Raw genomic sequence first — 288358 nt, forward strand, 5'->3', positions numbered from 1 at the left:
TATAGAGCCGTCAGTCACCCGATGCAATGAACTTGCAGAATTCTTTGATTCAAAGATAAAAACCATCATCAATTCCCTTCCGCCACAAATACCTGACGCTCCCTCCAATGCTAATCGGCCTTGTCCTGTACCTCTTGTTACAATACCCCAACTATCTCACATCACTCCCCTGACTATCGATACTCTCCTTCCGATACTTAACTCAATCAAAAGTGGTTCCCCCAATGATCCCGTACCACTTAACATCCTCAAGTTAGTTGTACCCACCATACTTCCCTACCTGGCAAAACTGTCAATATCTCATATACCCATGGCATTGTTCCCCCCAGCTGGAAAAAAGCAATCGTCAAAGCACTCATCAAAAAATCGCACCTGGACCCCCTAGAGCTAGGCAACTATCGGCCGATTTCCCTGCTCCCTGGCACTAGTAAAATAGCCGAGAAACATGTCAACAAACAACTCTCTGAGTTTCTCGAAACCAACGGGCTTCTACAGTCGTCTCAGATAGGATTCAGGCCCGGCCAGAGCACAGAAACTGCGATACTGGCGGTTCTCGAAGAGGCAAGGAAAATCATCGATTCAGGAGGATCAGTGGCAGTGATCCTCCTGGACCTGAGCACGGCCTTCTACACCGTCAACCACTCGACACTGGTCGACAGGCTCAGACAGCTCGGAATCGTAGGAACGGCTCTGGCCTGGCTGGAATCCTTCCTTAACGATAGATCCTTCCAGGTAGCAGATGGTAATTTCATCTCTAAGTCCACCGCCATCAACTGTGGGGTCCCTCAGGGTTCGTCCCTGAGTCCGACCCTTTTTAATGTTTACATGTCCCCCCTTGAAAAGATCGTCACCCCTTTTGGGATCAAGCTTTTAACCTATGCTGACGACACCCAATTGGTGGTCTCTTTAAGTCAGCAAAACCAATCCCCCTCCAACCTCCAAAACTGTCTCAGTGACATAACAAAATGGATGAACCTCTCACATCTCAAACTGAACAATGACAAAACAGAGATAATGATCCTAGGCAACCAATCGCTCTATCAACCTAAATCTCTGTGGCCGCCCTCTATGGGGACACCTCCCAGTCCAAAACAGGAAATCAAAAGCCTAGGAATTTGGCTGGATGAAGGCCTCAATTTCTTCACCCAAGCAAGAAAAACGGCAGGTGTGTGCAATGGCCTCCTTCGGACAGCCAGGAAAATTCTGCCCTTACTCCTTACTCCCAATACAGTCCCAACAACTTCTGATCCACAGCCTAGTGCTGTCACGCCTGGACTACGGCAACGCCCTCTATCTGGGGGCCCCTAAAAAAGTAATATCAAAACTTCAGACAGTCCAAAATGCTGCCGCCCGCCTCCTCACAGGAACTCATCATCGCTGTTCAGCCAAACCCGCCTTGAACGCCCTGCACTGGCTGCCTATTCAGGAGAGAATACAATTTAAGGCGCTGTGCACGACACATAAAATCCTGCATGGTAAGGCTCCACCTATTCTACAAAACCTTATCACACCCTACACCACCAAAAGAACGTTACGATCCTCAAACGGCAATCTGGCATCTGTCCCTAGAATCAAAAAAGCCCGCTCCGGTGGTCGACTGTTTGCATACAATGCCTCCAAACTGTGGAACACATTACCCCCAGACAGCAGAGCCCAGCCCAACCTTCTCTCATTCCGTAGGGCACTCAAAACATGGCTGTTCCCTTAACCCTCCATCTGCATCTGGTTCTCTGTCACCAGCGCTGGGACGCTTACGGGCAGCCATGCGCTCTACAAATCTGTAAAATAAATAAATAAGTCCCACAAGTGATTATTAGCCTTCCCATCCTCCCAGAGATTAAAGTCTTCAAGAATAATCGTCCTGGAATGAGCCAGCATAAAGTTAGTGATAACCTCAAAAAGACTCTGAAACAGTTCACATTTGCTGGGGATGTTTGAAGAATGGGTCACTCCCGCCGGACCAGAGAGCAGCGACTATAGTGGCCATCTCCAAACCGGGCAAACCACCTGATGAATGCTCCTCATACCGCCCCATCTCACTGCTTAACGCAGAAGCTAAAATACTTGCTAAACTCCTAGCAACGAGAATATTGCCCCACTTATCTTCTCTCATACACCCGGATCAGTCCGGATTTATGCCACACAGAAATACGGCGTTAAATCTGCGCAGACTGCACGGAGTACTGGCCAAGGCGGAATCGGTCACGTCACAAGCAGTGATATTAGCCCTAGATGCCAAAATGGCTTTTGACCTTGTGGAGTGGACATACTTGTTTGAGGCGCTTTCTCGCATGGGATTTGGACCCCGCTTTATTGCATGGGTCAGACTGTTGTACACTGACCCGGTTGCCCGGGTGGTGGTCAATGGACATATCTCGCGGTTGTTCCCGTTGGGGAGAGGTACGAGACAAGGCTGTCCCCTCTCGCCGTTGTTGTTCGCGATCTCGCTGGAACCCCTTGCCACTCTTATTAGAACCTCGCCCCTACTTAAGGGCATCTGCTGGAGGGAGGGTTGGGAGGACCGGCTGTCTCTGTATGCGGACGACATGCTGATCTACTTAACTAATCCTGACAGCGGAGTACCGGCCCTATTACATCTCTGTGATACCCATGGCAGAATATCCGGCTATACACTTAATTGGAACAAATCAGAATTGTATGTTCTGAAGGGGCGGATTCCGGCCCTCGACGCGGGGTGTCCTCTGAGGATAGCGGGCACGTCGTTTAAATATTTAGGCATTCACATCACTAGAGATTCCACAGAGTTTATGGACAAAAACTTGAAGCCCCACCTAGATAGGCTCAAGCAGGACGTTAAATTTTGGTCGGGACTCCCGCTAACGCTCTTGGGATGAGCTGCACTTTATAAAATGATGGCCCTGCCAAGATTTTTGTATGTCCTTGAGAACAAACCTTACCCGGTAGCCCCTAAATTCTTTCAAACGGTTGCTGCATTGGTCTCTAACCTTTTATGGGGGACCCTCCCCGCTCGCATCGCCCAATCCAAACTGCATAGGGGATGATTTGACGGTGGCATTGCCCTACCCAACTTAAAATTGTACTACTGGGCGGCGCACCTTAAACCCATCAACCAATGGCTCCACACTTCCCAAGAAGAGCCAGCATTCCAGGCTGACAGGGGGCAACTGGGAACTGACAGCTTGTTGGCTCCATTATATGACCACCGTAAAACTCGCACCTTAGTGGGGCCCACCAAACTAACGGTAACGCTCTGGCACAAGGCGACGGCTGCTCTGGGCTGGAAGGGGAAGATCACCAGGCTGACTCCACTGTGGGACTCCCGAGTCCTTGGTCACATGAGGAACAGTAAGGGATTTTCACACTGGGATACTATAGGGATATCCACGGTGGGCGATCTGTGGGAAAGGGGGGGGTGGTGCCCTTCAATAGACTGAGAGAATTGTATGACCTCAGCGAGAGGGAACTCTACAGATACATCCAGATACGACATGCATTGTTAGCGGCTCTGCCCATAGACACTGACTTGCCCGAGTCTTCCCCGCTGGAAGATCGCCTCCTAACTGAATTTATGGTTGAGCGCGCAACCTCTCTCACCTACCGCAAATTACTCAACAACTTACCAGACCCCACACTGACCTTAAAGGCGAAATGGGAGGGGGACACTAATGAAATGGACGAACAGGAATGGAATGGGGCACTGGCATCACCCAGGGAGGTGGGCATCTCCGCAAGACTACGTCTAGTACAACTCAAAATACTACACAGGGTGTACTACACGAGGACAATGCTACACCGTATTCACAGAATAGAGCACCCTTACTGCCTTCGTGGATGCGGGGAGGAGGGTACGTTCTATCACACCACATGGGACTGCCCCCGAATTCAGGAATATTGGAGACAGGTATTGCGAACAATCTCACAAACACTAGAAATAACACTATTGCCTGAACCGAAGAGGTGCCTTCTAAATATATGGGAACCTACGGATCTCTCCAGACACGGGCGACTCTGGGTTACAATAGGGTTGATGGTAGCAAAGCGGGATGTCGCACAGCGCTGGGGGGTGTCGGAAGTGCCGACCAAAACACAATGGTGTTTAAATATGGATAAGGTAATGATAACAGAAAGGGCGGTATTCTCTAACCGTGCCTGCCCGGGGAAGTGGAATAAAATCTGGACCGAATGGAATATATATAGAGGGGAGATCTGCGACCCCTTGCCGGAGGATGACCAGGAGGAGTCGGTTGAAGAGGAGGTGGAGGGCTGACGGAGGGAGCGCTCTATGAGAGGGGGGAGTCCAGGGATTGGACGAGTGGCCTTTTTATACATTAACACGCAAGATTAATGGGCGGGAAGTACATGGAGCGCCAATTTAAAGGCTTAAATACTTGGACACGAACATGACCCTTAGGGACTGTAACGAGACTAGGGGAGGGTCTGACATGAGAAGTCTGGGAGAGATATTTACACGCGTTTAATATTGCTATATCAATGACCACATTATTGTTCCTAACAGTTACTTTGTTTGTTTTTGTTATACACATTGGAAAATCCAAAAACCATTAATTTCTGAGAAACTGATGCGGGTGCCACACCTCTTACTTGCAGCAACTGTAATGCAATGTATACTATTGAATACTCTACCAGAGATTTTATAGTGCTGTATTGAGATTGGAATCATGCTATAGCGGCCAGCCCGGTGGGTTGTAGGCATTCCGCAGTGTAACTGAATGATGCAATAAAGGTTTTTGTTAAAAAAAATATATATATAAAAAAAAGACTCTGAAAATCTGTAGAGCCCCCGGGGGCCTATAGCATAGGAGTCCAGTAAATAGATTCCCGCTAGAGGAGTGTAGTGCGAACCCCATCATTTCTATGCCCTCCACTTCAGTCATCTCTACGAGTCTAAAATCCAGCTCTTCCTTGAAGATTACTCCCACTCCTTCCCCTCTGCCCTTGATTCTAGGCTTATGTATAATTTTATAGCCACTAGGGCAGGCAAATCCTAGAACAGCCGTGGACTCTAAATTCAGCCATGTTTCCGTTAGGAATAATGTGTTGAGTTGCAAATCCTCTATCAAATCAGAAACCTCAGCGGCATGTTTTATAATTGAGCGGCTATTAATCAGCCCTCCCCTGATAAGCGTGGCTCAAATCCACCAGAGTGACTTACCGCACTCACCTATAGTTACCCAGTAAGAAGTCAGCCGGACAGTGGAGAAGAATAAACAAGGTATTTTATTAGGCCACAAACTCCCATATGAGAGGGCCCCGTCCGACCTCACCCCTAAGAGTGCGCCGAGAGGGCTGACTCATCTCATCACAGCAATACATTATAACATGGTACAGCAGAATAGAACACGTCCATACTGGAAAAGTACTGGACCCCGTGGAGGGTGAACAATGGCCTCACACAAGAGGCATCTGCACCTGCAATAGCAACATTTTGTTATCATCTTCCAAGGCCGCGGAGCCAGTCCTCAGCATCTCCAGCGCATGAGAAAACTTCTGATAAGAAGTTTGCTATTAGTTTCGATCACAGTTAGCCAAGAAACAAAAACTGCTGACATTCAGAGTTTTTCCTATTCCTACGGGAGGGGGTGAGCAAGTGCGACTCGCACGCAGAGAGAAGCACTCCAAAATGGAGGCCCACAAGCTAAGCTAAGAAAACGGAATAATGCCATACGCATAAATGAATAACGAAGTAAAGAGTATAAACGTAAATGCATAAATGAATATATCATTAGTTAGACACATTATGCTAACTCATAATCGTAAATATAAGTGGGCGGGGCATCGAAAACTGAAACCTATCAGACCCTCCTTTTAGCATTATGTGGCTAACATGGGCGCAGCCTTTATTAACCAAAAGGTAGGGTCTTTACACAATGTTCTAAGGGACAGGGCAAGATATTAATCAAAAATATCATCATCAATAAGCATCAACCAGTGTATATCGTGGAGCTCAACATCATTGGAAACAGGATATTGGCGTGTTGGTCTTTTAGAAACTCGTAAATTGCTGGCACACATGGAACAACAAGGAGGAAGGCAATAAACACATAGGCAACAAGTCAGTAATATACCAACAACTCCTACAACTCTCATTAAAATCTTCCAACCCCAAGAAGAGAAAACACCCCACAACCATGTCTGCAGTGACCAAGTGCCAGTGTCCTGATGAAGTTCAGCCGCTAATCTATGGAGTTTCTGTACAGCTAAATTAACTGTCGGAACCGAGTCAGGAATATACACGCAACAGGACGTCCCGATGACGTGACAGGCTCCACCCCTATCTGCAAGGATGACGTCAAGCACCATCCTGTTCTGGATCGTAAATAATCTCATAGCCTGCATCTCAATCGTCATATTGGCTGCAATGTCAGCCTCAGTATTCACTACCTTTTCCATCACCCTCGATAGTCTCCGAATAGCTCTACTGTTAAAGATGGGACCCCAGAACGGCATATAAACCCTTAGAAAAATCTGTCCATTGCTGTGAAGAAGTGTCCGTCTGATCTACATCCTCAACTAGGAGAGCCCTCCTTTTACGCTGCCCAGGCATTATAGTACACCGTCGATGAGTTTTATGATAGTCTGAGGGTGCTACATAAACAGGGGGAAGCAAATAAGCCAAATAGCAGACCCCACCCCATCCCTCAGGCAACCACAGATATCCATTGCCCCCATACACAAAGTAGATGTTCGGGGGAGTGACTAAGGAAGGACTAAGGGGTAGACGAATCGAAGCGGTGACATTGCAGGAGCTGTTCCCAACCTTTATTGGACCCCACCCCTGGATACAGAAAAATGGTGAAGGCCCAACAACCGCCAAGGGTACCAAGGAATGACCACTACTATTTGTCGAAGGAGGGTGTCTATAAGTTAGAGAGAAATTCAACTGTAGGAAACTCTCCCTCACTTTATCAGTGTCGTTAGGTGTCATAAATCGTCCTACTTTCCTCGAGCATGTTTCTAGAAATGTCTGATCGAAACGTCCGTCAGTAAACAACCGTCCAAGAGAAGGGGGGGCATAGGGCGTACACGCATCGTCAAAGTCGACCCCGTACTAGGCAATCGAGGGTCTAAAAAATCAGGCTGTTGAAAATATTTCACCATACCAATTAAGGTGTACCACCCCACGCAGCTATTTACAGGTGTTAAATGAAGTACCAGCAATCTATCCTTTTTATATGCAGCAGAAGGGAGTAACCCACAAACCCAGCAATCTGTCACATTATACACGGCATGGGCATGATGTAGAGTCTTAATAAAAACATTAGCCCTTACGCATACATTGTTCACCATAATCAACAGTAACCATATTATGTTCGGGAAGGACAGAAGGGGTAGGGATAAACTTGTGAACAGGGTAGGCTTCATCTAGGAAAAACAGTATTCCAAGAATTATCAGGAATATAATGATGAATATCACAATAACCACAATTTTTCCTTTCCGGGACAGAGCAGTCATGGTGAATCTGGTTCTGGTCTACGAGGAGCTGCAAAAGGCTGTTCCTCCTCTGGGATGGGACGGCCAAAGGGGTACATATTTCCTAGCTAAAAGTCCAAAACTAAACTAAAAGAATATTCAAACAGTTCCAGTCACTCCGAAACCGGCCAGAGGGGTTCTTCACCCTTAAAAGGGATCTTCTCCCTGTGTCCGTTAAAGCCTCACAGGCAGGCTTCTATTGTTCATTCCCTAATCCCTCGACGGAGTCGCACAACTGAAGCAACTCAGGAGCACCGAATCTGGGCCCAGGAGCAATCCTAGTGTCTCATTCGACAATGTCTCGACAGTGCACCAGGGCTCTTACCAGCAGTCCATCCCTAACACTTAGCTATTCTTCAGCATTGTTCACACCTATTCCCTATCTCAGCCCCTCTTCCAGTGCTCAGTTCTTCTTCTTCTCCTTTCTGGGCCGCAGATTATAACGGGTGCTCCCTCGCACTTCAGGATCTGCGAACAGAATGGGGAGGTCAATGGCAGTAGACGTATCCTCTGATGTTTGCTCACTGTGATCAGGAGAGGCCTCACCACTTGCAATCAGAGCCGGCCTCTTTTCTCTTTCATTCGGCTCCTCACCCCTCAATGAAGCATCCCAGAAGGGTATATACCGAGGAACCGCCTCACATTCGTGATCAGCAACACCGCCTCTCACCCATTCGTCATATGGCAGTGGTAGGGGGACGCGTTTAACATGAGATGCGTGCGTCCATGCTTTTCGGCCCTGGACCCGAAGTGCGGTGCGGGTGGTGAGGAGCCCCTGCCTTGGCTCCGACCATCTGGGTTCCAAACAGGACTTCCGTTGGTACTTCTTCACGACAACCCAGTCCCCGGGTTGTATGCTGTGGCCTGGCCCCTCCGGCAGCGGCTTCAGGGTGTCTGCTACCTGCTGATGAATAGAACGGAGATCTTTAGTCAACGCATACAGGTAATCTATCAACAAAGGATATTCTATTTCAGAGAAACATTTTGGTCTAGGGACATCCCAGACGTTGGCCGGGCGGCCAAAAATAACCTCGTGGGGTGAGACACCTGTCTTGGAATTGACTGTCACTCTAGTGGAAAGCAACGCTAGGGGAAGTGAATCTGGCCAACGTAACCCTGTACTCTCTTGTATCTTAGCCATTTTCAGCTTGAGGGTCCCATTGAACCTCTCTACCAAACCCGCAGCCTGGGGGTGTTGTGCTGCGTGGAACTTCTGGGATATCTGCAGTCCCTTACATATCTGTTTCATCAATTCAGCATTAAAAGACGTGCCGTTATCGCTCCAGATCACCCGGGGCAAGCCATAACGGGAAAAATACTCCTTTATCAACATCTTAGCTGTTGAGATAGCCATAAAAACCTTAGTTGGGAAAGCCTCCACCCACCTACTAAAGGAGCATACCACCACCAGGACATATTTGAGATTGTTGACCCTCTCCATTTCAATATAATCCATCTGAATGACTTCAAAAGAGAAAGAAGGAGGGGCAAAATTGCCAACTGGAACAGGTGTTCCCTTCCCAGGATTATGTCTTAAACAAACCATGCACTGCTGCACTAAATGTGTTGCCACCTTGAAAATGTTCTTATTGCTCCACACTGGGTCTAACAATTTACATATCCCCTTTGTACTAATATGAGCTGGCCCATGAGCCATTGTCACCACTGGGAGGACATATGCATCCGGGAGTAATCATCGTCTTTTTTCTGACACATCCGTCCAACACTCATCCGAGTCCAAACGCCCCCCACCATCCTTCCATGTTCTCAACTCATCCTCAGTCGCTTTTTCTTGTATGTTCCGCACACTTTGTACAGTATTCGCGAACATATTAACGTCCTGTACCCACCTAGCTGGTCCTGCCACAAACATTCGTGGAAGTTTTGTCCTAGCCGTCTCCTTAGCTGTCTGATCTGCAAATGCATTTCCCCGTCCTACATCATCCACCACCACTTTGTGTGCACTACATTTGATCACAGCCAGTCGTCTGAGGAGCGTCAATGCTGTCAATAGTCGTAATATCAATGGGCCATTCTGAATCCTTTGTCCGTGTGATGTCAAAAAACCCCTTTCTGCCCACAGTCGCCCATAGCTATGAGCCACGCCAAAGGCGTATTGGCTGTCTGTGTAAATATTCACATCCAATCCTTCACTCAATTCACACGCTCGCATCAATGCTATTATTTCTGCAGCTTGGGCCGAGTGGTATGGGACCCTAGAAGTCTCCACCACTGTTTTCAATGTTGTGACTGCGTATGCTGCAGTTGAGGTACCATCCGCAAGTTTAAAACAGGAACCATCAACATACAGCTCCCCGTCGGGATCATCAAAGGGGTTGTCCGTTAAATCTATCCTTCCCTTCGTCTCCTCCTCTGTCCGAAACAAACAATCATGGACTGCATCGTCCTTTTCATCTGAAGGGATGGGTAGCAACGTGACCGGGTTCAAAGTGGCACATCTTTTAATCGTAACATGGGGTGCGAATAATGTCATCTCATAACCGGTAAGACGAGCACTAGTTAAATGCTGCGTCTGTGTCCTGTTCAGTAACATGTCCACAGCATGCGGTACCATTACTGTGAGATCTGAACCCAGCACGAGCCCCGCCGATTGTCTAATTAAGACCGCAGCAGCCGCTGTAGCCCTTAGACAGCTCGGCAATGCTCTCGCCACGTTGTCAAGCATAGCAGAAAAATAAGCACAAGGTCTCTGTTTCCCTCCAAAACATTGAGCTAAGACAGACAACGTGCAACCTTCTGCCTCATGTACATAAAGCACAAAAGGCTTCTGGTAATCAGGAGTTCCGAAAACAGGTGCAGAACACAAAGCAGTTTTTAGTAACTCAAACGCTTCTTGACATGCTGGAGTCCAGGGTAGGGGTTTGCACACCTCCTTAGTAGTCAGATACAGAAAGGGTTTTGTTAGTAAGGCATAATTAGGTATCCCCTGGCGACAATACGATGCTATGCCCAGAAACGCGCGCACCTCTCGCTGCGTGTTAGGTACAGCCATGTTAGTTATCGCCTTGATGCGCTCCGGTGTCAACCTCCTCCCCTCCTTCGATAGGAGATGACCTAAGTAGGTAACCTCCTGTCGACAGTATTGGAATTTAGGAAGGGACACTTTGTGCCCCTTTTAGCCAAATGATGCAACAATTTTACTGTGGCGTCTCGACACCCATCATCGGTGTCTGATGCAATGAGAATGTCATTCACATATTGCAATAAAACATTGCCCTTGGGAAGTTCCAAATCATCCAACTGAGCCTTTAAAGCCTGACTGTAAATGCTGGGGCTCTTTGTATAGCCTTGGGAAATTCTACAAAATCTAAAACTTCGGCCAGCCAATGAGAATCCGAAAAGGTAACGGCTATCAGGGTGTACAGGGATACTAAAGAATGCATTTTTTAAATCTAGAACAGAAAAATATTTTGCTGAGGGAGGGATCATTGTCAAGATCGTGGTAATGTCAGAGACCACCGGGTATTGGGGCTCAACCACCTTATTAATGTGGCGTAAATCAATCACAAATCGGTAGACATCAGGTGCACCATCACTGGCATCGGTGGAGGATCGTTTAAGGATCGGGGGAATAAGACTATTACAACTGTTAGAGTCTGTCTCTTCCACTACACTTGACCGTATCAAGTCCTGTATTATTTGCAACAAAGCCTTCTCTCCATCCCTAGATATCTTGTACTGGGGTATTCTTGGCAGTCGGGCTCCCACCTTAACCCTGATGGACACAGGGGCAATATCCATTTTTCCCACATCAGTATCACTACTAGCCCACAAAGTCTCTGGGATCCCCACAAACTCAGCCGGGAGAGGCTCATCTTTTGAAAAACACTGCTGCACATGCGCAACAGTAGGACCCAACGTGAGGTACACACCGTCTGGAGAAGAGTAAATGGTAGCATTCAATCTCTTCAGCAAATCCAAACCCAGCAAATTTTCGCCACAATTCGAAGTCAGAAGGAAAGGAGAGTCAACAGTGAAAGGACCAATCGTAAGAGCAAGAGGCTTAGAAATGGGGCTAATCACCGGAGTACCTGAGAACCCTACGGAGATATTGTTCTTGCCAGACAGAGCCGCCCCTGGGACCTGAGAACGTGCCACCGAGCTTTTCATAGCACCCGTGTCCACCAAAAATTTCTGAGGGGACCCGACAAATCTGCAGTCACATAGGGTCCTCGTTGATCAATATCCACAGAAACCGGTCCCATGCTCTGTCCTACGCTGTCCTAGTTATGAGAGAATCCAGTCAGGTCGTCCATAGTATATGCATCGTTGTAGTACTGTCTATCTCTACCATTGTCACCCTCTGTTTGAAAGTGTTGTCGATCCCTTTCTCCGTCAAAGTAATTTCCTCCCGGTCGCCTGCCTCCGTCAGACTGTCTGTCATCCCTACGAAATTCACCACAACCTCGTCCCCTGCCTTGTCCAGCATTGGACCGAAGCTCCGGACAATCTCTCCACCAGTGCCCCTCCTTTTTGCAGTTGGCACACTGATTCTGTCCCAGACGCTCTCTCTTCTCTCCCCTTCCGTAACTACTTCCACCTCGACCCGCTACCATAGGTGGGGCTCCACATCCCCGACCCTTCGACACCTGCTGCAGTAGCACTCTTGTCTTCAAATCCTTGACTTTCTTTTCTTGTCTGTCTTTGTTCTCATTCTCCCTATGTTCGTAATACTGAGCCATACTCAGAATACCAGAGGGGGTGGATGTCGTCCACGTACTCTCCGACGCCTGCAATCTAGCCGATATTTCCGGTAACAAATTCGTTACGAATCTATTAACGAAAAGTCGTAAGCCTCCATCCTGAGAGATATCCTGACCACTGAAATCCATGAAGGCCTCTTCAAAACGAGTGAAAAAATCTGAAACCGCTTCATCCTTTTTCTGTCTACATGCAGTCAACTTATCCCAATCCACTTTCTTTGGAGGAATAAGGGAGTGCATATATTTTATTATACGCCCTTGTAACGCTAAAATCTCAGCCTTCGGCTTCTCCCCTGGCTTCCGCTCCTTGTCCCAATCCTTAATTTCCTCCCAAGTACCACCCAACTCCTCTGCATGATCTGTACCCTTTACCTGTCTCCACACATCCACCGGAACCAGTAATCCAAAGAACAATTCTATGTCTGCTAAAGTCATAACTGTTGAGGAAGCTGCTTCCGTCATCTCTTTGTAATAAGCAGTCGGATGTTTTCTTGAGTCGGGCAACTGAGCCTTCAGCGCTAACACCTCGCTCCGTTTCCAAGGCGTGTATACCCACTGTTCTTGGAAATGAGCATCCACACGAGCTCTAGTGACATTATGAGTTACTGGGTCTACCACTTCAGGCATTTCAGGATGGAAAATAGGGTGTACCTCTCGCATTGGATGTACCCCAGGAAAGCGGGGCTCTCCTGCCGACGGCAACTCATTTCTATATTCCAACAAGGACCGCAAACTATGCAACACATCCCTTATCCCTGTATTAGCCCTATAGGCTCTGTTCTTAATGTCATGAAGAACCACAGGTGCCGCTCCGCCGTATCCCTGTTCCCACAACGCTATCAGTGTCGTTGACATATGCATGCTGTTGCATCAGGGGCTCATAATCTTTCATTGTGGACCAAATGTCTTCGAGTGAGTAAATATTATTCCTGGCCCACTGACAAGCTTGATTAGCCACCACCGTTTTTTCATCCAACCCAACAGTAGAACGCGTAAGTAACTTTCGTACCTGAGTAAATAGCCCACTTCCCGCACCTCGAGTCGGAGTCGGCAATCCACCCTGGGGGGTAGCGCTAACAGAAACAGTGGGAAGTGCAGGAGAAACCACAGAGGGGACAGGCGAGCTCGCCGCAAAGAGAGAGACCAAGGGCGTAGTCAATGAAGAGGTGGCAGAAGACAAAGCTTGTTCGACATCTCCCAACAAAGTAGGAGCCGAAACAGAGGAGGTGGGGGTGCCAGACAAGGGAGGAGCACCCGTTTGTGGAACTGAAACCACCGCAGAGGAAGCGGAACCCGTCAACACGGGGTACAATGATTGCGGAGCATACGGGGGAGGGGGCTGAGCATTCAAAATGTCCTCCATCTCATCTTGTTCTTCCTCTCTTACTACATAACTTTTATTATCCTGTAACCTATAAAGTATATCTGCGCACTCAATCCGCTGCTCATTCTCTTTCTTAGTATGTTCCCTCGCCTTCTGCGCCATCGTCTGTGCCGCTCTCTTCTGAGCTACCTTCTCCTCTCTTAGCTGTCGTTCCCTTACTTCCTTTTGCCACATCCTCAGGGAGTCGAACATACTCTGGCGACTGCGCCTAGCAAATAATCTGTCTTGTAAATAATCTAGTTTTGCCACATTGAAAGAACCAGTCAAGGGCCACTGCAAATCCACGTTTCCCTTGGTATATCTGTGCCACAAGGTGTTAAACAAAATTGGGGTCAATCCATGTTTGACATACATCTCGAAATTAGGGGAGCCCTCCACTGGGGAGGGTTGGCTCTCGGCCAATCTAGTGTCCGAGGTGCCGCAACAGCACCCGAGACACCGTAGCTTACTGAAACACGGCATCTCCACTCACGCAATCACACACCAACACAACAATTCTCACTCACCCGCTCACCGACTCCCAGACCGCATAATCACTACCAAACACACACATATATATATTCACACGTCTTATACGTCAAATCCCTACCAAACACGTGTTATCCAAATGGGACAAGGCCCGTCGACCAAGTCCTGGGGAACCTGGACCCTACCGCAGACCGAACAGTGCACACACTGCTCCGAGAGTGGGGAACACATCCGCCTCCCGGGCGGCACTACAGACTGCTGCGTACTGCACCGATTGGGACCCGGGACCCGTCCCCACCGAACCACACACACTAGGTGTTCGGGTAAGGCCCAGAATCCGTCCGCAGTGGGTCACACCCCGGCCGCAGTACCACGCGGTCGGATGACCATACACAAACGTCCACCCAATCTCCACCAAGTCTGTCAGAGCACCACTCGCACTCTGAGTTCCCCGGAGCACCCTAGCCCCAGGAGCACACCGGCTCCTCCAACCACTAGAGACACACCGGTCTCGGAGACACACCAGTCTCTTGGAGAATCCCAGCTCCCTCAATCAACAGTCGGACCACTCACCTTCTGTACGCGGTACCGACCTCTACCGTTCTCCACCGCCGGCTGCCAAGACCAACACGGTCAGCTCCAAAGTTCCACCTTCCGGACCCCGGCGCAGGATCACGAACCGGGACCTCCCCCGATCAGCAGGATGGGGCAGCGCTGCGAGAACCAATCTCGGCATCAAAGTGGGTACCCAGACCCACCGTGCCGACCAGATGGTCCACGTTCTTCTGCTACCCACTTACGGGTGAGAAAGATCCTTATCGCGGGGTCCCTGTTCGGACGACATCTGATAAGCGTGGCTCAAATCCACCCGAGTGACTTATAGTTACCCAGTAAGAAGTCAGCCGGACAGTGGAGAAGAATAAACAAGGTATTTTATTAGGCCACAAACTCCCATATGAGAGGGCCCCGTCCGACCTCACCCGTAAGAGTGCGCCGAGAGGACTGACTCATCTCATCACAGCAATACATTATAACATGGTACAGCAGAATAAAACACGCCCATACTGGAAAACAACTGGACCCCGTGGAGGTTGAACAATGGCCTCACACAAGAGGCATCTGCACCTGCAATAGCAACATTTTGTTATCATCTTCCAAGGCCGCGGAGCCAGTCCTCAGCATCTTCAGCGCATGAGAAAACTTCTGATAAGAAGTTTGCTATTAGTTTCGATCACGATTAGCCAAGAAACAAAAACTGCTGACATTCAGAGTTTTTCCTATTCCTGCGGGAGGGGGTGAGCAAGTGCGACTCGCACGCAGAGAGAAGCACTCCAAAATGGTGGCACACAAGCTAAGCTACGAAAACTGAATAATGTCATATGCATAAATGAATAACGAAGTAAAGAATATAAACGTAAATGCATAAATGAATATATCATTAGTTAGACACATTATGCTAACTCATAAGCGTAAATATAAGTGGGCGGGGCATCGAAAACTGAAACCTATCACCCCTGAGACTCTTCCCCTCATCTTTCACCGTGGTCCCAATCCTACCTAGCTCCAGGAGTCGGTCTCTATCATATTGTATCCGCCTTTGATCAACTCCCCGTCGGGCAGTGATTCCTGCGCCATGCGCCTCCGGGGCGCGGACGGGCGCAGACGGCCTTGCCTCTGGCGCGCCATCGGCGCGCGTGCGCAGCGGGCACTTGCAGTCCCCCTTTTTTATATGCTGGGCAGTGTACTCCGCCGAGCAGCACCGACTAGAGCGCCTCCCAAGATGGCGTCTACCGATGGTTGTCCCCTGCCTCTCCCTCACTTAAGATGGCGCGGTATCTGCCTAATGATTTCAATTCATGCCAAAATAGCGTGTGAATGGTAGGTTTTTTATGTGCAAGTGAGCGGGTACAATACTGCAATCAATCCACAATTAAAATTAGCAATACAACGTAATTTTTTTTAAAACGGCGATTTTCGAAATAAACAATTTATTCTTCCTAAAATGATGTGCCCTGCGAGATCGTGCTGCAGTTAGAGTCTAGGGCTGCGCGCTCGCTTTCCCCCCTTTTTATATGCTGGGCAGTGTACTCCGCCGAGCAGCACCGACTAGAGCGCCTCCCAAGATGGCGCCTACCGATGGTCATCCCCTGCCTCTCCCTCACTCAATATGGCGCGGTATCTGCCTAATGATTTCAATTCACGCCAAAATAGCGTGTGAATGGTAGGTTTTTTATGTGCAAGTGAGCGGGTACAATACTGCAATCAATCCACAAATAAAATTAGCAATACAACGAAATTGTTTTAAAAACGGCGATTTTTTAAATAAACAATTTATTCTTCCTAAAATGATGTGCCCTGCGAGATTGTGCTGTGTGTTGGAGTATATAAATGGCTATAAGTGAGAGTGTGTGATTCTGAGAGTGGCTGTATGGATGAGTGTGTGCTTGTATCAGTGATTGTATAAGAGCGTATGCATGTGGTGGTAATTGAGCTGGTGTGTAAATAACTGTATAGGTGAGTAAATGGCAGTGTGATTGATTATTTGCATGACTAAGTAGGTGTGTGAGTACCTCTATGGATGAGTGGCGGTGTGTGAGTGTCTATATAGGTGTATGAGTGCATATGATTGTCCTGTACTGACTGACCATAAATATGAGTGACTGTAGGGGTGAGTGAGTGGATGTGTGTGTAAACCTAAGAATCAGTGCGTGGGTATGTAGTTATTGGTGTTGGAGTGTCTGTGGTTTTGAGAATGACAGTCTGTAATTTAGTGTAGGTGTATCAAAGGCTATATTAGGGTGTGAGAAGATGAATGAAATTTTCACATGGGTGATGTCATCAGTTATGTCATTTGAGATGTCATCAGTGATGTCACTGACCATGTCATGAGTGATGTAATATGTGATGTCATCAGCAGTGCATTGCGGGGGCGCGAGTTATAGTTAGCTGAACCAACTATAACAGGGGAATTTCTTTGGTTTTGTACAAGTGAAATGTCCAACTAACCATAACACCCCTGAAACCTATGGTTTTTTCAGTGAATTTCTGAGGTTTTTGAAATGCTAATTTCTAACTATAACGTGTCTGAAACCTATGGTTTTTCAGTGAATTTCTAAGGTTTTTTAAATGCGAATTTCTAACTATGACGTGCCTGAAACCTATGGTTTTTTCAGTGAATTTCAAAGGTTTTTCAAAGGCTACTTTCTCATTATGCCTACAGAGGTAGGACATGTGATGAAAGAAGAAACAACGCACAGAAAGAAAAATAGAAATGCAGAAAGAAGCAACAGAAGTCCACAAAGACTAAGAAAAGTGCAGGAAGAAGCAAGACATGTGCAGAAAGAACCAAAAGACGAGCAAAAAGAGGCCTTGTTGTAAAATCATCCTGTGCCCACAACTTTTTCAGACGGGTACTGGTGGTAACTGCTCTGACTAACCAGGCCTAGAGCCAGTGCTATGCTAAAAGATACTTAGAATACAGTGAAAACACCTACATACACTAGGGAACACTATGTGTTGGGGTACCCCTTTGATGAGCATGACCTCCTCGGTAAGACCCTAGTACATAATAGGGCAGGCGGATTAAAAATACCTCTTAAAACGCGCCATGGGGAGCGTTGGCACACTGGTGAAGGGAGGGGGGCTGAGGTGACAAATGTGCAAACACGCCCTGTGGCCGTTTTAAGTTGGGGGATAAAGTCCCCTTGAATCCTGAGGGTCCCTGGGGGCCAACTAACCCACCAGGTATGTCCAGTAAGTGCCACAGAGTTGCATTGCAGAGATGTGTAAAATGGGACATGGCCTCAGACCACCTCTCTGCAACGCAGCTCTGTGGTGCTTACTGGAGGTGCATGGTGGGCTAGTTGGACCCAGGGACTCACAGGATTAAAGGGGACTTAATTCCCCAACTTAAAACGTGCCCACCAGGTACCTCCAGTATGCACCAGGGAGCTGCGTAGCAGAGAGGTGTAAAAAGGGGCGGGCCTCTGAAAACCTCTCTGCAACGCTGCTCCCTGGCGCATACTGGAGGATCCTAGTGGGCTAGTTGGCCCCCAGGGACCCCCAGTTTTCAAGGGGAATTAGTTCCCCATCGTACAACGCGTTTGCAGAGTGCTGCAGGGAGGGAGCGGGGCCTTCAGCGCGATGCCGGTCGTTTTAAAAAAAATAAAATTAAGAAGGGGGGCTGTGTGGACCCCCTTCCTTTCCTATTTTATTGGCCCTGGGAACCCCATCCCCCAGGGCCAGACTCCTATTTTTTTTTTTTTATTGGAAGGGGGCCGCGTGGCCTCCCTCCCAAGGCCATAATCGGCCCCGGGGACCCCATCCCCATGGGCATTGGCATGTTTTTTTTTTTTTATAAATTATTGGAGGGGGCCTGCGTGGCCCCTCTCCTCAGGTCATTTATGGCCTCAAGGACACCCTTTAGAAGAAGCTAAGAGGAATAGTGCAACTGAAGAAAACTGGTACAGCAAGTCTGTAAGTGGCCTTTATGTGCTTCCTTGAGCATGTATTTAATAACCACAACACATTATAAATCTTTATTAGCACATTAGCATCGTTTTTTACTTTGTAGCAGCAACTGATGTATACTGCAGAGACCGCGGTGCTCGTGGGCTGTTGGATTCATGCACATAGGAGTAAATCGTCAGTTGTTGTAACAGTATATTGTCCGGTATAGTTATGCCAATATCTAGTAGCAAAATTAATTTAGTATATTTGAAATGACTCACTTGCTTAGTTTGTATACCGAGCGGTAAGCAGGTTAAAGCAAGTAATGTTTATTACGCATATGGAATGATCAACCATCCTCTGTGTTTTACACTCCCTGGCTACTGTGGCAAGTGTGTTACCTGAGGATCGGCAAAGTAGTCAGTGGTCTCATTAGGGTAATATCAGGATTTTGCTAACTGAATTCAGTTATAATGTTGAAAGAACCAGCTTTCTGCTTGTGATCATATTTCTTCCTCCTATGAATGACACGTGCAGTGCCTTGTGGGGATAACCCCACCAGACCCGCTTTATGATAGTCTGGCTTGCTCGCTCGCTCACCACAGGTCACTCAGCCTGAACTTTTACGCCTCACCACTTGCACATGTCACCAGCCCCCACTGACAGGAGGAGGGTCGTGCTGGGTAAATTGCATATGATGTACTAGAGATTATGTAAACCTGATGCACAACCCTCTATTGGATTAATTTAAGCCTTGCATTGATAAAGGTTGCCTTCACACCCTCATGGATTCCCTCCCATTCCTTAGTCGAAAGTGGCGCCTCTAACTTATCATGCCACCTGGTAAACCTTGCAGTGGTGTATCGTCCCTCAGTGCCCTAGAGATGTGCAAGATCAAATTCAGGCCTCCAGCCATGTTCAACAGTGTTCCCAGTGTCCCGGGCGCTTGGGGGACCTCAGGGAAGGAAGGTCATATCCCGAGGGCAGTCGCCGCAATTGTTGCGAACTATAGGAATTGGCCGGGCTCCTACTGAAATGTTTCTATGGCTTCAGCCTAGGTGATAAACTGATCATTTGGGTATGTCACGCATTGTCTCATGCTCACCAGTGCACCACCTATCTATCGACATTGTATGTGAAATGAGCGAGAATTTGAGCAATGCTCAAATAGTCATGCCGGGTGCATGTGGGGCCCTCAGCAATACAAAGATCGCCTTTTCCCATTCAATGCAAACCTGTCTGACCACGTAAGGTATGGAAGCTGGAACCCTTGGCCCCATTGTCAATAGCTCATTCATCGGAACGCTGTTGCAAGTACTAATCAGCAATCTACGCTCCCAATTCTCAATGTCGTCCATCCAATTCACAGTGTGTTGGAGCTGAGCTGCTAGATAATAAAGGTCCAGGCATGGTAATTCAAGACCTTCCTTTCACCAAGGGCGCGTGAGAGAGGCCCGGCTAACCCTTTTTCTCCTAGAGGCCCGCAGAAGTTCAACTATCAGCTAGTTTGATTCCACAAAGTATTTTTTATGAATCTCAAATAGGGTACCCTGAAACTATAGCTGCATTGGGCAGTATTACCATTTTTAGGTCTCGCTTAAAGCCAGTGTGCATGCGCTGCAAGACATTTAGGGGTTGATTACGACCGCCGTCCTGGAGTAGGCGGAAAATGCCTTTTTACAGTCTGCCAGCCGCGGCCAGTCCGTCCGCCATATTAGGATGGGAAGCACTGTCAAATGTCCGTACGCCGCGGTAGAGCACGCACCGCCGCGGAAATACACCCGACCCCGTGGCGGACGTTACCAATCCAGAGACACCGCCGTACGGAATGACGTCTCCGACCGTCCTCTAAATTAAGATGGCGGAAAACACACATCAAATCGCTGCGGAAAAACAACCTGCCTGAACACGGCGGATTCACCACAGCGGAGACACAACACATTGCAGAGATACCCACCACAGGCAGATCGCCGTCATGGACCCAGCGCTACACGCATTCCCTATACTCTTCGTGCTTCACCACCAGCAAGTCATGGACCGTCGCCGACGACGACGTAGGTACGCCAACACACCAATTGCTGTCGGAAGGGGAGTACCTTCCGGGCCCGTGACGTGGGGAGGGGGAGGGGCATGTCGGGGAAACAGCATTTACGACAGCACCAATATATCAACAATGCAAGGAGACAACTAGGAATGACAAAGACAAACCACTACACACGATTGACTTGCTTTATTGCACATAATAGTCGTATAATCCGAGAGTAGCCAAGAGCATGGGCACTGGATAGAACAGAACAGGTACATCTGAGGCAGCACATGGGAGGGGCTAAATGCATCAACAGTCCATGGCAAGGCACAGGTACATCTGAGGCGGCACAATGCAGTATCAGAACAGCAACAGGGCAGTGTCCATAACAGAGCAGGTACATCAGAGGCAGCACATGAGAGGGCACAATGCAGTATCAGAACAGCAACAGGGCAGTGTCCATAACAGAGCAGGTACATCAGAGGCAGCACATGAGAGGGCACAATTCAGTATCAGAACAGCAACAGGGCAGTGTCCATAACAGAGCAGGTACATCAGAGGCAGCACAGAGAGGGCACAATGCAGTATCAGAACAGCAACAGGGCAGTGTCCATAACAGAGCAGGTACATCAGAGGCAGCACATGAGAGGGCACAATGCAGTATCATTACAGCAACAGGGCAGTGTCCATAACAGAGCAGGTACATCAGAGGCAGCACATGAGAGGGGCTAAGTGCATCAAAAGTCCATGGCAAGGCACAGGTACATCTGAGGCAGCACATGAGAGGGGCTAAGTGCATCAACAGTCCATAACAGAGCAGGTACATCAGAGGCAGCACATGAGAGGGGCTAAGTGCATCAACAGTCCATGGCAAGGCACAGGTACATCTAAGGCAGCACATGAGAGGGCACAATGCAGTATCAGAACAGCAACAGGGCAGTGTCCATAACAGAGCAGGTACATCAGAGGCAAAACAAGTACGTGGGTCAAGCGCCCGGTCCCATGGACATTTATAATGCAAGGGTGGTTACAATGGACAATCTACACACCAAGTCAAATGACATGTGAGTGATGGGAGCTACACTTCACAGCACAGAATCTGGTGGACTGCTTGACCTAGTCGCCTCGGACACACTGGCAGCACCAGAAACAGGAGTGTGAGACACAGCCACAGATGTAGTGACTGACACATGAGCCATAGACCCAGACACACTGCCAGCACCAGATACAGGAGTGTGAGACACAGCCACAGCTCTAGTGACTGACACATGAGCTCTAGACCCAGATACAGGTATGTGAGACACAGCCACAGCTCTAGTGACTGACACATGAGCCATCGACCCAGATACAGGGGTGTGAGACACAGCCACAGCTCTAGTGACTGACACATGAGCCATAGACCCAGACACACTGCCAGGACATGTCCCTGTACAGTGACCAACAAATACCATGCCAGCATCTGAGACATGAGAGTGGCTAACACACACAGTTCCAGTACCTGAAACAGGAGAGGGCACAACTGACACAGTGCTACTACATGAGGCATGACAGCGAACAACAGACACGGTGCCACTATCTGACACATGAGAGTGAACTGCAGCTGACCCACTAGGACCACTGAAATGATGAGCCACAGGGCTGTATGGGCCAGGAGGCAGGGTGGCTCTGGGAGCTGGGGACAGCTGTACTGGAGCGACATTGGGGTGGGCAGGTGTCACTGTAGTGTGTCTCCATTTCTTTGGCATATGTAAGGGCACCCCGGACATGACTGGACTAGTAAGTGGTGTGGCCTCATCAGAAACATCACCCATCAAAGCTGGATCAAGTGCTGGTGGGGGTCTGCTCTCTGGGGACGTGCTGGACCCTGCTTGACGTTTGCTGTGGGCCTGCCTTCTGCCCTCTGCATCATGTGTAATGGGGGATTCAACAACAGTGTACTCCTTCCTCTGCTTCTGCGGGGTGTTGATGGGAGTAGAGGTATGGGGGACCCCACCGCAGACACATGTGTCTTACGTTCCTTAAACAACATCAGCCTCAGGGCAGGCAGGGGTGATGTATGCCTGTCCTTGATGGAGCTCGTGTCCATGGGAGAACCCTTTGCCCTGGGAGGTGCCTTGGCCGTAGGAGATGTCCTGTCTCTGGTATGTGCCTGATCCGTGGTCGGTGCCCTGTCCCTGGGAGTAGGCTTGTCCTTTGTAGTGTCCCTGTCCATTGTAGTGGCCCTTTCCTTTGTAGTGTCCTTGTCCTTGGGAGTGTCCCTGCTCTTGGGAGGTGCCCTTTCCTTGTAGTGTCCTTGTCCTTGGGAGTGTCCCTGCCCTTGGGAGGTGCCCATTCCTTGTAGTGTCCTTGTCCTTGGGAGTGTCCCTGCCCTTGGGAGGTGCCCTATCCTTTGTAGTGTCCTTGTCCTTGGGAGGTGCCCTTTCCTTTGTAGTGTCCTTGTCCTTGGGAGTGTCCTTGGCCCTGGGAGGTGCCCTTTCCTTTGTAGTGTCCTTGTCCTTGGGAGTGTCCCTCGCCTTGGGAGGTGCCCTTTCCTTTGTAGTGTCCTTGAGAGTGTCCCTGGCCTTGGGAGTACCTTTTGAGGGGGATGTCTGTGTTACATGTGAATCCCTTTCCTCCAACACCCCTTGAGGATCCTGTGTGTCAACTCCAGGGTAGCTGATGTCGTGTTCGGTGAAAGATTTCCTTGTCCTAGGGGATGGTGTCTGTGTTCTCCGTGCCCTGCCTTGCTGCCTGTGGCTGCTTCTAGTGTAATACCCCGAAAATGAGGCCTGGTCTGCAATGTCACTCTCCCCTGAGACATCAAGTGGTGTGGATGGGGGAACTGAAGTAGCACCCTGTCCATGCGACTGTAGAATGGCTGAAGACACAGTGTTTGCTAAGGACTGAACTGTTCTGTGGAGACCAGCAACATCGCCATGCATCCCCTCCATGAATACTAATACCTGCCCCAACTTCCTATCGTGGTCTTGGAATGCATTGATCATGTTGGTCTGCCCTACACACAGCTGTCGCAGCAGATCAACAGCCTCAGCACAAAGTGCAGTTTGTGTCACAGGGGCAGGGGCAGTGGTGCCTGCACCGAAGGCAACTCTGCTCCCTCTACTCTGGCGAACATGAGCAGTACTTGTTGCAGTTGGTGGCAGTGTGGGCCCTGTGTGCTGTGTACCGACTGAAGGTGTTGATTGCCCACTTCCTGTGTGTGACAACAGTGCTCACCAACACTGTCTGAAGATGAGGACGATGGTGTCTCCACATGTGAGTCCTCAGGGACGGTTCTGTCCCCCTCGCCGGGTCTGCCCTCTTCAGTGTCAGTCTCCGTGTGTGTGATCTCGGATCCAGATGCATTGCCACCACTCATCTCAGTCGTCTGTGGGTCAGTGCCCTCGGCCAAATCTGAAACAGAGAGAAAAGATGTTTACCTAAGTGCCACACTCACGTACTGAAGGTTACAAAATCACAACTTTCCTTACAGTCGACTAACATGTAGCACCCATCCTGCACCACCCCTACCATACATCCTCATGTCAAAGAACCGGGGGTGCCTGTGAAACATTTACATCAAACAAACAGGGCAAGTGCATGCACACCACCACACATGTCATGCCATGGGACCACAGACCTCAACGGCATGTCCTGGCACCATCCACTACAAAGCAACTGGTATGTCCACCTGGCGGACATGGATGCTAACGCTCACTCCGCTAATGGCACCAACATGCAACTGCAGCAAAACATACGCACCACGGATGTCACTACTGTGTCTGAGCACCAATACATGCATGCACTCACCAGTCACAGACCCATACAGTCTGCTTACCGCTAGTTTGCTGTTGATCCCCTCTCAGCCGGGCGGACAGGTCAGGATGCGTCACAGCAATGATACGGTGCATTAGAGGGGTCATGGTGCGTCGTGCAAGCCGGGTTGATCTTGGAATCATCCCCAGTGTCATCTCTGCAACATTCTTGCTGAGCCTGGATATGTCGTCCCAGCGCTTGTGGCAGTGTGTGTGTCGTCTATTGCACACCCCCACTGCCCGTACATCACGTGCTATATTCCTCCACAGGGCCTTGCGAAGGTGCAGCTTGACCTACCATGATGGGAGACAAGAGGGGAACGTCAGTGGACAGTTGGACATTCACAAACATCGTAGAAACACATATCTTTCAGCAGCCATGCTCAGTACAACACATGTGAAGGTCCCACAGCACACCGCCAAGCTTGCAGAAGCCACGAGTCAGTGACCACCTCATGCCTACCAACATGTTCCCCACTGCACTTACCACCTGTCCGGGGGCACCGTAGAGCCGTTCATAGTAGCGGAGCACATCGTCCACAAGGACATCCAGCTCCGCTGCGGTGAAGGGACGAGACCGGATCTCTCGCACTCTCTGCATGGCAAGGTCCAGGACTGTGGCACTACAGCAGCAGTTGTTGGATAGCTCAGCAGCAGTTCGAGGTGATGGTTGCAGGCAGCAGTTGTTGGATAGATCAGCAGCAGCAGGTCGAGGTGATGGTCGCAGGCAGCAGTTGTTGGATAGCTCAGCAGCAGCATGTCGAGGTGATGGTCGCAGGCAGCAGTGTCTGGAAGCAGTGAATGTGTGCTGCAGTAATTCACACATTTATTGGGGCCTTTGCTCATATCAGTGGCACACGTCTGCAGCAATTGGTTTTCCCTGGATGCCTCATTCAAAATGAGCCAATGACTGGCCCTGGTGTGGCGGTGCACGGCTTCCGCTATTTTTGAATGCGCTTATGCGCCCCGCGTTACCTGTTTCCATTTGCTACATGTGCACAGACCGTCACGGTCACACACCGGCAACCGCATGTGCGCGCTACCGCGATGGTGCATCATTTGAAAATAATCACTCACTGGCGTCGCTATGGCGGAGAACGCATTCCGCTGGGGCGGTGCAGGCTAACACATACATTTGAATATGCAATTCGAAATGGCAGTTGGGAGCCCCCTTGCAATCACATTGCAGCACCCACCGCAGACCTCCGGCCCTGGCCGGTCACCCACCGCCGGGAGCTGCCCGGTCACCCACCGCCGGCCCTGGCCGGTCACCCACCGCCGGCCCTGGCCGGGTGCAGACGGTGGGTGACCGGCCAGGGCAGGCGGTGGGTGACCGGCCAGGGCCAGCGGTGGGTGACCGGCCAGGGCCAGTGGTGGGTGACCGGCCAGGGCCGGCGGTGGGTGACCGGCAGCACCCGGCGGTGGGTGACCGGCCAGGCCCATCCATGCCATGGTGACCTCAATGCACAGTCCGCTCACCCACCGCCAGCAACCGGCGGTGGGTGACCGGCCAGGGCCGGCGGTGGGTGACCGTCCAGGTCCGGCGGTCTGCGGTGGGTGCTGTAATGTGGCTGTAAGGGGGGGTACCAACTGCCATTTCAACTTGCATATTCAAATGTATGTGTCAGCCTGCACCGCCCCCGCGGAATGCGTTCTCCGCCATTGCGATGCCAGTAAGTGATGGTTTTCAAAAGATGCACAGTCGTGGTAGTGCGTACATGCGTTTGGCGGGGTGTGACCGTGATGGTCCTTGACCATGCAGCATATGTCATGCACAATTGCAGTATCAACTAACATCTTCTGTGTTGGGGGAAGGCGTATCCGGATGGCGTGTGTACACACACTGCATGTCTCCGCACACATGTAATGTTCATAGTTGTACATGTGTGTTAGGACATGTCCGGAATGCAGCAAGAATCATTATGTCAAGTCAATGGCCTGTGTCCACGTGTGTCATTCATGTCCATTTGTTGCATGTGTGGTCATACTATTGACCTTGCCAGTGGTTAACAAAGGCTAGTGATGTGCACCCAAGTTCCGTCAGATGTGCATGGCGATGTGTTGACGTCTTGGTTTGGCGGACACACGTTTCGATTTGTACACATCTACACAGTACATCAAGGGTGTGTACCCACATTCAGAAGCTGTTGTGAGTGTGTGGTTTGTGTGTGAAAGTAGCAATGATGGGGGTATACATGCATTCTGTGTATGCGTATGTGTGTCGCCTGTTGTGTGCCCATGCATGTCATGTGAGTATGCCCAACATTGTAGGTGGGGTCATGGGTGCATGAAGACAAGGAGGGTGTGTTCCATGTTCGTGTTGTGTGTGCACCTCCATGTGTGTCTGTGGGGACGCTTGTCCACATTTGGGCCCTCAGTCATGTGTTGTTGGCAGTTCTTTCAACATGTGTGCACGTTACATTGGACATGTTTGCACACAGGATGTTGTTTGTGGGTGAACATTGTGTGTGTAGTTAGCTGTAGTGCCTTATATATCGGTCACGTAACACATATAATCAGTGTCTGCAACATGTATTATTTGTATTGTGTTGGTCAAGATGTGATAGTATGGCACAGCTATGCGGTGTTGGTCAATTGACATCTGCTACCATCTACTCCCACACAGGAGGGCTCTAAATGTGCATCGACCATACACTGTGCTGGGGGACATGGTTAACGAGGAGGTGATCCGCAAATTCCGGCTTGACCGACGTAGATTGCAGGAGCTTGTAGCCCAATTGGCACCTCATCTGCAGCCACGCATGACATATCCAGGAGCTATTACACCCACAGCAAAGGTGATGGCGGCACTTCACTTCTTCGCAACAGGCACTTTCCAGTACACAGTTGGTCATGCCGGGGGGATGTCACAATCCATGTTCAGCATGGTACTGCGGGATGTTCTGAATGCCATGATGCATTACAAGGATGATTACATCCATTTCCCACATGCGGAAGAGCTAGCTGCAGTGAAAGGTGACTTCTATGCCCTGGGCCAGATACCACACGTAGTGGGTTCCATTGATGGCACACATATTGGTCTCATTCCACCCCAGGCATGTGAACCTGTATATCGCAATCGGAAGCACTACCATTCGATCAAGTGGTGTGCCTGGCTGACAACATCATCTCCCATGTGTGTGCCAGGTTTACCGGGTCCGCACATGACTCACACATCCTGCGGAGCAACATTGTCCCCCAACTGATGGCTAATCTGCGTCCAGAACGTGCGTGGCTTGTAGGTGAGTGTGCTGTGAGGACTATTGGTTGTATGTGTGCCATGGTGTTCCCAACAATCCTGGTAATGATATATGTGTCTGTCATCCCTCCACCTAGGCGACTCTGCGTACCCAAACCGGCCCTGGCTGCTGAGCCCCATACGGAATCCTACTACCCCTGGTGAAATGCGTTATAATGATGTCCATGGGAGGACACGTCGAGTGGTGGAACGTACTTTTGGACTGCTGAAGTCTAGGTTTCGCTGCCTGGATAAAACCGGAGGGGCCCTGCCATACTCACCAGGCAAAGTATGCCAAATCTTGACTGCCTGCTGCATGCTCCACAACCTGGCCTTGCGCAATAACACTGAACTGATCATGGACCCTGAAGACCAACAGGTTGCTCCGCCTCCCATCCCACCCATGTCCACTGATGAGGATAGTGGGGAGGAAGAAGGTGTGGACCAGAGGCGTCAGCTCATTGATCGCTACTTTCCTTGAATGTGAGTAAACTACCTCTTGTGCTGCTGGACAATGCGTTATGTATGTTTGCTGGTGATGTGTGGGTGTGGTGTGTGAATGCTGCCTGTTCTGGCATGTTCTGTTCGCAAATGGGTGTGGGAGATGGTGTACATGCAAAGCTCCCTGATGTGTGTCCTGTGATCCACTTAATTGGTGATGAGTGTGGTTTGTGGGAATTTGCAGTACAGTGTGTTGTGATGGGTGTGAATCACTTTCCTGACCTGTGCTTGTTGTTCTCTCATTATCCCTAGGTCACTCCCACAGAGGCATGATTCTCAAGAACATTGATCCCTGCACCTGGTAATGACAACTTATAAGACAAACATGTGATTGAAACATGGAGGTCACACGGCATTGAGTGTTTAAGTGATGTTTATTAAAAGATTGTGGATTGATGTTAGTGCATATTTACAAGTAGGTGTTGGGGGGAAGTGAGAGTTGAAGGTCATGGCAGATGAAAACACCGTGGGGACACCACATTGTGTGATGTTCACCTAGTCCAACAGACGTGTGCCAATGCTTGGCATTGTGGGGCAAGATAGTTCGCAGGGTGAATGGCAGGCTCGAGGAAGGGTGAAGTCAGTGGCGGCCCCTCTTAGAGCGGGTGGATGGTGCATTGCCACTGCTCTCAGCTGGATCCAGCCTCGGACGGCCCCTCTGTCTTGGAGCCGGAGCGGAGACAGCTGTGGGGGCAGGTTGGTCAGGGGCCACCTCCCTGTCAGTGGCCTCAGGTGATGGTGGCGGTGGTGTTGGTGACCTGTCCCGCTGGGCACTTGGGTGAGGGGGAGGTGGTGTGGCGCGGGATAACCACTCCCTCCAAAGAGCAGTTTGCTGGCCCATGAGGTCCACAATTTGGCCAATGCGAGTGTCCATGGACCGCATCAGCTGGCAGCTCTCTAGCGAATCTTGGTGAGCCTGATCCGCCTGTGCGTGCAACCGCTCATAGGAGGCATGGACTCTGGCGATGGCATCCAGGGTCTCGGTCCCAGCATGGGGTGGGTCTCGTTCCCGACCTCGCCTAGCACCTGCACTCCTGGTTGTGAGCTGTGGCCTCAACTGTGTCCTCTCCCGTCCACTCTCCCTGCTAGCCTGAGATGTCGATGGCCCATCATAGGGCGATGGGTCAGGCAGGGTGGCACAGGCAGGAGTGGTGGTGGTGGTAGTGGTGGTGGTGGTGGTAGCTGCACAGCTCACAATGGCAGGTATTGGTGTTGTGACACAGGCCAAGGTGGTGGAGGCAAGGATGTCCTGGGAGCCTGATGGCCCTGTGAGTGTGCTTGGGCCAGCATCGTCCTCTGCACCCGAGCTGTCAATGGGATCATCACCAGAGAGTCCGGGCTGTGAGGGGGGCGACTGGTGCTGGCGGTTGCTGCTTTCGCCGGTCAAGTTGGGATCACCTGAGGGACAAGAATTTCAGAATAAATGCTGTGGACATGACAGGTTTTTGGTAGCAACATTACAAATCACTATGAAATCAGGACATGGTTGTTGTTGTCATCATGTTGTTGTGGTTGACAGTACAGGGCAATATGGTGGCGTGGAGGTGGGGAGTCTATTCTTGGATATGTGTGGTCCGGTCCTGCTATTGGATGGTGCCCCTGTGAAGATGTCTATCTACCTGTAAGTTTGAAGGTGGAGATGCACTGGTCAGCAAATGGTGGGCGGACTCCATCTTGCTCTGGGATGAGACATGGGGGCCTGTTGGGAGTTGTAGTGCTGGTCTCTCACACCCCCCACCACCCTCCCTGTTGACATGGGGGCCTGTTGGGAGTTGTAGTGCTGGACTCTCACACCCCCTACCACCCACACTGTCGACATGGGGGCCTGTTGGGAGTTATAGTGCTGGACTCTCAAACCCCCCACCACCCACCACACTCACTGTCAACATGGGAGCCTGTTGGGAGTTGTAGTGCTGGACTCTCACACTCCCAACCACCCACCACCCACCACCCTCCCTGTCGACATGGGGGCCTGTTGGGAGTTGTAGTGCTGGACTCTCACACCCCCCACCCACCCCCGCCCTCCCTGTAGACATGGGGGCCTGTTGGGAGTTGTAGTGCTGGACTCTCACCCACCCACCCCCCACCACCCTCACTGTCGACATGGGGGCCTGCTGGGAGTTGGAGTGCTGGACTCTCAGCCACCCACCCACCCCCACCCTCCCTGTCGACATGGGGCCTGTTGGGAGTTGTAGTGCTGGACTCTCACCCACCCACCCCCACCACCCTCACTGTCGACATGGGGGCCTGTTGGGAGTTGTGTGCTGGACTCTCACACCCCCCACCACCCACCACCCTCACTGTCGACATGGGGGCCTGTTGGGAGTTGTGTGCTGGACTCTCACAACCCCCACCCACCCCCACCCTCTCTGTAGACATGGGGGCCTGTTGGGAGTTGGAGTGCTGGACTCTCACCCACCCACCCACACCCTCACTGTAGACATGGGGGCCTGTTGGGAGTTGGAGTGCTGGACTCTCACCCACCCACCCACCCTCACCCTCACTGTAGACATGGGGGCCTGTTGGGAGTTGGACTGCTGGACTCTCATTAACCCACCCACCCCCACCCTCCCTGTAGACATGGGGGCCTGTTGGGAGTTGTGGTGTTGGCTGCTTTGACAACATGCAAGCCGGGAAACGTAGGAAGCAACATTTGTGGTTGGTCATGGTGGGTGCATTTGAGCCCAGGAATTCACATTTGGGTGACTGTGTGGTCCACATGCATAGATTGGAGCATGGGAGATGTGTCTTGGCAGTTGTGCAAGGCAGACCATGACAGTGTGATAGTGGTCATTGGTTTGTACTTACCAGCCTCAAGTCCCTCTTCGATTCCTTCCAGGCTCTCAGGGTGCAGTATGCCCAGCACCTTCTCCTCCCATTCTGCAAATGGTATGGGCTCCGGGGGAGTGCCGCCGCCAGTGTGGTGTGCCCGCAGGTGGTTCTTGGCCCTGATGCCTTTCACCCTTGCCTTGAGGTCGTGCCACCGCCTCTGGATCTCGTGTTTGGTGCGCGGCACGGTCCCTGACGCATTCACTCTGGTCACTATCCTGTCCCACATGTTGTTTTTGGTTGCCAAGGTGGTCTGCTTGACTAGGGTGCCGAACAGATGTGGTTCGACACGGATGATTTCATCCACCATGACCTTCAACTCACTGTCTGTGAACTTGGGATTTTTCTTGGGTGCCATGGTGTGTGATGTGCAAGGTGTTGGTGGGGTGAGGTGGGGTGTGTAGGTGTGTGGTGTGTAGGGATGGTGTTGTGGGGGTTTGTGTGGTGGGTGTGTTTGTGTGCAGCTTGTATGTGTGTTTGTGTGTGTCTGCTGTTAGTGGTATTCTGTCTCTTGCTTGCAGCTATGCTGTGATGCAAAGGATTGTGGTAATGGGAGGGATTAATTTTATACTCTGTGTGGTGGTTGTGTCCCAATGGTTGTTTGCCAGTCAGGTGTTCTGTGGGTGTGGTGACTTGGGTGCATTTTTCGGTGCTTGGGGGGGTGTCATTGGGGCGTGTAGTTGTTGGGGGTGGGTGTTTCAGGTGGGTGGGTGTCCTGTTTAGTGTGTTTTCTATTTACTCCGTCAGCCATTTTGTAATCGGTTTGACGGCAGGGATGTTGTTTGTTTGGTCCTTCCGCAGTCATGGTCCGTTTTTCGATCCATTGTTTCCGCTGCGGTCGAGGGAGGTGGTGAGTTCCGTTGGAATGGCGCATTATCCTAATCGTGCGGCAAGACCCTCCGCAGGTATACCGGCGGTTGGGCCTGTTTCTGCGGTCATGTTCGTCCGCGGCGGAGGGTGTTTCTTTGGTACAGTCAGCTTGCGGCGGTCTTTGGTGTGTTCCGTCCGCCACGGACGGTGTTTGATGTAATCCGTCCGCCGCGGTCGGTGTTTCTTGACATAAATATCCTAATCCCAACCGCGGATTGTCCGCGGTGCGGTCTGGAGTGTTTTTGCCGCGACCATGGCGGACGGGACACATTTCCGTCCGCCATCCTAATAGGCCCCTTAGTTAGGGCTTTTAAATTCCAAACACTTGCTATTGGCTTTGCGTGCTGTCTTTCTAAGAAAGACAGCACGCAATTGGCCAAAGGCCGGTGCATGGCCCACCTTCTCTCTGCCTTGGCCTAGGCAGCTCGGGAGCGCGCAGCAGCACCATCTGTTTCCAATTATGTTAATTGGGAACAGATGGTCGCGCTGGTGCAAATTCCTTTTAGCGCAAGCGCACCATTCCCGGGTTTTTTTTTTATGTGCTTTGCGACAGAGTTGAAATGTTAATGTGTCAGCCCCAGCCGAGTATGTTAACCGGCACGTATAATTCTTTTTTTTACTTCGAGGCAAGCACGCACAATTTTTTTTGTTACTTGTTAATTGAAAGTAATTGCGTCTGTTTAATTATTTTTATTAATTTGAAGTATTTTCTAATAATTGCGTGTGTTGAGCAGAGGACAAGGCTCGAACACTGGTCCCCAGCTCCCGCGTCGGCAGGTCTCACCGCTGACCCATAACCTCTCCCTCCGAGAACAGCATGCAGTTTTCTCTGTGCTGGATTCACAGTTCTTTAAATTTATTTGATTTTGATTTTCATTATGCGTGTTCTGTAAATAATTGACGGATAGTTGTGTATTCTTTTAAATTTATGTGTCTGCACGTATTGAAGTGTTGTTGGGATTCCAGATTTATTGCACTTTTTAAACTCATGTTTTATGCATTTTTTATGTGACCAGTTTTCTTTTGATACAGTGTTTATTTGCACTTTTATTATTTTGTGGGACTATGCGTGCAGTTTGTTAGGTGTTCAGTTTGTTTTAACTTTAAGGGGGAGTATTTCATTGCTGACGGCACGCCGTGCACGGCATGCTGAAAGCCTTTTGATTGTTTTCTCAGGAGGATGGACTAACTGGGGCACGTGAAGTAACACAGGAGATGTAAGGACACTGATGTGCACATGGGTCCATTTGGACACATTTCCGAGTGTGCCCGATTCATGGAGGGTATGATACAAGGTGGCTTTGGATAGCTAACCCGGCCCACACAAATGTGGAATCGATGCACTGGGTCTTTCACGAGTCGTGGACTAGTTCTGTGCTGACGTTTGGTAAGCAGATTTAAAGGGCTTTAAGTGGGCCGGGTCTTGCTGGTGCACAGCACCAGCTGTTCTAAAAAGCAGGTGCTGAGATGGGTCCCTATCGGGCTCTCCCTCACTCTCAGGGTGAAAAAAAAAATCTTAACTCTAGAGCAAGCAGTATCACCCTTCTCTGCCTTTTATGTAACTTCAAAGAGACTCGTTATAGTTCTTTCACAGTCTCATCATTTGAGAACTGAAGCATTTTCAATAGGCTCTACTATGAAGACATGGTTGTTGCTTATTTATGTTATGCAACTAACAATCATTGACAAAGCCAATAGTACTAGTTGCAAGTGTTATATTACTTGCTGTATTATATATCTGGATGTAACGACAGAAGCTGAGCATAGTTTTTTTTTACCTTAGGTACTTTTAAGCCACACCCTTAACTACATTGGTCAAGCCCCTTTGAGAGGCCTCCAGTTTTTCCCTCACACTTTAAGCCCTTTGTGGGACGATTGCCATTGTCCATTGTTTATTATTGGTTAAGTGGTGTTTTATTTATTTGTAGTACAAAAGGGGTGGTGATGGACGGAGCATATGAACCAATCAAACACTCACACCCAGTCAACAGATCTGGGTTTAAACCATCACCGTTCTTTAGCCCACTCTGCCACCCCAGTTCAGACATGGCCATATGCAAATCAGTCTGACCCTGTTCCTCATGGGAACAGTCCAGCCCAAACTGCCAAGCCATGCCTTCCCTGGACCGGAAACAAGCTTCTCAGGACTGGTTTCTGGCATTTCAGCCGTCTTCAGCCCGGCTTGCTTGAATCCAGTGGCAAAGTGAGAAAGGGACTCACATCTGAGCATACCCTGCCAACTTATGGCGAACAAAGTGGTACAAAAGGGGGTGGTGATGGACGGAGCATCTAAACCAATCAAACACTCACACCCAGTCAACAGATCTAGGTTTAATCCATCACCGTTCTTTAGCCCACTCTGCCACCCCAGTTCAGACATGGCCATATGCAAATCAGTCTGACCCTGTGCCTCATGGGAACAGTCCAGCCCGAACTGCCAAGCCATGCCTTCCCTGGACCGGAAACAAGCTTCAGAGGACCGGTTTCTGGCATTTCAGCCGTCTTCAGCCCGGCTTGCTTGAATCCAGTGGCAAAGTGAGCAAGGGACTCACGTTTGAAAGTATGCAATTTTGTTTTCAGTTGTCATGGGTTTCACACGCATGCTATGTTTTTATTTAGCACTAGCTTACCCGTCGCGCGTTGCTGCGATATCCAAAGAAAGGAAATTCAAGGAAACTCGTCATGATAACATTCAATTTACTTTGTGTCATTTTTATTGAAACGTATTCATTTTAATATAGAAAACATTTCAAAGTGTCGAATTAATTCTATTTATTTATTTGAGTGCTTGTGGATACACGATTTTTTGTTTTTCCGTCTGGTGCGTACATCAGTATTCGAAAGATTATGAGGGCCCTGGGGGGCCGATATTTAAAAAATGTTTATGCCAGAAACCTTCGCTGGAGTGTACTCAACAACTTCCCAAAGTTTACTGGCGATCGGAATAATGGTGTTTTAATTCTATTTATTTATTGGAGTGCTTGTGGATACATGATTTTTTGTTTTTCCGTCTTGTGCGTACATCAAATTTTTTGCCAGAAACATTTGCGGGAGTGTACTCAACAACTTCCCAAAGTTTCCTGGCGATCGGATGAATGGTGTTTTATTTCTATTTATTTATTCGAGTGCTTGAGGATACACTTTTTTTGTTTTTCCGTCTTATGCGTACATCAGTATTCAAAAGATTATGAGGGCCTTGGAGGGCCGATATTTTAAAAACTTTTATGGCCAAAACCTTCGCGGGAGTGTACTCAACAACTTCCCAAATGTTCATGGCGATCTGATGAATGGTGTTTTAATTCTATTTATTTATTTGAGTGCTTGTGGATACACGATTTGTTGTTTTTCCGTCTGGTGCGTACATCAGTATTCGAAAGATTATGAGGGCCCTGGGGGGGCGATATTTAAAAAATGTTTATGCCAGAAACCTTCATGGGAGTGTACTCAACAACTTCCCAAAGTTTCCTGGCGATCGGATGAATGGTGTTTTAATTCTATTTATTTATTGGAGTGCTTGTGGATACACGATTTTTTGTTTTTCCGTCTTGTGCGTACATCAAATATTTATGCCAGAAACCTTCGCGGGAGTGTACTCAACAACTTGCCAAAGTTTCCTGGCGATCGGATGAATGGTGTTTTAATTCTATTTATTTATTCGAGTGATTGTGGATACACGTCTTTTTGTTTTTCCGTCTTGTGCGTACATCAGTATTCAAAAGATTATGAGGACCCTGGGGGGGGGCGATATTTAAAAACATTTTATGACCGAAACCTTCACGGGAGTATACTCAACAACTTCCCAAAGTTTCATGGCGATCGGATGAATGGTGTTTTAATTCTATTTATTTATTTGAGTGCTTGTGGAAACACGATTTGTTGTTTTTCCCTCTGGTGCGTACATCAGTATTCGAAAGATTATGAGGGCCCTGGGGGGGCCGATATTTTAAAACAAATTATGCCAGAAACCTTCGCGGGAGTGTACTCAACAACTTCCCAAAGTTTCATGGCGATCGGATGAATGATGTAGTAATGCATAAAGGACAAACAGACAGACAGACATACATTCGTTTTTATGTATATAGATGAAGATTCAGGTTCCATTTCAATTCACTGGATTTCACTTCACTAGGTCACTTTCATATGGGGGAGTTTTATGTGCACTATTGGAAGGTTTTAAATAGGGTTCATTACTGAAATGATGTCTGTGTGGGTCATGAATGAGTGGTCATGAGTAGGGTTGCACTCAGTGCTTTAAATGGGCCGGTACTGTCCGGTACGGAGTACCGGCACTTTTTTATTTTGAGAGGGAGAGTAACAGCACTTCTCAAGGGAAGTGCAACACCTTTAATAGGAGAGTACCGGCACTTCTCAGAAACAAGTAGGTACTTACCTGCACTTCTATATTTCCATTTCACGCACTGGTTGCACTTTTAAGTCTTAATGTTAGAATAATTATATTGCATGGGACGCATTACTCTTGTTTTCATTTAGATTATGATTCATTGTTTGTGCTGATGGGTTCATTTTCTATCATCTTTCATTTTAGTTACCCCTGAGAAAGGGAATTATACTGAGATGCTTTGGGTACAGTTGGTAGACGTTGTCAGCCCACCCCGCATTTATGCCACTGGAAGCAGGAGCCTACCACGCATTTTTCTTTGTGGAAGACACTACCGTGACCCGAGTCGGAAGTCTGGCTGGGGGCGTGGCCTGAAGCTCCAAAGCAGAGTGTCCCGCGTGTGTGTTTTTATTTGATGTGGTGTGAGATTCCCAAAGAATTAAATAAGGCGGGCGGCCGGCTTAGAGATGTATGATTTGGGGCTATGCCGCAAATTCAGTAATGGCGCAGCTCCCAGAGCTGCTGCAGGCAGTTGGTACCGGGCTGCCGCCACGCTACCACAGAGGTGTTATTATTTTTTCCCCTGCCTACTACCGAATGCAGCCCATTGGGAAGGAGTGGTGGGGGGGGGGGCAGACCACAAACCAGCTTTTGTGTGAAAAAGGCCGCTTTATTGAAACAGGTGCACATTAATAATTATAAAACCTCGGCCAACGCCTTACAAAACTAAACCTCACTAAATAAAACACTTCCTTAACCCCAAATCACCGCCCGCCCCTAAAATTTCTTTGACCCCGCCCATACATTACAATATTACAAAATACAAACAATGCAAATCCCTGCATAAACGTCTAAACCTAACAATTCAAACAATCCGATACACAAACTCCCCTGCCTGCCCCTTAACAACTTTTGATCCCCCAACCTGTGCAACCACCCCAACAACTTAGCCTGCCCAACTTATCCTGTCGACGACCCAAATACTCAAATGAACAACCACAATTCTGCAAACCCTGGCAAAAAAACACTAACCCCGCACTGCACCTGTTCCAAGCGACAATACAAAATAAACCCCTGTCCACCTGTTCCAAGCAAAACAACCGAAAAAGAAACAAACTAGACACCACCAGAGAGGAAAATACTTAATGAAAAACCTACAAAAAAGGGAGGGACAAAAATTAACTAGCTTAAACTACTCCCAGCCACCAGGTCACCGAACCTAAAATGGTGGCTGGGAGAAGGAGCCCAAAGCATTTATGCTTGGGCTCCTTTTGGGCTATAAAAAACAAGCTAAAAATGCAAAACCCGCCTTGCCTGCTGCAAACCCCCCCCTCCCAAACTGCCCCGGGGGGAGACCTCCCTGCGGTCGGCTGCCCCCCCCCATACCGCCCTTGGGAAGAAGGGGTGGGGGGGAGCAGACCACAAACCAGCTGTTGTGTGAAAAAGGCCGCTTCATTGAAACAGGTGCACATTAACCATTATAAAACCTCAGCCAACGCCTTACAAAACTAAACCTGACTAAATAAAACACTTCCTTAACCCCAAATCACTGCCCCCGCCTCTAAGATTTCTTTGACCCCGCCCCCACCCATACATTATAATATTACAAAATAGAAACAATGCAAATCCCTGTATAAACGTCTAAACCTAACAATTCAAACAATCCGATACACAAACTCCCCTGCGTGTCCCTTAACAACTTTTGATCCCCCAACCTTTGGAACCACCCCACCAACTTAGCCTGCCCAACGTATCCTGTGGAAGACCCAACTACTGAAATGAACAACCACAATTCTGCAAACCCTGGCAAAAAACCAACTACCCCCGCCACCCAGAAAGCCGGGGGGGGGGGGGGAGAAAACTACCCCCCCCTTTCTGCCCCCCAACTTAGCAGCAAAACATTTTGTCCTGGAAAGTGTATGGCCTAGCTGGCATCAATTCTGTCCATAAAACATGGCAACCTGACCCCTGCTCCTTTATAAGTACTAAATCTATTTTCATTGCCCTCAGCAAAACCACTCCCTTGACCCCACACAAATCATTTTCCCCCAAATGAATTAAAAGCACATCCGGGCACTGGCCCCCGACCAACCATGAATTCAGCGCAGGAATAAACTCCCTCCAAAGCATTCCCCCTTTTCTTTTCCACACCACTCTAAACAAGCGCTCATTAAAACCCAACAATGATCCAAAATAACTACGACACGCTTGAACATGAGCCCATTTAACGAAAGAATGCCCCACAATCCAGATAGTTAATTCCGTTGAGCGGGGGCCAGCCACTGAACCTGTAACGAGAGAAGCAATATCAGACGTATGGCAAAGAGGATGACGCATGCGCCTCCCCCGCATTGTTTCTCACATAGAGCTGAAAGCAGTTCGAAGACCAGCGCCCCAAGCGCATAATGTCCTCCCTAAACCAACCCCTATATGAGCCTCCGTCGCTGCCCCGATTCTGAAAGAATGAGTCCCATATTGTATCCCATCCAACCCGATGGCCCGCAAAGCTTTACGAAGCACCATGCGCAACTGGTATTCAGAAACCCGGCTCCCATCAGCATGTTGAAAAACTACCTCCCCAGCTTTCCCACCGATCGCTCCCTCCAGCGCTGGGCCCACTGCAAAGGACATGTCACCACCGGGGAGGAAGCTTTCAACCAGACCCCTTTCCCCTGGCTCCTCTGGTCTGTTTTGGAGATTGGCAGCCAAATGTGAACTCCCTTCTCTGACCAACCTACATCCTGCCACCCTATGCCCCTTTTGAACTTAGAACCCAACAGCTCCAAAACTCTAAACGCCCCAAAAAACATCCACACAATGAGCGTGGAGAACAGACAAGTCTCAAAACCATCCCTACAAACAAACGGTAACACTTCTAACAACAGGGATAAATTCTGCCATGACAGGGGGTTCCGAACAGACCTCTCTGCTCCCCACTCCCTAGCCCAACCTTCCAACATTCTCCTCCCAACCTCACCTGCAGAAGGAGAGTAGCCCCAAAGGAGTTTCCCCATGAATGAAATACCTGCTAACTTCCCTGCTATAGTAACCCTAGACAGGCCTTTGTCCATTAAGTCAAGGATAAACTGTATCACATCTTCAGCCCGCTGCCATCCTACCTCCCGCTTACAAGCTCCTGACGCCAAAAATTCCTTCCAAGCAAGCGCATATGCTGCCCGGTCGACGCAGACAATGAACCTACCACCAGTTGTATGACCGTGCATTGCCTACATACCACAAGTGATCCGGCATGGGTGTCAGTGTCCTGTTGGCGTCCTTGGCCAGCCCATGGAATCTCTCCCACTGCAAACGAGACAAAGCATCCGCAATGTCATTGTCCACACCAGGGATGTGTAATGCCCTGACGGCGATATCATACCTGAGGCAACCTAACACAAAAACTCGCAGCAGTTTCAAAATCTGTTCACCTTTCGCCAACTATCTATTGAGAATGTCCACCACAGCCATATTGTCAATCCTAAACAGAAACTTCTTATGTGCCAAATCTTGCCCCCACAATGTCAAGGCCACCAACACCGGAAAGAGCTCCAAAAAGGCTATGCTTCCCCCACCATCCTTCCATTGAGCCGGCCACTTCTCCGCACACCACCTACCCTGCCAGTAAAGACCGAAACCGTCCCTGCCCGCTGCATCCAAAAAGATCTGAACATCCCATTGAAAATCCTCGTCCCTGGCCAAAGGGACTCCATTGAAAGAGTGTAGAAAGACTGTCCACATACGCAGATCTTCCTTAACCCCAGCTGACAAACGGACATGATGGTGAGGTAAGTGATGTCCTGCCAGTGCCCGGCCCAAACGCCTACAAAAGGTCCTCTCTGCCTGACCACCCTGCAAGCAAAATTAAGATGGCCCAGCAGAACCTGTATATCCTTCACTGTCACCTTCTGTCTGGCTAATATTGTCTCAAGGAGCTCCAACATCTTCACTTTCTTTTGATCCGGCAAGCGAGCCTGCATTGCCACCGAATCAATCTCAATCCCCAGAAAAGACATGGTCACGCAAGGACCCATTGTCTTCTCCGGTGCTAACGGCACCCCCAGGTTTTCCATGAGCTCTTGGAACGTGTCCAGGGCTGCCTGGCACTCCGTGGAGCCCGGGGAGCCAACAAAAAATAAATCGTCTAGATACTGTGTTACTAACTCATGACCAGTGCGTTGTGTAAAATACCATTGCAAGAAAGTGCTTAAACATTCAAAAACCCACATTTTGCGGAATTAAACGAGTTCGCAACCGCACAGGTTCAGCTCCCCCACCCCCACAACGTTTACATCGAGCGCATTGTCTTTGAGCGCTCCACGAGACACTGCAACGCCCATAATGCACGTGGGCCACATTTACATAAATCGCGGTGTGCCGCCAGCCGGCCATCTTGATTGCAATTGGGAGTAATTCAGTGCAGTGAAAGTGCGTTTTGAGAAGGTAAGAGGCTTTCACATCAGCGCCTCTGGTCGTTTTTTAATTTCTAAACTGGCAAGAAGCTACATAAGTTTCTTCTTTGACTTGCCAGGTACGGTAGTGCGGAGCGACCACCGAGTTTATGGGCCGACGAAGCATGAATAAGGTATGCTTGCAAATTGCACCCCCCTTTTTACATTCTACACATGAGGTTCCCTTTCCAGCTAGACATTTACACAATTTTGGAAATGTTCTTTGCAGAACACCGACTGATGGTCACACCCTCCCCGACATTTAGCCCCGAGACGGCAGATTGAAGGTCAGTGCTTTCCAATTTTCTATCATGGCGCTGCAGACCTTAGTTAGGCTGCGACATGTCACACTCATACATACTTTGACTTTTTTCAATTAAGTTGCCCACAACAACACGATCCAATCCCTCGGTGCCCCAGAAATTTATGAATATACCGCCTCCTTCCTACACAAAGAGCCTGGTATGTACTCACTTATAATAGTTAAAACACGCGAAGAAGAACATTAGAGGCAATCACTAGTTTAAGACAATAAATTGCTTTTCTCCTTTGTATCTTACAGACACAAAGATTAAAAGCCCTGATGAGAGACCAGGGACACTCGTCCTGGCCTTGAAACGCGTCGGCAGTTTTTTGGTGGAATACAATTTCATTAGTAATGACAACTAGGACTCACGAGTCCAGTGAATATTCTCTTACTGTCATTTATTTGACAATATTCCCCATGCACTAAAACTTTTTTCATTTATTGATTGTTCATATATGTATTTGTGGTTTTTGTGTAATTTATTTTTTTCTTTGTACGATGTCTGATGTTGATACATTTGTCTAAATATTGTTTAGGTTTTTATGTACAAAAAGTGTAAATATTTCAATGTACAGTGTTTTTTCTGTTGTTGAAATCAAGAAAGGTTTTTGATGAAATATAAAATAATTGGCAATAAATCACATTGCCTGGTTTGGATTGAATAAATATTTTTCCATTCCTTGAAAGATTTTGTTTGAAGTAAATGTGGCTTGGGCACTTTTGTGTATTCTATAAACATTTTAAAAGGGCACAAGACATCGAACAACCCGTTGGCAATGCTTTGTCCACGTACCATCGACCAGCAAAATGGATCCCCAGAAGATTCCAATCATCTGGATGGAGAGGAAGCAATCTGAATGCAGATTTTATATCGCATTTTGCCATCTCTGCAGTTGCGCCCGCGGTCACCACTAGTGACATAGCAACGTCAACTGAGGAATATGAAACAGAGGCCGCCTCCTCATCAATAAAATCGTTGACTGAAAACCCCTCTGGCCATGACAGGTGTTGGATTAATCTGTACTGCCCTGCCTCCTTCTTGGGGACAATCTCAATCAGGGAATAAATCAAGTCCTCCAATGGCCAATCATCAAATGGCCCCGCCATCCTCCCCTCTCCCACCTCCTTGTTCAATTCCTCCTGCACAACTGCCTTATGTTCGTCTGCTGATTTCAAATTCTTGGACCATCGCCGCAGCCCCTTGTAACCTAGCCGAAACCCTTCCTGAAACCCTTTTTGCCCTCACATCGTCATACTCCTTCAAGCCTTCTGCCAACTGTACTAACTTAACCAGATTAGGAGCCTTTGGGCCCAGCCCCTTGTGGTCCTCTACCTCCTCTAGCGCCCTGGAATTGCTGAGAGAGGCCGGATTGCTAGCAGCCGGCTGCTGCCACTGCTGACTGTTTGTATTTTTAACTCCCCAGCACTTGACCAAGGGATGTTTCCTACCACATTGTGAACACTCATGCCGAAACTTACAGTATTCCCTTGTGCACATGCCCTTGTTGAAATTCCAGCATGCCCCAGACCCTGTTTGTGATGCTGTTGCGCTCCCCACCCCTCCCCGGGTGGGCTTCCCCTGAAAGGGCCGGTATACTAACGGTAAACCACTAGCTGTGAATATGGTCTTACCCCCAGCCGGTGCACCCATTGTGTGTTTCCACAAATCAGTATCCAACTCTCCCCACTTCGCCTCCGGGTCCCAAGCCATACGGGCCCAGAACTCCTCATCGTATTGCGCCCAGCGAAACCAGTACCGGTGATCTGAGACTTTCTAATAACGTCCATGTAATTAAAAATGGCAACACAGCGCTCCGGAAACTTTTCACAGTACACGCTGGCATAAATTAAAAACGCTGCCATCCAATTTTCAATTGTTAGAAGCACTTTTGGACGCTTAGCCAACTCATACTCCTTTTCGTTAGACCCCTCCTTTTGATCATACTTCTCTGTGCAAAAGCTTAAGAATTTCAACGTATTCCCCCTTCCAAATCCTTTCTTTGGTGGCTAACATCAAATGTGCCCCCAGCAGCTTTGTTACCCCCATGTAGGGGAGCTTTTTAGTCTTTAATTCCTTGCTATGTAAAGAATCTTTACCTGCTTCAATCACCTTGGTGTTCACCCCACTCTCCATCTTAGAACCCAATGCTCCTTCCACCTCACCAGTCCCGACCCCTTGATATTTAACATAACGACCTTTGTAAAGCTTCCCTTCACCAACCCCCCCAACTTCTTCACCCCCAGTCCCCACAGACACCATTTTAGGTTTGGCCCGTGGTTCCCTAGTCCCACCTGGTTCTAAGAAGGGGGCGCGACCGGGCGCCGACCTCCATGCCACATTCTCCGCGTTGTCCACCGTCCGAGGAGCCCTCCCCGAGGGGCCGCGCTTTCTTCTGGGTCCAAACACCATGCTTTCTTGGACTGCACCACCTCCGATGCCTGCAAAATACTATGATACATATTAGAAACACCCCCCTCCTCATTATCCCTCACTTCCCCTTCCTCTGGACTGTCTTCATCATAGTCCAGTATCACTGGCTCCTCTATCAATAGAGGATATGAAACCAACACCACACCACGGGCCTTACCGGACCCTTCACGACCTGTAGCAGCCCTACCGGCCCTTGCCTGTACACCTGGTGGGGGAGCCGACTGTATGCGCCGGTACTCCCCCGAACGTTGACCACACCTAGCATCACCATCCGCTGACCAATCCATTCGTCGAATCCTGTCTAAAGTTGGGGCCAGCGAGGTCGCGCTTGACCTTCATGTGCTGGCTGCGCCGGGATCACCCGACGGTATGGAATGTACCGCGTGAGGCTCCACCCTCCCTTCTCCTCGGCGCAACTGGGCCGCACTCCGCCCTACCGAGTCTGCTGTTCCAGCATGCTCCCTGACCTGTGGAGAAAAAGTTCGGACTGATGTGCTGGGACCCCTACTTCTGCTAGCCTCCCAACCCACTGACCCACCAAAAGATGCATCCCCAGCCCACCTAGTCTTGCTCCGCTCTACCTGCTCTGGTTTCCCCATACTTACCCCCACAGTTGTCGCGGAAGTGTGCCTTTCCTCCCCCTCCTCCTCACTACTCCACTCTAGGATTGCCTGTGCTGCAGCCCAGCCCCTGCCGGCCCACGCACATGGTACCCACTCTCCCTGTCACCTGAGCCTGCAAACTTATCTCTGACCAGTCCCCCCACAGTGCCTACCAAAGTATCCCCAATGAAATGCGCTGGGGAGAAACCAAGGAAATAGTACCATCCCCCGCACCAATGCCACGTACCTCCTCTGACCACACCGGGAAAATGTCCAGACCCTCCCAGGCTACACCCCCCTGCCTGGAAGCTCTCCCCTGCACCCACCTCAACCAGTCCCCCCATGCTCCCTCCATCCCCGTAAACCGGCCTCCTATGGCCCCACAAGGGCGCTGAAGGCAAAGTCCTGGAAACCGGACTGCCAAAATGAGGGTTAAAACTACCCCACCCTCCCACCTGTGCCCATTCCCCCTCCCCCACCGAGCTGCCAACCACTGATGCTGCCTCCATCCTAGAAGAATAAGGAGGTGCGAAAAGGAGGGGGCTGGTAATGTCCCTGCTACTCCCTGCTTCCAACACTGCCCTACTGGCCTCATTCCTGCCACTGCTCGACAACCTCGAGGGACTCGCATCAGCATGTTCCCCAACCGCGGAGCCAAAACCAGCCCCCCTCCCAAACTGTGTTGATCCGCCTCCCTGTGCTGACAAAATCGAGCCAAGCTCCACCGTGACCTGTTGCTCCCCCCCCCGGACTCACGTTACTACCATGCCCGGCTGCCCCACACACATCCTGCTCCCTCACCCAGCCATCAGCCGCTGTGACCTCGATAGCCTGGGCCGCGGAAACTGAGGCCGAGCGTCTCTTAGAACCCCCGACCACCCCCGCGCGGGGGCCGACTGCGCTCCCTCTTCAACCGCCGGAGCAAAAAGCAGCTCTGGCGGGTCAGCGGGCCCTACACCCTTCGCACCAGGGCCCGACCTGCTCTCCCGCTCGTGACCGCCCTCCAACCCCGACCTACCGCTACGACGGCTGCCACACCGGCGGAGGCCTGCCACGCGGGGCGTGGCGGCCCCCGCGTCCTCCAGCACCAAGTCCATTCTTCCTGCTTCGCTGAGAAGCCGAAGGGCTTCCAGCACTCTAAAATCCTCAGCTGCCATTATAGCCCCTGCGCTAAAACACCTCAACACCTGACAAAAATTAACTAGACTATACTACTCCCAGCCACCTGGTCACGAAACCTAAAATGATGGCTGGGAGAAGGAGCCCAAAGCATTTATTCTTGGGCTCCTTTTGGGCTATTAAAAACAAGCCCAAAATGCAAACCCCGCCTTGCCTGCTGCAAACCCCCTCCCTTTGGAGAACTGACCTGGGGATTTCAGCGCCAAGCGGCCACCAGGACAGTATCACTGGGCGGCCCGCACTGAACTGTCACAACAGCGTGTGTGTGGAGACCTTGGGCTGGGGGGCTAATGGTCCCGGAATCGCAGCCTCGTCTGAGCTCAGCCTGCCTGCAGTGCCGCAGCCACCCCTTGCAGGCCAGAGTAAGTTGCTGCATAGAAGCGCCTCCCATCTGCAGCCTCCGGACACACAGACACTATGGCTCATCTGCGGCCAGGCGGCGTCCCAAGTAGGTATTATAAAATTTCAGGTCTTGATGCTCCATTTCCCTCTGTTATTACTCTCTATAATGCCCCGTTATTGTGTCTGGTACCTGGTTATTGCCCTCGCTGGTGCCATATTGTCGCGTCTGGTTATCCTCGCTGATGCCTTATCATTCTCCTCTTTGATGCCTTGTTATTGCCCCCTCTCAACCCATTATAGCCTTATAGCCCCTCTGATAACCTCCTCTGCCCTCTCAGATGCCCTATTATTACCCAATCTGAACACCACTTTTATTCTCTTGGACGCCCTGTTATTGTTTTATCTAATTTGCTGTTATTCCTTCCACTGATGCTTTGTTACTAACACCTCTGAGGCCCTAAAATTGTCCTTTCTGATGCCATGTTAACCCCTTCCTCGATGCCCTCTTAACACTCTCTCTGATGCAGTATTATTACCCTTTCTAAAGTAGTATTTGTTCCTTATTTATTGGTGCTACTGAACCTGGCAGCAGTTTGTAATGAACAAAGTGCCTGTGCTAGCCTTCATGTCACCGCTGGCACTTTACCACCCGAATAATGAACCCAAAATAATATGGCATAAAAATATTGTGGCAAGAATAAAGACAACAAAAATATCACGCAGGTAAAGTATATGTAGATAGTTTACTAAACTTGACTTCACAGACAATATATGTTGTCAACGTATGTAGATGTTGAGTAATACTTTCTTGATCATATCTAAGGTAACAAAATGCTTCTCACACTTCTTTATTATAACTTTTCAGCATACTGCAGACTTCCGTACAACACAGCTTAAAAACAAACACAAAGGTGGCTAAGATGGCGGCCGAAGCAGACGCGGGTCCGTGAGGCTCCTGACCCGAATCCCCGTTTTGACCCTTCATTAGCTCCCAAACCCCCAAGCAGGAGTTATCCGTGCCCAGCAGTGCTACCACCGCCCTAAATTCCACTAGCGCCAGCGCCCTCGACGCACCTATTCGAATCGAAGAGGTGATCAGTGCCATCTTCCGTCTCAAACCCTTAAAGTCGCCTTACCCAGGCGGCTTTTTCGCCGGTTTTGATAAAACTTTTTGTCCACTGCTCGCTCCGCTACTTACGAAGCTTTTTAATTAATTTCAAGGCCCTAGCTCATTCCCGCCCGACATGCTAGAGGCAGACGTCATGGTTTTGCCTAAGCCAGGTAAGGATGCCACGCAATGTTCCACCTTCCGACCAATCTCTCTGCTTAACCTTGACCGTAAGCTCTTTACGGGAGTGCTGGCTTTGCGGCTCGGACCATGCCTCCCTGGTATTATAGAGCCGGATCAATCTGGCTTCATCCCGGGCAGACAATGCAGCGATAACACTAAGCGCTTTCTTCACTTTATTGATAAGGCCCAATTTCAACAATCCGACTCGGTCCTCCTGGCCATCGACGCTGAAAAGGCTTTCGATCGGGTCGATTAGAGCTTTTTAAAGAGGGTGCAGGCGCATTTTGGAGTGGAAGATTGCTTTCAAGCCTGGGTTGCGAGTTGCTATCACAAACCCCGAGCACGTGTCCGCCTCAATGGCCTGTGCTCCCCCCCCCATTTGAGATCCAACTCGGGACCCGGCAGGGGTGTCCCTTCTCCCCTCTCCTATTCGCGCTTTATGTTGAACCGCTAGCGCAAAGGATACGGGACCACCCCAATATACATGGGGTAAAAATCAGTGGGGAACCACATCCCATCGGCTTGTGTGCGGATGACATTCTGAAGGCCTTGGACAGCTCTGCAGGTTCAGTGCCAGCTTTTCTAGATGAAATCAAGCTATTCGGCGCCGCCTCGGGCTTTCGAGTGAATAGAGGAAATTCGCTGATTCTGCCGTTGGGCCGGAACGCTCAAACTAGCCGAGAGCCGCCCGCCTCCTCTTGGGGACTAGCGACCCAGTCTCAACTCCCGTACCTCGGCATCACCCTCACATCCTCTACAGAGCGGACGTGATCCGCAAGGATCTAGAGCGGTGGACGAAGCAGCCACTGTCTCTACTGGGACGGGTTGCAGCGGTGAAAATGTCAGCACTTCCCAAGATTTTCTACATCTTTCAAACAATCCCTGTGCCCCCGCAGGCCGGGACAATTACACAGCTACAGCACTTTATTTGGGGAGGGAAGAGGCCACACATGCATAAAATACCGGCATACCGGGGGGTAGATGAGGGGGGACTGGGAATTCTCAATCTGCAACGATATTTTCAAGCAGCGCAGTTGCGCTACCTTGTGGAATGGTTGAGGCCCGAATCTGAGAAGAGATGGCTCTTCCAAGACAGAGCCATGGCTCAGACGTCTCTGTGGAAGGTGCCCTTCCTCCGCCGTCCGCACAGACCACACTACCTTCAGAACTCACCTATTACACGCACAGTCCGCAAGGTCTGGGACTCGGTAGCTACCAGACACCAACTTACGACTTTCCCCTCACCGCTCACACCCCTGGTAGATAATCCCGAGTTCCCCCGGATATGGATCCCCGGGCCTTTCCGCAATGGCGTTGGACCAGCTGCAGGTCTGCAGGACACCTCTTTGACCTAGAGTGCTTTCTTCCGCTCGCCGACTTATCCCAAGGATATGACATCCCATCGCCACAGCTCTTTCAATACTTTCAGTTGCGACACTGGCTTCTGCAACCCACAATTAATCCACTTGTCAGTAGACACCTGACCGCATTTGAGAAATGGCTGGCAACAAAAGACTCGGACCGAGGCCTTATTACTGACCTCTACAAACTGCTTACTCCGGCCCTTGAGAAACACCACACTGCAGGGCAGCGACGTTGGGAACAGGAGCTGGGGAGAACCTTGACGGCCCAAGAATGGAAATCGATTTACTACAGGGCCAACCACACAGCGAAGAATGCAGCAGGCAGGGAATCGGCGGTGAAAATCGCCACATATGGGTATCTAACCCCGGCGGGGCTTAATAAGGGCAACCCATCTCGGAGCGCGTCATGCTGGAGGGGATGTGGGGAAATAGGCACACTAACACATCCCCTATGGGACTGCACAGCAGTTAAGGAGTACTGGACACCGGTCCTCAATGACATAGATAGCTCCTTGGACACTGAAATCCCACGGTTTACAGCCTATACCCTTCTGGGCCTCCCGAACGCACTCACTTTCCCTCTGAAATCCAATAGGGGGAGACAAATGAGCATCGCGATGCAAGCAGCCACTCAGCACATACTCTCTCTTTGGGGGTCCCGCACACGGTCAACACATACGGGTAGGCTGCACAGACTTTGGTTTACACTGGGTATGAAGCGTATCCAGGCTACACTCACACACACCACTGCTACATTTCACACGATCTGGAAGCCGCTGCACACACTTCTGTCCCAGGAGTTCAAAAAAATCACTTGCCCTAGATACCTCCGCTTACTGCGCCTGACAAAATCACAAGATGAAAACACGCAGCCCGAGACGAAACTACTGTGAATCGCCTTATCTAACACAGCCCTTACTCGCACGAATTGGCACACTGGTTGGGGTGGGGGGAGTTCTGGGTATTGGGTGGGAGGGGTGTTCTTTTTCTTCCTTTTCATGTGTTTGCTAGCTATGACGCGCAGAAAGTTACCGGATGATTCCGCAATTCATGGGACTGTCACAAAAAGAGGGCGACCACGAGATCATCCGCACTATACGAGATACTTGCTGGGTCCTATGAGGAGGTTCCTCCTACAAGTTGGCTATTTTTATTTGTCTCCGCGATATGGCTTTGTACTTTCTGCGCTGTTTGCTTTGCCTGAAACTAATAAAACAAATGTAAACATAAAAACAAACACAAAGCCTATCTCTCTGCCTAAACACTTATTAGTTCCCAAAGGCGAGACCAATTGGATATGCCAGTACTTGTTACAAATGCCAGCTTCCCCCTCAAAGATGAGCAGAGTGTTCCTTAATTTTACTGTTGGTTTTAACCCTTCTAGTAACCTACCTATGTTTGCAGCCTCAAACTGTGGTGATCCATGCTTGAGACTTATCCCAAGATACCTGACCCTTTTCATTTTCAAGGGAAAATGCAACTGCAGAAGCTCCCGCTCTTGTTTTCCGGCCAAGTCTCCCATCAGAAACAGTTTAAATTTAGAACAATTAACATGTAACCCAGACACTTCGCCAAATTCAGCGAGGACAGACAGCATTATGGGGATGAGTATGTTGGCTGGCGCAGATAGATTAAAGCACCATCTGCACACAGGGAAACCACATGGGTATGCTCCCTGATCAATATCCCTCAGCCCTACAACACATTCAGTGCAAAAAGCAGTAGTGACAGAGGGCATTCCCACTGGTTCCTCGGAGTAGGGAAAACGGCCACAACACCATCCCTCCCACCCTCACCCTCGCCGCTGGGATGCTGTATAACAATTGCACCCGTTTTATGAATGACTCACCTATGCCTACCTTCCACAGGAAAGTCACATCTTTATGGTGTTTGCCAATTAAACTGTAACAATCACTCCAAGAAAGGCTGCACTCCAATTCCCAAACGAAGAACTTTAATTAAATATACAGCAGAGCAAATATCACCAGGAGTTACAGCAACAGTAGTCCAGCATCAACTGACGCGTCAAGTAGAAATATGCTTATTTGAAATGTTGATTGGACATTCCAGAATCCTTAAAGCAAGAAGACATAACACCATCTTTGAAATATACTTCGATATATTTGTATGTGTGTCAATGTTTGGTGTGATAGTTTTTTTTGTTTTTTTTTGCAGCCTGGCATGGGGCTGCATTCAACAGCTGTGTTGGAGGACCCATGTGGGGGGGCAGGACAAATGGAGCTGGAGCATGGGTTTGATGTGACCCCCCCCCAAGATGCCAGTGTCTGAGCTCCTTCTCTTGCTATGTCATGGATTCTTTATCTGAGGTCCCTCTCCATCCTCATGTACTTTGATCTCTCCCTCCTGATCCCATCACCAATCTCATAAAGGCTTCTACTGCGATCTCCTGAGCTCTTATGACCCTTGAGCATGCCTCAGCCTCATACTATGACCTTTGACTCTCCCTCCAGCCTCCTAAACCCTCTGCTTTGGCCCAGTCGTCCGGATTTACTTCAAAATCTTGACCAAGACTGCAAAAGAGAAGATAGACCAAACAGACTGCATCTCACCTTCCTTCAAAAATAGGCGGAAGGACCATCTGGGGAGAGGATGTGGCCTTACGGCTAGAGCGGTCGACCTCGAAGCTGGGGTACTGGGTTTGAGTCTCTGCAAGGCCGCTCAACATCCTGTGATCATGGGCAAATCACTTAATCTCCCTGTGCCTAACACAAATGAATGTGCCCTCATGTAACGAAACTGGTACTCATGTAAAGTGCTCTGATAACCGATGTCTCGGGTCTAGTTCGCGCAATATAAAACACAAAAAAAAATCTGCCTTTGCAATATGTAAAAGAAAAAATAGTGTAGGCAACCTAGCGATATTGAGAACTACTAAGAAGATGCCTGATCCCGATTATGCATTATTTCACCTGGAATGAGGAATAACATGCGTACCCAGTAAAGAAGGGTTCTTTTCCACATCATCCCCCGTCAGGCCGAACAACAAGCCTTCTTTTGCTGCCATTTGGTGCTTAGGACAGTTGGGGTTTTGGAGGGCAGTGCAGAGAAGGGTAGAGAGTTATCTACTTCCCCATGTTGCAGGAGGAAGGGGTTTTGTGAAGCGCTGCACCTTTACCTGCAGTCCTTGCCCTAGCGCCAAGCACACTTTAGAACTGTGAAACCAGATCTGTTCTTTCAGAACCTGGGATCCCTGGGGCTGGTATTTCCAGACCCAGCCATCCTGGTTCTGGTAACATTGGGCCATTTCTAGTCACTTGAACCTGTACCCCTCCTAGGATTCTCCAGGAGGGGTACATCTTCAGGGAACATATAACGAGGCCACTGTTTAATTTGTAAAAAAAAATTAAAAAAATAGTGCAGTGAGTCCTTAGGGGATGAACTGCCGAACGCGAGGGTACCTGAAATACCAAAGAAACATAGGGGCATATTTGTATGAAAATGGCGCAGTGCGGTGTTGAAAGCTATTTTGTTGCGCCGAGCGGCAGCATTTTCAAAATGCAGGGATGCACCGTATTAACAAGAAACGGGTGCATCTCTCTGCTCACCCCTGCACCGGCACTAAAAAAGCTACCTAGCGCCAACACATTCACCCACGTTGCAGGGATAAATATGCTTGTGCAGGAGGGTACACCTTCCTGCACCAAAACAATCATTGATGGCATTTTGCTCCCTCTATGCGTGCTGCAGAATGCAGCACACATAGAAAGAGCAAAAAACAAGGAGATGTAAAAGTATTCCTCCTTGTTGCGCCACATTAACCCCTCCTTTTGAAAGGCGTTCGTTTTTGGCACTGCCTCAGATTTACAGATCCTTGTAAATCTGGAGCAGTGTCAAAAAGCAATGCGTGTTGCTGGGAACGCCCACAGCAACACCAATTGCACGCCCCTTGGCTGCAGAAAACTGTGTTACAAAGGGCCATATTTACAAGGCTGTGTTAAGCCATGCAAAGTGGCTTAGCGCAGCCTTAAAAGTATGGGCTTGCATATGAATGAATGAAATGGAGCCAATGGAGGCTCTTCCTGGCCAAGGTCATGGATGACAACCAGGGCAGGGCCAGTACAAAACGCGCCGCCGCATTCTGTACGACCTGCAGGCGCTGCAGGAGGCCCTTGTTGATCCCGGCGTAGAGTGAATTGCAATAATCGAGCCGTGAACCAACAAGGGCGGTAACAACCTGCTTACGTGCCTGAGGGGAAAGATAGTGGACGATTCTTTTAAGAGTCCTAATGACACCCCAACAGGTGGCCACGGTCCTATTGACCTGGAGTTCCATGGAGAGCCGGGTGTCAAAAATGACGCCAAGATTCCTAGCAGATTGTGTCGGAGTGGGGCAGATGCCCAAGGATGAAGGCCACCACTCACCTGACCATATAGCACCACAAAAGCATCAAAAAAAGTGACGCTCCTGTGACGCTAGCGGCTTGTAAATATGCCCCCTAGCCTTGATTCCACCTCAAGCCTCTTTCTTCCACCATCCTACACTTCCTGTCTCTTTATATCACTCTTCTGGTTCTTTTTCATACTTTCTCCCCTTTGTCTCTGTTTTCCTGTATTTTCTTACTATTACTTTCTCCCTTTTCTGCCTTTCTCTCGTGGCCAATGTTTGATGATGAAAAATAGATCCTGGTCCCAAGAAAAGCACAAATGTGGCACAACTCCCACATTTTCCTAAGAACACTCCTCTACTTTATTATAAATTAATCTCGAAAATTGCAGAATGCTTTCTCTAAGAAATCTACAGCCTCACACCTCTACGGAGTTTTCTATTACTTGATTCTACAGGTCTCTAATACCTGGCTCATTTGGCCTTTTTTAGAGTAACATCCGAGCCAACTGTTTTCATTATTATTAATGATACCTTCTGTACCATTGTTCATGATGTATAGCGCCCCGACGTCCACCCAGTCTACACTTAAGCTAGAAAAAAAAGCTAAATACATAAAACATATTTTTTGCTCTCTAATTCAAATATATTATTTCAAAGACAATACAACCTCTTGTGGAACCTTCAATAATTTGGATGTCTCCGACAAGTGGTCTGTCACTCTTTTCCTCCAGGACCCTCGAAGTTAAGTTCTGGCCTTCTCTTTGCTGGCGCATGACTGACTCTGTCCCAGCTTTACCTGCGTGCGGTGGAAATCCGTCCATTTCTCCATAGAGTAATCTGCATCACTGCGAACTGGTTACCTTTGATGTGCTGGTGGGAACTTGGAACAACGTGTGTGTGTCTGAGGCGGAAAGGGGGGAGTCAACTTCCTGTCTCTCGACCTCCACAGGCGCCAACCCGCCTAGCCCAGTGCAACTTCCCACAGAATTTACAGCCCTTGGGAAAGCCATGGAATCTGCCCATAACTATGTCCAGGGTCCCCCAGAGCTTCTACATCAGTAGCAGGGCCAAAGTTCCTCGTAATTATGATTTTTGAGGATATGTGATTTTGGCCCAAGGACTGTGGGATCTGACCAGACCACAGGCCGCAGACGTTCCCTGTAACAGCAGGGAAATATGGATTTAGCACAACGTGGTAGAAATGCATCTGCTTTGGTATGGGGGGCTACATTTGGATTACTGGGAGTCGAGGATGTGGACTTCCTAGCAGTTGGGCGTTGTTTTTCAATGTGTATACCTTTAGCAGTTGCATGTCAGGCCAGATGAGCTGCCAAGAGGGGGCGGTTGGGGGTCAGGCTCCACCGATGTGTCTGGAGTGAATAGTTGGGAGCCAGCTGAGCTGACGTGTGATGTGGGATTAGTTGGGGTTTTTTGAAGAATTAGTTGGGTGTCCGGTTTAACCAATGGATGTCAGGCCTGCCACATGCGTCTACAATGTATTTGGGTGTCAGGCTCGACTCATGCGTCTAGATTGAGCACTTGAGTGTCAGGCATGACATCTGTATCCGGAGGGAGCTGATGGGTGCCGGGCTTCACTGATGTGCCTAGGGTCAATAGTTGGGTGCGAGGCCTGACGTGTGTGTGTAGCGGGAGCAGTTAGGTGTCGGCACTAGAATCAGTTGGGTGTCAGGCTTAACCAATGTACCTAAAGGGAACAGTGGATCAAGGCCAGGCCTGACATATCGGACTACAATGAAGTTCGGTGTCACTCACGACTGATTTGTCCAGAGGGACAATTGGGTGCCAGACCCGATATCTGTATTTAGAGAGCAGTCGGGTGTTGGGCCTGCTGACGTGTCTGTCATGTTTATTTAGACTTCCGGCAGGACAGAGAAGCCCACGGTAAACGCTGATTATGTGCCCTATCCCACCTCTAGGACTGATTATGTTTCTTTTCTCTGTGCTCCTGCATTTTTCCCAAACGACTGACGACTGGGGTTAGACATTAACCTTGAGGAATGTCTTCCATCGGGTACCAGGGGCCACTATGAAATGGAGGCGTGGATGCGTCCTCACCTCAGACTTCGGCCCTTCCTCTGGGCTATAAAGATGCCCCCACGTGCCCTCCCCTCGCAGTACGACTGAAAGAGGCCGTGCTCCCGGGCCTGGACACGGCTGCCTGCACAGGCTCTCCCAGGTAAGAAGATGCCGAGCAGAAAACGGACCATATCGGCTCTGTACGGAGAGTGACGTAACGTGCAGGTCACGCAGTGCGTCAGAGGTTAGTGACGCAGTCTGGGGAAGGCGGAGCAGGTCACAGGCCCCTTGGCGTCTACCAACTCCGCCGTGGGGCTCCCCATTCGAGTGGCGTAGCTAGAATGCCATATATCCTTATAGCAAGGTAAATGGCCATCACCCACCTATTATTTAGTAAAATAAAACAGCTAAAATTGGGGCACAGTGGAACTCTCACACCGGACGTTCCGGTGCGCTGTGCCCATAGCACCCCCGAAAGATAAACTCTTGCTCCAGTCCCAGGGCCAGGGCCTGTGGGGCGGCTGTGTTGCTGACCACAGCAAATGTGGCTCGAGCAGGGAGCTGTCAGTGTCACCTCGGTTGTTAAAGGCATTGCAGGTGTCGGGGAGTGGGGAGGGAGTGCCTTGCTGAATATCGAGCCCAGAATATTGTGGTGCGAACCTGGTGGGACAAAATATCAAAAGGCAAGTGCATATAGTGAAGTATAGATGTACTGTTCTTAATGCCACCACTGCTACCTGCTTTAAAGACATATGTGCTGCATGGGTACATGTATAAGTTGTGGAAGGGATCTAAATTCAAGACTGAATTGCCTATCATTTTTTTCTATGTCTTGTCGTCAATATTGTGTCTCATTGATATTCTGGAGTCGATATTCCGATTGCCCACCCGAGAAGGGTCTTTGGGTTTCATCAGATCCATGGGTGGTAGCTGTTATGCACGTGTAATTGCTGTGAGTGCTTCGAAGGCGGAGCACAGTGGGCGCTGTCGTTTTCAATGGAATCGCTGCAGTGTGTTGTGGTGCTGTAATTACGACCGTCGCCAACCACTACTTTACCTCCAGATGGAGTTCAGTGATGAACTTTCCACAACCATGCACCTTAGATGTACATTTACTGGTAGTGGGCCTTGCGACGCCTTTCACCAGGGCATCTTGATATACTGAGGCTTTCATTTGCACACATTTACACAGTAGGGCACGCAAGCCAGTCTTCAAAACTTCCTCATGCTCACAACATGCAACAGAGGCACACAGCGGCAGTGTTGCATTTAAACAGCACACCCTTCTCACCACACCACCATCAATTTTCGTATCACTGGGAACAAATGGCTTAGATATATCACACCCCCACATGCACGCGCTTGCATCAAAGCTGTATCCTTGGTTGGCCATGCTTATCGAGAGAACAGTCTGTTCAGGCCAGGAATAAACTGTTCACCCTTGTAGAACAAAACAAAAGCCTAAATCGTTTGGCACGCGCATTACTCCCCCTTACACATAGTACACTATTTTAAGAAATCCTGAACATTGTTAACGTTGGACAAACCAGTATTGACTATAGAATGTGAAGCAATGCCACACCATTGGCAGATTGTGTGTAATACAAATGCCAGTAACAAAACAATAGCCAGGACAAATTCACTCCAGATGATGAAAATCTGAGTATGTTTGAAAAGGGCACTGAAAGTTCTACTCTGCCATACAAATGCCAAAAGTGGCATAGATGATCCTGGTAACACAACACACTGTGCTTAGAGCAGGTCTTCTTGCTTTGCTATAATATTCTGTTTTGTACAAATCAGCGACCTGGTTTCAAAACGGTGAACATGACAGGTTGGCTGACTTGTGAATCTTTGCATTATGTAACAATCTTTGTTTCCTACAGCCCCTCTTCTTATGTGTATCTCTTGGCTCTATGGTATTTCATAATCTTTTAGATTTCATCTCCTTCTCTCACAAATTTCCTCTCATGAACCCCATGTGACCCCTGGATCTCTTGAGTTTTTTCATTTCTGCTTATCTTGGTTCTCTTCGATACCCAGAATCTCCTGGGTCTCCTGTTTCTCCTGCAAATCTTAAGCCTCCTGAAATGTTGGGTCTGCTGGATCCGCTGTGTCGCTTATGTCCCTGTCAGATTCTGGGTGTCCTGAATTCATTGCATCTCCTGGGTCTCCTGATCCTCTCTGTATCTTGGCTCCCTGTAATTCCCGGATCTCCTGTTTATCTTGAGCCTTCTTGATCCCCTGCAGATTCCCTTTGTCTCAGGTTCCTTGTATCTCTTGGATATCTTGGATCCCTCTATCTCCTGGGTCTCCTGGCGTTCCTGCATTGCGCGGTTCTCCTCTATCACTTGCAGCTCCTCGATCTTCAGCAAAACATGGGTTTTTGAGACACCCCAATATGTCTTGGGTCCCCCTCAACCCGCGTCTTTCCTTGATCCCCTATGAACTCCGACATCCCTTCTGTTGTTGGATCTCCATGTCCACCTTCATTTCTTAGGTTCCCCTAATACTCTGTATCTCCTGAATCTACAGGTCTTTTGATCCCCTACATCCTCATTTTGTTTCTTGACTCCATGGGTATTTTTGATGTCATGGATTCCCTACATTTGTCAGATATCCTCGGTACCCCTCTTGTGTCTCCCTCCTCAGTTGCTGTGGTCCTCTTGCATATTTTGGTTCTTTCATTTCTTCTGGGCTTTAAGGGTTTCCTTGTCTAGTGGAATTCTTCTGTCGCTTGGTTCTCCTGCATCCCCTTCAGCTCTTAGGTCTCTGGATTTCCTTGGTTGCCTGCATCTTTTGAGTCTCTTAAATTTCCTGGTTCTTTTGACAAAGTTGAAGATTTCAGAGTCTGTATAAGATTGACAGCTCAGGTTTCCCAGTCAATGGTCAACATAGAAAACCAGCTAACCTATTCTCTCCCCACCATGGTGTTTTTTTTGGGAAATTTTGGCATTGTATGAAAATATGTATTTGTTTATTTCCTTTGGAAAACTGACAGGTCTTATGGGATGGTCAGGTTTAGCAAGAGATGGTAGTCTAGGAGTCTTGTGAATGAGCAATCACGCTGTTGACTGTTGTAAATAAAAGAATCTGATTTATTCCTTCTCTATGTTCCTTCTCTAGGTTGAGAACTTTTACCCAGCAGGAAACACAACGCAGATCTCTTGATCAAACACACTCCAAGTGGTACCCTATTTGCAGACTGGACCTGCTTACTTTCCTCCCTCTAAAGAAAAATCTGTGTAGGTGAAATCGTTGGGGTTGCTTGAGGGTGGCACTGTGGTTTACCAGTAGAACAACTGCGAGGTGCTTGCTCCTGAAAACAGTATGTTTTTCCTGAGACAACATATGATGGAGCCTCTGCCTAGCTACCTTCTTCAAATGTTTGGGCCCTTTGGCCTATTAAGGCGGTTGACACTAACATACCCCCAAATGCACACAACAGAATGCAATTATATGAAAACAGATACGATTTACATATACAGCTCAACAAAAGAAAGTTCTTTCTCATGCACTTGTGAACACCACTTCAAAAAAGCGACAAAGCTGGTCACCATAAATCAATAAATTATCCACACTTTCCAGCTTTGAAAGAGAAGTGTTGATTTCAAAAAATTCTAGAAAGCACTGTTCATTGGTTCGGGCAAGGAAAATCCCATGGGCACGATTTCCCTTCAATTTTTCCTCCTATTATCTGTGAATGTAGATTTACAGAGTATTCCATATCTCCTTAACTTAAAGGTAAGAAGCAATCAGCAGCCAGTTAGACCTTCAAGGGCCTTCTCCCATTGGCTAGATGAGACACTCATTGGGAAGAGAACGAGAATGAATGTCTATCTATATATCTATCTATCTATCTATACATATATACACATACACACACATACACACACACTGCTTACTTCAACTCATACTTGAACGCTAGCATGACCACAGGCCTGACCAGCCGTATGACTGTCTGCTTGACCACTACACAACGGTATGTGCGATCACCTGCATAACAATTGCAAAACCACTTTAGGGCAGTTTGTAAGTATTTTATATCACAGATTGCATAACACATTATATGACAGGCCCCTTACAAACTGCATGACAACGGCGTGATAAAAGACATGCCCAGTCCCACTATACGTCCATATGCATGACAAAGTATTTAATGCTGTAAGTATTATACGTGCACTATGCTTTTCGTAAACTAAGCACTTCCTTGCCTTGTCAGTGTTGGAAAGTACTATATAAATGCTACAGCAGCAAACACTCTTGTTCATTCTGTCCTGTCATATAATACAATGCTTTGCATGAGTATCTGATGTTGGCGTCCTCTCATCTTGGCTTCAGTCAGATGTATTTACAGATATACATGATAGATCAACTATGAGTTCTTCATTGGTCTTTATGACCCCCAAGAATTGTCCTAAAACGTGTGAGCTTAGACACAATGCAATGCTGTCAGGGTCTAAGGGATTGAACTGAAGCCAAAGGGCATGCTTTTTTGGAAGCTGTAGGAAAATACCCCTTTTTGCCCCATTTTATGTGATCACCCCCACTTTTTGCTACATTTTATTCCTGGTTTTTGAACTCTGCATACTGCGATGTTGCTGCCCAGTGTATGTGCTCTGAAGCCTAAAAACATGTCAAGAACTATAAGACCCTAGTATATGGTGCAAAAGTGTATTCAGGGCCTGTAAGTTAAATGTCACTAGTACGTCAGCACACCTCATGCCACCACTATAGCAACAATGCAACACACCTGGCAAAATAAACAATTTTGATCTGGCCTACACCTTCCTTTTTAATACTTATAAGTCATCTCTAAGGTGGCCCTAAATGCATGTAGCGCAGGGTGTAACAGTATTTAAAATGTAGGGCATGTTTATTTTAAATTTTACATGCCCTAACCGTGAAAAAAGCGACAAAACTGTTTTTCTCTGTGGCAAGGCTGGCTCTCCCATAGGAAAGCGCAGGGTTTCATTACAACACCTTATATTGCTTAGCTTCAGTTAGGGAGAAGCTAGAATAGTGATTCAATGACTCATTTTTATTAGTAATGTAAAACCCATCTTAAAGGTCTTTTCTGATTTTATATTACTATTTTGAAAATGACAGTTGTAGAAAGTTGTGATTTTCCTGCGCGAGCCAAATGTGCCTTTCTGTCAGTATTCAGTGTCACCCAGCATCTGACTGGCACCTTAAGTAGGTGTGAAGTGGCGGCCAGAACTGAGACAAAGGGAGCAGGGTTGACCTTTCCCTGATAGAATATCCATCTGGGCTGTGCTCAGGAACTCAATTAACTTCGAAGAATGCCTATCCTGGCAGATGCAGATCACACCTGGGCCTGCCCCGTCTATTGTCCTGCTAGCCAGTCAGCCACAAATCCCAGTTAGGGAGGAGCTTCCCCCAGAACTGTTTTTGAGGGTTTTCTCATTTCCCTGGCCATTCGTCTGGGTGAGCACAAGGAGCTCTGAATAGAGGACGAAAGGTTCTGCCATGTTGATTTTACCTAGAGAAGGATAGTTTAAAGTAAAACACTCAGGGAGTGCTGCAAAAGTGGGTAGAGATACCCTTGGGTACTTCAAACCTATTGGGTAGGGAGTTGCCAGGAGTTTCCCCTATCCAAAGGCTGCACTGGGCATACATTGGGCAGCTCTAGTACCCTCTTCAGAACACTGCTGGATCTGTGGAAGACAGAAGAAGGATTGCACTTGCTGTTGTGACTTGTGAGGAAAACCCTAAAGGCTGGGCTAGCTCCCATTTGCACTCAGGACTTGACTTAGAAGTATACTCCAAGGGTCAGTTGCCTTACCTGTTAAACTACAGGCTCACAAAAGCTGCAGAAAGACCACTTTCCTTAGGGGCCCAAGTGACCAGTTCCAATTGGATCTGCCCTGGATCCTGCTGGCGGCTTTAAATGGAGTGAGCTCTGACCCCAAAGTGGTCTCCCTAAGGTCCTTGTGCCCTGAAATAAGTGTCAGAGTGTACTCCTCCTGCCTGAACTGCAAAAGCTGGGACTTCGAAACTTTTTGCCAACTTTTTCTCTGAAGAATCTGTGGAAGACTTGGACTGCCATTGAGCCGAAGCCATCGACATGGATCAGTAGGTGGATTTAACTTGCTGGTTTGTCCCACTGAGGAGATCTGACTGATGACCAGAAACGTTTTTAAGTCTGAATGACAAGGGCTTCATGGGGAATGATGGCAAACAGCACCCCATCAACGTTAAGGCCTTCTTGGGCACGGATGCAAATTTTGCCTGCTTGGAACTTTCCCTCCTGCTTTGATGACTGCACTGGGATCAAGCTTCTCAGAAATGCGCCATCGTCAATCCCATTTCCGGATCCAGTTTGCAGCTTTCCCAAATGATAACTCATCGACAATTCTTTTTAACCAGAATAATCTCTAAGCCAGAAGGTAACTCTTTGACTGGGACATACCTGGACCTCGTATTCAATTTGCGCTGCCTCACATTTGGCCATAAACCTTAACCTTTTCCGAGCATTTTCTGCAGTTGGCTCTTTATGCTTTTTTACCATAAAATTTAATTGAAACTTTAACAATTCATGTCTTCAGTCTTGTAATTTTGTTTATTAAAATATTATCTAGATTTATATATTGAAGTGAGATTTTTATTGTGCTGTATTTCTGACTTTTTAACTGTTTTGGTACATCTACATGCTTTACACATTTTCTTAAGATAAGCTTGTCTGCTCTGTGGCTTAGCATCAGGGGTTGAGCCTAGGTTTACATTACTGTTTTAATTAACTGTACAATAAAGAGACTACTGAAACCTTTACTGAACCTAACAAGAATAGTACCATTATTACTTTCGGTGGACTTCCATCCAGCCCAACTAATAATCCGCTTTCTAACATTGGTGTGCAGCGGTGGGAACCAGGTCTTTTGTTTAGCTGTACCATTCAGCTATTACATTGGAAATTAAAAATTCATAAATTTAAAAGAAAGCAAAAATTGATTTTTGATTTTTAATAGGCATTAGGTCTTTGATTGGGTCCTTTTTTATTCCAATTTTTCCACCTTTTAAAGGTCTAAGTGAACATGGAGATTGAGCTGGCTACCCTGGAAATTCTCAAAGCAGTGGAATGGAAAGCCCTATGCAGAGACAGGCAATAGAAACTGGGCCTGAATTCTAGGAGAAAGGACTATGCAAAGGCCCCTGGGCCGAGGAGGAAGTCCAACAGCTACAGATCATCTCAGAAGAGAATGATAAAGAGGTTGATGAAACCCCAGGAGGAGTACAGACAGAAAGTGTTCTATCTGAACAAAGCCTCTCATGTGTACTTTCCAGGGTAAGACGTGAAGGAGCCAACAGCCTGAGCCCCTCACAACTGGCAGCCCGCCAAATGGAGTTTTAGGAAAAACAGTCAGAGAGGGACCATCTAGCCAAGCTGGCTACCATGGCCCTAGGGGTGAAGCATTTAGCACTAGAGAAGAAACTGGCTCAGAAAAGAAGAAGGCCAGATTGTGCAACATGTTCAGTGAATATGGTGACAGCAATGGTGAGGTGTCTATGGGGGGGGCACACACCCATCACATGCCTAAAAAGGGAGTGCATAGCTTTGTGGAGAGGGATTACATTGACAGTTTGCCACCTTTGAAAGAGCATTAAGAATACGTAGGTTGGATCAGAAAAACTGGGGAGCATCTGATTGGGAGTTAGTATCTCCGCTGGGGAGGGAGGGATTCACTCTTAACTTCAGAGGAAGGGGGTAGCTGACTCATACACCAACATGAAGGGCACACTAGTGCAGACGTTTGGTCTCAGCCCTGAAGAGTATAGGAACAAATTTTGTGGGACACACAAAGAATCACAGCAAAGTTGAGCAGATCTTGTGGACATCAAATTGAAAGCACTGGAGGGCTGGTGGAAGGGCAACATCATTGGCACTTATGATGGTCTATACATTTTGATTATGTCAGAGCACATCTTGAGTAGATGTTCTTCAGAATTACACCATCACCTAGTAGACACCAGGCTGACTGACCCCAGAAAACCTGGAAGGGCAATTGATGTGTGGGTACGCGATAGGGTGCCCAAAAGATCCCAGGGAGTAATTTCAAGAAAGGGGGGCAGACCCACACAAGGGAAAGGAAGAGAGCAACAATCCTCAAAATGAAAACTCCTTAGGGCCCAAATTTCTGAGAAGGGGAAAGAGCCCCAACGCACTCCTGGCAAGCTGGAAAGGAGGAACCCAGGGAGAAGGAAACTATTTGAGAAGAGTAGGCGTGTTGACTGCCAACAGCCAGGACACCAAATGGAGGATTTCTCATTCCTCAGCACTAAGCTAATACTGGCGGGCACTCCACTAGAGTGACTAGTATACTTTTGATGAAGGATTATCCAGAAGTGGCCTTAATAGCCTTTAGCTTACATGTGGACCAAACATGTAAGCTGGTGATCCCTGAGGGTGGTAGGAATCTATTCCATAAGACAGTGAATCAGGTCTTGGTTCCTGTCCCTGCCCAGGGGGACTGAATGGGAAAATGCCCTTTTTTTGCCTTGCCATCCCTACTGCTATCTAGTGCTCAGTGTACGTGCTCTGACCCCTAAAAGCATGTCAACATTGACTGCACTCCTGATTGGTATATTTAGCTTACCTAAAAGTCTCTAGCCTATTGTACAAAGGTGTACACATTGTCTTAAAGGTAAATGTCACTACTGGACTGCAGCACATTTTGTACCACCACTAAAATGACAATGTGAAGCATGTTTCCAGACCTGTCCTATCAGACTTGATGTGCAGTTTTAAAGTTGCCAATTTAACCTGGTAAAAGATACCCTTTGCCAGGCCTAAACCCTACTTTTTAATACTTATAAGACACACCTAAGGTAGGCCTTAAATGCCCGTAGGGCATGGTGCATGGTACGTAAAACGCAGGCCATGTATATTTTATGTTTACATGTCCTAAAAGTGAAAAATCTCCACAGTTGTTTTTCACTGTGGCATGGCTAGCTCTCCCATGGGAAACACTGGGTTACATGATTACACCTTATAATACTTAACTTATTTTGGGAGTAACTAGAAACATGATTCAGTGACTCATTTTAACAGTAATTTAAGTGACACTTTAGAAAGCTATCATTTACCTGCCTGAGCCAAATGTTCCTTTCTGCCAGTGTTCAGTATCAGCCCGGAGATTAATGGCACCTTGAGTGTGTGAAGTAGCTCCCAGAGCTGAGCAAAGAAAAAGGGGTTGACCTTCCTCAGACATGACAGCCATCTGAGCTGTGCCCAGGAGCTTAATTAACTTCAGAGGATGCCTACCCTGCTACAGGCAGATGAAGATAACACCTGGCCCTGCAACCCTCTATTGTCCTGCTAGTTAGCCAGACACCATTCCCAGTGGGAGAGGAGCAGCCCCTAGAATCAGTTTTGAGTGACCACAAGAGGGGATTTGATAATTTCCCTGGTCACGTCTCTGGGTGAGCACAAGGAGCTCTGAATAGGGGGAAAAGGGTTCTGCCATGTTGGTTTTAGGTAGAGAGGGGCATTGTGGGATAGTTTACTGTGGAACACACAGACAGTGCTGAAAGAAATGGGCAGAGTCACCCCTTTGAGCTTTTACCCTATTGATTATGGAGTGGCCAGAGTTTTCCCCACCCATAGGCTGCCGCTGTGTATAGATGTGGAACCCCTGTACCCTCTTCAGAACACTGCTGTACTTGTGGAAGCCAGAAGAAGGACTTCACCTGTTTGCTGTGACCTGTAAGGATAACCGTAAGGGCTGAACCTAAGGTCCTGGGGGCCCTTAGATAAGTGCCAGAGTGTACTCTTCCTACCAAAACTGCAAAAGGTGGGACTTTGTTTGCCAATCTTTTTCTCTGAAGAACCGGCGGAAGACTAGGACAACCACCGGGGCAAAGCCATCCACTCCAACTAACGATCCACTTTCTAACAGGCGCAACTGTGAAGCTCCTATGCGCTTTGGCAAAACAGCTCTGGACAGAAGTGTGGTCAAACCGGTGAAACACACTCACTGAGAGCAACTACTTGGTCCAGTCCAATGTCCTAATGGGATGGCTATTGTCAACTTGGCATAACTGGGGAGGTCAAGAATGGTGAAAGTTCCTCCAGTTGACCATCTAGGTCTGGCCATGCGCCTGTGGACTCACTTACCCAGTTCCTGTGTCACTAAGGCTGGTTGCACAGAGTTTCTAAATCCACTCTATACATGCTCCATTTTGCATGAATTAGCAGAGGGTTATCCCTTCATGACACAAATTAGTTTGGCAAAGAGCAAGGGTCAACTTTTGTTTCTAAAACAATAGTGCTCGAAAGCTGACCTGCACTGCGATTGACATTGTTTTGAGTCTGTGCGAACACATAGTAAAGCTCTGATGGTGGATCAGTATCCAAATCACTGACACAGACGACATCCAACACTCTGCACAACAATATCTGCCAAATTCAGGGTCACCCAGGATTCAGCAACTCACTGATTGTCCAATGAGGCAGCCACAGCATCCATGGGGAGCAGAACAAATTAAAATTCCAAGCGACTCTGACTGTTCCCCCTGCCCGCCAATTGGAAACAATTCAAGTGCATGAATGAGTGGCACTTGGGGTGACTCAATACCAAAAATATATGTGAACATAAAAAATATAGAACTTTGAAGCCATTGAAGTTGAGGTGAATTTTGAGTGAACTTTCCTGACATTGAGCGAGACTGACCCGGAGTCACTGGGGCTTTTGAGGTTAATTTTGAGTACATTTTGTTACCGGAAGCCGCCCTGAAAGAAATAGAGCACTGTGACATTCCAGTGGTGTTCACCCTGATTATCAATACCAGAAAATCAATGGGATTCGATATTGAAGGCAAAATATGAAGAAAAATGTATAGCCAGGTAAGTAAGTCCAGATTTTCTATACCTAACTCTACATATACATAGATTGGCAATATATATCTTCAAGGTATGTAAACGTAGAATTAGGCATAGCAAATCTATAGTTCTGTATACGCAAGTACCTTTCAATATTTTTTTCCTGAATATTCTACCATTATCTTTTACCATTATATTCTGGGGGTCAATATTCAGAAGTACAAAGTTTCCAGTGAGTGACAGTCGAAAGAGTTCACACTTGTCCTGGGTTTGTGAAGGTGTATGTGTGTGATAGGCAGGGGATTTCTAAACTATGTCTAACCCATCCCATGGTGATGACGAGCTCAGCTCGTCCTCAACCACGGTGCTCGTGGCCGTTAGAACGCTCACACGCAGGGATAATTCCCCTGCTTTGCTGAGCGTTCTAAGGAACGGGCATGGCCGTGACGAGCTCAGCTCGTCATCAGCACACGAGAACTGTGGCTGATGACGAGCTCAGCTCGTCATCAGCACTGGGACGCTGTGTGCGCCCCCCGCCCCCAGCACAGCAGGGGAATTACCCCCGCAGAAAAGGGGTTAACAGTATTGCAGTCAGTGGATAATTTGTAAAAAAATAAGTGCCGGGGCTCTCATCAGGAGGCAGCTTGCAGCCAACGTGTTTTGCTCATGTTTCTGTTTCTCTGAGAATATATCAAGTAGGTATCACTTGTGGATTGAAGCTTTTTAAATGAATGCTCTACACATATTACAAAAGTTTACTCAGGGCTTATCTTTCTGTGCTGGCCTTTTCAGACCTAGATGGGCTTTACTTCTGGATTTGTTGAATTTATGGACTGCTGTTAGTCTGAGTTTGTTGGTTTTGGGCGTGTGATTAGTTCATTTTATTGACAGACCATGTTGTTTGATGTGTAATGTTAAATAGTTGTATGGGTAGAGCATGTTTACTTACCAAGGAGCATTTGTTATCTTCGCTAGCAGAATGAGTTGGTTTTATGGGCCGTTTGTTGTTTTTATGGATGAAATTTGTTAATTGTTTGTGTAAAGCCTCTTGGTTTTATATGGAGAACTTATAGGTTTCATGGGCAGTGTTTTTGGTTTAATGTACAGTGTGTTAAGTTTATAGAGAGAGTGTGTTGTTTTATTGGTTGTATATTGAATGAATTGGCAGGGCTTAATGGCTTCATACCTTATAGTTTGTTGGCTAATTAAATGACCATGTGCGTTTTATTTGACGTGTTTTCTGGTTTTGGAAAGACTGCGTGTTGGTTTTACAGGGACAGTGTGCTAGGTTTGTAGGACTAGTGTGTCGATTTTATTGACAAAATGTGTTTTATAGGGAGAGGGATTTCATTTTTATGGGTAGTCTGTAGGAAATATGGGAAGTATTTATGGTTTCGTTTGAAAATGAATTGTTTTCTCAGTTGGTTCTTTTGTGTTTTTCTTGGCAGTCTGGTGGTACACCGAATTTGCTGGTTCAATGGCCAGCAAATGGTGTTCTATGGGAAAAGCGTGTTCATTTGTTGGCAGGTTATAATCATTTTATGTGAGTAGTGTTTTGATTTGATGGGTAATGTATACATTTTAATGGCAACGTTTCAGAGTTTATAGATCGTACTTGATACATTTTGTGTGAGTATCTTTTATTTTATAGTTTGTTGTTTTTTATTTGCCATTGTTTGACAGGCAGTTTGTTGTTTCAGTTGCAACATTTGTTAGTTTTATGTGCTGATTTTATTTGGCTTAATAGGGAGGGTATGACATTTTTATACAATACTTTGTAGACTTTCTTTGTAGCTTGTTTTATTTAAAGATTATTTTAGTATTTTTATGGGCAACGTTGGTTTTTTACCTAGTTTGTTAGTTGACTAAGTGTAGTTTTTAGAATTTCATATGAATCAACTTTGTTAGAAGAGTGTATAAATTTGGCATGGAAAGATTGTAGTGTTTTCACTGATAAGTTGTATGCTGTGTTTCAGGGTTCAATTGTAGAGTTGATTTTCTCTGCTGTAGTTATAGTCTTTTTACATATAATTTACTGTACTTTCTATGCAAAACGGTATATTTTTCTGGGCAGCGTTTTCATGGTTTTGTGAGGAGTGTTTTTGATTGTAGGATTCTCTGTGTAGTTTGCAAGCTCAACAAGGCGATTCTTTGTAGTATTTTTGGCAGTGCTTTGTAGGCATGTTCCTCGAATTTTATTAATCAAGAATGTATTGTTTGGTCTTGGAGTTTGTAGTGTTTTGCAGGAAGAGTTTTAAGATTTGTTTTGCAATGCTCGGATGATTTTTGGTTTGCCATTAAGATGCTAGAATCCGTGAGCATGTCCTCCATCACCCTAGTATATCGATACCAATGTTTAATTTTCATTGACACGCACTCCTACCGCCTTTCTTCTGCCACGAATATTGTCTTTCTTACTAACTCTACTACCAATGTTTCCTCTGCCAACTCTATCGTCTGCATACCCTCTGGCATGATACTTGTTAAGTTAAATACCACAGTATCTCCTCTTTCGAACTATCAAAGAACCTGTCAATAAGAGTCTCTCATATTGACATGTAAATGCCCACAACCTAAATTTGACCCAAGAAATCAGTGCCACAAAGGCCTCAGATGTCCAAATGTATTTAATAGCTTTGGGCCCATTCGCAAAATAGGCAAGTTAAGGTGACCACGAGAAAACTTTCAGGTAACTTTTTTTTCGTATCGCTGATGCATAAAATAGAGAGCCAATCAGGGCCTCCTTGTTAACATGACAACATAACAAGACCAATGTGAGCAGATCGATCACATGAGATCTGCTTATGTTTCTAGTTGCAGGGGGATGACATCCTACGGAGAAACGCGTTACGGCCCACCTATATCCAGCCTTCATCTGGGCGCGAGAGGAGTTGGAGTCAGCAGAGTGCTTCATGGCGGGCAACCGGGTTGTTCTCCAGGCTACAATGGTAAGAAATATTGAGTTTCTGGTACTGCGATATTAATCAAATAGTGAACATATATGCTTATGAAGGCAGCTTGCTGGAGGAATAAGCAAGATGGCTCTTCTTTGTTGTGTTACTAATTTTTTAGGAAAAAATTGTAATTGCGTACAATTTAGAAATCTGTATACTTATTTAGGTGGTGATATTCACCAATAGTGTATTGTTTCATGCATCCAAAGTACGTTTTCTTTTAAAGCCAAACAGTTGTACTCTGCATGCTTTTACAGAACTTATTTTGTATAGTGAACTTTTTATGTTGTCCTGGGAGATTAATGCTCTTGATCATCTGATTTTAATTAGTTGATCTAAGAAAAATCTGGTTATCTCTGAATGTCTTTCTTACAAATGTCATTATTTTGACCATTGCCTTGGACTGGGAAATTTAAGCAGGACCGAACTGGCCATGTTCTACACAAGGCTATTCCCTGGGGAGCAGCCGGGTCTCAAGGCTGATTAGGAAGGCTAGTCACCTACTGTCGTCACTCTGTCTTCAACCACGTGGGAATTGAATGTTGCACTTTTCATGTTGTTCCTACTAGATTCATTTTCGTGGTTACATGTTTTTAACTAATTGATCTAAGAAAAATCTAAATCTCTTTAATCATTCGGGTACAAGGCTAACAAAGTGGTGTTAGGTTGCACTTTAAGTCCTTTTCCATAAATAACTATACAAGAGCATCCCAATATGTTGGTTCCATGAGAGTGATACATTACCACTATATGTCCCTATACAAATTGGTAAAATGAATCAAACTAGATTGCAGTACTCATCCTTTGGGTAATTTTATTGTCAGAGGTATTCCATAGAGCCACAATCAGATACTATACTAATTCCCCACTAATCCTTTATAGATTCCGGAGTAGCGTTCTACTCGCCAAAAAAGCACTTCAACAACCCCACCAGTAGTAGCAAGCTCTATATAAAAGCAAACCTTTTTCCCTCTTTTATATTTTCACTATCCTTCTCAATCCTAACAACTGACTAACATATCTACCAGTCAAATTACTTTTGTTTTATTTTTTATTTTATTTATTTATAAAGTTTTATATAGCGCGAACTTGACCCAAGAGGGTATCAGAGCGCTTTACATTTAAGATTGTAGCATTACAAGTTACATCAGATACAAGAGCATAGTAAGGTACAGTACACATAAACAATGATTCAATGATTCGTAGGAGGGAGGGGAGGAAAGAGTAATAGCGGGGAGACGAGGAGGAAACAATGTCCAATGTCCGACTGGGTAGGTGACGGACAAGCGGGAAAACCAGGGCCAATCTCCTCATTAGCTGTCAAGCAGCTCCACCGGTCATTAGCCATGTTGCACAGGTCTCAACGTTCAAAAAACACCTGTTTTAGTTTATTTGATTTGCGAAGATTATATAGCACTATCTAGACCCGGAGGTATCAGAGCGCATAACCGGGGGAACGTTGCATTAGTAGGAACATCAAAAGGATTATAGGATGCTGGCTAGACCCGTAGGTATCTGAGCGCTATAACAGAGTAGCAATGCGTTACAAATTGCGTAGTAAGGTGCAGTAAACAAACAACGAAGTTGAAGAGTTTATAGGAAAGGAGGGGAGGAAGGAGCAATAGCAGAAAGACGAGGAAGAACTGTGTCCAGTGTCCGGAGATACAAATAGAGAGGGGGTGAACAGACATAATATCGATCTCAAAAATATCGACTGGACATAATATCGAGGTAAAAATATAGACTAGACAAAATATCGACCAGACATAATATAGACTACAAAAATATCGATTACTATCGATATTAATAGCCAAAATATCGAATCAAAAATATAGACTAGACATAATATCGACTAGATAGAATATAGACAACAAAAATATCGAAAATAAGGTGTTTTATAATTTGTAATAATTGTGTAATATAAATCTGTAGCGGGTTGTGGGTTTATAGGGGAATAGGGTGGGAAGTAATTTAAATATAATTAATTAAATCTGTAATATAATAGTAATTGTTAATTAATTATTAATTGTTAATTAATTAAAATATAATTGGTAATTAATAATAATTGATTAATTGATCAATAATTACATTTTCGTAAAATATTTTCTGTAGCGGGTTGTGGGTTTATAGGGGAATAGGGTGGGAAGTAATTTAAATATAATTAATTAAATCTGTAATATAATAGTAATTGTTAATTAATTATTAATTGTTAATTAATTAAAATATAATTGGTAATTAATAATAATTGATTAATTGATCAATAATTACATTTTCGTAAAATATTTTCTGTAGCGGGTTGTGGGTTTATAGGGGAATAGGGTGGGAAGTAATTTAAATATAATTAATTAAATCTGTAATATAATAGTAATTGTTATTTAATTATTAATTGTTAATTAATTAAAATATAATTGGTAATTAATAATAATTGATTAATTGATCAATAATTACATTTTCGTAAAATATTTTCTGTAGCGGGTTGTGGGTTTATAGGGGAATAGGGTGGGAAGTAATTTAAATTTAATTAATTAAATATGTAAATTAATAATAATTGTTAATTTTTTATTATTTGGTAAATAATTAAAATATAATTGGTAATTATAAATATTTAAAGAATAAATAAATAATAATTAGTAAATTAATTTCTGTAGTGGGTTGTGAGTTTATAGGGGGATAGGGTGGGGAGTAATTTAATAATAACTAATTAAATATGTTAATTAATTAAATTTGTTAATTGATTAATAATTGACCATTAAATAAAATTTACTTTGTAAATAAAAGTAATTGGTTTTGGAAATTAAATTTAAGTTTTGGGTTATTGGGTAAAGGGGTATTTTTAGGGTTCAGGGTCAGTTTTGGGTTTTTGGGTAAAGGGGTATTTTTAGGGTTCAGGGTCAGTTTTCAGTTTTTGGGGTAAAGGGGTATTTTTAGGGTTCAGGGTCAGTTTTCAGTTTTTGGGGTAAAGGGGTATTTTTAGGGTTCAGGGTCAGTTTTCAGTTTTTGAGTAAAGGGGTATTTTTAGGGTTCAGGGTCAGTTTTCAGTTTTTGGGTAAAGGGGTATTTTTAGGGTTCAGGGTCAGTTTTCAGTTTTTGGGGTAAAGGGGTATTTTTAGGGTTCGGGGTCAGTTTTCAGTTTTTGGGTAAAGGGGTATTTTTAGGGTTCAGGGTCAGTTTTCAGTTTTTGGGTAAAGGGGTATTTTTAGGGTTCAGGGTCAGTTTTCAGTTTTTGGGGTAAAGGGGTATTTTTAGGGTTCAGGGTCAGTTTTCAGTTTTTGAGTAAAGGGGTATTTTTAGGGTTCAGGGTCAGTTTTCAGTTTTTGGGTAAAGGGGTATTTTTAGGGTTCAGGGTCAGTTTTCAGTTTTTTGGGGAAAGGGGTATTTTTAGGGTTCAGGGTCAGTTTTCAGTTTTTGGGTAAAGGGGTATTTTTAGGGTTCAGGGTCAGTTTTGGGTTTTTGGGGTACAGGGGTACTTTGTAAAAATAAAGTAAAATAAAGTAAAATTACATTTAAATTAAATTAATTAAATAAAATTAAATAAAACTAAATTATATTATAATATTTTTCATTAATTTATATTAAAAAAATTATTATATACTTACCAATACTTACGTTGTAATGGTATGCGTTGTAAAGGTATACGCTAAAAATGTTATATATGTTTATTTAATAATATGTTTATATATATATATATATATATATATATATGTTTTCTTTTTGGTGATATAATTTTTTTAATTATATTAATTATTTATTAATACTACATTTATTTAATAATTATTTCTAAGTTTATATTAAATATATTTATTACTATATTAGTTTTAACTTAATTTTAAAACATTTAAAAAAATCGATATTTTGACTGTCTATATTTTTGTAAGTCGATATTTTGGAGTCGATATTTTGGTACTTACCTGTTTGAAGATAGGGAGTCGATATTTTGTCTCTCGATATTTTTGTATCTCGATTTTTGTGAGGTCGATATTATGTCAGTGATCCAGAGAGGGAAAGGGGAGAGGTAGAGTGAGAGGGAGAGGACGAGGGGGAAAATGGAAAAGAGATCAAGGGAAAGTCAGCCCAAAGACCGAGTGGGTAGGTGATGGCCAGGGAGAAAATCCAAAGCCAGTCTCCTCTATAGCTCTCATGGAAACTCCAACGGGCAAAGGTCCGAAAACTGGAAAGAAAGGCTAATTCACCACTAATCCTCCACTAATCCTTTATGGGTTCAGGAGTAGTGTGCTACTCACCGAAAAAGTACTTTGACGCCTTGCCAGGGGTAGTAAGTGCTATATACATGCAATTACTGTACAATACAATACAATAGTTGTGACCCATCCCAAGGAGCGTCCACATCTACACAGGACCAACAATCACCACTTGGGGCCGCTCTAGGGATCCACCCTTGCTGACAGTTGTTTCATGGTTATGTCAGTGTCCTGTTGAGACATTCATCACTTTGTTACTTCAAGTTTGACATTTTACCCTTTATTTCCATCCAAACACCAAAAAGCTTTATCTACGTCAATAACATTTGTCTTTGATTCCTTCCTTATATTCTTGAGATACTGGGATGCTTCTACTGTAAGCCAGAAATGTACCTGTGCAGTTCCTTCACTTTCCCTTAAATAGTCCTTGAACCCATCCAGCTGAAAGCAGTCGACTGTTCTGACATGAAATGAAAATGAAATGAAATCCATTATTTGTAAAGTGCGAACAAGTACCCGAGATTGTCAAGGCACTGGGGTCGTCTGGAAGATTAAGCGAGCTATTGCCTAGAGTCAAATGGTGCTAGGCTAACCTGCTGCCTGCGCCGGGGATGGAATCGTGAGCCCCGGTGTTCCGGAGTGCGCTACCCTGGCCGCTGCGCCATACCTCTTCCTAGTTCTCCAAACTACCAGTTTTTCCCTGTGACTGTATGGTCAGTCTAGCCCTGCTCATCTCGTCCATGTAGAGTGTCCAAACCGAGGATCCTAGTGTATGTCGTGAACACTGAGAATAGCAAAAAGTATTGGATGGAAATACTTGAAATAACTTGAGCGATTGGCGATTTCTCAGGCAGCATTCAATACCTTTGCTATTTGGCTCGTTGTGCCATTACAGACAGGGACTCCGTGGGACAGTGAGCAAAAGTGGTGTAATGGGATTCTGCTTAGTGTACAGATTATCTGAACAATTCCATTCATCAATTTTTGTTTTCAGGATGCCAGGAAGAGACACATTGTGTCACTCAGTCTCCTTGCAATGTGATATAGGAAGATGTTACACAGAACAACTTCCACACAGATTTCTGTGGCCAGCCCTCACTATCTCTGAGAGGATGAGTATGGAACAGTGTGAATGCCCTTCTTTAAATCTACTCTCATAAACTTCATTGCTCTTCCTTAAATAATTTCCCTTTTCCGTAAATGCTGATAGATTTTGTTAGGACAGTAGTTGAGAAGTCCGCATTAATGAGTTCCCTGTACTCCTCCAGGCATGCACAGGACACCAGTAACCAGAAGTTATCCTCTCCCGACCATTGCAACAGTTGGCCATACAGACCTCGGGTATCTGTGCCCAGGCTCGCCAGGTCAGCGGGTGGACCGGGTGGAAGCGTTGGACCTTGATGTGCTGTCTGTGTGGCAGAATCCGAAACCTGGTCTGGAGCATCCAGAGAAGGCCGGTAAGTGAGGTGTGATGACACAGCAAGCCCACCTAAAAACACTTAACAGGACAAAGCAAGTCTATCACAAAACTGAGCAAAATGAACTGGCTGTTCAGAGCCTTCAAATTCATGAGACAGAGGCCTGCATACAACAAACTCAAGTAACACAGCCATCATGTAACTCTCAGCACAGTGCTATACTTCAGTTAATATACAGCCAAAAGCCATGCCAGTTATGTAAATCACAGCACATTGGCCTGGTACACAACACACTCATAAAACAGATGTTTAACCAGTTTGTTAACCGAAACTTTGCATCCATCTAAATATCATAGAGAGGCCCGACTCCATCTTATTAACACACAGAGCCCTGCCTCAGCCAGCTCATATACAAATCAAACAATAACACACAAGCCTGCACCCAGATATCCCATGTCACGAAGGATGAACCTGATCCTACATAATTCACATCTCTTCGCCTTAGCCCTAACTAGCACACAATGCATTTAACTGTTACTAACCAATTCATATCACATACACCTACCCCCATATAATGTACAATAGAAGGTCTTCTCCTTAGCCACAACACATAAATCGGGCCACAAAAACCCTGAACACATGGACAATTCCACTTAAATGTCACCCTCATATATCCTTATAGCCAATCTACAAAAAACAGAACTTGCCTCCAGCTCACCTTTAAAACACTGTCTGCGCCAAATGGCTCACAGAACAGAGACATTCCCAATAGCAAACTCACAACAAACAAGGAAGCTCTTCAACTGAACCACATCACATATGCCTTGCCAACATTTAACCGCAAATTGTCCGCACAGTACACTTCTTCATTGTTCAAATCTGTATCCACATGTGGTTGCCTGAACAGTGGAATCAGCGCATAAGTTGGTCCAAAGTCATATCTAGCTCATGTCTCACTTTTCTCTTCCTCCTCAGAGATTGGACCATGTGCGAAGCTTCGGTCCATGTGCGTCTCCCTCATGAAAATCCCACTCCTTTTTGGGTTTCTCTATCTGTTCGTCTGCTCACTGGATATCCTCAGCTCAGCCTTCCAACTGGCTGGAGGTAAGCCATACTCAAGCGCTGAGGCCTTCGCTTTGTCTGTGCTCTTCCATTCTGGTCTTGAATATTGAGAGCTGTCGCAGACCCCAAGGACCCTGACCTGCAGCATGCTCTTACCATTTAAACAGAGAAAGATGGGAGCCTGGACCTTGTTAGTCGCTGTTTATAAAGTTGTGGTGGGTGAACTATGACGGTTGTACTCTTCCTGGGGTTTCTGGTAGACAAAAGTCATATGGTATAGAGTGCAGTACCTAGTACCTATATATATAGTGCCCCTAAAGGTAATATTGGAATTCAGCATATAAAAAGTGTACCATTTCGCTAAAGTATCTAGTAAAGTATTAGATCTAGGTGAAAAAACGTACATTTGTTCTCACCCTCCTCAATTACTCACATGCATTTTCTACGGGCTTCTGGCATGCCCTTAGCTGGCCCGCTTGCATTCAAACTCTTCGGAATCCGATGGTGTTGCTGTTACAGGGGAGGCGGTTGATACGATCTTGTGGTCTAAAATTTATATTTTACCCATTTACAGGGTAGGGAAGAATTTTCATAATCATGAATTTGTCTTTGTAGCAATTGCAGTCTGCCAAATTAAGACATTCTGTCTGTGAGCTCTGGGGCTTTGGAAACCTAGAAGACACAGAGAGGGAGTCTCAGAGAGGGAGCTTGGGACATCTTCTGGCTCTGAAACAGGTCCCCTTGGTATCATTATTTCAAGTGAATCCTGCCACCCTGATACATAGATTGGAACAAAGACACAAGCTGCGCCTTTGGTGCACATGAAACATAGTCAAGCCAGTTTAGCTAAAAAAACGTAACTACAGTTCAGATAACAAAGGGAAATGAACATTTCATTATATTTAATGTTTAAGCACTTGTAGTCAAGAGTTGATCTTTGTTCTCGTAGTCCCTATAGATTCTCTCGTGCAATTATTTATTAATAAAATACTCCCTAGTTGGTTATGTAATACGTTTTAGGCAATATTATCCGTTCATTTTCTAGCTTTTCTATTGTAATCTAAAATTAAAAGCCAATTTTATCTTTCAGCTAAGTTGTTGACTTTTGTTTCGTGTTTACACATGGGTATTTCTAGACTGCATTAAAATTAAATCTAACTCAGGCGTGCCCTGGATAGTCATTGAGATGCCCTGGTTGATGTGCCTGAGTTCCACTCATTGGAGGCACAGGTAATGATGACACACACTGAAAATAAGGGTTACTCCTGGGTATACAGCCAATGTTATTAACTCCCCAGATCCCTTTTAGACCCTGCAGGAAAAATGGGAGAGAGACCTGGGAACTCATGAGGAGGAGGATTGGGTTGAGGCTAAGATGACACTGCATGTCCTGGCCATATCAGAACAGCTTTGATTAATTCAATGTAAGAACCTGCACTGGGAATATTTTCACACCACTAGGTTGTGGTAGATGGGTAGGGCGCCCTCCCTTGCTTGTTGTGGGAGTACATGGGGCACGTTTCTGCACACCGTACGGGATTGTCCTCTTACATCTCACTATTGGGCCACAACACACGAGTGCATGGTGGGCCATGCTCTCCCCGTGGATCACAAAGTTGTGTTGTTGAAGATAATAGATAGGTGGAATGGTGATTTAAGCTGCAAGACTCTTGTGCGGCTTAGTTTTGTTGATGGTCAAATGAGACATTGAAAGAAAATGGAGAAGCGTCAACCCCCACCCCCTCCCTCAAAGAGTGGTGTAGGGGGATGGACCGATGCGCACAAGCCCAGGAGAGTGTCTACAGGGCTTGTGGCTGCCACACTAAATATTTGAAAATATGGTTGAGATGGAGGCAGTCGGGGGAGGGAATCTGATGGCCTTTTATGAGGAGAATCACCTGTGTGATGGTGGCGCTCCTCTGGAAGCTTGTTTTGGGTCTTCTGCTGTTTGGCAACATGAGAGGGGTATGGTTGTGTGCTCTTTTACTAGACCATTTGATCTCTACTTTCTCATTGTCAAGGGTCACTGTTGTCTGCGGTTTGTTGTTAAAGTGTTTGAAAAATGTAAATAAATAAAAAGAAACTACCAAAACCAGATTTTGGTTGTAGTGGAATAAGTTATTAAATAAACACATAATTTGGTTAACGATGGCTGTCATATATATACATCTATATTTTAATGCCAGTGAAAATAAATGCATGTGGGCCGCACAGACAGACCAGAAAAGAAAAGGACTGCAAAACACCCAAGCAAGTATCAAATATATTCTATAGAGGTACACAATCAAATGTTCACTCAGACTCTCTAGAATTCTGCTTTAGTGAGATTGATAGCTTTCTCCAAATAAAGAGGGAACTAAAGTGTGCAGTAATGTTATGCCGGAAGACATCTAAATCGATGTATTAATTAAGATTTTTTTTTATTACCCAAAAAAACATATGCATGCTTTTCATGGAAAATACCAACATTGATACCTAGTAGCTTACAAAGAAATTACAAACAAAAAATATTGCAATGTATGTAGGACATCAAGGGTGTGGTAATGGAAACCCCTCAAAGTTCTGGAGAAAATGCTACATCCGGATGAGATCCCGCCATTGGAATTACCTCCACCATAGGGATAAATTATACATACAATTTATACTACCAATGTATTTTTTTCAGATTATAGTTTTTTTGCCATTGTTTCACTTTGCTTGACTATATCTCGCAAGCACTGCTAGTATGAAATCAGCAGTAATTGTTGACGGAGTAAATTGAAATTTTCACGAGATGATCTAACAAGATAAATTTAGAGCCAGTAACAATCATTTTGTTACAAATGACATCACAGCTGATAGCTAAAAAGAAAGAAGGCATGATTTCAGGAAATATTTATTGTATAAGGTAGGCGCTAGGGGGCGCACAGCGGAATGGCTGCTTGAACAGGCAGCTCCGCCGGGCGGATCAGACAAACGCGCTGTAAGGTTGTTAAAGCATAACCTTTACCAAATTGAAGCATGCGGAGGTGAATGGGAACTTCGAGTACACAATCAGAGCAAGTTTAGAGGCTGCTGCGGGCTCCCTTTTCGACTGAATCAGCTCCGGTAAGCGAACAGGAGACCAGCGATGTCATGGCGTCGGGCCGCCCAGCTCGGTGCTGAGTTATGTGCGTTCGCTGTAAGCCGCCTGCCTGTATGAACCACATCGCCGGCCGTGTCCGACAACAAGAAGAAATAGGTGAGCGGCCCCAGCGTGGCGACCTGTACTATACGCCTAAGAGGGGAGACTGACCCGGCAGGTATCCAGGGTGCAAGATGGCGGCACTGATAATGCTACAATGGCGGTTCTCACGGGCGCCTGCAGCCGTGGCGAAGTCGCACATGCCACGGTACGGCTCCTGTGACTACTAGTGTTTATAAAGTGCATCGGCAAAATCTCCCACGCGACTCTGCCACATTTATGACTTTTGGCTCCGTGATTGTGCCATGGTGAGGTGCGCTCGCAAGATGGCGGCGCCCATACATCACGCAACGCTCCGGCTGTAGGCTGCAGTCTTGTGCACTGTCTCAACTGCATCGGTATTATGGGAACCGAACTGATATGTTCAGCTGACCCCTGAGGACTTGTGTGAATGTCCCGTTGGGCTCGCGCTCCCGATTTGCCGGCACTACCAATATCGTGCCTCTGCCCCTCCCTCCCCAACGCTTGCATGGGAGTCGATTACCACGAGTCCTGATCAGACACTCACAGCATTCCTGGCACCAACCTGCCGCCCCTGCTTGCTATCCTGTGGCCCTATCACTACTTACAGGACCTGAACACTGCGAGATTGCCCACGATCTACTGGGGCGAGTGACCCACGCGAAGAGGGCTTTACTGCACCGGGTAGCGCGGACTGCCATTACGCACGTGGTGCGAGTTGAACTCACACACCCAAACCGAAGGTAACTTACAACTGTCCTACCTGCATCACCTACGCGCTTCATTGCGCCTCTGGACGGTGGAAATTGTTATTGCATTTCCTGAATACTCTCGGTGGGGGACTGGAGGCGACCGCCGTCGCTGCACGATCCCGCGCGCCTCACGAGACATCACAAGTGAAAACTAGTGCCGGTCATTGCTGTCCCACACTTGGTGCCCCACCTATATTCAGCAAATATGGGCAAGCCTGACAGACAACAATCCAAAATAAACTTTGAGACGCGCAAAACCCCAAAAGGGCAGGCAGAGCCGGTGGAAGAAGACACAGCATCAGGAAGCTCAGAAGAATGCAATATGGTGGACATTCTCAAGGCCATTAAAACCAACCTTCAAGACATTAACGGCAAGCTAGACAATTTGACAGGACGAATGGACAGAATGCATGCCAAAATAGAGCAACATGGGGAGAGGCTGGACGACGCGGAGAAACGAATATCCACGGTGGAAGATGACACGCATGCCACCACCACCAAATGCACGGGCATGGAGAAAGTCCTGGAAGTAATCAGAGTTAAGGCAGAGGAGTTGGAAGCGCGGTCGCGTCGCAACAACATACGCATCGCAGGCCAACACGGGACGCATGGAGCCATATGTCGAACAGTTATGCAAGGATGTCTTTGGAGAGGTTTCCATGTCTTCTATTTTCATAATTGAACGAGCACATAGGTCTTTGGCGCCCAAACCTCCGATAGGCGCAACTCCTCGGCCCATCATCGCTCGTGTCTTAAACTATAGAGATAGAGACACCATCCTACGACTCGCGAGGGAAAAAGGCGCCATCACCTACCAAGGTAATAAATTAGACTTTTACCTAGACCACACATACGCGGTGCAACAGGCAAGAAAAGAATTCAACACCGCCAAAGCCAAGCTTCGTGACCTGCAAATACCATATGCCATGCTCTATCCAGCACGTCTAAGAGTCACATGGGAGGAGAAACTGATCTTCCTGACAACCACCAAGGCAGCCATGGACTTCATTAAAAAGGTGGCGTCCAAGAGTAAAAAGGTGAACCACAGGGAGAACCCACCAGACTCGGAGTAAAGGTAAGGTGAAGAACTGCTAATTTGCAATGTGTGATATACATTTTATCGTCCACTGGATACCTTGCTGAATTACCTCCCCCCAGAATCAGCCGGACTAGCCTGCAGGTTTATGTACATTCAGCAACCACGGACAAATGGACAATACCTGATTGGGCTGAACTTATGAGACACATCGTCACGCCACTTTGGAGTCAGGGCACATGTAACGTTACCCTAGTACTGATACTATGAACCACAGGTGGCCTTGATCTGAGGAAAGAAGCAGAGACAGCCCGGTACAGCGAGTGCAGGGGGGTGGCTTGCACCTAGAATGAGGAGTTCCTCACACGGTCACAGTTGAAGACTTTGATGTAGATGGAGTCCCGGGAGCACCCTATCCATTTGCTAATGAGTTATTTGTTCAACTTACAACCTACACTCTGCATTTATATGCTATGATCTGCCCCAATCCTTTCAGTAGGGTGGTGGAAGTGTATCCACGGCGGACCTCCAAATGGGAGATCCCCACACAGTTATGGGTTCCGTAGCAGTTACTAGGGGTACATGGCTTCGGCAAAATTGGGTTGCTGAAGTGGGTGGGTATGGGGCAAGTTGGGGTTTTGTTAAACCGACAATACCAGAGCATTTGAGATGCATTGCTAATTCCCGAAGTGTGTATCGAATACAAGATAACCGTTCTCATCTGTATTTTGTCATAAGTCTTGCACCTGCAGATTTTCCGATGAGATGTGTACAGTTATATTTCGCACCACTGTTAAGTCATGGCTAGAAATAGTGATTTGAAACTGTTGACTTGGAACGTGCGGGGCATCGTTAATCCTAAGAAGACTAGACAGATCTTCGCAGGTTTAGATAGGCATCTCATAGACATTGCATTACTGCAAGAAACACATATAGCTCCAACTATGTGCAGGAAGATTGGGACGAGATGGGCTGAATCCTGTTATTCTTCCACATATTCGTCTTACTCCAGGGGGGTAATGACATTGGTCAGAAAAGGTGTTAACTACAAAATCAAAAGATCCATTTCAGACCCCAACGGTAGATATGTGATTGTATCTGGAATACTACGTGGGCAGCCCCTAACACTGGTAAATATATACGGCCCAAATGTGGACTCCCCTGAATTCTTCCAAGAGCTTTGGAATCATATGTTAGAATTCACTGACAAGAACATTATATGGGGAGGGGATTTCAATGTTGCATTGAATGACACACTAGATCGTTCTGCTACCTCCGTGGAACTACATAAACGAGCTAGGGGTAAGATACGAGACATAATGGATAATTTCCCATTACAAGATATCTGGAGAGTCAGGAATCCGGAAATGACTGCTGCCACTCACATAAATGCACTGTACAGTAGCTGGTCCAGGATAGACTACTGGTTGGGTTCTGATACTGTGTTGTTGTGGACAAAAAATCTCACTACACTACCTAGGACTATATCAGACCACAATCCGATCATATTACAGGTACAAATTCCGCATTACACGCCCCCACCATTTAGTTGGAGATTTAATGCCAAAGCACTTCTAGACCCCCTACATGCGGACAAAATCACTACAGCTATCACAGAATACTTCCAATTCAATGTGGCATCGGTCGAAGACCCAGGCATACTCTGGGAGGCTTTTAAGGTGACGCTGAGGGGTGTTTGTATTAGCACTACAGTGGGGATACTGCGAGACATCAGAGATCAGATAGAGAAATGTGAAGCTAAAATAAGAACACTTGTGTGATGTATTCCTATAGGTACTGTAACGATTCCCCTATTCCTGACCCTGGTTTGGTTAATAATCAACTAGCAGCCATCCAACGGTGCAGAAACCGTTATCTGATAAAGCCACACCACGGCACAGAAGCGCGTTATCTGATTAGGTCATAACGCATGCCATCTAATTAGACAAGCGATATTCCTCCAGCCCCTGAAAAGGCATACGGAGTTCTCAAAACAAATCAAACCTACAGCGACCTGGGAAATTCCCATAGCCATTGTTTTGATTTCACCGAGAACTTCAGTAAAGAATGTGCGAACGAACCCGTTCATATGACATCCTTATTGACGTATATATGTCCATCCTTACGTCAATCTCGGCACCTTTCAGGTATAAATATTACCGACATTGCCTTAACCACTTGGCTGCTAAGGTACCCCCCCTTCTTCCCATTGACTTTCCTTTGAAATCAATGGAAAGTCCATGACGAGTTACCCTTGTCATTAGCGCTGAAGGGGTTAAGCAAACACATGCGGTGGTGACGAGATTGGAGCAGCGAGACGTGCCGAGGAGCCCAGCAGAGAGCGAAGCCCACAGGCGCTGCCCCGCCTTCCTGACGCGCTGAGAACGAGACGCTGCCTTTCTCCTGCTGAGAAATCCAGCTCCGGCGCTTCCAAGCAGCCCTCGCAGGCAGCTGGAATATCAAGACCTGGGATAAGAGATACCAGCCCTCCACCATTCTAGATCTCAGGTACAGAACTGAATAACCCCTTGCAGAGAATTCTCGAATCAGTCCCTTGGCAAAGCAAACTTAACTTAAACTGCTACTTATCTACTCCCGCCCACGTATTAGGCTTAGGTCAGGTACACTGGGGTAGGCGTGGTTAGAAGCACCAGTTGAGTACGATTAGTCAAATGTATATATGTATGTATCTATTTTATCCATTTTAAAGTATCATATGGCTCAGAAACCATATCAATGCTTTTACAGTATTATTTTATAATTCTGTCTTTACTGTATGCACTTTACTTAACTATAAGTATTACAATAATAGCGATTCATTTCTCTTGTATGAGAAAGGAGATTGATCAATAAATAACATCTTTTTATTGAACACGCCCGTCTCTTCCTTTTCTCTACAATCTGGTGAAACTAAGAATGCACTGAACTGACTAAGTAAAATAAGTTGTCTTTTGTTTTCACACGACTCTAGAGATACACTCTTGATTAGGGGAGAGCAAAGTTGTCATGATCTATGGTTGTCAGAAACTAAATCCCTTCTTGTCTATCCAGGGAGGTTAAAATCCTCCTTGTCTATTCGAGAAAGTTTCTAGTGAACTCTGAGCTAGCTGGCAAACACAAAACTTTAAGTCTAATATCGTCGGTAGAAGACCTAGTTAACCTCTGCCCTAGGTCTATACTATTGAAGATATTATTCCAATGCGCAGAGCCTATTGGGATAATAGGAACTACACTACATGGCGCCCAACGGTTTGGATAGGCGATAAAACTAACGCAAGACATTAGAGTAACTCAGTCGTGCTTTTTCACACAGACCCCTTTTTTCCCATAATACTCCAAAGACGTCTGGAGTGGGTGAAAGGTCATATCCGCCAAACCTCGCAGGAGGAGACTCCTATGTATGGTTCTTGGTTTACTCAATGTTGAAGGATACACTGTTCCAAAATATTGTGCATCTAATCTTTATATTCCGTGGAAACCTGATCTGCAAACAAACAGAATAACCTTTCTGTCAGTAAAATGACAGAAAGTGAAGAAGAAAGGGAGACAGTTAGAATAGCAGCTGAACTCCTAGCAGCTGATAATACTCTGCAGGAAAATGACCCGGATATAATACTCATCCCGGTCAACATAAGAAAATCTATAACCTTAAAACTTATAGAAAATGGACTGACACCAAGAGGTGGTACAGTCATATTCGTAATTGAGGCACACGAATATCGGCAGACAGAGGTATTCTATTCAAGGATAAACTTTCCAGCAGCAAACGCTGTAACAAAGGACTTCCACTATTACAAAATAGAGGAACCTCCTAATGAGTACACTCCTTTCGAGGAGGTGGAAATACCACTCAAATTCCAAGAGCATCTGCTCTTGTTTAATGGCGCCCTAAAACATAATAATCACATCACCAGGCTCGGTCCACTAGGTAGACCAGGAGCAACGTGGCCGGTCCTAGCCGGATACACACCACATCCAGACATTGAAGAAATGCCTGCACCAGATCTTTTAGCACAGCTAAAACAATTAATAAAAATACATAGACAATTAGTCCGATATGTAATGCGGACTTCAACAGTACAACCAGCAATTAAAATTCCACAGCTGACCACTCATCAGGGGAACACAAAAAAAATTACACCACAGAACATACAGTCCTGTCTAGGTAAGGTACCCGCAAAACGGGAACAAATTCCTTTCTGGCTAGCACAAAAAATCACTCAAATAGAGGCGGTGTTTCCGGATACCACCCCTGTTGAGAAACATAGGATTCTGACTATCTGTCTTCCAATGGGAATCGCACCACATGTGGAGGACTGTGACACTTGGGGAACAGTCTTTGCTTCCGTTTACACAAAAACACATGGTGTACCATCCATGTCAGTAATACCAGATGTGCTAAAACAGATTCAAGATGAATACGGTCCAGAACCCGCTTTAACTCTCGGTATGAAATTACTGAAAGATTTCAAGCAGGTCTCGGCAATATTATTAGCCAACATAAAGGGAGAAGCAGCAAATGTGGCGATTCGCCAGAGGTTAAAAGAGACAAATATAGCAGACCAACCATTTGAGATTGCCAGAATCATAGAAAAATCCTATGAAGAACTAGGAAGAGATAGTTTGGGTGGAATACCAGTGAAACCCCAACTAGTTGAAAGTCCTGAAAAGGTATTTATTAAAAATAACTTAAACACTCAAAAAAAGAGCTGGGATGGAAATAAACAATCCAATCCTAAAGAAAAAAGATTCCAGTCCAGAGGTAGGTCTCCTCGGTGGAGAGAAAGATCTCCTGATCAAGGATGCAAGTCTCCCCAAAGGGAGCCCTCTGTGAAAAAATACAACCTTAGAAATAGGGATAATATAAAAAAACCTGATAGATATCAAGATATTGATACACGTCCCTCTCAATCTTTTCAGACTTCCTCGCAGAAATCGGAAAGAAGAGGACGATCAGACCACAGGGAAGAGCACGTCAAGTCCAAAGACAAAGAACCTGCTCATCTGAATAAAAAATTACAATTTCCAAAAAAGAAGGTAGCCAGTATTAAAGTAATCAACAATGCCGAGAATACTGAGGACACAGCTGAAAAACGGAGAATGGGCTCAGACAATGTTAGACAGCGCAGCAGAAGTGAGCATAGCTCGCAAAGTCCTTATGAATCATCTGGAGACAGTGGACATGAATGAATACATTCAGGTGGAAACTGCAGATACCAGAGTTAGCAAACCTCATAAAATATATGAAATAACATTGCGTATAGAGGGGGATAAGACTAGAAAAATAAGGGGCCTATTTTGGGATAATCTCTCCAAGGGCTATGCCATCCTTCTAGCGGAACGAGACTGGCCTCCAGAGTTTGTCAGGGAGTGCCCACATGGCAAAGAAATAATTATGCCTGCCTTCTCAAACCATATTCCAATTCATAAAAAATATACACTTGCAAGAAAGTGGGCAGTAGCTCAAGCCCCTGCCTTATATAAAAATCATGTGGGATGGGATGAGGACTCTCCTCCTCACAAGATCCAGTTAAAATCACAACCTACTGCACAGAGGCAGTACCCGATTAAGCAAGAAGCTAAAAAACAGGTAAAAGAGATCCTAGATCAACTTGAATACCAGGGGGTGATTGAAACTTGCACCTCACAAATGAACAACCCTTTGTTTCCTGTCTCCAAGCCAGACAATTCATATCGTCTTGTTTTGGACTACAGACACCTTAACTCATGTTGCAAAACATTTGCAGTACAAAACTCGCATAGTGCTGCACTAATGAATAACATAGTGCGCAAAAAATACAAAACCACATTAGACATTTCTAATGGATTCTTTTGTCAAAATATAGCACCAGAGAGCAGATATTTGACGGCGTTCTCAATAAATGGCACGCAAAAAAATTTCTGTTGTTTGCCCCAGGGGTTCAAGAACAGCCCAGGATTATTCTCAGCGAGAGTAACAGAATTACTACAAACATATGATGACGAGGCATTATCTTATGTCGATGACATCTATCTAACAGATGATGACTTGGATACTCACTTGAAAAGAGTGAGCACCATAATACTTGGGTTCGCAGCAGAGGGTTACAAATTCAACTTTAAAAAGTCAAGGATTGCCCATCTAACAGTCCTGTTTTTAGGATATGAACTATCAAGTGAAGGCAAAAGCCTGGCTGACAATTTCCTAGAGAAATGTGCTGTAATCCAAGCCCCTAGAACACTGAAAAACTTACAATCAATTCTAGGCTTCCTAAATTTCGGAAGAACTTACATTATAAATTATGCAGAGAGAATTAAACCTCTCTATGATCTAATAAATCCAGATTTTAAAAGGATCAATTGGACTCAAAAACACACAGAAATTTTGAGATCTTTACAAACAGATATGTTAGTTAAAACAAAATTACAAACACGTGACAATACACGCAACCTTGTGATTCGAGTCATCCCAGGAAGATGCGGATTCACATACCTGACCTCTAATGAGGGAGAGAAGGTACCAATAACATACAAATCACATTTGTACACAGAAGCTGAAAAAAGGTTCAGCATTAAGGAAAGCATTGTTCAGGCGGTTCAAACAGCTGTAGCAAAAGAGAAATACCAAGCAGACGGTAGACAGGTTACAGTCAGAACAGCAGAATCAGCTTTTGAGACATTAACAACACCATGTAATTTACCGACAACTGCACTGAATCCAGAATGGATACAATGGGTAAATTCTGTTGCTACAGACAAAGTAAAATACTATTTTGACCCGGAAATGAAAGAATTAAAATATCTAGAATATAAGAGAGAATACCCTCTGCCAATCGACATTCTGCCTTTACGACAGTACGCCTGTGTAATATATAGAGACGGTCATGCTCAACCCTCAGTTTGGGGAGAGCTGGCTTACAACGCAACATGCGAAATTGTAAAAGAAGTGTGGCGCGGAGGTAAATTAAGACCTCTACTTACAAAAACACACTCAGTGGAAAATAATTCAGAACAACAAACTGAAATTATAGCGTTAAAAATGGCGCTAGATAATGCCGATCGCGAATTCCCGACACTTATAGTGTGCGATTCGGATTACTGTATCAAATCATACAATAACGACTTACAGAAATGGATTAAAAACGGTTACAAAGATGACACAGGTGCAACAATAAAGCAAAAAGTGCTCTGGGAACAAGTAGTTCTTTTACAGAAAGAACTACCAAAAACTCACGTGATACATTCACTGAGTCATCAGCGTGATGGCGTTCACGTTGCAGGGAATTCATTGGCTGAGACAGCCACAGCGGTAGCAAGTAAATCGGCTTCCGTAGCTACTAAAAAGCGTGCAGTAAAATACATTGACGGTGAAACTGTGCTGGCGGTGAGAACGTCATCAAAAGGCGACTGCTCAGCGCTACCGATCAATTATCCACTCAATTATACATACATAATCGATGCAAACTCAGTCCCTTTTGCTCGAGTCCCTGGAGTGGGGGATAGAGTAATTCCAAACACGGACAGGAGAAGCTTGTTAATAGCGGACGCACATATGGGTGAGGGTCTCAGACACCTTAAGCAAAAAGATTCTCTGGAAGAATTACAATCAGTGTACTGGTGGCCAGGCATGAGCCTGCATCATCACATTTTTGTAAAAAACTGCCCAAACTGTAACAGAGATCGCAGTGGCGAGCGAGGAGGACTATTGCCATGGCATTTCGCTCCAGATAAACAACAACAATAAGAAAGTACCCATCATGAAAAAAGCGTCATATTAACATAAAAAGACTAAATTTTCACTTATAATGTAGACCCCAGCGCTTGGCTGACGTCTGGACTGTTATAAAAAGATTTGCGAGTCTATAATGGCATATACGCTAGGAGCATGCTACTTTTTGACTAATGTATTCCCTTTAGCCGTCAAGCTTATGGGGAAGCATGGCCTAATGAGCATTGCATAGCGGGATTCTTCTCACTTCCTTCCTGAGGGATACGGGATGGTGTAAAGAAAAAACCAAGACATAAAGCAATCTATAACGGGAAAGGTATTAGGTTCGGGAGCTGGGTGGGTCAAACATTTAATAAGTGTCCAACGTAGTCTAAATAACCTGCCAAGGAATTCTCTGAAAGGGTTCAGTCCGTACGAACTATTGTTCGGGACTAGAATGATGATCCAAGATCTTGATAGTCAGACTTCAGTGGTTAAAGACAAAAGCTTTGATATCAAAGATCGTTTGGCTATTTTGCAGGACTTAAATGAAACAAGAAAAGACCTGAGCAACATAAAGTTGAAACAACAGCCAACAACCACTGGAGAGAAACCACCTGTCCCAGCAAGGCCTGTCTGGATTCCAAAAGTCGGGGATCTAGTCAGAGAAAAGATCGCGGTAAAGAAGGAATTTGGGCCTTCTTACAGAAAAGCAGTTCCTGTCTTGTCTGTCAACGGGACAAGATCAGTAGTACTACCGCCCCTTGCTGGTAAAAAGGAGAACCGAGTTGTATCCATCGACCTGGTTAAACCACAATCATGTGGCCGATAACAAACAGTAGGCCAAGTGGACTCCCAAGAAGTAGCAGAACACCAATGTTTGCTACAAATACAGAGGTTCAAACTGAAAGACTGATCACATTTGGAAAATGTACAGAGAAACAACAAAGACTATGCAACAAAGCAATGGAACTTGAACCTCTTAAAACCCAAATTAAAGCTTTTCATCAAGAAACAACAACCTATGATGATGTAACTACAGACTTTGCTAATGAAAGAAAGCAAAATCCAAAAGCAATTGGAACAATTGACAGAACAGCATCCGGCTACTTCATCAACTTCGATGATTCATCTGAAGATCTGAGTGAACCTAAGAAACAGCCATCAACAAAAACTTTTATAGACAAAGCTAAGGTACTTTTTCAACAACTGAAAGAAACCTATCTGATTTCTCCATGGATTGAATTTTGGGTGGCCCTAGGTGCATTTATCCTCCTTCTTTGGCTCATCATGGTACTATGCTTGGGACATTTCATTGAAGGAAAATATGCTCAAATGGACACAGCAAGCCAGAAAATCAACTTAGTCCTTAAACCACACACATCTTCACACATCGAGAAAAGAGAACTTTCTTCAGTGAACTTCACAGCCAATCCTATACCAGGCGGTGTAGCATGGGACAAAACTGATTATGAAATCTATGGTCCGGTTGAAATCCTGAAGTATCCACACCAATTCAAAATCTCATTGAGTGACTTTGTAAAACCAAGCACATTTGCTGATGATTGGGACTTTGAAAGTATTAATGATATGATGTCTGATCTTGTGATGTCTGCTAAATTTACAGAACATGATTATTTGCAGGGTTCGTCTAATTATGATCAGATGTTCTGCTACAACCACTATGGTAACCATTATCTACATAAATCTGCACAACCTAGAAATGTTTTAAATTATAACCAATGGGAACATTGTGCTACTCCTCCAAAAGATAGCTCGAAAACATTTTATGATAAATATTCATACTTTTCGGGGTTTAACACAAGTAATGCAGAAACATTTTATTTCAAATTGTCAAATAAGACAGGTATGAAAACCATGCTTACAAACACAAAATTGATATATTCCGATTCATTTTTTGAGCAAATGAATACATTTGGGTTTGATTTCTGGAACAATAATATTGAAGCAAAAACTGTTTGGGGTACAAGAGATTGGCAAGTACAAGGTATAGAATCATTGTTTAGAGCCTGCATGATCCCAGAACAAATTATATTCTTGAATGACACTATTCAACAAACTACCTGTCTTGGCTTAGCCAAAATCAAAGATTTGAACAAACCGTCTATTCCAAAACCAACAGGGAACAGTAATAGCTCTATAGATGTTGAGATAGACGTAAACCATATAGTAAACCAAAACAACACATCCTGAATGGAAAAATGGTTGATCTGGCCCACAGATACAAATAACTGTCAAGACAGATTCCTGAACAAAATACAGGGGTTCACATTGACTAGGCCAGACCCTAGATATTCCCAGAGACAACATCCAGGGATAGTAACCACCTACAGCGTGGGCAAGCTCTGCCTTCAATGGCTACAAACGTCCACACTGGCTGAAATTAAGCAACACCTAACTTTACTTACAGAAGGTGCTGACTTGCGTGATTTCATTATGGGACCACGCAAACAGCGTCAAAAACGTTTCATAGCGGCCTCTATATATGCAGCTTAGAACGAAGTCTGGAAAGTAACTCAAATTGAGACAGCAGAAAAAATACGGGAAATTGACCGTATTAATTTGGAAAAATCACTTTCTGTGGTGGACAATGGGTTAATGACTCTGTCCTCCAGAATATATTCTCTGGACAGCATTGTGTCTTCAGCAATCGATATAATATCGCAAGACTTACTGATGTTACAACACGGTCAGTCCCAATTGCGTTCTATTGTACAGCTTGGCTGGACGTTACAAAATCTGCGTTCTGGCTATGTGCCTTGGCGTTTAATCAACACAACGTCATTATTTAATATCTTTAACCTTACTGATAAACAAATCAGTTTGGCGCAGAAGGGTGCTGACTATACAATTCTGAGCATTGAAAGACTTGAGAGATTACCATTGACAATGTCAGAACGACCTGTCATTGAATGGATAATACATGGAATAATAAATATTCCGATAACTACTTTCCAGTTTCAATTCTGCCAAAAATATATACAGGCAGGCCAGTATGAAAGGTTGGGTAAAGGGTACATTAAGTCAATATGGAACCTGTCCTATACACACGAATGTGTCAGTAATAAAGGCCAGAAAGTGTTTGTCAGTGGCAATAATTGTGCAAGATCACTAAGCGGTACACTTCTGTGTCAGGGTATTAGCTTGCATGGAGCCTGTGAAGGGACTTCAAATAACCTTTCATGTTACCAGCTAGGCACACCTGCAACACGAATAGAACCATTGTTTAGGAGACTCTCGAACGGGAGTTACATTCTAATAGTAGATCGCAGATGTTGTAGTTTGCTGCCCGGAAAACCTTATCTCATAACCGTGACTAGGAAGGTCATGTGCTGTGAACGAGTATTGTTCCCGAACGATTCTCCAGACAGGGAGGCAAGGTTATGGCCCGATTTGAAAATTGCTTCTATTCGAATAGATACTTTAAGCAGAATGAAGACTGTGCTCCTACAGACGCCGACCAGGCTAACGTCATCAAAAGAAACGTATGATCTCCAAGTTGCAAGGACAACAGCAGAGATTCATTCATTGTTATCAACTAATTCCCCCATACATTTCGCAGAAATACTGAACGAAATCTTAAATATTTCTGATACCAGTGGTGTCTTATGTGTATTTAAGACAGTGTTTTCGGGAGCTTTAACACCATTCAAAGCCATCCTGAGTATTTTTCCGGACTTTGTCCATTCAATTTTTGGCGGACTTCCTCTCCTTTTAGGACTAGTGGCAGGCTTCCTATTTTTGATCCTGTTATTTTGCTATGGCACACCATGTCACAGACAAAACACCTGCGACAAGGGAAGAAATGATCCTAGCCATTGGCTACCGGGACCGCATAACTAAAGTCCTTGGACTAGCACGGCTTCGGGACCTGAACATGACTTGGTTTCTTTCATTTAGACCAATGTGGCAAAGTTGTGTTATGCCTGTATTAAGGTGCTTGCTATGCGGCGAAGAATGCGTGTTGGACACCTGTCTGGCACTACAATTGGATGTGCCAATGGACGCAGATACCTTGTTGGGTCCGGTAACGGCTCATGCATTGTGCTGTCCCCAGCGGCTACCAATCCTGATGACGGCATTCATGGAGACTTCACCACTACGATTGAGGGGTAGTGAAGTACAAGATGAAAGCAGCATCGATCAGGTACGACCTTCAGTCAGCTATACTGATAAAAACATCAATCGAGGCAATCATGCTCAGGCTCATGAATGCATGGTAACATCCTTTTCCGAGTTAATGGAACTTACGCAAGAAGCTGTTGACAGTTTTTTCAACAGTCTAAATGATATGATGTTTTCAACAGAGCAGCAGGAATAACTTTGAGCAGACTAGCACTCGGAGTTCCCTACATGCTGAATTTGGCCTTCAACTTTTAAAAAGCGATATGGAAAAAAAAATTCTCATCAGTTTTTCAGACTGCAAGAACTTTTTCCCCAATTCCAAAATATTTACGATTTTTTGGGACACTTATCTTCTGCTTAAAGTAGACATTATTCTTAGAGAACTAAATTTCTATTTTAGGTAGTCACGAGACATTAGCTATCCTCTAGCACTATTATACATAACTTTATGATTGTGATGAAATGGTCTCGCACTTTTTCTTTCTGTATTAAGAGCCATTTCATGTGTTATTTTCGCATTTATTCATGCTGAATTTAAAATATGTGTTATATGTTTAGCATTATTAGACTGCTTGTGCATATAGTACATGTGATTGTGTTTCGTATATTTTATAATTCTGTCTTTGGGGTGGTACGGTATACACAAACGCTACTGGTTTCACTATGCCTAGATTTGTAAATATGGACATAGTCTACGTGGAGTGGGTGTGATGTATTCCTATAGGTACTGTAACGATTCCCCTATTCCTGACCCTGGTTTGGTTAATAATTAACTAGCAGCCATCCAACGGTGCAGAAACCGTTATCTGATTAAGCCACACCACGGCACAGAAGCGCGTTATCTGATTAGGTCATAACGCATGCCATCTAATTAGACAAGCGATATTCCTCCAGCCCCTGATAAGGCATACGGAGTTCTCAAAACAAATCAAACCTACAGCGACCTGGGAAATTCCCATAGCCATTGTTTTGATTTCACCGAGAACTTCAGTAAAGAATGTGCGAACGAACCCGTTCATATGACATCCTTATTGACGTATATATGTCCATCCTTACGTCAATCTCGGCACCTTTCAGGTATAAATATTACCGACATTGCCTTAAGCAAACACATGCGGTGGTGACGAGATTGGAGCAGCGAGACGTGCCGAGGAGCCCAGCAGAGAGCGAAGCCCACAGGCGCTGCCACGCCTTCCTGACGCGCTGAGAACGAGACGCTGCCTTTCTCCTGCTGAGAAATCCAGCTCCGGCGCTTCCAAGCAGCCCTCGCAGGCAGCTGGAATATCAAGACCTGGGATAAGAGATACCAGCCCTCCACCATTCTAGATCTCAGGTACAGAACTGAATAACCCCTTGCAGAGAATTCTCGAATCAGTCCCTTGGCAAAGCAAACTTAACTTAAACTGCTACTTATCTACTCCCGCCCACGTATTAGGCTTAGGTCAGGTACACTGGGGTAGGCGTGGTTAGAAGCACCAGTTGAGTACGATTAGTCAAATGTATATATGTATGTATCTATTTTATCCATTTTAAAGTATCATATGGCTCAGAAACCATATCAATGCTTTTACAGTATTATTTTATAATTATGTCTTTACTGTATGCACTTTACTTAACTATAAGTATTACAATAATAGCGATTCATTTCTCTTGTATGAGAAAGGAGACTGATCAATAAATAACATCTTTTTATTGAACACGCCCGTCTCTTCCTTTTCTCTACAATCTGGTGAAACTAAGAATGCACTGAACTGACTGAGTAAAATAAGTTGTCTTTTGTTTTCACACGACTCTGGAGATACACTCTTGATTAGGGGAGAGCAAAGTTGTCATGTTCTATGGTTGTCAGAAACTAAATCCCTTCTTGTCTATCCAGGGAGGTTAAAATCCTCCTTGTCTATTCGAGAAAGTTTCTAGTGAATTCTGAGCTAGCTGGCAAACACAAAACTTTAAGTCTAATATCGTCGGTAGAAGACCTAGTTAACCTCTGCCCTAGGTCTATACTATTGAAGATATTCCAATGCGCAGAGCCTATTGGGATAATAGGAACTACACTACACTTGAACTGGAATATGAAAGGACACAAGATGTTGCTGTTCTGGGGGACCTCAGGAGGGCATTCACGGAACATCAAACGTATGCCGCTGATGAACTGAAATATGTTACTAAACGACCTTTAGCCAAACAGTATGGGGAGGGTGGAAGACCAGGTAGAGTGCTTGCATCGAAAATCTGTGAGGGGAAGGCACCTCAAACTGTAACACAAATTCGGGACACAGAGGGCACACTACTGACACAGCCCGAAGATATACTTCGCTGCTTTGTAGATAGCTATAGCGCACTGTACACCTCCAAACAAACACCACCCCCGGAAGAAACGTTTGAATATTTACACGATATTGCCATTGCCTGGTTATCAGACCGGCAGCGTGAATACTTAGCGATGCCCATCACAGTAGAAGAGGTGACAGACATCATTCGCTCACTACCAAATGGCAAGGCACCCGGCCCAGATGGGTTTACCTGTGAATTTTACAAAACATACGCAGACACTTTGGCACCACACCTAGTCGCCATGAAAGGAAATGCCTTTGATCAAGCCACAATACCACCATCTCTGCGAGAAGCTGTACTGATAGCACTTTTGAAACCCAACAAGGACCCAGATCGCTGTGACTCCTACCGTCCTCTATCACTGCTGAATGTGGACTCGAAGATACTGGCCATAATTCTGGCGATCAGATTACAGCACTTGATGACTAATTTGATATTGCCAGACCAGGCTGGGTTCATACCCACAAGGGCAACCTCCCACAATACTAGAACATTGTTTGCAATGTCCCATTATTTAATTCCTGACACTAAGGCGGTGGCGGTTATGCTCGATGCTACCAAGGCATTCGATTCAATTGAATGGTCATATCACTATACTTCAACACATGGGCTTTCCAGCACGGTTCATAACATGGATATCGCTCCTTTACACTAACCCTGTAGCCAGGGTACGTGTCAATGGATACATTTCAAACCCCTTCCACATCAAACGTGGCACGAGGCAGGGATGCCCTCTCTCGCCCTTGCTATTCGCACTTGCGTTAGAGCCACTTGCATGCATCATTAGACAATCGCATAACCACTCAGCTCTACATTTCCCGAGTCGCCCATTGCATATATCCATGTATGCGGATGACATGCTGTTATACATTAGAGACCCCGACCAGAATATGAACCCGATACTGCGCGAATACATTAAATTTGGCAGACACTCTGGCTTACAGATCAATTGGGAGAAATCATCTATAATTCCGCTTACTGACACCACGTCACAACATTCCACAGATTTCCCACTAGATTGGCAAACTGACCCGATCCGATACTTAGGGATATGGTACAGCAGAGACCCTGAAGAAATTATCTGCACAAACTATGGTAGGGTACTGGATAAGCTGACGGGGCAAATCGACCGGTGGATACAACTGCCACTATCGTTGGCGGATCATATTGCCATAGTAAAAATGAATATCCTCCCCAAGCTCCTATACCTATTTAACAACATACCGATCACACCCCCGAAAGCAGTGTTCAAAAACATAACCTCGCTGGTTCTCAAACTCATATGGGCAGGTAAACAAGCACGCATAGATTTACAGACATTGACTTTACCCTATGAAAAAGGTGGCTTTTGTGTGCCGGACTTCTATTTGTACTATCTCTGTGCCCAGGCACAGTATGCCACATACTGGTACCATGTGGTTCCTTATCTAACACACACAGCGGTGGAGGAAGGGGACGCCTTTCCAATACCACTGACCGCAGTGATTACGCATAAACGCCCGCCATTACACACGGCAGATATCAACACGGTTGACACAACTGTGGCCGCTTGGGGGTCACTTGGCCGGTTGGCACACAAGACACCACTTTATGCGCCAGCATTACCGTTACACCACCATCCCCAGATCTCCGTCACTAGCGAGCAAGTGGGTATGGGTCCCCTAAAACAGGCCGGCATTGACACATTTGGGGACCTCTATCATGACGGCGTCTTCAGGAATGTAGACGATTTGTCTTATATTAGCAATCAAACCACACTGTTCCGGTTCACATATTAAGGACTACAAAGAGCGATCCGTGATCTATACCCGAACTACCCGACAGAGCCCCCCTGCTTGGAAACACTGCAGTGCGTCATCACCTCCTCCAATTCGACACACTTAGTTTCCCGATTGTACAAGGCGGCCCAAAGCGAGATTCCATTCACCTCCACTAAAGCATGGACACGCTGGAATGAGGCCTTGCCAGATCCACTATCTGAAAAAGACTGGTACACCGCATGCACGCTGCTTAAGTTACTCACACCTAATGGCAATTTACGCATCCTACACCTAAAGTATCTCCACCAATCATACCACACCCCATCACGTCTCCATAAATTTGGGCTACGGGAGGATGCTAGATGTAAGCGTTGTGGGGAACAGGACGCAGCCTTTGTACACCTGGCCTGGTCCTGCCCGAAAATACAGGACTACTGGGGGCAAGTGACCGCAATACTTCAGAAAATTGTGGGGTAGAGATTGAATGCTCTATAAAAGTGTGCTTGTTAGGCCTGCTCCCCGGGATCAAAGCCGGGAAACGTAAGTACTGTGCAATTTCCCTGCTGTTAGCCAAAAGGCAAATATCTCAATGTTGGGGAGGCCCGAGAGTACCGAACACGAAACAATGGCTAAAATACCTTGCGCACTGCAGAACTCAGCTGCTGACTTATGAAGAGGAGCTATCAGCTAGATCTAGGCCAAAAGACTATTGGACTTATTTAACGATTTATTTGCAGAATGTGGAAGCCTCCGAAACCCAGTGAACTCTAATATAACTTGCACCTAGTTGCTTTGAATTTAACACGCGATGCCTGTGCACTGACTTGATGCTACCTTGTAAACTGTACTGAATATAACATTGTCTCATCGATAACATACATGTTGGTATGAAGGATGCGGGAATGTACTGGTATTTGTTGTGTCACCATTTTCGGTGGTTGTACTTCTTTGTTTCTGAAAATCAATAAACAGATTTTAAAAAAAATATATATTTATTGTATAAAATATTTTGTTGCTAGATAAAGAGAGGAGGAAATTTGATGCTCAGATGTGATTTTATACAGCCTTGAAAGAGCGCTCTGGAGAGGCGGAACATATGTTGGCTGTCTCCGATGAGGAATGTACTTTCAATTTTGCATTACCAAAATAGCACAATCAGTAGATAATAGCTACTAATGAATATTAGAACATTGGAATGTTGAGAGCTCCATTGAAGCAATGGAGTGCTTTGGGCTTCTAATGGCTGGCAGAAGCTGGATCAATGTTGCTGTGAACAAAAGGCCTCATGGAGCCTGAGGGAACTTCAAGCCCTTCGGGCTCTGTGAGGCCTTTGTTTTACAAATAAGAACACTGGCGGAATATTCAATAGCCTTAGAACCCCCCTTAGAGGGCTCTACCAGCCATTAACGGCCCTCTTCCTTGTTAAAGGCCCTCACCTTCAGCTCGGGCCTTTAACGCTGGAACGGGACTTTAATGGCGGTAGAGCCCGCTATGGCGGACTCTAAGACTACAGTCTTTCACCCATTAGAACTGATAAATGCTCAGTACTTAAAATCAATCACTTCTGTTTACCATTACTTTAACCACAATACTTCGCCCTACACCATTACTTTGACTGCTACTACTTGCATATTTCATTACTTTGATCAGTACCTGGCCAAGTACTGCATTGGGGCACTCCCAGGGGAACTGCGGGGCATGAAAGGTGATTTTGAAGGTAAGCCAACTACAGCTTTTACTCTCTTTCAGCTCTCCTGGCAGTGTTGGAAAAGACTAGGGGCCTTATTATACAAAGCGCCCGGGGGGTGCAACGGTTTTGTGCGCCTACTTTGAGTGCTCCCGGGGCACTTTGGTGTTACAGAAAGGGCCGCAGATGCTTGTGTGGCCCTTTCTGTAGTACAGATAGCACTGGCGCACATATAGAGCCAGCTATATCACTAAAGGGTGTTCCCTCATTTTCTTGGCCCCATGCAAATGAGGGAATCTCTTGGCCTCTGCTCCTGTGCCATATTATCGACGCAGGCATAGAGGCAAAGAAGCTGTCAGAAGGCGCACTGACAGTGCACCACCCACTGACAATGTGTCCCCTGATGGCAGCCCTCTAGAGGGGGCAAAGGGACCCCCCACCGGGCATCCCCTTTCAGGCGGATGCAGTCACTCACTGCACCTGCCTGCAGGGGGCTCTCTAATCCCCTTTAAAAGTGTAGGCGGGTTGCCACTTGCACAGTGAAACACAGAGCAACGGCCTCAAAGCTGCTCTGTATTTCACTTCAATGCGCTGCCCCCTGGTCATAATGACTTTGCGGGTGCCCTGGGGGCAGCGCATTCAATATAATATAGTGCACTCTCCATGTGAGCTTTTGAAAGGTGCGCTTGGCGCCAACAAGGAGAGTGAACCGTATTCTATAATACCGCCCCCAGGCCATATTACACAAAGTACCCCGGGGGCGCAACAGGCATTTGTGCCTGCTTTGCGTGCCCCCTAGGCACTTTGTATTACAGAAAGGGCCACAGACACTTGTATGTCCCCTTCTGTAATACCTATAGCGCTGGTGCACATAAAACATGGAGTGGATGCTTCAAAGCCGCTCCGTATTTCACCTGAATGTGCTGCGGCCTGGGCAGCGCAAGTTTGTGGCTGCCCTGGGGGAAGCGTATTCAATGTAAATAGCTGTACTTTCCCTGTTTGCGCCTGGCACCTATTAAAACACGTGCGCTGGGCACAAACAATGAAAATGCACAGTGAAACATGGAGCGGATGCTTCAAAGCTGCGCCGTATTTCACTTGAATGCACTGCCCCCCAGGGCAGCATGACTTTGCGGCTTCCCTGGGGGCAACGCATTCAATAGAATACGGTGCACTTTCCCTGACCTATATATAATAGGCCCCCAGGACTTCATTTTGTGGTGCTTATATTACCGGTGGTTGCAGGTGGCGAGCATTGGCATACATTTTTGAGGATCGGGTCTTATTTACCATCAGTACACTTTGAACTAGAGCAATAGAAAAGGAGACACAAAAAGAAATCGGGGATTTAAAGAATCTGCAAGCTCTGGTATTCAGCAGAGCCGGCTGCACTTTGAGCCCCTGCACTTTTTTCAATCAATCAATCAATCAATCAAGACATTTATAGAGCGCACTACTCACCCGTAGGGTCTCAAGGCGCTGGGAGGGGGGGTGCCTTTACTGCTCGAACAGCCAGGTCTTGAGCTTCTTCCTGAAGGAGAGGTGGTCTTGGGTCAGGCGCAGGTCGGTCGGGAGGGAGTTCCAAGTCTTGGCGGCCAGGTAGGAGAAGGACCTTCCTCCTGTTGTCGCTCTTCGGATGCGGGGGACGGCGGCGAGGGCGTGACTGGTCGAGCGGAGATGGCGTATGGGAGCGTAGAAGTTGAGGCGGCTGTTGAGGTAAGTCGGGCCTTGGTTGTGTAGGGCTTTGTGTGCGTGGGTGAGGAGACGGAAGGTGATTCTTTTGTTGACGGGGAGCCAGTGCAGGTCTATCAGATGTCCGGAGATGTGGCTGTTTCGTGGGATGTCGAGGATGAGTCTGGCTGAGGCGTTCTGGATCCGCTGGAGTCTCTTTTGGAGCTTGGCGGTGGTTCCGGCGTAGAGGGCGTTGCCGTAGTCCAGTCGGCTGGTGACGAGGGCCTGGGTGACAGTCTTCCTGGTCTCGGTGGGGATCCACCAGAAGATCTTCCGTAGCATGCGTAGGATGTTGAAGCATGACGAGGAGACGGCGTTGACTTGTCTGGTCATGGAGAGGGAGGAGTCCAGGATGAAGCCCAGGTTGCGTGCGTGGTCCGTCGGTTTGGGTGCGGTGCCCAGGGCGGGGGGCCACCAGGAGTCGTCCCAGGCGGAGGGCGAGGAGCCCAGGATGAGGACCTCCGTCTTGTCTGAGTTCAGTTTCAGGCGGCTGGTCGTCATCCACTCGGCTACATCTCTCATCCCTTCTTGCAGGTTGGCTCTGGCGGAGGCGGGGTCGTTTTTCACACATTAACCCCTGGATCCGCCCTGGCCAACAGTCTTTTTGGGTGGATGGTGTTTTCATCCGAAGTAGTAACTGGAACTGCAGAGGGGGCCTGGTCTTGGCTGCCCAGGTGGTGGATACGGTGGGCTTTTTGTGGGGCGGGGTGCAGTACCATGATGGGTTTAACACAGGTTTGGGCAGTAGTGGCTTTTAGGGAACGAGAGTGGAGGGAAGAGGGAAGGATCGCGGAGGAGGGGTTCCAAAATAATTTAAAAACACCTTCTCGCCATGCCTCGAGTTGTCTCTCCTCCATGTCCCACGTCATGATGTCGACTCTCTGCTGGAAGCACACAGACTACCTCCCCTAAGCCCAGGGCTTTAAGTGGCTAGGGTCTCACTAGTGCTGAGCACTGCCAGTTTTTTAAAGGGGGCCTCACAAAAAAGGGATCCTATTGGGCTCTGTTTTGTGCCTTGGCACAGGCGGTCCTTTTTTTCCTGACTGCAGTAGAGCAGGTACATCGATGTGCGCGTGCTCACACTGCTCACTTCTCACTAGTGGAGAAGTTAGGGTATGACGTCATGCCACGTGAGCATTGTAGGGGAAGGGAAATCCTTTAAAGAAAGCCATTTTCTCTCTGGATTTCCCTTCTCTTTTTGAAACTCAGGAGCAGCAGTATTGTCGTGGAGTCACCAGTGCTTTACGTGGAAGTTTTTTCAATATTATATACAAGTGGTAGTTGCTGATTATTTATCTTATGCAACTAACCACCATTGACAAAGCCAATAGTCCTGACTTGTTGTAGGTATGATGTTACTTGTTGCATCATATATTTGGATGCAATGACAGAAACAGCAAAATACAAGTCGGGCAGCACACTATGCTAAACACAGATTTTTACCTTACGTATTTTTAAGCCACACCCTTAATTACATTGGCCATGCCCCTTGAGAGTCCCCCAGTTTTTTCATCCCACTTAAAGCCATACTTAAGCCAATCACAACGCTGCAGTGCAGTGTTGTGATTGGTCTGAGCACCACGGGTCGGCGCTCAGACTGGGAATGGGAGGCTGGGCATGTTCTACACCAGGCTGTGTAAAGCAGCCTGGTGGGGAACATGTAAAGTGCGCAAGTATGCTTGGCTGGCCCTTGAAGAAGGCTGAATCTACACCCGATGTTGACCCTGGCTAATCTCCCTGAAGTTCTGGCCATTCAACAGGCAGCCTTCCTGGATGCACATAGTAACAGCACCAAAGATGGAGGCAAAGAGTTACAAACAGCTGCACTCGCGAAGGGCAGATTCCTTGGCCACCTTTGCCCGCAGGTTGGTCAGCATGTTGGGTTTCTTGGATCTTTTACCAATCAAAGCTGTCTTTTAATGTAAATCGCTGCTATTTAATTTTTTACTCTTTACTGTTAACAACTTAACAATATCAGTTGGATCTTATGATGCTGGGCAGGTTAGTCAAGCTGTCGCTTCGACAGAACATAGCACATACACCCACCTCATCTGAGATACGCCTCAAAAGCTGTCCTGGAGCTCCAATTGCATTCAAAATTAACATAGCACTAAGTACCAGCAAACAAAACGTCTCAGACGTCATATTGCTGAGAAACAATGTCCTCACAAGAGCACTTTCAAATACACACAAACTACCATGTACCAACTTAGACAGAACACCTTACACACAAATAATAGGGCTCAAATTTACTGAGGTGGAGATCAGTGTATCCACAACAATATTCACTGCGTCATCACCACATACCCATTACCAAGATGCAACAGTACAGGTCAAACAAAAATCATTACACTCACTCAACACATTTCAGATAAGCCAGAGGGTGTCTATGAGCTCTCTGCAAAAGCAAGAATACCTCTAATTAATTCACACAACAAATGTACTAGTCAAATAACCTAGGACAGCGCCTGGCCAGACCTCCGGCTACAACCAGCCAGCTGTTGATACTTCTAACCAGTAATAACAAGTGTCCTCGCGTGACCTAGTACTTACTACAGCTCACATTGTAAAATGTGTTTTTTGAATGCTTTATGGAAAATTGTCTAAATACACCTGTTTTCTACCTACCTACTACAACTCAAGTGTATTAAACGTTAAAATGACCAAATTAAATAACATGAAGTACGTATAACCAGAATAAAAATCATTTTCATGGGTTGGTGTTAGGTTTTGCTTTTCGTTTCTAATACAAAAAAAGTTATTAAAAACAAATTATTACATTAATTTAATTGCAGGCAACATTTGAATTTAATGTATACATTAGTTTAAAATGATGGTTCCTTATTTTTTAATTTAATTTAAGTCACATTAATATATGTCTTGAGTTGGGGTATGCTTTAAAAAATCAATTGAGTGAATATACTTACATTTTAAACATGTGTAAGTGTTCCACATTTAAATTTACTTTAACAAGTATGAACATAATTTATTAGGATTTGTACAGTTTTGGGTTATATCTGTCCAATGTAGTTATTAGTTCAATTTAATTAATAGTAATATCATTAAATATTTAGTACTTATGAGAGTTTGGGAGAAGGTTGGCTTCAGTGTGAGGTCCACCGTTAGGGTTAAAGTTAGTTTAGAGCTGGTTTAGGCCTGATGAGGTCGAGCCTTGGGATACTTTAAAGTAAGGAGTTAGCCATCAGGTGTCAAAGATATGGAAGGTCAATTGCTGTGGATGACAGTCATGAGCATTTCAATGGTGGGAATGTGGTTCTAAAGGAATTAATGGTAAATGGAATAATATCTTACTTTCTTGGAGTGTATTAGTGAATAAAACAAGAAAGGATGACAGGACCTATTGTGACAAGTCCTTAAATAAAGTGCACCCCTCTTTGTTTTCATCGACTACTTGTTCGGCAGGTGGCCCGTGTAACAGGGCTCGTAACTACGAGGGGAGTAGAAATCGAAGAAAAGGCAAGCCAACTCAACAAATCCTTATAGACAATAGTCAAGAGAATACTCACACATTACTAATGAAATAACACAGCAAATTATACCAGAAGGGAGATTTAAGTCTGTACGTTGCTGGCAAGTGTTTAAAGTATCTGTTATGGTGGATAGAAATTGAGAACGACCCCATCAGCTCAAGAGACGCTAAAATAGTTTGGTTCACGAAAATAAAATCTACCTCGAGAGTGCTGCCAGAGATTTCTCTGCTAAAGCACAGCACCATTTTTGGAAAATAGCTCTCATTGGAGTCTCTATCCACCTTATTCTTTCGATTCTGACATCAAATCCTTGTAATTGTCTTTTGTGCCGTTTTTTTCCTATTTAGTTTCTCTCTGGCTGTACCACCATGTTTCGGTTTATTTAAATAAGTTTCTTTATCTAGTACTTCTCTATCCAAAGTGGTGTCAGAACACTTTCTATAGAACAATTCCTCCTGAGACGGCCCCCCAGAGATACATTTAACCGTGCACATAAACCGTTACATCAGTGTACTACTTGAACATAAGAAAAAAATAAAATCATTTCGGAGGAACAAGAGAAGGTGCAGGAAGCAGAATCAATTTGAGAAACAAGGAATCTGGTCAATTCATTTGGTAGAGGAAAAAGAAAAACAGCAAAAGAGCGTTAGGTGTAGGTTACTATCCATGTTTCTCTCTTCTCTACACTTTTTATGACTTTACATTTATTACATTTAAAAGATGACAAAACAGTGTGCGCTCATTTTCGCTGTTAGGTCAATCCTCTTTCTTTTTCCGCTCATGTCTTCCTCTGTCTGGAATCGCAGGGTTGCCCTGTACCGCTGGTTCTCCTGAGCTCTCTCTATCCCTGATGCCTGTTTTTTCTTCATCCCTGTTTTCTGGTCCCATTCTCTTCAGTGTGTTTGTTTGGGGTCCAATCGGTTTCACCCTCTTTCTGTGTCCCGTGCAGGGAAGGTGGCTGGTGACATCTTCAAAGACAACGCAATCCTGTCCAATCCAGTGGCCGGCCTGGTGGTGGGCATCCTTGTGACAGTGCTGGTCCAGAGCTCCAGCACCTCCACCTCCATCATTGTCAGCATGGTCTCCTCTGGATGTGAGTATACCCTGGCAAGGGACGTGGGGAGCAAACTTAAGGTATGGGGTTTGGTCTATGGTTGGTGGTGGGGTGAGCAAAAAGGGATTGAGGGGCCAGAGGTGGTAGAGATAGTTGGATCAACTGGGACAAAAGAAAGGGAACATGGTTAAAATGGACTAAGGGAGGTAAGTACTGCCTGGCATAGGTGTAGCCTCCCGCATTCTTGCAGTTGTAGGGACCACCAATTAATACCAAAGGCATGTGTGAATGTGTATAAAATCAAAGAAGGATCTCTTTTGTGTTTCACACTCTTACTGTCACCACTGCATATTCATGTACATCATCAAAGAGAAATACAGCATTAATTTCCATACACTTAACCCTCTTGACATTGAACACTGCATAAAGTAAAAATGTCAAATATATTCAATATAATCAATCCTTTATTAGTCCACAACTATACTCAGAATCAAAAATATACTGTATCCAGTATTGCCTTCCTGCAATACAACAGTGTATCAATTCTAAAAGGTTTTTTTAAAACATTGTTCATATTTTATGCAACATTCCATCAATATAAAATAGCTCCCTAATACAGTAATCTAATATTTGATAAAAACAAATTCCTCTGATCTACACAATCAAGGAACTAATGAATACCATAATATACAAAGGAAAACAAATATCACAAGTTGTCGACGCAGTGTTTCAGTGGCATTGAGTTGGTTCACCCCACCTTCTTCAGGACAAAGTATTATAAGATATAAGTTTATCTAAAAAGATAGAGAACAATATTCAAACATACAGTCATAAAAGTGGGAGAATAGAAAGGAAACATGCCTAGAATGTACTAAGGGAGGTAGGTACTGCTTAGCATAAGTGTAGGTTGTTAGACTTTTTCCCGCATTCTTGAGGTTACAGGGACCACCTATCAATATCAAAGGCATGCATGAATGTGTTCCTTACTGATCAGCAAGTAGGGTACTGGGTCTAGGAAATAAAAAGTCTCTCCAAAGCCTCCTCAACTCTCTGGCTAGTTTAGTCAAGGCACTAAGGCCAGGTTTAAGGTAATGAGAGGGAAGGTTGAGTCATATAAGGTATAACGCAAATGTAATTTTACAGATAATACAGACAGAAAACTATGTTTCCTTTCTGCATATATTTTTAAAAGCTGAAAAATACAGAAAATTAGACTTCTTGTGAGTGACTGTGCATGGTGTCTTTCATGAATTCCAGAACAACAGCTGAGCAGATAGATATCATAGGTAGTTAAAAAACACAGGATGACATTTTCTTAAATACAACTTTATGTCAATATATATTCGTAGTATAATGATAATATTTACCATATAGTATTTTGTTTTGTTATATTTGGCTGCTTAATTTGCTAAAACACTACAGGCCTCAAAGCATGAGTGCACGTTTATCAGTTAAATACATGTGGAAATATATGATTTTACAACTTCATTTACTCAGAAAACTTAAAAATATGAATAAATACTGATGAGATGGGCACGAAATAAACAGGGATAAATACAGTTGGAAATGTTAAAAAATATAAATGCCGTGAATCCAGGAGCCCAAGTTATAATCATAATACAGATGAATGAAGATAAATGTTTAGTTATTGCTTGAAATTGAATAACTCTTTAATAAACTCATCAAAGCTGTAGAAGAGTAGAGTTGAGAAAAAAAACCATTGTTTAATAGTACTAGCACTAACCGATTGAATATGCTACTTACCAGTATGCATCTGTTCTTGGCATGTAGGGCTGCTAACATTCATATCTATAGCATAGATCGCCGCCTAGTGTTGGGTCCGGATGATTGCACATTGTTGTCCTGAAAGAGTCTGCGAAGTATCACGAGATAGGTGGCTCCTCCCCTGGACTACAGTGCGCATGGGCATCGACTCCATCCCCAGATTGTTTTTAGCCATTGTGGCAAGGATGGAGTGTAATCGTGTAAGTGATGACCATGCTAGAGATTAAATGCAAGAAAAATCTGCAGCCGCTACGGGCGCCGGGGAGGAGGGCGGGCGATATGAATGTTAGCAGCCCTACATGCCAAGAACAGATGCATACTGGTAAGTAGCATATTCAGTTTGAGGCATGTGGGCTGCTAAATTCATATCAATAGCATAGAATACATAGCAGTCCCTCCACTAACGGCGGCCGCCCGTGCCAGCTGCAGAAGTCTGAAAAAGTGTTTTAAGAACAGCCTGTCCTACAGCTGCCTGCTGTTTGGAATGCACATCCACACAGTAATGTTTGGTAAACGTATGTGGTGTAGACCATGTGGCTGCCCTACAAATCTCTTCCAAAGGAATGTTACCTAGGAATGCCATGGAGGCCCCCAACTTGCGTGTGGAGTGTGCCCTGGGGGGGGCCGTTAAAGTGCGCTTAGCCTTCTGATAACAAATCTGAATACACTTAACGATCCACCTGGCTATTCCTGCTTTGGAAATGGGGTTGCCTTTATGCTGGGCTGAGAAGGCAACAAGAGTTGCTGTGTCTTTCTAAAATGTTGTGTTCTGTCAATATAGTACATTAGCGCTCTTTTGACATCAAACGTATGGAGCATTCTTTCTGCTACTGTTTCTGGGTTTGGAAAGAATGCGGGCAGTTCGATGGTTTGATTGGCATGAAACTGCGACACCACCTTCGGAAGAAACTTGGGGTTAGTGCGCAGCACCACCCTGTTTGAATGAATTTGTATAAATGGCTCTTGAATTGTGAGCGCCTGTAGCTCACTAACACGTCTTAGAGACGTGATGGCAATGAGAAAAGCCACTTTCCATGTTAGGAACTGAATCTCACATGAATGCAGAGGTTCAAACGGGGGACCCATCAATCTGGTGAGTACCACATTGAGGTTCCACACAGGAGCTGGCGGGGTCCTGGGAGGGATGACCCGCTTCAGCCCTTCCAGGAATGCTTTAATGGCAGGCACCCTGAAGACAGAGAGATGCTGCCTGTTTTGGAGATAAGCTGCTATGCCGGATAAGTGTATCCGAATGGAAGCGTATGCTAGATTGCATTTGTAAAGATGCAACAAATAGCAGATGATATTAGGAATGGATGCATCTAGCGGGTTGATATTGTGCTCTGTACAGTAGATGACAAACCGCTTCCATTTTGCTGCATAGCAAGCTCTGGTAGTGGGCTTTCTTGCCTCCCGGATGATGTCCATGCATTCAGGGGGCAAATTAAGGTAGCCAAACTCTAAGACCTAAGGAGCCAGATCGCCAGATTGAGCTGCTGCGGATCTGGATGCTGAATGTCGCCATGGTTCTGCATCAAGAGCCTGGGTGTGAGGTGCAGCCTTTGATGCGGTACAACAGAGAGTTCTAGAAACGTGGTGTACCATGGTTGGCGTGCCCACGTTGGAGCAACCAGGATGAGAGTCATCGAGTGCTGCTTTAGCTTTCTTGCCACCAGCAGGATGAGAGGTGCTGGGGGAAAAGCGTACGCAAATTTGCCTGACCAGTTCATCCATATCGCATTGCCCTGCGACTGTGGGTGAGGGAACCTGGCGGCAAAGCTGTGGCATTTTGCGTTTTCCCTTGTGGCAAACAGGTCTATCTCTGGATGACCCCACTGCTGGAAGTACGGACGGAGTACTGATGGATGTAACTCCCACTCGTGCATCTGGTGGCTGTACCTGCTGAGCAGATCCGCCATCTGATTGTCCTTGCCCGGGAGGTGTTCCGCCATGAGGAAGATGTTCCTCTGAATGGCCCACTTCCACATGCTCTGAGCCAGATGAGACAACTGTGGAGAGTGCGTACCTCCCTGCTTTTGAATGTAGTACATGGCTGTCATGTTGTCCGTCCGGATCAACACGACTTTGTTGCACAGATGTACTTTGAAGGACTTGAGAGCCATGAAGATTGCCATCAGTTCCAAGTAGTTGATGTGCATCTTCTTTTGTTGCGTCGTCCATAGTCCCTGCACTGTGTAGTGGAGCACATGAGCCCCCCATCCCTGGAGAGATGCGTCCGTCGTCAGTGTAATCTGTGGCACAGGCTCTTGGAACGGTCGGCTCTTGCAAAGGTTGTGTGGATTTCACCAATGCAGAGAGCTGTATGCCCGACCCGTCACCAACACTAGGTCGTTCAACTGTCCTTGAGCCTGAGTCCACTGATGCGCTAAGCATTCTTGGAGCGGACGCATATGCAACCTGGCGTGCGGGACTATGAAGATGCAGGAGGCCATCATGCCTATCAACTGCATGAACACTCTCGCTGGGAGTGAGTGTTGCGGCCTGAACCTCTGGAGTAGCGACTGGATGTTGTCGATCCTCGCTGGGTTTGGCTGAGCTGTGGCAGCCAGAGTATTTATCGTCGCGCCCAAATACTGCCGCACATGGGCTGGCTGAAGGTGCGACTTTGGGTAGTTTAGTGAAAATCCTAGACTGTGAAGGAGGTGAATGGTGTGGGACATATCTGCGGTGCACTGCTGGGCTGACTTTGCCTGAACGAGCCAGTCGTCCAGATAAGGGTAGACATGTATACTCTGTCTCCGGAGGTGCGCCGCCACTGTCGCCAGACATTTTGTGAACACTCTGGGAGCAGTGGTCACTCCGAAGGGGAGGACCTTGAACTGGTAATGCCGGTTTTGGATGGTGAACCTGAGGTATTTTCTGTGGGATGGGTGGAGTGGTATGTGAAAGTAAGCATCCTTGAGGTCCAAGGTTGCGAGGAAGTCTCCCCGTTGTAACAAGGGAAGAACCTGCTGCAGTGTCAACATGTGGAAGTGTTCTGAAAGAATGTACTGGTTCAAGGGGCGTAGGTCTAGAATCGGTCTGAGTGAGCCGTCCTTTTTTGGGATTAAGAAGTACAGGGAATAAACCCCTGTGCCTTCTTCCTCCACTGGCACGAGCTCTATTGCGCCTTTTTGCAGCATCACCAGAACCTCCTGCTGCAATAAGTACAAGTGCTCTGCTGACATAGGATGGTGTTTTGAGGGTATGTTTGGTGGAGTGGATGTCAGCTCCAAACAATAGCCGAACTGGATAAGTTTCCTGACCCACCTGTCTGTGGTGATGGACTTCCAGACTGGCAGGAACTGTTGGAGTCTCCCCCCGACAGGTGTTGGATGGTCGGGGGGCAGTGACAGGGAGTCACTGTTTGTTGGTGACAGAGGAACAGGAACTGTTGTTGCCTCTGCCTCTACCCTTGGCACTGTTTCCTCTGTATCCACCTCTGCCCTGCTTGCTGTAGGAGGATTGCGCACCACTTTTATTGAATGGCGTCTGCTGCGACATGTGCCCTCTGCTAACACCTCGATTGCCTGAGCGACGAAAAGTGTTCCCTCTAAATTGTTGTGACTGGAGAGCCCCCATGGACTTGGCAGTCTCGGTATCTTTTTTGATCTTCTCCAGGGTAGTGTCCACCTCTGGACCAAATAACCTGTCTGGATTAACGGGCTGGTTGAGGATAGTAGTCTGTATCGCTGGCTTGAATCCCGAGATGCGGAGCCATGCCTGACACCTCAACATTACACTAGTGTTAATTGCTCTCGCTGCCGTGTCTGCAACGTCTAGCGCACACTTTATAGCAGCGTTGGAGATGAGCTTACCCTCCTGGATAAGCATTTCAGCTCCCTCTTTAAACTGGTCTGGAAGGTGTTGCAACAGCTGCTCTAGGGTGTCATAGTGTGCCCTATCGTATCTGGCCAACAGAGCCTGCGTGTTTGAAATGCGCCAGATGTTGGCCGCCTGAGCTGCTACCCTCTTCCCAGATGCCTCCAGCACTTTTGACTCTTTGTCTGGGGGAGGAGCTTCACCCGTGGTTTGTGAGTTTGCCCTCTTGCGGGCATTAGAGACCACCAAAGAGTCCAAAGGCAACTGGCCCCTTATGTAGGTCGGGTCGCCAGGTGCCGGTCTGTATTTCTTCTCTATTCTTGGGTTGACAACCCTTGATCTTGTGGGTTCCTTGAAAATGTCTGCCGCATGCTTAAGGACCCCTTTCAACATTGGGAGAGTCTTGACAGTATTTTCAGCAGTAGAGAAAGTGTCAAAAAGGAAGTCCACCTCCACGGGGTCAGCATGCATTTCCACTTTATGGTTAGTAGCTGCCCTTTCAATCAAGGCATTAAATGCCGCAGAATCTTCAGTGGGAGACGGCTTGACGTTATAAACCTGAGGATCATGGACCGTTTGCTGGTCCTCTTGATCACCTGTGTCCATCCATGAGTCCTGTTGCTCATCAGGCTCTGTATTTGCAGAAAAATTGTACTCCTCATCCTGCTCCCCTTCATCCCCATCAGAGTATGTGGGTGAAGGTGTTGCACACCTCCTAGGCTGTGAAAGAATCTGTTCAACCAGTACTGGTGTTTCTGGTGCATGTTTCTTGCGTTTTAGAGGAATTGTAAACGACTCCAAAGGCTGTGAAGTTATTTTCCTCTTGTATAGCGTGAGCTTCCCGGTGTCGGCATCGATGAAATGCTCCGACCGTTCTTCAATTAAAGGATGTCGATGACTCAAAGTCCCAGCCGGGTGAGTTGACTTCGACACAGTGTCCTTGGGCACCGACCATGGTGCAAAGGCCTTCGGCGCCACCTTAGGCGGTAACGTGTAGAGGATCGGCGTCGAGGTGGTTTTCGGTGGGTCAGCCGGCTTCGGTGCGGAAGGAGTCTTCGGTTCCGATGCCAAAGCCTTGTCCTTAAGTCGCTTGAGGGAGTCCGAGACCTGCTTCGTAAATGAAGCGGATGGTTTCGTCGACCCGACCGATGTCTTCGGTCCGCCCCCAGGGGAAGACCCGAGCGTCGATGACTTCTGTTTGTCTGGTCGAGGCACAGGAGCACCCTTGACCGGTGCGTTTCGATCACTGTCCACGGCCGCAGACGTCGATGCCGACGGCTTCGGATCGACAGGTTTTCCTTTTGGTGTCATGAGCCCAGACCTTGGCTCTGCGCCCTTGACTGACTTTGCCTCGACGGGCCCCTTGGTCTTCGGCTCGACAGACCTTCCCGATGTAGGCTCGACAGCCTTCTTGGATGTTGGCTTGTCCGCCTTGGTTGACACCGGCTCGCCGGCCTTCTTCGAGCTTGGCTCCTTGACCACCTTCGGCACCTTTGCCTGGTCGCCAGCTTTCATTGGCTTGGAGGCCTCCGAAGACGACGGCGTCGATGTTGGAGCAGACGTCTTCGGTTTCGATGGCGTTTCGGCCATCTTTGGTTTCGTCGATACCGAGGGTTTCAGTTTCGGTTTCGATTTCAATAATGGCGGCTCCGCGGAGGTGTCCGTAGCCGGGCCGGAAGGCGGGGCCGTGGATCGAGGTGTAAGGTCTTGGGTAAGGCCGTGTGGCGATCCCGTGACCTGAGCCTTTGTAAGAGTACGAACGGGGCATAGCTCTTCCTCTGAGCTATCTTCCATGGCCCCATATGCTTCTTTGTCGTCCCCTACCTTCTCGACGATTTCCTCTATTTCTTGGCTTTGGACGTCCGCTCCGTAGTCGGACTCGACCTCCACCGGTGTAGGTGAAATCTGCAGGTGACGCACTTGCTCGTCTGCTTCGGGGTCGTCGAAGATGTCCACTGGTGCCGGAGCCGATCGCTGGGCCTTGAGGCGCGCCACGCGCCGAAGCTTGATCGTCTTCTTCGATCGAAATCTTGAACAGGCCATACAGCTGGCCTCGTCGTGGTCCGGCGACAGGCACTTGTTGCACACAGGATGGACGTCAATGTGTGGGTACTTGGATCCACACACGGGACAGTTCTTGAACGGACTCTGTTCCATGCCGTCGAAGTCTTGCTGCCTCGACCGGGCCTCGATCAACGAAGAGTCACACGACCCCCCGGATATCCGACTCCACGAGTTGGAAGATATACGGGACCGAACGCGAACAATACCGACGGTGCAAAGAAGGCCTTTTGGCCTTGAAAAAGTTCTATAACGATTCCGAACAGGAGACGTCAAAATCACATCCGAACCCAATGGCGGAAAAAAACAATCTGGGGATGGAGTCGATGCCCATGCGCACTGTAGTCCAGGGGAGGAGCCACCTATCTCGTGATACTTCGAAGACTCTTCCAGGACAACAATGTGCAATCATCCGGACCCAACACTAGGCGGCGATCTATGCTATAGATATGAATTTAGCAGCCCACATGCCTCGAACACAATGGTTCAGTCAATAAGAACCTTCAGGAAGTGCCTGTGTTTTGTGGTTAAGAGACTGTTCTTCAGATTGGCTTTGCAGCACACTTTAACAGGAAAAATATAGTCCGTTTTATTTCGTGGCATTCCAGGGCCTGTGACAGGGGTGGACCTGTATGGAGTGCAGAAATACGGCAACGTATAGGTATACAGATGTGTCCCTGAGGGCAGAGAATACCCAGACGTTGGTGCTGTAAAGTATCCATGGGGAACTCACTACACATCTTCCACTCAAACTCTTTTCTCCTTAAGGAGTTATATTGAAAAATAAACTGAAGTTCCAATAAATTGGATGCATGTTAATTAAAATAGAGTAACCACACATTAAAGTCCTGATAACTTGATACCCACAAGTTGAGGTTCTAGTTTTAATGTTGTCCATGGGACACCCAGGCAACCTTGACCAGTGTCTTGAACTCTACCTGTCAGGGTCAAGAAATGCTGGCTTCACCGCCAATGGCGGTCTCGGTGCAGTTAACCAACCATGTGCACTAGAGGCCTTGGATATTTAATTTGGCACACAATGGGGCATGCCAGGGTTCTCTCATATGCCCTCTTTAATAAAGGGTCAAAAACTCGTGTCATCGGTGAAGTCCTTCGCTTTTCTGATATAGAAGGGACGGGTAAGATGCTTAAAGCATCATATACTGGTTTGACCCTAAATAGACAACAGAACACAAAGACCCTTCTTTAAATGAGCTTTGTATCCAGCATGCACAGAGGCGATGTGAGTGCTGTACCATTGCACACAGCCCTGTTTCATTAGGGGGACCCCAAAATGCGACTGTGTTACACTTTGTGTGGTACCTAGTACAGAGATTGGCTTGGGCCTGTGCGCATGTCATATCGGACAGAGAATGCTGAGGGGGCAGGAGGGTACACACATAGTCACAAGAAAGCAAATGTTGGAGTAGGGAAGCGTGATCAACTGTCAAACGCACCACTCTTCCTGGGGAAGCTCACCTGCATTTGGGGGAAATTGCCTTCATCACCCCACAATAAATGCCCAATGGTTTTGGGTTCACTAAGTCAATTCCTCTGTGGGTACACGGGGACAGCTGCATGGAACAGAAAGACATAGCTGCAGGGCAGAAAGACATAGCTGCAGGGCTTGGCAGGTTCTTCAAGCTTAGTCCCCGACTTCAGACATCCAGAAAGACACTAGTGAAGTCCATTCAAGTTTCGAAGTGATGGAGGGAAGGTTCCTGTGGTACTCTGTACCAAGCTCTGTTTGACCCCAGGTTTAGGAGTGGAAAACAAACTGCACACATTTCTCATCCCAGAAGAAGTGCAGTGAGCAGCTTTCCAATTAATATATATGCAGGCTTCCCTTTGCACTCCCTGCAGAGCACAGCAGACCATGGTCCATATTAATTGAAGGGCTCAATTTCCCTGTTTGTGCCACGGCCCACCTTTAAACAGGTGCGCCGACCGCAAACATGGAAAGAAGAATGTTCTGCCCCCAGCACAGCCGCGAACTCGCGCTGCCCTGCGGCAGCACATTCAAGTGAAATACAGAGCAGCTAGTTAAAGGCTTTTCCGTATTTCGCAGTCAGCAACCCGCCCCCACTTTCAAGAGGCTTTACAGGTCCCCTGCATGTGGGTGAAATGAGTGAATACACCTGCCTGCAGGAGGATGTCTGGGGAGTCCCATGAGGGGTTCCATGGGACCCCTCCTATATCCCTCAAGAGGGATTCCTCTCAGGGGGCGCACTGACAGTGTGCCACCTTTTTGTGGTGCACTTTCAGTGCGCCCCCTAAGGGAATGTTTGCCTCTGCGCCCGCATCGTTATTACGGCGTGGGCACAGAGTCATAGTGATGACCTCATTTGAATGGGGCCATGCTATTGCAAATGAGATAACACCCTCTCACAATAGCAATGGCACTACGTGTGCGCCAGCACTAACAGTATTACAGAAGGGACCGCACAACTGTCTGCGGCCCCTTCTATAACACCTAAGTGCCCCCGGGGTGAACAAAACGAGTGCACACACCCTTTGTTCCAAAGGGCACTTTCTGTAATACAACCCGTGATGTGTCCTACTATTCCTAGAACCTTTACCTTACTTCTGCTACTTAGGTATTAGTTTTCAAAGTAGGCACTGCTACTTCCAGTGACTAGGTGAGGTAGGTAACTCTGTGACATTCACCGCTCCAGGTGGGTCACATGAGATTTAGTGAGCATAACATCTTCCAGCCCTAATTTAATAAGGTTTTTGCTTAGAAACAATCCATTTTTAGGTAATTTCTCACACCCACTTTCTCTAGCCCTATCGCGTCACCGACCAGAAGGGTCACTAGAACCAGCGGGAATTGCGTGATTCCTTGTCTGACACTGATTAACCAGCAGCAGACTCTTCCCTTCAAGAACTTACAAGGGCTGTATTAATAGTTGTCCTTAATAAACAAGTAGTATTTTGCCCTCCCTGATCCGCGTGTATCAACTTAGTTTTGTGTAGGTAATGGTGTGTGTTCCTAGGCACATGCTTAGGACCACAATGTCCTCACCTAATGCACTAAGGGGCACCATAACCAAAGCTGAAATTTGACATTTGTGTGCAGAGGAGCATTCCAGTGCACTAGGAGTTCCCTCTCCTGAGGGTCCTGTAGCCACAATCACAACCACCAGCATGATATTTACTGAATTAGAAATAGTGGAGGCGGAAACCATAAACTCTCTTGTATCAGCAGTTTCAAGCAATAATATAAGACCACACACTGATGTACAGAAAAGGGCCCTCAACTTGATTAAACAAAATATATGTGAAATGATATAAGCTCAGCTTATGATATACATTAATAAACAATTATTTGGCCGAATTTCCATTGATCAATTTTACTTCAGGGATAACTGCCAAAGCTGTGTAATTCATCAGTTTAGCCAGTATGGGTTTCACAGAGTATAACATCCACTTTCTTGTCGTAAATAAGACAAAACAAGAAAATCTTTCATCTTTTAGAAGAATTAGTTAAACTGTTTATTAGAATGTACAACCATTACATGCTTCGCAAAGTACAGCATTCCATATAGTTACACTCCTTCTATCTAAACTACCGTAGAGAGATGTTAACTAACCTGTAATGTCACAGAACATTTGAGAAAATTGATTACTAAGAAAACACAAGCTGTGGTTTAATGGACACACTACATGACCATATTTATGTGTTGGAAATTGTAATCAAATGAGATACCTATACCTTGAGCTATAGTAATGCATTAAAACAAGGGGTGACTGGATACACATGAACATATAGTTTAATTGGAGGTTTCATAATTATACGTAATCTAAACCATCAAGCCGTGGGTGGATATTCAGATAACGTTAAAATAAATTAGTGAGGAACAGGGGTCTTAGTTGGAAATTGGAAACATTCATTGTTGAACATTAACTGGCGATTAACTTACGCAGTCTATTTGTGGAATATCAGGAGAAAAAGAGGGAGTGGGTCTGAAATTAGGCATTCCTGCTCTCCAATCCTTATCATGCTATGACTTCTTATCATATACTTTCCAAATCATGTAATTCTTCATATGCCTGTTTTTCATGCCTGCTTACCAGAATTCTTCTTCTTGTCTGCTCCCCCTTTTGATATTCTTGACCTCCATATCCTTCAAATCATGCCAGCAATTCCATGACCACTCATCCTGCCTCTTTGTGGTGTCCCTGTTCCTAAAAAATAGATCCAAATGCCACATTGTGCGATGTCCACTGTCACTGCCTGAATCGATGCCAGCTCACCATATCTGCTCACCATGGAGCCGTACCCCACAGTACAATGCTTGCTGTCTCAATGCCTCAGTATCCCTTGTTTGCTCTCTTTCACCCATTGTGACCTTCCCGCTTTCCCTGTTGGCTACCCTGATCCAGTTACGCGATTCCTGCTCCAAGTGTTTGCTGTACATGCATCATACTGCTTCATGCCAAACTCATCTCACTCTTTCCGCCCGCTCAGTGCTTGAAGTACGATCTGCTATCCCTATCATCATGGGCTCCAACATCGGCACCTCTGTGACCAACACCATTGTGGCGCTCATGCAGGCCGGAGATCGGAACGAGTTCAAACGGTGAGTAGAATCACAACTGAAGGTAAATGAGTTTGGATTAGTACCTGCATGTGTAGATTCACAACAAGTTGATGGACAGACAGACTACAAGTGGTGGATAAAAAAACTGGAGGGGAGATTAATGGTAGAATAATGGACAGGCAGTAAGATATAGGGACTGATTTAAGTCCTAACGGATGGCTCGATGTTCTGCTAGGGTGACGGAGTACATTACTCCATCACCCTGGTGGAACGACCACCCCCCAGATTTATAAATGACTGCCAACCAGGTGGCCATTTATGAAGCATTTCCAGGAACTGCATCATGGCGGTTCCCGTCTATGGATTTTGGTGTTTGGTGCTGGACTCCGCTAAGATGACCAAGCCCTGCACCAAACAGTTTTCTTTTTTTTATTTTCCAAAAGAAAATTCCGAAACAGGAGGGAAGCATTTAATTTGTCATCATACATTGAACATAAAAAAAAAAAAAAACAGTGCAAGGGCTCTTGTCAGGCCACGGCAGCTTACACCACACCTTGCTGCTATGCTGCCAATGACAGAAACAGCACAACGACTAACCATCACACTCTACAAGTGTGACAATTCAGTATATTTCAGGCCCCCAAAGTTATAACAATGGCTTGGGAGGAAGGTAATAATCACTTTTAATGAATATAGCATTAATAATTAACTGTTGTTGTGGTCATCTCTAAATTATCTGGACAGTGCCACCTTGTTTTAGGTTGTCACAAGTGCAGTTGCTGACAATTAAGTGCTGGTGCCGAGCATCGGAAACCACCAGCTCAATTTAAGCACAATGGTTCTGTCATTGGGTGTAGTATATGCAAAAACGAAGTCCAGCCAGGTAAAATCCGAAACCTGTTAAATTGAATTCACAATCAATATTTGTGGCATTGCGTGGTACCCAATGCAATCTCCTGGTATAATTTTGGGGAATGGTACCCTATAACCGTCCGTCAAGCAAACATTGCTGGCAAGACCTGAGAAGAGGAAGGAAGGAGCTTGGTGGGAACAGGTAGATAAGCAAGAGAGTAGAGATAGAGAGGAGCATATTTGTGGATGTATTTGTACTCTTGAATGGTAGAAAAAGCTACAGGATGGTGTGCCGGAGAGAAGGCCAGTGAAGAGGCAAGAGAGGCGATGAGAAGGTGGGGTGAGGGAGACATAAGAGGGGTTTGATGGAGGCATTGAAGGTGGCCTGAAGGGATAGCAATGGAATAAGCAGGGAGCTTAGGTAAGAATGAGGAGCCATAGTCGATGAAGGAAATGATCAGCATAGAGATTAGAATCTAATGGGTGATTGCAATTTATGAGGGGTGGGATCCTACAAGTGTCCCATAGAAATCCAACCCCGTGCAGAACTGCACTTGTAAAAATCCCTACATGTCCACTCACTTATTCCACCGGCTAAAAGCATGTCATTCCCTCTTTCAGGCCGCAAATGTGTGATTGCCTTCCACTTGAAGGGGGAAACCAGGCAGCAATGGTGCCCTCTGTACCGGGCAACATGTAACAGGATCCCTGGTGCCACATATGCCCCCACCCTCGTATTGACAGTGAAAGTCCCTGTTTCCCAAAGAGGAGCATGGAATGGATCCCTGCAAAGTGGGCGGCAAGCAGTACTGAGTTTATAGGTGAGGCCCATCAACACTCATTTTTGGGAATCAATACTTAATTTTCCTCATAAAGTTTTGTTCAAGAGAGAGAAAAACACACAAGGAGGAAAAAATGAGAAAGGGAGGAAACCATGACAAATGGAGAAAGCAGGGATGAAAAAGAACCCGCAGAGTGAGATAATAGGGCAGGGAGTGGACAGTGGTGGAGTAAACAGGCTTGAGGTGGATTCAAGACTACATAGACTTGGCATTGGGCACCCTGACATTCCATAGCTCCACCTTTCTGCTTCTGTGCCAAACTTTGGGCCCCGGCGCACACCTACAAATTAGGCATTATTGACAAGTGTCTGGCACCTGCTGCCCTTCTGCTGCAATCCGGTCATTAATTGCAAGTCACTTTATCGGATCACATATTACCAAGGCCAGCCGCAGTCAGCCTTTTTAAGGAACGTCCCTTTAAACGTTAACTACCCACTGGCCATGCAGCGCTAATGAGCCGTGGGTGTTTAATGTTAAACTTTGTTGATGCTGAACAAGGACATTCCCGGGCTCTTATAACAGGTTACAGTTTAAGGTCTGGCCGAATTATTTCTTCATTACCGTCACGAGTTTATGAAATAAGGATACATTTTGGGAAAACGTTTCCCCAATGCATTGTAGGAGCTGCATCCTAAAACAAGCAATGAGAATGTGCTCCCTGTCTCCGGGAGGGTAGTCACAGCCGTAATATTGGATGCCGTGAGCCCCCCTTTGCCCAGCATCGGTCCCCGCCCCGGCTGCACTAATGCTTTGTTCACTAATCTCTGTGAAATGATGGCACCATCGCTCCCGATTACAGCGGATATTACTTTCATTCTTTCCAACAGTCTTCCATCTTATCTTTTTTTGCGTACTGGTGCTTTAACCTTGTAAGGGAAAGCCAGTGACTTTGTATTGAAGGAGTGGGGCACAGGGTAGGATTTACTGTATATTACATACGCCCTGCAAAATAATGTGCCCATCGTTGTACGGATGCTGCAATGATCCTGTAAAAAAAAAAAAAGAAAAAAAGTCCAGATTATCTAAAGTATGAGTGCGGATTAAAGAAAATTATTTAGAGGAAAGACTGTTAGTGTAGTTGCATCACTGAGGTGCACCTGAACCCCAAATCGACCCCACATATCGATTACACACTACTCAACAACCCACACATGGTACCACTGCTCTGTAGCTAACACTCTACACACCACACCATCTCCACCCTATTCTACATGTCAATTTGTACCCACACCACCCAAACCACACTACAGCCTACCCCATGCTATCCCTGTAGTATAGACCATCTACACCCAGCACCCTGAACCACTGCATACACCCCATCTAAGCCCATTCATTCATGCTCCACCCCCACCTTCAGCCTACACACTAACTACACCCTGCAGCCCAATCACTACTACCCATTGCACTTTACAGTAGACTTACATCCTGCAATCGCTCACAATCTATTTGTTATGTTATGTTAAATGGTTTTGTATAGCGCTCAGCTGCCCCAGCCAAGGGGCGTCCCAGCGCTGTCACTGACAAGGAGGGCAGCTGTCCCCACTGAGAGCACAGCAGAACTCAACAAAAAAATCATTTGGAGCTTACTTTAAAGGAAAAAGATGGGTCTTAATGGCCTTCCTGAACATCAGCAAATCCTCTAAACCACGGATCTGGGACGGCAAAGCGTTCCATAGTTTAGCGGCAAGATAGCGGAACGAGCGGCCGCCCAAACGGGAGCGCTTCACCCGAGGAACTGCTACCAAGTGCTGCCCCTCAGAGCGCAGTGATCGCAGGGGAACATATGGGGTCAGTAGCGTACAGAGCATCGGTGGAGAAGCGAGCTTTAGAATCTTGAAAGAGAGATAGAGAGCTTTAAATTGGATCCGCTTTGCCACAGGAAGCTAATCAAATTTGCTAATAGTATCGGCAATAGGATGGAAACGAGGGAGACCTACCAGAGTTCTCGCTGCCACTTTTTGTATGCGCTGCATTCTCCTAATCTCTGCCTGGTTGGCCCCTAGCAGCAAGGAGCTAGCGTAGTCCAGGCGAGAGAGGATAGTCGATTGCACTATTAGCTGGCGGGTAGGAGGGTCAAAAAATTTCAGAATGGGCCTGAGACTCTGTAGGAGCCCAAAACACGTAGCTGCCATTTTTTAGTGTGGGTGCAGAGACTGAGGGAGGAGTCTATCCATACCCCGAGATTTTTAACTTCTGTTTTGGGGTCCGGGATTTTCCCTAGTGTATTTGGCCACCATTGTTCATCCCAGGAGTTGGCGTTTTTCCCCACTAACAGAACTTCTGTCTTACTCGCATTTAGCTGCAAGTAATTGGCAGTCATCCAGTTAGCCACGGCCGTCAGGCCATTCTTAAACCTGGAGGCGCTCAGAGTGGAACCATCCGTCAGGGCAACCACTAGCTGCGTGTCGTCAGCATATGAGATCATTGACAGTTCCCATTGCTTTGCGACCGCAGCCAGTGGCTGAACATAGAGATTGAACAAAGTGGGGCTGAGCGCCGAGCCCTGAGGGACCCCCTGGTCAATGGATCGTTCATGGGATAGGAACGGGGGAGTGGAAACCCGAAAAGATCTTCCAGTTAAAAAGGATCTGAACCACTCCAATGCCCGTCCCATGACACCTGCTTCTTCCAGACGATGTAGCAGAACACCATGCGAGACCGTGTCAAAGGCGGCACTTAGATCCAACAGGATCAGTGCCGCCGTTTGACCAGAGTCCAGAATGGTCCGCAGGTGTTCGGTCATGGCTAGAAGCGCCGTCTCTGTGCTGTGGCCAGAGCAGAAGCCATGCTGAGAGGCATCCAGTGTATTGTTGGAGCACAGAAAGCTGGTAGGAGTACTATTGACATACGATTCTGCTACCTTAGCCACCCAAGGAAGAAGGGAGATAGGCCTGAAATTCTCTGGTTTGGTGGCATCCAACGTTGGCTTTTTAACGATTGGGGATACCCAGGCCTGTTTCCACTTCGCTGGTATCACAGCCGACAAAAAGGAGGAATTGATTATCTGACGAAGGGGATTTAACAAAAGCGCGGACGCTTCCCTAAATTGGGCGGTTTTTAGGGGGTCAGCAGGAGACCCAGACTTAATTTTCCCACACAGTCTGTTAAGCTCTTCATGAGAGATTTCAGGGATCACCATGAGTTTGGTAATCGGCTCAGGACTGGAAGGAATAGGTTTACAAGGTACTGGTATAGGTGGGAAAGATCTATAAATTGCACGCACTTTCTCCACGAAGAAGGAAGCCAATTCTTCACAGTGTAATTCAGAGGTGGTAACAGGTGCCAAGGATCTACTGGCACTAAGATCTTTTAAAATTTTAAAAATGCATTTTGAAGGGTTCGGGCTGAGTTTAATCTTCTTGGCATAGTAGGCTGCACGTGTCCTGCAGATAGCTCTATGGTAGTTTTTAAGTGCTGCAATATAGTGCACTTTTATTTCTGAGTCATAACCTTTCCTCCAGTCCCGTTCAATTTTTTTACACGATTTCCTCAGTATAGTTAGGGAATCATTATACCATGGGCTGGATTCTTGAGAGCGCCCTTTGATCCAGCTGGCCGGGATCAAAGAGTCCAAAGCCCGAGTTATCCAGGCACAAAACAACTCGTACCCGGACTCTGCGTTGTCAACAGGTTCGAGGGGGTCTGTTCTAAGCAGGGCGTAGAAATCGTCGAGACGTAATTTCCGCCATGGGCGCTTGCGAACTGGTTGATTGGTGATCATACCTAAAGGTTCCTTTAGCGGTAAGGACATTCCGACCAACATATGATCTGACCAAGAAACCGAGACCAATTTCACCACCTACGCCCTAAACCACCAACCCCACCTTGCATCTCCACCTTCGTCCAGTGCTCGTCTATTGGGACCAAAGGCATGCCACATTTTCAGATAATATTCAAAAGATAAATGTACATTCAACACCACCTCCACTCTAGGTGTGTGTATGTGAATATATATATATATATATATATATATATATATATGAGAGGCAATCCCGCTTTCCCAATTGTAGAAGTAGTAGTGCAACAGAAGGCTCCTGACACATTTGGGTGGAAGAACCACCTTGATCACATAGCTCGGCGCCATTAGAACAAGTAAATATATACACAGGGTTGTCATGGCAATCATGTCACCGACATGGACATAGAAGACAAGTAAAGCAAATATAAAGCCAGCATGTTAATGACATGTGAGCCAAATTTATATGAAGTAAAACCATGTCAATTAAAACCTATCAATTGGCAATGTATTTACGCATAACTCGCAAGTTATAATCAATTGTAACTGACACTGTACTCATAGGAGCACAAGTAATGAGCACTCGGGTAGGTACCCAGACCACTCTATTTAACCAGTTCCCTGACCGAGCATAACTTCCAATGTTATAACACAAATATCAATAACATTTCATTACTGCAAACAATGTGTCAATGTATCTACATAGTTGCTGTATATAAAGCGCAGGTTGTCACATAAAAATAAGAAACACACATTGTGCCCAAGTATGTATATATCCACCAAAACTCCTCCCAAAGAAAGAGCAGAAGCCAGATGGGAACTTGGAAACTTCCTTTATTCAATTGTTTGCAAATGCATTTCGGCCTGCTCCGGCCTTCGTCAGTGCCAGGATATTTCAGGAGGCTTTACGCTGGTGCGATTGATATGCCATCATGCCCCACTACGATTGGTGCGTGTCCTCTCCATCCCTTTGATGCTAAACACACCATTCACAATTCACATAATCCTTGTGGACCATGATTCCCAGGATGCATTTTGTGCCTTCCAGGTAGGTGATGCAAGGAGTGTACTGCACAATGTCAGCGTTCTTGGGCGGTGGGCAGGATGATTCGCATTGCGTGAAAAAGTCTCTTCCCCTGCCAATTAAAGTTCAGGTTGCTTCCTTGGGTCCCCAAGACCGTCTCAGCCTTTATGCTCGATGTTCAATTAGGCGGGGCAGGAATAACAATGCATCCCGCCCGACCGAAGTCAATGACCTCGCTGTACCGCCAGCTAGAATCCCGAACATGCAGGCGGGCCTGGAATATTCAATAACTTGAAAAGGAAAGTTGCCGAAGTGGGTGCCAGTGTAGTCCAGGCCAGTTTACGAGGCGGGGGCTTCTGTAACGCGTCTCTGGCCGACGCTACTAAGTATCCACCAAAACTCCTCCCAAAGAAAGAGCAGAAGCCCGAGGGGAACTTGGAAACTTCCTTTATTCAATTGTTTGCAAATGCATTTCGGCCTGCTCCGGCCTTCATCAGTGCCAGGATATTTCAGTAGGCTTTACGCTGGTGCGATTGATATACCATCATGCCCACTACTATTGGTGTGTGTCCGCTCCACCCATTTGATGCTAAACACACCATTTACAATTCACGTAAGCCTTGTGGACCATGATTCCCAGGATGCATCTTGTGCCTTCCAGGTAGGTAATGCCAGGAGTGTACTGCACAATGTCAGCGTTCTTGGATGGTGGGCAGGATGATTCGCATTGCGTGAAAAAGTCTCTTCCCCTACCAATTAAAGTTCAGGTTGCTTCCTTGGGTCCCCAAGACCGTCTCAGCCTTTATGCTCGATGTTCAATTAGGCGGGGCAGGAATAACAATGCATCCCGCCCGACCGAAGTCAATGACCTCGCTGTACCGCCAGCTAGAATCCCGAAAATGCAGGCGGGCCTGGAATATTCAATAACTTGAAAAGGAAAGTTGCCGAAGTGGGTGCCAGTGTAGTCAAGGCCAGCTTACGAGGCGGGGGCTTCTGTAACGCGTCTCTGGCCGACGCGTAATATTTATCCACCAAAACTCCTCCCAAAGAATGAGCAGAAGCCCGAGGGGACCTTGGAAACTTCCTTTATTCAATTGTTGGCAAATGCATTTCGGCCTGCTCCGGCCTTCGTCAGTGCCAGGATATTTCAGGAGGCTTTGCGCTGGTGCGATTGATATACCATCATGCCCACTACTATTGGTGCGTGTCCGCTCCACCCATTTGATGCTAAACACACCATTCACAATTCACGTAATCTTTGTGGACCATGATTCACAGGATGCATCTTGTGTCTTCCAGGTAGGTGATGCAAGGAGTGTACTGCACAATGTCAGCGTTCTTGGGCGGTGGGTAGGATGATTCGCATTGCGTGAAAAAGTCTCTTCCCCTGCCAATTAAAGTTCAGGTTGCTTCCTTGGGTCCCCAAGACCGTCTCAGCCTTTATGCTCGATGTTCAATTAGGCGGGGGCAGGAATGACAATGCATCCCGCCTGACCGAAGTCAATGACCTCGCTGTACTGCCAGCTATAATCCCGAATATTTATGTGGCGCCGAGTGAATTACGCGGTTCTGAAAGCCGCGCCCGTTTTTTTAGGCCTGCCCCCTCTGACAACGCCGAGGCTCACAAATGAGTAAAGGTTTGTTTTTGTTATCGCCGCAAGTACTGTGAGTGTTATCAGTAATCGCCGCAAGTACTGAGAGTGTTATCAGTAATGGAGCGTGAATGGGCGCGCACATTGAAATCCAAGACCATTCATTTTGTGTTTTTTGTTTTGGCCCAGGCCCCTCTGACAACGGTGACGGCCACAAAGTCGTGAATGTTGCACCGAGTGAATTCCGCGCTTCTTAAAGCAGCACCACTTTTTTTAGGCCTGCCCCCTCTGAGAATGCAGAGGCTCACAAATGAGTAAAGGTTTGTTTTTGTTAGCGCCTCAAGTACTGTGAGTGTTATTAGTAATGGAGCGTGAATGTGCGTGCACAGTGAAATCCACGCACATTTTTCTTTTTGTTTTTGTTTTTGTGCCAGGCCCCTCTGACAACGGTGACGCCCACAAAGGCGTGAATGTGGCGCCGAGTGAATTCTGAGCTTGTGAAAGCCGCGCCCCTTTTTTTAGGCCAGCCCCCTCTGACAACGCCGAGGCTCACAAATGAGTAAAGCTTTGTTTATGTTAGCGCGGCAAGTCGGCAGTTAGCGCGGCAAGTCGGCAAGTACTGTCAGTGTTATCAGTAATGGAGCGTGAATGGGCGGGCACAGTGAAATCCGCGCCCATTTTTAATTTGTTTTTTGTTTTGGGCCATGCCCCTCTGACAACGGTGACGCCCACAAAGGAGTAATGTGAAGTGTAGTTTGAGACGCCCATCGCTACTTTGACACGCCCATCGCTGACAGCATAACGCCAACGCCCACAAGGGACTACTTTACCCCTAAGGTTCTTTGACCTTTCTAATGTATATGGTGGCCAGCTGTATAGCCTATGTCCATCTGCTGCAACTCCCCTTTACAATGCTGTATTGGGTGCTGTGATTGGTGCTGTACTTCTTGAGATTACCCGCCTCAAAGGTTTCAGCTCTCTCTTTATAATAGTAGTATAGATTATACTTATCTGAAGAAACTATAACTTGTGCCTTTAAGTAACTTTGGGCCATGAGTATAGTTTCTTAACATAACTATAACTATAAGTATAACTATAACTGCTGAATTTCTATGATTTTGTGTCGATAAAATGTCAACCTAACTATAACGTCCCTGTTTTTTTCAGTGAACGTATATATGTATATATATGTGTGTGTGTGTATTGTGGGAAAGTGTCCTTTTTGCATGGCCACCCCCACAATATTTGCCCCAATGTTGATGGTTATGACTCTGAAAGTGCACTGGAGCCTGCTGCTCAGACCACAGTGCCAGTGCTCTCTCCCTAAACACAATGTAAGCAAATTGATACTCCCATTTGGCAGGGCCTTTAACCCCCTTAAAAGTTCCTGGTAAATGGTACCAGTGGTACCCAGGGCATGGGTGTTAAAGGGGTAACCAAGGCCTGAAGCACTATTTGTGCCACCCTGAGTGACCCAAGTAAACAGATGACAGCAGGCCTGCCATTGCAGGCCGCAGGAACAGTGCAAACTGCTCAAACTCAACTTTGCCGTCATCATGAGTGGCATGGTTAAAACACTATCATTAATATGTGTCAGTCACCGCTAAGGTAGACCTCCTAAGCCCACGAGGCATGATGCATTATTTTAAAGGTGTGGACATGTAAGTGCAAGCTTATATGTCCCTATAGTGCCTCTTTCCAGTAAGGACTACTATACGTGATCAGCAGTCCATTGGACAGCATAGGCTGGCCCTCGAGCACCGCTGAGGTTGCCAGTTTCATTATGATACCGCCAAATATGAGCATGTTTCATATCAAACAATGTGCATCATCACCTATGACATGATTCCAATGTCGGGTTTGATGTGGCATGCAACCAGGTAACTACATTAGAGGTTGCCCACCTGGTTGCTCTAGCCTATCGTGTGCCATGGCTGGCAGTCTACAGCTTTTACTGCCAAGACAGGAGTCTGGCATCCTGCCAGGAAGTCTGAACATGCCCAGGAGTCAAAAACAAGGCCTGCATGGGAAGGAGGTTATACCTCCCTCCCTGACAGGATGGCTAGTGAAGTGGCACATCAAGCGGTGAGCTTCAAAGCAAGCACCGCCTCTAATTTGCACACAGGCTGACTCACAAAGGATGAAGCTGCCCTACCACTGCTCCAGGCACATTTGCACCCAGGCAGGTGAGAAAATTAGTTAGTCAGGAGGCATACACCCAAAGAAGACTACCCACACCCCTAGGGTAGGCTAACTGGCCTGTACAGCTGAGGAAGGTTTCTGCATTTTGAAAAGTGGGAGAACAGATCAGGCTCAACAGCTTGATGCCCAGTGTCAGGATGACTACCTGAGCTCCTTTGCGCCCCAGATAGATCTGAGGAAGTGCGCCTGCTGGAGAAGGACATTACTCCGGATGAGGTCAGGGGGGCTATCAGCATCCTCTCTTCACGTAAAGCACCTGACCCAATGTCTATAGGGCCACCTTTTATAAAGCCTATGTTTCTCTCCTAATTGTGTTCTTGGTGTGGGTCTTTAATTCATTTTTGTCAACTGGAGTGGTCACGGATACTCTGTGGTAGACTCATACATTACTCTCCTCCTGAACCGGGTAAACCTGCTTCTCAGTGCCCTTTACACAGGCCTGTAGCTCTTCTCAACTGTGATGTGAAGATTTTTTCCTCCACCCTGGTTTCCCGCTTACAACATATCTGGCCTTCATAATCGCCACTACGCAATCAGGCTTTATCCGTAACAGGCAGGCCAACGACAACACGTGACTGGCGGTAGCCCTTATGGATGTAGCTGAGAGACGACATCAACCTATGGCTCTTCTCTCCCTCGAAACTGAGAAGGTCTTTAATAGAGTAGATTGGAATGACCTCAATAAGGTTTTGGACAGTGTCCACCATAGAGCCTAAAATGAAGACTTTTATCCTGGCTAACTTTCAGAATCTCTACACTAACCTCAAAATCAATGGCTCCTTTTCTCAGTCCATTCAGCACACACAGCACATGGCAGGGATGCCCACTATCCCCTTCCATATTTGCTCTCACAATTGAACCACTTGTAGCTAAAGTTCAGGCTAACCCTCGCATTACGGGCATGATTGTTGATGGAGTGGAACATAAGCTCGTCATATTCGCCAATGACATTCCTTGCTTCTTAACGAATCCCGCCTCCACCGTTCCTGCTTTGATGGAGTAGCTAGACGTCTTCTCTTAGGTATGGGGCTTTAAAATCAACTTCACTAAGTCATGAAGCATGGGTGTTTCCGATCCCAAAAATTGCATGGAGGGTCCTATTCAAGGGGGAGGCTTCCAATGGGAGACAACGGCCATCCCTTATCTAGGGATTCATTTACCACAGCAGACGAAAGACTTATACTCCTGTAATATACCCCCCTTCTAACTTCCCTCTTCAAGGACTTAAATCATTGGGGTAAACTAGAGACCTCTTGGCTGGGTAGACCTAATAGTTTGAAAATTACTTTATACCTCACTTGTTATATGTACTCCAGACTCTGCCACTAGCCCTTCCCCCATTGCTTCATAAACACGTACACATGAAAATACTGAATTTCGTGTGGGAGCAAGTCCCTGCAAGTGACGAGAGCAACATTGAGCAAATCAGTTTTGGAGTGTGGCCTGGGCTATCCCAATGTTTCTACTTATATCTTGGCGGCATACTTATACCCATCTTTGGACTGGAATCATGACCATGATTAGAAGCTTTGGGTTCAGTCGAACAGGTGTTTTCTCCTTCCCCCCTGTTGGGCTGTTATGGCTCCTGGCTTCCTTTGAAGCGACAGCTTCTCCACTAGTGCAGCTGACTTCACTGCTCTTGGCCTATTGAAGAGAGGTACAACAGTGTAGGGCATTCCCGACGTACCCCTTCTGATTCACCCCCTGGCCCATAATCCTGACTTCCCTCCGAGTATGACCCTCCTGGCTTAATTTTATTGGGTTCAGGGACACTCCCCATCCTGGGGGACTTTTATGACGATGGTGACCTATGGCCATGAGGCGACCTAAAGACCAAATTTGCCCTCACTGGACGTGACGGCTTCAGACTAAGTCAGTCTCTTCATTGGCAAGTAGCCCTCTCTCGCGTCTGGCTCTCCAGCGCGATGATATAACCGTGGAGTCCCACTATCTCAATAACATACGCCAAAAGGGCATATGGTGGCTCTACTGATACCTCTCACAGTTTACCTCTTCTCACAAACACATGTACTTATTACAATGGGAAAGAGAGTTAGCCACTGATATATCTGATGACACCTAGGCAGCCATCTAGCTCACGGTGGCCAAGTCTTCAATTTGGAAACGCATATAAAATTTGGACCCGTTGATATCTCACACCTGTTAGACTAGCCAAGATGTTCGGGTGGTCTGACTTGTGCTGGAAGGGGTGTGGGGAAAGGGGCGCCATATTACACACTTGGTGGCCATGCCCAGTGATCCGGACATTCTCGGTTGAGATTCATCATATAATACAGACTATAACCAATGTTCATCTTCCACCCGAACCACTAATGATTCTTTTGGGTGACCCAGGAGCTGACAGACATTTCCCCACAACCACCCCTCAAGGCCGTCTTCTCTCCCACTTGCTTCAAGTGCAACTATGCGTGGCGCAGTTGTGGAAGCAACCACTTCCTCCTTCCATAAATATGGGTTGGGAGAAGGTATGGTTTATATGTGCCATGGAAAAATTAACTGCCATCATTCGGGACCAAGTGGACAAGTTTGACGCCTCATGGCACCCTTTTGCCACTCTCATTAAGTTCTAACACTCAGCATGGGGGCTTCACATGACTATGCCCCTAGTTCTTCACACATCTGACATTCATATTATATCCTCCTCTGACATAGAGGAGGGTTCTGTCAAAACAGAACTTTCATGTACATGACCGTTGTGGGGGGACATTTTATACTGATTTCATGTCAGTGTTCTGCCTTTCCCTGTCATTTTCTTTTTTTTGTATCTGACACACTATTCCTAGTCGAATTGAATGATGTGTCGTATTTTTTTGTTCTCTTTAGAAAATGCAAAATAAAACCTTAGAAAAAAAAGTGGCAGAATAGAGGGTTCTGGGTAGAAAATGTGACCCACAGCTCCAGATGAGGTCACCTCGGGCGGGTTAGGTGCGAGGAAGAGCAGCCCAAAGGCCACTTGCACCCACACCCGTAACGCCCCTAAATCTAGGATTTGAGGGGCACCCCTGGCACCCCATTCTCAGATCTGTGACAACTGCGAAGAAGGACAAAGAAGCGACCCAAGTCGGCAACAACAAAAGCTGCACAAACCAAAGGTGGGATACTCTGCACCTGTGAAAACCCTCCTGAAACTGCAGGAATGCGACGTGTCCTGGACCAAATAACTGCTCCCCTAGTTAGAGGGACCTCTCTGTGAGCTAAAAGCACCCCCAGACTCCCATGAACTAATGGCACTAGTCCCATTGCTACCATAGATAAAAAGAACATCTTGGAACCAAAGAATCGCTGATCATCGGGCCCTGCGAGGGATCGTCTAAAAGTAGATGGTCCAGTGCATTGTGGCCAACATAATCCTGACCACTGTTCCCTTTCGGGTGCGCGCGCACCTCTCTTCCTGCGAGCGCACACTGCCATGTGGGGCGCACGCCCACACCTGAAATTCCGAGAGAGTTCGCGCTGCCGCTTTAAAAAAGCGAGCGGCTCGAAAAACTGCCTGGATGCGGCGTTTGGACTCAGGAGTGCAGGTAAGGCTGGCTGTCCTGCTTGGGGCGTGGGGTTTGGGGCTGTTAGGAAAGCGCGGTGCGGGGCATATTGTGAGTTTTAGTTTAAGTATGCATGTTAATCACAGCCCCTCATGAGCTGTGTTTAATATGTATACTTAGACAAAGGCACACAATGTGCCCCATACTGCGCTTTACTTACAAGAGCACAGCAAGTTTAAAAACAGAGCGTGCACTTTCTGAAAGTACATGCTGTGTTTTTTAAACTTGCGGTACCCTTGTAAGTAAAGCGCGGTGCGGGGCACATTGTGTGCCTTTGTCTAAGTATTCATGTTAATCACAGCTCGTGAGGGGCTGTGATTAACATGAATACTTAAACTAAAGCTCACAATATGCCCTGCACTGCGCTTTTCTATCAAACGAGTACAGCAATAGCTTAGGCTGTGATCTTAGGTTTCCAGTAGTGATTCACGGAGACGCCCACAGAAGTCACAAGATTAAGACGAGGAGCTGTGGAGGAAATTCAACTGCAGCACAGGAAGACTCTGCTTAGCAGCGTGAAAAAAGTAATAATACTAAATAATAATATTAGATTTATTAACCCCTTCACTGCAGCGGCTATTCCGCCGCAGTGCTAAGGGGGCGGGGCGGACGCGCGGCGGGCGCATGCTGGTGACGGAACCGCTCCGTCACCAGCCGCGGTTGCGCTGTGCTCATGACGGAGCGGTTCCGTCACGGCCCCGCCCGCTCAATGGAACGCTCAGCGCAGGTGCGGAATCCGTGCCGCGCAGGCGTGCCGAGCGGGCCGTGACGGAACCGCTCCGTCATCAGCACAGCGTGATCGCAGCTGTTGACAGAGTGGTTCCATCGCCAGCAGGGAAGGGGTTAAAGATATAATTTTAGCAGCACAGCAACAAGACTGCACATCACAGGAGAGCAAGCGCAACTGATCCAAGGAGTTCAACATTCTTAACCAGAGTTGTAATGGAACTGGAACCCTGCATAAATAAAAACACTTATATAATACATATTGGCAATGTAACACATCTCCCTTATATAAAATGGAAAAACAATATATCAACAAAATTAAAAAATGAATGAAACTAAGGAGAAAACATTATCTAACATAATCTAAAAGTTTTGCAGGTAGAGACCTAGAACGTGTTGAGTCTTTGACTCTATTTGCTACAGAATCATGTTGTAGCTCAGCTGAATTGGAATCCTATAACCAGACATAATTGTTTACATCCGGATCCTGAACCCCAACATTAACATTGTCAGACATACAATTGTTCTTGAAGGTCCCAGGATACTTGGCCACATGCCTGACATTCCACACTTTTCCATCTTGTGTTATGACAGAATTTCTGAACACTCTGGTAATCTTAATGGGTTTATAGAACTTGCTTGCACACTTGCCTACCAAACCCGGTTTCTTAATTCTTACATATTCACCAACTCTAAAATCATGTTCTTTAACATTCCACCTCTAGTCATACCAAACTTTACATTTCCTTTGTTTTTCCTTCACCCTTAACTCAGTGTCCCTTCTATTCCAGTAATTGTACATGTTCTCACCAGACTTTTCTTTAAGCCACCATGGACATATTTTAGAAGCAGGATCTCTGCCCTTCAACAAACGAAAAGGGCTAACTTCAGTAATGGAATGCGGAGTAATTCTATACATCCACAATCTTTCCCTTAATAAACTTTTCCAATCCTCTCCTACTTTAGTGACTTCAGTAATGTAACTTTTTAAAACCCTATTGAAGCGTTCCACCTGACCATTTTCATGAGGCGCATACAATGATGTAGTAACATGACTTAATACCCTGACTTTTGAAAAATTGTTCCATTTTGTTGGAAATAAGTTGCACCCCATTATCAGTGACAATAATGGCAGGCGAACCTTCCCGTGAAAAAATGTCCGTAAAAAACTCTAGTACTTTACAAGTGGTAGCCTTGGAAATCATCTTCACCTCCGGCCATTTAGAATGATAGTCCACTAACACTAGAGCATAACGAGAATCAAGAGGTAAATTAAGGAAGGGACCAGAAATATCAAACGCTAATTTCTTCTAGGGCTCTTGTGGCCATTCAACAGGTTTAAGGGGTGGACATTGAGTTTCAACACCTTATCACTTGCATTACAGACATCATAATCTCTAACAACACGATCTGCCATACGATCCATGCCTGGCCACCAAAAATAGCCCCTGATCAATCTTTTCATCGCCGACATTCCTGGATGAGAGTTATGAGCCATCTTAAGAATTATCTCTCTCACTCCCAAGGGAGGAACACACTTACCATCCTTATATATAAAATCACCATCTAATTTCAAATCCTCTGATCTGAAACCTTAAACAAAGGCATAATGTCCTCAGGAACTTTATGTTTTTGTGGCCAACCTTCCACCAAAAATGTCTCAAGTAATTGCCACAACGCATCATTCTCTTCACTATTTTTCCAAGATTCCTCCGATATACTTGCAAAAGCAACAACAACCACATCCTGGATGGTAGTAACAACATCCAACTCATCATCTTTATCCTTCGGATCTGACTCACATGGATGTCGTGACATAAAGTCAGCCGTAACATTCTTTTTGCCAGGAACATATTCCTTTATGAAACAATATTCCTGTAACCTAGAAGTCAATCTAACAATTCTTGCGTTGGAATTCCAACCACCACCAGATGACAGAATATTAATTAAGGGCTTGTGATCCGTCCTTAAAATAAACTTTGTTCTCCAGATATAGTTCCTGTAATGCTCTATAGCCCAGACACACGCAAGCAGTTCCCTCTCAATGACTGTGTAACGCGTCTCTGTCTCATTCAAAGTCCTTGACGCAAAGCATACATTCCACTTTTCAAACCCACTCTTCTGAGACAAAACACCTCCAATACCATAAAGATTAGCATCAACAGTTAGTATGCATTATTTCTTTAAACAAAAAGGTCTTAAAGTGGGTGCATTAATAATATCTTGTTTGATCTCATTCTAAGCCTTTTCCTGTTAATCAGTCCATTCAAACTGCACATTATGTCTAATAAACCTCTCAAAGGCTCCATCTTAGTTGCAAAGTTAGTCACAAACTTAGTGTAATACTCACACATCCCCACAAAAGATAGTAACTGGTCTTTGTTCTTTGGAGATGGAGCTTTCATAATGCCTTCCACATTTGATCTCTTTGGAATGACACCATCACCAGTGAGAGTATGCCCTAAATATTGAACACTTTTCTTGAACATTTTGCATTTATGAGCCTTAAGTGTTAACCCACTTTTCTCCACTCTACTACAAACCTCAGACAGGTGTTTTAAATGATCTTGATTGTTACCAGAAAAAATCAAAATATCGTCCTGGAAACATTTTACAAACAAATCTATATCCGTAAAAATGTTAAACATAATTCTCTGGAATACTGACGCCGCTGAGGCTAAGCCAAAAGGCATCCTCGTATATTGGTATAACCCCTGAGGTGTGATGAACACTGTTAATATTTCTGAATCATCAGTCAATGGTACCTGATGATACGCGGACCTTAAGTCCAGGGTAGAAAATACTTTAGCACCTTCCAGCATGGATACTACCTCGTTATTATTAGGTAATGGGTGACAATCCACCACTATCTCAGAATTCAATGCTCTTAAATCCACACATAACTTTATACTTTTATCCGGTTTCTGGACCAAAACAATTGGAGAAACCCACTCAGAAGAATGTATGGGTTCTATAATTTTTTCATTAACAAGATCTGATAACATCTCCTTGAGCTCCTCCCTTACATTAATTGGTACAGGTATTATTTTCTGTCTAACAGGTTTAGCACCAGTTTTGAGTTTGATCAAGTGCGAATATTTTTTGATTTTTTCCAAAGAGTCAGAGAAAACATTTTTGTATGAGGCTTTTATAAAAGACTCCATGTCTTCTTCACCTGTAAAAGAAATGTGATTAGAACCAAACATATCATCCAAAATAACAGGATCCTTCAGCCTGGGATTCAACATTATCCCTAATGTAAACTGATCCTTCCAACCAAGGACATTTATACCTTTAACCGAAACATACAGTTTGATAGTAGCAGTTCTCCCCTTAAATATCACAGTTGTCTCAAAATAGCCAATCATGTCAATGCTTGATCCATCATAACTCACCGGATTGATGTCAGATGGAATAATGTCCGCTATATTAAAAACTGACTTAAGTCTTTCCAAAAAATACTGTTTAGAAATTATGGTCCATGGCGAACCAGAATCAGCCATGAGCCTTAATTCCACATTTGCCACTAAACCTAAACACATAGGAGAATTTTCAAGTGATATGTCATTTTGATCATCAAGATTAGCAACACTATTAGTAAGTGTAACAACAAACCCAGATATATTCTCTTTCGATAGTGAATTACAAGTAACTTCAGACTGTCCAGAATTCTCTGAAACCCCAAACACTGATGAAACTCTTGGCCGATATTGCTGGGGCAATTTCTTTTGTTCACGGCACATATTTGCAAAATGTCCCACTTTTCCACAATTCTTGCAGTCTCTTCTTATAGCCGGACACCCACTAAAAGAGGACACATAGTTCCTGTTTCCACACCTGAAACAATATATGTTTTTTCCATTCCTCTCAAATCTCCTATTGACATTTGGATTATGACTATGACCCTGAACAGCATTCAAGTATTGATAATCATACTTTAACTCGTCTTCTCGTTTCACAACAGCAACTTCCTCTGATTTTTCCATTTTATTATTACTATTTTTTACTGTATGCATCCACTTTTCAGTCTGCTCAAATGCTTTTGCCGTAGATATAGCTTCTGATAACTTAGGATCTCCCATGACCCATAACTGGTCCTGTGTTTTTTTACATTTAGTGTGAACCACAATCTGATCACGGTTCATTTCATCTGAAATGTTGCCAAAATTACAATGCAAGCTTAGGGTACGTAAAGCAGTCAAAAAATCATCAAACGACTCACTCTCTTCCTGTCTCCTAGTATAAAATTTAAACCTGTTCAACGCAATATTACTAGTTGGTTTAAACATATTTTCCATTCTCAGTAATGCCTCATTATATACATTAGTTGCTTCTGCATTCTCTGTAACAGTTAACTGAGGAAGCGATCTAAATACCATCTGTCCTTCAGATCTAAGACAGTGCAATAAAATACTTTTCTTCCTCTCTGCTCCCATCCTTTCTCCATCAATCGCCTTCATGTAATTCATAAATTCTTCTTTCCATCTTGACCACGGCAGTGGTGGTTCTCCTTTGCTTTGTAAAAACTTTGCGGGCAGATCAAACTGCATCTTTTAACCATCAGAATAAGCTAAATTCTAATATCCCACAGAATCTGTTAAGTCTCAAAGTTTTTCTAGTAACTCTCCTAGTAGCTCTCCTCTAAACAAGCATTTCGCTCAAATTGCATGAAATTTTTTTTTTTTATGAATTTCTCCTACTGCAGGCATGACATGCTTTCCTGCAACATTCAGCGCCATGCGTGCTTTAATTTTCCGAGCAGCCGGGACAATGGCAGCTGCTTCTTTGAGATGAAAAAGGTCTTGGATTTACAAAAGTTTGAGCTATTGGCATTATAAATGACAATGCCTTTTATTTATATGTTAATTAGCAAAACAGATAAATAAAAGTCAATGTCATTTACAATGCCAATAGCTTAAACTCTTGCAAATGAGAGACCTATTGCATTGTAAAATGCTTGTTTAAGTAAACGTTTAGTGACATTTGACTCTGCACACATGTGCGGTCTAGTTTCTGGCGCACATAGCCATGGTTGCAGTGCACAGAGACCCTCCACTGCCACACACAGAGGAAACAAATTAGAGGGAACATTGGTCCTGACCTCGAGCAAGTTTTAGGTGACTTCCATTTTCCCCCAAACCTCAGGACGTCTAAGTATCATCTTGCTATCCTTGCCACTGCCAAGGCTTATTGGTGGCTGCTCGAGCTACCATTACCTTTACTCGATTCTGCAGCAAGAGGGAACTCCACAGCATCTTCGACGTCAGCAGTGGCCCAGTTGTCGACTTTTTGCACCCAGGTTCCCGCCAGCACCTTCTAAGCCAGTAATACTCAAAGTATCAATCATTCATTATATAAATCAATCAATCAATTTGTGGTACTTGTATAGTGTGGCTTGTCACCCGTGAGGGTATTCAAGTGCATGCGGCCCTCCTGACCTTTACATGCTCAAGGTCAACAGCAGACCTGCGCTGTTATGTACTTAACTCTAAACGAACATTAAAAAATGTTAAATGAAGGGGCAAGCATTTATTTAAAGGCAAATTGAAAACATCTTACATCAACCCTGTAAAATTATGTTAAAGTATTTTTAAAATTCAAAAAGGGTATTTCATTAATATGCAGAACAAGTTCTCCTTAGTATATGTGATTACATCAGTGCATTGAGAAGTATAATTTTTAAATTGATATTCAAACAGGAAATTAGAAAGATTAATTATTTTGCCCACCCTGATAACAAGGCAATATTGAACTAAGAGGCAAGTCAGTTGTTACGTGCATCCTCTGGGTGGCCTGGGTTCCTCTTGTACATAAACAACATTATAGTTTATTAATCAAACACAGGAGATGGTTTTGTAACGCTTGCATTCTGAAGTAATGTATCATGAGGTCCTCTTATATGTAATAATGAAGAAAAAGGGGAGAAAGTGAAATATAACAATTGCCTAGGATCACACAATTTGGTAAAGTGGGAAAGCTGGGATTAATATATATATATGTATCTTCTTCTATACCCATCATACCACCAATACCCCCTGAAGCCAACCCCTCTGCCCCGCCCCAACCAATACCCTTCAGGCATCAATACAGCCTTTGGTCATATAACAGACCAAAAATTTTGGCCCCTTGGAAAATGTTTGCGAGTAACCATGGGCTAAGCGGTAAAACCAGCTCCCCAGTGGCTTCAACTTCAGCACCAAGGACAGCCAGTGCAACGCTGCACCTGGCTTCTCGAGCCAGGTAAAATTGAACTGAACGTCGTGGCTTGGTCTGGAACACACATTACCTTAACTCCCATTGGGTTCCATGTAACTCGACCTGCGAGTGACTGTTTGTCACTAGTGGCAATTCACTTTGACTGCAATGGTAAAGTTTTACTGTAGTGTGATACACTGATTTCATTTTCTTCTAAAATCCCCCGCTGCCCAGCACTCTGGGTCTGGAACTGCCCATCGAAAACTTGCAGAGTGCCTGTCGCCCCTAGGAAAAGTTCAAGATAGAAAAGAGAAAAAGGGGGGAAATTAAAGCGCTCCACTTCCTGTCCCCAAACAGGTCAAATGTACAATCCTACAAAGATAGGTACCCCAGGTCCAAGTGAGTCCGCATTCCCCAACAATACGATATAGAAAACCCCCTTCCCAGGCCCACCCTATTTCAGGCCCCGTTTACTCAGTACAAAGTCAGCTGCCAAACAGGTCACCATCTCAGGCCGGTCGACTGTCCGCACTCTCTCTGCCTCCACGATCGTTCAGGCTCCTCATTCCGCCGCGCTCGATCCATTCTGCCGCAGCCTCAGGGTGTTCGAAGAACCACGCTCTCCCCTCCACCTCAACCAGAGGGGATGGCCTAACGGCTAAGGCGCTCGACCTCGGACCTGGGGATCTGGGTTCGAGTCTCGGTAACGACGCCAAAAACCCCCTGTGATTCTGGGCAAATCACGTAATCTCCCCGTGCCTAAAATTAAAGTGTGTCCTCATGTAACGTAACTGGTGCTGTGTAAAGCGCTCTGATAACTGATTCGGTTCGGTTCTAGTTCGCGCTATATAAAACTCTGCAAAAAAAAAAAAATCCGAAGGCGTACCGGGAACAAAATGGAGTATTTTAGGCCTCGCTCTCAGAGGTCGCGTTTCACTGATATTAACGACCTTTGCTGCTGTTGCACCCTCTACATAAAGTCTGAAAAAAGGAGATTTCTGCATTTTCGAACCGGAGAGGCGCTCCCACCCTTGAGTTCTGGAGGATTACGTCTCTGTCACTGTAGTTCAAGACCCTAGCCAGCATGGGCCGCGGGGGAGCGCCCGGTTTGGGACGGCCACCCGGGAACCTGTGGGCACGTTTGATAACAAAAAATTTGCTGAGGCCTTTGGGCTGTAGATGTTTAAGAATGAGATCAGGGGATTGCCCCTCTGATTTTTCCGGAACACCCAGGATGTTGATGTTGTTGCATCACAGGCGGCCTTCAAAGTCGTCCAGCTTGAGGTCAGTGAGCTAATGAGAGTCCTGGAGGTCACAGACTTCCCCCTGAAGCTGGGCAACATGACTGACGAGACTAGTGGAGGTGAGTTCTACTTGCTTGACCTTCTCGTTCAGTTTCGCCAGGTCAGCCCTGATGAGGTTCACATCGATTGCCATTGTGTCCAGGGAGGTCTTGACACCGGTGATGGCTTCCATAACGTCCTTTAGTGATATCTTCTGTTCCTCCACACCCAAGCCCTCCTGGGCAGTGTCCCTGGACAACCGGGGCTGTTGCACTTCTTTGGACACAGTATATTGGTCCAGTTTGTTGTTCTGAGTTGCCTTCAGCCCATGGGCCCCTGTGCTCTTGTTGCGCTCCTTCGTGTCACATACACTCCACTTCCGCACCAAGGCCGAGCGGCCACACTGCCACCGATTGTCCGCTGAGGAGTGAAGGGTTGATACGAATGCAAGTGCGCAATTGCGGGTAGATTATGGCCTCACTCTAAGCCTGCATCCTGCTGAGGGGATATCTGCCCCAGCACCGGTTATAAGGGCGTGGCCGGCGCCAGGAACTGCCCCGGTCTCCTCGCTGGCAATACATCCTATGCCAAACTGCAGGCCTTCTCCCCTCCCGGCAGTGGACCCCATCTCGTCTCCAGTTATGATGTAGGAGGCCTAATGCCTCGCCGCCGTACCCTCTAAAATACTGAGGCACAGCGGGGAGCAATGTCACGTAGCAGGGGTCCCAGGGAGGCCGCGTTCAGTTGGCGGGGTCACTGATCCCCGCGCACAATGTGGAGGGGAGGTCGGGCCACAACTGGACTCAAAATGGCGATGGCGCCTTGTGCAGGCCTTCAAGCGCGAGTCTGGCGCAAACCGTGGGTCTTCTCTCACTTCACTGGGCACGTACAGTTAACTGCCATCTGCCGCAGGGTCAATCGGACCCCAATCCGTGGGTGGGGGAGAAGTCCTCCTCCTGCAGTGGTGACGATCACAAGACGCAGTACCTCTGCGTGAAGGCGCCCAATCGCTCGGGTGTCCTCCCCGGCCTTCTGCCGCACTGTGGGTCCCGGTTCAAGCTGTAACTCCGGTCTCCGGTGTCAAAGGCGAACCAGGGTGGTCGGGTTCACGATCGCTACTGTTCTGACATGCGGGACTGCAGTTAAACAGATCGGATCAGTAACCAGGATAGACATTTGGACGGGGACGGTCGCGGAGCTAAACTCTACGCGGCCATCTTGACTCGATGCCAGGCCACGCCCCCCAAATACTACTGTTTAAAGCCACGTACACCATTTCACACCCCAACACATACAGCAGTACCAGACCAACACCTACACCATGTTGGCCACCTTACATCTACACCCTACATCACTAATACCACACAACATATAACACACATTGCACCCTACGCTACCACCAAAACCGCCACCTACACGCTACATCAGCAGTTCTTAACCTGTGGACCGCGGATCCTTGGCGTTCCTCAATGCCTTCTCAGGAGGTCTACAACTGTTTAGAAAACGAAATGGCATTAGTAAATTAATAGTGCATTTATACAGAAACAGCAAAATTGTGCAGTTTTTTAGGTTTCGCACTGTGAACCGATCGCGAAGCGATCGTCGCTGCTAAACTCTATTGTAATCTTTTGCTTTCAAGGAGTCAAGGGAGACAGGAGACAAGTGATGTGCACGCGCGCGTAAACGGATCAGGTCACACGCGCTTCCTGTCTCCCATGGCTCCTTGGAGGCACACACACACGCACGCACGCGCACACACACATACAGACCCCCCCGCCGCCGCGCATACACACACTCACACACACACACATAGAGAACCCCCCCAACCCCCCCGCGCCGCCGCGCATACACACACGCATGCACACACACACATAGAGAAACCCCCCGCCACCGTGCATACACACTCGCACGCACACACACACATAGAGAACCCCCCCGCAGCCACGCATACACACACACATGCACACACACACATACATACAGACCCCCCCGCCCCCCCCCGGCGCTTACACACACACATCCCCTACCTCGGCGTGTCTTCTCATCACAGCTTGCGCAGGGTACAGCCAACGTGCACACGCACGGCGACGGCGTCTCCTGCGCTACAACCGTGGTTTCGGTGTCGCGGCTTAACCTTGTTTGTGAATGAATGTGATTTGAGCTATGATTTTGTAACAGTCAGGCCAATGTTGCCCCATTGGCGATAACACAGTTCCGTGTGCTGTAAATTAATTTCAAGGGCATACTGATGCACACCTTTGACATCTGATTCGACATCTTACTACCATTAGAAGGCGTCTTATGTGTTGAGTGATAGCCGGTGGCTTCATATATTGTAGTGGTGTAATCTGTGTTGCGTTTATAGCGCTGGGACGCCCAAGGGTATCCAAGCGCTCTATAAAGATTAGATTAAATATTGCTGCTCTCCCGTGTTGACTCTGTTTCTGAATTTCAGTAGCCCTCACACCGATTCACATGATCTTGTTATGGCTTAAAGCTAAAATAGGGCGAGTTTCACATCGGATCCAATTACAGGTTGTAGGTACCTACAGCTCAGAAACCCTATTCTCCCGGGCCCACCCATAACTACCCTCAAATGCCAGAAACCAAGAGCCCTGTTATCCATCCTAGATACATTACTCAGTGAGGAGCACTACAGTCACACACTAGGTTCCATTAAAATCGCCCTACTTGAAAAAATAAATAAAGACCAAATTACTGAGAGCACTATGCTAGGCTTCCCCTTCTTGGTCTCAGACAATGCAAACTTTTTGACAGGAAGTATCTTACTACGTTAGTTATCCATAACAAGTCCTACTCTTCACCCTGTCTGACGACGAAGGCCTATCTTCTCCAAATAACAAGCATTTGCAATGCAACAGATCTCGCATTTACGCGAGTTTGAGTTATTGACATTGTAAATGACAATGCCTTTTATTTAGGTTTTAAAAACGAAAACACAAATAAAAGGCATTGTTTTTGCAATGTCAATAGCTCAAACTCTGCGTAAATGCGAAACCTATTGCATTGCAAATGCTTGTAAATTCTCTGTAAATGGGAAGGAATTTGAAAAAAGAAGCTAAAAGTTAAGTTGCTATCCTTAACTTGCTTTAAGGGAGCAGCGAAAGTACTGCTAACAGAATCGGGTATGGAAGACTCGATACCTCATTTGAAGCAGTTGTACTTGCCGACAGAAAGACAACATGTATTACGAGCTAAAAAGCCAAAGTGATATGCTAGAATTTAGAATATTGCTTTGTCTCTTAGAAGTAAAATTACTTTGGAACATTTCCATTAAAATTAACATTTAGATTTTTGCATATTTGTGAATGAAATATAATCGTTTATATTTTGTCTATTTGTTTGATATGTACTTTATTTTTTTGGTATTTGGATTGAGGTTCAAATTACAGAAATTGCTTAGGCAAAATCCAGAGTGATTCACTGGTGGCCCACAGGCAGTGGGATGGCTTACTTTCTCCTTAAGCTCTTCTATGCTACAAGCAATTGCTGTAGATTTCATGTATTTCAGCAAATTGGGAAGTACCCCCTCTCCTGGAATGAAATTGGCAGCCTGGGGATCCTGTTATTCACTGCCCGCCTGGGAGGCTAACGCATGACACATGGTGAAAACATATTTCCTTTTAAGGTCTTTTGGTGGCATAGTGCGAGAGAACCCTCCTTCTCCTAATTCTCTCACGCAGAGCTTGAGTGGTGTCTATTTGTCATAATAATGGCAAGCTGTAGATTCACTACGTACAGGAAGCTGTCACTGATGAGACGGGGTGCTCATACGCCTTACCTGCCTTCCACTTCAGCTCTCCCCATAACCCCCTCCTGGACTCACTGCATCACAACAATGTAGGTGTCCAAGGGTCCACAACACCATTAGTATGATGGTTCTCGCCTATACTTGTGACACTCGTCTAAAGCTTGGTGCCCTAAATTAGTCTCTTTATATGCAAGCTGCAGCATCTTGCGGCCTACCATCAGCTCTGCCATCTCAACGGTAGAGGAAAGGGGTACCACCTCTCGGTATTTTCAGGGGTTAGGCTGATAGTCAGTGGTCCAAGCCCAGATCATCGCATGCCTTGCTCCCTCTGCTGACTCTGGAGTCTCAGCAATGCCACTGTCACGTATATGGCTGCATGTATGGATGGGTCTAATCTGAGGTGGCATGGTGGGCAAAAAACGAGTGGGCTGAAATGCTGATCTGAGAGATTGTCAGTGGTTAGACAAATTGCAAGGATTCCTCCCATCACTTTGTGAGTGTTTGATATATTGCCCTAAGTGGCCAAGGGTATGCTCAGACGTGGTTCCCTTCCTCACTGTGCCACTCAAACTCAGCTGCACCTGACTGTAGATCCACAATTAGGGTGAACCCAGTGTTGGGTTGCTTGTGTTCCAGTTTAGAGGGGACCTGGCTTGGCAGTTCTGGCTGGAGTGTTCCCATTGGAGAAGGACCAAGGCTGATTTTCATATGGATGGGCCTTATCTGAGGTGGTGAGATGGGTTGGAATGCTACCTGAGCAATTGCCAATGGATAGATAAATTGCAACCTTTCCGCCCCATCACTTTGGGGCCGATTCCGATTCGGTAAACAAATCGTACGACCGAATCGAATCCGTAGCCCTTTCCGTACGACTCGTACAATTCCGTCCGAATCGCGTAGTACGATTTGTTTGAAAAATATACGACCGAATCGTTGCGAACTGTATGAAAAGCAAGGGAAAATCAGTTTGACACGGACCCTCACAGTGAACGGTACGAATCGTAAACATGCTGTACGACCCGACAAGTACGATCCGGACTGGGGAATGAGAACGCGATTCGTACGGAAATCGTTGCGTATGAGCGATTCATACGGAGAGCCACACAATCACAGTCTGCAATCTTCAGTCATGGGGTGTACGCACCATACCCCTACACACCGTACCCCTGCAATCATGGGGTGTACGCACCGTACCCGGGGGGGGGCGTTTCTTACGCGGTTCGAGTCAAAATCTGCTTTTCCGGTCGTTTTGAGTTCCCGTAGTCATACGGAGTGTTGACGAGACGAATCGTACTTGCTGGGTCGGAAAATGCTGCTTCGATCCGTTCGGACGTCTCGTACTGCGTGTTCGGAATGCGATTCGTACGGATTTGTAAGTCGTATGGTCTTTCGTACGATTCGTACAGAGATCTGCTTTGGGTCCGAATCGTACTTCATCGTACGTATGGGGACGTTTAAGGGTACGATTCGTACGGGAAATATGCTCCGTATGGCTATTTGTAAGGGATTTTACCGAATCGGAATAGGCCCCTTTATGTGTGTTTGAAGTAACGCCCTGAGTGTCCATGGGTATTTCCAGACATTTGTCTAAAATTTTTAGTAGTTATAAATGTTATCTTAATAAAATTTTGCGTTTTAAGTTCTGTAGCAGGATGTGGGTTTATATGGGAATAGCGTGGGAAGTAATGTAATTAAAATAAATAAATGATTACTATTTATGTGTTAGTATTTATTCAATTTAGATTTTATGGTGTTAATTGTGGGAATTAATTAATTATTCATTATTAATTAATTGGCTGTTAATTAATATTAATTAATTAGCAATTATGTTAATTGCGTCTTTTTTTTAGGAGCGGGTTGTGGGTTTATAGCATAATAGGGTGGGAAGTAATTTAATTATAATAAATTAATGAGAATGTTTTATATAGTATTTATTTAATTTAGATTTTATAGTGTTAATTGTGGGAATTATTTTAATATTAATTATTAATTAATTGGCTATTAATTATTAATTAATTAATTGGCAATTATGTAATTGTGTCATTTTTTTAGGAGTGGGTGGTGGGGTTTATAGGAGAATACGGTGGGAAGTAATGTATTTATAATTAATTAATAATTGTTAATGAATGCTAATTAATTAATAAAAATTAAAATATGGCAATTGTGTAATTAATTTTTGATGTACATTGTGGGGTTTATAATGGTAAAGGGTGGGAAGTAAATTATTTTAAATTAATTAATAAGTTGTTAATTGCTATTACTTTATTAATGTAAAATGAGTTATGGAAATTGTGTAATGATTTTTAGGTGTGGGTTGTGGTGTTTATTGGGGTAGAGAGTGGAAAGTAATTTATGTTTAATTAATTAAAAATTAGTTGATTATTAATATTAATTTATCAATTGATACATATTTAAAGTAAGTGCTCATTGTTATTTTGCATGTGTTTTGTTGTTATAGGAGTAATATTTGGGGAGTAAATACATTTTTATTTGTTTTACATTTTTTTAAAGTAATAATATTTGTTTAAATGATAATTAATGATGTTAATTATGGAGGTACATTTTTTTAATTTAAATGTGGGTTGTGAATTGTGTGGTTTTATAGGGTAGTAAATATAAAATATTACATTTATGTAATAAATAATGTTTTTTTATAAAATAAATTCTATTAAAAGTAGGTTTTTGTTTTTAAATTATTTTTGAATTTTTAAAAATAATCTTTATAGATATTTGTTAGATCTTTTTAACATTCTAATCTGTTTCTATCTTTTCTAATATTTAAAACTTTTATATCTGTTTTATTTTTTGAAAATCTTTTGTTGTTGTTAATTTGTATGTTTTTAATTTTGAACTGACTCCAGAGGAAATATTAATGTTTACCCCTCCGCTAACCAACACTTTCCCTACTGTTGCAGAAACTTGAGTGGGAATAGTAATTTTTACCCCTTAGCTATCCAACACTTTCCCTACTGTTGCCCTCACTGGAGTGGGAATCGTAATTTTTACCCGTCTGCTATCCAACACTTTCCCTTTTTACCCCTCCGCTATCCAACACTTTCCATACTGTTGCACTCACTGGAGTAAGACTAGTAATTGTTACCTCTTCAACCCTTTCCCTACTGTTGCACCCACTGGAGTGGCAATAGTAATTTTTACCCATCCGCTATCCAACACTTTCCCTACTGTTGCACCCACTGGATTGGCAATAGTAATTGTTTCCATCCGCTATCCAACACTTTCCCTACTGTTGCACTCACTGGAGTGGGAAGATTAAGTTTTACCCCTCCGCTATCCAACACTTTACCTACTGTTACACTCACTGAAGTGGGAATAGTAATTTTTACCCCTCTGCTATCCAACACTTTCCGTACTGTTGCACACATTGGAGTGGGAATACTAAGTTTTACCCCTCCGATATCCAACACTTTCCCTATGGTTGCACTCACTGGAGTGGGAATAGTAATTTTTACCCATACGCTATCCAACATTTTCTTTACTATTGTACTTACTGGAGTGGGAATATTACGTTTTACCCCTCCACTATCCAACACTTTCCTTACTGTAGCACTAACTGGAGTAGGAATAGTAAGTTTTACCCCTCCGCTATCCAACCCTTTCCCTACTGTTACACCCACTGGAGTGGGAACAGTAATTTTTACACCTCTGCTATCCAACACTTTCCCTACTGTTGTACTCAATGGAGTGCAATATTTAATTTTAAAGACTATTAAATATTTACATTTTTTAACTTATATTATAATGTTTTTTATTAGATTTTAGTTTATAAGTGTATGTAAATATATATTTATATATTTATGTGTAATTTTTTATATATTTATAAAATTATAAAATTAATTAAACTAGTTTATTAATTGTTTTATGGGGAATATATATATATATATTTTTTATGTTTATGTTGATGTACTATATGTGTGGTGGTGAAACCCATTACCCAGTGTGTGAGCAAGGGGACTGTGTTCCCCGAAACATGTAGCTGGTAATAAAGTCTTTGGCATTGGACTGTCTTGAGAGAGCGTAATTACTTGGATTCTGACAAAAAAGCAATTTTCTGGTGAGCTTTGCTGGAATACGCTCCATTTATCACAGGCCAAGTGGGGCGGAAGAAGCAGCACAAGTTATATATATATATATATCTATTGTTTGTTTGTTTGTTTAATGTTTTATATAGCGCAAACCAGACCCCAGGGGGTATCAGAGCGCTTTACATTTAGGAATATTACGTTACAAGCTACATCAGTTACAAGAGCATAGCAAAGTACAGTATAAAATCAATGTTGCGAGGTTCTGTGGGAGGGAGGGAGAGGAGGAAGGAGCCCCAAAAGCAGGGAGACGAGAAGGAACTGTGTCCGATGTCCAGCTGGGTAGGTGACGGTCGAGGGGGATACCAGGGCCAATCTCCTCTTTAGCTGTCTAGCAGCTCCACCGGGCATCAGCCATGTTGCTAAGGTCTCAGTGTTCAGGTATAAAAACAGATTAGACCTGAGGGTATCAGAGCGCTTTGCATGAATTCCACATTGTTCCAAAATTACATCAGTTACAGGTTACATTAGGTACATGAAACGTATAAAGATCTTTGAGGATGACGTCAAAGGAGCGTAGAGGGTAAGGGGTAGGGGGGAGATACGACGGAGAGATGAATGGAAAAATCTGCTCATGGTCTGGCTGGGTAGGTGACGGCCGAGGGGGAAGTCAACAGCCCATCTCCTCAATAGCTATCAGGTAGCTCCACCGGGCATCAGGCAAAAAGCTAGGTTCCACAGAACAACGTTAAAAAATCATAGAAGACAGGGTGAATAGAGTATAGAGGGGTGGGGGTAGGGTAAAGGGGAAGGCGGGAGGTACGACAGAGAGACGAAGGAAGGTCTGTTCAAGGACCGTCTGGATAGGTGACGGCCGAGGGGGAAGACCACTACCCATCTCCTCTTTAGCTATCCAGTAGCTCCACCGGGCTTCAGCCAGAAGGCTAGGTCTCCACTGTCGGAGGAAAGATCAACAAGGAAAGACAGGTGAGTGAGTGTTAATTGCGCTGGAAAGAAACACAGGTAGAAATCAATATTTTGTTAAGCTCTAAGGTTAAGATCCTGGTCACCCTCCACGGACCAAACATTGTGATTAAAGATAAAACACAATTGTAAAACAGAAGAACAAGGGGTATATCCTGAGCTAAAAGGCAAATGTTATAGTCCGTCGGACTATAACATTTGCCTTTTAGCTCAGGATATACCCCTTGTTCTTCCGAAAGATCAACAAGGTCAAAGTCCTAACGGGTAATCATGATGGGGGATAGGTTTAAGATCAGGTCGAAGTTCGGTTTATGTTCCAGAGTAGTAGCACAACGTGGCTCGGAGCCATCTTGAGGTCAGGCAAGGGGATTCTGACATTGGTGTTACATTCAGCCGGTCCCAGGGTTATCCTTCGCTTGAAGGGGGGTGCCCTTCGAGCCATGGGGCAGCTAAAGGCCAGAGCAAATGACCGCTCACCTCCCAAGGAGGAGAAGAGCATAGCCGTATTACAGAAACAAGGGGGAGAAACAGCCACCATTTTTGGATAAAAGGTTCATGGAAGGCAGGGTATCAGCGGGATATTAAAATGTTAATGACGGGCCGTGGGAGCTACTTGTCCAGCTTCAGTTTGGAGGCCATCTTGGTACTGTCTGACTTGGTGCTGAAGGTCTTTGGTGTTCAATGGACCAACTCTAACTCTAAGTTGTAGTAGAGCAGTGTCTCAGAACCATATAGTTGCAATCTAACAGTGGAGAATGATCATGGTTATCATTTTCCCACGCAGCATTGACACGAAATACCTTGCTTGGTCCTCTCAATAGGTAGGGACGCTTCTCATCGCCTCTCCAATTTGTTGTCCTATGCTGCACTATATAGTCAGGCCCTGCCGTTCGCTAGCACCTCAAATCCATTGCCGCCGTGTTGGTGTAGAAAAATTAAGTGGGTTATCTCCGGCTTATCGTTGCTGTTCCAGGGGGCCGCCATCTTAAGGTCAGGCAACCGGGTAGTCCTGTTGCTGTCACCAGGGGCTGCCATCTTAAGGTCAGGCAACCAGGTATTCCTGCACCCCGTGTAGCCGTTTCCGAGGTTAGCGCTGGAGTGGAGTGGAATACCCACCCTTCAGGAGCAAGTCGCTGGGGCTTCGGTTGGGTCCTCCGGGACGTGGATCAATAATAGCGGGCAGGGTCTCGTTGCCCAACTCCTCTGGCCAGCGGGAGAGACCTTACAAATGGCGCCTCCATACGGGGTCTCCACTGGTGCCAGGAGACCCCGATCTTCGAACATCAGGAGGTCGTCAGGCAAGGGATCGGAGGAGCGCCCAGCGTTGAATCCCACGGCTTGTCGCAGTGGTTATCTGCCTTCCAGCGGCAGATTTGCCACGGAGCAGGCGATCAGCCGAGTGGTGGCGGAGTCCGGACAGCGTGGAACTGGAGCAGCCACGGTGGTCGACCCAGCGGTAAGATAGATGTACGGAACCACTTCAACGGTATGTTTCAGTGGTGGTGCGCAGTGCGGTCCTGGGGCAGGTGAGGGAGGGCCGGTGCAGTGGTTTTTAAGGGATAAACGACCGACTTGTCAATCCCTAATCCGGGAGCCTCTTCGGGAGGCTCCTACACGGCAGCTATCTTCTCTGAATATATATATATATATATATATATGTGTGTGTGTATATGTATATGTATATATATATATATAGAAACCCAGCTTCTGGCCTTAGGACTTTCATTTTGTCCCAAATCAGGATTCAAATATGTACAGTCCTGAATTGACGTTTTCAAATACATTCGAAAATTTAAACTTTTAAAATTTCATAAACTGAATAAAGCAAATAGCATGGTGCACTTGTTTGATGATTTGATACCGAATAAAGTTTATGGAAACTTATCCCCGTGTGGACATTCCTTACTACACATGGCGACGGAGTTAGGGGCTGTGAATCGACCAAGTGTCCAGTTACAAGTATCAGATGTATCTATGTTAAAAAATGTGTACTCATTGGCAGGACATTCAGAGGAGGCGCCAGGTTATACTCAGGAAGAACTTCGTGAGATGGGGGTTATTACTACGAGTCCAGGGATCAGTCCTTTCCATCCTCCTTCAACTTTTATTCCAGTCATGCCTCGAGATGACATTGACATTTTTAGTGATTGCATCATTGATGAATTGAAAACCCTGAATAGAAATGTGTTAGTTAAGAACAAACACAGGAGCTAGAAGGAACAACAATATTCCAAATTAATGAGAAAATTAAATGACCATGATAACATAATTATAAACAATGCTGATAAAGGGGGTAATATCGTCCTTTGGCCTCGTGAGGCATACATGATGGAGGCCAACAGACACCTTAATGATTCTGCATGTTACAAGAAGGCTTCTTTTAATGATTTTAAAACTGTCAAAGATATGGGGGCTCATTAGGGCGGGGGTCCCGTGGGGGGTATTAGGATGTGCCCGCCACAGTGGGCACATCCTTCATTAATAGCATTGTGGCGGGCGGTGCTCTCTCCACCGCCCGCCACAATGCTATTAATGCATAAATGCATTTGCATGAACAAGCGGCAGGCACCGCGCGGTGCCTGCCGCTTTGTTTATTTAAATGAAAGGGGGTACCACAGGTACCCCCCCGTGTGCAACCCCACCCCTCCTTCACTCTGGGGGCCCGCAGGGGGCCCCCAGAGTGAAGACCGCATGCCTTTCCGTGGCGGCATTGACGCCACGGAAAGGCATTAGTGATAAGGTATCCTAATATGGCAGACGGTGTCTGACAGACACCGCCACCATAGGAACCCTTATCCGCTCCGGTCGCCTTGCGACCGGGGCGGAAAAGCGGCGGACAGTCTTTCTGTCCGCCGCGGTCCCCCCCACCATTCTAATATGGCGGGTGGGAATTCTGGTGAGGATGGCGGGCGGCTTGCCCCCGGCAGGCCGGCGGTGGCTACCGCCAGCCTGGCGGGGCAATCCGCCCGGTATCCTAATGGGCCCCTTACTCTTCAAGGAACTAGCTCAGGGGAAGAGGGAGGGTCTTATTAACAAAGACAATTTTTTTTTTTTTAAACTGACCACCCCATCATCCCTAAAGTTCACAAACAGATCAATCCTGTGCCAGGACGTCTTATTATATCAGCAAAGCGAGGACTACTTGAAAGTATGTCTAAATATGTGGACTTTTTCCTTAGAGGATATGTAGAGAGCCTTCCTTCCTATATAAAGGATACTGGTCATTTCTTGAAGAAACTCAGGTAGATCACTTGGGATGAGACATATTGTTTCATTGTTATTAATATATGCTCCTTATATACGAGCATAAATCATGAGGACGCCCTTAAAGCTGTCAAACAATATCTATCTAATAGAGATGGTAGATTCAACGAACACAATAAGATGTTGTAGACCATGATTCCCTTATGTCTGGCCAACAATTACTTTCTTTTCAATAAACAAGTCCACCAACAGCTGTGGGGCGTGGCGATGGGGGCATGCTTCTCCCACAGCTATGCATGTTTACATGTAGGCTGGTGGGAGGAGCATGTCCTGCGTCACTTCCAAGGTGGCTTGTTCATGGATAACATCATAGAATGGTGGCGATTCATCGATGATGTTTGTGTAGTCTGGAAGGGATCTATTGAATTTGCCCAGCAATTTGTCAATGTCATCAATGAGAATACTCTAAACTTGGAATTTACAGCCCACATTAGCAGAGAGAGGATAGAATTCCTAGATGTAGAAGTGTATATTAAGAACAGCATTATACACACGAAACTCCACAGAAAGGTAACAGCTGGTAATTCAACTCTCCATGCTACAAGCACACATCCCAGACATCTTATCAAGAGCATCCCCTATAGGGAATTCCTAAGAATAAAACGGATATGCAGCAATGAAAATGATTTAAGTACTTGCTTAAATGAATCTGTTCAGAGATTCTTAGTCAGAGGATACAAGATGGCAGATCTAAAAATAGTTTTAACCAAATTACACAACCAACAGAGTACAGCAGTGACTTCTAATGAAGATAGCACCAGCACTTTAATTACAGAGAGTGAGCCAACCGTGGAAAAAGCACCAGTCAGATTAATAACAACTTATAGTTGTCAGCACAAATTGGTCAGACGTATTATTAACAAAAACTGGCCTATCCTCAAATCTGACATCACAATAGCACCTGAAATAAGCGACTCTCCGGCCATTACATTTAGACGGACTCCCTCTATGAGGGATGCCTTGATCAAGTCAAGTCCAGAGGTGCAGGGCAAAGCGAATTGACTCTCTAAAAGGACTGGATTCTTCAAATGCAGCTCCTGCAGGGCATGTACATTTGGTGTCAACAAAACAGAATTTTCAGATGTTTTCTCCCCTGACATGCAAAATCAAAGGATTTTTCACATGTAAAACAGACTATGCTGTCTACGTATGTACATGCCAGTTGAAATATGTAGGCAGCACAAAACTCCAGGTATTTAATTGCATTTTACAACATCTTCGGGCGATTGTTAATTCCGACTCTAGTTACTATGTGGCACCTCACTTTAAATTAGTACATCATAATAATCTTAATGATTTAAAGTATTTTGTGATTGATGCCATGCCCAAGTCTATTAGAGGTGGGAACAGAGAAAGGAAGTTACGACAACTGGAGAGTCAATATATTGTTCAGCTAGATACCAGAATGCCAAATGGTATGAACACAGGGGAAGATTCATACAATTTTTTATAAAATAATTTTTTATAAAATAATTTTTATAATATTTTTATGAATTTTCTGTGTTTCTGAAATTGTCTGTACTTGCTGATATGCTCTTGAAATTAATGATAAATGAATTTTACAATGATAGTATTCAACATTAATTAATTTTTTTGTACAGGGGTTTTAATTGTGGACAAGTGGCTTTTAGGCATTTTTTTTTGCTTTACTTTTATTGGATTTTAACCGGTTTTACTAGTGGTTGGTTTTACTGGTTTTACAATTTTTTATCTGGTGTCTGTGGAGTGGAAGAGCTGTTGACTGCTATTTGCACATGATTTTAACCTTTGTACTATTAAATTAATGGCTTTGTTTACTGTTTGTTTGAGACGAGTCATTCTACTGATTCATTGGGTTATTATGGATTCAACAATACTGATGATCCTGAAATATATAGTTATATATAATATTGGAACCTTTATTTTATGTTGTCAGGTTTTGCACTATTTTTGCACTTAGCACTTTAAGTCACGTGCAATATCTGTGGAACTAGAGCGATTAGTCTCTGCAACTTTAAGTTTCTATCATCGTGATTTTGTATATATATCTGATGTGACCAAGGCCGCAGGGACGGCCGAAACGCGTCATGGCTGAGCTGTTTGTTGGGCAATAAACGGTATACTGCAAAGAAGGTCCATGCCTTGTTATTTCACTGGAATGGTGGAGCGCTGCAAGGTATTGCAGATATATATATATATATATATATATATAAATATATATATATATATATATATACCCAACTCTCCAACATCGAGAGAAATGGTGTCGCACTCACGGTTGGCTGGCAAACTCTTTAATTTAACAATGATGGTGGCAGTCCTGACGCGCTTCGTTCAAAGTGAACTTTCTCAAAGGTAAGCCACGCACTAATTTGATACTGTCAAAGTCCCCACATCGATTGCCTCTCTTTATAGTTTCCGTCCCTCTGGTGGACACAGTTTGTTATTTCACGGCATGCTGGTCCTTGTGGTTCATTTGGCAGTAACATTTTTCAAACCCTCCAGTGGGTAGTGCATTTCGTTTTTCTTCAATGTTGTTTATTTCAGTATAATCAATGTCAGCCAGCAATCATGTCCAAAACAACTTATTTTCGAAGCCGCTTAGAAACCATACCGTAGGTAGTCTTCGGTGGCTGCGCCTTTCCCTTTCCGTTTTCACGAGCACATCTTGTGGTTCCTGACGGGAAAGTCTGGCGCACTTTCTGGTTGTGCGTAACTCCCGCAGCTGAACCAAGCTGCTTTACATATACCCAACTCTCCAACATGTAGAGAAATGGAGTCGCACTCACGGTTGGCTCTCAAACTCTTTAATTTAACAATGATGGTGGCAGTCCTGACGCATTTCGTTCAAAGTGAACTTTCTCAAAGGTAAGCCACGCACTAATTTGATACTGTCAAAGTCCCCACATCGATTGCCTCTCTTTATAGTTTCCGTCCCTCTGGTGGACACATATATATATATATTTTTTTTTCCAAAAATAATAGCAAGCCATTCATGAATTTCAATGATGGAGTTGGTCTTATGTTATGTCATTTTAGCACGCACTGTTTTTTTACAATCAATTTAAAATCATTTTTTATATTGCTATGAGCACATCGCACTTTATGATATCATCAAGATTTACCTGCATATGTTGTTGTTTCAAGACCAAAGAGAGGATTGATTGTTTAGGTTATATATAATAAGGGCACTTGCCCATTATTGTTTTTACAAATATAACCAGTATATGATCATGCATTTTATTTTGACAATGAAATATTTTGAACTTTTGCAACAACATGTATTTATCACTTGATTTTATTATGAATGAGCTACAATGTATATACTCACAGTATTGCTCAGTCTGTTGTCCACCTCTATTGTGGGGGAGGAGTGCATGCTCTAGTTTGCAATATAAATTCACTTGATGGGTCGGGGCATGTCATGTGATCAAGACGGGCTACCTGTCGAAACGCGTCATGTCTGCTTTGGTGCACTAAAAGCACTGAATATTGCATTTGCTGTGTGGAGGTCCGTTTCCTGATTTTGCTGTCCAGAGAGTACACAGGATTCAGCGTTTGGTTTTATCAGGCCTTTGTTTGCATATACACACATATATATATTATTTTATATATGTAAGTTTAAATATTTTTTTAATGACATTTATTTTATTATATTTGTTAAAATGTATATTAAATCGAATTATTTTTTAAAGTACATTTTATTATTTAATATATTTAACGTTAATTTATAATTAAATAAAAAAAATCGATATTTTGTACATCTATATTTTTTACATCGATATTTTCGTTTCAATATTTTTGTATTTACGGTTTTAAATATAGGATGTCGATATATATATATTTTTTGATAATCAACTTTATTCAGCATTTTAAAACAGCAAAGAAATTTCATTGGCAGCAGCTCGTAAATCAACAGGTAAAGTGAATTAAATTCAGCATTACATCTGGGTAGGGTCAATCCATTCCAGTCCGACATTACAATTTGCGCAATAGGAACAACAACTATAAAGACAGTGAGTGTATCTGGGTTCACGGCGGGATCATGGTAAACCATTTCCCCCATATTTTAGGGAACAGTTCTGGAGAGCCTCGGGATTCGAATAGGGCCTCCTCTTGGGCACCGCACCAGTCCACCCCCCTCCTCCATCCCCCCACCGTGGGGGCTGCATTGCATAACCAGTTTCTTGCTATGCCCCTTTTGGCCACAGCCACCGCTGTTCCCAATAGGCGTTTATCCAATCTGGTGCCGTCCAGGCCATCGAAGATCCCTAGCAGCATTCGCAGCGGGTCGTGAGGGACCTCCCAGCCTAGAGCCTGCGAAAGCTCCTGCTCCACTCCCCTCCAAAACCTTTTAAGCCCCGGGCACAGCCACACCATGTGGTAGAAGTCGGCCGAGGATTGTCCACATCTTGGGCACTCTGGGGAGGGTCTCAGTCGGGCTCGGAAAAGCCTCTCTGGGGTGAGGTAGGACGTGTGTAGATAGTATGTCTGCACCAGGCGCAGCTTGGATGATGTGGTCAGGGTACGTGGGGCCATCAGGGCGTCCCTCCAGTCGGCCTCCTCCAGGGGTCCAACCCAGCTCTCCCACCAGGGAACGCAGCTGGTCGAGGGACGAGGGGCTATTATTTACTAGGGCACGGGAAATTCTGGATACCCCTCCCCTACCCAGATTCCCCATCATCACTTGGGCTTCTAGTGGGCTGAACTCTGGAAGGGTGGTTGGCGCGGGGAGGTGTGCATGAATGGCGTGGCGTGGCGTGGCGCAGCTGCAGGTACCTAAAATGCTGGGCATGGGGAAGGGCGTGGTGCTGCTGCAGGTCGGCGAAGGCTCGAATGTGGTCTCCCACCCATACATCTCCGAGCACCGACACCCAACGCCGGAATCCGCTTAGGGACGATACCTCCCGGATCCAGTTTCCATGCCAGAGTGGCGTCTGGCAGGTAAGTGTGCGGTCCCATCCTTTGTGGCGCAAGGCAGCGCGCCAGGCCAGCAAGACTGCTCTTGTAATTGGGGCCATGATTTGTGGGACTGGGCAGCCGAATAGGAGCGCTTGAATCTGCGTGAAGTCCGTCTCCCCCAGTTCCTCCCAGTACGCTGGGTCGGACCAGCCGCCCGCATACCAGTCGTGGACTACAATCAGTTTAGTGGCAAGGTAGTAGAGGTAGAAGTGAGTCACCCCTAGCCCTCTGTCAAAGGGGAGGATGCGGCTGTGTGCGAGAGAGATCCGTGGTCATCCGCCACCCCAGAGGAACCTGGATAGGGTTCCGTCGAGCTCTCGGAACCAAGTACGGGAAAGGGGTATGGAGATGTTTTGTAAAGTGTAGAGGACAGGGGGAGGAACATCATTTTAAACAGTGCACTCCGTCCCAGGGGATTGAGGGGGAGGGATTGCCATTTCTTCAGATCCGAACGCATTCGGGCTACCAGGGGTGTGATGTTCAGTGCCCAATCCAATTCCGGTAGTAGGGTTACCCAGATCCCCAGTATTTAACCGAGTGGCATCTAAGGGGGATGGACGACTGCCAGTCAAAGCTTTCCCGGGAAGGGTGCAACGGGACCAGGGTGGATTTGGCCGCATTAAGCCGAAGGCCAGAGACTTTCTCAAAATCGAGAAGGATCTGCAGACATTTAGGGCCCGAGGTCGCCGGGTCCGCCAAGTACAGGAGCACGTCGTCGGCGTAAAGGGCTATCCTATCTATGTGACTCTCGTTCCAGGCCCACCCCTGGACAAGGGGGTCTTGCTGGATGAGCTTTGCCAGGGGCTCCATCGCTAACGCGAACAGGAGTGGGGATAGGAGACACAACTGGCGCGTGCCTCTGAGTATCGGGAATGCCTCCGACAGCGACCCGTTGATCAGCACCCAGGCCCTGGGGTTCGCGTTGAGAATCCCAATATACTGGCGGAACCGTCGGCCAAAGCCCTTCTCCTCCAGCACATCTTGCAGGTACGCCCAGCCCACCGTATCGAAGGCTTTCTCAAAGTCGGGAAAGAGGAGGGCCAGATATGGGGACAGGCGGGAGCGATGGGCCAGGGCCAGGTGGAGGCGGCGGATACAGTTACGGGTGCCTCTGGCCGGCATGAAACCACATTGGTCCGGGAGGACCAGATCTTCTAAAAGGGGTTTAAGCCTCTGGGCTAGTATCGTGGCGAAGAGCTTGATCTCGGTGTTAATAAGGGAGATAGGACGGAAGTCTGCAAAATTCAGAGAGGGCGGGTGGGTCTTGGGGATGACCACAATCGTGGCCAAGTTCGATTCGGGGGGGAAGGAGCCCTTATTCACCACGTGGCGGAAAAGAGTCAGCAGGTGGGGGGCCAGAGTTTCCCGGAAGGCCGCATAGAACTCCTGCGGGAACCCGTCCGGGCCGGGCGTCTTGCCAGGGTTCAAAAGGGGGATGGCCTCTAAGACTTCGTCCTGTGTGAAGGGCTTTTCCAGAGCCTCTGCATCTGCCGGGGTTAAGAGAGGGTAGTCGAACGCCGGCCTTACCAAGGAGGGTGGTTAGGGGCGCGTCGGGCGGACGCACCGCATATAGGCGAGTGTAAAAATCGGCAAAGGTTCCGGCAGTGGCCTCGGAGGTTACCTGGAGGGTGCCATCTGGTGCACGGATCTCCGGAATAATGCGGTGAATCTTGGGGTAGGAGACCAAGTTATGGAGGAGTTTACCATTTTTGTCACCCCAGCCTTATATCCATGCCACCGATGACCACCACAGTTGCTGGGCCGAGTCGAGTGAGATCTGGCGGAGCTCTTCACGGATCAGCGCCAACTGCTGGGTGGGGTCCTCACGACCGACGGCGGTTTGTTCGGCCTCCAGCCAAGCCGCTTGGGACTCTAACTCCACAAGCCGGGCCAGCCGGTCCGATCGTTTGGCGTGGACAAGCCCCCTCACCACCCTGCGAATCACCGCCTTGCCGGCCTCCGAAAGGGTCCCTGGCGATGGAACCGAACCCTCGTTGGCAGTGAAATAGTGGGTTAGTTCTTGTCCTAGCTCGCCTGCTAGCGCCTGGTCTTGTAGGAACCACGTTTTGAGATGCCATACCGCTCGCGGTCCCGCCAGAGCGGATCCAATTCGGAGGGAGACGGGGAAGTGATTGGACAGCCCCCTAAGTAAGATATTCGCTCCAGAGACTAGATGGCAGTCTGTGGCCGGGAGCAGGAGGAGATCAATGCGGGAATGGGTATGGTAGGAGGCCAAGGTATGCGTGTATTGTGCCTTGCGAGGGTTCCAGACTCGCCAAATATCACAGAGCCCCAGGGCCGAAGCCCAGCTCAACAGGGCCGCCGCAGAGGAGACTCGGGTTGCAGAAGGGGGACTGGTCGTGTCTTGCCCCGGCTGCAACACGGCGTTGAAGTCGCCACCAACAACCGTGAGGCCGGGTGTGAAGGAGGAGAAGATCTGTGTAAAGCACCGAAGCGTCGGGGACAGGAGGGCGGGCGAGACGTACAGATTCAGGACGATCAGGGGACAACCCTCCACCATGCCCGATATCGCCACATATTGCCCCTGTTGGTTAGTGTAGGCTTAACAAGGGTGAAGGGGAGACCTTTCCGAAGCAAGACCGCCACCCCTCGGGACCCGCGTTGGAAGCCGGAGTGCCAGACCATCGCAAACCCGCAGCGGGCCAGGAAATTGCATTGTGTCCCTAAAAGGTGGGTCTCCTGGAGAAGGAGCATGTCCGCCGAGTGTCGATGCGCCTCTCGAAGGACCGCCGCGCGCTTGATGCGGTCAAGAAGAACGTTGACGTTCCAGGAGAGAACATGGAGGGATCTAACCAAAGTCTACGCCATTGGGGGAGGGGGGTGTGGAAGATCATGGGAGCAGCGGGAGTTGTGCCTCGGGGGGGGGGACCTACCGCGCCGTTGCGGACCAAAGGAAGGTAGTCAGAGTGGTCCAATGGGGCATGGGTGCCAGGGGTCCAGGTGGGGGATGAGGGGGAGGGAGCGACCGCCTGCGGCCCGCTCCTGTGGTAGCCCAGAGTAACAAGAACATCAGAAAGCAGGAGGCGTGTGTCGGAAGAGGATGTACCCACCACATGACATCAGCAGGAGTAGCTGCAACCAGCTGCCCGCAGGCAGTATCAACTGAGGCCGAGGAGTGGCCGAGCAACGCTAAACCAGACAGCTGCCCGTAGGCGGCTATGAACAATAAACAAGTGGGAGACAACGGCCCCCCCCTTCCCAGTACCTCCCACCTCCCCCCACCCTACACTTCAGAGCAAGAAGCATCTGTCGCCCTAAGTTACAAACACCCAAAGAGTAGACCCCCTGCTAGGGGACTGACACTAAACTTAAACGGTTAGTTGGGAGCAGTAGCACTAGTCTAGAGTCAAACAAAGGAGGACCCCCCTCTGTATTGCCAGATAAATGCCAGCAGCTAAGAACAGCAAAGCTTCAGGAAAACACGTTACAGGAAAGTTGCATCAGTGTCACAAGGGACAGAAGGATATAGCAGCTGAAAGAAGAGGTAGACAGAAAGAGAACGTAGAAGGGAAGAAAGACATGAGCAGATTAAATTCTGGTTCCTGGGAGGAGCACCCTCCGGGCGCTCAGCCCCCCGGGCATCGGGTACGGCCCAGGCTCAGGCCTCTGCATCCTGTGGGGAGTCCCGGATCACAGGGCTGCCGGACTGATCCGAGTCCGATCTGGACTTGCGCAGGCTCGTGCCCGAGTCCGAGGGCCTGTCGATGATAACCTGGGATGGTGATACAGCCGTGGGGGGGACTCCTCAGTCCGGGGGCAGAGGAGACTGCCGGGGTTTCCCCTCTGGTGAGTGAGAGGTATTTTGTCGTTGGCGACCCCGCCTGCGGGATCCGGTCTGGCGTCGCCTTGGCCTGGGTCTCTCGTGGGCAGGGCGGAGATTGGGCCCTCGGGTAGGGGACGGCACACGCCCAGGCAGAAGGGGACGTTCTTCCGTGAGCCAGGTCCAGGTGGCTTGTGGGGTGTTGAAGAAGAAGGACTTGTCCTGGAACAGGACCTTGAGGCGGGCTGGAAAGAGGAGACCATACCGCAAACCCAGCGCCCTGAGCTTTTGCTTGACCTCGTCATAGGACCTCCGCTGGGACTTGACCTCCCTAGAGTAGTCCGGGAAGATCATTATTTTAGAGTTTTGGAAGAGCAGGGGACCCAAGTCTCTGGCCGCTCCTAGGATGGCGTCGCAGTCTCGGAAGTTGAAAATGCAGAGGATGAAGGGCCGGGCAGTGCTTCCAGGGCGTCTGGGCGCCAAGGACCGATGGGCTTGTTCTATGGCGAACCAGGGGGAGAGTTTCTCTGCAGGCATCCAGGAGCGGAACCAGGTTTCCAGAAATTCGGCTATAGGGCCCTTCTCCACCCCCTCCGGAAATCCCAGAAGGCGTAAGTTGTTCCTGCGGGGCCGGTTTTCGGCGTCCTCCGCCCTGTGGTGGAGGTCCGACGTCAGCGTCTGCAGTTTGGCCCCCTGTGTCTTTAGGGTGGCCAGGTCGTCCTCCGTCGCTGATATGCGGGATTCAGCCTCGGTGATGCGTGCTGTGGCGTTCCGAAGGTCCTGCCGGATGAGGGCCACGTCCACTCTCACTTGCCCAATTCTGCTCTCGACAGACGCCTGGGAAGCACTGATCGCGTTGAGGATTGCGGACAAGTATCCCCCCCAGCTCTGGATGGGGGCGGGGGTCAGTGTCGGGTGCGCGGTCCGATTTGGTAAATTGGTCCATGCGCATCTGAGATGGGGGAACCGGAGTCTGCGTGATCTTACCCCTGCCCATGGTCGCCAGGGGGTGGACGTGGGCACGTGTGAGATGCTACAGCTGCACTGGTCACACCAACGGGTTAGGCCTCCTGGCCTCCCAGGGGTTTCCGGTGTTCAGGCTCCGGTGATGGCGCGGCGGGCCCCCTGCCGGCCGGGGCCCCCTAGGCCGCTCCAAAGACACAGTAAACGGTCCGGGGAGCCAGAGGATGGGGAGGAGGAGGGAGTACGTACCACCCACGGTAGGGAGCAGTGCGATCGGGATGTCTCCCAGCCGCCGTACGGTCAATGTGGCTGTCAGTGGCAGGGTCAGTCAGAAGCCAGTGAAGTGGAGTAGGGCCTCAGCAATGCGGCCTAGGGCTCCGGCGCCCGCCGCAGGCCCCCGCACCACCCCCCGCCCCCGGAAGCCGGGCAATGGTGGTGCCGGGGAAGCAGTAATGGGTCAACAAGATGCTCCTGGGCCTCCGGACCAGCTGGGGGCAGGCGCGGATAGCAGACATCCAGCGTGGAGCCAGTGCATCGAGGGCGCGTCAGAGCAGTGCGGCCCTCAGGTCTCAGTATCGCCATGGACCCCCACACCGCTTTGGCCTCAGCAGGGGTTGGCACGGGCCCCGTGCTTCTGGCCTCCGGGGCTGCAGGGTGGGGGGGCTCCAGAGGTAGGTGCTCGGTCAGTCCAACGCCCCAATCTGCCAGGCGCTTTCAAGGGCTGCAGTGCGGCAGGGCAGGGGGCCAGGGGCCAGCTGTGGAGCAGGTGGAGGGGAGCAGTCCGCAGTTGGGCGGGGGTGCTGTCCCTGTCCGTGCGGCCCGCGAGCACCGGTGTCTCAGCCCGCTAGGCGGCTTGTGGGCGGTAGCGCTGGGGGGCCCCCACCCCGCCCAGGCCCCTCCTCACCTGTATGGGCCCTCGCGGCCCCGAGCGCTCCAGGTCCTCGACCAGGGACCTCCGGTGTGTCGACGCTGGAGAGGTTGCTAGGGGCGGTCCTGCAAGGCCCCACAGGAGTTCAGCGCCTCAGCCGGGGGGTTGCAGGGAGGGCCGCAGCCGCAGGCCGCACACCCGGGCCTCCAGGCCCTAAGCTCCTGCGAGCAGCAAGTGTCGGGGTCAAGGAGGGCGCCAGATTCATGAGGAAGGCCCTCCTCCACACTGCCAGGTCCCCGTCGGCCCCAGATGGCAGCGGTCCGCCAGAGGGTACAGACGGCCCTAGCACCAAAGAAGTCCGCGCGGCCCCACCAGGAGGCCTCAGCAGGCCCAGCAGCTCAGGCGGAATGCTCACAGGGCCTCCGCGAGCCTCGTGGTCCCCGGGAGCCGTAGCGTGGTCGTGGGTGGGCAAGGCAGCTCAGCGGCGTCAGGTTGTCTCCTCGGTCATCAGGGCAGGTGTGAGGCACCGTCGCAGCCTGCCCGCTTGTCAGGGGCAGAGAATCCGACAAGGCATTCAAGAAGCGGCCGCCTCCAGACGCAGGTCGGAGCCGCCGCACCATTCAGCAGGGGGCCGCCACTTTGTAGAGTCCGTGGCCTGGAGGGATGAAGTCGTCGGAGGCGCTAGCGGACCTCCGAGGGAGTCCCCCAGAGGCACCAGGGGATGCAGGGCGGCCCAGAGAGTCCAGGGGTGCCAGAACTGTCCTCCGAAGGGAAGTGCTGCAGGTGGGTGCAGGACGGATGATGGATGGGAGGTCCAGAGGACTCTTACAGTGCGACCGCCATCTTGACGTCCTTGGCCACGCCCCCGTCGATATTTTTTACATCGATATTTTTGCATCAATATTTGCATATGGGGATATTTTGGGAATCGATATACTATCAGTGAGCCCTGTGTCCCACACTCCCCTAACGAGAAGCAGCACCCTTTCAGCCACCAGCGAGATTGGTTAACAGGAGCCTGATGGTAATTTGGGCACTGCACAGCCCTGTCAGGGTAGGGTGCACATTATAAATTATTCAGAGCAGATACTTACTCAACCACCCAGAAATAACTTTGGTCCTCACAAGGGGTAAGATAGAACTGTATGAAACCCAGTACAACACATTATCTTGCTGTTATGTGTACCTTCCTGGGAGGTCCAGTGCCACTGTTCCTGTCACCAGCTTGACATAGTGGGCTGACCTACTTACTGTCCAGGTCTGGATAATTTTTCACTGTGGCCCCTCAACTTCTGTTAATAGGGCACAAAGGGCACACCACCAGCACTAACCCTACTCATGACCTAACCACTGCCATCTCTTAAGTAGGTCCCAGAGGTCCTTGGCATCCCACCCATGGGGTATGCCAGAAAATGTGATGTGCCCTGCCAAACAGCGTGATGTGATACTTATGGGCTTAGCCATCCAGTTCCATATTGTCGATTGCTGGTTCATGTAATTATTGCCTTACAAAAGCACACAATCCACCTGGCAAGCAGGTGCTACTCATATTCCCCAGGTTAAATTGTCGATGTCACAAAATAAACAGCAGCAAAATGATACCACTAAATATGCAAGTACTTCTTTAGGGCCCAGAACAGGTGATAGTAGTGTCTGTTCATTCAACATATATATTTACTCTAATACACACAGGCTGTGAGGACACAAAATTCTCTAGATGTCTGTAGAAAATGTGCAATTCTAGAACAATCCATAACCAGAAAGCATAAACTGAAGGGAAATGTGTGCTTGGTGTTCGCTAATGACGGGCCTCGTCATCATAACCTACTTTAGTTGGCAAGAAACCTCAATGTGTTCTTCCCCACTTTGATTCTCTTAAATATCTTTACCAGGGCACCAACATATCGGTAAAGAGTGGAGTGAAGTGTCGAATGAAACATAGAGGTTAATTAGAATGTCGGGCTGATCGCCAACCCCCGCATGGCGGTGATGATCCGCCCAACATTCTCTTCCGCCTGCATGCCATTCCCCCCACCATATTACTATGGCGGGGGGGACCCTGGCGGATGGAAAGACCGTCCACCTGCTGATGAGTCGACCGGGCGGAAAAGGTTTTAATATGGTGGCGGTGTCTGTTAGACACCGTCATCCACATCACGATACATGCAGGGATTTGCCTTTCAGTGGCGGCGTTGCAACCCCGGAAAGGCATGCGGTCCTTGCCATTGGGGGCCTGTAGCGGGCACATGAGGGGTACCTATGGTACCCCCCTGCATTTGCATGCACAACATGGCAGGCACAGCACAGTGCCTGCCACGTTGTGCATGCAAATGCACAACATGCATTTTTGGCATTGCGGAAAGCACCACCCGCCGCAATGTTGAAAATGCAGGATGCGCCAGCTAGTGTGGCGGGCGCATCCTAATCACCCCCACGGGACTGCGGCACTTATGGCGGGCTGTCCCTTTTTACGTCGGGATGGCGGGTGGACTTTGGTGTTTACCATATCCGTGATACTGTAGAGAAGGGGCATGTTCATCGTTAAGTCTTCCCAGCCACTCTAACATCCCATTGAGGACTTGGCCAACATCCTTTCCATAAAGTGAACTAGGACTAGTGTTTGGGAAGAATACTACACTACGCATACATGTCTTTGCGCCTAGGTTAATATATATATTATGGGACCTATGGCAATCACTACATGCCCCTTTTTCCTCCTTCTCCCTGTACTACTCACCCTATAGTGTCCATTTTACTACATAATGTAAACTCCCTATTGTATTACCGTTACCTCCACCTACCTCCTATGGATACCCAGCCCCTAGCACGAGGCACTGAGGACACTTAGAGCTGTACTCCTTCTCTCAAGGAATGTAAGTAAAAAGGCGTCTTCCCGATCAATACTCAGCTGCAACCGAGCAGGCTGGCTCTCCAGAACCTGGTAAGAAAGGGTACGAGCAGCTCTTGATGTCAGGTCGGAGTAAACTTAGGACAGCAGAGCATTCAGCCCTGCAGGTGAACGTCTAAATCTAAATCGGGTCACTGACAGAATATCTAGGATATAAATATTGGGTGGACAGAATATTGTGTCAAAAATATTGAGGATCAAAATATCGAGAAGGTAAGTGCAAATAGGTAGGTATAGATTTACTATTCCTAACTCCACATCTACGTACCTTGAAGATATATATTTATTGTCAAGGTACATATATGTGGAGTTAAGTATAGAAAAACTTTACATATCAGTAGAAACTTACCTTCACAATATTCTTGTCCTTGATATTCTTGACATGAAATTTTGTCCACGCGATATTTTGGACTCAATATTTTGTCCAAACAACCCTAAATTATAATCTCGACAGGGATAAGGAACAGGTTTTACAACGCATGCCCCACAAGAAATCACATTTCCAAGGCAGTTGAGGCTTGTTTCTTAAATCCATAAATATGAAAAATCATCAGGTTCAGTCCAGTTCTTGCATCCTACAAACAGATCCTCAAAAGGGCTGGTGAGCTTGCTGATCTTAAAAACCGCTGTTTAGGGAACCTTTTACTTTGTGGATCCTAGGACACCTGATGGTCGAGTCCTCTGAGATCTGGTTTTGTTAAATGCACTAAACCAGCATACAACTTCTAGGCCTCCCTATCTTACATCTTAAACATGGGGTACAGAATAAATTAGTATTTTACTTAATAAAATTAACATTATGCTTCTTCAGCAGCTGTGCACATATGCAGGGAGGATCTGGACTTTAGCGCAATCAGGTTGGTCAGTGTGGGGGCTGTTTGTCTGTCTATGGGGCGATGTTATGGTCTGTGAGCTGTTTTTTACTGTTGATGTCCCTGCAATCAATTTTATTTTATTTTTTTCAATTTCAAGAAGTCTTTATTCGATTAGTTCATCATAAAAGACATAAAATACAATATAAACATACATGTGAACAATTAAACAAGTATTAAATCATGTATAACTAATCAGCTTCTTGTGCAAATAAGCAAACTATTTTATAGTGGGACTTGAATACAACTATAAATCAATTTAAAACAAGTATATAAATCATTTAAAATTAATCAATTTCTAAGACAAATATGCTAGATTTTACATAGGAGCACTGATACAACCTTAGGTCAGGCGTTTACCAAAAGCTAGGCTGTCACCATTTGAGTATCTTTAATATGCCTACTTCTAAGCACCCAGGCCCAACCTAAGAATTTAGCAACCCCGACAACAATAAGGGAATCTAAGTTAGTTCTTAACAATCTGGTTGCTTCCATAGCCATTCGGGTACCTAAGTGTCTGCAGACCGGTCCAAGCCATTTGGCTCTGGGGGCAGAATATAGAGGGCATACATACAAAAAGTGATTCAAGCTCTCCCCAGTACCATAACACTTGGGACAGGACCCCGATCTTTCTGTTCCCCACTTTTTGGTGAACTCCCCAATGGGAAGCGAACCGCATCTGAATTGAAAGAATAATTTGCGGTCCAGGGGTTTGGTTATAGTGTCCCAATACCCTTCAAGCTTGGGCGCATCCTTATGTACAATAAACAGACCAGTAAGGCTACTGGGGCTCGACTTCAGGTACATTTTGAGAGTCACCCAATCCCAATAACATTTTTTAAGATCCCTTTTAGAGGGAAAAATGGCTGACTCAGGCGAGGACCACAAAGAGCCAAGACCCAAAGCTAATAAGGTAGCCTTGAGGTCTCTGAACCAACCAATATTCGTGGCACCAAGACTATTTTTAACCTCCAAGCATGCTTCAGCATAATAGTGGAGTTCAGGTGTTGTCCACAGACGCCGCCAAAATGTTAATGGACGAAGTCTTGCTTGATCCACCACCGAATGGCACCCAAGATCGTAAAGAAGAGGGGTTAAAGGGGTCGACTGTGGCAAACCTACAGTTAACCTTAAAAATTTATTTTGGGCATGTATTAATGGGTTCAGATTACTGCCACCCCATAGTTCCGCACCATAGAGGACTGCTGATAATACCTTCCCACCATAGATCTTTAAAAGCGGGGACATTGGCCTCGTGAATGACCCTTTATGCTCCTTAATCAGTGCCCCGCCCAGCTGTTGATGTTTCAAAGTCATGAGCTCAATCTGATGGGTCCAGCTCAACGTGTCGCTGAAGGTAACTCCCAGGTAGGTGAAATGCTTGGTTTGTTCCAGGGGGATATCCCCCATGGAAACCCTGGCGTTTATTTGCTTATGCCCCCTCAAAACCATGAATTTGGTTTTGGACACGTTCACCTCCAGCTCATGTTCGCTGCAGAAACTCTCGAACCTTGTCAGTGCCTTTTGCAGACCCTGTCTGGTTCGTGAGATCAAGAGAGTGTCGTCGGCGAACATGAGCAGGGGCATTCGCAAGCCCGCCAGGCTTGGAGCATCCGTGGAGAAGTTATCGAAGTATTTGATAACCCCATTGATATATAGGGAAAACAAGGTAGGGGCCATAACACAGCCCTGCCTGACTCCCTTATCCACTGGGAAGTTTTCCGTCACCTCTCCCGGTTTTCCCCAGCGCACATACGCAAAGGTCTGGGCGTGGAGGTTCACTATAAGGCGAACCAATATAGGGGGCATACCCATATCCAATAAGGAGTTCCATAAACCTGCCCTTGGGACCAGGTCAAATGCTGACCTAAGATCCACGAAGGCCGCGTACAGGTTGCCTTTTCCCAAAGTGACTGTCTTCCAATGCAGAAGCATAAAACGGAATGCCTGATCCAAGGTGCTCACATGGGATCGAAACCCTGCTTGAAGAGGGGTGAGGATGTCATACTCCTCTATCCATGCCTGGATCCTGGTGAGCAGAAGACGGGTAATAATCTTCTGTACCGCGTCTATTAAGCTGATCGGCCGGTAGTTAGATGGAACCGACCGATCGCCTTTCTTGAAGATCGGCAATATTTCAGCGCCAGCCCAGGAATCGGGTACTCTGGCGTCCGCTGCCAATGCATTAACCAAACGCACCAGATATGGAACCCAAAGGTCATGGTCCTCCAAAAAAATATCCGCAGGGATACAGTCAGGACCAGGCGCTTTGCCCCTAGGGATAGCTCTCAAAACTGCTTCAACCTCCTTAGCCGTAAACACAAGAGTGTCAAAGGATAATGGCCATCTAATGGAAACATACGCTGTATTACAACATCTAAATTGTTCCACAAAATGGGACACCCATTTTTGTGGTTCAACAGAAGCAGGGCTTGGCCGATTGTCCTGTGAATTACCCCACCTAAGAAGGTGCCAGAACTGCTGTAGATTCCTACTCCCACAGGCCTCAGTTAGCGATGTCCAACGCTCATTATCCCAGTCAGCTTTGGCATGGCGCTTTGCTTCATTAAAGGCTTTCCTACTTACTTTAATTAGGGCAGGGTTCTTTGATTTTAGAGCCTTGAACAGATCTGCGTGAGACTTCTTGCAGGCTTCATTAAACCAATTAAGTGGTTTCTTACCCTTCCCTCGCCCTTTATTTGCAACATATTTAACAAAAAAAGATTTTAGGGACAAAAATAAGCTGGCATGAATAGCTGCAATGTCTAAATTCTGTACACCACAGTTTGCAGTTTCTGCCAGGGAGTATGAGACCAGAGCTCTAATCTTTGTGCGTGCTACCACGTCAACCGAAACCTTTGGCCATCGTACCCTCCTCATATCATTTGAAAGTACAACCGCCTCCTGAACAGGGTTAGGGTGTCGCACATTCAACCCGAGGAAGCTAAAATCCTTTAACTCTGCCACCAAAGGGTCATGGTCACTTTCTTGGCGCGGTTTATCAGACATATCCAGAACCACCGGCCACATTGATATGTCAACTAAAATGTAGTCAATACGACTACTGTGTCTACCATTAAAAAAGGTATAATTACCCATCCTATCCGAGCTAGTCCGACCATTGAGTGCTCGGAGCCCCCAATTCAGACAGAGACCTTTAATATATACCGCTGCTTGAGACCATTTGATTATCGGGGGTAATTCAAGTTGTGGGATTCCCCAGATCTCGTCCTCTGCATTTGTTAACAGACCATCATCATTACTTAATGGTTCAAAGCAGGTATTAAAGTCACCCATAAGCACTACATGACCAGAGTTTACATTGGAACTTAAAAACTCATCTAGGCAAGCAAGGGTGTCTACGACTCTGCCACCCGTCATACCCCTTGCATAAACATTGATCAACAGTATATCCAACCCACGGCCTGTTCGGATGCTAACTATCAATAAATCTAAACAATCAATAAAAATTTCATTGACAGTTACACCTGCAGCTTGACGAACCCAAGTTGTTAGGCCACCCATAGCCCGACCTCTTAGGCCTTTAGTCGCGGGTTTATAGAAATTCAAAAAACCGGGGAGATACACTGGAGAAATTGCCCAGGTTTCCTGAAAACACCAAATATCTCCTAGTGAAATAAACTCTACCCAATCAGGAATACTTGTACGAGGTTCTAACCCTGCAATATTCCAGCAACCCATAACAGTTCCCTTGTTGTACATTAGTTCACACAGGTTGGTATTCTCAGACACATTGGAAACATTAGACAGGGGGGGAGATTCTTCGTGCCCAGGGGCAACAAGGCTTGTACCCAACATCGTCAACCCAGCAGACCCAACTTGAGAACATGGGGGTTGATTAGCACCCACTATGATAACATTCTTTAATGGCAAAGGGGTTAGTGACAAATACAGTGTACCCATCTCCAATTGGTTACTCATACCCCCCTTCATAAAGTTACATGGATGCGCAACAGAACTTCCAGAATTATTAGATAAATTAAGGGGAACCGCCCCCCCTCCCAAGTAAACCGGATGAGATACATCATCCCCTATCGACAATACTGGTCAATCATTTGATGATAACCCTGATAGGGGATCATAAAGGTTCCTCAACGGTATATTCCAATGATCTTTTGGGTTAAAACTAGTTAGATTAGGATAAACTGGATAGTAGTTAGGGGGTTGTTGGACCTGCGGAAAGACATGGTTGAAAGGAACTGTAGGGTACAGAGGATTATTTGTGACAACGTTATTTGATAAAACTGATGGACCGGGGGGTTGAAGATTAATTTTAGCCCAACCCGGTGTTTGCGGGGGACAGTTGTAAGTAGATTGGGTGTAGGAACGATACCGTTCCTCAGGGTTAATTTGTGGTCCATGATAACTAGGTGTAGAATTGGACCATTTGAGGAGGCTTTTGGTATTTGAAACATGGGGACGTTCAGTTGGATTAATCAGGGTCTCAGGATAAAAGTAACTAAGATTCTTGGTAGAAACCCCTCCCTCATGTTTCCCTACAAACCAATCAGAGATGTAAGATACTACTCTGTTGTCCCTAAAGTTGATAATAACTATATCACCCTCTATATCCTTTGGGCGAACCCCCACCCACTGACATCTTCTGACCGTGACTATGTCCCCGTTAAGATGCGCTGGAAGGGGTCTATTAGTCTTTAGCCAAAAGATGACTTTATTTTTTAAGCTATCAATGTTTTCCCGATCCCCTTCCGAGACAGGTGGCACCCCCGTCATTACAATAACAAAGTTCATAGAGTCCGGCGGCAAGTCCACATTATGCCCTGCTATCACAAACATTGCTTGCAGCACGCACAAATGCGTACATAATCCTATGCCTTGTAAAACACCTATACAGGGTCGGCTTTAGCGCTGGTGGCACCCGAAGTGACAATGTGTGTTGGCGCTTCCCCCAATGATCACCTCCACCACAGATTCCCTCACTCACAACCATTGTTTAACAGTGCCTCTCAAGTCTCCATAACCGCTGTCTCTCAAATGCATTTAATGAGTTTTTACTGCAACGTATACCAGTGTAGGATTTCAGACCATTTTACATCACACACACATTACACAGAGACAATCAATCAGACATGCGTATATCAGTGTATAGGAATTGTTGTATAAGACAGAGGACTACACTGTGTAGGATTCACATGTCATCCATTTTAGTAGGCAGTATAGTTTAAGAGTGCTTGATTTGGAGAAGCACAAACTCAAAATTTGAAACGTTACACCTTGGTTACGGGTTTTCTTTAATAATAAAAATGTATTTCTACCAAAATGAACCCATTTTGCAACTATAGGATAATGAAAGACTGGAGAAAAATCATAACGCTCTAATCTATACCTTGCAGTTTTCATGCAGCTGTTTGATGGAAGTTAATTGGTCACTGTTCTACATTAGGATTTTAACTTATACACTGAAAGTAACAAAAGGATCTCTCTGACAAAAGCAGTGACCCACTGACCTATTTACATGATATATGCAGGTTGTGATCTGCATGGTACAGACTCTTTACAGCAGTCAGATTAATCCTCTGTGCTATTTGATGATCAATCAAACATCAACTAGATAAAACTCCGATCTCTCTCTAGGAAGAACATTAATCACTGGAGTTATCTTGCCATTTTTATTGTTGCCCGAAAATTGCTGGAGGCAAGGAATGCAACAGCAGGTGCTTTTAAAGCCATAATATAATATGTCGACACCGAAGTCAGCGCACGGTGCGGTCGAACCAGTCGCTCCACCCTATAGCCAGCCCTGCAGCTATATAGCTTGTTTAAAACTGCCCTGATTTGCAAATGTGGGCAACTCTTTTTTAGTTATTTCATTTGCTAATTGGGGCCACTTTAATTTGAGGCAGAGGCCTATTTATTGTCTCAGTCCGACCCTGCACATTCGCTCACTGCAGAAACACGAGGTCAGTATTATACATTGTACCCTTTGGCGCAACGGGTGTGCGCTCCCACTTTGTGCGCCCCCGGGGCCAATGGTATATAACAAAAGGCGCTCAGGTGCCTGTGCATCCCCTTCTGTATGTAATACTGATAACACTGATGCACATGTAACGGCAGCATTAGCATGAGAGGTTGTTCGCTCATTTGCATGGTGGAACTGCAAGATGTAAAGTTTACAGATGATTCCATTTTGCATCTCACATGCCTTCTTTATCTCTGTTGAGGAAGCCCTGGGAGAAATCAACCTCCGGGTAAAGACGAGTACTTTCAATTGTTTGTCCCAAACCAGGCCATTGAGAAAACCTCTATGGTAGAAGGAACTGTTTCTCAACCCTCAAGAAATGGTGTCATTTGTGGTATGTTGTCCCAAACAAAATAGATTAACGCCACATGAATCACTGGCATATTGGCAGCCAGTCTGTAGACAGGACTAAAACCCCACAGAGAGGGCCAAAGGCAGACTCCCCCAAACAGAGTAGCAGAGATATGGTGCAGACAATGTGGGCCTGGGAAAGACTGACACACCCGGGCTGGTGACAACATGCAATACAGAAATTATAAGGTTAAAAAAGAGAAAGATTTACTTAGATCAGGAGGAGATATAGTCAACAATAAGTAACAACAAGCATTTGCAATGCAATAGGTCTCGCATTTAAGCGAGTTTGAGCTATTGACATTGCAAATGACAATGCCTTTTATTTTTGTTTTCGTTTTTAAAACATAAATAAAAGGCATTGTTATTTACAATGCCAATAGCTTAAACTCACGTAAATTCAAGACCTAGTTGCATTGCAAATGCTTGTTTAAAAGGCAAGTAAGGCACCATTTTGTGGATGTGTGTTTGCGAGAGTGCTGCCTGCAGATTCCCTTTCTGGTCTGGTACCGTCATGATACTTGGTGCATTCCTGCTGTCACCGTTTACCAGCCACAGTACGGCCAGGTTTATAAACAGACACGGTCAATCCAACAGACAGTGACTATGCTTTACATTTATTATTTGCTGTTCTATATAGCGAGAACTCGGTTCAAGGGCTTCTGAGCGCTTTACATGAGCACCAAAGTACTTACACGAGGTCAAATGCATATGTGTACACATCATTGTAAAAGGCTGTTGTTGGTGACTGTGAGAGTCAGTGACATTAAACTGGATGAATTCGATTTCGTGGGTCCGCCAAGAAGCTGCGGTATCGTCTACGCCCTGAGAGTGCCATCATTAGAGGGAGTGTGCGAGGAAGGGTGGCCGAGGCTTCTGGGCTGTCACTTCACTGGCACTTTCACTTTCGATTTGTGGTAAATAAATAATTAATTACCGGTACTATTTTTCTAGGCATTAACTGAAACAGATAGCTCAATAAATAAGAGGCAGGATCCGTGGTATCTGAGTCGAATAGGCTTTAATCAGATGGCTCGAGCCAATGGACCATCGGGTTCCATCACCTGCAAAGGTTCAGGAAGGGACAGACGCAGGACAAAGGGAAGTAAAAGCCTCTGTGTCATATTAACATCATACAGTATATATAGTAAAACAGTACAATTGCATTGAATACAGTAGGCGTAACAAGTGACAAACGGAAGATAAGAACACATGGGCGTAAAGAGAAGGCGTGCACAGGGCGTGCACGAAGACATGTGATGTAAACGTCACAGAAGTGTCATAAGTAGGTGGATACATGGAGGGGGCTACCTGGGCAGCTAGAACCTTTAACCTACTGGTGCGCGCAAACGGGCCATGACGTGTAACTGGGGAGAGCTGGGGGCCGCTGACTTCTAGCACTAGAAGAGGAGACTAAAGTCTGGGATGTCAGGACGACATGTACCTATAGCATATCTGATATCTGGTGTTTGGAGAACATGTTGCTTGAATCTAAATGTCATCAGGGCAAAGGCTACTTGTCACTAAGGCTAGTGCATGCATATATTTCTTAGTGTATTGCGTGTGCTATGAATCTTCTATGGATATTAATTCAGTAATTCTCTTGCATGGAGACAGAAAGACTAGACTATAGATGAAGATGTTTATACGGTTCGTTAGCTAGGAATGTGAAGCCGGGGAGCTGAACTGATAACTAGAGGCATAACATATTCTTGGCAGACAGGCAGGCAGGCCAGGCCGGGCACCGCGCTGCTTGGCAGAAAGTAAGTGAAGGGTCAGGGATGCGGGAGGGGCTTCATCGCTCCTCGGAATGGTTTCAGGAGACTTGAGACTCGAATCTGGTGTCCGGGCCCTTTGAGGCCTAGAAACGGGGACAACTCGATGACTTTAACGTGCACAATGTAAAGACGTTGGCAACATAGGCCTAAAAGCCTAATTCACGTTGCTTTTACGGGGGACTGGATAACTGACATACTAACGTTGGACACAACTATAATTGCGTCTTTATTCGGGCAAGGGGATAAATATGCATAGCGTACATGCACATATAACATATGATGGGGAACACGTAGGGACACATGACAAGGCAAAATTCAATTTTCCTCATTCCCTCCTTGTTCCCTACGTTTCCTTCAGGAAACATCAATATTCATGATACCATCTATCTGTTCATACAGCATCATTTGCTCGTCTCGAATCTTCTTGGAATGGGACTTAGGACTTGGAATACAAGAGGTAGCGCACAAGCCGCAAATCGCAGGGCCACATTGTAAACAGAGACAACAACTGAATATGATCATTACTACTATTCCTAGGAATGACAGTACTTTCCATCCCCAAGCAGATATTATACTCCAGAGCCAACCGGACCATGTCCAGGTGCCTGGATTCTGGTGTAGCTGATGGGCTATCTTGTGAAGTCTGGTTATAGCTGAATAAACAGACGGTGCGTTATTAGGAATGAAAATGCAACAACTAGATCCGATGACTCTACAAGCTCCGCCCCTATCGGCCAGTATGACGTCAAGAACAAGGCGGTTCTGAAGAACAACAAATCTCATAGCAGACTGTTCTTCTGTTAAGTTACCTAGAGCGGAAGTAGTCTCATTCACTACTGCTTCAAGGGTTCTGGTTAACCTACGTATTAGCTTACTATTCTGGATAGGTCCTATGAAGAAAAAGAAACCTTTATTGAAGTCTGTATACTGTTCTAATGCAGTTTCAGTCTGATCGACAATTGGGGACTCGATCTCCCTTCTATGTCTGATGTGTACTAGATGTGTATTTCGGTGGTAATCGGATGGGGCTAGGAAAACTGGTGGCAGTAGGAAGGCAATGTAACATGTTCCATCCCAATCTAGGGGCAGACGTACATATGCGGTCTGACCACATATAAAATATGAATGACGTGAGGCTTTGAAATTAGATTTCCCACTGTCACTATACTCGACCACAGTAGTACAATCACTGTGTCCTAGATGTACTGAACCATTCTTTCTAACACATAATTCGCCTTTCACTGGTAGAACTGTTATAGCAGGCAAATCTGGAGTAGTCTCGGACTGAACATTCAAAACCATGAAATTGGAGGAATAATTACCTAGATCATATACTTCATTTTCTAGATCTAACCCTGTCCTATGGGAAAAACCTTCCTTGTCTGGGAAACATGTTCTATTCAGAAGGGACTTATCGTCTAGGGATGATGTTATCGTAAACCATGCTCCACACGAACCATTGTGTGAAAACGGATAGGGAAAGAGTGGCAGAACTCCCTTCGGTGTCTGGTAAGGGGGGAGTCGACCACACACCCAACAATTAGTGGCATTGTTAGTCTGGTGTGAATAGTGTAACATTCGTATAAAAGTATTGTTGCGCATGGCAAGTCGATAGGATAACTCGTGTGGAGGTAGTTCACTAAAAGTGTGCTCTACTGTATTATTAGAGGAAAGATGTACATGCGAATCAAGAGGAGGAAAAAATACATGTAAAACGTAACTTATACATGTGATTGTAAGACTCAGAAATAACATAAACAATAACGTAATAATACATCTGCTTCGCAGGTTTTTACAATAACGTATTTTCTTGGAGTTTCGTCTATCTCTCTCACTATGGGGGTCTATCTCATACATGTCAGGAACCTGTCTAACCGCTTCACCCGAGAGGGACTTAAACAATTAAACTGTCTGACTTGCTAGACCTCAATTTCATTTTATACTCCTGCTGCGGAGTTTTCTCTAACAGGGGAAGTTTAGAGTCAGTATCGGGGCAGTCCTTGAAAAAAGTCTTTGGACGGAGTCCATGAAAACGCTTGATGTGGCTGGAGTGAAGCCACCCTTTTCTTCCTTCTAGCTTTACGGCGGTCCTTGTGGTCATCAGAACAAGCTTCGGCTCTTTCCAGCGGGGCTCCAGCGGACTTGAACGATCAAAGTTCCTCACTAGAACGAGGTCGCCTGGAATAACCTCGTGCGGTTTCACTTGGGTGTTGTCTGGAAAAGCAGCCGCGACCTGTGAACGACAAGAGAGTAGTGCAGACATCAAGGAAGCTAGGTAATCTGTCAGCATATTACTGTCTACATCGGTAATTTTACGTGGCATAGGTGTACCCCACATGTTCGGGGGACGACCGAATACAACCTCGAAAGGGGACAGACCTGAACGGGAGTGAGCGACCATTCTCATGTAAAAAAGGGCGACTGGCAGGGCTACCATCCAATCGACGCCTTTCTCTGCGCAAACTTTTGCAATGCGGATTTTCAGAGTTTGATTATGTCTCTCGACGAGGCCAGCTGCCTCGGGATGTCGCACACAGTGGAACTTCCACTGGTACCCTAACAGAAGAGATACTTGTTTCATGAGTTCGGATGAGAATGGCTGGCCGTTGTCTGAATACACGACCCTGGGCAAACCATAGCGTGGGAAAAACTCACGTACCAACTGCCTGGCAGTGGTCGCGGCAGTGTAATCTGGGACTGGATAAGCTTCGGTCCATCTGGACAAAGCGCATACAACTACGAGGACATACTTGAAACCTCGACATCGATCCATCTGAATATAATCCATCTGGAGGACTTCAAAAGGGTGGTCAGGAGGATGGAATCCACCTTGTTCCACCGGAACACCTTTACCTGGATTGAACTGACAACAGATCATGCAGGTACGCACTTTCTGCTTCGCTGCTGCTCGTAAATGCTTGTTAAACCAAAGGTTCTGGATGCTGTCTAACATGGCTTTTTCTCCTAAATGTGCTGGACTATGTGCGGTGTTAATAATGACTTGAACCATAGAGTCGGGGAGAAACCATGTGGCTTTTCCCTTCGTCAACCATCCCTGATCTGTCTGGACCCCTCCTTGTTCAGACCATTTCTTGATTTCGTCTGGGGTAGCATGTGACTGTATGTCTAGTACGTCTTGTGTAGGGTCCTTAACTGTCATACAAGTCGTCTGATCTGGAACATCTGTCTTTGTCATGTTAACTGGAATGACTGGAGTCTGAGCTGTAAGCTTGGCTGTTCGATCTGCTAGATCGTTGCCTTGGGAAATGGTGTCAGTGGCTTTCGTATGTGCTTTGCACTTCATAATGGCAATGGCTTTCGGTAAATGTATTGCTTCTAACAGAGCTTGAATGAGGGGGCCATGCTGAATCTTGGCTCCATGAGAGGTCATGAAACCTCTTTCTTGCCAGAGTACTCCAAAGTCGTGAACGACTCTGAATGCATAACGTGAATCTGTATATATGTTTACTTTCAGGTTCTTGGCTCGTATGCAGGCTTGGGTCAGAGCAATAAGCTCTGCTGCTTGAGCAGACAGGGTGTCAATACGATGTGTTTCTATAACATTAGTTTCAGTAGTCACTGCATACGCGGCTACTAACTCTCCTGTACTTGTTCTCATACATGAACCATCCACATAAAGTGTCAGGTCTGGATCAGGTAATGCAATGTCCGTCAAGTCTTGTCTTGGCTTTGTCATGGTGTTGATAACTTCCACACAGTCATGTGTGGCAGGGTTTGATGTAATCGAGGGTAACAGTGTAGCAGGATTTAAAATGTTGCAGCGTCTGATGTCTATGTGTGGCTGAAATAGTGTCAGTTCATATCCTGTTAATCGTGCAATTGTCAAGTGCTGAGTCTGTGTTCGGTTTAAAAGAACTTCCACGGAGTGTGGAACTTGTACTGTCAGGGAGTGTCCTAACACTATGGAATCACTTTGTCTGATTGCTAGAGCTGTGGCTGCAACTGACTTGAGGCACGCAGGCAGAGCCTGGGCTACTGGATCTAATGTGCTAGAAAAATAAGCACAAGGCTTGTGTTGTCCTGCTTGATCTTGTGTGAGAACAGACAATGCTGTACCATCACGTTCAGTAACAAAAAGTGTAAAAGGCTTACTGTAGTTTGGTGTCGCTAACACAGGCGCATTACATAAAGCTTTCTTTAACTCATTGAAAACAAGTGTATGTTCCTGGGTCCAAGGGAGGACAGTCGATGTGGCTGCCTCCTGTGTCGTTAACTGTATCAGTGGTTTGGCTAGATATGCGTACTGAGGGATCCATTGTCTGCAGTAAGAAGTGAGGCCGATAAAAGCTCGTACCTCCTTCTGTGTCTTGGGCTGTGGAAGATGTGCTATTAACTGGATACGGTCTGGTGTCAACTGTCTACCCCTCTTGGACAGTAAGTGTCCAAGGTATACCACTTGCTGGACACAGAACTGCAGTTTGGAAGGGGACACCTTGTGCCCCATGTCTGCCAGGAAATACAAGACTGTCAGTGACGCACGTTCGCAGTCACGTTCTGTACGGGCTGTGATCAATAGATCATCGACATACTGGAGCAGGGCAGTGTCAGTTGGCATGTGAATACTGTCTAGTTGTCTTTTAAGTGCTTGACTGTAAATACTAGGACTTTCTGTGAAACCTTGAGGTGCTCGTGTGAATTTATAGCTTCTTCCATTTAAACAGAATCCGAAAAGAAACTGGCTCTCTGGATGAATGGGGACACTAAAGAATGCGTTCTTGAGATCAATAACAGTAAAGAACGTAGCTTCGGAATCAATGGCAGTCAATAGGGAAGAAATATCTGGGACCACAGGGTACTGGGGTATGATACATTTATTGAGTTCTCGAAGGTCAATCACTAATCGATAAACTGGAGGTGCATTTGGGTCAGTACGTTTAAGAATCGGAATGATAGGAGAATTACATACATTGGAGTCAGTTTCTACAACTACTCCTTGAGCAATTAGCTCGTCAATTATTTTTGATAAGGCTGCTACAGCCTCAGGGGGTAACTTGTACTGTCGGATTCGTGGTAATACAACACCTGGTTTCAGAGTAACACGATATGGTGTAATGTGCATACAACCTACATCAGTTGGACCTTGCGCCCATAAATGCTGTGGTACATTCAATAATCTTGGATCAAAATCACGTAACACAAAATGACCTTTAAAATCTCGTAAAAACAATCTCACTCCTTCCGGAGAGCAGCATATTACGGCACCTAACTCTTTCAATGTTTTAATACCCAGTAAATTTTCAGGACATGATTTCGTAAGTAACAAGTCTGTAGTTCGGGACAATGGACCAACTTCTAGGGAAACTGGTTTCGATATTTCATTAACAATCGGCTTTCCTGAAAATCCCAGGGAAACATTTCTTGAGCCTGAGAGTGGAGCCCCTGGAACCTCGTCATGACTGATGGTAGTCCTACTTGCCCCTGTATCAATCAGAAACTTTCTGTCTTTCCCTAATACTTGACTGTGTACATAGGGACCCTCTTGATCTACAGGAACCTCGATGAGAGGCAAGCCAACTTCCCTCTCTAGGCTATTTCATGAATACTGCTGATATTCTGGATAATCTGACTGTGCGTACTGGTACATCTGTTGTGTAACGTGTTGTGTGGCAGCTATAGGCTGCGGTACTGCAACTGTCTGTTGTGCGTTCTGCGGTGGTTGCGTATTTTGCGGAACATGTTCTTGTCTAGGACGACGCGGTCTCTCTTTCGTCTTACCTGTAGCTATGTTATGTTTCAGAACTGCACATTCGTTTATGTAATGACCTGGCTGTTTACAGTAATTGCATGTCCCTTTAACGGGAGCTGCAGAATGACTAGTTTGATTCGTACCCCTCTTCTGACTATCTGCTGGAACAGACTGTGCAACTAGTACTTTCATTTTCGTATCTTTCATACGTCTCCTTTCGTGTTCTTGCTCTTCCCTGATTCTGTTCTGGTGATACTGTAACATCTGTAGCATTTGGGACGGGGTATTAGCTTGCCATGTACTCTCGACTTTCAATACTCGATTTTTAACTTGTGGTAAAGAATTCTCAACTAGTTTGGTAACAAAAAGATGTGGATATGACTCACTACTTGTTTTCAGACCGCTATTAATAATGAAACATTTCTCAAATCTGGAATAAAAATCACTAGTGTCTTCGTCCTGTTTCTGTTTACAGGCTGAGATGGCGTCCCAGTCTTCCTTTTTCGTGGCTAGTAATCTTGGCAAGACTTGTATTAACAACTCGGGCAATTCTTTGGCTTTCTCCCCAAGACCAGTACCTGGGACTCGTGTATTATCTTCGTTCTCTAACGCGGTCCAGTCAATCTTTTTCTCTCCCACCTCCCATTCTTTTTCTTTAAGTTTTTCATATATGCCCGCAGGCAACAGGACCTTTAACATTTTGATGATATCAGGATACGTGTATTCTCCCATACGGAGCATGTCTTTTAACTCTCGTTGGAACCCTGCTGGATCTTTATCGTGACAGGGCACTAACTTTTTCATTTCGAGTAGTTCTATTTTCGTTATAGGGGTGTAAACAAATACTCGTTCGAGCTCACCCCCGTTCCTTTAACAGGATGCACTTCTCGCAACGGATTCTGTCTATCTATGTAGAAAGGGGGTGAAACAGAAACAAAGTGCGGAGTCAGAAACGTTCTGTATTTGTGGCGTTGTTCTAAAATGACACTAATTAAATCGGTACCTAGACCTTTCCATCTGTTTAGGAGTAACTCGTTCAGTACATTATATAAGGGACCTGGATCAGAGTGCTGATTCTCGTACAGTGTAATGAGGTGCTGGATCATGTACATACCCACCAGTCGTTGCTCGGCTGGCGGTAGTTTCAGAAACATTTGAGCCACTACTTCGTCTGGAAACGTGGTAGAATCATTAGTCCATCGGACTGCTGATCGGGCTAGTTCTTGTTCATGCATGGTACTAAGCTCACTGTAACCTATTCGTAATTTCAGAACTTTATCGGTAGACTGGAATAATTGTTCAAGAGAACACTGTTCTGGTACGGGAGGAGGAAAAGCTTTCTTGTAGTCTAGGCGTGTGTGTCTATCAGAAGGTCTCGTCCTACCTACATACGCTATTCTGGTGGGATTCTCGTTGTCTACCTCTTCGTCTGAAGAGTCATTCTCTTTCTCTGCTATTATTCTTGCTTTCTCCCTCTCGTGTATGCCTATAATTTCTTTACGAATCTTTCTGTACATGGTTTCTATACTATTCTGTGTCTTGTGTTTTCCTTCTGCTATATTGTCACTCCATCTGGTCAGGACTCTCATCTCTTCTGGATTTTTATCAGGATGATCCTGTTCTCTTATTAAACAATTTATTAAAAATTGCAAAATCATGCCTTGAATCTCGACTTTTCTGTGTACCATAGCTTCGTGAATACTTTCTGGTTTCTCCCCTGTTCGGATGAAATGATATATTCTGTCTAGATGTTCTTTCATATTTGATATGGTAACCAAGAAGCTTGCAACTCGTCGTAAGCGTATGGAATATATTATCATACTATCTTCACCTGGTACTGGATCATATCTACAATCAGATCCGCACTCATTGAAATACTTTCTGAGGGCTTCGTACGTAGTCACTTTCGGGGTACGTTGTAACGCTGCATCTCTCAGCGTCAGGCGTTTTGTTTGAGGCGGGGTGATAGGAATACCTCCCCCTGCCCCTCCTGAACTGGAATCGTCAATTAATACTGAATGTGCGGCTACTGGTAACGTGACTGGTAAAGCAGGCGTACGTAAAGTGGGTTGGTCCTGGGGTACTGGCACATGGACAGGATTTCCGGGACCAACGGCTGGAGGCACAGTAATTACATTATCAACAGGGTGCTGAGGTTGAACAGGCGGGGTAGGATTCGTATTTGCATATTCTGGGACAGTTTCATCTAGATAGGAAGAAAGAAAAATTTCAGCTGCAGTCGGTTTATGACGTAGCTTAGTCGGGACCAAGGGTGGCGGTAAATTACAGGACGTTTCCGGGGTCGCTTTGGGCAAACCCTCGGCGAGAAGAGGATACATACCCTTAATAAGGGCATTTCTCTGTCTGTCTGATTGTTCTGCTCTAACTCGTTCACCTTCTTCTAGTAATTCCCTTTCTTGGGCTTTTTCGGAGAATTCCCTACTTAATTCGGCTTTTCTGAATTCCTTTTCTGTTCTTTTATGCGATTCTTTACGCCATAATTCTATGGCATCTTTCTGGGATTGTCTGGCTTTCTTTTTCCATAATGCTTCTTCTACTCTCATGATGCACTCGGCATCCCATGTTCCTGAAACAGGCCATCTATATTTCTCTTCAAGATGTTTGGTGTAATCCACCCATAAATCTAGATACAGTATGGCATCTAAGCCATGCTTATGATACATGAAATGTCCAGGACTGTCCCTGGGAGGGACAGGAACTGATTCTTCGAGTAACCCTTTTCTGGTTTTTATCTGACGTAACTTCGAAAACAGCGGCATATTTGAACCGTACTTGAACTTGAACACAATACACAATGAACACAGTAATGAAATAGCAAAACATTCACTCATACCACGACATCAAGAACACATTAATAACAGTTCGAACAGAATACTACCTAATACATTGAAAACATAATGCTTGAATTTCTCGAGAACAGACTTACTAGAATTACTGGATGCACTGCTAAAACAGTACAGAACATACCGGTCTCCTAAAGAGACACGTCATACCGTATCCACCTAGGTGAACACGTCGGACCGGATCTGTGTACCCAAACCCGTCGGACCGGGCACAAATTAATGAACCCGTCTAGATACCCCCAGCAACGGTACTCACCGGGAAGCAAACTGAAGGCCTCGGACTGGACTGGACTGCTACGACGTCTGGTTACTGCTACGCACTACGCATGCGCCTCGGGCTTCGGGCTTCGGAAACAGGTGGGCCTCAGGATACCTCGGACCTTGCTCTCTCGGCTTGGGCTCTGGTCGGGACGACTCGCCTTCTTCACCGCCTCGTCTGGATGCCGGACCGCAGTCTCCGTCTCCTCCGTGGGCCTGAGGGAGACTTGAAGCAGAAATATCTGCACGTGCACAGTAGGGGTCCGTCACGGCTGTAGAAGGGTCAGGGGGCCTGCGTTACATCGCCGGCGCGTGGGGAAGGGGCTCGTCCCTATTCGGGCGCCATTATGTGGTAAATAAATAATTAATTACCGGTACTATTTTTCTAGGCATTAACTGAAACAGATAGCTCAATAAATAAGAGGCAGGATCCGTGGTATCTGAGTCGAATAGGCTTTAATCAGATGGCTCGAGCCAATGGACCATCGGGTTCCATCACCTGCAAAGGTTCAGGAAGGGACAGACACAGGACAAAGGGAAGTAAAAGCCTCTGTGTCATATTAACATCATACAGTATATATAGTAAAACAGTACAATTGCATTGAATACAGTAGGCGTAACAAGTGACAAACGGAAGATAAGAACACATGGGCGTAAAGAGAAGGCGTGCACAGGGCGTGCACGAAGACATGTGATGTAAACGTCACAGAAGTGTCATAAGTAGGTGGATACATGGAGGGGGCTACCTGGGCAGCTAGAACCTTTAACCTACTGGTGCGCGCAAACGGGCCATGACGTGTAACTGGGGAGAGCTGGGGGCCGCTGACTTCTAGCACTAGAAGAGGAGACTAAAGTCTGGGATGTCAGGACGACATGTACCTATAGCATATCTGATATCTGGTGTTTGGAGAACATGTTGCTTGAATCTAAATGTCATCAGGGCAAAGGCTACTTGTCACTAAGGCTAGTGCATGCATATATTTCTTAGTGTATTGCGTGTGCTATGAATCTTCTATGGATATTAATTCAGTAATTCTCTTGCATGGAGACAGAAAGACTAGACTATAGATGAAGATGTTTATACGGTTCGTTAGCTAGGAATGTGAAGCCGGGGAGCTGAACTGATAACTAGAGGCATAACATATTCTTGGCAGACAGGCAGGCAGGCCAGGCCGGGCACCGCGCTGCTTGGCAGAAAGTAAGTGAAGGGTCAGGGATGCGGGAGGGGCTTCATCGCTCCTCGGAGTGGTTTCAGGAGACTTGAGACTCGAATCTGGTGTCCGGGCCCTTTGAGGCCTAGAAACGGGGACAACTCGATGACTTTAACGTGCACAATGTAAAGATGTTGGCAACATAGGCCTAAAAGCCTAATTCACGTTGCTTTTACGGGGGACTGGATAACTGACATACTAACGTTGGACACAACTATAATTGCGTCTTTATTCGGGCAAGGGGATAAATATGCATAGCGTACATGCACATATATCATATGATGGGGAACACGTAGGGACACATGACAAGGCAAAATTCAATTTTCCTCACAAAGACCGAAGGCGGACGGAAGGAACACTGGCGGGAGCTGAATCCACAGCCCTCGACCCCCATGGACTCCGCCAGGGCCGCATTGCTGCGGCTCGTGCCGCTCCTTCTGGCCCTCCTCGGCCCAGGTAAGTGACCTCGGACAGGGGGCCGGGGCCCCAGCTACATGCGCGCAGGGTGGGGCCGCGGCTGCAGGTGTGGGCCGCTGCAAGGGGTGTGGCTGGCAGTGTGTGGGGGGGAGGGGTTGCAGTGTGTGGGGCTGAGTGGTAGGGAGGTGTCAGTGTGCGGGTGGGGCTCAGTGTATTATGCTGCCCCGTGAGCAGTGGAGCTGTCAGGTCGGGAGGGGCTCTAGCTGCCGCAGTCTGTGGGATTGACGCCTTTGTATTATGCGGAGGGAGCTGTGGTTTTTCGGGGATCGTGACTTTAATCTCCAATACCTCTAATGTTACTGGGGAGGGAGGGGGTTATCGGGGCAGGGGTTTGTGTGGAAGTATTGTGCGATGATACAAGTGGAAAGGCGGGGTTCAATTTGCGGGCTCTGGGGAGTTGTGAGGCGTCTTCAATGCTCTGGGAAGGAGCCAAGTTTTTTTTTTCTTAGTTTGTTTTTTTTGCAACTGAATGTAAATACCTTGATTGGCAAGCGAAGTCGCCAGAGTTTATATATGAGGTAAAGTTACAGACGTGCAGTACTCCGTGGATCAAAATAATAAAGCCGCATTTCAAACGCACGCTGTTAAAGCACACTTCCATTCCTCGTGTGCTTGTTACTGAAGCCATGGCGCCAGCGAGGCGCCACTTCTTTCCTTTCCTGAAAGTACAGGCCGTACATCTTGCAGATAGCAAGAGCCAGCTGGACATGATTAACAATGAAACTGAAAGTTAATAAGTTAATGAACGGCAACGGCTCACAGTCACAGTGGATGCTAGTGCGTCCACATTTCCAGTCCAGCCTGCAGCCTGCGGGTGCCCATCTTCTGTCTCCCTTGAGAGCCAAGTCAGCGACAATAGGTCTTGCTGGCAACAGCGCTTCGTGCTGCGTCGCCAGGTGCGAGACCTAAAAAGCCCTTCTGTTGGGCTAACAACAATTTCCTCAGGGGAGGACTTTGTAAACCATCCCCAGTAAGCCCAGGCACACTCTTCATAGACCTTTAATGGGACAGTAGTTACGTGTACCCTTTCTCTATGGCTGGCAATGGATTACTGAGAAAGGCGCGTTGCCCCGTCCATGCCCTATTATCTCTTGGCTGTTCATGCTCCTGCAGCTTTATATTAGCCCCTCACTGACTCAGTTCATTGTCTTATCTCCTTTGTTTGGACAATAGACCATAAGAATGGAAACCTGGCAATCCACTCTTCCCTACTCCTTATCTTAGCCCCTCCTACAACAGTTTTTTCCTTCTCCCCACATGCCATTGTCTCACCTGTGAGGTTCCCCTGGACCCATCTTCTCTCAGATCCCTCTCTCCTCTGTGACTCAGCCTGAAGCCACATGGGACACCAACACAATGGGCCAGCCAGAGACCCTTACTTAAAAACACCAGCACTGCCTACATGTCCAGAGCAATACTATTTTCGGTATAGTTGTAAGATGTATGTTTGCTCTTGCTTGGTTGTTTGACAACAGCTTGTTTATGTAACACTTATGAAACTGTTGCACTTTCCAGTAATAGCCACTTTGGTTTTTGTGACAACTCAAATCCATCTATTATCCTATGTACTGTAATGCATGCTTGGTCTAATGCAAAACATTTCTGATCGAAATGTTATTCAATGTTTAAACTAAATAAATAAACAATGCATACGTAACTAAATACATAAATAGGTGATTGAGTCCAGGAAAGTGCCATGGGACAACACATGCCATAAGCATAATGAGGCAAGACACTGGTGTGGGAACAGGGCACTGGCATGGAAAGAGGTGAAGCTAGTGTGGGATCAAGAGCAGGAAAAGGACGTGAGATGGGGTCACACTTGGATGTTAGCTCAGGTAAAGGGTAAAACTCAGGTGGAGTGGCAGAGGAAAGTACACAGGACTCGGTTGCAAGGTCATGTATGGGATAGATTGATGTTCAGGGTGTCCCCAGAAAACATGGTCCCTTGGGCAGTGACACACTTATCTATCCTGTGGGACAGACAGACCCAAACACAACGTACTGCAGTTGAAACACGTACTCCACCGATCACACAAAACACATTTGGTGGATGGTCACAAACCTGCCGTCTACAAAGTGCAAAGGAACAAGAGTGGGACATGCAAATGCAGAGTGCTGGTCTATACATTAGCTTCATTTTATTACAAAACCGAATTGTTCTACTCAAGATGGACGCCCTCATAAAAGGTGAACTATGTCTTGCATTTCCTTGTGGGTTGTATTGATCTTGCCTGGGGTACATATTTTTCTGGAAAGACTCAAACCCATGGGAGAGGAACAGCAAGACTTTCCAGGAAATTGTGATGTATGAAATGTCACAGCTGCCTGTATTCAAGGTACAAACATTCTCTGAAGTTTCTCACTTCTATCCTTCCCAGGGCTTTTGCTGGCGCGACTGTGCATGACTGCTTCAACTGGCTATCAGTACTGATCCTACTGCCCCTTGAGGTTGCCACTGGCTACCTGCACCACGTCACTAGGCTGGTGGTAGCCATGTTTAAGATTGAGAGCGGCAAAGACGCCCCAGACCTACTGAAGATACTGACTGAGCCCTTCACCAAGCTGGTGATCCAGGTGAGAGCGAATCAACCGAAGCCGGATGCAGAGGACACCCGAAGACAACCTGTGCCATGAAAGCATCTGAGATACGATTACAGCAGTAGTCATCAAACAGCAACATGTGATATGGGGTGGCCTGTGATTTAGTGGAGAAGTAGAAAAGGCTGAGCCTGCAAAAGAGTTTAAGATACTGGGTGGGAGGTGAAGATGGTGTCAAATGGCATAAAAGGATCTGAGATAGCTGGGGTGAAGTAGTGATGTGCAATCCACCCCATGAAAGGAATTTGAAATAATGGGCGCAAGGGTGTTGGAGTGGCCATCAAGCATCCATTGGTCATGCTGGGGTTCCAGGAGGAGAGATGTCATAGAAACACCAAGATCCAAGGCCTCACCAGGAGATTGTGTGGAGTTGCTTTTTTTTACCAATCTTGCAGGAGAAATGTTTTTACTGTAACAGAGAAACAATGAAGTACCAGCAGTCCACAGGCTTTAAACTGTGCTCCTTGAACACAGTCTGCCTAAACTATAAATCTAGAAGTTCATCTAGAAACAGGCACCCAGGGAAAGTACATAAAGGAAAGGAATGATAACAAAGTGAACATAGGGATAGGCAAGATTATAGTGCTCAACTGACCTTCATTTGACCTATATGTGCTATCCTGTGTAAATGTATCCATGGCCACAGCAACATTTTTAGGTACTCGTCGCCAAGAGGGTCGATAAAACGTGAACTCATTTAAATGAGCTTAAACCTGGTGGCTTATTCTTGACGCAGCTCCCAGTTGGAATTTATCCGAATTTCCTCCATGGACTCAAGATTACCGATGCCTTACTGGGGGTCTCTTCAGTCATTTCTGCTGTGGAAAAATATTTCTGACAATTCTTTAAAACGTCTAAACTGGACCCTCTTTTCTTTAGATGTATCACAGCTTCACGAACATCTAAAAGCCTATATAAATCAACCAGGGTTTATACCCATCATGGGACAGAGACACCTTTAGACTGCATTTAACACGGCCTGTTGAATGCAGTCTATGAGGGCAGCTGGTCATGTTGGACTTATCTGCCACATTCACAACTCTGTATTCATCTGGCACGAGTAATACACAGAGCATGTAACTGGTTTGCTTCCTTTCTGGTGGAAAGGGTCCAATACAAGCCTCCTGGCCTTTCTGACAACTCTGAAGATAGCTTTGCTGAGCAGCCACCATGTTTAATGCAGTCCCTCAGCACAGTGGTTTTTGTTTTCAAAATAAAACTCAAGTGGGGATTTGTTTATTAAAAACTAAAAATCCTAAAGGCCCTGATACCATGGGAGTTTTCTCCCAGTGTGATTGAGTCATTTTTTAATTTTCTTTCTGTTCAGGACTTCCAGACTTTTCCTGGCAGTTCTGAACAAGCAAAAAAAGCATTTCAGAATGCCTGCCCTAAAAAGGGTGGACTGTCTGAGTTCCCTATACCTATGGTCCCATGTGCTTGAGCCATTGGTCTAAGCTTTCTTCTAGTGCAGACAGAGGAGGCTCCACTGGGAAAACATGATGATTTGCCTGACTCCAAATAGAAACGGTGGACCAAGAAACTTGCGGAAAAGAAATTCTGACACATTTCTGGTGACGTACCCTGTCCACCAAACTCTAAACAAAGTCCAAAGTCTGATTCCAGTCTTGCAGTGACAATACCCAGAGAGAGTGAGTAGGGAGGGACTCTAACATGCCTATCATAGGGATGCCTGGCTGACATTGAGGGCTGGATAAGTAAACATTAGCTGCAATTACACTTTAGAAACAAGCATTAGCAAACCCAGTAGGGTGTGGGCCCCTTCACCAGTGCGTTTTTCCTTAGATTGCCCCAATGCATGCCTAGGTGCACACACACGGAGGCCATGCCCGAATGGTTTTGCTTATTCTTTCACATAATTATTTCTGAGATATCTGCAGCGATTGTACATGCATCTGATGCTTCACTTTTTAATGAATTTTCTTAAAGCATAAGAAAAAACATTCAAAGATGGCCAACGCGAGTGAGTTCACATTCGCTTAGGTCATCTTCAAATGCATTTTCTTGAAGCATAAGAGCAAGCATTCAAAACGAACTTCTGCGCATGCAAGCACACTCACATACGAGGGTGGCCATCTTGGAATGAGTAAATAAACATTTTAAATAGCCACCTGCCGATAAAGCATCGAAAGGGGTTGTAGTGACAAGCTGGTGCCAGGGGTGACAGTTTTTTTAATAAAGATAGTTATACAAGGAGAACTGGGCTAGCAAGAGATAGAAATGAAGAGAAAATAGTCCCTAAAATGGCCTCTATGGGAAGGTCGGATGTCAGCAGTGGAATGATATATGCCATCCAATTAAAGCACATAAAAAAAATCTGTATTTGTCATTTTAAAAACACATGACAGCAAACCAAAAAGCAGCATCTCAATAGGGTAGAATACAATAGCATTAGAGCCATTCGTGGCTCACATCAATTTAGATATTACAGTAGAATTCAATATCAGAGGAGGCATGGGCCACAATTTGTTAACACACAATATAACACAAGGCCAATGTATTAAGCTACCTCCACCCAATCACACCGCACCTCACACAGCTATAGTTACCCCTCAATACGTGACGTGTGGATTCTTCCCCAAGACTCCTCTCTCCTGTTCCAAAAACTGTTGACAGAAAAAGCCACAGGCTTCCAAATTAACTGGAAGTTTGGCATCAGACCTGGAACATTACATTTGAGTTTCTTTTGCCACTGCTCATTCTGAGACATCCGTAATCCATAGCCCCTTCTAGGGAGCGCTAACACCCATTCATGTGTTGGCAACCCGCCTCCCTGCCAACACAAGTGCCAGTTGCAGAAACCGGCCAGTCATTTCACGCTTCTTGGGGAGGACAAGGTGACCCAACGGGCACAGTTGAGGCATGAGCTCAGCACACAGGACAGAGTGGTCTACTGCTTCAACCGTACAAGTGCCCTCTCCCAGAAGGCATGCACATGCAAGCAGCCCCACCAAAAGTGCATAAAGTCTGCCTCCACTGTTGCACAACAGGTACATGCTGAAGTGCACTCAGGATTAATTATTTGCAAGCCCAAGGGGGTCATATAGGTGCGATGCAGGAAATTAAAGTAAATTAATTTGAACCGGGTGTTACTGGAACAACACATGTCCTGCTGGCCCATGCCACCTCTGAAATAGGGGTCCTGAGATCTGTCTCCAAGTATTCTGCACTCTCAGAGTTCCTCTAATTGTATCCTCCTGTATTTCCTTATAAATTAACGAAATGAGATGTCGCCCAGACCCCAGCTCAATATCACGGCCAATGTTACCGAAGAAGTTGGTGCTGCATCATAAGGCAGCCAGAGAACTCTTACCATATTTGAAACACCCACATAGTGTAAATTGTCCCGAGCCTATCGCAAACCAATCCTGAGCATCCTCGAAATTCATAAATACATAATTTGGATACATGCCCCCAACCAACTAACATCCTCCCTCACGCCAAGATTGATATGACATAGCCTCCTCCTTCTGGTAAAATAGAGCAAACATCCATATAAGTAGCTCCCTGTGAAAAGGGGCCTTCCTTGTCACCAACCTTTGCCAAACCATAGAAGTCTGACACACCACATAGGGGGCCTCGGTGGACGCCCCCGAGCCCACCATCAGACATGCCGCGAGCTCGGTCCCCTTCATCATACCTGCCAGGAGATCCTTATTCCAATTTCCGCCCTCCTCCATCCATTTCACCACATGCGAATTGTGGGAGGTGCAATAATATAATTCCATATTCAGGACCCCAAGCCCACCGTTTTCATACTTCCTCATCAAAGACAGGCGAGCAACTCTACTCGGCCTCCCAGCCCAGATGAGCGAGGTGAGAAAGGAATTCAACGGACGGAACGCACCGGCACGCAGGGGGCACAGTGAATTCTGGATCACGTGCACCTTTTGTGGTAGAAACACCTTCTTCGACTATGAAACTCGACCCATAAGTGATAACGGTAAAGTGTTCTCAAACTGAAAAGAGACACACAAGGAGCTTATGATGCACTCAACACTGTACTGTCACTATTTCTTGTGCGTATTTGCCACTATCATACAGCGATAACAAAATTTCACCATGTCCCATTTCAACCCCAAGTCTGGCAACCGTTCCCTAGGAACTCGAGCCAACACTGCCAGTGGAAACACAAGGGGCTTCCTTTTGTTAATTTTGAGTTCAGACATCTCACCAAACTCATGCAGCAGCTCCGATAAAACCGCTATCGAAGTACCAGGCTCCCTAAGTTAAAATAAAGCGTCATCAGCGTAGAATGATATGATATGTCTAGAGTGCCCCAACCCTATCCCCCACTCATGCAACACCCTATGGTCCTGCACCGCAAATGGCTCCACCACCAGTGCAAACAAAAGAGGCAAGAGCAGGCACCACTGTCGAATACCACATTCTGTAGCCCACTGATCAGACCTATACTGGCCCAACCTCACCCGTGTACCTGGCTAGTGTATAACAGTTGAATCCATGCGCTAAACCGAGGCCCACACCTCATAATTCTCATAACCTCCAACAGATACCCCAGTCCACTATATCAAATGCCTTTTCAATATCATTTGAGGGCAACACCATGTCATCCTGGCTGTCCTCGACCTCATGGAGCACATGCGCCTGGCACCTCAGATTCAATGTCCTGCTGCAGCCAGGAATACACCCACACAGCTATACGTGCACCATTCCAGACACCACCAGACTCAGATGACACACCAAGAGCTTACCGAGTATTTTGATATAAGTGTTTATCATTGTGAGCGGTCGGTACGATGCATGATCGGAAGCATTTCCATCTGGCTTAGGCAGCATGCATGTAAGGCCTTCACACATACTAGGCGGGTGTACTCCCTTCTCCGTAAGCTTCCAAGAAATCTCTAATAAGGGGTGAGCCAGTGCTGTCGTAAATCCCTGATACACTTTTGCTAGGAAACTGTCCCTCCTGGGGCCTTGTTCTTAGGTAGCAAACACAGAGCCTCCCTGAGCTCCACCAGTGTAACTTCTGCATCAAGTTTCACCACTGCACCTAGCTCGGGCTGCTCCAGAGGGACCAAGAATCCGATTCACTGAACTACCCCCTTACCACCTCTCCAGGTGCCATAGAAAAGCCGCCACAACGTCCACCTGCGAAGTTGTAATTGCTGTGTCCGGCTCTATCAGATGAATCGCAGGGGACGGAACACTCTTACTTTGAGGTACGAAAACCAGCAACCTACTCAACTTTTCTCCCTCCTGATGCAAGCACTGTATGTGCTGTGTAAGCTTGTATGCATCTAGCCTATGCCATTTTTCCATTATACTCCTCCTTGCCCTCTACTCATCCTGTTGATGCTCTGGTTTGGTTAGGTCTAGCCTCTGCAAGCCCTCTGTACAAAATTCCTAAAGCGGCTGCCTACACACCCTGCATGTCAAACCCATGCACTGCCCTCTCATCACTGACATCATGGCATCCCACTTGACTGCGTGGACCCAATTGGTCATCAAATATTCAGTCAAAGACTGCGATAGCATATCGTGGTCCACACATCTGCTAAGACATCCACAGGGAAATGCCAATTCCGAATTTGTGTTAAAAAAACTGGTCTAGTGCTGCACCATCGGCAGGGTCTCAACTGGAAATCCACCAGCCAGCAGTCTACCTAGCCTACTGAAAAGGTGGTGAGTAATTGAATGGTAGGTAAAGAAACTATCCAGAAGTCCACAAGCCCTCCAAATTTCCAATAGCCCCAAATTAAACATCAACTCATGCAACAACCCAGTCATTTGTGGCTTCTTGTTAGCCCTGAGAAGTCTCCTATCCTGCTTCCTGTCCAAGACCCAATTAAAACCTCCTAACTAAATGAGCAGGCCATATCAACATCGGAACCCATCAGATCCTGGAACCTGAAGCAAAAGCGGGGGGTCATCAACATTGGGAACATATATATATATATATATATATATATATATATATATATATATATAATGAGACAGCCAAGTCCGCAGCAGGGGACTCCGTCCCCTCACACTGCAGAGAATCTGTCTCAGCCACTCACATGGTACCATCATCCTGAATCATGACTCTATATGAGTCCTGGGACTCACCAACTGGCAGGCCCCACTGGAGTGACCCCCCAGTCCCCATGGCCCTGCGACACCCCAAAGTGGTCTGGGATTCACAGTCCACGGGTCAATGCACCGTCCCATACCTCCAGCCAATCTCATACGTCCTGTGGTCGCTCATTGAAGTGCGCCTTACCGTTAGAGAGAACCTTCGATTTGGAGGGGTAAAGTAACATGTTCTTTAGGTTCATAGCGAGTAACTTATGTTTGACTCAAAGGAACATTAGACGCTGCTCCTGAACTTTTCTTGTGTAATCTGGGAACATGACTATAGTATGATTGTCAAATCTTGGGATGTCTTGCTGCCTAGCTGCTGTGAGGATACAGTCTCTATCCCTATAATTCAGTATTTTTGCTATAATGGCCTGAGAGGTCCTGCAAGTGGCAGAGATGAGACCAAAGCGAGGTGCGCCCTCTAGACCACAAATATTTCCAACAGCCTTCCCGGGTTCAGCTGCAGCTTGGTCCATTCTTCCAAGAAAGTTTCTGCTGATGAGCCCTCCACACACTCTTGTAACCGCAGGAATCGAAGGTTACATTCGCTTGATCGACCCCCCCAAATCCTCCACCTGAGCCTCCAACTCCCTTGTGAAAAATGTCATCATAGCCATCTGCTGCTTTAGCATGTAAGCCTTACCCTGAAGGGCCTCAATGTTATTCTCAGCAGTCGTCACCTTCTCAGCCACTTTCCTCATATCATCCCTAATTAGATTCACATCTAGGAATACTGTCTCAATCTCATGTTCCAGTGTGGTACGCAACCCATGTATGGCCCCAGTAGCTTGGCATGCAAGGGCTCACCTTCGTGCTCGTTGAGTCTGCACCCACCCCCTGATCAGCCACTGCGACAGTTGTTGGAAGGTGGCATACTGCCTGATAGTGTTAGATGCAGGCATCGTTGAATATTTGGCTTTACCCATTGTTGCGCCAACACAAATCCCCACTCAGCAGCACCGTTCCAACACAGACCCCCAAACAGTGACAGACTGTCTTGCTGAATCATTAGACCACTCCATATGGCATCCACCAAGCGTCCAGCACAGCAGTGTTCCGCAGAGCCCCGCAGTCTCTAGCACCAGCTTCAGTGGACTACACTCCCAACGGCTGCGCAAGACTCCACATCAATGAACAAGGGCTATCCAGGAGCAACCCCCCCCCCCCAGGTGCCCTCTCTGCTGCCACCCAGGGTGGACTCACATCAACAGTTTATTCCCTTGGCACTTTCTGTGTGTCTTCAGTCCCCTGCAATGGCCAAATCATATTGCGTCTGCAGCACAGGTCCTTTCTGAGTGAGTGCTCAGGCCAGCGTCATCCCAGCTTGTGTAAATCTGTCTGATTAGGCCCACTCTTTACTGGAAACAGGCACCCTAATTTCTGTGCCCCTCCTAGCTCCCTCTCATAACTGGGCCACTGTAGGTCCCCACACTGGCATCGTCGCTGTCTCTCACATTAGTCCCAATCCTGAGAGAGTGCCACTGGAGGTGGGCACCCCCCACCAGGCAACAACAGTCCCCGGCCTCGAAACGCAGCGCAGTGATCACAGAGACAAGGCGAGTAACTCCTCCTCGTGCAGAGGAACCACTCGTCCCCGATACCGCTCCGGCAGTCAGCACTTGCCCGCAAGCCCCAAGGAGAGCAAACATGGGGCCGCTCTGTCGCGCTCCCGCAGCATCTGTAAGGAGCTCCACCCCTCCATCCAGCCTTTGGCAATCCCTCTCCAGTTTTGCCTTGCCTGCTAGGCTCCACAGTCTGATACAATGTCTTCAACACTGCAGCCGATCGTCACCGGCATGTGGCAAGTGCAGAATAGGTAGCCCCCTCCCCCAGGCTCCAGGGGCTCATCAGGGTGCCAACAGCCCCTGGCAACTATCACCACTGCATGGAAGCCAGGGGCACCAGAGAACACAGCACCTCAGTGCCAGGCTCAACTACGCTCTGCAGGCCCGCCAAGGCTGCGGTTGCACGACTTGCTGTGCCGCTCAGGATTGCGACTCCTCAGCTCTGCAGGAGCCTGAAAAACAGAAGTGGTTGAAAGTGGTTCCTGTATGTTTCCAAAAAGAGCCCAAAGGGATTGTTATTTTTGACAGAAGTGTTTATGTTGGTTTCCTGTCCCTTTGGCAGAGTAGGACCCCTCTCTCTAATTTTTTGAATGCCTGAAAAACAGCTCCATTTAGTCAACCCTCCACTCCGGATCACTGACTACACTACACCTGCCTCCAACAGCAGCTCAGAGCACAGGATGAAGAAGGATTATGCACGGGTTTGCTAGGAGAGGCGAGCTCCATGTCCTGTCGGCCATCTTGCCAGGCCACGCCCCAACAAAAGCACAGGTAGACTGAAATGATCCTTGGGCAGGACTAGAATAAGAATAGGGAGGAACACTGTCAAATCAGAAGCATGGAAGTGAGGTAGGCAAGAAAGCCATACAATCACGAGCATGTGGCTGACTTATAGCTAACTCTTTGTATTGTATTGACAAGAGCTAAAGCAGTTTATAGGCAAGACTTAAAAATGGAGGGAAATCATGCTGACTGAGGTATTGTCCAAAGTCCTTCAAATAAACACCTTTCAGCTGCCGAAGTTTAAAAAAGGGGTCGGTGTTGTACAAGTGGATTATCATCCTATGACTTTGGTGTAGAACCCAGCTAGGGAAATTGTAAAATTTAGTTAGAGTTGAAGAAAAAGCCTTCTGGGCAAACTTTAAAAAACACAAACGGCTGGAGCCTCAAGGAAACTGATTGCTGAGTCAGCAGCAAAAAAAAGCATTGTACTAGCTCCCGGCTAAATATAAGACACAGTTTGAAATCCTCCGCCTCGTACATAAATGTCAGCTCACTGCTGCCAAGGAGTACCTTCAGAGTGTGGTGTATCGTCTCTGTTTACAATACTGTGCACCCACCAGTCCGTGGGTAAAATGGGGAACTTTTCAGCGCCATTTGACTCCTGCTTGCCCTCCATAATGTTTATCCTGAGACTAGCTTTAGCTTCAGATGTGACAGAACTACACAATAGCTCTTTTGTCAACAGCGAGATTGAGGTTGAACTAGAAAATACCATGTGCACTGCGCACTGGAAGTTGCCACGATTCTCACGCCCTAAACAGTTTGGCATCTCATTGCAGTTTTACATTCCTTTCATACAAACGATTTAAGCAAAAATCTTTCTGTGATCTTCAACTAGTACAATGGACTACAGCTTTGTTGACTGTAGTCACTGTAGCCTGCTGAGCCAATGAGCTTTTGGTGTCTGCCTTTCATGTTTTGCTATCAACGCGTGATCCGAAGAATCCTGGCCTTGCTGCTTCTGCTCCAAAGGCTCCCGCTCTTGCTTGCCAGTCTAATGTTGATAATTGGTTACTGCAATCTAATATATAAGGACCCTCTTGCAAAGTCCTCAGCCAAGCTCTGTGCAGTGAAGAACTATGCCGCCCGCCCTCATCCACTGATCAAATCTGTCTAACACAGATTCATCCTCACTGGACGCAACCAAAGGGTCGAATTCAATCAGGATACCATCCTCATCAATTAACTGAGTCTACTCTTTCACCTCTCCAAATGACAACACCCATCAGCCAGACTTGTCCTCCTCAAATTGTTTGCTGCCTTAGACACTGTTGACAACTCAATCCTACTCAATAGCCTTCCTTCTCTCTGTATGACTGGCAATGCCCTTCAGTGCCTCTCCTCCTACCTATCCAGTCATCATGTATTTCTGTCATGGTACTGAGCTCCATTCTCATCCAAACATGGTTTAGTGGGTGCTTCTCAGGGATCAGTTTTAGCCCCTCCTTGTGGCACTGTATACGTTCTCTCTGACCAATACCATCTCTTCCTTTGGCTTCTGCTACCACCTCTATGCTGACGATACTCAAATCTTCTCATTTCGATCTCTAGCTTTTCAATCAATAGTCAAATCCCCAACTAATTAGCAGCCATCAGGTCCTGGATGGCTGAACTAAAATTGAAATTATCTATTGTCCACCATCTTCCAAACTTTCTCAGTTTTCTCTAACCCCAAAAACTTACCAGCTCTCTCTTCATCCTACAGTCTGAATGGTATCCTTAAATGTAGAACCTGATCCCATGGCCAGATTATACTGAAAGATGACCGGGGAGAGATCCAGCTGGCTTATGATAACACAACTAAGGAACTCACTGCAGCCCGCGTCCAGGAACCTTTCAAGTAAAGCAATGTTCAAGAAAAATAAAAACTTGCCTCTTCAAGGAGGCGTTTCTAACTTTCAACGAAACACGCAGGTTTATATTCCCAGCTCCTTCTATGAAAGGGTCAGTTGAATGCCAGAATATTGTTGACAAAAAATATTCTCTGACATAAATATCGTGTCCTAAATATAGTTTACAAAAAGATCTTCGCATTGGGTGTAGATTTTCTATTAATAACTCTGGTAGGGCGATATTTGTGACAGACTGTGTTTAGTTCACCATATTCTGGTACCCTACCAAAAAGGTCAGGGTGTAATTTGAATGCAGAATGACCTTTGTCAAAGACTGCTCATAAATTACCCCCCTAGAGACCCCAGACAGGTGTCCTGCCTCCCTCAGGAAATGGTTTGAGTTTAGTCTTGACCCGCCTCACAAACTGCAGCGGTGTTATACAGTGACCTCCACCACATGCCAGCGTTATGCAAAAAACTAAATACAACTCATCCCATTCTCGTTTCATCTGAGGGCCAGTGACTGACAACACCATAGTGCTGTGAATAGTTGAAAAGACAAGCTTGCATTTCAGTGGAAACCTTGGACAGGAAGGAATTTGGGGAATCAGACCCTGCCCTCTTGGACTGGGTCCTACACACAGAGATGATGGAGAGGCACATAAATGGACATGCTGATTGCTCGGGTACCATTCAACCATCCAGACATACCAACCAACCACAGCAAAAAGAAATCCATAGTGGTTGATGAATCTTCCACTAGAGTGGGCATCAGAGGGCATGGCTACTAGAGGTCCTTACACACTAGAGGTAGGGTGGTCATTGGAGGAATCTCCATATCATGAGTGTGAGGGTCTCAGACACCAGGAAAGGGCTGGAAATTGTAGGGCTTCCACTTTCGTGAGGGTCTCGCATACCAGGAGGAACCGAGAAATCAATGGGTAACCTAAAACATGATATCTGACAAAACAGGAGTGGAGTAGGCATTGCAAGGCACTTTTCAATATGAGATTCTGGAAAGCCAGGAAGTGAGTGATCCCTTTGTGCAGCTGGAATCAGAAGCACAAAGGATGATCCACTCTAGCAGGGTTTTGTAATCTTGTACAGGGGTCTTTGATGCTCAGTGTCCTGAAAATGGCCTGTTTTGTTTCCAGCTGGATAGGTCGGTGATCACCGGTATTGCCATCGGAGATGAGACTATGCGGAATAAGAGCCTGATCCGGATCCTGTGCAAGGAGCACCATACACCGGTAATGGCACTATATCCTTCTGAGGAACCACTTTCAACCAAGATATTGTGACAAGCAATGGCTAACAACACTTTCTTTCTGGCCCACCAATCCTGTGTGTTTGCCCAATCTTGCCTCACTTTGTTGCTCACCATCACCCACTCTTAATATGTCATTTTTTCTTTCGCTCTCACTCTGTCTTTCTTGCTTCTTGAATCTTCAGGTCTCCAATGTCAGCTTCGTGCACAGTCTTCAGGAGACAAATGGCACAGGACTCACAAGCAACATGGCTGCCGAGGCTGAAAAATGTAAGTGCGACTTAGTCCTGCCACCCTCCACCTTCCTGTATCCATGCACACCTGACCTTGAAAACACACATCGGCTTCCGTGACCCATAGGGCACAAGCCCTATAAAAAGACGTGGGGGAACTAGCCAAGTTAGGCAATATGCAAGTAGCATCATGACGCGTGCCATCACAGTACATGACGTCACGACGCATGACATTACACGTGGCATCACAGGAAGTGATCTCACTGGAAGTGACATCACAAGAAGTGACATTAGATATTAAGACTTACCACATGTTTATCAGGTATATCATGAATTAGCGCATTAGGAAATTAACAAATGAGATTTGGCATTGGGGTTGTGCCAAAAAAAGTGGCGCAATCCAGACACAAATTCTGGGCCTCCACTAATACATTATGTTTTTTTTTTAACTCTGCCACAAAGAAATTGGCAACAAGGAGAAGCATGGTAGTAGATCTGTTCTGCTTAATTGGTTGCAAAGTCTGGATTTTAAAATATTTTATGGGTTTAAGGCATCTGCTGCAGAAGTGCCCAGTAAATCTCAGGGAATAAAAATGATGAGATAACTCTGGAGGTTAATGCATTTGTTAGAGAGATCTTTGATCTGTGTACGTCCCATAGTCTAATCAAAGTAGTTTAGAAGGTTAAGATGTCTCCTGCAAAGCACATCATGTTACAAAAGAAATAAAATAGTGCTATTTAAATTATTATTTGTGTAAATACTGGGACAGACCAACACATCTGACTTTCTTACAGTGCAAGCACTTATATACAAGGACTGAACAAGGTCAAAAGCGTGTGTCTCTTAAGTACCTGTGAAGAGACAAGCTGTGTGACTTTGTTTCTGTTGCATTTAAGTGTGAGGTTCCAGGAGGCCTGCAGTCAGGATACACGATCCAAAGGATGCCTGATGGCCCCTTAACTTCTGCCTTTATCTTTGGCCCAGCTGGATGTGAAAAAAAGCCCCATCGCTGCCTGCACGTTGCTTCTGGGAATGGAAAACAGACAATGTACAGGCCCTGCTGAATGTGTCTTGGGTCCCTGAAAATGACACTGGAACAAGTTCAACATATTATTGTGGGGCCCTACTTCTTGGCAGGAGGGACTGTACACCCTGTGAAACTAGTGGGTGGACCCCTTGAACCTACGTGTACTCCGACTTGTGCCCTGGTGACCTACCTCTCCCTGTGAACACCACTATCCATCCTTAGCATGCGCCACCTTATCCTGAATATAAAAAGTCAGCCTGGGCTTGAGTTCTGATCTGGCTGGTGGATGGTGTAAGCCTCACAGGGTTCCATGTATTGCACGTGTAGCTTCTGTGCGCTCTCATCTCTGCCATGATATTACAGATCCCAGTGGTCTGGCATTCTTTGTTAAGGAGGCCAGTACTGCTGGTAGACCTATCAACAGCAATGGGTACGACTGTCTTGCTGGAAGCCCACCTGACAAGCCGCTTTCCCTGACTGTCCGCATTCAGTGTGAATTGGGAATGAGGCTTTCATGTCTTCCCCTTTGATTGCTACACTTGAATCGCAGTGGCGTAGCTAGGCCCTGCGTTTTCCGCCCGCGGCGGCCGAATCTAAGAGACGGGGTAGGAATGGTTCTGGAGATTCATGTGGCATCGGCCACAGGTAGGAGCGGAGGCGGGGCCATTGCCCCCAAAACCCATGCTGCCAGGAGCAGACCGCCCCCCTTGCTATGCCACTGTTGGGCATGTGCCTCTGAAACTAGGAGTTTGCCTGCAAGCACCTAGAAGGGCATACTCACTCCTCCTCATCGTCATGAAAGAGGGGTTGGTGCTGCCTTGGTAGTGTGAAGTTGCATGACGGGCTGGAGCGGCCATCTTAAAAGGACTGGACATCCATCTGTTTCACTGAGAAGCTGTGAAAAGCTCCAGACACTTAGTCATTCTTTTTTTAGTCTGCTTCGACAGTGTATCTGTTGGTGAACTATTGTTACTAATTCTTTTAAATACTACAGAGTTAGGTTTGACTCCACCTAGAGACATGTTACCTTGTCACTTCGAGATATCGTCTATTTCATTTATAATTGTGTCTCCTCTGGAGTACATGCATTCCAATGCCTGCGGGATTGTTTTGTGTATCAGAAGTACACTGAATCATCACACGTTAAATTATTTATCTCATAGATATATTCTTTAAAGAAAGCAATCTTTTTATTTTGTTTGTATTTAGTGCCGCAGGCTTGTAGTAGGGACTCAAAATGCAAGCCAGAACTATTCATTTGATCAATGTTTGTATTTTAAGAATGTGAGATTTTTCATAGTGAAACATTTATATTTTAACATTTAAGTAATGCACTTTATGGTTAGGAATAGCCAAATAAAGTTTCTTTTGACTTTGACTATTGCCTTGCCAATGCTTGTTTCTATCTGCAGGTAACCACTTGTTTGTGAACTCCCACCTTCCGGACCTGGCGGTGGGCCTCATCCTACTGGCCGGCTCCCTCGTCGTCCTCTGCACCTGCCTGGTGATGCTGGTCAAGATACTCAACTCCACCCTCAAGGGCCAGGTGGCCAAAGCCATCAAGAGAGTCATTAACACAGGTCAGTGGTGGTGGGTGCCACGGAGGGGAAGTGTAACACCAGTGAGAGCACTGCAGAGGTAGCTGGTATAAGGGATTTAGTTGCTCTTATTGGCAAAAGATGGCACTCGCCATAAAGGAAGCCATTTTGGAAAAGAAAAGTGCTGCCACTGGCAAGGTAGATGTAAATAAGCAAACGGGCATAAGCAAGATCCACCTTAAATCAGAACTGGAAGGAAAGCACCTTACTGCTGTATATAGTATGATAGTTAACTGAGAACACAAAAAGCAGAAAAGACTAAGGGGCGCATTACGATGTCGGTCCGAGTGGTCTCCGATCGACATCACAGTAGTCTCGGGACCGACCGACCTCGAGTTGGCGGTCCAGACACCGCAATTACGATGCACCGCACATGGTGCAGTCGCAAGCTCTCATTTCTCTATGGGAGCTTGTGCTGCAGTCAGAAAGTGGCCGCAACACAGGCTCCCATAGAGAAATGGGATTTTTTTAATCCCTGAATTGAGTGGTGGGCACCTCGTGGTGCTTGCCACATGGTGTAGGGATTAACGGGGGCTCCATGGGTGCCCCCCTGGCCTCCAACTGGAGGCATGCGGAGGCATGGGGGCCCAGCTAGGGGCCCCTCAAGTGTCTTTATCATGGCCTGTTTATGTTGCAAAGCCCTACATGAAAAGCCTGCCGGAAACTGACATCGTAATCCAGACGGCGGAAATACTATCCTTAAGGGATTACGTTATGGTCCGACTGGCCGACGGGCGTCTTGAGCCAGAATGATCAGCCGGTTTACACTCCAACCGTCTTCATTGTAATAAGGCGGTCAGACTGTACACCTTAGATGTCGGTCAGAGGCTTTCCAATCTAACATCATTATAGGGACCTTTATATTAAATCCCAAGGTTGAGGAAAGACATTACAAGGCACCTGCCAGAATCCTCAGTAAATGGAGCTCCAGGTTGGTATGTGAAAGACTGTGTTCATGCCACTGCTCCGGATGACTGTCAATACCCAATAACAAAGCTCCTTACATAGAGAGCAGGAATGAGACTTCTACCAAGAAATGAGAGACATTGCGTCTACCCTTCTCTTCTTAAAGTGCCCTAATGAGAGGGTAGAGGTAGGCAAACATCAGGATGATGGAAACACGACTGGTCACTTTGGGACTCCAGTCGCTGAGACAGGAGTCCCAAAGTGACCAGTCGTGTTTCCGTAGACCCCAGCCGAAGGTTATGCCATCAAGTGGTGTCTACCATTCGGTAGCAGCACAGCAATACACAATTCATGACTGCTGCCCAACTCTTGGTTGGGATGTTCTACAATGTTCAGGAGAGCTGGATCCCAATTACAGAATGGATTGTCACTAAGCATGCATACTCCTTCTTTCCACATCATCAAATATTTATTATGGAATTTAGATACATAAATATTAAATATTGTACTAAATCAGTATGTATATTCTAACAGCCATCCTCATAGACTTTTCATGTTCAATTATCATTCTGTCGGGGATCACTACAAGCTACCAGATTACACCAGCTACTGCTTAAACTGCTTCGCTATTACTACTGAGATCTAGAACCAGGAAGGGATTGTGATCCCTTAGCGCAAGGTTCTCCAAAGTCGGCCTTGTGAGATTTTTAGTATATTCCCATTTAGATAAATCTAGTTATCTTAAAAATCTGGCATGTACCCGGCCCTCCAAGACCGACTTAGGAGAACCCTGCCTTAGCACATGCAATGCTGTGAAATGGCGTCAAGCAACAGCTAGTGACTACTGCGCCACCAGAAATTGGCAGCAGCACAAAGCCAGGAGATCCTTTTCAATGAACTGCAAAACACAGATCAGAATCAATAGGAGATGTAAATCAATATCCAAACAAAGCATATATGATGGAGAAGGTATATTATCAAACAATGGGGGAAGGTCCATGGGTTGATGGTGTTAGCCTTGTGTGGGGCTATCTTTTGGGGAAGGAGGGGATTGGGGCAGCACGTTCCCATAAGCATGTGTTGCACTGCAGTACTACTCTACTGATGAACATTGCTCTGATCTTGCTTTACTTTTTGGGTTTAGATCTGCCGTACCCCTTCAGTTGGGTGACCGGATACTTTGCCATGTTCGTTGGTGCTGGGATGACCTTCGTGGTGCAGAGCAGCTCAGTCTTCACTTCAGCTATCACACCACTGATCGGTAAGAGGCAGTCCAACCATTGCAGGGAGCAAAGACGACAAGCCTTTGCCTCCTTTTTGAAGCTCATTTTGGGTATTGTTTTTTATTATGGATTGTTGCCACACGCAGGACACTTCACTATGCCATTTATTAGGCTATTCTATTGTGTTAGAGTTTTGCACTGGCAGGATGTGTTGCGAAAGTATAACTATAAGGTTATTGTCAGTCTTGAATGTAGGAGGGATGTTCTATGTTCATTAAGCTCTAGGTCAGGTCTGTTGCCAAATCTGGATTAATTAATCCTACACAAACAAAGGAGCCTTCATTCTTAATTATATCACTTGGTCTTCTTGTGGGACTAGGCCCAGGGCCAGGTGTCTATTCTTGATGTGTGTGGGTGGTACACATAAAGATGCAGAACAACTGAACACATGGAGGAAGCTTAAATTTGGATGCCAAATTGTTTAATAAATCTAAACATAATACATGGAGAAAACTCTAACAATAGCAGTTAGTGATTATGATAAACTAACAAGCCCACTCTTTTCTCAAATGGCATGTCCCAAATCCAAAGGCAAAAGGTAAACAAAGCCTCGACTGCAGCTTCAAGTAACTTCCTAAACGCTTAAAAACATACACTGTGATGTAAAATCGTAACCATGGCATTTAAGGGAAATCTACAGTGAAGCCATGGATTAGGGATTGGCACTAACTGTGACGTTTCAGGGGACTCAGGAAGGAATTCCTGAAGGAGGCTCCCCGGCGTAGTATTCTTCCTTCTGAATTCATCTGTCTGGCGCATGAAGGACCCTGCAACAAAACTGGTTGACTTCAGCAGCATATGGAGGTCCTGATGGATACTGGAATATTGTTCCAAATATTCAGTGCATAGATGGAAAAGACCTGCTGCCTAATTTTTTCTTTTTTTTACACTATTTAGTTTGTGGTCTGATTGTGCCCTGGCTGCGGGTATGCCAAGAACCACCAAAAATGGTGAGCTTGTCTGCAAGATAAACGGGGTGCTGGTTGTGACGGCTTTGTAAATAACACAGCAACTTTCGAAGATGCCACTTGCCGGTTGTGGAGCCAAGGGAGTGCCATCAGGATATGGGTGATGTGATCATATTTCTTCAGAGCCTGGATGAGATGTGCTGTGGTGTGTAGCATGCACGTAAGGGGGTCAGAGAGCAGTATGGGATGCCATGGAAGATCATGGAGCAGGTCAATACCACCATCCAGATACAAGCATGAGGGCTTGAACGGAAGTCCTGAAGTCGCTTTCTGGAAGAAACGGTTATACTCTCTTTAGAAGAGCGAGCCGGTGCCAGAACATCTGTATTTTTTGCAGTTTGTTACTTGAGAATGAGTTTGTGCTCAGAGTGAATCTAAGTGACTTGACATTCAGTCAAACTTGGTGGTGTTTAAAGCTGTTTAGTTTCATGTCCTTGCACCAGGTTTGTAATGTTTTAATGAGAAGGGGGTTGCAGTGATTAATCTTTTTTAAATTTTCTGTACATTAAGTCAAATGGACTCTACCTACAGTCTTTATTAATTTTAAAATAATGTTTATATTACCATTGCAGCCCAATCCGATCACAACTGCAATTTACCCCAGGGAAACTCAGCAACTCAACCTTACATTAGGCCCCTATAAAATGTAAATTATGCTGGATTAATTTGTGCAATTTCGGGAATTTCGTATTACGTGAAATTCCTGAAATTACATAATTTCTCACAATTATGCCAGTTTGTGGCAAATTAACTGTGCCAGAGCATGGGACCAACACAAATAACCCGAATTTCTGCAGCTTTTCTGCATTGCAATTGTGTTCTTTGTACTATTTTTAGTATTCAATTTGTCCATGCATCAAAAAATGACGTGAGAAGACATTTTGCTCTAAAATAAAGCGCTAAATGACGGATTTGTATTTTGCATAATTATATTCAATTTTGCATAATATTCCCAGACTTTCACATAACATGAAAGCAAATTATGTAAATGTCGCACACCTCTATCTTGCATATGTGAAGCTCAAACCAACCCAAGGGCAGCTCAAACTTAACCCATTTACAACTTAACATAGCTCATCTACATTGTAACGAAGCTTGCCTGAAGATCAGCTTTGCTAACCATCTGCACCTCCGTACTCCTGTGTCACATTACTTTCTACACCTGCAGCAAAACCTAATGCATGTGCAGCTCAGCCTTACCCACAATTAGATCATACTAAATACTATTGTGTTAATACATTAACTAAACTTGCCTTAAGTTTAAATTGATGAATCTCAAAGCAACCCATCTTCAAATCCACCTAGTTCATCTATGCTTAGCGTACCTATCTGTAGTCTGGTTGTAAGACACAATATCAATAACAAAAATATCACCTTACATATGCACAGTGGCCTAAATGTCAGCCTTACGCAGCAAAGGGCTCTGCCTGACTGCTCCAGGTGACCGAAATCAGATGAGCACTCAGAGGTCCCCCAGCAGTGGTGGCTTGGGGCCCATCAATATGGTTGGCAAAAGCACACCAAGAAGCTCTCCTAGGGCACATGTTACATGTTGTCTGGGAGTCCCAATCATGGGTTGTCTAAATGTGATTCATGCTGGAGTTTCGGAGACATCCCAGTTCCTATGAGCTGTCCAGTGGAGTTGCGGAGAGTCCAACTCAGTCCATGTCTCATCACAGATACTGTTTCCAGTCCAGTCCTGGGCTTCCAACCTACAAAACACAGCTCTCAGGTGTGTCAGTCTAACTAGCTCAATGGAAACAATCCATGACTACCACATGCAGAATGCACCGAGTATCCATCTGAAAACCTAGGGCTGCAAACAAAGTCCATGGAATCAGATGGTCTCCACAATGGGTCGATTGCTCACTGGTGTGGAGAGGAGGTTAAAACACAAACAATTCGGCATCCATCCTCTTTAGGATTCAAGGGAAGTCAGAAGAGCCTTCAGAGGGATAGCCCATGTATGGGTGGGTGACCCTCGAGGCTACAGACTGAAGGGCTCAGGGTGGTGAAAATATCAGGGGAGACAGGATGCTATGGGGGAGGGGTGGTCAGTGTGGTTGAGTAAGACAGCTAGTGCTGGGTGGGAGATAGTGACAAGACGCGGAATGTGATTGGAGATTTTAAAAGAGTAATATCCAGCTAGGCTTTAGAAACATGCTCTAATATTGAAAAAACCCTTTTACCAGTCTTTGAAAGTGCTCGTGGGGTTCTAACACCTGCACTAACCACAGACAGGGGCCCTAGCTTGTTAATATTAGAGAAAATAACCCCCAAAACAGCCAGCTGTCCGTGATCACGATATGTAACCCTTGCCAGTGTTCTGGCCATGCTGAACAGCATTGGGACGCTGTGCAAAATGGTTTTTTTTAAAAGAACAAAAAGCCTTTGTAGGCACACTCACCAAGCATGCATGTGCCTTGAAAAGGACAGACCACTTTTTTTTCTTTTTATTTGCTGATCCAAGTTAGATCAGTCACTAAAAAAACAAGCATTGGCATAGCCAATAGGTATCGCCTTTGGGACCTTATAAGTGTTATTAGCCATGCAACACTTGATATTGTTGCAACAAGGATATTGTCCTGGATAGCTAAACACTTATAAGGTCCCAAAGGCGAGACCTATTGACTATGCCAATGCTTGTTTTGAGAATAGGTCCAGTCTGCTTTGCACTGGACACGCTTGAAAGATAGCTTGTGTCTACTTTTTCAGGAGGCGAGCTTGGAGGGGTGCCTGTATAGCTGCCAAGGTTTTAGATTGCTATGTGTGACATTTTCATAATTACAGTGTGAATATGAGTGACATTTCAACGACTATGAGTGACTTTTTGGCGAGCAACATCAAGCAATAAAGACGAGGGAAACTTATAAGTAAAAGCAATTACCCCCATCTCAGCAATGAGAAACTCCAAGAAGAGTTACATCATATGCTACCTGCAGCATTATTCCAAAAGAAAATAAGCTCATCAAACAAATTAGCTGACCGAGCGGTCCGCCTCAGTCCAGTGAGCCGCCCACTACCTGCTGAGCCCTGTGGGCGGCAGTCACCATCAAAACAGCTGCAGCCTGTTCCTACAAGCTCTACTTTGTGACGTTAGGCATGGTAAGAAGTTACATTGACAGGCACCACAGTGGCTCTCCCATTCACCCGACCCCAAAAGAGTTAGTGGATGCGACTACTAACATAGCCTAAAACTATCAGTGAGCAGTTCCCCTCTGTAATGGGGCACGCAGGCGGCAGCTCAGAAGATGAGCAAGACTCTCACCGTGCATGCTGCTGAACTCACATTTTTATAGCATAATTAATAACACTTCCTCGTCATGTTAAGCAGCGGAAATAACACCGCGCTTTAAAGTGAAACTGTAGTACACCTTTACACACAGTTCACTAGTGTGGTTCATTGGAATATACCAATGCGCCGGTGATCATGACAGACGTGTATGTAAGACAAAATTACACAAACATAAAGGTTACGTGGCGGGGGGAGTGGGATTATACCTGCTCACGTATACAATACCATCATACAAATATGCAAAGTGATCGCCGCTGATGGTGTCTGATCTAACGCCCTCTTTCACTCTCTAAGCCATATTTATACATGCAGGATTAGAAATGTAGGCCTAGGAGATTTATACCGCAGCCTGCCAACCTGCTTCTTGACCCAGACATCTGAATTGCTAAACTGATAGCCAGAAATTGAAACCCGCTGGAAGCTGACCTCTGCCTGATCTCGGCTTCATGTAGACTTTGCAGTATGGATGTTATTAGCTTTTAAATTGCCTGAAGTTTATTACTTTTTTTCTCAGGCTGTTTTGTTGCCTGTGAAAGATAGAACTGACTCACAGGGACTCGACTAGAAAATTGTGTGTGATGTGAAGCAGGCCTCCTCTCATAAAAATCCACAGTTTATTTTTGTGGCCATGATGGCGATGTATTCGCACAAACACTTTCAGCAAAAGTTAAAGCACTTTTGGCGTTTCACAGCCTGCCAGACACACACAGCGTTCCGCTTGCGCGAGCGAGCAGGGGCACCATCTGTTTGCAAGATAATTACAAACAGATGTCGCCAAAGCTCACTCCCGCAAGGGAAACGCCAAATGTGCACAAGTTGCAATTGCACGTTTTTGGGCAAAAAAGTAGATCGATTCCAAGAGGACCCCTCCTAAGCAGCGCATGCGGGCTGCGTAGGCGAGACCTAAAAAAATTGTGTGGATGGGGGAAAGCAACACGGGGTAGGGGACAAGTGGACAGAAGTACAGACGGCTGGGAAAGTAACAAGAGGGCGGGGCAGCAAAGCCACACGGGGTGCGGGTTGGGAGGAGGCATACGTAAGGCATGGATCGGGAAAGAAAATAGAGGTTCCAGTTGGGGGAGCAATTGGAGAAAGAGGAATCAGACGAGAGAGCGCAATGTGGAGCAGGTCGGAGAGGATCATGGGTGAAAAAACTATGTAGTGGGAAAAAGCACATGAGGGCAGTGGGAATAAGCACATGAGGGCAGGGGAGCTGCACACGGGCAGAGGACGAGCAACACAAGCAAGTGCGGTGGAGGAGGAGAAGTATACGAGGGGGACAACTGAAAAACATACGCAGTCTCTTAGAGTGCTTAAACAAAAGAAAAAAAAGTGCAGCCTGAAAAGGGAGCAGTGGAAGGACACAAGTAATACGTCCATGCTCTAGGCGAGGAACAAGAACAGGAAGAGGAATCCCACACATGCTAACGAATAAGAAGCAAGAAAATAAGAGTGACAATGAAGCCAACCAAAGGTAAGTAATGGGCAAGCTCTAAGGCTACTGTAAATTAACAATAATCTTGCAAAAGAAAGCAGTGCATGCACTGTCTAGTAGGCTAAACATAGAGTATACTTGCACACTTGGCACTGAAGGTGAGACATTCTGAACAAGGAGGCAAAGCATAGTCTTAGTATCGCAGTTGGCGTCCCATGAACATGCACCTCATTCCATGCCTCTGGTGTGTCTGCACAAATCTTTACTGACCTGACCGTCAGCATCTACCTTCTTTGGCCTGAGGAAATTTCCAAACGTTTTTTCTTCTATAACACACATTTCTTCTCTGCCGAGAAATTACCTACAAAACATGTAATTCAGTCTTTGCAAATTAAATATTTAGAAATGCAAGCTCTAAATGGCACTCTACATTTTAATCCCATGTTTGAACTTCAACACCTCTTTCGCCAATCCTCTTGTCCCCTTTTACACCTTAGTCCAGTTGTGGCTCTCACAGTATGATCCTGTCTTGCTGTTTCTATCACTCAGTAACCTCCACCCCCTATCATTGTGCTCTCTTACAGTTGTATTCGTTTTTTCCTCTATCTCGCTCTCTCTCTAATTTGCTCTTCCATTTCAATCTTAAATTCACTCTCCCCCTTTCTACATCATATGTACTCTTACATCAGACTTGAGCTCCTGCTGTAGTTGATTCCTTCCCTTCTTCCCTCTCTTCCCCAGCCCTCCTTCGCCTTTATTGCTCTCTCACACTCTCTTCTCATTAAGAATTTCCTGTGTTTCCTTTTTCCAGGCATTGGTGTAATCAGCATTGAGAGAGCTTACCCGTTAACATTGGGCTCCAACATTGGGACCACCACCACAGCGATCTTAGCTGCCCTGGCCAGCCCTGGAGACAAGTTGGCAAGCGCTTTCCAGGTAATTCACTCTGATCTGGTGTCAGGGATCTGTGGGACGCACGGGTGGGCCCTGGAGGAATGAACCATGAGCTTGCTCAGTAATAGCCCAAAGAAGGGCCTGGTTGGTCCTTCTGGACACTGGGACGTTTTGCAGCAGGCCTGTGCTTAAGAGCAGATGGCAGAACTTGGGTTTGAGACATGAACTCAGATCATCCTGAGGACGGTAGCAGGCCCGTAGGCCTGGGAACCAGTCAGCATCATGTCAGACTGGCTCGTATGGCAGACAAGTGGGGCTTTGGCAGTCAGCCTGCTGTCTCGCTGGTACATTGAAAAGACCAGTAGTTTGGGATTGCTGTCAAGCTAGTGCCTTTGGGTTGGGTCCACCCTGTGCTGCAAAGGTCTGCGATACACCTCTGATGTGCATGTAAATGTATGGTATTGTTAAAGGACTTGTATAGTGCAATTTGTGCACGGGGGCACTTGGCGCTAAAAAGGAGACATGTGAAACAATATCAGGGCTAAGAAAGGGCCCATACACATTTATTTTAAGGGTTCTTCTAAGCCAAGTGATCTGCAGTAGACGTGAATTCCACAGTGCTGCTGTAAGAAGGTAAGTCGCTATGCGCCTTAGGCACTCTTTCCTTAAGCATATGATTATGAAGCCCCAAAAAGCAACCACACCCTGTAAAACACAGTGAATCAATTTTTGGGACAGAAACAAAGATGCAAAGTACCTTGAATTGGAACCTGTAGCTGGCCAGCAGCCATGCTTGCAATGAGCTGAGAATTAGTGCTTAATTTGAACTGGTGGTTGCAGGTGGGGCCCAGCAGAACTCGTTTTTGGGGCCCGGACCTATTTTTCCTCATCAGACTTTGACCCAGAGCAACAGAGGGAGAAACACACAAGGGGAATGAAGTAGAAAGACGGAAAAACCTTGGCAAAGGAAGAAAGCAGGGCCCTGCAAAAGTGAGACAAAGGGGTAAGGAGTGTCTGGTGGTGGATTAAAGAGGCACAATGTGGATCAAGACTGCACATCTTTGGTACTCAGCACCCAGACCTTCAACAGAGCTGGAAGCAGGTTTATCAATCAATCAATGAGAGGTTTATAGAGCGCACTACTCATCTGTGAGGGTTTCAAGGCGCTGGGGGTGGGGGAGGGGGCAGTTCCGGATCAGTTGAAGAGCCAGGTCTTGATGTCCTTCCTGAATGTGTGTAGGGTCGGGCGCGTCTGATGTTCACAGGGAGCTCGTTCCAGGTGTTTTGCTGCGATGTAGGAAAAGTATCTACCGCCTGTTCTGTTTCTGCGGATGTGGGGGACCTCTGCCAGGTCAAAGCCGGCAGAGCGGAGGATCCTCTTGGGTACATGGAAGGATACTCTCCGTTGAGGTTTTTGGGTCCGATGTAGTTGTTGTTGTTGAGGGATTTGTAGGCGTGGGTGAGGAGTTTGAAGTTGACCCTCTTCTCGACGGTGAGCCAGTGGAGTTCTCGTAGGTATTGGGTCATGTGTTTTTGATACAATGGCCCAAAGTCGAGTCTAGCCACGGTGTGCTGAATGGTCTGACGTCTGTGCAGAAGAGTTCTGTTGATTCTGGCGTATAGGGCGTTTCCGTCATTCAGTCTGCTGGTTATGAGTGCTTGGGTGACGGTCTTTCTGCCGTTGGGGGGTATCCATTTGAAGGTCTTGCGAAGGATGCGCAGGCAGTTGAAACTGGTGAAAGCGACAGCGATGATCTGGCAGGTCATGGAGAGGGAGGAGTCAAGGATGATGCTGAGGTTTCATGCGTGGTCTGTAGGGGTGGGTGGGTTCCCGAGGGGAGAGGGCCACCAGCTGTTGTCCCAGGCAGAGGTACAGGGTCCCAGTATGAGGACCTCGGTCTTCTCTGAGTTGAGCTTCACTGAGACGAGTTTATGAGCAAAACTTCAGGCCACAGCACTTATTCTTTTACAAATTAGGCACATACTGTTGCTTGCCCATTCGATCAGCAACGCTGCAGCATTCCACCTTCTTTCAAGAGAATGATACTCTAGATGGTCTGAATAAATGCTGTTAGCATAATCAATATTATATTCTCCCCTAATACAAGGCTCAATTGTGTCTTGTTTGAAAAGGTTTTTAAAAACTACCAGAGAAGTTGTCATGCATAAACCTGATTTATGACAGCAAATATCTAGAGATCAAGAGACTGCTCAACATCAGTCAAAACCCCTAGATGCCTAGGCTGAGAAACTTGGGACAAATCTGGGCTTAAAGCATGAGGCCAGATATCCTTAGGCCAAGCTGCAAGTCCCCACCAAAAATCCCTCATCAGTTTTTGATGCATTCAGTTTTATCTTATTTCTAGCCATACAGTCAAAATGGGTCAGGAGAGAGGTGAGAAAATGCTCTCTTGATACTGCTGAGGCAGGATGGCGCTTGAGCAGGAGTTGGATGTTGTCAGAGTTGTTACAGAAACAAATACCAGACAAGCAAATCAAGCGCATCAAGGGAAGAAGATGCACATTACGAAAAGCTTGAGACCTAAAGAGGGCAGAAGGAACTAATTGGTTCCAGAAACAGAGAAAGGAAGGCATCCTCTTTCTTGAGAGCCATGTGACTGTCTGTCCACGGGGTTAGACCAAAAACATTAGGCTCAACTTTCTGACACTTCTGACATCATCCTCCCTTCTCAAATCATCCAGAACAGAAACAATACCTGATCCCAGTGAACAAAAGCCGGCATATGGTGGACTAATGATCTTGACATGCTCAAGGCGTGTTCTGCAGGACTCTAGCTGGATACGGTAAACTTTTAAGCAAGCTGATTGGTTGACATGTTTGTTGGATCAGCCTGGGGTTCCTCCAATAACTTTCTTAAACGAAGATGCAACCACTGTTGACTGCAGAGTGAAGTGGATACATTCTCTAAGGGATGTAAGAATATTGTGGATGTTGCTATAATCCTACAAGAATATCCTGTCCAGAATATCGACAATCAAATAAAATCAAGGTAAGTACACATAGGTAATTATGATGTAATATTCTTGACTCCTTTCTACATACCTTGAAAATATAAAGTTTTGAGGTACATATAGGACGAGTTAAGTTCGCAAACCTATACATTGACAATATTATAGTTTTCAGTAGTCCAGCTATGATATTTTTGTGGGACAATATTGCATCCACAATGTTCTGGTATCACACCTCTCTAGTAAGAGATACTATCAAAGGTGCAGAGTACAAAGTGTGATCCTAGAAGTGAGGCAGATGTTGCAGGTATATCGTGTATACATTCTATCTTTCACAGCAGCATCAAACTGCCTTTGGGACACTGTGGCAAAAGATCAGATAGTGAAGAACGGTGCTGTAGTAGATATTAAACTAGACTCAAGGCACAGTGGATGGAGTATGTCTGAGTTTTTCAGTTGATATCTGAGTAGTTTTACCCTAAAATCAATAAAGAACAAGTTCAGAAAAGAGCCACAAAGCGGTAAACCCTGGCTTTTTTTGGCAAGGAAAAACTAGTGATTCAATCACTGAAGAATAGATTTTTGAATTATGAATTAAATTGTTATATCGTCTCAAGAATCACATATATCATTCTTGGTATCAGAGTGTAAGGTTGTCTCCAGATTCTTTAAAAAACATAATGTTATATGTATCTCTCATTATACTAGGAGTATACCATTTATTGCCAATTAATTTTTTTAAGGGGTGGCAGTTGTCAAGTGCATTCACGAAACAGATTCTTTAATAGAAACAAGTCTATACAAATAACTGACAACCCTTTTTGCCATTTTGCCTCGCCGGTCAGAGAATCGCAATTCTGTAATGATCACCAAGTTTCTTTTACTTGCTTCAATATAATCAAAGCCTTCATCTGTGTTCTTGTTAACAGAGCGGGGAGTTACTAGGGCACATTCCAGGATCTGTAGTTTAGTAGGTGCTGGGGCAGGAATAGGTGACAATGGGGCCATACACAGTAGCACAGGTCTTGAGCAAGTTGGGAAATAAATGTAATTGTGAGTCAGCTTACCCCAGAAAAATTCTGTGATGGCTCGGGAGTATATCCCCTAAGCACAGACGGCCTGTGGTTGTACTGATCTCAGTTCTAGGACACTAGGCAGGTTGACGTAGCCAATCCTAGCACGGATAGACTTGCGATTGTTTCGATCTATCGCCTTTCCAGCACGTGTGCTGCTTGCATCCGGAGTGTGGAACTGCTCTTGCAATGGTGTGTCATCAGCCCTGGGAACTGGGAAAGTCATTATGAAGATGCTAATGTAGGACTCCACCTATAATGTACACCTCGCTCGGCTTTTGTCAAAGTTTAGGAATACATTGTAGAAATCAGCACGAACAGTTACCAGTAAGAATGTGATAAAGGTTAACACCGAATTAAAACAAACTAATATAAAACTAAGTCAAAGCTTTTGGAAATCAGTGAGAATAAATTCTGGGCACCGTGAACTTAAACCCTGTAAACCGCGACTTTCAATGCAAACAGCGCTGCAACCATCAAGGTATCTCGGGAGTGTGCATCGGTTACAACCTTGTGTCAGGGTAGCTGTGCCTCAGGCAAGCCTCATATAAAGCATGAGTAGTCCAGCATCAGCGAGTCTCACTGCTGTGTGTTAGAAAGAGGACATAATATTTTGTTGGGATGCATCATGGAGCAAGTTCAGGACCCCTTTTCACAAGCCTACACTTACCTTTGTCCATTGAGATATATTTTCTCACTATCAGGATTCAACCCCTTTTGTGATTGTTTTTCTATGTAATGACTGTTCCAAAACATTTAAGTGGCATCAACATGCAGTTGTAATATTATCCCTGGAAAGGTCAGGCCATATTGACTCAGGCTCAGCTGCGGAAAGACATTTGACTATTTCATGACATAGCATCCATCTACCTACATCGACGTAACACAAAATCATGGTTCCCCTGTAGAATTTGATGAGGGGTCCCTGGGTCTGACACAACTTAGAGATATTCATTGCCATTTGTTTGATAGGAGGCCCCCTTGAAGCGTTGGGGGCCCTTTGGAGGGTTGTGGACCCCCTTACTCCACAGGGGATTGCGTTACACACTTGCTTACAAATGAGGAAGTTCTGATCACAGGCCACAAATACTGAAGTAGAATCCTGCAGACACACAGCCCTTCCTAGATCAATATCCCTTTACCATGAAAGAAGCTTAAGGCCATCCCGCACGCTGGGTTAAAGGTCGCTCTAGTGTGGAAAGGACCACAGTTGTACAAAGAGGATTGGACCAGCTTATGCTTCTTATAATGTTCAGAGTGGTTGAATATTGCTCGCTGATGCACTGTTTACAAAAAGCCAGCTTGAACCTCATAAATTAGTCACGACAGATCAACCCGTTGGGAAAGTGGCTTAGAGAGGATTTAAAGACTACAAATCAGCTGGGATATCGGTCAATATGAGGTGCGTGCATGATCTTTCTGATAATTATGAGGACTGGGGGTGGAGGGGAGCAAGATGTAGGGAGAGGCAGAGAAAGTGCATTCAAAAAGTATTCATTTATTTTCAGTGCTTTGCATAGCAACAACACATACCGCATAACCAATGCTGATTTGAAATCGATCTGCACTTGTATCGCCTCAAAATTTACCACCACTACATCTTCAGGGGGGAGAAATTGATGGCGAGAGCTCTGAGACTGCGAAGAACGAGAAGAGGGAGGGAGGGTGGAAAGAGAGAGACAGAGCAAGAAGTGGAAACAGGGCTGGTTTGAGCATTTTTGTCAGTGCTGCTTCTGATTCCCCGGTTGGCCCTGAGGGGGAGACTGAAGGGTAGGCTGAAATAGGAAGAAGGAGCATTGGGTGTGGAGAATGAAGTCCAGATGGCAAGAGAAGGGGGGGGGGAACAGCAGAAGGACAGAGGGGGTGAAAATATGTCAAGTTTGGTGTGTGGGAATAAAGGCAGAGCTGGGGGAAATAAAGTCAAAAGTGCCGAGCATGGAGGGGCATGGAGTGTGAGCTGGAGGAGGAAGCAAGGGAAAGAAGGAAGGCAAGGAGGGAGAAGGGGACACAGAGAGATATCAGTCAAAAAGATCTGCAAACTGTGGCATTCTTTAGAGTAGTTCTCTATTAATACCATGGTGTTTTTGTTGTTACCTGAAACTCTTCCCTAATCATAGTGTGCTTCAGAACTGATCTACATGCTCCTCTCATGGCTGGCATGTTGGGGCGCGGGGTGGTCTGTTACTCAGTTTGCTCATTGACTCATGCACTCACATTTCTCCCTACAGATCGCTTTGTGCCACTTCTTCTTCAACATCTCTGGGATCCTGCTACTGTACCCTCTGCCCTTCACACGCCTGCCCATCCGAATGGCCAAGACCTTGGGCCAGCGAACCGCCAAGTATCGCTGGTTCGCCGTCCTCTACCTTATTATCTGCTTCCTGCTGCTACCCTCGCTTATCTTTGGCATCTCGATGGCAGGCTGGCAGGTGCTGGTGGGTGTTGGGGCACCATTCATGGGCCTCCTCTTCTTCATCGGGCTGGTGAATTTCCTGCAAAGCCACAGCCCAGGCCGCTTGCCCCGTCGCCTTCAGACCTGGGAATTTCTGCCACTGTGGATGCACTCGCTCCAGCCCATGGACCGCTTGATCACTAGCGCCACCTTGTGCTGCACTGACCACTGCGTCTGCTCTGAGAAGCGTGAGGATGATGATGACGATGATGACTCTATCTTCCACCCAGAGAAATCCCCCCAGACCAAATCCAAGATGGCCTTTGACAACCCTGCCATCACCTATACAGAGGAGCTGCATCTGCCCCTTCCAATACCCTCCCCTCGTATGGGCAACATAGGCATGCATAGCGCCACCCAGCTGTAAGGAACGATTATGTAATTCTTGTCCCTCTGGTCCTTAAGACAAGCACATGCCAGCCATCCTGGACTCCGTTGGCAAAGGTTGTGGACCAGAGAGGACACGCACTTATGCAAATATCAACTGTTTTAAAACTATATACTTTAGGTTTTTTGTGCTAAATGATGAGTGGCACCTCACCCCATGTCATCATGGACTTTTTCCCAGTCCTGGGCTTTCAACAAAAAAAACTATTGCTATCAAGTGAGACCATCTGGTGAGATCAATGAAACCAAAATAGGACTCAGAAGGCATTAGGTTGTCACATAAAAACCCAGGACTGGAAACAATGCCTGCGATGAGAGGGAGTCAGGGGGTCACATATTTTCTGTGTAGGCCACTGTAATTGTTCCTTGTATAGCATTTAATAAGCTCATTTGTGGTGCTTCCCCATGGCAGGCAGTCTGCCGCTTTCTATGTGTGAAATTCATGTTTTTCTTATATCATGCACGTTCTGTTGCATGTTCCAGGGTTACTCTGCTATAGTGCTTTATTTCACCCCATGGGCACCACAAGGACTGTGTGTGTGTGTTCGTGTCAGTGTTACTCTGTCCATTTTTTTGGTCATGTTGACTTCTCTCTGTACTGTGTGTGGCCTCCATTGGATGGCACTGTGTGCAGGTGTGTCTGAGAGATAGAGTGTTGGTGTCTCCCTGTGCTGGGTCTGTGCACCGTATATCAGTCTTTTCTGGTAAATTCAGGTTATCCCCCCGAGACAAAGCATGCTATGAGTGAAGACTGGCACATAGCAAAAACGATATCGCTGCTGATCCCAGGCAGAAGCCTGCAAGCGTGCTCTGTTGGCCAGTGATCTAAACCAGAATTATGGGCCATGGCAGAATGAGATGAGGGGCCTCTGAGTCTCCCATATCTCACAGATATTCATTGATCATGGCCCGATTGGGGGCACCCTGAAGGGGTGGGGGCCTCTGAAGGGGCTTGATTTACGACCCTGCTGTCTGCGTAAACTAAAGTCAACAGTGAGTGAGAGATAATTCATCAAGGGAGATTGAAGGGAAACCAGACCAGAGTCCTGTGAGGTAGAACAAGGTTGTTTTCTTTGGAAACCTAAGGAGCGAAACAGGTGCTCAGAGAGTGTGGAAGTCAGCCCACCACCGAGGGTCAAAAGAGTGTCCTCTATGTAGAACTATTTTAAAAAGAGGCATCTCTTCAAGAAACCAGAGCAGGAGGACTAGCCCAAATGCAACCCTTGTGGAATCGGGGAGGCACCTCCTCTACGAAGGCCTATTCTTTTCCCCGGGGTTTCTGCACAGCGACCAAGTTAAAGTGAATTTTTGCAGCCTCTTGCCGAATTCTACAAAGGTGGCAATGCATCAAGTTATGCGACTCCATTGAGGACATGAAGGTAGATTGAGAGTCCACTAAGAGTGGACAGTGTGGAGCATTGTAGAAGAATTGTTGTGGCCCTTAATGCTGAAACTATGCTACTCTAAGAGGCATCCTTGTCCTTCATCCGTTCTATTCACAGGGGCAGCCGGGGGCTTGCCCAGTCTCCATTTGCTCTTACCCTGCGGACAGCCTGACATGGACATCAATTCAGCCAAATTCTTGGAGTAGTGGAGGTGACATCATACAGCATTTTAAACTTACATGAAATCAGAAGGTTGATCCTCTTGTCCATAACAACTTCTGAATGGCCTCATACTTGAGGGGCTAGGGTAAGGGCAAAGAGTGGAGGTTACAGAGAACTAACATGTCTAAGATCATTGATATGTTTCTGTACCTAGCTCTGCATCCTTTGTCCATTAGCAGCGGGGAGTGCCTCCCCCCACCCCCGCCAGCTGCCTCAAAATGGCAGGAAAGGAAAATGAAAATGAAAATGATAATAAACACATTTTATTATTGTTTTATTTTCCCTTTCCTGTTAAAGTCTATGGGGGCGGGACCACAGGGAATGACAGGCTGCAAGAGGACTGTTGGGCGCTGTTGTCAGTGCGCATGATGGCAAACTGTCATATGCACTGAAGCTGTCTCAACCTGAGCTGTGTTGCAGGGTTGGAGAGAGGAGGCACAGGCTCCCAGTCTCACTGGGAGCACCGATTCAGAGTGCTCAGGCCAACCCTGACGTTGTTCTCATAACATTAGAGCATTATCAGGATTGGCCGCAGTGGAGTCTGGGAGCCTGTGCCTGTGAGAAGCGGAGCAGAAGAGCGTGACGCAGCCAGCTGCAGGTATGTTTTAAAAACATGTTGTTCCCCCGACCCCTGCATCGCCACTCTTCCACAACACCAGCCGCTACTGTTATCCAGAGGCCAGAGGTAGCAAGGGCTCTCTGAGCATTATTAAAAGGGCAAGCCAGGCATTACAGCTGGTTTCTATCCTTAGTTTGTAGGAGTGGTCAAGCTCTTGCTTCGCCCCTCAGGGGGCAGACTGTAGTACATTAGGAATGCCGAAACCAAGAGAGGAGGGACTGGGGCTTTTATAAGGTCCAGGACACTGACCCATGCAGATGTGAAAACAAAGAATGTACTGTTCCTAAGTGGGAAGCTAGGTCTAGCAGGTCCTAGGCGGAGGGAAGGGCTACTTTTAGGAGCATTAATCCTCAAACACCCGAGAGGTGTCATGCTTCATCATCGGGCAGCTCCTCGTTGGGCCGGCACTGCAATGCCCAACAGGCCCCTCGAGGGGGCTCTTTGCCGGAGATCTTCTCTTTTTAGCCAATGTATGTTGCATGGGTGAGTAGTGAAGTGTGGGTACAATGGGTGAAGGAGAAGTGTATTAAAAATGACTAAAATGGATACAAACATGAAATTAAATTTTAATACTTGGGTCCCTTTGCCAAGAATAAAAACGTGATTTGAGCGTAGAATAGATATAATGGTCTATTTAGCTACAAAAAATGCAGATAAAGAGGTCAGCATGTTTCATGCATGTTACAGTCCTTAGTGGATCATGGCATTTCATCAGGACAAGGATGACCTAATTCTATTTTTCACAGGGATGTGGGAAAGTAGAGAATGTGTGCACCATACACTGTGAATTGTATGCAAAGAATGAAGACATTAAAAGTTTGTCCTGTATACTTTACATAGACATGGGGAACGTCTCTTGGGGGTAGACCCGTAAATATGGTAAGTGGCGACCACAATTGGACCGGACAGAGAGTACGCTGCAGGGTGTATTGTCACTGCGTGCTGATGCTCGAAGCAGCTATGGACCTACATGAGGCCGTGCCGGTGCCGGAGTACATTAGGAATGCTCCCTTGAAGAGCACTAACTGCTCCCCTCTAGGGAGCTGCCTGGCAGTGTTCAAATACTGCTTCATCCTCTTCTTTACCTACTTTCGAGCATGGTGCAATGTTCAGGGAATTTCTCATCTCCTTCTCAATCTGTCATAGGTTATCCTAGGGCAATATTCAGGTGCTTTATAACCCCAGGTCTGACCCTCATTGGTAAGGCTGGGACCGTATTCAGGTATTTTCTAGTTTACTCCCCTCACCATTCTATTGGCTAGCCTGGGGCAATCTGGAGATGCTTTATTAGCTCAGGTACCCCAATAGTTACACCTGCAAGTATGCACACTCTGTCTGCTTAACTTCTTTTGCTAAATGGGGAAGAAAGCTCAGCACACAGGTCAGAAGATTTTGTAGGGCCCAGGTCTAACTTTTCATACTGGACGCCACATCACACAAACACTTCTTTCTAAGTGTAGAAAATGCGCTCCAGGGGAAAAGAAAACATGGCTGCTCCAGTATCTGGTGGCATCTATTGGTATGGCCATGTTAGCTGCCTCATCATTAGTAAACAGGGCTGACTACCTTCAAAATCTGTATATACAATTCGCAGCAAAAGTGCGTGCCCTGAAAAGTGCTGGGACTGGGGAACTAATGCTCTTCTCTTCCCCTTTAGTTATTGTTTAGGGTTTGCTGTGCTCTCTCAGTGCTCAGCTGATGTATTGTTAGGAATAGATGGTGACCAAAAACCAAGATACACCTCTGAATCAGGAGCCGTTGACCAAAAGGATTCAGAGGAGCATGTAGGAGGCATGCTGGCTCGTGAGACTCAGACATCAGGAATGCTAAGTACTAGCATGGCTGTTGTACGGATAAATAAATGAATGATAACACTACGCAAGGCTCTGAGGAGTGAAGAATCTATGTGCTCTAGAGTATGGGATTTGTTTCCTTCAGAGCAGAATCAGATGGCACCAAGCACCGTGATACTGGGAGACATCTAGCTATGCCACTGTGTCTGAATTAATGGAGTCAGCCACCTGTTCGGCCATTACTGCTCTCACCAAACGGTAGACGCAGTTACATGTAAGACCTGTGCCATTAAAAAGGCAGTTAGGGCAAACGCAGCGCCAGTGACATGCCAGGCTCTTTGCTACACCCTTCTTTGCAATGTGATGGTGAACCTGATGGTGCTCCAGTACTCTGTATGATGTCTATCACAAAGAAAAATAAAGAATTGATTACTCATCACTGTGGAACTGTTATTTACAGCCTTTTAAATGTAAACCTGTTGAGAGCTCGCCTAAACAGATCTTAACTGTTTAGTGTTAACTGTGAGAGGAGTTGCGCAGTGGCCAGAGCAGCTGACTCTGGAGTGCAGGGCTCCTGGTTTGATCCCCAGCTGCAGCTCGTCTCAGCACCATGTGACTCTGGGCAATAGCTCACTTAACCTCCCCGAAGGCCCTCAGCGCCTTAAAACCTTAAGGGGTGATATAATCGTGCTTTATGAAAATTGATTTTTTTTTAACATTTACTGTTGAAGACCTATTGTTGATAATACCAATACTTACAGTGGGCATTGGGCTAACTCATTGCTTACTGATGGTTGGCTTTCGTTTGCTTCCTTTTTAGGTTTCGCCTCCACATCGCTTCGCTGTGCTTGGAAAATTCTATTGGTTTTCATATAAACTCTTTCCTGGCTTCTCATCGGTTCCTGTGTGTGCCACTTACCTTTCCTCCATTTCTATTGGCTGTAACATATTTTCCTGCATTTACCAATGCTTGTTCCTTGTCTGCTTCTCTTATCAGTTTCCTGCCGCCGAAATACTGTTAAAATCCTCTTCGGCTGAACTATATTTTCATAACGGTTTGCCTTTTACTCTTGCAGCATATTTATAAAACAATTTATGGCCCAAAGAGATTAAGTGATTTGCATAAAATCACAGGATGTTGCGCGGCGCCACCGAGACTAGAACCATGATTCCCAGCTCTCGAGTCGGCAGCTCAGGCTGCTGCGCCACATCCTCTCTACTCCCATGTTATCTCTCAGGGAGCTTTTTCCTTCTCCCGTACGATTATTAGATAACAGCTCTTTAATCATTACATAGGCGAAACCAATGCATTACCAATGTTTGTTATTTTATTGGGTTCCTTCTTCTTCTTGTGTTTGTCCCTTCCCTGGAGCATGGTTTCTTTACCAGCCTTTTGATTATATCACTTTTTATCCTTCAAGGGTTCGCATTTAAACAACTCCTTTTTTTTCAGCACTCAATGGAAATGCAAGTTTTCTTGCTCCTTCCCTTTAATGCACCTCTCTCCTTCAAATACCCACCACCTGTGTGTTGCCTGTTGCTCCCTCCACCCCCTTAGCTCATCTGTATCTAATCCCATCCCTCCCTGTCTAAAGTTTTGTGCTTATCATTCTTTTTTATTCTGCCCACCTGAAGCTCCTCTATTGCTCCTCTACACCTCGTTGCTCACCTTCTCGCATTGATTTATTCTTCACCTCACTCCTCCATTGCTCCACCACCGCTACCATGTCAATCTTTTGGAGGACCCCGGCAATTGCTGTTTTTTACTGGGCTGCTCCTTTTACAAAATGTGCTCTTGAGCCATTAAAAGTACTCTTTTTTTTTACTGCTCCCAAGATTGGCGCCTGCCATGATAGAATTTGACATAAAAAAACAGACAAAATGGCAGCCTTCTCATGACGCATAGCAAGATGACGCATGCGTGCAGGAAATCACAATAGTGGTGGGTGTATTGTTTGAGTTAATACCAGCCTCTGGTGATAACTCTGGGCGCAATCAATTACATTGTTTTTTGCCCACCATTCCGCCTCAGACAAGAAACAGCTCTTTTTTCTTATGTTTTTTCGGCTGCTGCTGCACATCATTGGCAAAAACAATGACAAGGTCATTAGTTCTGTGTTGGTAACCAAAAGGTCTGAGCTATTGACTTTGTTCCTTACTGCGCGTGTGCTATCAAGAAGAGAGTGAGTTCTCTCCAGCAGAGCACCATGTGTGATCATCCTCCCAGAATTGCCCTGTTAGTGTGAGCTTCCTCGGAGCAGTGTATTATCCGTGTGAGCTTCCTCCTATAAGTGGAGTGGGAGCTTCTTTAACCATTATCTATAGTGTGAACTCAGGGGTGTAGGTCAAGCAATAATATTAGGGCGCACCCCTGCGTTTCTCCTAGCGCTAAAAAAGCTGCCCAGCGCCAGCGCAGGCACCTTTGCGCCATGTTGCAAGGGTGCCTGCGCTGCAGGGGCGATTGTCCATGTTGCAAGGGTGCCTGCGCTGCAGGGGCGATTGTCCATGTTGCAAGGGTGCCTGCGCTGCAGAGGCGATTGTTTATGTGCAGTAAGGCACACCTTCCTGCACATAAACAATCAATAATGGCGATTTGCTCTTTCTATGTGTGATTCAGAATACACCACACATAGAAAGAGTAAAAAAAGAGTAGGAATTAACAATTTCTCCTCGTATAGCCATTCTAAGACCAGGTATTACCTGGCCTTTATTTTTGGGGCTGCCTCAGCCTTGTAAATATGGGGCAGCATCAAAAAGCAATGGGAGTTGCGGTGAAACGCCCACAGCAACACCCACTGCCTACTCCTTTGCGCAGCAGATGGTGGCGGTAAGGGGCATATTTACAACTTGGCGTTAAGCCATGTTAAGTGGCTTAGAGCTGAATTGTATTGTAATTATGGAGACTAGCGCAAAGTGACGCTCTGGTGGCGTTAGGGGCTTGTAAATATGCCCCTATATGCCAAGCTTATGCCACAGTACAGTGTTTACAAAGTGGCACAATGCAGTGCCAAATTCAAAAGACACATGTTAGTATCTATGCACACGAGTAAAGGTACTGTGCCACTTTAGCACTAAGCTGTTTGCTAGGCTTGGCTCTCAGAACTGTGCTTTTGTTTTTTTTTAAAGAATGATTAAAGCTAGGTCCCACTTTAAAAAAATACCCACTGCTCTGTCACAGACCAAACAACCATGCAAGTGTTTTAATTTATTCCAGAGGTGTACTTAGGCAAACTTAACCCTATCAGTGCTGCCGTCGGCCGTGAACATTCAGAGCACTACCTGGCTGGTGCTGCGAATGTTCAACGGCCGACGCGGCCCCGCCCACTCTATAGAACGCCCGCACTGCGCCGAAATAACGGCCACAGTAAACGGGTTAAAGAAACGCAGCATGCACAGACGTCCCTTATTTCCATGAACCTTTCTATTGCCCTATGAGAGCTACGCGCTCAACTGGGAATTCATTCCTATCTGATAGCAGTCGCAGAATTATTTACAGAGTAGACAATAGGCTCTTTCTCACCTGGGGTTAATCTGCTTTTGGGCAGTCCACCTCCTCCAGTTTAACTGTAGAGAAAGTAGTCAGCACGGGTCCCCAATGAGATAGTTTGGATGGTGGACAAAGTTGTCAAAAGAGTACATTTGAAAGCCCAAATCTACACCTAAAGCTACGATGCCATAGATTCAGAGTGGGCACCAATTATTTTCTCCAGTTCTTCCATGTGATAGTAACCAAGCATCTCTCCTGTCTGTAGCGGTTGCAGGTCACCACCCCAAGATATTTTTGAGAAGATGGTGTTAAAGGGTAAACAGCCCTTATTACGAATCTGTCACCTCACATGTTATGTTATGTTATGTTATTGCTTATTTGTATAGCGCCTATCACCGCCGGTCTCTAAGCGCTTAGAAACAGAACAACACACTGTTAACCCAAGTCCCTCAGGCTACCCATCGACTATGCTGGAGTCATCGCCCTTTTAAATAGATGGGTTTTTAATTTCTTTCTGAAGGGCAGTAACTGAGATTCTTCCTTCAAAGTAGTCGGAAGTGCATTCCACAACTGTGGGAGAAGAACAGACAGGGCTCTGCCTCCTCTGGTTTTTAGCTTGAATCTGGGTTGAATCAGATTAGAGGTCTTCCCTGAGCGCAGAGGTCTACCGGGAGCGTATCTCCTGAGACGTTGTTTTATGTACTCTGGTGCTTTACCAAAGAGAGCCTTGTGGGCCACACAGAGACATTTGAATTGTACTCTATACATGACCGGTAGCCAGTGCAACTTTTGGAGCAGGGGGGTGGCGTGAGACTTTCTAGGCAGGGAGTGGATCAGCCTTGCGGCATCGTTCTGTACTACCTGCAGCTTCCTCAACAGCTTCTGTGGCAAGCCGAGGTATAGTGCATTGCCATAATCAAGTCTTGAAATGACTGTGGCAGATACGATCGATTGCAGGGTAGAGGCTGATAACATGTTGTTACAACACAGTCGTTACAACGACTGCATTGTAACAACGCATACCATTACCCCGCAAGGTGTTACAATGACTTGCAGAGGGGAGCACTGGATGTTGGAATTAAAATCCAACACCTTCCCTACCCTCCGCACAGACTGGACTTGGAATAGTAAATGATACTATTCCAACATCCAGCGCCCCCCTCTTACGACTTGCGGGGTAATGGTATGCATTGTTACAACGCGGTCGTCGTAACGACCGCGTTGTAACAACATGCGGGGTGATGGCAAGCAAAATAAAGAGGCATATGCGTGTTAAAGTAGTGCAAGTTGTACTCCATAATATGTTGTTACTAAGATTGTATGAAATCATTCATGTTGTGACTTAATGGATGCACTCAATGAGCAAGATTGTTCTTTAAGATGTATAACTCTCACCAAGTGAATCAATCTGGGGATTAATTTGTGGATATTACATCAGGGATTGAAGTTGTGCTCCAGAAGGGAAACTTACACCATTGAATTAAACCTTCCTTTAAACTATGAGACATGCACCCAATGCAGCAACATCTGAAATGTAAACCCAATACGAGATAGTGTGCAGCAAGTAATGAGACTTACGTTGATGCAAGGCTCTGTCCCGAAGGTATCAGTGCTGTGACACCCCCACATATACAATAGATAACATACCTAACTTTCAGAACACACAGCTTTGCCAATTCTGACTGCCAGTGTTCCATAGTATTGCATTGCAAATCATAAACAAAAGCTTCTATAAATGCATCTCAGTTGCAGCACCCCCTGCTTCAGCCAGTTGTAACTCTGCCACTACACCTTAGTCCTGATCTGTATTAGACTCAGATCTTTCTTATCTACACAACCTTATTCTCTGGGAGCCTTATATACTCTCCCTTTCCAGACTGATACACTCATACACACACACAGCTTCATAGACACACTACCTGACATACAGCACCCCCTGGTATTCACTGAGGGAACAAAAATCCCTACCAGAGCAACTGAGTACTGACTTAGGATGCACTCGAGTACTGACTTACGATGCACTCGAGTCTGAATACCTGAGGGAAATGGAGAGAGATTTTGTAGTGCAATCAGAACGGACATCCAGCCAGTGCTTTTTCCGTACTGAGTATGCATATAAGCCCATGAGCGCACGTGTGCACATACACACACACATACCCATGCACACACACACTTGATTGATACTCCATGCTAGCCATGCCTCAGTGACCACATAGAAGCTTTGCCAATAGCCACTCCTCAATGACAAACGATCAGCTTTGTAACATATCTAATCCTAAAGATCAGTTAGCCGACTGTAGTCCCTTGCCGTTCATGTATTGTATTGTATTGCTGCACTAAACACTGGGGCACCCTGTAATCCCCAGAACAAGGTAATGAAGTACGAATAAAAATAGTTCCGCCAGGTATTGTTAGTATCAATTTAGCAAGTAACGGGTCCAACTAAACTAAAAAGGAGAAGAAGCTGCACCAAACACTGGGGCACCCTGTAATCCCCCGAACAAGGTAATGAAGTACGAATAAAAATAGTTCCGCCAGGTATTGTTAGTATCAATTTAGCAAGTAACGGGTCCAACTAAACTAAAAAGGAGAAGAATTAGGTCAATCTTGAATTTGAATCATCAAATGTAATTAATCATACTGTAATAAACCAGAGGTGCTCCAAGGGACAGTGCAATGTAAGTGAAGTGCAGTGAGCCATACGAAATAACAAAAAGGTACAGAAACACGTATTTACAATATGTACAATGGACCAATGCCCATAGAGTGCAAGAGTGATTCAATAACAAACCCAGTTATATGGGTATTTGAGTTTGGAAGTCCTTCAATTAAAGATATGGGTAGACCCATGAGGCGTTGACGTTTCAAGCCCTTTTAAGACCAATCATATACCCCGGGGTCTTCATCCTGCACTAGCATTACCTGTACATAAATAGTATTAAATACATATGGTTTCATCTTCCCATAAAATCTGATGGAAGGAAAGCACAAAATAGGAATGTTTTACTTTAAATGATGTACCTGCCCTTTCCCTTCAATGACCAAAGAGGGGTGAAGGAGAACAAAGTCTGTTTAGTGGATTTGTGTAAATTGATGCTTTTCAGGGCAGGTACAACTAGGGCTAGGTCTCATCTGGAGCACCCACAACTTAGGCACAATGAAGTGCGAGATCGTGCATCTGGCTGTCCTTCAGCTTTCATGTAGCAGTAATCAGAGACACAAAAGGAAAGGCCCTGCCTAGAAACTTCCACACCTGAGCAACAGAAACGGTAGTGTCACTCTTCACACTCCCCATTTGCCAAACTGGCAGTGCTTAATAGGAACAAGTTATTAACAGCTCCTCTCTACTGAAGGCGTCATTGCATTTGCAAGGGGAGCTCTATTTCCATTCCTTCCCACCCCAGCATCTGGTCTCCACCCTTTAGCCAAAGAAATGCAGACAAATGCCACATTTACACTTCACATTTAAATTTCGTCTAGAAAGGGGATCAGTGGAAGGAGTAATAAGCAAACAGATTAAGCTATGCTGCAAAAATACGCTGAGGAACTTTCCGATTTTCAAGATAGACTAGCTTACTTTTAGTTGGCACTCTTACAGTGAAGTGTGTGATCATCCACAGACAGACAATTCCTGTTGCACGGTCAGCTCTACAACTTTTGTGTTCAAAGGTCTGTTCTAAGGAGAGGTCCCCAATCCCACAAACCTTATATTTACAAGCAACAACATGAGCAACACCCTTTAACAGACTTTTCATAACGATCAACATCCTGGGGTAGAGGGTATAAAATAATATAAAACAGAAGCTAAGATTACCGAGCTCAGCAGTATTCATTACATCAAACTGAAAGGATCGAGGCTGCTCAGCTGCGATTGGAACCTGAAACTCAAAGCTCTCTAACAGACCCCCCACAGTCCTTGATCGACTCTTAACCGACCGAGCTGTCAACGCCTCCTTCTTTTATTTCCCAATCTTGCACCTTCATAAATGGGCCTCCTTTAGCTAACCCCAAAAGGATGAAAGGCTGAGTTGGCTATGCCTGAAGTAGACCTTATGAAACACAATCTGAGTAGTCTTACGGAAACTCGAAGAAATAAAGTCACCTGCCTATTTTGAATAACAAATCCAACATGACACTCTGCAAAATGTCTGCGACTTTATGCGCCATCAATATGAGAATTACTCACACATCACATCACGATAGGCAAAGATGTGAATTCGTATTCAAAGTCACTAAGCCACATTTCCTATAGCCACTGTAATGTATGGTGTTGTAGAATTTATACAGTGCTTCATATACCATCACTACAGCCTAATCAACAAAGAAACACAGTGGCGGTATGCTCTGCTGTGCCGCGCTAAAAACGAGTGTTTTCCTAAAGGAGGTTATCCTAATGGGTCATATTGGGCCAGGAGAACGCGGTACCAGATGCCATCTCTTTCTTTTTCACTCTCTCCCCTTCACACACATATACTTCACTTGCCACAAACTCTTTTTGAGGCTTGAAATGAGTGACCAAAGATCACTCAAAGAACTTTCTAGCAAGTGCTTTAATCACTTCAGCTACCGAGTAACACTCAGGCGGGCAACTAGAGCCAAATTTCGGGGGGGAGGGGGCTGAAAAATATTTCGGGGGGGCGGGGCAATTCTTCCACCTTAGACAGAGTGGCTGTAAGAAGGGGTCAACACACAACAAAAGCCTCATTTGCAAGTAAATGGTCTTTTAAAGACCTGTTAAGTACTCGGGTGCGGCTGCAATAAGATGCTGTCTCTGCCCGGGCTGACGGACACGATGGGGAAGAGGGGGGGGGGGGGGGGGGGGGGGGCTGAAGCCCCGTGAGCCCAATGGGTGTTGCGCGCCTGGTAACACTTGCCACTGAAACACCAATTTTTAAAGCGCTGTAGCAAAATATTGAGAGACAACGGGCTAATACAAAAACAAGTAATTATTATCATAGCTCGAACTTCTGTTTAAAAAACATAAATCAGTCTCCAAGTGCCTTGCATAAATGATGTGCTGAAATGTTTAGCCCTCGGAATAATAAGCACCTGCGCATACATGCCAACATTTCAGAAGAGCAAAGAGGGAGATTTTAAAAACAAAATCGGGAGAATTAGGCCTTGAATCGGGTTACTGGCATGTATGGCTTTGGAAGTGTGCTGCTGCAGGATTAAACATTTGAAACGCAAATGCACGTTTTTTTCTTATCTTTCAGAAGCATGGAGCGCAATGGCAGGCAGAGAGAAGGTGATGCAAGTGTTGTGCACTGGCCTGGCAGTTTGCTGGCAGTGCATGTTTCCCCAACCCCCCCACCCCCCTGTGTGACGGCCCAGGCTGAAACAGTTTCCTGTGCGCACACACACAGCCCCCCTCCTCCCCCACCAGTACTTCACAGGTCTTTAAAAGACCATTCCCTTGTTAATGATGCTTTGTTGGGTTTTCACCCCTTTTAGAGCCCCTGCATGGCCACTCTGACTATTGCTGGAAGAATTAGCACTTTACACAATACCAAGCCCTGTCAGCTGAAAGTAGGAATCGGGAGGCGGGAGACTAGCCTTGAAATCGGTAGTCTCACGCCTGAATCGGGAGGGTTGGCATGTCTGCCTGTGGCCCACTTTTCATGGACAGACAAGTGACGCCACGACCACGACCTTCAGAAGAAATCGCCAAGTGGGGATTGAGAGAGCTGACTGTTTAAAGAAAGACTCACTGACCGACTGCCTGAGCTACTCGCATAACCAGAAATGAGATAAGTCACGCCTGTTTTGATGGGTGTATAATTGTTGGTCTAGGTCATTTACTTATGTTCTGTGTTCTAGGTTCTAACTAGAGTGTGGCAGAAGAAATTTCAAGGTTGGCAGTTTACCCTGGCACCTTGTGGAGGACTGATGCCAGGTTGTGTTCTCTCATTAAAGCTTACTTTTATTATTCACCGTTTCGGTGTACGGCGGGTTTTCCTTCTCTACATTTTGGCAACGATATTTAAAGGAAAAGTGAACAACAAACTTGTAGAAAATTGAGCAGGCACAGCCTGGGCAGTAGGGCAGACATGGCTGAGGACGGGCGTGGTTGAAAGAGTCCTGTTGAATCGGAGGTTAGAACAGAGAAAATCCGACTTCTAAAGAGTAAAGCACACTCTTAAACAAGCCTTTACAATGCAACGGTTTCGCCTTTGGAGAAGTTAGAGCTATTGGCATTGTAAATGACAAAATTTGTATTTATGTGTTGGTTTTAAAAACAGATAAATAAATGGCATTGTCATTTACATTGCCAATAGCTTAATCTCTCGCAAATGTGAGAACTATTGTACCCTACGGACGAGCTCAGCAGACAGCAATTACTACCACCCACACACACACCCAGAGCCACACACACACACACCCAGAGCCAGCCACACACACCCAGAGCCAGCCACACACACACAGAGCCAGCCACACACATACAGAGCCAGCCACACACACCCAGAGCCAGCCACACCCAGAGCCACACACACACACCCAGAGCCCCCCACACACACACAACCAGAGCAGTCACATACACACACCCACTGGAGCGGTCACACACACACACACACACACTGGAGCAGTCACATACACACACACACACACACACACTCTGGAGCAGTCACATACACACACACACACTATGGAGCAGTCACAGTGGTATTTTTTGTGAGCTTTTCCACCAAAAATGTCCCTCATGGTAGGTATGTATTTATGTGGCCTTTGTAAAGCATGAACCTAGCTGACAGGCGGTGGAGCGGTGGCGGTCAAGGGCAAAGGTAGAGTCAAGGGGTGATTTCTGTGGTAGCTCGAGTCAGAGAGGGGAAGTGGATGTTAGTGCGTAGCAGTGGTATCCCGGACAGAAGATGTTCTCACTGAATGATGTGATTTTGCCTAACGTACTTGCTATAATAAACTGCGGCACAGTTCTGTAAAGCAGGGTCAGTTGAAGTTACGAGAACCCATAAATAAAAAAGTGTATTAACATAAGAGAAAATATGCTGAGAAAGTATGCAGCCAAACACAGACAGCGAGCAAGGGTTAACGGAAAGCATCTTTTAATGACGAACAGAGTCCTTCTCACTGAAATGCATATTTCAAGATACTAGCCAGATAATTTCTTGCAGCTAAATGGGTTATGCTATTCATAATATCCCTTGCAGAGTGAGCATGATCTTCACTGTGAATGCCCCATCCTTTTGCTCCTTTGATCATGGAGAAGGCATTGTCTGCCAGAGAATGGATGAACGGACAGCGGGAGGCACACGGACAGCGGGAGGGGGGCGGGAACGGGGACACGAATGGATGAACGGACAGCGGGAGGCACACGGACAGCGGGAGGGGGGCGGGCAGGCACACGGACAGCAGGAGGGGGCAGGAACGGGGACACGAACAGCGGGAGGGGGGGCAGGAGCGGGAAGACGGACAGCGTCCTCTTAGCTATTACAACACTGTGCACTGTCACAGCAGTACTGTCCTCTTAGCTATTACAACACTGTGCACTTAGTCATGACAGCACTGCCCTGTCAGCTATTACAACACTGTGCACTGTCACAGCCACACTGTCCTTACAGTTATTAACACACTATGCACTGTCACAACAGCACTGTCCTCTCAGCTATTACAACACTGTGCCCTGTCACAGCAACACTGTGCACTTAGTCATGACAGCACTGTCCTCGCAGCTATTACAACACTGTAGACACAGATAATTTCTTGCAGCTAAATGGGTTATGCTATTCATAATATCCCTTGCAGAGTGAGCATGATCTTCACTGTGAATGCCCCGTCCTTTTGCTCCTTTGATCATGGAGAAGGCATTGTCTGCCAGAGAATGGATGAACGGACAGCGGGAGGCACACGGACAGGGGGAGGGGGGCGGGCAGGCACACGGACAGCGGGAGGGGGGCGGGAACGGGGACAATTTTTGTTTGCTGCAGGCACGTTGCCATGGTGATGAGAGTAGCGGTAATTGCCATTAAAGACTCGGCTATTCATGTTAATTTTGGTTATTAGGGCCCTGCCTTTTGCTGCAGGTCACCAGCGGCGCGCGCTCTCAAAGGAAGGGCTCCACCCCCCGTGTCAAGGGAAAGCTGAGGGCGAAAGAGGGGAAATCTTAGCGAGGACTTGACGGCACTTTGCGGACTGATTCGTTTATTTTCCAAGGAGTGGGGTTTATTTTCGACGTTTGTCGGGTTAATGGTGTGGGTTGAAGACAGCGTTGTCCTGAAATCCGTGAGAAGAAAAGGGGGAAAATTGAGCTGCAAGAGAGCGTGGCATAGTTGTCTTGACAACTGGCCAATCATTGAAACTTTATACCTTTAAAGAAGTTTTTAGCCTCGTTTTGGAAATATTTCCCCTCTCCAGAGAGACTGTGCTGACAGGTAAATCGGCGGGTGAAATGTTAAACATCTGTGATTTGATTTACTTAAAGCCCCACAAAAGATGCTTGAAGCAAATCATATTAAAGAGAAATAAAATAAAATATTCGAAAAAGCTGGAAGGTTCTAGGTTTGCTGTCAGGTGAAGGGGCACCATTTAGTTTAGCCGTTTGCTCGGGATCCTGTACCCCCTTTGCTAGGGATACTCGAACAATCCTGCCCGCCATACTTTGGGAACTCATCTGAGAAGTTAACACGTTTGTTTATAAGAGCCATATGCACCGCCCTTGTGGCGTAAATGGGAAAGAGGACATGAAGTGTGCAATCGACAGATCAATGGAGATTGTGTGCACTTGCAAAAGGCGTAGAAGATTACCACAAAATATCTTGTAATTTAATGACAGGGACAATTGTGCTTGTGCTTGGGAACGGGGACACAAATGGATGAACGGACAGCGGGAGGCACACGGACAGCGGGAGGGGGGCGGGCAGGCACACGGACAGCGGGAGGGGGGCGGGAACACAAACAGCGGGGGGGCAGGAACGGGAAGACGGACAGCGGGAGGGGGGTGCGGGAACACACGGAAAGCACTCACCTGGACCTGGACTTCCTCCGGTGGCGGTCGGCCGCGGAATGACGAAAAGAAACCTCGACAAACACAAAAATAAACCCCGCCCACCGCCGCACTGACGTGTCCAAAGGAGCTGGATGAGAAAAACATCCCAGGAACGCCCACGAGTCGCCTCACAGGATGACGGACGCCTCTGTTTGCCAATGGCTAGCGTCCATTTATGGAGCTAGCCAATGGGAAACAGAGGCGGGACGAACATCCATACTGTAACTCAAAAGATTTCGCCCTGGGCGGAGCCGCCAGGTCGAAACCTAAAAAGGTACTATGCAAGTTTGAAGGCTTATTAGCACTTCTGTGTCGCGGTGGGACCAAATAGTCAACCTATTTCCAATGTCTGTAAGGGGGCCATTAAATGACTGGAGTTAAGGTTTGCGAAGGAGGTGAACTTAGTTATATTAAGGTACAAGTTTTACACTCAAGTAGAGCGAGAGTCCATTGATCAGTTCATAGCTCGGCTGAGGATACTTTCAATTAAGTGCCGCTTTGGAGTGATGACAGACAAGTTGATTTCGTGATCAGCTCATTGTTCAGTGCAAAGACAGGAAGGTCCAAGAAAGATTATGGGCGGCGAAAGATCCATCTCTGAAGGAAGCGTTTGAGATGGCAAAATTTATTGAAGATTTCCAAAAATGTATGAAGGAACTTAACAGAAGAGAGAGGGAAGGAGACATTTTGGCGCTCAACATAGATGAGAATGATGTGCGTATGGTATCTAAGAAAAATGATAAACGTGCACCTTCGTACATGGCAAAAGGAAAAGTGAGGGAGTGCTTTCGTTGTGGGAGCACATTCCACATGGCAGATTTTAAACATTGTTTTGCTATCACTAAGGAGTGTAGGAAATGTTGATGCAGAGGACATTATGCACACATGTGTAAAGGCTATAATGTAAGTAGTAACAATGAGAAGTCAAGAGTAGGAGCAGTGAAGGAGATAAGGGATGGTAGGTATGGTGATGTAGGTCATGAGGACAGATTTTTGGTGGTAGTTGAAAATAATACAGAGGAGACTGTGTGTACTAACATGAATGAGGATCGCAGGGTGACAAGACGAGTTGCAACATTTTTGGTGTGTGGGAAGGAGGTGGAGCTCACGGTTGTTATACTATCATCCCGCAAAATTAATTTAAAGAGCGGTAGGGGATGTGAAATTGAGGTAAAAAAACATAAATTCCTGTTTGTTTCAGGGTGACCCCATTGATATCTTGGGGTACGTAGATGGAGAAATTAAATTTGAGACACGAGCCACGAATGGAAAAGTGTATGTTTCGGTGGGTGGACTAGCAATTTTGGGTTGGGTACATCAGTTTGATATGAATATCATTATAAACCAGAGAGCAACAAAACAAGTTATGGTAGTTAGGGAAGCAAGTTTGGCAGATGTCTTGGAAGGGGTATCAGGTGTGTTTGGTTTTGGAAGGAGTACAAAACGTAATTTATTTTCAAGACAATGTCTTAATTGTGGGAGAGACAGTGAAACAACATATTGTTACTTTGAGAACTGTGTTGGAAAAATTGGGTGAAGTGGAGTTGACACTCAATAAAGAGAAATGTAAGTTTCTCACTGAGCAGGTTGAGTACTTGGGTTATACAATTTCAGGAAGTGGAGTCAAACCAAAATGTTCCTTTCTTGACTCAATCAAGTTAGCACCAGCCCCCACCGAAAAAAATCAATTGTGGTCCTTTTTAGGGCTCATAGAATACTATGCAACATTTGTTGAAAAATTCTCAGTCAAAAGTGAGAGTTTAAGAAGACTGTTATGTAAGAGAGTGAAGTTTGTTTGGGAGGAGGAGCAAAGCCTATGTTTCAATAATATCAGGAGCGAGATTTGACTGTGTATGCGAGTGCGATTGGACTCGGTGTGGTGTTATCTCAAGTACGTAGTGGTAAATAAAGACAGGTTGCTTTTGCTTCTCGGATGCTCACACAAATGGAAAGTAATTACTTGGTCATCGAAATGGAGGCTTTGGTTGCAACTTGGGGCTTTGAATACTTTCTCGTCTACTTGTGGGCTCTTCATTTGTAATGCGCACTGATCACAAAACGTTGCTGAAGATTTTAGCCTCTATGGGGCAAGCAAAGGTCTGATAGACTGGCCAGATTGGCAGCAAGGTTGAAAGAATACTCATTTGTTGTTGAATTTGTGCAGGAGTGGAGGAATGTGCAAGATGATTGCCTTTCAAGACTAAGTTTAAATTGGGAGGAGGTTGACGGGGTAGCTGTAAGGAATCAGAAGGCGGAGGATGCAGTGACTTTGGTGCAAGATGCTGTACAGTGTGGGTCAGGGTCATTTACTTTGAAGGAATGGGAGGAGGAAATTAAATTGGATGGTATGCTTAAGGAGGTGGAAGTAGCGTGCAATGTGGGGCCAAGAGAGAGAGCACATTGTCTCTGGCAGCACAACCTTTTTTTAAGTTGTTGGATGAGTTGTCTATGAGTGGCAGGAGTGTTCTGATGCCAGGAGATCGTATTGTCCCTCCGGTTGGAGTACACTGAGGTTATTTGATATGGCACATGAAGGCCATTTGGGTCAGGGGTTAATGAATCGGAGGATCAAAGAAGAATTTGGGTGGCCAGGAATTGATGATCAAATTAAGACATGGGTGGAGGCGTGTTGCATGTGCAAAGAAAGTGAGAAAAGGTTGAATGTTGGTAGTAAGAATGATGGCGGGCACATTGAGGATCCTGGGAAGCCATAGCACACCCTTTGTATGGATTTTATTGGACCTGTGGTCGACCTACCTTGTGGGTTCATGTTTGCGTTGGTGGTTGTTGATGTGTATTCCAGGTGGATATGTGTCAAATTTATGAGGAATGTCACCACAAGCAGTACCATCAATACTTTAGAGAAGATTTTTGACGTGGAGGATGTTTCTGTTGTTTTGATAATAGGCAATGGGACCCAATTGACATCACACAAGATGGTTTCCTTTCTAGAACAGTCCAGTGTAAAACATTTGCGCACATCACTATATTACCTGCAAGGAAATGGTATGTGGAAAGAGTTAATCAATTAGTGAAGGGGACTAAACAATTGGCTGTGGTTCACCGGTGTGATGTGTTAAAAATGGTGTGAGATGGTATGGGCATATCGCATCACTAGTCATAATGTCACCCATAAGATTCAATTTTTTGAAATGCGAGGGCAGATGCCTGGTAGAAAATTAGTACCTTATTAGTTGAGAGATGGAGTTAAGAAAAAAGGACATAGGAGTGACAATTTTGAGAGTTTGAGTAAAATCTCTAATGGCGTTGGTGATTGGGTTAAAGTGAAATCGGAGAGGGTCATGAAAGGACTCTCCAAATTCAAGGGTCCCTTCCAGGTTGTCAGGGTGAGCTCATTTTTTGTGGCTTTGGACAATGGGGAAAGGTGGAATTTCAGGAATATAGCACTCTACTAGAGAGGTGGTGATTGTGCAAGAAGAGTGTATTGAGAATGTTCGGGAGTGATGAACGCAAGATGATGAAGTGGGAGGTCGTCGAGGGAGTAGAGTAAGTGTAGAGTCACCCAGACAAAGGGAGCAGGATAATTTAAGGAGCTCAAGGATTCGCAGACCACCCACTTATCTAAATGATTATGACAGATCATGAGTGGTCTTTTTCTTTGTGGTTTATGTTTCCATTGTTAATTTGGAGGGAAGGGGCTGTGTTATGATGTAAGTATCATTTTGGGTGTAGGTCATTTACTTATGTTCTGTGTTCTAGGTTCTAACTAGAGTGTAAGGCTGATGGAATTCCAAGGTTGGCAGTTTACCCTGGCACCTTGTGGAGGACTGAAGCCCGGTTGTGTTCTCTCATTAATGCTTACTTTAATTATTCACCATTTCGATGTATGGTGAGTTCTTCCCTCTCTACATCGCCCAGTACCGAAGTCCGTTACGTGAGGTCACTGGGGTCAGGGTGGTAGTGGCGCAACTAGCCAGTACACAAGTGTAAACTGGACCCCTGCCTGACCCCATAGGCCCTCCCTTCACATCAAAGGTTTGGCAGTAGGAGGGTGACAACGATACCTTCAAGCAGTAAGCAGCAACTCGACAAAGAGCCCTGCTTTTATGAGCACAGCAAGTTTTAAATCTGACAGTGAAGATATTCCGGGGGTGGTTCACCCCATGCACCCTCCCTGAAGCTACTTCCTGGATCGGCTTAGTCATTGATTAGTTGCATCCTCCAAGATGTACAATGTCAGTGTATACTTCTTCCTTTTGCTGTAGAAACACACTCAAACAGCACCTGCAGTTCATGTTTCATCACCACTCTCATAGAGGGCTCCACTTGATAGTTCCTCCGCAGGACACTAGACACTGGGAATAGGTCAAACGTCCGATACCAATAAAACTGAGGGTTTGTGGGGCTGCCTCTGATTAAGCAGCTGTGCCATGGGTAGTGGGAATCTATATACACTTCCGTTTGCTTGAACTGAGTCTGCAATAATGATGCATGCAACATTGGCATACATATTACTCCTGCATGCACCAATTGCGCTTGCTCTATTAGTGTGCATGGTATCCTGCATGGTTTTAATACAAGCAAATTACAAGTTGTTACGCTATACCTGAAATAAGCACGAAAAGTTAGATGGGCACCGAAACCTCCCTTAATGCTGTTCTAAATATTGCCAAAGGCATTGAGCAATCTGAATTATTCGTAAGTGAAATAAGAGGACATGAAACTAAAACTAAAGTAATAATTCCAGAAGTTTCCGTAGTAAAAAACTCAACCAACTACAGGAAACCTGTATTTACTCCCACTAGGAAAGATAATTTTAGCAGAGACAACAGGTTTCTTCAAAAAAAATCCCAAATAATTTGTTACAGATGTGGTGCCAATGACCATGTGGGAAATTATAGAGGGTGCCCAGCCTGGAACAAAATTTGTGTCAAATGCAAAAAGTCAGGCCACTTCACCAAAATGTGTAAATCATCACAGAAAGTCAACTTCCTATCGAATGAAGAGTATGATGATGGTGAACAACCGTCCGAAATTAATACTATGTTATGTGTTGGGGATACTGAATGCAAGGGTTTTCCTAGTGATGTTATTGTTATTAATGGTGTGGGAATATCAATGCTCATCGACTCCTGTGCATGGTACACTATAGTTGGCAAAGATGTCTTTGAAAAGTATTGGAACTCAAAGGAACTTTTGCCACCTGACATACATCCAGGAGGGTATACAGGAAAGAAGATTGATCTCGAAGGTTACATGTGGGCAGACATCAGTTTTAAAGATAGAACTACCAAAGGGAAGGTATACGTTTCCTCTAAAGGAGCATCCATTTTATGCTGGCCTCATCAGTTTGATCTAGGAATCAAACTTGACCCTAATGCTTCTCCCCCTGTATATATTGTTCCACCTGAAAACGATTTTATCCTCCAATTAAAGAAAGACTTTCCCTGTATTTTTAATGATAATTTGGGAATTTTTGCCAATTTCAAACATCGCATTATACTTAAGGAGTCAGCCATTCCTGTCCGACATAGAGTCAGAAATGTACCTCTAGCCTATCGTGACAAACTAAAATTAATTTTATCTGATCTTATTTCCAAAAAGATCATTGAACCAGTTGAATCATCCCCATGGGTTTCGCCTGTTGTTTTGTCCCTTAAGAGTAATGGCGAACTTCGTCTGTGCGTAGACCTCCGCAGCCTAAACAAGGAGATCTGGATTGACAGGCATCCCCTACCCCACATACACGAGCTCATCTCAACTCTTTCTGGCGCCTGCGTATTTTCTACCCTAGACCTAACCAGCACATACCATCAGGTGATTTTACACGAGGACTCGAAATTCCTAACCACTTTTATCACACCTGAGGGCATGTTTCAATATTGTCGCATGCCCTTCGGTCTAGCTAGTGCGGCGTCTGTCTTCCAACGCCTCATGAAAACAGTACTAGAAGGTTGTGAGGGTGCATGTGCTTTCCAGGATGACATCTTAATACATGGGAAAAGTTTGGAGGATCATGATAGGAATTTGGTAAAGGTTTTGAAAAGTATTCAAGAATATGGGTTGACACTTAAATTATCCAAATGCAAATTCAGACAGAGTAAAGTCGAATACCTTGGTCATGAAATTTCAGCCTTAGGCATTAAACCCAAACTCAACCATATCAAAAGTATATCCAAAGCTCCTCCACTATTGAATAAAGACCAACTGGTTTCCTTTTTAGGACTTACTGAATTTTATAGTAAATTCGTCCAAGATTATGCCTCAAAGGTCCATCCCCTCAGGTCATTATTGAAAAAAGATACTAAGTTTTTATGGAACAATGATCAGCAACAAGCTTTTGAGTTAATGAAACAAGAAATCATCAATGCCCCTTTCTTAAAACCATTTAATATAGAGAAAGAGTGCATAGTGTATGTCGATGCGAGCAATGTAGGTTTAGGCTCTGTGTTAATGCAAAAAGGCAAAGGTGAAGAGTATGTAGTGTCGTATGCTTCAAGAACCTTGCGAGGTGCAGAGTACAATTATTCCACAATTGAAAAGGAATTACTAGCATGTACCTGGGCCTCAGAGCACTTTAGGCAATTTTTGTGGGGAACCAGATTCCGTTTAAGAACGGATCATAAGCCTTTAATTAATATGCTAGCAGCTGGTGGTGGAAGAACGTTAACTGCACGCCTAGCACGCCTGGCAGCTAAATTGCAGGAATTTCAATGCATTGTGGAGTATGTCCCTGGACGTTTAAATGTACATGCCGACTGCATGTCCAGGTTGCCTCTCGTCAATTCAGTTTTCTCTGGTAGTTGGAACAATGATTCGGATGTTGTTTTTAATGTTGATGATGTTAACAATTACGGTTCAGCAGGTTCTTCTAATGGAATTTCTGAAGTTGAGTGGAGAGAAGCAATGGCGAATGATCCCAATCTTCCATCTTTAACTAGACATTTACAATATGGTTGGCCTCAAGAGCGATATTTGTCTGGAGACATTCTTTCATTTTTCAAAGTAAAGGATGAACTTATGTTTGACCAGGGTTTTATTTTACGAGGTGATAAAATTATTCCCCCCATTTCCTTGAGAGAAAAAATTATTTCCATGGCCCACGAAGGTCACATGGGCATGTCTGGCACAAAAAGACGTATTCGTGAGTTTTACTGGTGGCCTGGCGTAGACAGAATGGTCGACAAATGGGTTTGTTCATGTTCTCCCTGTAGTAAAAGTGACAAGACTGTCAAACCATTGTCTGTTGGCAGTTCCCCTATTGAATTTGTTTCTTGTCCTTGGAAAAAATTGGGTATAGACATAATTGGACCTCTTAATTTGTCTCCTCACCAAAATGCATTTGGCCTAGTTCTCATTGATTATTTTTCCAAATGGCCAGAGCTTAAAATCGTTGATAAAGTAGGTTCTACTCAAATTGTTCAGTTTTTAGATGAGGTTTTTTGTAGAGAAGGCATCCCTGCTGAGATTGTAACGGACAATGGTCCGCAGTTTATAAGCAAAGAATTTATGTCATTTATCCAGAGATGTGGTATTACACACAAAAGGGTGTCGAATTATAATCCACAAGCAAATGGTCAAACAGAACGCTTTAACAGGGTCATCAAAGAGTCCATTCAACTAGGTATTAAGAGTAATTTAGATTGGAAAAGAAATTTACGTTCTACTCTACTATCTTATCGAATTTCACCCAACTCTGTCACAGGTTTTTCACCTTTTGAATTGCTTAGAGGTAGAAAACCTGGTTCAAAACTCCTACCTTGGTGGATGAAAGTTAAACTTCTTCTTCTTCAGTAGATCCTGCTTCTGTTAAGGACAGAGTTTTGAAATATCAGAAAAAAATGAAAACCAATTTCCTGGCTACTAAAAGTCCCAGCCAGAAGGTCAGAGTGGGCGATTTTGTACGTGTCAAATTTGGCAGAATTTTTGACAATAGGTGGAATAAGTGGTCAGATCCTTGCAAGGTTATTGAAGTATTTTCAAAAGCTGTGAGAGTTGAGGATGGGAAAATATGGAACTTTAGAAGGATTTCTCTATGTAAAAGCTTAAATTCTTCTCACTCTGAACTTTGTTCTGCACCATCCTCTGCTGATAATCTTTCCAATGCTAAAACTCCTGTCAATCAAGATGGAACGTCTTATTCCCATTTGTTTAACAATTTTGACTGTGATAATCAAGGCGTTGATCATTCGGATCCCATACCTGACAATTGCATTCCATCTGTGTCTGACCATAGCAACCAGAGCATCGAACCATCTACCAGACATCTTGACAATTTGATGAGTGGAAATGTTCCCATACAAAGTCCTATTGTTCAAAATGATGTTCCTATTCCAAGAAAAAGTGTTCGTGTGAAACATACTCCTGTAAAACTACATGATTATTTTCTTTAGTTCTTTTTTTTAATTATTTTTGTTTTTTTTAGGGGGGGAGGTGTGTAGTATTCCATTTCATGCTCTTACCACCATGTTCTATTTAGAATTGTTATGATTCCTTATGCATAGAGATTCTAATGTTCTACTATGTTCAGTTACATCCATGTACCTGTTCTTGGTGGTTGTGTAAGCTGTCTCCTAAGAATAAACCTATTACAAGAATCTTCCTGCCTCATCCAAATTACTACATTAGAACCACCTGGAATCTAATTACCTGCAGAACCTTCATAAGATCTAGGCAAGGACACAGCACAAAAACAGTCACATGCAGTTAACAGCAGATATTACCATGTTCAGTTTCAATCCAAAAACGGAGTTGATTGCAAAAACTGGAAAAGGGCAGACATGAGGGTACAATGAACCAGGACCACAATGATCAACTCAATGGACTAGCATTAAGGCCCAGATTTATCAAAGGATTACGATGCCCTTGTGTCATACAAGGAGACGCAAGGGCAATCCAATCACTTGTGTGGCCCTGCATTGCTTGGTAAATTCAGAGTAGCGTAAGGCAATGCAAGTCTCTGCCTTGCATTACTCTGCACCTGGCAGACGTTTCATCTTTAACTTCTGATTCTTTGCCACAGAAAACTTGAAGACAACATTTATTATTTCAGGACCTTTTGAGAAATTACCCTATGAGTCCATAGTTCCTATTGTTATCAGTCTAAATGGCCATAAGTAATGTTTGGCAGCAGAGATAATACAGAACATGTAATTGAATTAGCATATTCAGACGCAGCCATTAGATGCCAGGAATTCTAACCCCCAAAACATTGTCTAATGCCAGGCACATCCCCTAATTCTGAGGGACAAATTCAATTGGAAATTAATCAAAAAGGAAACCAAGGACAATATTACTAATGAAGGCGAAGCCTGCCTTTGGACTGGATAAAGCGGTACAAAAGGGGGTGGTGATGGATGGAGCATCTGAACCGATAAAACACTCACACCCAGTCAACAGATCTGGGTTTAATCCATCACCGTTTTTTAGCCCGCTCTGCCACCCCAGTTCAAACATGGCCATATACAAATCAGTCTGACCCTGTGCCTCATGGGAACAGTCCAGCCCGAACTGCCAAGCCATGCCTTCCCCGGACCAGAATCAAGCTTCATAGGACCGGTTTCTGGCATTTCAGCCGGATGTATGACATTATAACGCATACTTTTACTCCGCAGACCATTACAACGCGACTTTTACTCTGCATACCGTTACAACGCATAGCGCCTTGGGGCGCTGGATAGTGGTAAGTATAATGTACTATTCTAACTCCAGTCCCCGTGGACCCTAGGGAAGGTGTTGGATAGTAAATTATACTTATTCCCTATCCTAGAGCGCCCCCCAGCGCAATGCGTTGTAATGGTATGCGGAGTAATGGTCGCGTTGTAATGGTAGTGCGGAGTAAAAGATCCGTTGTAACGGGTGTATACCATTTCAGCCGTCTTTAGCTAGGCTTGCTTGAATCCAGTGGCAAAGTGAGCAAGGGGCTCACGTCTGAGTATACCCTGCCAATGGCGAACAAAGCGGTACAAATGGGGTGGTGATGGACGGAGCATCTGAACCGATCAAACACTCACACCCAGTCAACAGATCTGGGTTTAATCCATCACCGTACTTTAGCCCACTCTGAGACCCCAGTTCAGACATGGCCATATGCAAATCAGTCTGACCCTGTGCCTCATGGGAACAGTCCAGCCCGAACTGACAAGCCATGCCTTCCCCAGACCGGAATCAAGCTTCTTAGGACCGGTTTCTGGCATTTCAGTCGTCTTCAGCCAGGCTTGCTTGAATCCAGTGGCAAAGTGAGCAAGGGACTCACGTCTGAGTATACCCTGCCAACTTATGGCGAACAAAGCGGTGCAAAAGGGGCTGGTGATGGACGGAGCATCAGAACCGATCAAACACTCACACCCAGTCAACAGATCTGGGTTTAATGGGGGTGTGGCTTGGACGCCGGAGGGAATGGCGGCGTGAGCTTGGAGCTCCGCGCCCGATCCCCTATTAATCCTGACTAAACAGAGCGGTGACTCCCGCGACTACGCTCATCTGCGCACCGGAGGCGGGGGGAATCATAGTGGCACCCCTGCGGGCGCATATGGAGCCAGTCGGAGGCGCATCGGTCGAGCGGAGCGAAAGCAGAACCCGGGAACGGAGGAGACCTAACATGGCGGCCATCTCCGAGGCCGGTAATCACTAACGAAAGACCTTAGCGGAGAGGGGAGACCCCCGAAGAGGCGCACTCTGGAGTGACACAGCGGAGTACCTTAGCGCTCACAGACGAAGGCGCAATGGGCCTCATAGCCCCGTATCGGCCGGCTCCTGTTACGGACTGCGCTGGAAGAGGCTCCGCAAAATGGCCGCGGGGACTGTGTCCCTGATATGAGTCGGCTTTGCTGAGGCTAGTACCTTAAGGAGACACTGAACGTCTGTGAGGCGGAATGGCACTTGGACAACACCTGTCTCTACGAGTGAGATTTGACCAGGCTGTTTAACGTGGTTATATGAGAGACCGGCGGGGCACTGAATGGGCGGATCGGCGCAACTGTGAGGTGGGGACGACCTTCTTACCCCTACGGAGAGAGCTACGGCTGGTGCATGAGGGCCCGGTGGGGGAAACGCCTGAATACCGGCTTGAATGTTCCTACCGGCGATAGCTGAATGGTTGCTTGGGCGCGATGACCGACAGATCCGCACTGAAATCAGCTCCCTAGAGACGGAGGCACGATGGCGCAGCGCGTCGAGAGCAACGTAGTGTGAGAATCGGGGAAGATAACGAACGGGCGCTCGGAAGCATAGGAGGCCCGAGGGGGCCCTGGAGCCACTTGTGCGCGAGCCCAGACACCGCAAGCAACCCTGGCAGGCGGCATAATTGCGGATCTAGGGGGCAGACTCGCTGAGGTATGGCGACCACGGCCAGACTGGACGGCCGAGGCTGCTGAGTACTGAAGGAGGGTAGCCCATACAGGACACTCAATTTAACCTGGGGCCCTGTGGACTTTGCGGGGCACACAGCGCAACATCGGCCTGCCTCCGCGATTGGGAGTTCCCGGCACCAGATAGCAAAATGGCGGCGTGAGCTGAGGCCCGGAGCGGGGCTGGGTGGGTGCCGACTGGCATCTAGCGGAGAGGTAGAGCACCTCAGCAGAGGCCGGATCTCCGGAAAACGCCCAGGCCATGAAAGCGGCCTTGGACCAACCTGAGAACCGCGGGTTCACACGGAGGCAGCAGTGAAAGAGGCAGGTGAGCCGGCACGACAACGAGGTTGAGCAGAAGGCGTTGCCCCACAAATGGAAGGGCCCCAGCTCAGCGTATGACCCGAGGGGAGATTTGGGTCCTGCAGTCACCTAATACTACCGGCCAGCGCTGCGGGAACGCCCAGAACCTGTGGACTGGGGCCCTGCGCCGAGAAGCGATCCTCGGGAGCTGAGGTGGACCGGAGAGACGCCCGCAGATATAACAGCGCGACGGTGTGAGGGAAGGCAGCAGGCCGGCGATCGACGACGCTGGGGGCCTGGGGGGCAGTGGTGGCGAGAACTAGCAAGCTTAGGCCCTGCGGGCAGCCCTGGACCATGAACCAAGGAGCGCTGTTAACCAGGAGCAGCAGAAGAGTGCGGCTAGGATGAGGAGCGCTCAGGTCTGTCCTGACTATTAACACCGTACGGAAACTACCCCAAGGGCTCACAAGGAGCAAGAAATCTGACCACGCTTGGGACCTACCTGCTGCGAAGCAGCACGGGAACCCAGACATACCCGGCAGAAGAGCCCCGAGCAAGGGCGGGAGAAGCCTGCATACTGGGAGTGGAAGAGGGTACTCGAACAGGACCACCCCAGGTGCTTGGATTCAACTGGTACCGAAGCTGCTCTAGAGCACACGTTTGGGGAGCTGCCGGACCAACGGGGGCCATTACTGCGAACCCCCACACAGACGGAAGCCACGGACGCACCCCTCGCACTGCTCAACAGGCGATTTCAAATCATGGTGAAGCACAAGGGGAAGACGGAGGGAGCTACGGTCTCAGAAACGCCGGAGGGATGCGCCACGGGGCCTTCAGACCTGCAACAACTCCAAGACCGCATACTGGAGGCTATTGGGGCGACGAGAGACACTTTACAGCAAGATATCCCGCAAGTGGTGTCGGGTCTGGGCCTCCTACGTGCGGACCATGACAAACTTAAAGACAGGGTCAATAACACGGAAGACACCCTACAGGAGCTGGCCCCTGCCCACAAAACGATGGAGGTGAAGCTAGCGGACGCCCTAGACCGAATACAATCACTGGAGAGGAGGGCTGAGGATGCTGAAAATAGGAGTCGGCGCAGTAACGTCCGCATAGTGGGCCTTCCCAAAAAAACAGAAGGGGAGGATATGGTCGGTTATCTGGACAATTGTTTTACGACAACGGTGGCGCCAGAAGGCCTCTCTCCATTTTTCACGTTGGAGCGCGCCCACCGCATCCCGGCTAGGCCACCCAGACCGGGTCAACCGCCCAGACCGGTTATAGCCAAACTACTGCACTATAAGGACAGAGACTTGCTGCTCCAGAGAGCCCGAGATGCGGGGCCATTCCAGGTGGCGAATAGCAGGGTGACACTATTCCCTGATTACACCTTTGAGACGCAGCGGATGCGAGCCTCCTTTTTGTCTATCAAACGGGAACTCAGAACTGAAGGCATAACGTACTCTGCTCTTCCTGGCTAAGTTACGAGTAGTGCTGGACGACAAGACGCTCTTTTTCCTCACGTCCGCAGATGCCTGGGCATGGTGGGAAACGTACAAGGCGGGCACGAACGGCGCCAAATGTCGAGAGGAGGGAGAACACCGGACAACGCAGGTGCAGAAATCACAGAGACTCCGTAGAAGGCGACAGGGTTCCCGGAAACGTAAGGTGTCCCAAACGGATGAGGAGAGAAGGGCCGCGCTGCAGGCGGTGGTGGCACTTTCGAGGTCTGATGCTTCCCCTTCAAAACGGGGCACGGAATCGGAGGGACACATCTCGGGCTTGGAGACGGACCAGCCGGAAGTAAACAGCACCAAAGGCCCGTTGGTAACGCCGCAGACGGCAGAAGACATCTTGAGCCTCTGACACAGAAGCAGAAGGAAACGGACACTACTGGTAACTGGGGGAATTTAAGATATGTAATGCAGATGTGGGTTGCACACCGGGATGTTCCACCGCTGCTATTTATGGGGGATCTGAGGGTGTGGGGGTTGGGGGCTGGCGTAGCTGCCTTCCGGTTAGAGTCACACTCCACTAGCCCTTAAGGCACCCACAGTGACGACTGTGGTATAGGTGGGAGGTTGGGTAGATCGTTTGAGTTTGGATGGGAACTGATAGTTTAATATTGGGTCCTGTTCTGGGGAGGGTGGGAAGAGAGAACTGTTGGGGACGTTCTTTTTTGGCAACTGCTTGGTTTTGTTTTGGAGGGCGGCGGGACATGTGAGGACCTGAAGACATGTTGGGGGGGCACCACCACTTACGCAGGGGCATGGAACTGTGTTACACCGCATCAGCTACTATGGGACAATGGCTAACATGGGTACATTGCGATGTCTAACCTGGAACGTGCGGGGACTACACACAATGGCGAGGAGACATAAGGTCCACGCCTATCTGGTCCGCAGGGAGGTTCATATCGCACTGTTGCAAGAAACACATCTGACAAAACAGGAAGGTATCACTCTACAGCGTAGGTGGAGGGGGCAAATATTTAACACTACGTACACCGCATTTGCTAGAGGCGCACTGATTTGGATCAGGGCGGGTACCCCTTTCCAGGTGACGAGGCACACAATAGACCCTGCGGGCAGGTATGTTGCAGTAAAGGGCAAACTTAAAGGCAGAGACATAGCTCTATGTAGCATATATGCACCAAACACTGAACAGTTGTCCTTCTTGACGAGACTTTCTGGGGCACTTGCGCACTATTTAGCGGGCCCTGTTGTGATAGGAGGGGACTTCAACTCAGTGGCGGATGTTACCTTATATAGATCCCACCCGCCGCTGGGAGACTCCCCAGTACACCGTCTCACAAAGGGTAGACTTGACTGGCAAGAGAGGTGGAAATTGGTGGATGTATGGCGTATGCAGCACCCGACTGAACAGGACTACTCATATTTCTCTAGCCTGCACGACCTTCATGTTCGGATTGATGTGATTTTGTGCTACCCGCTCGTGATGACAGCTGTTGCGCGAACCGAATACCTCGCCAGGACAATCTCGGATCATAACCCTATGTTGGTCACGCTGGATTCGACGACTGAGGTCTCGCGCGTTCCGACCTGGAAGCTGCGGCCTGAGACATTGGACGACCCACTGTTTCGCGCGGCACTGGAGGAGGGGATAACTCAATATTTCACCGAAAATGATGGCACCACTGCATCTAGAGCGATGGAATGGAACGCCTTCAAGGTGGTTGTAAGGGGGCAGTGTATCGGGAAATACGTAGGGATACGAAAGGTTTTACGATCTGGTTAAGGCAGAGGACAAACTGCGAGAAGCAGAAGTGGCACGACAGGGCCACCCTGAGCTCCAGGAGGAGGTTTGCTCAGCTAGGGAAGCAGTAGCGATTGAAGTGGAGCGCCTCCGTAGCTTTGATTACAGTGCTTACATGTTGAGGGCACACGCTGAGGGGGATAAAGCTGGGACGCTGCTGGCATGGTTGGCTAACCCCGCTAAACGAAGCTCCCCGATTCTGGCTCTAGAGGGGAAGGGGGACGCACAAACTATACCCAGAAGGAGATATTAAACAGCTTCCAATGCTATTACGAGACCCTCTATAAGAGCGCATTGGAGGGTCGCGGGTATAACATTGACGCTTTCATTGAGGGGTTACACTTACCACAATTGGATCAAGAACAAGCGGTCGACCTGGGCAGAGACATAGACCTAGGAGAGATCAGGGGGGCTGTAAAACGAATGGCCCGCAACAAAACGCCGGGCTTAGATGGGCTGCCCATAGAATTTTATAGTAAATACCTGGACCTGCTGGCACCGCGTCTCCAAACGGTCTATAACGAGGCCAGGATTGCTGGCTGCTTGCCCCAATCCATGCGCGAGGCGCTTGTGATCCCCTTGCTGAAGCCTGGGAGGGAGAGCAGCAGACCGGCTTCCTATAGGCCACTCTCTATGCTGACCACAGACTACAAAATCTTAAGCACTATACTGGCAGCCAGACTGCTGCAGCACATGCCTGGCTTAGTCCATAAAGACCAGTCCGGATTTATCCCTGCGCGCAACATGACTATAAATATTAGGAGGCTCATACATTTGTTGGATGACACACATTCAGGAGCCCAGGCGCCCCTGGTCCTATCGATAGACATCGAGAAAGCGTTCGATAGTTTAGAGTGGGAATACTTATACAAGGTCATGGAACGCTTTGGCCTTGGGGAAGGCTATATCCAATGGACGAGAGTGCTGTACACGGCGGCGGTGGCAAGAGTGCGAGTGGGGTCCCTCATCTCACACCAATATCCGGTGGAACGCGGAACACGGCAGGGATGCTCTCTGCCCCCCTGTTATTCGCCCTGGCGATTGAACCCCTCACGGCTGAGGCCCGGACGGGGAAACACTATAAGGGCATAGACAGTAGAGGGGGACAACAGTTTATTTCCTTGTATGCAGACGACCTATTGTTATTCCTAGAGGACGCGGAAGAAACGTTGGCGGGTGCGGAGAGACTGCTCTCGCAGTTTGGAGAGCTCTCGGGTTTGAAAGTTAACTGGTCTAAGACGTGCCTATTCCCTCTGCGACGGGGTGTGATACGGCCCGCCCACCGTCCCTTACTCAACTGGGAGCCCACCTGCCTGAAATACCTAGGGGTATACGTGTACCACACGGCGGCAGATATGCTGGAAGGCAATGTGGGACGATGTATGCGGGCGCTGAAGGGAAGCATGGCCTTTTGGGCCACCCTCCCGTTCTCGGTAACCGGCCGAATCTCTTTACTGAAAATGATTGCCCTGCCGCGCCTTATTTATTATTTCCGCACGCTACCTGTGTGGGTACCCAGCTCCACCTTTCGTCGATTGAAGTCGCAACTGACCTCGTTCCTCTGGGGCTCGGGCAGGGGTAGAGTCACGTTAACAACGCTCACTTGCCCGACAGACGAGGGAGGCCTAGCGGTCCCGGACTTCGAGCTTTACTACATTGCGGCTCAGTTACAGCTCTTCACGCAGGAGGTGGCAAGGGTGTTCCGAGGTCCGGAGCACAAGAGGGATGGGGGCACTCCACGACATTTCCTCGCTTATATAGCCTTGCAACAGAGGCTTACCCTTAGAGATCTAACCCTTGAAGAGCAAACATTTAGGCTCTGCTGGAACCGCTCCCAACGTCGTGCGGGCGTACGACATCCATATGCTCCTGAGATACCTCTTGGAATGGTAACGGCGCTCCCCCACGGAGGGGACTGGTCGCAGTTACAGGTTTGGGAGGACGCGGGGCTGCAGGTGATTGGCGACTTATACGAAGATGGGGCGCTCATTCCGTATCAAGCTCTACAGGAGCGGTTCGACCTCCCGCGGGGAGGCTACCTACTGCATGCCGCGATAACTGGGGCCATGCAGGCGCACTGGAGGGGGGGGGCTCTTAGAACCAACATCGGCCATGGCTTGTCAGTACACCATGATGGCGGCCGGGACTTATAAGGCAGTAACATGCCTGTACTCTAGAATGCTCCGGGAGGATTTGCCGCCCTTATCGGCGCTTAAAGCCAAGTGGGAGTCCGACCTGAATAAGGAGATCCCCGAGACGACTTGGTCGCAGATAGTACGGCGAGCACGGAAGAGCACGAGAAATGCACGCTTCCAACAAATCCACTTTTACGTCCTCCACAGAGTCTATTTAACACCTGGTAAAATTAGGAAATATTTCGGGGCGGCCGAGGCGGCGTGCCCCAGATGCACTGCAGAAGGGGCGGAGCTAGACCATAAGCTATGGTCCTGCCCTGACCTGAGGGAGTACTGGCGGGGGATTGGCGACACGTTGAACGAGGTGACAGAAAGAAGCCTACAATATGACATGGCTGTCGGTGTTTTGCATTGGTTCCCACACACTCCCAAAAACAAGATCACAAGTAAATTTATTGATATGGGCCTTCTCTTGGCCAAAAGGGAAATCACAAGACTTTGGAAAGCGAGAACGGGCCCCACGCACAGGCGGTGGGTCAGTGAGTTCCTGAAATGGGCTGCTTGCGAAAGCACACTCCAATACCAAATGGCTCGCCGGAAACCAGACGATAAGGCATTGGACGCAGCGGCTGCGTGGGAAGCGGTAGTGCAGACCATGAGAGATAGCACGTCGCAAGAAGATGGGGACGTTCCTGACCCTGACAGAGACACCTCCCAAGACACGCCAGGCACATCACATAACTAGACATTCATTAGCTCCTGATTACACCCACAGACGTAGTCTAAACGAGCTCTCATGCGTAGGTGGTGGGATTTGGGGGGGGAGGGCAGGGAGTTGGGGACAGTTAAAGGGTTGCAGGGGGGGCAAGGGAGGAAAACTAAAAGCGGACATGTACACTCCTAGCGAAAGGGTTGCAACTGTTATTACACTTATGCTTCTAACACTTCCCTGCTCGACGCTGCCCGACCTCCGGGTTGTGGGCTTAAAGGCTGTGTACGGAGCTGAACAGAGAATGGTGCAATGTATGTATGGAAGTATTCTATGTATTATAAGTCTGCAATAAAAACTACTTAAAAAAAAAAACAGATCTGGGTTTAATCCATCACCGTTCTTTAGCCCACTCTGCCACCCCTGTTCAGACATGGCCATATGCAAATCAGTCTGACCCTGTGCCTCATGGTAACAGTCCAGCCCGAACTGCCAAGCCATGCCTTCCCCGGACCGGAATCAAGTTTCCTAGGACCGTTTTCTGGCATTTCAGCCGTCTTCAGCCAGGCTTGCTTGATTCCAGTGGCAAAGTGAGCAAGGGACACACGTCTGAGTATACCCTGCCAACTTATGGCGAAGAAAGCGGTACAAAAGGGGGTGGTGATGGACGGAGCATCTGAACCGATCAAACACTCACACCCAGTCAACAGATCTGGGTTTAATCCATCACCGTTCTTTAGCCCACTCTGCCACCCCAGTTCAGACATGGCCATATGCAGATCAGTCTGACTCTGTGCCTCATGGGAAGAGTCCAGCCCGAACTGCCAAGCCATGCCTTCCCCGGACCAGAATCAAGCTTCCTAGGACCGGTTTCTGGCATTTCAGCCGTCTTCAGCCAGGCTTGCTTGAATCCAGTGGCAAAGTGAGCAAGGGACTCACGTCTGAGTATACCCTGCCAACTTATGGCGAACAAAGCGGTACAAAAGGTGGTGGTGATGGACGGAGCATCTGAACCGATCAAACACTCACACCCAGTCAACAGATCTGGGTTTAATCCATCACCGTTCTTTAGCCCACTCTGCCTCCCCAGTTCAGACATGGCCATATGCAAATAAGTCTGACCCTGTGCCTCATGGGGATAGTCCAGCCCGAACTGCCAAGCCATGCCTTCCCCGGACCGGAATCAAGCTTCCTAGGACCGGTGACTGGCATTTCAGGCATCTTAAGCCATGCTTGCTTGAATTCAGTGGCAAAGTGAGCAAGGGACTCAAGTCTGATTATACCCTGCCAACTTATGGCGAACAAAGCGGTACAAACGGGGGTGGTGATGGACGGAGCATCTGAACCGATCAAACACTTACACCCAGTCAACAGATCTGGGTTTAATCCATCACTGTTCTTTAGCCCACTCTGCCACTCCAGTTCAGACATGGCCATATGCAAATCAGTCTGACCCTGTGCCTCATGGGAATAGTCCAGCCCGAACTGCCAAGCCATGCCTTCCCCGGACCGGAATCCAGCTTCCTAGGACCGGTTTCTGGCATTTCAGCCGTCTTCAGCCAGGCTTGCTTGAATCCAGTGGCAAAGTGAGCAAGGGACTCATGTCTGAGTATACCCTGCCAACTTATGGCGAACAAAGCGGTACAAAAGGTGGTGGTGATGGACGGAGCATCTGAACCGATCAAACACTCACACCCAGTCAACAGATCTGGGTTTAATCCATCACCGTTCTTTAGCCCACTCTGCCACCCCAGTTCAGACATGGCCATATTTAGATCAGTCTGACCCTGTGCCTCATGGGAACAGTCCAGCCCGAACTGCCAAGCCATGCCTTCCCCGGACCGGAATCCAGCTTCCTAGGACCGGTTTCTGGCATTTCAGCCGTCTTCAGCCAGGCTTGCTTGAATCCAGTGGAAAGTGAGCAAGGGACTCACGTCTGAGTATACCCTGCCAACTTATGGTGAACAAAGCGGTACAAAAGAGGGTGGTGATGGACGGAGCATTTGAACCAATCAAACACTCACACCCAGTCAACAGATCTGGGTTTAATCCATCATCGTTCTTTAGTCTTTAGCTCCACTCTGCCACCCCATTTCAGACATGGCCAAATGCAAATCAGTCTGACCCTGTGCCTCATGGGAACAGTCCAGCCCGAACTGCCAAGCCATGCCTTCCTTAGACCGGAATCAAGCTTCCTAGGACCAGTTTCTGGCATTTCAGCCGTCTTCAGCCATGCTTGCTTGAATCCAGTGGCAACGTGAGCAAGGGACTCAAGTCTGATTATACCCTGCCAACTTATGGCGAACAAAGCGGTACAAAAGGGGGTGGTGATGGACGGAGCATCTGTACCGATCAAACTCTCACACCCTGTCAACAGATCTGGGTTTAATCCATCACTGTTCTTTAGCCCACTCTGCCACCCCAGTTCAGACATGGCCACATGCAAATCAGTCTGACCCTGTGCCTCATGGGAATAGTCCAGCCCGAACTGCCAAACCATTCCTTCCCCGGACCGGAATCAAGCTTCCTAGGACCGGTTTCTGGCATTTCAGCCGTCTTCAGCCAGGCTTGCTTGAATCCAGTGGCAAAGTGAGCAAGGGACTCACGTCTGAGTATACCCTGCCAACTTATGGCGAACAAAGCGGTACAAAAGGGGGTAGTGTTGGATGGAGCATCTGAACCAATCAAACACTCACACCCAGTCAACAGATCTGGGTTTAATCCATCACAGTTCTTTAGCCCACTCTGCCACCCCAGTTCAGACATGGCCATGTGCAAATCGGTCCATCACCACCCCCTTTTGTACGGCTTTGTTTGCCATAAGTTGGCAGGGTATGCTCAGACGTGAGTCCCTTGCTCACTTTGACACAGGGATATGCTGTACATGTATGCCTGAGTATGGTGGTTATGCCGGGAAGAGACAACTTCTGAATAGTCTTCTGAAGATAAGATGGTTATCCATGGATCTTATGTTTGGGGGTAAAGAGTTCCATAGTTTGGCTGCTTGAATCGAGAAGGATGTGCCACCTATGGGTTTTTTCTGTATGGTGGGATTTTGAGACAAGGTGCCCTTCTAGAACAGAGGCTCTTTTGGTGAATGAATTTGGGGATGTTATTCCTAATGAAGAGCGGTCCTGTTATATGTATTGCTTTGTGGGTGATACAAAGCAGCCTGAATGTGGATCTTCTGGCAGCCGGTAACCAATGTAGGGCCTTCAAGGCAGGAGAGATGTGGGCTTGTGCCTTTACATGTAAAAGTAGTCTGGCAGCAGAGTTCTGAATCCGTTTTAGTCTTTTTATAGTTGTTAAAGATGATCCGTGGTAGAGACAATTGCCATAATCTAATTTAGACAGAACAAGAGAGATAGTAGCCTGGACCTTGAGTAGAAATCCCAGGTGGGGAAGATGCGTTGCAGAGTTTTCATAGTAATGAAGTTTGAGCTTGCTTGTTTGTCCACTTGGGCATTTATTGATAGCTTTGAGTCCATGGAAATTCTGAGGTTTCTTACTTTGTTAGATACTTTAGGCAGTATTCCAAGGTCGTCAGGCCAGGCGGTGAGTGGGTCACAATTTTTCCAATGGCCAAATGTGAGTATTTCCGTTTTGGAAGCATTCAATTTGAGATGGCTCCCTGTCATCCACTGGTCGACAGCTCTAAGGCAACTGAAAATTTGTAAGTTTCCAACGTTTTTGGCGCTTTCCAGTTTAAAGAGCATTTGTGTGTCACCTGCATAGTTATAGTGTGTGTGGTAACTTCATTGATCAGTGCCGTAAAATATTTCTTGTAGGCACACGTGACATGATACAGCCTTGAGGGACCCCTGCTGCTGTGAAGTACGGTTTGAAAGAGAAAGGGAGGGTATGGATGACATTTGTTCTGTTTTGTAGGTAGGACATGATCCAGTTGTCAGACTCCCAAACCCAGCGAGATCTGCACAGCGCATTGCAAAGACACAGGAAAGCAAATAAAGGCAACACAAATTTGTCCTGGCTTAGAACTATTTCACTTCGATGGCATATCTGACCAATGCACAACAGAACAGTAGTATCTGGGCACTACTGATGGGTGCTGCAAACCGGGCCAGGTTGCATGGGATAAATTACATGATGACTCTCTATACAAAGTGTTCTTGCACATTCTAAAACAGCATGCACAGCATTCGTAGGCTGACTGCGGGAATTACTAAATATACAAATCCCAGGTGAGGACTTTAACCAGAGGCTGAAGCAAAATTAAAGAACATATGTGAGCACTCAGGTATTGTGTCAAAAGAACTGTGAAATATTAGTACACCACTAACGACTTTTAAAAAGGGACTGAAAAACGATTATTTCCATTTAAATACATTGATATTGCGTTACAGAAAATACAGAAACATATATAAATGTACCACCAATATTAATATGGGAATCGTTTTAAAGAAACCAAAATCTTTAAATGATACTGAAGATCGGTTGTAACGGCAGTGCACTTTGTGGCAAGGAATACCTGTTATATGGCATTGGGTTAAATAAGAAAGGGCAGACCAGTGCTATAACTGCTCATTCAAAAGGGACTTTTTACAACACAACCTAGGCAACAGAAGCAGGGGGTGATATGCAATGATGCAGATAGAGAAGGACTCCCTGGGTTACACGTCAATGGATGATCCACATACCGCCATTTTCCATGAGTGCTACAATTAAGACAGCCCATTTTTACACAACAAAAACATAAACAAACCCACCCACCCATCTCCCATACCTGAGCAAAACGTTATTGTTTTGTTTGCATTTGCTGTGCATTTGTATTAGTGGGAGCACACAGCATGTATATGAAAGTATCTAGCTGCCCACAGCAGTCCCAACTCACCTATCAGCACTCAGCACAGACACTATTGCTCCACCACATCAGCACCAAATCCACTTAAAATTGGTACATTCATGTAGGGATCATCAATGGCAGGCAAGTGCCATTTGAAAGTGTTTCCTCCTGCTGCACATTCTGTTCATATAGGAGGAAGGAACATGATCACCTCCCCTTTCTCCGCTAGACCTTCAGTAGACAATAGGAGTCTGCTGAGGGGACAGATAACAGGTAATGGGCTGAGAGGTCCCACTCTTATGATGTCAATATCCTTCTACTATTTCCTGCTGAGGGAGGTGGAAAGAGTGGTAACTATAGAATGTAAACAAAATTCTTGGAGAGCCATGTTTGCTTTTTAGCCCTTGAGTCTCCCACAGACTCCTGAGACAGGGAGTGCATGGGAAGGCCCAGGGAATGCAAAGGGCAAGCCAGGGGTTGCAGATGCGACCCCTCATCGATGTCCCTGAGAAGGGTATTCTGAGACTCTTGTTAGTGACTACAGTTAAGATCTTCGTTGGTGAATAGTTTTTCTAAACCTATGGTATGAAACAAGTCGCCACAGCCTTGTATGATCCACAAGCTAATAGACACTTGGAATTGTTATACGGTATTATGAAGGAAACGGTGTTCGAGAGAGAAACTGTGGTTGAATAGGCTTATACATTAAAGCACCATGGAAGGGAGTCCTTTTTGCTTACTCAAGGTCAGAGACACGGTTTCTAAGATGAGTCAATGGTGGTTTATAAAAATGAAGGGAAGAAGTTGTTGCCATGAGCTTATTCAAATAAATGCTGACTGTGAAGATTACACAGAAGTATTCCTGAAGCAGATATGATTTTATTAGGAACATGGGACTTTCGAAGAGATCGGTGTGGTATCGGGTGGACGTCCTTAAACCTGGTCATGTAATTAAGGTTGTGCCTAAGCCTAAATTTGCTAATCCTATGAAAGTGATAAAAAAATTAAGTGATATAGTGCAGTGCTTCAAGAAGGGCTTGTGTGAACAGCAAGGCAGGTAGACAATTAGGGAGATGTGGATTGTTATTTGTGCCCTTTTCTGTACTGCAAACATGGCCCTAAGCCATTAAAACACTTTAAAAGGGAACAATTTACTTTAGAGATAATTAGAGATAATAATAAACATTGTCAGTTTTCCAGTAGGCACGTAGCACAATATAACCATCCTTAAGAGGGGCTTGAGCACACATGTAGGTTCCTGGAGATTGCCCTGAATCAACAATATCTTACAAGAAGCGGGCTGCAAGTGGTTTCCCGGTTGTGTCTGGCATCCAAAAGACAAGACCAAATAAGAAATCTGGTTAAATTGGTCCCATGGGGGTCAGATTTCCAAATATACACTGAGGCCACTTGTCAATGGAAATCCATTATGGTGCCCGATGGCCCATACTCAAGCGTTTCCAGAGACTGAAATTTGGTGTTGTCTCTTCAGGCCTGCAGAGCGGGACCTGCTACCAGATTCATTCAGAAAAGTTGCCGGGGTCCTCCAGGGCTAAACATCCACCCTCAATCCTAGCAACAGAGCTCCTGCACATGTTGAGCTATGTGCGGCCGTGGAGCAGCAGGAGACACCAGCGGTGAGCAGAGAGAGAGACTGATGGTGAAGAGAGCAGGTGGCAGCAGGGGAAGAGTAGTCAACCCAGAACAGAGGGTGACTCCTTTCTGTTGCCCACAGCAACACTGAGACGTCCTTTGGTGATGGCAGACCATGAACTCAGTGGACACATGAAATAATGTATTTTTGGAGAGGGGCTGGAAATCTAAGGAACTACTGGTGTGATGGGCACCTGGTGGGCCCCCTCCACACTCTTGGTTGATAGATGTGGGGATGAGAGTTCCACAGCACCCACCGTTTGAGATCATAGTGCAGACATAAAACGGGGGCACCACTTATAACATGTGAATCTTGCAGAGCTCATCAGAGTGACATTACACATCTGGGTATCAAGGGATGGCTCATCTAAATAAACTGGGTAGGCAGAGGCCCAGAGATCAGTCTGTGCAGGACTGCTAGGCTGATGAGAGGACTTGTCAACAGAAAGTGAACTCAAATGAGTTTGGGGGTCCATAATATGTGAGAACAATAATATATGGTCTTTTTGCGTGAGTAAGTCACTGAACAGGAAACAAGCGCCTGTAGTTTCATATGTACAATGTGTTGAAACTAAATAACACAAAAATGGAGGTCACCAAAGAACATGTGTTGTCGCGTATGCCTGGAGGCAGAGGGAAGGGAGTCCTGCTGAGAAATATGGAGGCCATCCTGAAGGGGTACACAGTAAAGTTGATGGAATTTTACTCTTCAAATCATGATAAATACTGCGGTGACTGATTTAGGACTACTAGGAACAGGTCATAAGAAACTGGCTAAAAGGGTGATCGAAATGGAATCCACGCTGGCAGGGTTGTGAGTCTCCATGACCGAGCTACAAGGACAAATGTGAAACCTGACTGAGAAGGTGAACAAACTCCAAACTAGAGCTAAGGATGTTGATGGGCTATCATGTAGCAACAACATACAGGCCGTGGGCCTACCAGAAAAGAGTGACAAAATACATGGGACTCCTACCAGGAAAGGTGATGGGGTACACAATGACCTTGGCCGGGGAAGGGGACTATAGGATGACCAATACACAATATATTTGGAGAAACCAAAACCAATTAGACCTGCCAACATGATATTTACCTGGTTCCCATCAGACAACGGAGGAGGTGTTATAGTTGGAAGGCAGGGTCTTCATTCCAGAGTCTGAGGCCATTAAGGTAGGAGGTAAGTTATTTATTTCCCGTTAGGCCCTTAAGTTACACCACCATCAGTTTGGTCCTGTCAGTGTTCCCTCCAACTGTACCTATCTCCTAGCTTCAACTCCACACCACACACCTCTGTTCTATTACATTTTTCACTCTCTGCAGTCCAGCTCATACATAGAGGGAAGGGGGCACATAAAATACTATTCACCTCCCTTTCTTGCAAACAAGAAAACAAAGACCAGGCATTCTTTTGCACATCAAGTATAGCGACAATCCTTCAAAGTCACTTAGCCTACATATCTATCGTACACATTCATTAAACAACAAGATGTTAAACTTTCCGATACCCATGCACAAAGAAAACAAATAGCGATCAAAGAAACTCTGCAACAGCTCAAAACTTTAGGCTCCCCACACCTGACATAAAGAATGAGACAGCAACAAGATTGTGGCTACCGTTGCATGGTGCTACAAGATGTGCAAGTCTTGTGCACGAGACCTTACCACCACATGTCTGAACACTCACAATGACATCATACAACATTTATGCACGCAGGACATATAGTTACGGACACCTAGTCACATGGTGACCAGAGCATAGAATCCACAGGCTTCTTTCAGCAAAGGGTTTCCCCTGTTATCCCAAAGCCTACATATACAAAGCACACACAAACAAAACCTGAAAGTTTACCCATACATCACCTTAACTCAAAATGACCTTGATCATACTCCAACATGATGAGTGTTGGATGAGTGTTGCTGCGTTGCAGCAACACTCCTCCAACATGTCTCTCTACCACCTTTTCCATCATCCAAAAGTAATGCACAGAAAACTTCACATCAAAAAAGTGCAAGCCATCACTCTAACAAACCTTACACCCAGTCACACTAGCTGGCCAGACAAACATGACCAAGTGCCAGGACAAAGGAAGCACGAACACTGCACCCAGGATACGATGCACTTTATTATGTTTTACACTTTATACAGGGAGCCGAGGACCAAATATTTGTTACCGATTTTAAAAGAAGCAGGGTTCATTCAAGTAAGGCCAGCTTTGGCGTATCTACAGTCCCTTGGTAGTATCCGTATTACATACTCTGTGGCCAGTTTTTTAGTGGCAGCATATAGAATCAAAACAAGGTCCTTGTCTGCCACTGCTGTAATTCCAACTTAGGAAATAATGTGTAGTATGACTAGTCCAAATTTCTTGCCCTGTCTATTTTGCACACTATGTATATAATGACTGTCCTGTATGAACTATATACAATCAATTTGGATGTTTTAAATTGTATATATTGTTTGCTTGTTTTTATGGCTTTTATGATTTTAAAAAAATCAAATAAAGTGTATTTTGACACTGCACCCAGTACTATGCCCTCGTGGAAACTGTGCCAGAAACACGGAAATCCTCTGAACACAATTATGATAGCTTTTAATAAACACACACTCAAAGATGATTAACATAACAAAACTAACACAAGAGCAGTCAAGCAATACAACCATTGGCTCTATACCACATCAGCAGGCAAAGATGTACTCACCTTCAACACACTTGAGTTACATCAAGCGCCACCATTCAACCACATCACTGACCGACTCCAGTACACACATACTGAATAAAACTCACTACAGGACAATCACAAACATGCTATGTCTTCTGTATCACACCGTTGTTAAATCTTCCCATTTGTACAAGATGACAGCTGGTCCCAGAGCACACTCAGGTGAAATTTGGGGCTATAATCCACAACACCACAGGAAAGTACACTTCCCCACCTTTTCACTCCATGGGGTACCTCCGCATGCAACCTCTCATGACATGGTACTTCTCTTCTCCCACAACGTACCCATGAAACTTTTCATACAGTGTGCTATTTTTCAGTAACGTAGCATGTTATCTTTGTCATGTTATGTTATGTTATAGCAATTTGTAACGCGCACAGCTACTCAAAAGAGTGTCACGTAACGAGCCCAGTGTGATGAGAAGCAGCAATAGAGAGACATGCCAATTAAAAAGGAAGGTCTTCAGACTCTTCCTAAAGATCTTAGGATCCTGAAGGTGCCGTAAATCAAGTGGCCACCGCCACCCCCGCAAAGGAATAAGCCCCTGCAGCCCTCGCAGTGCATGGGGCCACCTCTGTAAAAGTGGTAGGTGGGGTGCTGGGGAGGGTGCCTCCTCCATGTACTGTGCAGGCGGGTCCCCCTCAAGTTTTGTAACGCTACTGCTACTTTTCCCCAACTTAAAACACCTCCGGATACTCTCTAGAAAAAGTACTAACAGCCTGATTCATCAACGGGCCGTTTTGCGAGCCCCTAATAGCGATTCATAGCGAATCGCTATTGAGGACTCGCAAAACGGTATTCATGTAGGAATTGCTAAATAAATAGCGATTCCTACACATTCCTTACTTGCGAGTAGCAAATTGCTACTCGCAAATAAGGAATAACTCCCCATTCATTCCTATGGGCCAAAAGGCCCATAGGAATGAATGGGGAGTATTCCTTATTTGCGAGTAGCAATTTGCTAGTCGCAAATAAGATAGCGATTTAAAGGGTGCCAGGGGTGTCCAAAGGACACCCTGTAGCACCCCTTAAATGCAAATTGGAACAGGTGTTGCGCACACACATGTCCAAAGGACATGTGTGTGTGCAACATGCAACTTAGAAAAATGCTTTTAAAAGCATTTTTCTAAGTTTTTGCTATTTACCGAGAGGTCTGACCTCTCGGTAAATAGCGGCCCGAAATTGCGAATTAGCAATTTAAAATTGGTTGATGAATTGCATTTAAGGAATCTCTAATAGAGATTCCTTAAATGCAATTCCTCGCACAATAGCGAATTCTGTAATAGCGATTATTGCATTTGGGATGATGAATCCCAAATGCAATAATTGCGCTCGCAAAGGGCCAGATTCTCAGAATCTGGCCCTTTGTGAGCCGATTTTCGTTTCATGAATCAGGCTGTAAATCTCAAACATGTATCAAAAACAAGATGTGTTAGGACCATGTAAAAACATAAGAATACATTTTGAATGTCAGTTATTTTTTTAGGGGGGGTTTATAGCACGAACTAGAGTTGTATACAGTGCGAACTAGACCCGAAAGTATCAGAGCGCATTACATGAGCACCAGTTGCGTTACAAATGGACATTAATTTTTGTTAAGCACGGGGAGATTAAGTGATTTGCCCAGAATCACAGGATGGGTAGCGTCTCTGCCGGGACTGGAACCCCGTTCCCCAGCTTGGAGGTCGCACGCCCTAGCCATTAGGCCTCACCCTATTCCCTCAGATTAAATAACTGACTATGCCGTCTTTCCCCTTTAAGTCAACAAATGCCAGGAAAATGCTGTGCACATCTTCCCAGGACTTCCAAACACAGTCTTAACTTTGACAGATGCCAGGCAATAGTTTTTCCGATCTTCTCAGGACTCGAACCACACATCTGATTTCTGTTTCCACGCCCTAGAAAATAGTCATATTTCTTTCTCCTTTCTCAGAAACTCTGAGGCCTTCATTTTCCTGGTACTCAGCACAAGGTTACAAAGTCAGATGTCCCTCGATAGCCATAGTTCACTAAGACCACGCTGCAAGGTAAAATAACCCACCTCAAGTGCTAAGCCCAAGAAAGCCAGATGCATGTAGGTTTCAGATGCCATCAGTACTTTTAAGTACAGAGCTACAGTACATCTCTTCCCTGCAGTCCGGAACTTCACTCATGGAGTCCTCAGACATAGTGCCATCCTATAGTCAGCCCACATTCACAAAGCGGTCAGGGCAGAGAGATGCCGTTATTGCAGTGGACTCTTCTTGATCGCCATAAGACCAGCGGCGAGGGCATTGCTTCAGCACTCATGTCATACCAATAGCCAGTGATGACACACTCAAATAATGTGTGTTCTCCACCAAAGTCCTGTCCGACTGTCTCACCCTCTCTTACAATGACAGGGATACAGTGATGCCTTTCCTTCTGTTCCTTTTATGGAGTTCCCAGCCACTGTAAAGTTTCCAGTCACCTCAAAAACTCCCCACAGCTTTGTAAATTGCTTCTGCTCTGATTCTCTCACTCCGTTGAAATATCGTCATGCTCTTGCCCACACTTCTCATAGTGACCTGGCAGCAATGATCAATCACAAAGGAAGGACTCCGGGCTTTTTGGACAGGTCCAGCATACGTGCCCAAAGTTAATAAAGATACACAAAGTATGCTGTTCCTAATTACAAAATTATTTACAACAAGGGGTGGTGATGGACAGAGTCTCTGAATTAAGCAGAGTACTCTCACCCAGTCAAGAGATCTGGGCTAGATCCAACACCGTTTTTTAGCTCATTGCACCATCCCAGTTTCAGAACCTGGCTGTATGCAAATTAGTCTGTCCCTGGCCCAGTGCATCATGGGAACAGGGCAGACCAGACTACAAAAGCCAATTCTTACACTGGGAAGGAAACAAGCTTCCGGGGACCGGTTTCTGCCATTTCAGGCGTCTTCGGCCCGGCTTGCTTGAATCCTGATGGTGCAATGAGCAAGGGACTCACATCTGAGTATACCCTTCCACGCTTAGGGTGGACAAAATTATTTACAACAAGGGGTGGTGATGGACAGAGTCTCTGAATTAAGCAGAGTACTCTCACCCAGTCAAGAGATCAGGGCTAGATCCAACACCGTTTTTTAGCTCATTGCACCATCCCAGTTTCAGAACCTGGCTGTATGCAAATTAGTCTGTCCCTGGCCCAGTGCATCATGGGAACAGGGCAGACCAGACTACAAAAGCCAATTCTTACACTGGGAAGGAAACAAGCTTCCGGGGACCGGTTTCTGCCATTTCAGGCGTCTTCGGCCCGGCTTGCTTGAATCCTGATGGTGCAATGAGCAAGGGACTCACATCTGAGTATACCCTTCCACGCTTAGGGTGGACAAAATTATTTACAACAAGGGGTGGTGATGGACAGAGTCTCTGAATTAAGCAGAGTACTCTCACCCAGTCAAGAGATCAGGGCTAGATCCAACACCGTTTTTTAGCTCATTGCACCATCCCAGTTTCAGAACCTGGCTGTATGCAAATTAGTCTGTCCCTGGCCCAGTGCATCATGGGAACAGGGCAGACCAGACTACAAAAGCCAATTCTTACACTGGGAAGGAAACAAGCTTCCGGGGACCGGTTTCTGCCATTTCAGGCGGCTTCGGCCCGGCTTGCTTGAATCCTGATGGTGCAATGAGCAAGGGACTCACATCTGAGTATACCCTTCCACGCTTAGGGTGGACAAAATTATTTACAACAAGGGGTGGTGATGGACAGAGTCTCTGAATTAAGCAGAGTACTCTCACCCAGTCAAGAGATCAGGGCTAGATCCAACACCGTTTTTTAGCTCATTGCACCATCCCAGTTTCAGAACCTGGCTGTATGCAAATTAGTCTGTCCCTGGCCCAGTGCATCATGGGAACAGGGCAGACCAGACTACAAAAGCCAATTCTTACACTGGGAAGGAAACAAGCTTCCGGGGACCGGTTTCTGCCATTTCAGGCGTCTTCGGCCCGGCTTGCTTGAATCCTGATGGTGCAATTTTTGTCCACCCTAAGCGTGGAAGGGTATACTCAGACATGAGTCCCTTGCTCATTGCACCATCAGGATTCAAGCAAGCCGGGCCGAAGACGGCTGTAATGCCAGAAACCGGTCCCCGGAAGCTTGTTTCCTTCCCAGTGTAAGAATTGGCTTTTGTAGTTTGGTTTGCCCTGTTCCCATCATGCACTGGGACAGGAACAGACTAAATTGCATACAGCCAGGTTCTGAAACTGGGATGGTGCAGTGAGCTAAAAAACGGTGTTGGATCTAGCCCTGATCTCTTGACTGGGTGAGAGTATTCTGCTTAATTCAGAGACTCTGTCCCTCACCACCCCTTGTTGTAAATATGTTCCTAATTACAAGACAAGGGAAAACTAGGGGAACCGGTTCTGTGTGATAATGAGATGTAGGACGACCAGAATTCCTCCTCTTGGAATTTGGGGCCCTCACACACCTGGCTGGGTGTCATGCTTCATCATAGGGCAGCTCCTCGTCAGGTCGGCGCTGCAATACCTGACAGGCTTGCTATGAGGGGCTCTCTGGCGGAAATCTTTTATTCCAAATTGCCTTTTGGTGCTGTGTGGAAGAGGGGGCCTAACCAGTGTAGATGAGCAAGTGGAGGTGTGTAACCTGAAGGAAGTTTAAAACAGGTTTGGAAGTACCAATGAAGACAATTGTATTCACTAGGTCTCCCAACCTGATTAAAAGAGACAACGGCGCATGTCTAAGGTTATGTCTCAGGTAGGGTAGGGCGCTCTATTGTGTGGTCAGCAATGATGACACCACTGGTTTTGAGGGTGGGCGGCTCCAGATTAGACCTTTATGGTCTCGGGATCATCTACCTTCTTATGACGGGCCTCCTCCACTGCCAGAAACGGCTCCCAGATGCCACCAGAGTCCTGCTGCACCTTAACGCAGGTCCTCATCCCATCCCGTCACCAAAATGTTGTAGTTAAAGGGCAAGGTCTTCATACAAGAGTCTAAAGCCAAACAGGTAGGATAGGACGTAAGTTCTTTATCTCAAGTTAGGCCTTTAGGCTACAGTAATTAGGACTTGACTTGGCAACTGTTCCTGTTCTCCAGCTTCCACTGCACACCCCAAACAACATATTTTTTTAAAACAAGCTTTATTTGTCACGGTTCATAAACACTCCATAGCTCCGTAACCTGGAGACTGCTGCACTCATCAATTGTACAATGAGAAATGACATTGACTTTTATATACTTGAAGAAACCATAATTAAACAAACCCCTCCCTCCTCCCCCAATTGCGCCCACGCCCCAACAGTAAATGTAATACTTCTCTGGAACCACACGTAGAGCCCATCGGCCACCCATCAATGTCCGGCTTCCACACACATACCCATCAAGCCATCGAGTGTAAATTCCCTTCCAGCAGTGGATCTAAGTCCAGTCCCCGTTAGTCCGCCCATCTTTTCCAAATCTTGTTTGCGGGGACACCCCCTGGCAATGAAGACCGGCTACTGAAGTCCCATACAAAAATCTATCCCATTCCTCCATGCAGCAAGCGGCGGCGCCCGGGCACCTTCCAAGCCCTAGCAATGTCCCTCTTTGCCAATGTAAGACCCAGCACTAGGAGGTGTCGCTTATATCTATTGCCCTCGACCCCCTCCATGACATGTAACAGGGCCAGGCGCGGCGTGCGGGGAAGCTCCCACCCCAGTACTTCTGACAGGCAGGAGAACACCCCTTTCCAAAATCTGTGCAACGAGAGACAACTCAAGACTGTGTGCAAGAAAGCTGCCTCCTCTGACCCACATCGAAGACACTCGAGGGATGCAATCATTCCCGCCCTCCACAGGCGCACTCTGGTAAAATAAACTTGGTGTAAATACTTGAATTGAATCAAACACAGGCGCATTGCTATTGCCGCTCCCGATGGACTTGCTAATGCCTCTGCCCAGTCCAAGTACACTTCCCCTACATCCCCCTCCCATGCCGTCTTAAGCCGCTGCAGAGTTGCAGAACAATGAATTATCAATGTCTGGTATATGCAGAGAGATCTTGCTGTCAGGTAATTCCCCCATAAGACCTTAGCTTCAATCGGGCTGAAATCAGGGAGGGATTCCGGGCCCTCCAGACTAGGCGCCAGCGTGTGTCGGAACTGCAAGTATCTGAAAAACCGAGATCGGGGCATCGCATATTCGTCCTGTAGGTCTTGGAATGATTTAAGCGTCAGGTCAGCCATCACGTCACCCAGGACTGAGATGCCTATAGAGTTCCATCCCTGAAAGCCCTGCATAGCTGCCAGCTGAGGCAAACGCCCGTTACACCAGAGAGGAGTCTCCCGAGTCAGGACATTCCACCACCCCATCCTACTCTGGGCCAGCCTCCAAATGTGGAACACCACTCGCGTGGCCGGGGGCAGCATCCTCCGAAGAGGCGCGGAATACAATAGTGTATGTAAGGATTTGTTGCCCATTAGCTGCCGCTCAACCGCATAGGCTGGGTCCCTCCTATCCCCGTACCACCATTCATTGAGGACCAACGGGTGTGCGGCCTGGTAGTAGGAGAGGACATGCGAAGTAGCTAGACCACCGGTGTATGTGGATAGGAAACAGGTACGCAGGGCCACCCTAACTGCGCCCCCCGCCCACAGGAACCCTCCCAATGCCGAATTGACCTGCCGGAACCATGAGGGTGAAATCTGGTAGGGATGATTTTGCAATTGGTAGACGAGGCGAGGAGACGAGGGTTCGCCACCATCTTAAAGATGGCTGACCTACCATAGATCATTAAGGGCATACGGGACCACACCATGAGATCTTCCCTAGTACGATCCCACACCGGGGTCAGGTTACAGTTTCTGGATACAGCTGGGACATTGGACAAAAAGACCCCCAAATACTTCATCCCCCGTCGCCAATTGAAGGGCTGATGCCCATTCTCCTACTTCTGGGCCATCCCCCAGAACCCACAATGTAGATTTACGAGGATTCATATATAGCCCAGATGTCTCACCGAAAATCTGAAGGATGCGCATCAATCGTGGCCCGACCTGTCCAAGTCGGTCAGAAAGAACAGGACGTCGTCTGCGTATAGTGCTATTTTATCTGTAAGACCCGGCAGCCATCGAAACCCCCGAAGCTGAGCATCTATACGCACCCAGGCCGCCAGCGGCTCCATGGCGAGCGGAAAGAGGTAAGGGGAGAAAGGGCAGCCCTGGCGCGTGCCCCGCTGGATAGAGAAGGAGCGAGAAATCACACCCCCACCCGCACCAAAGCCGTTAAAGTAGTGTATAGCAGCTGCAGGTAGGCCAGAAAGCGCGGGCCGAGATTTAGTTTCCACAGCAGAGCGAACAGGTACACCCAACTCAAAGAGTCAAAAGCCCTGTCCATGTCGTCCAGCAGTAGCGCAGCCGGCTCCCTTAGTCGCCCACTGGCCGACACAGCAATGTGCACACGCCGAATGTTGTGGCGGGTGGCCCTCTGAGGCATGAACCCAGCCTGATCTGGGTGTACCAAAGTTGTGATGTGTGGCTTAAGCCGATTGGCCAATGCCTTGGCCAGCACCTTTGCTTCAATATTAAGAAGGGAGATGGGACGATATGATGCATGCTGCTCTGGAGGTCTACCTGGTTTGTGGAACACCACCACTTCCGCATGTTTCCAGTTCGGGGGAAGCAAGCCACACTCCCATGCCTCCTCCACCACCGGCCGAAAGTGTGGGGCCAGCTGCACAAAGAACCGTTTGAAAAACTCGCTGGGGAACCCATTCGGACCCGGAGCCTTCCCAGGATTCAATTCCCCCAGGGCGTACCCACTTCGTCGTCCGACAGAGGCCTATCCAGTTGCTCTCACATTTCGTACGAAACATTCTTAGGTGGAAGATCATCAATGAACTTCACAATAACCTCCACCTCAAGGCATTCTTTGGGTGAACAGGTCCTCAAAGTACGCCGCAAAGCTCTTGGCGATAGCAGAGGGCTCTAGAATTGGCTCCCCCGCAGGGTCCAGGACCCGCGGCAGGGGCTGGGCATGAAAGGTACCCTGGCATAGGCGGTGGAGCATCTTGCTGGATTTATCCCCCCATTGATAGACCCTGCTGCACGTTGCCAGCCAAGCCTTATGGGCCTCATCCATTAGTATCGCCTGGTATTGCTGCTGAGCCAAAACCAATTGTGACCTAGCCGGGCCTCCATCAGCTTTCTGACCCCTATGCTCCAGCGCCTCGATATCTGCCTCCCGACGTACCAGGTCCTTCTGCCGCTCTCTCCGCGCAGCCACACACCAGGAGATATCTACCCCTCGCAAGGTGTGTTTCAATGCCTCCCAAAGCACCGCCGGAGACCCACTGAACCTACATTAGCAACCAAATAGTTATCTATCTCCTTGCCCAGGTGGTCCCTGTATTCCTCTTTCTGCAGCTGCCACCCTGACATGCGCCACCTAAGAGGCTGTCGCCCGGTCCAATCCGAATCGTGAGTGCAACAGGCGAGTGGTCTGACAAGGCTCTGGGCATAATACTCGCTGACAACACTCTGTGTACCATCCCCCTGGGGATGAATACATAACCTATCCTCGAAAAGGAGTCATGTGTTGTGGAGAAGTAAGTGTATTCCCTGCGAGGGCCATGTAGGTGTCTCATACATCGATCCAGTCTAGCCCTGTGACTAGGGAGTGCAATTTGGTAGGGGATCCACCTACCCCAGCCACATCCCCGCTTCTCCACCTATCCCGACCCCGGTCCATCACATCATTCCAATCTCCCCCTACAACAAAGAATGTATCCGGCATGTCCCCCCATAATGTTAGGAGTCTTTCCACTAAGGACCACTGTAATGGTGGGGGGGGCGTATACGCTTCCCAGAGTCAAAACCTCTTCCCCAATTCTGCCCTGTATGAAGATGTATCTACCCTGCGTGTCTGACCAAAGTCTATCATGTTCATAAGGGACCCTGCAGTGGATCAAAATCGCTACACCCCTCGAGCTCTGCGTGAACCCTGAGTGAAACTCCTGAAGAAATCCATACCGCTGGAGGCATAAGGCTTTAGAGCCCAGTAGGTGTGTTTCTTGCAGGAGGAGCATATCAGCTCCAGCTCTCTTGGCGTACTGAAGAATGGCCCCTCGCTTCACTTTGTCCAGTGCCCCCGAACATTCCAGCTAACTACGCACAGGGAACCAGGGATTAACAGCCTTTCCACCTCCATACCAGACATGGCAAAAGTCTAACACTCTTGTGACCTATGCATGTCTTTCCCAGAGAAGACCATGTGTTCCATACAACCCGCGTGACTGCGCAAACAAACAGGTAAAACAAGCCCCCCCCAACATCCCCCCTACGTCCCCCACCCAATACCTCACAAACATAGAAGTATCTGTCGCGGTCGGATAGGAGCCAAGTCCCCAACTGGGGAACAGGTACCAAACCTTCCAATGGAGCCCCAACTGGCCACCCATAACCCCTGGGCCACACCCCTTCCCGCCCACCACTACATGACCGGGTACCCAGCCCAATACATGTGCCTATTTGGACATCAAGAAACAGTCACCAGAATTCCAGTACCTGTTGAGCCTGTTGATCAATCCGCCGATGCCTGTCTCTCCGATGACAAGCCCTTCTGACTGAGGGCGGAGCTGGACAGAGAGCGACGCCTGGATCTCGATCTCCTGCTGCCTTGCTGTTGGCCTCGGGGACCTTTGCGTGCCACCTCACTCGACGAAGAGCCCAAATCTCGGCCAGGTGGTGTATGAACCCGTACTCTCACAGTTTCATCAGTCCATGTGAAGAATTCCTCGGGAGAGTCAGAGAACAAAGTGTGAGATCGGTAGACCACCCTCAGGTGGGCTGGATATAACAGCGCATATTGGATCTTGAGGTCTCAGAGGTGGGCTTTGGCCGCCAGGAAGGACTGTCGCTGCTGCTGCACTAAGCGCGTGTAGTCTGGGAAAATAAGAATCTTTGCATTGTCACAAGTGAGGGATTCCTTAGCCCTGGCCTGCTTCAGTATAGTATCGCGGTCCATATAGTTCAAGAAGTTGGCGATGATCGGCCACGGACGTGCCCCTTGAGGTGGCTTCTACATACGGCCCTAAGTAGACGTTCCACAACGAAGCAGCGGGAGAGGGCGCCCGGGGGGAGCCAACCCTCCAACCACAGTGTCAAGAAACGCTCCACGCTATCACCCTCACATCCCTCCGGAAATCCCATGAAGCGAAGGTTGTTGCGCCGAGCCCTCCCCTCTGCATCCTCAGCCAGCAGCGCTAGACCCTTCTGAATCTTCTCCATAGCTGCCACTTTCTTCTTTAGGGTCGTGACATCATCCTCCACCTCCGATATATGACCTCAGTCCCTGTGATGCGCTCAACAGCGTTACGCAAATCCTGCCTCAGCAGCATAACGTTGGAGCCCACGGCCCGATCTTGGCGTCCAGCATATCTCTAGATTGAGCAATGGCCGCCACTAGCGCCGCGTTATCTGGCATCTGGCTCTGTGACCCTGCATCCCCTGTCGCAGCACCCGCTCCGGTAAATTTGTCGATGGTGCCCTGCTTGGTGTGGCCTCCCCGCCTTTATCTCGTGTCATAGTCCCGACGTAGGCCCTGCCACCAGTCACTCAAGGGCAACCACTCAGGGGGTCAAGCACGAAATCAGCCCGACAGCAAAGATGCTGGAGCCCAGGTCACTAGCTTCTTCACTAGGCCTCTCAGCAGGTGGCGACCACCACAAGGAGAAACAAGATGGCCGGCAGTCCACCCCCACTCTCACCCCCGAGGGCCTTGCTTCACCCGACTTGAACACCGATGCGCCACTCTGACCCTGGCCCTACTCGGGGCGCCGCTAATGTCTTTAGCCCGGGGATGCCCAAGCGTACCTGTGTTCGGGGGGGGGCTCTGCCCGGCTGCACGTTGATGCGTGTCAAGTGCCCGGCCCGCACACCAGCGCCAGGCAGCTGCACCTCCTCTGGCAGCCCAGGGTGGATGGCTGAATTGTCAAGGGCCCCAAAGGCACTGCCCCCCTTCCACAACCGCCGCAGCCGCCGCGGCCCTATCAGGCCGCCGAGCACTGGATATTCACCAGGGCAGTCGAGAATAAGCAGAGGGAGGGTAGGGGGGGTGAAGGTCCCCACTGGTGCCCCCAATCCGCACCTCCTGGCCCGGCCAACCACTCACCGCCACCTCAGGACCGCACAAGATGGCCGTTAACCCTCCAGGGCCTCCGCTCACCGGGTCTTAGTTCCTGCAGTCAGGCCACCACCCGTGAGTGCGTCCTCCTGTCGTCCGGCGCATCGTCAAAATTCCCCGTGGCAGCTCAGCCCCCCGGGAGGGGGAGGAAACCACAAGACTTTGGAGCAGAATTTCAGGCGCCAACCACCGGCGGCACCTCCTCCAGCTGCACCGTCGTCAGAGCCTCCGCACCCGGCGCCACTGGTCAATCGAGACCCCGGTTTTCCACAGGCCGTCCCTGATTAGGCCGCTACAAATCGCGGGTCTGCAAACGCCGCCGCCGCTACACCTCCAAGTCCCCGGCTCACGTCGGAGAGCTCCGCTGGTGTTGCACGGCTCTCCAACACAGGGGCAAACTATCTTTTGAGTCCCAAGGCAGGATATTTAATCATGATGTTGGATGGCTGGTCGGAGCGCGATGAAGCCGCGACCGCCATCTTCGCCGGTCAAACTACGCCTCCCCCCCAGCAACATTTTATTACAACATTCACACTCAGCAATCCATAAACAAGTTCAGACATAAGTGAAATGGGGACAAAAAGGATACCACAGGGGTCTCCCTATTAGAGGATCTGACTACACCATACATATGAATGAGATAAGCTTACTCAGACTTCACATCCTCCGCATACACGTTTCACAAGTATAACTTTAGCACATGAAATGTGAGAGGACGTGGCATGTCTGCTATCAATATAGAGTCCATGCAGTGCAAAGGCACAGAAGGATGCAAGTAGCCTGCAAGAAACATACCTTGTTAGAACTGAACACGACAAGATAAGTAAAAGATGGTAAGGACAGCTGATAGGCACCACATATTCAGCTTTTATGAAGGGCACACTGATTTGGATAGGGCCAGGAGTCCTATATGGGATCAATCACACGTATGTGGACAGTGGAGACAGATATACAACAGTGCAGGGTACACTGGAGGGTACCCTGCTGACGACTACTAGCATGTATGCCCCAAACACTAATCAATGCTTTGTGAGACCTTGACTAGATTTAATTAGAAATCAGGATAGGTTATGTGTATGGCATTGAGATTATAAGACGGTGATGGACAGAGATAGAGAGAAAAATCTCTTCCTCCCCTGCATAAAACCTAGAGTAATGTAGCATCCCAGAAGTTGAAAACATGGAGGCACCTCTGGCAGCTGGTGGACATGTGGGGTCAGATTTACTAATTTATCATGCAACACAGTGCAGCAGTCACAAATGCTGCTTTGCATGAGAAGGATAGCACCATATTTATTGACATATGGCACTATCCTCCCCTCTCCCTAGCGCCCGAACTGAAATCAGCTGCCTTGCGCCACAGACACACTTTTGCGCCACAGTGCAAGTGTGTCTCCGTAAGTCTAGCATAGGTTTTGTACAGGAAGGGTACTCTCCCAGTACAAAATTCTACGCATAGACTGACTTTAACACTTTCCCATCTTTGTATGTGTGCTGTAAAGTGCAGTACACGCAGAAAGTCGAAAATGAAAGGAGAAACAAAAGCATTTCTCCTTCGTTGTGCTTACTTCAAAAGGGTGCAGTTTTCTGACACGAAGTCCTGTCTACTTTATTTAGTAAATACGGATTTGTGTTAGAAACCATGGGTGGGTGCATGGGAATGCCCATGCTCCACCCATGGTATGCCCCCTTGGCGCTAAGTAATTCAAAGCAGTACTATGCGCTGCTTTGCGTTACTTTCACATTATTTCCAGCGCTAAACAAGTTTAGTGCTAGGTAGTAAATCGGAAAAAAAGATTTTGCGCCGATTTGCATCACTTTTCTCCCCCGTGGTGTGTAATGCATCCAGATTATTGGGGTACTAATTTTACTCTCATGTATATGGACTTCACACCAGGTTGGAGATGTTGCTGGGGGCCTGAGGGATCGAAACTAACGAATACTTATAGATGTCAATTCAATGCTGTAGATTCTGCCCTGTGATATCTATATGAAGATTACAGGTGGTGTCCTTTAAAACAGCAATGGTGGGAACAAATAGATTACTGCTTTCAGGAGAAAGAAGGGCCTACAACCAATGTTGCAAATGAGTGGTATGCCTCCAAGGTGGTGATCAATGGCATATGGTATAAGATCGACTATTTATACAGTGATTGAGACAGTGAAAGAACATATTCAACAATTAAAATTGAGACTATTTCTGAACAAGCAGGGGGTGAGGTTTTCTCAAAGTAAATAAAGGACTGCTGGCCTGGCTGCTAAAGGCAGAGCTGATTCAGGAGCTACATGTGGGATTGGTTCCAACAATTGAGAGAGATTGAATTCATAGCGGGATATAAATAATAGTTTTCCAGAATATTATACTAATGAGTATTCTGCCCCAGAATTGGAGACAACAGATCGCGTCCCGGAATATCTGAACTAAATTATGGTCCTTAGGCCTGATGTGACATGCATGTGAAATTCCTCCACATAATCTACCGCACTCCAGTGCAATTATACAGAAGTGGCCTTGTGGCTGACACATGGTGTTCGAGCTGCAGGGTGTAAGACACAGATTCTAAGAACTTGGCGTGGAGGTGCCCACTTATAGTGTAATTCAGAGCATCCGTATTCGACACCTGAACTTACCACTGACTTTCACATTTCTAGGACCTCATTGGTTGAGCTCCTGGGCTAGTTGAGGTGGAGGGCTCCCCACCTGACCCTCAGCGAGTCATTGCCCTACACATATTCTGCTTGCCAAGCGCCGAGTGGCAATGCACTGGGGCTGGTGACTGTCCCCCCCAAGTCCTCGGTTGGTTGAAATATGTTGTCTATTGCCAAGAACAACCCTTAAGCCCTGCAAATGTCATCTAAGGATATATGGGGGACTGTGGTGACATATCTCACCCTATGGGACAAGCGTGGCCCCTCGGGCCTGCTCTCAGACTCCATGGGTCGACTTGACGCACCCGATGGCAGGTGCTCAATGATGTGTCCCCAATTCTGTATAGACTATTGTCTGAGCTGCATTACCATTTCATCAACGCTAACGTGACCCATGACCATGCTACACTGCAACCCTCCCTGCTGCAACCTCATGCTCAACTTAGCTGGTCAGCCAGCCCCCACCCTACCCCCGGCGTGCACTCGTTGTAGTACGGCCTTTAATGCAGTGAGATGTATGGCTTGAATGTGGTTCTATCTATGAATAACTTTCTAACTGCTGTATTTGAGACCTTGCATGCCCTATGAGCTACCTACTCCAGTGTACTGTTCTTTCGCATTGTATTTGTTTTCTTCCTTGAAACATAATAACGAAAAATTGAAAAAAATGATGGGCCTTTGTCTGAACCCCGAATAATCTGATGATCTAGATCCACCCATAACTTTGACAGTAATAACAGAGGAATTGCTCATCTAGCAAAAGGTAAACCCAGGTTACTGACGGGTTGCTTTCTGAGTTCTACTCTGCCTATAAGACAAAGCTGGTCCGAAGACTGATGAGAGAGCGCAAATTGGGAAAATTTGTAGAAGTGCACCATATTTACAAGCACGTTGTATTAGTCTAGTAAAAATTATGTAGGAGTGTCGAATTTATAGAGTGCAAATATATAAGAGTGTTTAACTAGAATAAGAATACATATATCAGTGTGAAAACCTAATGTAGAATTGTGTAGAATTGTTAAAATGATGTTGGAATCCTATGTTATGTGGCTGTTGGAGGGGAAAATGTAATTCTGCTAAACGTAGAAATGTGTAGGCCACATGGCAGTTCACAGAGAAACGAAAGATGCTGTTACACTTTCATGTGACATAGAATTTAATGTTATTGTAGTTCAAAGTATTATTGATCATAGAACTGAAATATATGTTTTATAGAAGTGTTTCATATAATCATTGTGTGTAATAAGTTAGAATACTGTTTAGACAAATAAGTTGAAGGTTTGCAGAGTGCATAGGCCTGTTTCATGTAATTCTAATAGGCCTGGATAGACAAAAGTCGTTTCTTTTGATCTGCATGTGCTCGTTAGAGAAAGGTCGTGTTAGGCACAAACTGTGGAGCCTGCTTGATGGTTTACGACCTAGAAGATACGGTGGAGGTCGGAATTTGGGGCCCACAGTACAAGTGTCAGTTTGCAGGTGCGAGGGGGTTTTAATCAAGAGAGTGATGAATAGACTTTTGTCTCGGGAACCAGGCACAGGCCTGGAGGAGTCTTCAGGAATTTCCTGGGGGGCACCGTCCTGCCAGAGAGGAGCCTGGGAAGCAAGGTCAACTCTAACGAAGGGTCCAGAGGAGTATCAGCACGGAACATACCAGAACCAACACCACGTGAGGGGCGTCTCTAAGGGGCGTTTCTATTGTAAATGTGATTTTGTATTAGGGACAGCACCCCTGGGTGGAGTTATGGCAGATGATCTGAGGAACCTAAGAGAGCGGATGGGTAGGCAGATAGGTTGACTGCGAAACCTCGATTCAGAACGAAGACTAAGGGAAGTGTGTGATCTTCTTTGGAAGTCACCACGGCTGACACCTTTTTAGGTTAAGAACTTGTTAAGTAGGGATGTCACTTAGTCTAGTGTAGGGACAGTCTAACCTGAATTTTTCCTTTCTGTAAATGACTTCCAAGCTACAGCTTGTGTTTATTCTTGCAACTTTGGTGATTCTGGAATTGGTTGTGGTGATATTCTTCTGCCGACTAAGAACATTTAGAAAATTCCTGTTTGTATTGATACCCAAATATCTTTTGAACCTTATTTTGAGATGTTTGTATCTCCAGTTAACTTTGGCTTTGAAATAAACTTTTAAACTTTTAAGTTTAAGTGGTTCTTTAGAGTGGTGTAAGTCCTTAACTGTTTGACCTAGTAGTGGATTGCCTTTTACTCAATGACAGGTACCAACGATTTAGTCGACCTGAGTTGGGATCTAAATCTATAAATATAGACCAGAAATCCCGCGTTAACACTGATATTGGTGAATATGGCAGCATATGGCAAGGGGATATTGCCTAAATTGACAGGAGAAGCATTGACAGTGGTATTCCCAAAGCAAGGTAAAAATCTCAAGATGGAAGATGGTACAGACCACTGTCTCTCCTCACTATAGAATACAAGATATTGAGGAAAAGATTGGTTAAAAGGCTGACACTGTTGACCAAGAACCTGGTGCATGACGATCAATGTAGTTTTATTCCTGTTTGTAAAATGCATATTAATCCTAGGCGCCTTCTCCACGTCATGAATCACACAGTGAAGATTGGCCAGGCATCTGCTTTGTCCTCCTTGGACATGGAAAAAGCTTTTGATATACTTTTGTAGCCTTTCCTTTTCAAAGTGTTGAAATTAATGATTTTCTGTGATAATATATTCAGGTGGATCCGGTTCCGTTACATTAAACCCTTAGCACAATTGTGCTTGGGTTGCACAATTTCATAACAGTGGCCTAGCAATAGAAGAACGAGTGAGGGGTCTGTGATGTCATTCCTGCTCTTTGCATTGGCTATTGAACCTCTCACTTGTAGAATGTGAAGTAATGGTTAGGACTGGGGTGTGCAACTTCTATCTGAAATGCATATTGTAGCCCTATATGTGGATGACATGGTACTGTTTCTCAGAGACCCTGGTAACAGGCTGCCGGAGGTAATGGAAATACTAAGAGCCCTATTACTATGTCGGTCGGTAAGCCTCTGACCGCCCGTCGGAGACCTACCGTCCGACATCGTAGGTTTACATTCCGACCGACAAATTAAAATGTCGGCTGTCGGAGTGTAAACCGGCCTGTCAAACAGATTGGGTTTCGATGGGCTGAGGGAGCCAGTCGGCCAGTCGGACATCACACATATTCCCTAACGGGCTGCATTTCTGGCGTCGGGATTATGATGTTGGTTTCAGACAGCCTTTCCATGTCAGCCTTTCTGACATGGAAAAGCTGTCAGAGAGTAACCTTGGGGTCCCAGGCCCCCTTTCCCCCTGTACTTACGGTTGAGGTCTTGGGGGGCACCTGTGGTGCCTCCCTTCATATCCCTGCACAGTGTGGCAGGCAATGTGAGGTGCCTGCCACACGGTGCAGGGATGTGCAAAAACTTCCATTTCACAATGGGCGCTTGTGCTGCGGGTGGCTTCAGACCGCCGCTCAGCTCCCATTGTAAAATGAAACTTTGCGACTGCACCTAATTGCGGTGTCAGGACCTCCGCCCAGAGGTGGGTCGGTACCGCATCTATGACGATGTGGTCGGAAGGAGTTCCAACCGATATCGTAATGAGCCCCTAAGTAACTTCAGAGATATACTTGATCCTCAAATAAATCTATAAAAATTGTGTATTTTCCTGCTATTATCGACAACACACAAAGCTGATTGGTAGGAACCTAACACAAGGATCAGATGGGAAAAGGAGACATTTAAATACGTAGGGGTGCAAGTATGCCATGGTGATGAAAAGCTTAAAGATAGTAATCTTGGTAAAGGTATAACCTCCATTAAATTCTTACTTTCTTTTTGGAAAAAACTTCCTCTCTCGCCAATGAGGAAGGGTTACAATTGCGAAAATAATAATCATGTCCAGTAGCTGTGACCTGTCTGTACAAATGGACCCCCTCCCTTCAAGAATAGTGACTGTCAGGCTGAGCGAAGGATAGCCTGACAGACACATTTCTTGTTCAAGTAATGCAGCCTGAAGCTTGACATGCCTAAATGCGCAGGTGCCTGGATTTATGAGCGGATCTTTGGCAGCCTCGGGATTACACAGCCCTGTGGGGGTGACCTCCTCAGCCTAGCAAAAGTGCCTCAAGGCCCTCCCATCTTTTGCAGCCCTGTTGGTGTGACCTCCTCAGCCTGGCAAAAGTGCCTCGAGGACCTCCCCCTCCTGATGAGGGGGGAGCGCCACTGATTGCCTCCATCATGGGTGCTTCAGTTTTAAGCCCTAAAGTGCCCAGGATCAAGTGTCAATCAGTAACACCTCTTCATACGGTGGGGTGGGGTCAACATTCTCAATGACCCATTTCACTCTGTGACAAGGTTGGGACTGCTGCCTTCCCTCATTGGCTGACCTATGGAAAGCCTTTGAGAGGAGGCAGCAGACCCAACCGTCCGGGGACCTCAGAGCCTACCCTCCTGAGATGCAGCATATCTAAGTTTTACATTTTTGAATGTTTGGTATGTGCATGCCTGAATGTATGAATGTTTGAATTTGGGAGTGAGTGTTGTTAAAAGGTGTGTGTGCATATGTGGGAATGCATGGACAGGAGTGAGTGTGTATGTGTGCGTGTGTGACCCGCCTGCCCCCCTCCCTGCTAAAATTACCGGCTGCCAATGCAAGTACACAGAATTCTCTATCACTATACAGCAATCCCTATAATACTAAAAAATAACTTATTTAAAGAACTCAATACCATGCTCTCAGGACTGATATAGGGAAATGGTTGAAGAAGGCTAGCAATAAGTACAAGTATACTCCTGATGGACGCAGGAGTTTTCAGTGCCCCACATTTCGAGATCTATTTTATGCAGCACACCGGAAGTGGCTAATGAGATGCTTAGGCTCTAGCCCTGCACCAGCAAGAGCAGGCATGAATGTGAATCTGGGAAGATTTACTGTACAGGAGGTGCTTGCAGGCGATGGCAGGTTAAGAGAACGCACTAGGGATAGCGGCATACGGCTACTTGAAATTACAGAATAAACCTGTCTTATATTCATCCGATATCCCCCTATGATACTTGTACAGATAGGTGCACTGTGGCCCGAACACATGGCAAACATTCAGGAAGATATAGATTAAATAAAAGATCTGTACCTAAACTGGAAACTGTGCATATTTGAAGAGTTGCGAGACACGCAGAGCTGAGAGTGGGCACATTTCCGACACAGTGAAACAACCAGTGTAATTGTAATAGCAGTTGTAATTGCATTTATATAGCGTTTACTACCCCTGACGAGGCATTAAAGCGATTTTCGGAGAGTAGCACGCTACTCTGGAACCCGAAGAGGATTAGTGGTGAATTTGTATAGGGAGATATGAAATTAATTTGAACAGTGGACATGTGAGTTTGTTATTTGGATTGAAAAAGGATAGTGGAGTGATAGGGAAGGGTTTACATTTATATAGCACTTGCTATCACTGATGAGGTTGTCTTAGCGCTTTTCGTCGGGTAGCACGCTACTCCAGAACTCAAACAGGATTAGTGGGGAATTAGTATAGAGAGATATGAAATTAATTTGAGTGGTGGTCTGTTAGGTGGATTGAAAAGCAAAGTGGAGGGACAGAAGAGGGAAGGGTCTAGAGAGGTTTTTTTGGAGCTCATAGCAGTAGGAGGAGGTTTGGGATGAGTAAAAGGGAGGTGGAGAGGGGAACAGTTAGAGGGCAGGGTTTAGAAAGGGTTGTTTGGTCATACCGACATGGAGGAGGAGGATAATGAACCACCTGAGACAGAGATAGTGACAGGGCCTGATTCCCAAAGGTAAACTTAGAATTTTTAGTACGTTTACTACTGTCTTGGTATGCGCAAAGTACGAATGTACAAGTAATTATATGACTGCGGACATTCCGCACTCGTAAAAATACTAGTAGTAAAATTACACATGGTTTGTGAAGGACAAAACAATAGTAAACTTACTACAAAGTGTACGTTTACCTTTATGAATCAGGCCCTATATTTTTAAACTATGGTACACCAAAATGCGCTGTTACAGTACTACACAATTCCACAAATCCCTGGCACCTGGATTTTATTCATCCCACCCACTACTCTGTTGAAAGACAAATGGAAGGCAAAAACTGTCAGGGAAATCAATGGACGAGAATTCGCCAATGCCTAGAATATACAAAAACAGTGATTAGAAATGCACAATGTAAATTCACACAATATAAACCAGACGTACTAGTCCCCAGCAAGGCTACCTAAAATGACCCGTATGAATCACATCTTTGCAGACGGCCAAATGCAGACTAATTTCATATGGCATGGGAATGTGCCCTTATCCAACAGTACTCGGAATACGTAATGGCAACAATCTCAGAAGTAGCTGGGAAAAGACTTGTGATATCCCCACTGTTGTGTTACAAGGGCAATGACATAGAAAAAAAAAAGGAGAAACAAATTCGCAGCGAGGAAAGATTTGGAAATGAACTGAAAGGCAAATAGACCCCCGAATAGAAAGCAATGGCTGGGTGATGTTGAAGAGTGGTTGGCAGCTGAAGCAGCAGCCATGGATAGACAATAGAGGTTGACAGGTAGAAGCACATCACAGTATGGCTGCGGGACCATCCTCTTGGCTTTAGAGAATAAATCAGACGAATGCCCACCGTGAAGAGGTTTATACTGATATAGAGGAGCTGGCAATACAATCTCATATTTAGAATAATGACCTGCCAGATCATCCTTAAGGGGTAACTGAGTTCTGGGGTACCCCAAAGATAGAAATATTTGCCATATAACATGAAAGACCTTTTAAATTACAGGTTGAATAAGAACATAGAGTGGACACTACCTGCTTGCTGAAGGATGTGGAAAAGAGATCGCAAGTTACTTCTTTATCTATAAATGTTTCCTAATGTGGCTGTAAGACCTGATGCTATCTGCTGACCACATGTTCTCTGATTCAACACAGAGGACATTTACGACTACTATTTTATGTCGGTACAAAAGGGGGTGGTGATGGACAGAGCATATGAACCAATCAAACACTCATACCCAGTCAACAGATCTGGGTTTAATCCATCACCGTTCTTTAGCCCACTCTGCCACCTCAGTTCAGACATGGCCATATGCAAATCAGTCTGACCCTGTGCCTCATGGGAACAGTCCAGCCCGAACTGCCAAGCCATGCCTTCCCTGGACCGGAAACAAGCTTCCTAGGACCGGTTTCTGGCATTTCAGCCGTCTTCAGCCAGGCTTGCTTGAATCCAGTGGCAAAGTGAGCAAGGGACTCACGTCTGAGCATACCCTGCCAACTTATGGCGAACAAAGCGGTACAAAAGGGGGTGGTGATGGACGGAGCATTTAAACCAATGAAATACTCACACCCAGTCAACAGATCTGGGTTTAATACATCACCGTTCTTTAGCCCACTCTGCCACCCCAGTTCAGACATGGCCATATGCAAATCAGTCGGACCCTGTGCCTCATGGGAACAGTCTAGCCCGAACTGCCAAGCCAAGCCTTCCCTGGACCGGAAACAAGCTTCCTAGGACCGGTTTCTGGCATTTCAGCCGTCTTCAGCCAGGCTTGCTTGAATCCAGTGGCAAAGTGAGCAAGGGACTCACGTCTGAGCATACCCTGCCAACTTATGGCGAACAAAGCGGTACAAAAGGGGGTGGTGATGGACGGAGCATCTGAACCAATCAAACACTCACACCCAGTCAACAGATCTGGGTTTAATCCATCACCGTTCTTTAGCCCACTCTGCCAACCCAGTTCAGACATGGCCATATGCAAATCAGTCTGACCCTGTGCCTCATGCGAACAGTCCAGCCCGAACTGCCATGCCATGCCTTTCCTGGACCGGATACAAGCTTCCTAGGACCGGTTTCAGCATTTCAGCCATCTTCAGCCAGGCTTGCTTGAATCCAGTGGCAAAGTGAGCAAGGGACTCACGTCTGAGCATACTGCCAACCATTCATTGCACCAGGAAGACCGACAAAAGCGGTCGCATCCATTTAACTCGGAATTTAAGAATTTACCCAATTTTGAAACACATTGCTATGAGAAGCGCCCGCATACTGGAGCATTAACAGCAGATGCTGAATCCGTTCACTGCAACAGTACTCTGAGATACATACCACAACTAGGATTGCTGAAAACCTCGCCCTTACTAGGGAGCCCGGCTGGTTCCCCTAGTGAGTATCCCTCCCCTTTATTTTTATTTTTATTTTTTAATTTTATTTTTCATTTTGACTTCTACACGGGTTGTAATCACCACAGTACACTTCAGCATCTCTACAATCAGATGTCCCCTACATCATAGGTCCTGACGAGACCCTACACCCAGAATAGGGTCGAAACGCCGTCGACAAAAAAGAAAAGCAAACCATTTAAACTGTATTCTATTATTATATACATACCGTGTAACAGAAAAATATGTACTATTGGTCGCTTTTTGGAAAACAAAAACAGCTAGAAACCTTGTAAATATTGTCACAAAAATGTCACTCATGTTATTTTTTAGGTTCATGTTTCACTTGGGACACTATATACACTTGTAAATACTCATATATGGTTTCCTATATGTTTTGTGAAAACTGGTAATTAAATTTACAAATACAAATCTCAACTATACTGAATCAGTGTATGCGGTTTTCTTTCTCTCTGACATTCACTATAAACCCTGGCCAAATGCGATTTTCGCCTTGTCTGCCTTAATTAACATTAAGTATATAAGCCACAGGAACCATTGTTTCTTAAAATACTTAATCACCTTGGTTCCTTAGTGAGTAGGGTTCCCTTGTTTTCCTTTTTCGAGGGACACAGTTGAGGCCCTTTGTTGCCCATATATTCAACTTTGTGGACAGAGATTCGATCCTGTGGACCTCCTTCCAATATGACAATCTTATGTTGCGCTCCTCGTGGATCGTGATTTTCCCCGACTACACGTGGCGAATGCAACAGAAGCCTCGTTCCTTTTAGAGTGTCAAACAAACATTGAGGGTCATGCAGATAAAATACATGTTACTTTTACGTGCCTGCCTGACACTTCTCTTTGGTGATTAAATGGTATTCTTTGACACACCTGAAAGCTCCTAGGACTGAATAGAGGAACGTCCTGATTGGAGGAAGAGCAGCCCAGCCCCGAAAAAGACATTGGAGATGGAGGGGCCATCTGAGGCATGGTCGCACTTGCAGCGCAGTGGTCAAAGGAATAGATGTCGCTGCGGATGTGCAGAACCAGCTGCCAACACTCCTAAATAACACTGATCATAATCAGATGTGGATACTACCAAAGATATTGGACAGGATGCACCTTAGGGGCATGGTTTGGGGCTATGTTTATTTCTTGTCTTACACTGCCCTTGCCTTCTCTAGAAATCCGTTTTCTATTGTTTCTGGGATGTGACTAGCCCCCTACAAATTCATCAGTAACCTGGCTGAGTTATGGAGTTGGATAATAGGCTGTTGGAAGACATTGATTTGCTTGCAGTTCAATTGCCCAGTTGGCAATTGACCCCAGCTCAGCCCATAGACAGATACTTTGATTTAGATTTAGAACTTCTGGCGCATCTCTGCAAATCAGCAGGGATGCGCCATGTTAGAAGCGGCTGTCTCTAGTTGGCAGAGGTATACACTTCTGACAAATAGGGACACACCTTTTCTAGTCAGGGCAAGGAGATCACACACTTAGATAACCCCTGCTCACCCCCTTGGTAGCTTGGCAAAGCAGACAGGCTTATCTCAGAGGCAGTGCGTTAAGCATTTATGACCACATACAGTAATAAAGTGAATACACTACAAATGGACACGACACAGTAGTATTATAAAAATAAGTATTTTTATATAAGGCTTAGCACAAGACCAAATAACGACAAAAATATACCACAGTCTCAATAAATACTCTTGGAAGGAAAAAATAATAGTTCAAGCACGGTTTCTTCTTAGCACAAAGTCTTTAGTATCAAAAGCAACTCTTCTTCTCTAAAACACAGTTCTTGGCAACAATGTAACCCACACGGGAGTCACACGACGTCGAGGCAAAGTTAATCCAAAGGTTCGGCGTCGACCGCGAGGAGCGCTACGTCGAGCCCAGAGTCGCACAGACCCCCAACAACACAGTACCTTGGAAAAGTGAAGCACTCGATGATCAGCGGCGTCGAGATGTCCGGCGTCGCGTCTTCGGCGTCGATCGGGCCTCGGAGTCGGGGCGATCTGCAGCGGCGTCGACCGAAGTCAGGCGGGAGCAGCGCTCACGGGATGAGGCGGGATACGGCGTCGTCGATGTCGATGTTGCAAGAGTGAGCAGCGCTCACGGCGTCGAGAGGGCTCGAAGTCGATGCGATCAGCAGCGGTGCAGACACGGGGTCACTTGGAGCTGGAGCCGAACTCACTACTCACTGGCGTTGCTGCTGGCGTCGATCGGGCCCGGCGGCCGGCGTCGAGGAAGCGGGACACTGGAGCCGTTACTCACGATGTCGAGCTGGATTCGGCGGCGTCCGTCGGCGTCGAGATTGCTGGATTCTTTCAGAGGTGCTGGATTCACAAACTCCAGCAAATAGCACTTTAAGCAGATGAAGTCCTTTAGCCCTGTGACTTCAACAGGAGACTGGCACTCTTCCAGCCCTTGGAGATTTTCTCAGCAAAGAGTGAGAGTACACACAAAGTTCCTCTCTCCTGGTTCCTTGGCAAAAATAAAGAAGCAATGCAGGATTCCCCCAACAAACAGCACTCTGGCAGAAGGGGTAGGCAGTCCTTAGATCAGCAGGCTTCTTGTCCTTGGTTCAGGTTTCCTTGTCAGAAGTGATCTAAATTCTTGGTTCAGGGGTCCTTCTCTTATACCCCTTTTTGGCTTTGATCCCTTTGTCCATGCAGGGGAAATTCCCCCCATCCTGGGTTTGTTGTGGGTGTTGCCAGGCCAGAGCACCTGGCCTATTCACTGGGCAGGGCAGAGTCCTCAGCCGCTCAGCAGGAGCGGAGCCAGCATTGTCACTGGCAGGGGCAGGGCCATCAGCTGCCCGGCAGGAGGCGGGCCAGGAAAGTCCCAGGCAAGCACAGAGTCATCAGTCGCCTGGCAGGGGGGTGGAGCCAACATTGTATCAGGCAGGGCAGGCTATCAAGAGCTACTCTCCCCTACTCTCAATGCAAATGCCCCACTCATCCCACACTGACTCATTCAGACTCTCTGGAGCCACCCAGCTCCTGTCACACGCACACCAGAACCAGCAGAGACCGGTAGACAGTTAGACAAGAAAATAGCTACTTTCTAAAAGTGCTATTTTCAAACACAGAGTCCAAAAACCATCCACACAAACGGATGCGTTATTAAACCCTGAGTTCAGGGATACCAAACTCGACATTGCACCATGCTCCCCGAGCCCGCTAGGATTATAGCAATAATAATCCTGGCAGCCCATTCTAACTGATGGAGAGCAGGCTACCTTACAATAGTGAAAAACGACTATGGATGTAATTCACTATTAGGACATGCCAACCTTGTCAGGCTTGTCCTACCTTATGCTTACAATGCACCCTGCCCGTGGGCCTACCATAGGGGTGACTAACATGAAGTTAAGGGAAGGTTTAGGGACTGGCAAGTAGGTGTACTTGCGCAGTCCTCGTGACAGTCAGACTGCACGTGGTCTGGCAATGGCAGACCTTCAGACATACTTTTACTAGGCCGCTCTTGTGGGTGGCACAACATGTGCTGCAAGCCCACTAGCAGCATTTGTATTTACAAGCCCTGGCACTCCTGGTGCACTCTACTAGGGACTGACAGTAAACCAAATAAGCCAAACATGGAAGTCAATCAATACAGCAATTTCACATAGGGAGCACTTGCACTGTGGCACTGATCAGCAGTGGCACAGTGCCCAAAGCATATACCAGCAAAAACATCGTAAACAGAGGAGGCACACAGAAAAAATGGAGGAGAGACTCATGCCAATGATGCCAGGTCTAACACGTGTCCCCTCCAGCTGAAATGTGGGGAGAACTACCCTTACCCTAGGGAGTCCTCATCACTAAGGCGGAAAAATCTGGACAGACCATCAGCATTGGCGTGATCTGTGCCAGGGCGGTGTTCCACCGTGAAGTCCATCCCCTGTAGGGAAATGGACCACCTCAACAGCTTTGGATTCTCACCCCTCATCTGCATCAACCATCTGAGGGGCCTGTGGTCTGTCTGCACCCGGAAGTGAGTCCCAAACAGGTAGGGTCTCAGCTTTTTCAGTGCCCAGACCACAGCAAATGCTTCTCTTTCTATCGCACTCCACCTCTGTTCCCTGGGAAGTAACCTCCTGCTGATGAAGGCTACAGGTAAGTCTCGGCCCTCTTCATTCACCTGAGCTAGAACAGCCCCCACGCCATGCTCTGAAGCGTCCGTCTGGACAACAAATCCTTTAGAAAAGTCGGGTGCCTGGAGTATGGGTGCTGTGCACATTGCAGTTTTCAGGGTGTCAAAGGCCGTCTGACAGGCGTCAGTCCAGTTCACAAGTCGTGGCCGCTTCCTGGAAGTCAGCGAAGTCAAGGGGTGCACAATGTTACCATAATCCTTGACAAACCTCCTGTAGTAACCCGTGAGACCCAAGAAGGCTCTCACCTGAGTCTGGGTTTTGGGCGGTGCCCATGCCAGGATGGTATCAATCTTGGGTTGCAGGGGGGCCACCTTGCCGCTCCCTACTTGGTGCCCCAAGTACACCACTGAACCCTGCCCAATCTGGCACTTACTGGCTTTGATTGTGAGGCCTGCTCTGCGCAGGGCCAACAACACTTCCTGGAGGTGGCACAAGTGTTCCTCCCAGCTGGAGCTGAACACTGCGATGTCGTCCAGGTAGGCGGCACTGAAATCCTCCAGTCCAGCCAAGACCTGGTTGACCAACCTCTGGAAGGTGGCAGGGGCATTCTTCATCCCAAAGGGCATAACCCGGAACTGGTAGTGCCCATCTGGTGTGGAGAATGCTGACCTCTCTTTTGCCCCATCAGTTAAGGCGATCTGCCAGTACCCAGACGTTAGATCAAACGTACTAAGGTACCGGGCAGCCCCTAACCGATCGATGAGCTCATCAGCTCTGGGGATGGGGTGCGCGTCAGTCTTGGTGACTGAATTGAGTCCTCGGTAATCCACACAGAACCGAAGTTCCGGTGAAGCACCAGGCGCTGCAGCCTTTGGAACCAAGACCACGGGGCTGGCCCAAGGACTGCTAGAGGACTCGACCACCCCTAGGGCAAACATCTTGGAGACCTCCTCTTTGATGTATGCCCTGACCTTGTCAGTCACTCTGTAAGCCTTGTGCTTGACAGGAGTGCTGTCCCCGGTGTCTACATCATGGACACACCACTGAGTAACACCAGGAATCAAGGAGAACAGATCAGGGAATTGCCCCAACAAATGGCGACAATCCTGCTGCTGTTCAGGGGTCAGTGTGTCAGAGAGGACAACACCATCCACTGACCCATCTTGCTCTTTTGCATACAGGAGGTCAGGAAGAGGCTCACTCTCCTCCTCCATTCCAGCATCTGTAGCTAGGAGCATGCCCACTTCGGACCTTTCTAAGTGGGGCTTCAAACGGTTGACATGCAGGACCCGCAAGGGGTTCCTGGGAGACTTTAAATCCACCAGGTAGGTGACATCGCTCTTCTTCTCCACAACCTCGAATGGTCCAGTCCACCTGTCCTTGAGCGCACAAGGTTCCACAGGGGACATGACCCAAACTTTCTGTCCAGGCTGAAGCTCTACCAGAGTGGCCCTCTGGTCGTACTACCGCTTCATCTCCTCCTGGCTGGCCTCCAGATTTGCCTGAGCAAGATCCCTGAAGCGCCTAGTCTGGTTCCTAAAGGCCAGCATGTAACTGTATACATCCTGGGGAGGTTTCCTGGGAGATTGCTCCCAGCCTTCTTTGACCAGACTCAAAGGTCCTCTTACCGGGTGACCATACAAAAGCTCAAAGGGGCTGAACCCTAGAGACTTCTGTGGCACCTCACGGTAAGCAAACAACAGGCATGGCAAGAGGACGTCCCATTTACGCCTCATTGGTTCTTCAAGACCCATGATCATGCCTTTAAGGGTACGGTTGAATCTTTCAACCAACCCATTACCTTGAGGGTGGTAAGGAGTGGTGAACTTATAAGTTACCCCACACTCCTTCCACAGAGACTTCATATAGTTGGAAATGAAGTTGGTGCCCCGGTCTGACACCACCTCTCTGGGGAACCCCATTCGGGAGAAAACACCCATCAGCGCCCGTCCCACCACGGGGCCAGTCACTGTTCTGAGAGGGATGGCTTCCGGGTACCGTGTGGCATGGTCCACCAAGACCAGGATGAACCTGTTGCCCAGGGCTGTCTTGGGGTCCAGTGGCCCAACAATGTCAATCCCCACCCGGTCAAAGGGGGTACTGACCACGGGAAAAGGTTGGAGGGGAGCCTTCTGCTTCCGCCCGCTTTTCCCACTTGCCTGGCAAGTCTGACAGGTCTTGCACTGGATGTCCACATCCCTTCGCATCTGAGGCCAATAGAAATGGGTGACAAGCCTGTCATAGGTCTTGTCCTGCCCCAGATGTCCAGCTAAAGGAACGTCATGAGCCAAACCCAGTAGGAAGGCTCTGAAGCGCTGGGGTACCACCAGCACACGGGCTGACCCAGGCTCAGCAGCCTTAGGCTCGCTATACAGGAGGTCGTTCTCCCAGTACACAAAATGTGACCCTGACTGATCACCTGAGGTTTGGGCTGAGGCCTGCTGCCTCATACCCACAAGAGAAGGGCACACTTTCTGTTCTGCACAGAATTCCTCCCTGGAGGGACCACCATCCTGCTGCCAATGGGTCAGCTCGGGCAGGTCTCCCAGTTCAGCAACTTGTTCACCTGTGGGTTCCAGGGCATCCCCCTCGAGGTCTGCCTCCTCCTGGACCACGGGAACTACGGGGGACGGTTTCCCGCGCCCCCTGCCTCTTCTCTTCACCGCTGGGTCCTGGGCCATACTTTCAGGCTCCAGAACCCCATCAACACCCTTACTTGCTGTCATGGATCGAGTGGTTGCACACACCCACTCTGGCACAGCCAACATTTTCAAATGGGTCTCCCTCTCCACCTTAGCCCAAGGGGAGTCTTCCAAATCGTTGCCCAGGAGACAATCAACAGGCATGGCGGGCCTTACAGCAACTTGAAGAGTACCTGAAACTCCCCCCCATTCAAAGGAAACTTGAGCTACCTCACACTCTTTCTGGGAGTTGTCAGCAGCTATCACAGGGTAGAATGCGTGGGGAACAACCTGCTCTCTGGACACCAAGTGACACTTGACAGCTGTCACACTCGCTCCGGTGTCTCTGAGAGCTTCCACTCTATGGCCATTAATGGTCACCCACTGCCTATATTTTTTAGTGTTACTAGGCAGAGGGGGTGGAGGGACCAATTCCATGTCTCCTAGAGAGACCAGGGACATCTCCGCGGGACCCTCCCCACCAT

General features: G+C 46.6%; 1 protein-coding gene across 1 annotated transcript; it reads left to right on the top strand.

The window, feature by feature from the left end:
- Positions 1–54552: 54552 nt before the first annotated feature.
- SLC34A1 (solute carrier family 34 member 1) lies at positions 54553–220174 on the top strand. The gene is made up of 14 exons (XM_078652750.1): positions 54553–54605; positions 57572–57690; positions 68100–68233; positions 73707–73895; positions 74832–74960; positions 103676–103819; positions 115920–116031; positions 185426–185621; positions 197082–197177; positions 197380–197464; positions 199868–200035; positions 202104–202220; positions 208752–208876; positions 215106–220174. The coding sequence occupies exons 3-14, from the start codon at positions 68110–68112 to the stop codon at positions 215694–215696; spliced, it is 2076 nt and encodes a 691-aa protein (XP_078508876.1). The 5' UTR covers positions 54553–54605; positions 57572–57690; positions 68100–68109; the 3' UTR covers positions 215697–220174.
- The last annotated feature ends 68184 nt before the right edge of the window (positions 220175–288358 follow it).

This window comes from Lissotriton helveticus, chromosome 7 (genome assembly GCF_964261635.1).
Source record: "Lissotriton helveticus chromosome 7, aLisHel1.1, whole genome shotgun sequence".
In the NCBI taxonomy this organism is placed as follows: domain Eukaryota; kingdom Metazoa; phylum Chordata; class Amphibia; order Caudata; family Salamandridae; genus Lissotriton; species Lissotriton helveticus.

Excerpts from the sequence above, each read along its gene's own strand:
- SLC34A1 (XM_078652750.1), top strand. The coding sequence starts at position 68,110 with ATGACATCCTACGGAGAAACGCGTTACGGCCCACCTATATCCAGCCTT. Across the intron at positions 103,820-115,919 it reads CAGCATGGTCTCCTCTGGAT|TGCTTGAAGTACGATCTGCT; the intron begins GTGAGTATACCC and ends CCGCCCGCTCAG. Across the intron at positions 200,036-202,103 it reads CAAGAGAGTCATTAACACAG|ATCTGCCGTACCCCTTCAGT; the intron begins GTCAGTGGTGGT and ends TTTTGGGTTTAG.